This window comes from Carcharhinus amblyrhynchos, chromosome 19 (genome assembly GCF_965287045.1).
Source record: "Carcharhinus amblyrhynchos chromosome 19, sCarAmb.v2.hapA, whole genome shotgun sequence".
NCBI classification, from domain to species: domain Eukaryota; kingdom Metazoa; phylum Chordata; class Chondrichthyes; order Carcharhiniformes; family Carcharhinidae; genus Carcharhinus; species Carcharhinus amblyrhynchos.
The window spans coordinates 46,195,233-46,428,438 of NC_137342.1; the positions used below are offsets into that span (position 1 = coordinate 46,195,233).

At 40.0% G+C, this 233,206-nt stretch overlaps 1 protein-coding gene across 3 annotated transcripts; it reads right to left on the reverse strand.

Annotated features, from left to right (window-relative positions):
- Positions 1–34,553: 34,553 nt before the first annotated feature.
- On the reverse strand, positions 34,554–225,536 carry taf3 (TAF3 RNA polymerase II, TATA box binding protein (TBP)-associated facto). 3 transcript variants are annotated; one of them, XM_080207704.1, is made up of 7 exons: positions 225,207–225,536; positions 204,422–204,664; positions 90,338–92,136; positions 78,430–78,518; positions 46,848–47,112; positions 38,165–38,271; positions 34,554–35,119 (listed from the first exon to the last, which is right to left on the reverse strand). In XM_080207704.1, exons 1-7 carry the CDS (start codon positions 225,370–225,372, stop codon positions 35,005–35,007), a joined length of 2,784 nt encoding a protein of 927 aa, XP_080063830.1. In that variant the 5' UTR covers positions 225,373–225,536; the 3' UTR covers positions 34,554–35,004. The 3 variants fall into 3 exon arrangements, with proteins under 3 accessions (XP_080063830.1, XP_080063832.1, XP_080063831.1); XM_080207706.1 differs by lacking the exon at positions 204,422–204,664 and having other exon boundaries at positions 225,207–225,302; XM_080207705.1 differs by lacking the exons at positions 204,422–204,664; positions 225,207–225,536 and adding an exon at positions 141,043–141,537.
- Positions 225,537–233,206: the final 7,670 nt, after the last annotated feature.

A 233,206-nucleotide genomic window follows, 5' to 3' on the forward strand; every position in this document is an offset into this window, starting at 1 on the left:
AAGTATGATTTCAGGATCCACTGGGTAATTGTGAAATGTCACAAAACCTTTGAAGATGACAGCATTCAGGATGTAATTTATCAGAATGATCAAAAGGTCATTGATTACATTCCAAAAATGATACGTTTCAAATAAAAATAATGTTAATAGAACTAATAACGTATTGGTAATCTGATTGGCCACATCACAGCTACGAAGCTGAAATGACTCGAATGGGACACAGTAATTGAGTGGATCTTGGAAGGGTTGCAAATGGGCCTCTGCTGTATATATTATTTAAGATAAGGCGAGGAGGAATTTTTTTAAAAGTTTATTGACGAGTCACAAGTAAGGCTTACATTAACACTGCAATGAAGTTACTGTGAAATTCCCCTAGTCGCCTCACTCCAGTATTTCAGGTCAATGCACCTAACCAGCATTTCTTTCAGACTGTGGGGGAAAACCAGAGCACCCGGAGGAAACCCACGCAGGCACGGGGAGAACACGGAGGCTCCGCACAGATAGCGACCCAAGCTGGGAATTGAACCCAGGTTCCTGCTGTTGTGAGGCAGCAGTGCTAACCACTGTGCTACTCTGAAAGAAAAACATCAGTAATGTGTTTCACCAGTAGAGACAAACATATATAAAAATAACCATTTTATAACCACTTCCAGGAAGCAGTGCAGTTCAAAGAAGATGTCAATGAAATGAATCCCCATTCTTCTAAAGCTAAGAACTATATCACTCTAAGCTGGGAGTCCTGGATGAGAAAACTGTCAATCCCATCCATTATTTAGAAAAGTATATCAGCCCCAGTTGAATTGTTTTACTCATTGGCTCCCAAAGAGTTAAGATGAATTGTGACTAATTTGGGCATCTTGCCTTCAAAAGGGAATTGGCACATTGGAGAGAAAAAATGCCAAGGATGATTCCAGCACTTACAACTAAGACACAAGGTTAAGAAATTAATTTCTTTTCAGAAGAGAAAGGACTGAGCAGGAACTTGATCCAGATCTTTAAATTCCAATCAGTATAAATAATGCATTGCAGTTTTATTAAGCTAAACGTGATCACATATGGGCTTGAGGGCAAACTGGTAAGTAAAACTACAGATTAAGAATGAAAACTACTGCAATAATTGTTTGCAATCAACTTCTATTAACAGTAGTTTTGATGATTATCTTTTTTTAAAAAGAGCTGGACAAAAAAATTGGTGAAGAAAGGTCTTAAAGAATAAACAAAGCATGAAACAAAGATGGTCATTGGAATTTAACACAGGAATATAAGAAAGAGGAGTGAGAGTTGGCTACTTAACCCTTTGAGCCTGCTCTGTTGTTCAATCAGATTGTGGCTGAATTGTGGCCTGAAATCCATTTTCCTGCCAGCCCCACATAACCCCCAACACACTTACACATCAACCTGTCAAATATATTCATTGACACAAGCCTCCACTGCTCTCTGGGAAAGTGCATTCTAAAACATTGCTTTGTGACAGGAGACCAGTGACTGGTGGCGTACCACAAGGATCCATACTGGGCTCCCTATTGTTCATCATTTATATAACTGACCTAGATGACCGTTGGGGGTGGTGGGGATGGGGGTAGGCGGGGTGGTAGTTAGGATCACTAAGTTTGCTGATGATACAAAGATTGGCCAGGTAGTTAACAGTGAAATTGAGTGTCTTGGGTACAGGAAGACATAGACAAAATGGTCAAATGGGCAGATAAGTGGCAGATGGAATTTAACATTGAAAAATGTAAGGTGATACACTTTGGAAGGAGCAATTTGACAAGGAAGTATACTATGAAAAGTCTGATACTGGGAAGTTCCAAAGAACAAAGGGACCTTGGCGTGTTTGTCCACAGATCCCTGGAGGTGGAAAGGCAGGTTAATATGGTGGCAAAAAAGGCATATGGGACATTCACCTTTATCAGCCAGGGTTTAGATTACAAAAGCAGAGAGGTCATGATGGAGATGTATAGAATTTTGGTGAGGCTACAGCTGCAGTACTGAGTGCAGATCTGGTGACCACATTATAGAAAGGAGGTGAATGCATTGGAAATGGTGCAGAGCAGATTCACCGGGGTGCTGCCTGGGGGTGGAACATTTAAGTTATGAAGAGAGGCTGGATAGGCTTGAATTGTTTTCACTGGAGCAGAGAAGACTGAGGGGTAACCTGACTGAGGTGCTCAAGATTATGAGGGGCGTGGACAGGGCGGATAGGGAGCAGCTGTTCCCCTTAGTTGAAGCATCAGTTACAAGGGGATACAAATTAAAAGTGAGGAGTGGGAGGTTAGGAGGGATTAGAGGAAAATCTTTTTTACTCAGAGTGGTGATGGTCTGGAATGTGCTGCCTGGGAGGGTGGTGGAAGCGGGATGCCTCACATCCTTTAGAAGTACCTGAATGAGCACTTAAAACGCCATAACATCTAAGGCTATGGGCCCAGTGCTGGCAAGTGGGATTAGGTGGGCAGGTCAGACCACTTCATGCATCGGTGCAGACTCGATGGGCCAAAGGGCCTCTTCTGTACTGCAATATTCTGTGATTTTGTGAAAAATTAGCAACCATCCAAGGGAAGAAATTCCTCTTCATCTGCATCTTAAATGAGAGATCCCTAGTCTGAAACTGTGCCCCCTAATTCTAGATTCCCCCAAGAGGGGAAATATCCTCTCAGTGCCTACATTTTAAAGCCCCCTCAGAAGCTCAGGTACTTTAATAAGTTCATCCCTCGCTCTTTTGAACTCTAAAGAGCATCGGCCCAATCTACTCAACCTTCCTTCATAAGACAACACCTTTATCTCAGGAATCAAGCTGATGAACATTCTTTGACTGCCTTCAACTCATTAATATAAGGAGACCAAAACTGTACACAGTACGCTAAACATGACTCAACAATGTCCTGCACAATTGTAACAAGATTTCCCGTTTGCAATAAAGATCAACATTCCATTTGCCTCCCTAATTACTTGCTGTAACTGCATGAAAATGTTTGGTGATTTATGTACAGGGATGCCCAGATCCCCCTATACCACTGCACTCTGCAATCTCTCTCCACTTAAATAATACTCTGCCTACCTATCAAAGTCAATAACCTCGTATTTTCCCACATCGTACTCCTTCTCCTGAATTTCTGCCGGCCTATAGAACTTCTCTGCGTCCTTTTCACATACTTTGTGTCCTCCTCACAACTTGGTTTACAGCCTATTTTTGTATCATCAGCAAATTTGGTTACAACACACTCCGTCTCTTCATCTGAGGCATTAGTATATATTGTAAATAGTTGCGGCCTCATCGCTGACCCCCATGGTATTCCATTAGTCATAGTTGTCAAACTGGAAAATGACCCATTTATCTGACTCTGTGCCTTCCGTTAGTTAGCCAATACCTTATCCATGATATTATGTTGCTTTTAGATCACAAGTTCTAATCTTGTGCCACAACCTGTATGTGGCACCTTGTTGAATGCTTTTTGGAAGTCCAAATGCACCACATCTACTGGTTCCCTTTTATCCATCTGACTTGTTATATTCCCAAAGAACTCTAATAAATTTGTCAAATTGGTGAAACGATGTTGATTCTGTTTGGTCGTATTATGATTTTCTCAATCTCCTGCTGCTACTTCTTTAATAAAGGATTGCAGCATTTTCCCCAATGATAATTTTCTGCTTTCTGTCTCCCTCCTTTTTTCAGTTACAATATTACATTTGCAGTTTTCTAACCCACTGAGGTGTTTCCAGAATAGGGAATTTTGGAAGATTACAACCAATGTATCCACTGCAGCCACTTCCTTTAGGACACAGATCATCAGGTCCAGGGATTTATTAACCATTAGTCGATTAGTATTCCTAATACATTTTTCTTCAGTGACAGTAATTGTTTTAAGTTCCTCTTTTCCTTTTGTCTTTTGATTTTCTACTAATCTTGCAGCATTTTTAGTTGCTTCTACTGTGAAAGCATCTACAAAATATTTGTTCAAAGACTCTGCCATTTCCTTGTTCATGATGTGGAGATGCCAGGCTGGGATGGTCATAGTAAGAAGTCTCACAGCACCAGGTTAAAGTCCAACAGGTTTATTTGGTACCACCAAATTGGAAGTGCTACTCCTTCATCAGCAGTGCTCCAAAAGCTTGTGATAACAAATAAACCTGTTGGACTTTAACCTGTTGTTGTGAGACTTCTTATTATTCCCTTGTTCATAACGATTAATCTCCTTAGTCTCATCCTCTAAGGGGCCAACATTTATTTTAGCTACTCTCTTCCTTTTTTATACATTGTAGAAATTCTTGCTGTTTATTTCTATATTTCCTGTAAATTTCTTTTCACATTTTAATTTCTCCCTTTTATTCATTTTTGGTCACCTTTGCTGTTGTTTAAAAAAAGTCCCAATTGTGTACTAGAACTGTGGATATTTAAATAATGCAGTGCAACTTGACAGGCTTTTGTTTATGACCTCTGTTGTCAGATCAAAGTCCGTAGACACAATGGAAAATCAGTCCAGTCCAGTCAATCTGACATGAAATAATTGAATATGGTTATTGGGGGTCAAGGAGGAATCACACAGTTTTATCTTCAGAGAAGCTTCATTTGTTAGTTCTTAGAATTGGATAATAGTAAAGGTTTAAAGTTTATTCATTGGTGTGACAAGTAGGCTTACATTAACACTGCAATGGAGTTATTGTGAAAATCCCCTCGTTGCCACACTCTGGCACCTGTTCAGATACACTGACAGAAAATTTAGCATGGCCAATGCACCTAACCAGCACATCTTTCGGACTGCAGGGAGGAAACATGAACGCCTGGAGGAAACCCACGCAGACATGGGAAGTATGTGCAGACCCTGCGCAGACAGTGACCCAAGCCAGGAATCAAACACGGGTCCCTGGCACTGTGAGGCAGCAGTGCTAGCCACTGTGTCACTGTGCCTAGGGCATAATGTTGAAAATGATTGTTTCAATAGAGTGAACAACCTTTGCACAATCTATACTTTCCTATAAGGTAACAATTCTGTTTTGAACAATGTTGCCAATTTGTTTTTTGTTCATTTCATCAGGGCAATACATTAAATCAGGCAGCAGGGAAAAAGGCCACTCAGTCCATTGTGCCAGTGCCAGCTCTTTGAAAGTGCTATCCAATTAGTTCCATTCCCTGTTCCAACATTTCCCTTTCAAATTTTTATCCAATTTCCTGTTGAAAGCAAAATGAATCTGCTTCCACTATCCTTTGAGATATCAAATTCCTTCTTCTTAGGCAGTCCCTTGGCGTTAAAGGTGACTTACTTTCACACTAAAGATGTGATGAATGAGGAGTCCAATGTGGTCTCCTCACAGATGAGGTAGATGATGGTTGGAGGAGTGGGTGGGTGAGGTGACCAGGATGCCTTGCACTTGTTTCCCTGTGGATAGATGGGCTCCAGCTTGCTCTCAGCACTGAAATTCAAGGTGTTCAGTTCTTTCCCAGATATTTCTCCTCTACTTTGGCAGTCTTGGGCCAGGTACGGGTCCCCTGGTGTCAGTGGGGATGTTGCACTTTGAGGGTGTCCTTGAAGGGTTTCCTCTGCCCTACTGGGGTTCACTTGCCATGTACAGCTTTGTGTCAGACATGTGAATGATGTGGCCCACCCAACTGAGCTGATTGAGTGTGATTAATGCTTCAAGGCTGGGGATATTGGCCTGAGTGAGAACACCAACATTGGTGTGCCTATCCTGCCAATGGATTTGCAAGATCATGTGAATGCAGTGTTGGTGGCCCTTCTCCAGGGCTTTGAGGTGCCTGCTCTGCATAGTCCCTGAGTCTGAGCTATAGAGGATACTGCCCTGTAGACCATGAGTTTGGTGCTGGTTCTGATGTCCTGGTTTTCAAACATTCCCTTCCTCAGGTAACCAAAGGCCGTGTTGACATGCCGAAGGCAATGTTAAACTCTGTCATTGATGTCTGCCATTGTTGACAGGAGGCTCCCAAAGTGTGGAAAGTTTAAACTTTAAAGTTTATTTATTAGTGTCACAAGTAGGTTTACATTAACACTGCAATGAAGTCACTGTGAAAATCCCCTAGTCGCCACACTCCAGCGCCTGTTCGGGTACACTGAGGGAGAACTTAGCATGGCCAATGCACCCTAATCAACATGTCTTTCAGGATATGGGAGCACTCGGAGGAAACACACACAAATGCAGGATGAAAGTGCAGACTCCACACAGACAGTGACCCAAACCAGGAATTGAACCTAGGTCCCTGGTGCTATGAGACAGCAGTGTTAACCACTGCGCCACCGTGCCATCCCAGTGGTCCATATGGTCCAAAGCTTTATCATGTATTTCAATAAATGGGTGGCAACATTGTGTGGCCTCTCCACTTTCACTGTACAAGGACTCCCAGACCCCTTTGTTATATCCACACTTCCCAATATATCACCATTTAAATAATACTTTTTCTTTCAGTTTTTCACACCAAAGTGTGTGACTTCAGTTTTGGACACATTTTACACCATATGCCATGTTTTTGCCCATTCTCTCAACTTGTTTAAATCACCTTGAAGCCTCCCTGCATCCTTTTCATAACTCACAGTTCCACTTAGTTTTGTGTCTTCGAACACTGACAAACGGCCTCTCTGGTCTGGATGAGAACCTCTTACATTCTTAGCTAGCAATGGGATGGGGTCTTGGGTGCTTGGGCTTTAGGTGGTGTTGATTGCACTAAAGAAACTGCATACATCATTTGTTGGCTGACTGTTGGGTTTCCTGTGCTTTCTCCACCCACCATCTGATCTTTAGGTAGTGGTAGTGTCTGTCGAGATGGTTTCTTGCTCTCGAGTTGCGTTGCTGTTTCTGGTGCAGAAAAGCGTTGAGCATGTGGCTTATCAGCTGCTGGCTCTCCTGGTTATTCTCACAGTGCTACGGACCTGTGTTTGATTCCAGCCTTGAATGATAGTCAGTGTGGAACTTGCACATTCTCACAGTAACTTTATTGCAGTGTTAATGTAAGCCTACTTGTGACTAATAATTACATTTTAACTCCTTGTGTGTGCATGAGTTTTCCTCCGGGTGCTCCAGTTTCCTCCCACAGTCCAAAGACGTGTAGATTAGATGGATTGGCCTTGGGTGTTCTTTTGCATGATGGACTGGCCTTGGTAAATGCACAGGGATTAGACAGAGGGGAGGGCCTGAGTGGGATGCTCTTTCAGAGGGTTAGTGTAGACGCAATGGTCAGAATGGCCTTCCTCTACACTGTAGAGATTCTATGGTGATCTGTATGGTACTGTAAATGTAGTGAGCCTACCTTTGGCACAGTACAACTGCCACCAAACAGCAGTGCTTTGGATGAAGCTAGTTTTGGCAATCAATTGTGCAATGAATTTCTGGCATGTTGGAAAATTCCATTATCAGAGTGCAGTTTACCAAAATACAATCAAAATACAACCAGGTGAATATTCAGTGAGTTGCATTGGATCTTTAATAAAAACAAGCCAAGGGATATTGATAGAATAGAATAGATGCAATATGAAATGATGTAATGCTTTTTGATGCTGTCCTTCTATTTTTGACTGTTGCAGTTTTAGGGGTCAGAGTAATTGCATTAATCGAAGAAAGTGAAGCTTATGTAACAGATAATAGGAGAGGAAAAGCAGAATAATTAAGCTTCTGAGGTGGAATAAATTGTTTCCGCTGACAGAAAGCTCAGTGTCTAGAGGCCATAAATTTAACTTCATTGTCAAAAAGTATCAAAGGTGAGATGAGGAGAATTTATTTTACAAAGTGATTTACGATGTGGAACACACTGCCTTTTGAAAGAGTGGTGGAAGCAGGTACACTAACCTTCAAAAGGGAATTGGATAAATACTTGTGGGGGAAGAAATTGCAGCGCTATGGGCAGAGCAGGGGATTGGGAATAGTTGGATAATTCTTTCAGAGGACCAACACCAACGCAATTATCTGAATGGCTTATCTTTACACTATAATGATTCTACGAGATATTGCTATATCAGTAGCTCTTAAATTATATCTTAAGAAGCCTGAATAACACATACATCAAGATTGGAGAATGGCACTAAGTGAATTGCTTTTTCAGAGAGCCAGTGTAGACATGATGGGCCGAATGGCCTCATTCTCCCCAGTAGCATTTATGTGATTCTGTGATGCATTAAGTTCCCTGATGGTTGAGTTGATAGTTTGCTTTTCCAATGAGTGAGAGGACTATTTAGACCAGGAGGAATCTAAATGGTGTTGATTTCAGTATCAGCAACATTAGATGTTAGCAGTGATTAGGCTAAGATATACAAAACTATAAGGGGAAGAGATAGAGTGGACAGGATAAATTGGTTCCCTTGGCGGAGAATTCTGGAACCTGGGCCATAGATTCAAGATAAGTAGCAATAGGTGTAGAGGGGACATGAGGAAGAATCTTTCTACGCAGAGGATGGTGAGTGTCTGGAATTCACTGCCCAAGTTGGTGGTGGAGGCAGAGACCCCAAACACTTTTAAAAAGTATCTGGATCTGCACCTTAAGTGCTGTAAGCAACAGGGCTTTGGGCCGATGCAGGAATGTGGGAATAGAAAAGGCAACAGGGTGTCCTCGGGCTACAGTTGACATGATGGGCCAAATGGCGTCCTCTTGTGCGGTAACTTTTCTAAGGTTCTATGGTTCTAGAAATCAGTTACTGCTCTTACTCCTGACACTATCAAATGAATCTGCCCAGCACATTTGGATGGCAGGCAGGTTTGGTTTGCATGTGGCTGCCCTGAACCTCTTTGTGGAATGACTTCTGGGATTGAAATCTAGAATTTCCAGTCAGCATTGTACCAGCATTGTCCACTTTTCTTTCTTCCACTTTATCCCACCCTAACAATGTGACTATAATGGGTGTCCCTTACTGGACCAGCATGGATTTCTCTGTTTCCCTGAACAACCAGTCTATGGTGTCATTGAATGAGAGAGAACTGGGGTCACACTGCCCAAAAATAGGAACCTTATAGCCAACAAAACTGTTTTCGCCCTGCTGCTCCGGTTGGGATACAAATCCAGACCTTAAAGGACAGCACAGACACCCACTGCAAGTCCCAATATTCCTAGAAATGCCTTCCAAAGAATTTTAAATAAAGTATTGGTTTCACTGTGATTGACAATCAGTGATAGTAGCTGAGAGTTTAATTAACTTCCCGACCCTTCACACCCATTTCTGACTAGAATCTCCATCTGGCCAAGAGGTAGAATGCACTTTCCGTTTTCACCTTTTTGCAGGTAGTTACAGTGCAGTTACTCTGACTATTAATCTGCAGGAGTATATTCAATACTTGCTTGGAATGACCATCTGATTTTTCCCTTTAGGTGTCAGTGGTTCTAAGGACCATGTTTGAAGCTAGACTTAGAAAGAAGTTGAAAGAAAGAATGAAAGCTTTCATGCTCACGTTTCTGGATGGAGATTTGAACCCACAGCCTTCTGACTTAGAGAAGTATAAGTGCGTCACAGCGGAGGTTTTCAGCCTCGTGTCTGTGTAATAGTCTGACCTCCAGACCAGCAACATGAACTGGATTCCAGCCCCACAAGAACCATTAAAAATCCACACCATCCTAACAAAATACAAAATCAAGGCAGCTCTAGTGAGATATCAGCTCCAACATTGTGAACTGACAACCACAACAGTGGATCATTTTACTATGTACAGTGATACAACATAAAATCATCTGAATGAATGAAAAACAAGATATTATAATTCCTGGCTGATACTATGAGTGAAAAACCTACAGATATAGAGTATGGTCGTATCTCTGGAAGAGAACGAGTGGACAAGGCTGAATTAATCTGCTCCACATGTACCAATGGGTGAGTATTTAATCGCATGTTTCAATTCGGTGGGGTGGGGTGGGGAATGGGGTGTGGGTGTATGGTGGCACAGTGGTTAGCACTGATGCCTCGCAGCACCAGGGACCCAGGTTCGATTCCCAGCTTGGGTCACTGTCTGTGTGAAATCTGCACGTTCTCCCTGTGTCTGCATGGGTTTCATCTGGGTGCTCCAGTTTGCTCCCACAGTCCAAAAGACATGCTGGTTAGGTGCATTGGCCATTCTACTTCTACCTCAGTGTATCTGAACAGGCACCGGAGTGTGACAACCAGGAGGTTGTTGCAGTAACTTCACTGCAGTGTTAACGTAAATCTACTTGTGACACTAATAAATAAACTTTAAACTGTACCAATGCTCTTAAAATTAGAAGAAAAGGATGATCCCATCAGCTTTATTTTTAACATTCAAAGCTTAGTGGTTGAAATTACACAGTGTGAAATCAGTGTGGAAAATTCTGGAATTTAGTCTTCTATAGGTTGAAAGGAAAAACTAATTAATGAGAAGCCAAAGTGAGTTAAGATCATTGATTTCCGCTGGCTGGTAGTTTATTTTATAAATTTGATTTGCCTCAATGTAGAGATGAAACTGATTTTTACGAACTTTATTTATAAAATATCTCTGCAGTCACAACGCTACCGCAATCATGCTTATCCCAGCTCAGCTGCTCACAACTTCTGTTTACTTTTGCTCTGAGTCCACATCCAGTCTTAGCCAATCAAGCACAGTGAGCATAGAGCAGTTAGCAGCCTCACGTAACCAAACACAGAACAGGTCAATAATTCAACACGACAATTACCTCCTCCAATGGGTGTCACATCAGTAGCAAAGCACCAGGTTGAAATAACCTACACGTGGTCTCACTGCAGTTACACCATTCATTATGTATCACGGTGGGTGGAGAACAACTTTTCTTATTACATAAGAACATAAGAACATAAGAAATAAGAGCAGGAGTAGGCCATCTAGCCCTTCGAGCCTGCCCCGCCATTCAATAAGATCATGGCTGATCTGTCGCTGCTCAGTTCCACTTTCCCGCTTTCTCCCCATAACCCTTAATCCCCTCTCTTATCAAAACACATGTTAACAACACTGCAGCGGCAGGCAGCTTCCACAACTGCTATTGACAACAAGGTAAGGCCACACTTGGAATACTGTGTGCAATTCTGGTCACTCTATTATGGAAAGAATATTATTAAACTAGAAAGAGTGCAGAAAAGGTTTACTAGGATGCTACCGGGACTTGGTGGATTGAGTTATAAGGAGAGGCTGAATAGACTGGGACACTTTTCCTCTGGAGTGTTGGAGACTGAAGGGTGACCTTATAGAGATCTACTAAATAATGAGGGCATAGACAAGGTAGATTGTCAATAACTTTTCCCAAAGGTAGGGGAGTTTAAAACTAGAGGGCTTATGTTTAAGGTGTGAGGGGAGAGATACAAAAGTGTCCGGAGGGGCAATTTTTTCACACAGAGGGTGGTGAGTGTCTGGAGGTAGTAGTAGAGGCAGGTACAATTTTGTCTTTTAAAAAGCATTTAGATAGTTACATGGGTATGATGTGTATAGAGGGATATGGGCCAAATGCGGGCAATTGGGATTAGCTTAGGCGTTTTTAAAAAAAGGCTGCATGGACAAGTTGGGCTGAAGGGCCTGTTTCCATGCTGTAAACCTTTATGACTCTAAACCTGTCACCATAGCCACCAGGGGAAAAATAATGTCATATTGCATGTCCGTAAAGTCTCACAGCCAATTTGAAATGATCAACACTGTTGTCTTGGATAGGAAGATACCTTTAACATCTTGGCACATCACTGCTAGGCGTTGTTATTTATACAATATATTGCCACGAGCAAAATAAATTATTTAAAACAACATATTTTGCGAGATTACCGTTCTTTTCATTTACAAATGAGCTCTTTACACACTGTCAGTCATCAACAATGTCTTTTCGTGCAGTCGATGAGCTGAAAGATTTAGCAGAGAGGTTTGTTCCTCGGCAGCAGGCAGACACTGCCTGATGGGGGTAGTCACACTGTCAGACCCACACATTACACTGTGCAGAATAATGGCACGTCAAGTGAAATATGTCATTGAGAAAATGAACTTATTAGCATGTAATTTAGAAGGAATATGATACTTGGCCATAGGACTTGATTTATGACACAAAAACTGGCCATTCAGCCCAAACACTCCAATGCCAGTCTCTACCCTCTGCATGAGCCTTCTCTGTCCCCTTCCCTACCCGATCAACATTCCAGCAATGAAAGAACGATTGAGAGCTGGTTCTATTGTCTCCTGATTTGGGTGGTTTTAAATGTAAATAAATTGTTTTATTCTCTTCCAGTCAGATTTTGAGACATGAATAAACAAAAGTGATCAATATTCTCAGGAGTTGCTATAATTGAAAGATATCCCCAGCTCCCCCATCTCGCCTTCCCCTCTCCTCTCCTGAAGATGATGACAGAGGGTCCGCCCTGCGCTGCATTTCCTATGGAATCTGTTCTCCAATGTAGATTATAGAATCCCTACAGTGCAGAAGGAGGCCATTTGGCCCATTAAGCCTGCACCAACAACAATCCCAACTATCCCCTTAACCCTATGTATTTACCCTGCTAGTCCCCCTGACACTACAGGGGAATTCAGTATGGCCAATCCACCTAACCTGCACATCTTTGGACTGTGGGACGAAACTGGAGCGCCCGAGGGAAACCCACACAGACACGGGGAGAATGTGCAAACTCCACACAGACAGTCACCTGAGGCTGGAATCAAACCTGGGTCTCTGGTGCTGTGAGGCAGCAGTGCTAGCCCACTGTGCTATCATGTCCCCTGTGACTGTGAACAAGGTAGATAATGGCAGTGTAGGTAATCAAAAGTTCAGCCTGATCTTGTTCTGATATGACACTGTTGCACGCACAGAAACAAAATATCGATGGGCCTCCTTCTGCACTGTCGGATTCTATGATTCTATAAGAGCGCGGGGGTGAGTGGGAAGTTGGTGGGATGGGCACCCACCACATGTATGTGCCCCCTCCCCACAGGAGATGCACCCACCATGGACATGTAAAACACAGCCCATCATCTAAAACTAGAGTCAGACTTTTCAGAAGTGAAATTAGGCAACAAACTCTCAGGAAAATGGGATCAGTGCATCTTCAGTGATAAAAATTGTTGGTGCAAACTCAATGGGCCAGAGGGCCTGTACTGCAGGCCCATTCTGCCCACCACCAGAATCGTAGTGGGCGGTGTGGGGTGTGGGGCGCGGTTGGTGGCGCAGGGGCATGGACCACCCAAAAGTCAACTTTCCAGCATTTTTCTGTTTTTGTAATCTGCACATCTTTGGAGCGAGGGAGGAAACTGGAGCACCCAGAAGAAACCCACACAGACACTGGGAGAACGTGTAAGGTCCACACAGACAGACACCCGAGGCTAGAATTGAACCGGGGTCCCTGGTGCTGCAAGGCAGCAGCGCTAACCACTGTGCCACTGGTGGCAGGGGACTGCACTACAGCACCGTGAAAACCCATAGGCATAAAACAAATTTGGGCCACCTGTAGGATATCCCCAATGTCAATCCAGTCCCCCAGAAATTTGAGCAGAAAATCCCCACCTTAGAGTTAGCACTCAAAGGTAAAGAGAAGTTGGAATAATTTTCCTCATGGAATGCTTCATTAGCATATATCACCATCGGTGAAGTTGAGAAAATCACAACATTTAAGGGAGTTAAATACTTGAAGGAAATTATAAAGTACTCCATACAGCACGATCACATGTCTTCATAGCAACATAAAAATAGATGCAGGAGCAGGCCATTTGGCCCTTTGAGCCTGCACCACCATTCAATATGATCATGATTAATCATGCACTTCCAGTATCCCACTCCCACTTTCTCTCCATACCCCTTAATCCCTTTAGTCACAAGGGCCACATCCAGCTCCCTCTTGAACATATCTAATGAACTGGTCCCAACAGCTTTCTGTGGGAGAGAATTCCGCAGGTTCACAACTCTCTCAGTGAAGATATTCTTCCTCATCTCCGCCCTGAATGGCTTACCCCTTATTCTTAAACTGGGACTCCTAGTTCTGAATTTCCCCAACATCGGGAACATTCTTCCCGCATCTTGCCTGTCCAGTCCCATCAGGATTTTGTAGGTTTCTATGAGATCCCCTCTCATTCTTCATATGTAGTTTATTTCATTAGTGTCACAATTAGGCTTAAATTAACACCGCAATGAAGCTACTGTGAAAATCCCCGGGTTGCCACACACCATCGCCTGTTTGGGTACACTGAGGGAGAATTTAGCATGGCCAATGCACCTAACCAGCACGTCTTTCAGACTGTGGGAGGAATCCAGAGAACGTGGAGAACAGGCAGACTCCACCCAGACAGTGACCCAAGCCAGGAATTGAACCTGGATTCCTGGCGCTGTGAGGCAACAGTGCTAATCACTGTGCACCTCTGTCACCTTATATAATATCAGTATTGATGTGATAACTTCTGCCGTCACTTGGTGATCAAATCTTTTCATTATCTGTTGTATTGGTAAGTTATATACAATCTGGTTTCTATTATCACCCCTGCACTACTCAGTATTCATATTCCCCTTGACTTTCCCTCTTCAACAGGAACAGTGAGGCCAATTTTATGATCCATCTTCCCAGTGGTCGAGACTCCACGTCACAAGAGAGCATTTTTCAAATCAGTCTGAGTATCTCATCTTCCTCCCGGGCATGCCACCGCCCATCAAAGTTAGTGTTGACTTTAGCAACTCAAACCTTCACCTACTAGATTCTTTCTTTGACAGTTCCGAATGTGTTTCTTTCCATTTTGTATAGCTTAAATATTGTAGAAACACAGAGTAACACATGGCCAGAACTGAGATGAAGTAGAGAAATGGGGTCAGGCTAGATAGAGTTGATTTGGAGCTCATTGCAGCTCAGGCAGAGACTGTGATCTTGCAAAGGAATGCATTTTCTTCAACTTTATTCAAACTTAGTTGCAAGCACACACATATGCCCATACATGTACACATAAACACAAGCGTATGTGCACACATGTGCATAAATGCACTTGTGCACACATACACAGGCACACATGTACACACACGTGTACACACACACATCTGTGCACATGCACACACACACAGGTACACACTTGCACACATGCCACAAACACGAACACACGTATGTAAAGCTCTGTGAACAAGACTCGAAAAGAAAGAAACTGACAAACAGGACATGAATATATAACAATAGGCCAAAATGGTAGACAGAAAATGAAATCTAGAATGAAGGCAAAGCAAAACAACATTAAGTAATTCTACATTAAGTAATTAGTAGATGAATCTATCAACACATTCTAAAGGTGTATGATTAACAGTGGGGTCATTACTGATTCATTATTTTCTCCATATATTTTAGGATGCAGCTAGTGTGAAACACAACATGAAATACTGTGAAATTGTCTAAAAGGAAACAGACTGTTCTCCACACAGACCATTGCCATTGAAAAAAAAGTAGTTTAGGAGAAATTATTTTCTTTAAAGTGCAGGGATTATGAAATTGTCCAGCCTTACATGCTGCTTAAAATGAGAAAGCTGAGATTTCTGCCTTTTGAACCCATGTGATACTGCCCGAGGCCACTCATTAAAAAGAGATTCTGGCGGATTCCAGATGCAGGAAGAACTCCTTACATCACCTCCCAAAGCATTAACTCTAATATGTGCTAATATGCTAATTGCACTCTGTGTCAGTCACTGCGAACTTAACCTCACCCATTCAACTGAAGATTGACTTCTTAATGTGGAATCCAACTTCGCCTCGCTGGAGAACAGATCGTTCCCATCTGAAATACAGAAACAAGGCAGAGTACGGAAAGATCCAATTTGTTTAAGGACTGAGGCAGTGAAGGTCACATCTGGTAAATTAAGTGATTATTACATGATGCATAAGGCCACGTTCCAAGTTATTCCACATGGTAGCAATTCACCTAAACATAACTTGGATTTTTAAGATCCCAAAGAAAAATAATTAGAAGCTTTTTCAGACGGGACACCTCATAGGCTGCACAATGATTGAGGAATCCGTATATGGTTTTGGGAGGGGGGGCGGGGTGAAACATCAAACATGTATAGGAAGCTGTTCTTAATGGCTTCTGGTTCTCATTAAAGAAAAATAAAGTTTATTTATTAGTCACAGGTAAGGCTTGCATTATCACTGCAATGAAGTTACTGTGAAATTCCCTTAGTCGCCACACTCCAAGACCTACTCAGGCCAATGCACCTAACCAGCACGTCTTTCAGACTATGGGAAACTGGAGCACCCATAAGAAACCCACTACTATTATGTGGCATGGAGTATTTTTTTTGGCTATGATGGTGAGCCACAATGGAGGACTTTGTTATAATTGCTATGATCCCAGCAAGATTGGATAAGTAAGATCCCAGAGTAGCGGCACGGTAGCACAGTGCTTAGCATTGCTGCCTCACAGCACCAGGGACCCGGGTTCAATTCGTTGCTTGGGTCACTGTCTGTGTGGAATTTGCACATTCTCCCTGTGTCTGCATGGGTTTCCTCCGGGTGCTCCAGTTTCCTCCCACAGTCCAAAGATGTGTGGGTTAGGTGGATTGGCCATACTAAATTGCCCCTTAATATTAGGGGAACTAGCAGAGTAAATGTATGGGGCTATGGGGATAGGGCCTGTGTGGGATTGTGGTCAGTGCAGACTCGATGGACTGAATGGTCTCCTTCTGCACTATAGGATTCTATGAGTGAAACCTGACTTGATAGATCTTAACTTTATTTTTAGAAACATGGTATTAAGTTACTGAACAAATTCACAGGATCCTGCTGATGAACCTTTAATAAAAGCATAAAATATTTATTTAAACAAGAAAAGTGAACAACATTATACCAAAAAAAAGAGTGGGAAAGATCTCAATAAAAACACAAGAAGACAAATTCCCACTGTTCCTTTACATTAGCAATATCTTTACAGACATGTAAACCAGTGAAGAGTTACCACTAGTTTGACTCAAATGCTTTTCGTTTGGAACTAACACAAGTGTAAACGATTTTCCATTGGTGAATTCCTGGGTATTTACTTAATGTTTCTCATCCAACTCACACCTCTCTCTGAGGCTCCCAAAAACCACTTCTAGACTCACAATTTCTTCAACTGCAGAGAAAACAAAATGACTTTCTTAATCTCAGTCTTCAGTAGCGCCTCTGCTAAACCGATCACTTTACTGAGCCCCATGAATGGTTACTCAGTTAACTACTGCTCTATTAGCCCTGCAGTTTTCTTCCCGTCTTCTCTCTCTGACACACGTACAGAACAATCCTCTCTGTCTCCTTTCCTAGACCACTTGTGCTAGGGAAAAGTAAATCTTTTCTACTTTGTGTGTTTTGTTTGCAGGAAGATTGGCTTTTCAACCCCTTTTAACCCATCTCTTTAACTTCAGGCATCGTAAGACCTCATTAAAAAATACATATGCAAAGACTCTCACAGGACCAGACCATTCAGTCACAAGGCTGTTCAGATACTCAAGTATCAGGGTTCATAAACAAAACCAAAATGGAACTGAAATCATTTTTCCTTCCTGAATGTACAAATATATATATATATACATATATAAATTCAACTTAAAACTATACCTTGCTCTTAACACTAATCCAATGAAATTCCATAGTGTAGAACCATAGACTCTTACTTTTGATTTGATTTGATTTATTATTGTCACATGTATTAACATACAGTGAAAAGTATTGTATCTTGTGCGCTGTACAGACAAAGATTTCATAGAAAAGGAATTGAGAGAGTGTAGAATATTATGTTATAGGCATAGCCAGGATGTAGAGAAAGCTCAACTTAATGCAAGGTAAGTCCATTCAAAAATCTGACAGCAGCAGAGAAGAAGCTGTTCTTGAGTTGGTTGGTATGTGACCTCAGACTTCTGTATTTTTTTCCGAATGTAAGAACGTGGAAGAGAGAATGTCCGGGGTACATGGGGTCCTTAATGATGCTGGCTGCTTTGCCGAGGCAGTGGGAGACGTAGACAGAATCAATGGATGGGAGGCTGGTTTGCAAAATGGATTAGTTGACATTCATAACTTTTTGTAGTTCCTTGCGGTCTTGGGCAGAGCAGGAGCCATACCAAGCTGTGATACAACCAGAAAGAATGCTCCCTATGGTGCATCTGTAAAAGTTGGTGAGAGCTGTAACTGACATGCCAAATTTCCTTAGCCTTCTGATAAAGTTGTGGGTTTTCTTAACTATAGTGTCAGCCTGGGGGGACCAGGCCAGGTTGTTGGTGATCTGGAACCTGAAATCTTGAAGCTCGGAGCAAAAGGAGGCCATTTGGTCATACATGTGCTGGTTCTTGGGAAAAAAATCCAATTTAGTCTCACACTCCTGTTTTATTCCCATATCCCTGCAAACTATTCTTTTCGAAACACATGTCTAATTATGTTTTTAAAGTTCCTCACAGTCGGATTTCACCATCCCTTTAGGAAGCAGGTTTCACACCTTAATAAACTTCAGTTATATGCAATTTCTCCACCTTTCTTCTCGAGTTGCTTTGCTAATTATTTTCAACTAAGAGCAGTTTTTACCAATCTGCTTGTCAGAGAAAATAATGATTCACAATTTGCTCCATCAGAACCCTCCATAGTTTTGAAGGTCACCATTAATTCTCCCTTTAACTTTCTTTCCTCTAAGGAGATTAATCCTAGCTTCTCCAATCTCTCCATACAACTGAATCCCTCATTCCTGGTGAACTTTCTTTACGTTCTCCAGGACGATGACACTCTCCCTGAACTGTGGTGTCCAGATGTGTACACACCAGCTGTTCACACCCTGCTGCCACTGCAAGTGAGGACAGGGAATTTGGCGCTCAGCCAAGTCTTCATTCACTGCAATGGGACTAAAGAATCCCACCAGAGCGAATGGAAGATTCCGCCCCAGGTTTCCCAGCTGAGGTCCAATTGAAGTTTTATAAAGGATTAGGATAAATTCCTTGATTTTCTAGTCGATAGCTCTAATTACAAGGTATTCTGTGAGACTTCTTAACCACCTTATGAATGTGTTCTGCCACCTTCAATCATTTATGAATGTTCACCACTAAGTTCCCTCTGCTCTCTCCATTCAGTTGGGTACCACTTAGCTGGTACTGCCTCTCTGTATTGTTCTCACACTGAGCATCAGTCCACACTCATCCACAAAATAATAATGCCATCACCCTTCATCGAAACGAAGATGATACTTGCCAATCTTCATGATTCATGTGTCATTAGGTATCTCAGTAGGCCAATGTACGGGAGGCGATGGTCTAGTGGTATTATCGCTAGCCTTTAAACTCAGCTAATGTTCTGGAGACCCGGGTTCAAATCCCACCATGGTAGGTGGTGGAACTCAAATTCAATATGAAAAATAATCTGGAATTAAGAATCTACTGGTGACCATGAAACCATTGTCAATTGTCGGAAAAACCCATCCGGTTCATTAATGCCCTTTAACGAAAGATATCTGCCCTCCTTACCTGATCTGGCCTAAATGTGACTCCAGGGCCACAGCAATGTGACTGACTCTCAATTGTCCTTGGGGCAACTACGGAAGAGCAATAAATGTTGGTCAATCAGTGATGCCCATATCCCACAAAGGAATAAAAAATTTAAAGAATTCAAATGGAGCAAACCTTAGCCATGAACCTTGTAACATTCCTCATGCTAAGTTCAGGTTAATCAAACTACTTAAAGTTACTTATTAGTGTCACAAGTAGGCTTACATTAACATTGCAATGAAGTTACTGTTAGTTATTGTGAGCAGTTACTGAAGTTATTGTGAGCCGTTTTGGGCCCCATATGTGCTGGCTTTGGAAAGGGTCCAGAGCAGGTTCACAAGAATGATCCCTGCAATGGAGAACTTGTCGTATGAGGAATGGTTGAGGACTCTGGGCCTGTACTTGTTGGAGTTTAGAAGGATAAGGGGGGATTTTATTGAAACTTACAGGATATTGTGAGACCTGGGTAGAGTGGAGCAGATGTTTCCACAAGTAAGGAAAACTAGAACCAGAGGGCACAACCTCAGGCTAAAGGGATGATCCTTTAAAACAGAGATGAGGAGGAATTTCTTCAGCCAAAGTGTGGTGAATCTGTGGAACTCTTTGCCGCAGCAGGCTAAGGAGGCCAGGTCATTGAGTGTCTTTAAGACAGAGATAGAAAGGTTTTGATTAATAAGTGGGTCAGGGGTTATGGGGAAAAGGCAGGAGAATGGGGATGAGGAAAATATCAGCCATGATTGAATGGTGGAAGAAACCCAATGGGCCGAGTGGCCTAATTCTGCTCCAAATCTGATGGTCTTACTGTGAAAAGCCCCTAGTTGCCACAGTCCAGCGCCAATTTGGGTACACTGAAGGAGAATTTAACATGGCCAACGCACCTAACCAGCACATCTTTCAGAGGAAACTGAAGCACCCAGGCACAGGCAGACAGTGACCCAAGCCAGGAATTGAACCTGGGTCACTGGCCCTGTGAGGCAGCAGTGCTAACCTCTCTGCTGCTGTGCCGTCCTATTTATGGTATATCCTGATATAATGTAACCCTGTGCTTTGTGATTTCAAATACTGTGGAACTGTTTATAATGCAGCCTGATATATGGAAACTCTTTGTAATGAATTCAGCAACAGCAAAACCTGTCTATTTTGAACTTGGTCCATTGTCTTGATTCACTCACCCTGTTAATGAATAGGAATAGCATTCTAGCGACATGGGAATTATTTCCACTCTGATAGTAAAAATATTAAACACCAGCATTCCTTGTTTAGTTCACAGGGAGCAGTTAAACGTGCCTCAAAGATATATAAAAAAGCAATGCCTCTAATTATAAAATATTTGATCACTGTGCAATGACTAAGTCTCTTAAAAATGTCAGTTTCTCAGAAGTCGACTTATGAGTCATGTTTGAAATACTCCCTCTGTGTCTCTGCGCAAATTAGTTTGCTCTTTGTTCGTTCTTTCATGAGATTTCCTTTCCTTTCTGAAGTCCTTTTCCCAGAAAATTCTTCAACGCCATTTTCCATGCTGAGAAATTTTCTGAGATGGTACAAAGATGGACAAAAATGTTATTGCGCTTCCCAGGTACTTTTCTCCACAACGACCTTGATTCGCAGATTGTAGTGTCTTTCCAGTGGCTGCTTCAGCTGTTTGCTGTTGAGACTTTGATACGATTTTCCTACCTGTCTCCAACAAAGACAGCGGCCAGATCTAGGAACAGAAAAATATCCACAATCTCCAGTGGTACTATTTCAGAGAAATCACTAAGCTCGCATGTATAATAACAAAATAATTTATAAAATGTGTACATTTACAAATACTTATATTGCAGATCAGTTAAACTTAATGAGCAATTTTTTGACCATCCTTGAACTCTCAATGTTCAATTACTGACGAAATTGATAGCCAATTTATTTATGGTCCCCAACGATCCCACGCAACTTGAATGAAATGCCCAAGAGATATTTTTAAATAAAGTAAAGTTGATGGTAAAAGCATGTGAAACTAAACTCCTGCATACTTGCACCTTACCAGGAAATTATAAACCTGTTAGTCTAACAGCTGTGGTAAGGAAGTTATTGGAATCTGTAATTAAGGACAGAGCAGAGAGAGGAAGTTGAGCTGATTACAGAGAGCCAGCAAGGATTTGTAAAGGGTAAGCCAGGTCTAAGAAACCCATCTGAATCTTTTTAGGCAGAAAGTTAAATGCTTAGCACCGCTGCCTCACAGCACCAGGGGTCCGGGTTCAATTCCTGGCTTGGGTCACTGTCTGTGCAGAATCTGTACGTTCTCCCCTTGTCTGCATGGGTCTCCTTCGCATGCTCCAGTTTCCTCCCACAGTCTGAAAGACATGCTGGTTAGGTGCATTGGCCATGCTAAATTCTCCCTCAATGTGCCCAAACAGGTGCCGGAATCTGGTGACCAGGGAATTTTTGCAGTAACTTCATTGCAGTGTTGATGTAAGCCTACTTGTGGCACCAATAAAGAAAGAAAGGAAGAAAGACAAAAAGAAAAGAAGGAAGAGAAAAAGAGAGAAAGAAAGAAAAAGAAAGAAAGGAAGAAAGACAGAAAGAGGCGACAAAGGAAGAAAGAGAGAAAGAAAGAAAGAAAGAAAGAAAGAAGGAAAGAGAAAGAAATAAAAAGAGAAAGAAAGGAAGAAAGACAGAAAGAGAGAGAAAGGAAGAAAGAGAGAAAGAAAGAAAAGAAGGAAGGAAAATAATGTAGCTTATACTGATTTCCAGAAGGCATTCAATAATGTTCCTGTAAGAGACAGTCAGCCAAAATTAAAGTTTAAGGAATGATGGCAAATTATTGATCGATTGGTGATTGGCTAGGTGGTTGAAGATTGGGATAGAGATGAGTATGTATTTGTTTTTGAACCGCAACCATTCCTTACATTTGTCAATATTTCTTTTTCTCTGACCTATCCATGTTCCTCTATTCTGCACCAGCTCCTCAGCTCCGTTTCCAACTATACAATTCTTTACATTTCCACCTATCTTCAGTTCCGTACGAGGGTCATTTCGATCTAAAAACTCTGCTTCTCACCACAGATGTTGCCAGACCTGCTGTGTTAATCTAGCATTTTCTGGTTTTATTTCAGATCTCCATTACCCACAGTATTTCGCTTTCATTATTCTTCTTTATGTTTATTAATGACTTTGCTAACACAATAGAGAGCCACGCTTACAGTGACACAAGGATTGATGGTATAGTTTGAAATGTAGATGGAAGCATGGAATTAAAAAAAATACTTTGAAAGGTTGAGCCAATGGGCCAAGCTTTTGAGAATGGATTTCAATGGGGCGATGGATCTGAGCTGTTCCTGGCTCCTGCATTTCTCGATTACAATCTTATCTTTGTCAGCTCAAGCTGTCTGATGTCTCTTGACCACTTCTCCCCTCTGCGTTTAGATCTCTCTTTCTCCTTCTTCTATCATGACCAGGTGAAGACAAGGTGAACTGACTCCTCTCTTTTTCCCAGTGCCAGGCTGGTTATAACAGGGTTTGAATTTAAAATAGGATGTGACATTGCCAATTTAATATGTACTTAACTGTGCGCCGTAATAAACCAGGAATCAGCTTTGTTACTGAAACCCACTTAGGCAGAATATTAAGATTGTTTAAAAAAATGTACAAGTGCATCCCTCTTCCCATTCATGGAAAAAGCACACACGCTCCCCAAGCATGCAAAAAGAAATAAAAGCCCGCAGAGTATTGGATGTTTAAATTTAGCCAAGAGGAAAAGTCGGTAGAAATTCAATGATTGTGCAGTCTTGGTTCTTCACTGAAGCAGTTTGGGTTTCACCAGGGTCACTCAGCAATTCACCTCATTACACCCTCGGTTCAAACATGGACAAAAGAGCTGAATGCCAGAGGTGAGGTGTGGGTGACGGCCTTTGACATCAAGGCAGCATTTGACAGTGTGAGGCATCAATGAGCCCGAGCAAAACTGGAGTCAGTGGGAATCAGGGGGAAAACCCTCCACTGGTTGGAGCCTCTCTTGATACGAAGGAAGATGATTGTGGTTGTTGGAGGTCAATTATCACAACTCCAGAACATCATTGCAGGAGTCCCTCTGGGTAAGGCCCAACCTTTTTAGTTGCTTCATCAATGACCTTCTTTCCAATATAAGGTCAGAAGTGGAGATGTTCGCTGATGACTGCACAATGTTCAGCACCATTCAGATACTGAAGCAGTTCATGTCCAAATGTAGCAAGACTTGCACTATATCCAGGCTTCGGGTCACAAGTAGCAAATAACATCGGAGTCAGACAGGTAATGACATCTCCAACAAGAGAGGATCTAACCATTACCTCTTGATATTCAATGGCATTACCATCACTGAATGCCCCCACTATCAACATCTTGGGGTTACTTTTGACCAGAAATTGAACTGGACAAGCCAACTAGCCATATGAATACTGTACTACTCAAGCAGGTCTCAGGCTAGGAGTCCTGCAGTAATAACTCACCTCTTGGCTCCACAAAGCCTTTTCACAAGATATAAGTCAGGAGGGTGGTGGAATGCTCTCTACTTGCCTGGAAGGGTACAGCTCCAGCAACACTGAAGAAACTCAACACCATCCAGGACAAAGCAGCTTGCTTGGTTGCCACCCCTTCCACAAACATTCAATCTCCCCACCAACAATGAGCAGTGACAGTCATGTGTATCATCTACAAGATGCACTGCAGGAACTTGCCAAGGTTCCTCACCTTCCAAACCCACAACCACTACCCATCTGGGAGGACAAGAGCAGCAGATACCTGGGAACACCATCACCTGGAGTACGTCACAATCTCTTGTGTCTGCTACAATCAATTATCCTTCTCTGTACAATTTTAAGGAAAAGTGAAAATTTCAAATTTAGGTGGTTTTTGCTCTAGATGTGCTGTCTGTGAGAATACTTCAATGTGATTGGCTGCTTATCCTGCTTAGTGATATAACTATCATTGGACACCAGAATCGAATTAATATCAGAGAGGGCAAAATCTATAGATGGATACATCATTGTGGACAGCCTTCTTCAGCAGCATCATCACATCACCACTCTTCTCAGAATCCAGGCTGTTGTTATGTTTTGTTAAGTAATGCACAACTCCCTAACTGAGGCTATAAAAATCTGCATCATTTTCCGCAAACAACCTTATCCTGATTTCATAAAAGCAAAGTACTACAGGGGATATTGGTGTCACTGGCTGGGCCAACGTGTAATACCCCTCACTGAGGGCATTTAAGAATCAGCCACATTGCTGTGTGTCTGGAGTCACATGTAAGTCAGACCAGGTAAGGACAGCAGACTTACTTCCCTAAAGGCCAATGGTGAACCAAATAAATTTTTTGGACAAGCAACAACAGTTTCATGGTCATCATTAGACTTTTGATTCCAGATTTTATCAAATGCAAATTTACCATCTGTCGTGGTGGGATTTGAACCTGGGTCCCCAGGGAATTAGATTACCAGTCCAGTAATAATGCCACTAAGCCACTGCCTCCCCATCTGGCCTGGAAGCATCTGTGGAGAGAGAAAGGAGTTAATGTTTTGAGTCCAAATGACTCTTCTTTAGAGTCATGTGAAAAATGCTTGGTTTAAATTTGAGCCTTACCCAATAGATTCCTAAATTGACAAGGGAATAACTCCTGTCAGATGCTTCACAGACGTTTCTGGTCTTGGAAAATCCTTCATTGACTGAAATGCCTGAGAATGTCCCAGGGATGTTAAAAGGATTGGGTGGCAATGGTGGTTAGCACTGCTACCTCATCGTGCCAGGGACCTGGGTTCAATTCCCAGCTTGGGTCACTGTTTGTGTGGAGTTTGCACATTCTCCCCGTGTCTGTGTGGGTTTCCTCTGGGTGCTCTGGTTTCCTCCCAAAGTCCAAAGATGTGTGGGTTAGGTTGATTGGCCTTGATAAATTGCCCCTTAGTGTTAGGGGCACTAGCTAGAGTAAATGAGCGGGGTTATGGGGATAGTGTCTGGGTGGGATTGTGGTCGAAGCAGACTCGATGGGCCAAATGGCCTCCTTCTACACTGCAGGATTTTATGATTGTTCAAGTGTAAAATCATTCTCCTCATTCAGACCTGCACAAATACTGGCAAAATATCCGATGCAACTCTTTCCTTGTGTCCAATTCAGAACAGGAGATGAGCCAAGACTCTCTTACTGATGGGAAGTGGAAAGAATATGTTTATCTCTTCGTTTTTACACTGTTTGGTCTTGTTAAACCCATGAGTAAATCCCCCTCTTGCCCAGAAGAGTGTTGTTTCCTCCAACCCATCTTGGCGAGGATGTTGTGTCTGTTGTACCAGACACCTGGGAATTGTGCCAGGAATGCACCTCATGCTTTGTGCTGTTCATTGTTGTCCAGTTTGTTGTATTTTTCCTTCAATATTTTTCTCATGAACAGAATCAGCAACATCATATTCTATTCTTCAGATCCTAAGCCCATAAATTCTTAATGAGGCAACTCTATACATAACAAGACCTTGAACCTCTATTCTGATGCCTGTGCCCAGAGCATTCTGATCAGTTTTATTACCCATATTGGATTAGACCACAAGGAAGGGCTATGCTGTATGTTTGCTGATTATCCTTCATCTGGTACATTGCTGGTCCTGCCTTAATGTTCTTTCTGAACCCATAATCTACACTATCAGTACAGTTGATTAAATTATTTACGAAAGTACAGAAATCTTAAGTTGGGAGACTGAGAAACAGCACGGCTTAACAAAAAATAAAGCAGCTTAAATGCCCCTTCCCCCTCTGCCAACAGACACAAATACGGATAGCTGCTTATGGTACTGCTGAAAAAAGAAACATGCTGTCAAAACTTTTCATCTTGAACTCATCAGGACAGATGCAAGATCACCAAATGTGAAAGGGAAACAACAATTTGTACTGCATGAGAAGAGGTTGCTGATCCAGATGCATCTAGATGAATCTGTATTCACTGAACTTACAAACTCAGCAACATGTGCAACTGAGTTCAGTTTAACAACACCATATATACCTAACTCAATGGTGTTGCCATGGATATCCTTCTAGGCCTGGGTCTAAAATTATTAGTTTTGATGAGAAAAGACCCCTCACCTCCTTATTATTTCTGATAAGCAGATGATAACGTTGGCGATATTTGGACTTGCAGCTGTAAGTAAGAATTTCCTTACCCAACAAACTGGGTTTCATCCTGGGCTCAAATTCATCTTTAAAATGGAACAATCGAGCAAGCTCCCTTCCCTTGACATGCAAGTTAAGAAAAGCGGCTCCTCTGTTGCTGTTTACTGCAAATAAACATCATTTAGGTATGTTCTTTTCCCATTCCTCATTTGAACACAATCAGTTCTTAAAAGCAAAATACTGCGGACACAGTCTGAAGTTCAACAACTTCAGACCACAAACTTTCTCCTCCATTTTTATTTTTTCTCCCAAACCCCTCCCCTGCAGTACCATCTGTAACTAGTTTTGCTTTTATAGAGCACTGGCCCCTATTCTACCATTAATACAAGCTGCTATCTTACCTTTATGTCACTATTAGCACTTTGTTAGTCTTTAACACTGCCATTTACACTCCCTTTGTCTTCTCTCCATGATATCTTTGTCAATTTCCCCTGAGCTCCCAGTTATCCTTGACCTTTTATTCTGTTCCATCTTCTCCCCCTTCCACCGCTTCAACTATATAATTCATCACATTTCTACCCTGAAGAATATTTATTTGTACTCGAAACGTTAACTTTATTTCTCTCTCCACAGATGCCACCAGACCAGCTGAGCCTTTCCAGCATTTTCTGTTTTTATTTCAGATATTGTGAAAGGATACACATGCCAATTTAGTGAGTGAAAGATTGTGGACACAGCCCAATCCATCACACAAACCAGCCTCCCACCCACTGACTCTGTCTACGTTTCCTGTTCCCTCGGAGAAGCAGCCAACATAATCAAGGACCACATGCAGCTTGGACATTCTCTCTTCCAACATCTTCCGACGGGAAAAAGGTACAAAATTCTGAGATCTCGTACCAACCGACTCAAGAACAGCTTCTTCCTTGCTGCCATCAGGCTTTTGAATGGACCTACCTTATATTAAGCTGATCTTTCTCTACACCCTAGCTATGACTGTAACACCACGTTCTGCACCCTCTCCTTTCCTTCTCCCTATGTACTTTATAAATGGTATGTTTTATCTGTATAGCGCCCAAGAAACGATACTCTTCACCATATGTTAGTACATGAGACAACAATAAATCAAATCAAATCAAAATCAAAAGGATTAACTGGATACATGCTATGATTGTAAAATACATAAATAGACAGGTTTCTCTGAGTTTCTTTAAAAAAGAAATGATAATTTTGATTGTACTCAACTCGGCTTATGTAAAATAATAAAATGTTCTAATTTCCATGCACACACACTCTCAGGTTCACAAATAGAATAGATTACAATGTGGGAGAATAAGTTGTGATATTGTTAAAATCCAATAAAAATTTAAAGTTATATGGTTCTCATTGGTTGATAAGCAGATGAATCCTGGCTGATTCCGATGGCCCTTCTGGTTTTGGCGTTGAGGCATTTTAAAGATGTTGATTGATGACTTATCTCTTCCTCTAGAGTTCTCTGTCTGGGCAATGTGGATAGTCAAACTGCAACCAGGGCTTGAAATGTAAATCAGATGGCAAGAGAGAGGGAGGTCCTCACCAGGGTCTTCTGTTCTGCTCATTTCTAGACAATGTACTACTCTTGGAGTGAATAGGAATTGTTATTTAAAGTCAGTTTCAGTCATGTTTCCACATGATCAATACTTCCATTGTCCACCGAACTGATTCAAGGTTAGAAGCCAATGGTGGCTGCTCATACCTACTTATGTTGAATTGATTCTGCTGCAGTGATCCTCGTTATGTGGCATTCAGACTCACAGGCTAGATTTTTGGGATTACTCAGGAGAGTACTTTAAAAATGGGAAGTTGGTCGTGATTCTTGGAATTCCAACCTCATTTCTGGCTTTCTCATTTTTGGGAGTGCCTCTAAAGGCCTCAGGCTGATTCCTGTCAAAAACCCGCCTCTGACACTCCCAGTTCCATTTTGGAGATAGGTACCTCCCCCTTCTCTGCAATTTCCATGGAATCAGGCCAGGTTTTGGAAGTGTTGTGGTTCAGAACATCTTATAGGAGTCATGACTTCTGGTCTGCATGAGGGATACCTTTTAAAATGTGAGTTCAAATGTGCCTCATGCCTTCTGTGCTAAGCTACACCGCTGCACCCGCCTGCTTATTGTCCTTCCTACCCCCCATGCTAAGTCAAGCTCTTTGACCCATCCCTGTGACCCCTCATGCCCCCAGGCCAAGTTATGTTACTTCTTACTGTCCACAATAAACTGTATAGAAGCAACACACCCCATAGCAACAGTCGGATGTCTTCAAAAAAGCTTTTAAAAATAATTCATTCATAACTTTCCACAATGCTAGAATAAATCATTTTACTCAAAGGCATTAAAAGTGTTATTCATCCAAACTCTTTAAAAGGCGCATCTCAGGTGGTGCTACCTGTTGGAGCAGGACACAGAGTCTAATCCAGCAACATCCCCAGCCTCCTGCCTGACCTGGGTTTCCCCACGCGGCAGAGAGTGCATGATGATAAAATTAAAGCTTATTTATTGGTGTCACAAGTAGGCTTACATTAACACTGCAATGAAGTTACTGTGAAAATCCCCTAGTCGCTCTAATCGCCTGTTCAGGTACACTTGAGTGAGAACTTAGCACATCAATTCACCTAACCAGCACGTCTTTCAGATTGTGTGAGGCAATTGGAGCACCCGGAGGGAAACCCATGCAGACATGGGGAGAATGTGCAAATTCCACGTAGACAGTGACCAAAGTGGGGAATTGAACCCGATCCCTGGTGCTGTGAGGTTGCTGTGCTAATCACTGGGCCACCCATGACAGCAGGAGATGAACGGTGCCTAATTGTTCCTCAGTCAGTGCGATTATTGTGCTCATTACCTCATCAAATGTTTGAAGTGCATTTTGATGTAAGTTCCCTGCTGTCAATAAGGAGGATTTTGCCGGGGTTACAGGGCTGGGAATGCTGTTATTGTTTCTGGCACCAAGATCAATGCTGGATTGTCCATCTGGTTTCATTCTCTTTTTTAAACTCCATAATGGTCTGATTCTACTAAATGGCTTGCTAGGCTATTTCAGGGGCATTTACGAGTCAGCAATATTGCTGAAAGTCTGAAGTCATATGTCGACAAGACGAGGCAAGGACTGGCAAAGGACAAGACTAAGGACATACAAAACAGGTGAGGGAGTAGGTCTTTCAGCACTTCGAGCCCATTCCACCATTCAGTGAGATCATGGGCAATCTTCAACACATTTTCCTGCACTACCAATCTCGGTCTACAAAGATATGTAGGGGGTCAGGTAGTATTGAGGAAGCGGAGGAAGGGGCTGCAGAAGGACTTGGACAGGTTAGGAGAGCGGGCAAAGAAGTGACAGATGGAATACAATGTAGAGAACTGTGAAGTTATGCAGTTTGGAAGGAGGATTGGGGGCAGAGACTATTTTCTAAATAGGGGAAATGCTTAGGAAATCAGAAACATAAAGGGGCTTAGGATCCTTGTTCAAGATTCTCTTAAGGTTAACATGCATGTTCAGTCAGCAGTTTGAAAGGCAAATGCAATGTTAGCATTCATATTGCGAGAGCTAGAATACAAGATGTACTTCTGAGGCTATATAAGGATCTGGTCAGACTCCATTTGGAGCATTGTGAGCAGTTTTGGGCCCCGTATCTAAGGAAGGATGTGCTGGCCTTGGAAAGGATCCAGAGAATGTTCACAAGAATGATCCCTGGAATAAAGAGCTTGTCTATGAGGAACGGTTGAGGACTCTGTGTCTGTACACAGAGTTTAGAAGGATGAGAGGGGATCTTATTGAAACTTACAGAATATTGCGAGGCCTGGATAGAGTGGATGTGGAGAGGATGTTTCCACTAGTAGGAAAAACTAGAACCAGAGGGCACAACCTCAGGTTAAAGGGATGATCCTTTAAAACAGAGATGAGGAATGTCTTCAGTCAGACAATGGTGAATCTGTGAAACTCTGCTGCTGAAGGCTGTGGCGGTCATTGAGTGTCTTTAAGATAGAGACAGATAGGTTCTTGATTAATAAGGGGATCAGGGGTTATGGAGAAAAGGCAGAAGAATAGGGAGGAGATAAGTATCAGCCATGATTGAATGGTGGAACAGACTCAGTGGGCAGAGTTACCTAATTCTGCTCCCATGTCTTATGGTCTAGTCTTGAACATAACTCAATGACTGAGCTTCCACAGCCCTCTGAGACAGAGAATTGCAAAGATTCACCAACCTGTGAGTGAAGAAGTTCCTCTTCATTTCATTCTTAAATGGCCTACCTGTATTTCTGTGTCTGTTGGTTTTCACTCCCCACACACAAGGGGAACAATTGGGGCGGCACCATGGCACAGTGCCTAGTACTGCTGCCTTACCGTACCAAGGACCAAAGTTCAATTCCAACCTTGGTCACGGTCTGTTTGAAGTTTGCACGTTCTCCATGTTCGGCCCGTGTCTGTGTGGGTTTTCTACAGGTGCTCCTGTTCCCTCCTACAGCCTGAAGTGGTTTGCCTATGCTAAATTGACCGTCATGTCAGTGGGATTAGTAGGGTAAATGTATGGGGTTCCAGGAATAGGGCCTAGGTGGGATTATGTTCAGTACAGACTCGATGGGCCAAATGGCCTCCTTCTGTACTGTAGGGATTCTTACTCTAATTCCTGTATCCACCCTGTTGAGCCCTGTAAAAAAAATATTGAATTAAATCACCTCTCGTTCTTCTAACCTCCAGAGAATAAAGGTCCAGTCCATTGGATCTTTCCACATTGGATGCTTCTTCCTTTCCAGGGATTAGTTTGGTCAACCTTTGAACATAAGAACATAAGAAATAGGAGCAGGAGTAGGCCATCTAGCCCCTCGAGCCTGCCCCGCCATTCAATAAGATCATGGCTGATCTGTTGTGTCTCAGTTCCACATTCCCGCCCTCTCCCCATAACCCTTAATCCCCTTGCCTATCAAAAACCTATCAACCCGCGTCTTAAAAATATTTAGCAAGGCAGCCTCCACCACTTCAACAGGCAGAGAATTCCAGAGATTCACCACCCTTTGAGTGAAGAAGTTCCTCCTCAACTCCGTTCTAAACCTCCCCCCCTTTATCTTGAGGCTGTGCCCTCTAGTCCTACTGTCCTTTCTGAGTGGGAAGAGCCTTTCCACCTCTATCCTATCCATCCCATTCATCATCTTATATGTCTCAATGAGATCTCCCCTCATTCTTCTAAACTCTAACGAGTACAAGCCTAGTTTATTCAGCCTCTCCTCATAGTTCAACCCCCTCAACTCTGGTATCAGCCTAGTAAACCTCCGCTGCACTCCCTCCAAGGCCAAAATATCCTTGCGTAAGTGCGGCGACCAAAACTGCACACAGTACTCCAGCTGCAGCCTCACCAGTGCCCTATACAGCTGCAGCAAGACCTCCCTACTTTTATATTCAATCCGCCTCGCTATGAAGGCCAGCATCCCATTCGCCTTCCTGACCACCTGCTGCACCTGCAGGCTGGGTTTTTGTGACTCATGCACAAGGACCCCGAAGTCCCTCTGCACCGTCGTATGCTGCAGTTTTTCGCCATGTAAGTAATAGTCCTTCCTACCATTATTCCTACCAAAGTGGACAACCTCACATTTGCCAACATGAAATTCCATTTGCCATTTCCTGGCCCATTCGCCCAGCCTATCTAGATCCTTCTGCAGACTCTCCACACCCTCCGCACAATTTGCTGTTCCACCAATCTTGGTGTCATCAGCAAATTTCGACACCATACACTCGGTTCCCTCCTCCAGATCATCTATATAAATGGTAAATAGCTGAGGCCCCAGCACCGACCCCTGGGGCACTCCACTAGTCACCAACCGCCAATCCGAATAGCACCCATTGACCCCCACTCTCTGCCTCCTATTTGACAGCCAATCCTCTATCCACGCTAACACCCTACCCCCAACTCCATGCCCCCTGACCTTCTGTAATAACCTCTTGTGAGGCACCTTGTCAAACGCCTTCTGAAAATCAAGAAACACCACATCCACCGGCTCTCCTCTATCCACCGCCCTAGACACATCCTCATAGAACTCCAATAAATTCGTCAGACACGACTTCCCCTTTGATGCACTCCCTCTGTGGTAAGTATATCTTTGCTTTGATAAGGAGGCTAAAACCACACACAATTCTCAGCATGGCTCTATATAATTGCAGTAAGACATCTTTACTCCTATACCAATCCTGTAGTAAGAAAGGCATGTTAACCTTCAGTGATTCATGAACAAGAACATTCAAGTCCCTTTAAAGTTCAATACTTCTCATCATTTAAAAAACACTCTATTTCTGTTTTTCCTGCCAAAATGGATATGCTCAGATTTCTCCACATTGTATTCCACCTGCGATGTTTAGGTGAAAACCACATAGGTTTTTATGACAATCAACAATGGTTTCATGGTCACCATTGGGCTTTTATTTCCAGATTTATTAATTGAATTTAAATTCCACCAGCTGCCACAGTGAGATTTGAACCCACATGCTCAAAGCACTTACCTGGACAAATGGGTTACTACTCCATGTGACATTACCACTATGCCACTGCCTCCAGCCTTATCATAGTAAGAAGTCTCACAACACCAGATTAAAGTCCAACAGGTTTATTTGGAATACAAGTCTTTGGAGCACTGTTCCTTCATCAGATGAGTGGAGGTTAGTTCACAAACGCCTCATGGCTTTGTTATATTAATGACAATAAATAAATGCAAGTTGTTATTGAATTTCCTTTAAGGCAGACTTCTAGCATCATTTATCCCTTGGTAATTAACTATGTTTTAAACATCGTCTAGTGTGGCTCAGGAACTTCACTCAGGCAGTTTCTGCCTTATTTGCTGTAAGATGAAGATGCTGAACATGAGGAGATGCAGGATTTTTTTGCCTTACTTTTTCTAGACCTTCAATTTGCCCTCAAAATACCAACTTTGTTCTAAGTGAAAACTCTTGGCCTCTAGTGTTTTAAATCATGTCATCATGTCATGTCATTGGACGGCACGGTAGCACAGTGGTTAGCACTGCTGCTTCACAGCTCCAGGGACCTAGGTTTGATTCCCGGCTTGGGTCGCTGTGTGGAGTTTGCACATTCTCCTTGTGTTTGTACATTCTCTTTGTGTTTGTGTGGATTTCATCCCACAATCCAAAGATGTGCAGGTTAGGTTGATTAGCCTTGCTAAAATTGCCCCTTAGTGTCCTGAAATGTGTAGGTTAGAGGGATTAGTGGGGAAATATGTAGGGATATGGGAGTAGAGTGTGGGTGGGATTGTGGTCGGTGCAGACTCAACGAGCCGAATGGCCTCTTTCTGCACTGTAGGGTTTCTATGATTCTATCTATCCCGCAGAATAGTCTGGAGTGACTGTTTAACTGACAATGGATTTGAATAATTGTCAGAAAGTATCTTCCTACAACGCATAAAAATATGTTTTGCAAAATTCAGCAGAGAGATGTACAAGAGGGGCATAGACAGAGTGGATAAGCAGCAGCTACTCCCCTTAGTTATGAGTCAGACATAAGGAGGCATAGGTTCAAGGTGAGGGGCAGGAGGCTTAGGGGGAATGTGAGGAGAAAGCTTTTTACCCAAAGGGTGGTGATGGTCTAGAAAGCGCTGTCTGGGAGGATGGTAGAGGCAGGTTGCCTCACATCCTTTAAAAACTACCTGGACAAGCACTTGCATGTCATAGTATTCAAGGCCAAGGGCTGGTAAATGCCATTAGGTGGGAGGTCAGGTGCTTGTTGGTGCAAAGCTGATGGGCCGAAGGGCCTCTTCTGCACTGTATGATTCTATGAAAGAAGTTAATCTATTAAGATGCCTTCAAACTGGAAAATGGCTGAAGTCTGATAAGCTGGACTTTGCAACCCATGCTTCTGATGTGGAATGTTTTGTATTTCATTTTGAAGTTGCTTTTCCTTTGTCAGATCCTGGTGTCCTTCAAATGAAATTCTTCAGCAGCTTCTGTGGCAATATTTCAAAGTACAATTGAAATTCTGAAGGCATGTTGCAAACCATTCCATTCTTGAAGAATAGCTGTACAAATACATTACTGTGCACTGCAGTATCTTTTTGTAAAAAATGTAATTTATTCTCTTAATAAACCTTAGCAATCCATTACTTTGGTTACAATCACCATGCCACTGTTGGTTAAAGCAATGAGAGTTCTGAGCAGAGAAGATAAAATATATTACAAGCTTAACTATAAGGATGACAAGTCCATATAGAATGCAAAAAATGATTGTGATATATAATACAAACTTTCATTTTAAAAGTATACAATTAATTACACGAAAAGGCTAACAATAGGCTTCGTTCTCCAGCCTTTTCCAGGAAATGGGTGGAATCTCTGAGCAATTTTACATTTTCTGCTCTGTACAAAGACATCTAATCAGGTCTCACATTGCACTGGATCTCGCTGTTTACACAGTTCATCGCTACTGCTGCCCTTTCAAAAAACAGGAACTAAAAAGGGGCAATCCGTAAAAAAAAAAGAGGGACATAGTTTGAAAACCCTCTCAATGTGCTCGAGATTTCTTCCTCTTGTGTTTCTTTTCTTTCTTCTTATTGATGCACTTTGGGCAAAACCATTGGACTTCATCTGGTGGTGCTGCAGAAATCCCAACACAGGGCCTAATAAAAGGAATACCAGAGATAAGGCACTGACACAGCAAGGGTATTACAGCAGAAGAAAACAACTCAGGCACTTAAAGTCTTTACATAGCACTAGCTCATCAATAAATTCACAGCACCAGCTAGTTCATAAATATAGAAGTCAGGCATATTGAAGAACACAGCAGAAAATTAGCTTCTCCATCAGTCTCTGTAATACTCCTTTGGCATTTTGAAAATTGTGGGCCAGAATTTGTTATAGCCGGGCATCTAAAGCTGTCTGCCATGGACAGTCCAAAGATGTGTAGGTTAGGTGGATCGGCCATGGTAAACTGTCCCTCAGTGTCCCAAGTTGTGTAGGTTAGGGGCTTAGTGGGGTCAATATGTGGGGTTACAGGGATAGGGCCTGGGTAAGATACTCCGTCAGAGAGTCACAGCAGACTCAATAGGCCAAATGGTCTCCTCCTGCACTGTAGGGATTCTACAATTCTACGAAGACTTATCTTTTTCGCCCTTCAGCGTAATATATTCTCCCACAAATCTGCTAAAAATACAAGCGAATAATGGCACAGTGAAGGAGGTACCTGGGACCCAAGTGAATAGGGCAACCAACGGGACATCATCTTAACCAATCAGATTGAAGGATTAGAAAATAAACAGTGGAAGGACTGAGATGGGAGGTATTTAAATGGGGGTAAATTCAATGTCAAATCAGGTACAGAAAGAGAAATATAGACAGAAATATCTGAAGAGAGAGAAAAAGAAAGGGACAAAAGAGGAAACAAAACTTAATATTTTAAAAATCTCTGAAGAATTGAAAACCAGAAGGAATGAGACTCTGTAATTCTAATAGTTAATTTTCAGTGCCATAGAGATCAATTGAAACTCATTACCAGTTGTTAAAAGAGCATTTACTTTTGGTATTTTCTGTGGTGGATTTATCAGTCCACGTGGGCAAATAGAACAAATTCTTAAAAAAAAGGAAGCTAAGGGTAGAATGCTATTTTTGTGAAAATAACTGTGGAGCAATGCAACTCTGACAGCAACTTTGGGAGATTCACATTTAACCACACATTCACTCCTTGCCTAAAGTTGCTGTATCATTTACCTGTAAATTATAATGAATGACATTGGCCTTACCGTTATTTTGACAGAAAGTTATAGTTCAATGAAATGAAAATAAATTTATGAAATTCCCAGCAGATATAAAGACCATAAAATATAGGAGCCGAATTAGGCCAATTGGCCCATAGAGGCTGCTCTGCCGTTCAGTCATGGCTGATAAGCCCTCTTAAAATATGGTTTCAAAATGTGCTGCATTTATACGATTGTACATGTGAGGCACTGCGCAAGCAAGTGATGCGTTATGCCAGTGGTGGCTTTAATGTCAAGTGCTGGATTATGGTCCTGTTTGAATTCATGTGATGTTATATACCCTCTTGAAATTGGCCTTTAGTATGTTCCTTCCAATGTCATACACTGGTATATCTTAGGAGGCACTACAGGAGAAACTGTCCCATCATTTGCATAATCAAAGAAGTCAATTTATAAATAATAATAAAAATAATGCAGGGAGATAAAAAAATGAAATCACATTTTTACAGGTTTTATAAAAGGCTCCCAAAACAACTTATTTTCTCAAGGGCAGATTTGTTGTGAATCACATAACTGATGAACGTCAACAGGTCATTAATACAAGTTGCGAATATTTTCTGAATGTTTTGAAGCTGGCATCATGTTACTGTATTATTTTTCAGAGGAAAGTTTTGTAAGAGTTATTATATTAAGAGTTTATTATAGTTCTTAATTCTTCTCCCCTTTTCATTCAGTTCTTTTCCTTCAAGTCCACACTGTGGGGAGGAGACCTTCCCTAGGAACAGGACAGGGCTGCCCTTGAGTTTGTAACAAGACTCACAACAACCAGAGATCATGTGCCAACTTGGTTTCAGGTGTTTTTCTGCCTCCAGATCTCCTTTTCTCAGGTGGAGGGGCATTGCTCTCTTCACAACAGGAGGCAGACCTTAAACTCATACTGGTCTTCAAAAGAAACTTCAGAGGATTGTACATTTGAGCTCAACTATTGCTACATCTTAAAAATGCTCTGAAAATGAATATAAGGTGGACTGTTCCTTCCATTTTGGCATATTTCATCCTTAGATTTTACTATGATTGACTGCAATTATTCAATATAATTACATAAGAACATAAGAAATAGGAGGAGTAGGCCATCTAGCCCTTCGAGCCTGCCCCGCCATTCAATAAGATCATGGCTGATCTGAAGTGGATCAGTGCCACTTTCCCGCTTTCTCCCCATAACCCTTAATTCCCTTGTCTGTCAAAAACCTATCTACCCATGACTTAAATATATTTAGCGAGGTCGCCTCCACCACTTCAACAGGCAGAGAATTCCAGAGATTCACCACCCTTTGAGTGAAGAAGTTCCTCCTCAACTCTGATCTAAACTGCCCCCCCACCCCCCTTATCTTGAGGCTGTGCCCTCTAGTCCTGCTACTCTTTCTAAGTGGGAAGAATCTTTCTACCTCTACCCTATCCATCCCTTTCATTATCTTATACGTCTCTATAAGGTCCCCCCTCATCCTTCTAAACTCCAATGAGTACAGATCCAGTCTATTTAGTCTCTCTTCATAGTCCAACCCCCTCATCTCCGGTATCAACCTAGTGAACCTCCTCTGCACTCCCTCCAAGGCCAATTGTGGCAACCAAAACTGCACACAGTACTCCAGCTGCGGCCTCACCAGTACCCTGTATAGTTGCAGCAAGACCTCCCTACTTTTTTATTCTATCCCCCTCCCTATAAAGGCCAGCATTCCATTCGCCTTCTTGATCACCTGCTGCACCTGCAGACTGGGTTTTTGCGACTCGTGCACAAAGACCCCCAGGTCCCTCTGCACCGTAGCATGCTGCAGCTTTTCGCCCTTTAAATTGTAATCCCTCCTACATGCAGTCAGATTCTTCTCTCCAATGCAACAGTGGGTTTAAGATCTACGTTCATTATTCCAATAGTTTCACACATATGCAGAAGATTTAAGGAAAGAGATTTCTTACCAATGATACCAATCATCACAGTCATCACAGCCAATCATTGGGCTACCATCATCTGGCTTGTTGCAGCCAGGACAGATCCAGATTTGATTTCCCCATTCATCCCGGATCTGAGGGGAAAGCAAAAACAACATTGCTTTGAGATAATTGTTCAACAAATAAAACAGAGCATTCAGTGTATAAAAGCATGTTTGGTGTCAAATCCATTCAAATATGGCACAGGAAAAGCACCCACCCCTTGTGCTAGTTTCACTGATTCACAATAAAGATACTGCATAAATGAAAAGTGGTCAGAGCTGAGGATAACTGGTATTCTGATGGGGGTCCAATGGCAAGCCGGCCAAGAGTGCAGGAATCAATTAGAGTACTGAAACATCAGAGCTCCAGGGAAAACATTGCTTAGCAGCTATAGATCTCTGATCGCTTATTTACACAGGTTAAGATGTCTCAGATGCTTTCAGTGTCTGTTATTGATACTTTTTTGGCTTGTAGTAAAAAGAAGTTCCGTTTTAAGAAAGCGGTAAGTTACTAATGACTACCATTTTTAAAACTTGTTTTTAACATATCCTATTGTCATCATAGGGGGTGGCACACTGGTTAGCACTGCTGCCTCTCAGTGCCAGGGACCAGGTTCAATTTTGGCCTGGGGTCAATCTGTGTGGAGTTTGAACATTCTCCTGTGTCCACATCGATCTTCACTAATGGTCCAATTTCCTCCTACAATCCAAAAACATGCAGGTTAGATGGATTGGCCAAACTAAATACCCCCCTAGTTTGTGTGTGAAAGAGATTGTGGTTACACTTGAGGTGGTGTAAAGCCTTTCAAGTTATAAGCCCCTAGTGACAGACTACTGACCTGTTCCGAGAATAATTAGCAACAAAAACATACAAAAGTCTGACCTACGCACCGTCAGGGTGCGGAACGATTGAGACAAATTATCACTATAAAGTTCATTGTTTCTATACAATCTATGGTGGGTAAATGGACACAGAAGCTCCATTACTTGGCATGGGAGGAGGGGGTTCATAAAGAGCTTTTTAAACTTGCTTGCCAAAGGATTCCTTCATGCAGACTATGGTTCATGACATCTCTGAGGTGCATGAACCACAACGCTTCGAAAAGTTGGAACAATACCTTGAAAATTGTGAAGGACTAGGACGTGCCTATCACTGCATTGAAACCAGTCTGGTCATCGGTGTAGGTTCACTATCCGAACCAGCCCACATAATTAAAAGGTTCTGGTGTAAACCATGAACCCCAGGAATAGAGTAAGGAATCCCAGAATTGGGCCTTGGTCGTCATTTTCACCACTCTATGGAGTCTGTCTGACTGCATGAAAATCCAGCCTATGGCCTCAGCAACCTGCTGCTAGGAATGAGTGAGGAAAGGAAAATCTACCAGGGCTCCTGTCTGTATTCATTAGAGTATACATGTACAGCGGCTATGAGCTGAACATAGCCGAAAGGTGGTCAAAATGAATGGTGCTAAATACCCAAATACATCAGAAACTGGAGAATTCAAACACTTGGGGTGGGAATAGTTAAGCAAAGTTCATAATAAATTTCAAAATCTAAACCTGAGTTCACTGTTACTCTAGAGACCGAGGCAGCTTGGAACATCCGAATGAATTACTGTTAGTCTATTAAATGAACTGACAACTGCAGCAGTCTGATGTTCTTCCATTTGCTCGAGCAATGCAGGATCCCTTATAGATTAAATCTGCCTATGGAAATAGTGGAGACTAATTTATTATTTGGAGTTTATGGAATAAAGATATGGAGTCTCCTTGGCTGCTCTGATACAAGTATGACACCTGCACATTGGCTTACATAACTGCCATAATTCTTCCAAAGTGTTTTAATTTCATAGCCAGGTTGCGTACTAGCTTTCTGCAAACATGGATTCTTTTGATATGTCTCCAGGTCCTATCTGAAACCAAAAAGGATGAATTGCCAGAATGACGTTCATGCATTTTCTCAAATGCTATCATGATGTTGCTTTCAGAAATTTTTATTACTGTTGCACTGTCTTGCTTTTGTAACTGGAACAAATTTACCAGAAAAAAGAGACTGGCACATACCACCTGTTGAAAAGCCAGGTAATTAATTCCACTGCACCACAGCATGAAGAAATAATTTGGCAAGTAAAATAACGGGCTCATAACATGTGCATGGTAATTTCAGATTCATCCCACATCTTCACTTTCTCCCTCCTCTAAGGCAAAAGGCAGTGATTTAAGTTAAGAAATTCCAGTGCAAATCCTCAACTCTTGTTGCTGATGACAGCATTCAATCTGACAGGATATAGTCTCCATCTGGTCAAACAGATATTAACAAAATTGTGTGTGGAATCCAAAAGCATTAAGTTGTACAATTTATTTACTGTTTCTTCTAAGTTTCTTATTGATTGTAGGAATTCCTTATTAGTTGCTCAGATTAACTAAATTCGCTTTAACTTTCAAAACAACAAGAATGAAACTGATTGTTCGAACATAAATGGAAGGCTACCAGTGGACAAAAGGTGTGCATGAATTTTTCATAAGTGACTTAAAGTTTATTTATTTGTCACAAAAAGGCTTATATTAACACTGCAATGAAGTTACTGTGAAAATCCCCTAGTCACCACACTCTGGCACCTGTTCAGGTACACCGAGGGAGAATTTACCATGGCCAATGCACCTAACCAGCATGTCTTTCAGACTGTGGAAGGAAACTGAAGCACCTGGAAGAAACCCATGGGGAGAACGTGCAGACTCCGCACAGACAGTAACCCAAGCTGGGAATTAACCTTGGGCCCTGGTAAAATGAGACAACAGCGCTAACCACTGTGCCGTCCCATACACCATCAGTATTTTGTACTGTACACTGAAAAAGAGTCATCTAGACACAAAACATTAGCTTTATTCTCTCTCCACAGATGCTGTCAGATCTGATTTTTCTCCAGCATTTTCTGTTTTTGTTTCAGATTCCAGCATCTGCAGTAAATTACTTTTATCTTTACATTATACTGTAGTTTGCCTGAAGGCTCTGTACACATCCTATTTCTTATGGACCTATTTCTTATGAATTGCCCAGTTAAAGAATTTTATCTGATTTTGTATTTAATGTATTTGATAGTTGTGTTTAATACTGTTACACAATAATATTACAAAATGATTTCTTATATAGAGAACTTGCCTGCATCAAATCAACAAGTGACTGTGGTATGGTTCAGTTTTGGAATACTGAGATAAGACCAGAGACCAATATCATTTCCATTACAGTCTTTTATGGTGGTGTCTGTCTTGCTGCATGGAAACAAGCTTGAATTCCCCCCAGGGCCACTGTTTTTACTGCTGTCAGGGACCTCATGTCTGCTAAAGATGGTCAGGGAAGTGCTTTTATAGGTAGACATGTGAAGGTCACACTATGCATGTCATATCAGAGTTAAATGCTTACCACAATAACTTCAGAACAAACTTTACGCTGTAACCAAGGCTTCAAGCAAGAAAACAACACTCGAGTGACAGTTTGTGAAATTGGTCTATTGAGTTGGTTATTTTATAAGTGCTGTAGACCATGATGCACGTCACTGTGTTTCATACATTACACTCACCGACAACATAATATTCTGAAGCAGGAAATGTAGATGAAAGATACAGTACAAAGGTACACGGCACCATCTATACTTTGCTGAGAAATGCAGATATCTGTGGTTCCAGCATTGTAGAATCAAGACAGAAAACAAGTTTACTTAGCAAATTTAACATGGGAGGTGGGTGAACAGTGTAGGAGGGTGTAACCATTTCCTTCCCTGGTTCTACATTCACAATGATAACTTCTTTGGCACAAGTCAACAAAATTGCCAGCAAAAAATACAAAATCTTGACATGAACTCCAAACTTGCCAGCTATCATTTTAATTCTCTATACCATCAGTTAAGGGACCCAAGAATGCAGAATGAAACAAAAGCAGAAAATGCTGGAAAAACTCAACAGGCAGTACCTGTGGAGAGAGAAATAGAGTTAACATTTTGAGTCCATATGACTCTTCAGCGCCTGTATCTAGGTGACATTCTTTTGCATGATTCCATATCTACCTGTCTCAATGCTCTTCCTTGTTTCAGAGTTCCAGCATCTGCAGTAATTTGCTTTTATTTTAACGTGGCATGGGGCAACAGTGGGCTGTTTACTCAATTTGAATCAAACTTTTTTACTGGGGAGAAAAGGGCCAGATCTTACAGAAGGATGAAGATTAGCATCTACTGGATTGGAAGTGGATGCCAGAGGTGGACAGAAAGCTGTTACTAGGAAATGGCTGAAACACATTGTAATGAAATAAGAAGCCCAGCAAAACTCCTCTCAACGCTTAGTTGACAAATTAAATGCCCATTGTGAAACTAAACCATACAGATGAGTTCACCGCCTAGCCCACAACAAAACTGTTGGTTTCAGCAAGACCAAAAGTACAGGTGCTGCATCTGGCTTCAAAGTTTCAGATGAGGGCAAGGAAAGGTGTTTCAGGATCAAAACTCTAAGGGATTGGGTGATGAGGGACCTAGAAGTTACCACATATTGCAGATCAAAGCATTAGAGAAAAAGAAAGACTACTCTCCTTAAAACAGGCTCTCAATTAATCACTGTGCCCTCTCTGTCTACGTCACCTTTCTCTTTCTCTCTGAGCTGCTAGGCTATGTATTGCCACACATCCCTGTATCAACCGTACATCCCCTCACCCCTTTCTGAATCCAGTTATTGCTTTCGGCCTTGAATGCAGCACTGAAATGTTTCTTATCAGTCACCAATAACATCCTTTGTTACCACGGCTGATATGTGCTACACTCTCGCTGTTCTTTAGCTGCTCTGCTGCGTTTGACACAGTTGACTGTTCTGCAGTTTTCTCTTAGTTTTTTTTATTCTTTCATGCTCAGTTGACATCATAGATGAGGCCAGCATTTGTTGCCCATCCTTATTTGCCCTTGAACTGAGGGCTTGTTGAGCCATTTCAGAGGGTAGTTAAGAGTCAACCACATTGCTGTGGTCTGCTATCACATGTTGTCCGGATCAGGTAAGGACAGCAGACTTTCTATATGACATTCCTTAGCACGATTCCATATCTATCTGTCCCAGTGCGGCCAATACATCATCTGCAACAGCTCCCTGTACGTCCAAGGTTCTCGCTTTTGTCTCCGTCCTTTCTTTACCCTTATGCTACCCCTAAATTATGTCACTATGCTAGTGATGCCATTCTTGACTCCTCTTCCATTATTGTACTTTGAGCTGTAATCAAGTCTTGGATGAGCAATGAGGGAAGCCACTGAGTTTTGGTCCTACATAAAACTCCCAACCTTAGCACCCAAGTCCCTCACTAACTCTGATAGTTCCCTCAGAATAAGCCAGATGGTGCACAATGCCAGTGTCCTTTTTGACTCTGCAGGAACTTCAAACCCCACACAGAAGCATAGAAAAGAGGAGTAGGCCATTCAGCTCTTTAAGCCTATTTTACCATTCAACATGATCACGGATGATCCTCTATCTCAATGCAGACTTCACTGCTCTCCCCATAACCCTTGACATCTTCAGAGTCTTAGCCCAGAAATCTATTTTGTTCTTAAATACATTCAGTGACATTTCAGTGATACAGAATTCCACAGGTTCACCATCCTCTAAGTGAAAAAATTTCTCATCTCAGTCCTAAATCGTCTATCTTGTATTCTGAGACTGTGACCATTTGTTCTAGACCCCCTAGCCAGAGGAAACAAAACCCCTGCATCCAGTCCGTGCAGCCATGGTCAGAATTTTATAAGTTTCAAGTAGATCCCCTTTTTCATTCTTTTAGATTACAGTGAACAGAGACCAAATTTCTCCGCATACGACAATTCTGACACCCCAGGCATCAGTCTGCACTCCCTCTGTGGCAATGATATTCTCTCTTACATAAGGAGATCAAAACTGCACACAATATTCCAGGTGTGGTCTCCAAGGCCCTGTATAGCTGCAGTAAGGCATCCTTGTTCCTGTACTCAAGTCCTCTTGCAATGAAAGCCAACACAGTATCTGACTTCCTAACTGCTTGCTGTGCCTGCATGTTTGTATTCAGGTGATTGGTGCACTAGAACAGCCAGGTCCCTTTGTACATCAACATTTCCCAATCTATCACCATTTAAATAATATTGTGCCATTCTATTTCTCCGTCCAAAGTGGGTAACTTCACATTTATACATATTACTCCACATCTGCCACGTATTTGCTCACTTATTCAATCTGTCTAAATCACCTTGAAGCCTCTTAACACACTCCTCCTCACTCACATTCCCACCAACTTTTGTGTCATCAGCAAACCTGGAAATATTACTTTTGGTTCCCTCATCCAAATGACCAATGTATATTGTGAATGGCTGGGATCCAAGAGTTACTGGCTGCCACTTCGAAAAAGAATCATTTCTTCCCACTCTCTGTTTCCTGTCTGCTAACCATTCTCAGCCTGTACCAATACATTATCCACTATTCCGTTAATTTTGCACACTGACCTTTTATCTGGGACTTTATCAAAAGCTTCCCGAAAATCCAAATACACTGCTTCGCCCTTATTCATTCTGTTAGTTACATTCTCAAAAAACTCAAGTAGGTTTGTCAAATTTGCCTTGCCTTTCATAAACCCATGTTAACTTATCTAATCCTATTGCTATTTTCTAAGTGTTCTGTTATCACACACTTTATAATAGACTCTAGCATTTTTCTGCCTACTGTTGTTAGGCTAACTAATAAAGTAATTCCTTGTTTTCTACTCCCCCACTTTTTTAAATACTGGTGTTATATTTACCATCCTTCAATCTTCTGGGTCTGTTCCAGAATCCACATAATTTTGAAAGCTCAATAGGTCCACCTCCTTTGGTGCCCTGGGATGTAGATTACGAGATCCTGGGGATTTATCAGCTTTCAGGCCCACTAATTTCTCCAACACTGTTTTTCTCGTAATCCTAATTTCCTTCAACTCCTCCTTCTCACTAGATCCTTGATTCCATAGCATTTCTGGGAAGTTTTTTGTGTCTTCCTCCGTTAAGACAGAAATAAAGTAGTTGTTTAATTACTCTGCCATTTCTCTGTTCTCTATTATAAATTCTCCTGTTTTGGACTGTAAAGGGACCTACAGTTATCTTCACAAATCTTTTTTTATTTTTATATACTTCCTGAAGCTTTTACAGTCCACTTTAATGTTACTTGCCAACGTACTCTCACTATATTTCCCCTTCTTAATCAATCGCTTTGTCCTCCTTCGCTTCAGAACTTCTCCCAATCCTCAGGCTGCCTTTGTCAAGCCTACCTATTTCAACTTCTACAAAATTGCCTGGCTTTCACGCCATTTCATTTGTTTATCTGAAAGTTTGTCAATTATTCCAAAGTTCTCCTTCCTGGATCCCCTGAAGATCAGCCATCTCCAAATTGCAACTCATCAAAATGGCCACAGTCTCCACCTCCTCCTACACACATTCCCTGTTACGCCTAAGCTTGTCAATCTTCAAGGCTCCCTATCCCCTACATATCAGTTTCAAAAGTCTTCATCTTTAAAATCATCCATCCCTCATCAGCCTCATTTCACTGTATGTTCCTGTATGCCCCCAAATTCTCACCTTCTTCGCAAAGCCCTTTGTGTTCCTATTTTATTCTACAACATTAAATCTAAGTTTTCTGCCTCATTACTATTTTCCCCATCTTCTAAAGGCTGTTCAAATCTTCTTCCTTCATTTCTTGGAGCCTTGTGTTTTTGAATATTTTTACATGAAAGGCTCTATGTAAATTACAGTTGTTCCTCTGGTCGTGGGAAATTTTGTTAATAATTGCAGTAAAAGTTTCCTTGCATATTATACTTAGTTTCAACTGAAATCATATGATTCTAGGGAATCAATTAAGTAAATGTGTGAGTATATTGTCTATGGATGGAACATTGAGGGTTGTAACCAGGATCGAAGATTGAACAGTCCTTAATATGAGACCATACAATGTTCAATTTAGTTTGACTAGAAGGCAGAGCAAGAGATTCTTCTGGGTTCTTCCATGTTTTCTTTAGTGAAGACACAGGACACTTATTTAAAAAAAAATAGAAAGCCCTGGAAAACTCTTTCCAAGGCTTAGTTGATAAACTCATTGCTCAGTATGGAATTAAGCCATCTAGGCTAGATCAATACCTAGCCTGTGACAAGTCTGTTGATTTTAGCAAGGACAAAAGGTACAGATACTGCAACTAGCTTCAACACTCCAGACTAGAGCAGGGAAAGGTGTTTCGGGATTTTTGCTCCTTATTACTATTTGTGTTTGCGGAGAAATATTGTGCATGCATGCCCTTGGTGAGCAAAGGATGGAGGTCAGTTGCAATGCTTCCCACAGTAAGTACTCTGTTGACAAGGTTCTAGTGGTCCCATGGAACTGTTCCACAGCAGAAGATGGGAGGAGTTGAGATAGAAGTAAGTTCTTTAATGCAATCTTTGCTTTTCTTCAAGAAGTTCTGAAGTTAACATAACCATTTGGAACAAAGATATGATTTTTATATATATAATAATATGATGTATAAAATACAGTTTCTACACATTAAGTTGCTATTGTCTGTAATTCTTTCTTTTCTTTGACAATTTGAGATTTCTTTCATTGTGAGAGCATTTATAGGAATTAAAAACTTCACAAGCTATGAATTTCTCTGAAGTGTTACTCACCACATAAGTACTGACAGTCTCTGTGACCACACTTCTGACTGGCGTCTTCGAGGTCCCTGTGCCAGAGCCCGAAGCCGCAGGAGATGCAGCAGGAAGAATAGGAGCTGGAGATGGAGCTGCTGTGGGGAGAGGAAGAGCAGCTGGCGTAAGGGGTGGGGCAATATGAATTGGAGTTGGCGCTGGAGATGGTGGTGGTGGAGTCTTTGGGTGACCCGCAGGAGGTGATGGCTTTGCCTCTGTGACTGGGACCACCTTACTGATGACTCTGAAAAAAAAACAGATAATACTGGTTAATGTATTCTAACGATTCAATTCTTATTCGCCAGGACGAATTAGTCATAAGGAGGTAGTTGGCCACATTTTTCATTCAATCTTTTTCTTAAAATAGACATTCAATTAATTTGTCATAATTCACTTTGATCTCACTAATACAAACCAAATACAGAAAGCTATTTAATTTGGACCATTCTGAATTGTTGTCATTCAAAAATATTTGCAGTAACTTGCCCTGAAGGTACTGAGTAAATGTTCTGTACAACGCGGCAATGAACCAAACAAATCAGGAAGACTCTGAGTTCAATAAATGGGCTGTGCTCAAAAATAAAATATCTGTTATGCAATACTCATGGTACTTTTAATCAGCAATTTTAGGATTTGTATTTGCACTTCATATTCTAAGGTGAGTTTATAGTCACAAATGTTACTAGTCATCTGTATATTAACTCCACAATATGTCACTGAGATTTTACACCTCAGCAACGCTCAAATTTTTGAAATAATTATCTACACAAAGAACCCAAATGATATAAAAATCAAATGTCTTGGATTGCATCAAGGTTAGGCTTCATTAACACAGGACAGTTATCAAACCCATTTTTTAATGGAACTATAACACCATTTAGTTTTTAACCCTCCAGTGACACGGTGGTACAGTGGTTACACTGCTGCCTCACAGTGCCAGGGAGCCAGGTTCGATTCTGGCCGTGGCTGACCGTCAGCGTGGAGGTTTCACATTCTCCCACGTGTTTCCTCAGGGCGCTCTGGTTTCTTCCCACACGATAGTAGTCATGATGTGGGTATGCTGGCGTTGGACTAGCGTAAACACAGTAAAAAGTCTGACAACACCAGGTTTTAGTCCAACCTATTTATTTGATAATATACTCACAAGCTTTCGAGGGGACTGCCTCTTCGTCAGGTGAATGGAGAGTTCTGGCCTCAGACAGAGCATATAAAGCACAGACAGTTTAGAGATTACTGATTAAAATGCGAATCCTTACACCTAACCTGCTGTTCAAGACCTGAAGTGGCTGATAATGTGAGTGGAAGGAGCACTGATCACAGTTTAAAGAGATTAAACTGTGATCAGTGCTCCTTCCACTCACATTATCAGCCACTTCAGGTCTTGAACAGCAGGTTAGGTGTAAGGATTCGCATTTTAATCAGTAATCTCTAAACTGTCTGTGCTTTATATGCTCTGTCTGAGGCCAGAACTCTCCATTCACCTGACGAAGAGGCAGTCCCCTCGAAAGCTTGTGAGTATATTATCAAATAAATAGGTTGGACTAAAACTTGGTGTTGTCAGACTTTTTACTGTGTTCTTCCCACACTCCATAGATGTGCAGGTTAGGTGGATTGGCCATGGCAAATTACCCTGTAGTGTCCCAAGATATCTAAGTTAGCTGAATTAGCCATGGGATAGAGTGGGGTGGTGGGCCTGGGCAAGAAACTCTGTTGGAGAGTTGGCGCAGGCTTGATAGGTTGAATGGCTTCCTTCTGCACTGTAGGGTTTCTATGATCCTAAAAAAGAGAAAGCAAAACAACAGAATACAAATGGGACATAGGAACTGGAAAGGCCTTTCACCCCTAGAGCCTGTTTGTCATGCAATCAGATTATAGCTACCTGTCTTGGTTCCATACCTCTTCATAGAAACAAGGCGCAGGAGTGGGTCATTTAAACTTTTGTGCCTGCTCCAGGATTTAACAGAGTCATGACTGATTCTCAATCTCAATGCCACAGTTCTACTTTCTCCCATACTGCTTGATGTCATCAAAATCTACAACAAAATCTCTCTTTCTTGAATATATTCAGTGACTTGGCCTCCATAGCCTTCTGGAATTCCATAGGTTCACTACCCTTTGAATGAAGAAATGTTTCCTTATATCAGTCCTAAATGGTCTACCCCATTCCCAAGACTGGTTCTGCTGGTTCTAAACTCCCCAAACCAGAGAAAACATCATCCCTGCAGGTGGTCTGCCCAGCCTTGTTAGAATTTTATACATTTCAATCAGATTTCCTCTCATTGTTTTAAACTGTAGTGAACACAGGCCCACTCAAACCAATCTCTTCTCATGGGACAGTCCTGCCAACTCCGGTATTAGCCTTGTGAACCTCCACTGTGCTGCCTCTGTGGCAAATATAACCGTTCTTAGCTAAGGAGACCAAACCTGAACGTAATACCTCAGATGCTGTCTCACCAAGGCCCTGTATAACTGCAGTAAGACATCCCTACTTCAGAACTTGAATCCTCTTGCAATGAAGGCCAACATATCATTTGCCTTCCTAATTGCTGGCTGCACTTGCCACTCCACTTCCATTGACTGGTGTACAAGAACACTCAGATCCCCTTGTACATCCACACTTGTCAATGTATCACCATTTAAATAATATTCTTCCTTTCTGTTTTGCACATTGAAGTGTATAACCTCATGGTTAGCATCTGTCATGTGTTTGCCCACTCATTCAACTTGTTGAAATGATCTTGAAGCCTTCTTGAATCCTCCTCATAACTCATAATTCCACCTAGTTTAGTGTCATCAGCAAACTTGGAAAAGTTACATTTGGTTTCCTCATCCAGGTCATTTACAAATATCATGAATAGCTGGGGTCCAAGCACTGATCCCTGTGATACTCCACGAGCTAACACCTGCCTCTTGGAAAATGAGCCATTTAATTACACTATTCCTGCCTGTCAACTGATTCTCAATCCATGCACATACATTAGCCCACCATCCCAAGTGCTTTAAGTTTGCCCACTAATCTCTTATGAAGACCTTATTAAAAGCCTTCTGAAAGTCCAAATATACCACGTCCACTGGTTCTCCCTTATTTATTCTACTAATAACAACCTCAAGATTTGTTAGATATGATTTGCCTTTCATAAAGCCATGCTGGCTTTGTCCAATCCCATTAATGCTTTGCTAATGTTCTGTTAACATGTCTTTTATAACGGACTCGAACATCTTCTCCATTACGGATATCAGGCTAACCGCTCTGTAATTCTCTCTTTTTGCTCTCCCTCCCTTTTCAAATTGTGGGGTTACATTAGCCACCCTCAAATTTGTAGGGACTTCTCTAGAGCCTCTTGAATCTTGGAAGGTGACCACCAATGCAGCCAATGTTTCTAGTGGCACTTCCTCTAATACTCTGCGATGCAGCTCATCAGGCCCTGGTGATTTGTCAGCCTTTAAACCAATCAATTTCCCCAGTGCCATTTTCTTATTAATTCTGATTTCTTTCAGTTCTGCCCTCTCACTAGGCCATTGGTTCCCTAACATTTCAGATGGGTTTTGTGCGCTCTTTTCTGAAGGCGGATAGCAAGAAATGGGATGGCAGGGAATTCTATGTAAAATTGTGTATAAACGTTTAATTTAGTATTAAAAGTTTAATACTGCAACAATAAAGTGACTCCTGATGTTTGAATACTTTTCTTGCTGTTAAATTAAAACTATTTCAGCATTGGTGCATGATCTAAGCACAAACAAAAAAGAATTTACCTAAATAGGCAAGAGTATTTCAGAGCAAACTGGCAGTATAAAGATTAAAATACTTAATAGCATTATAGTTCTTAATAGTACTATAGGTTGCGAAGCAAATAAAAGCCAGTATATCCTTTACTTTAGATATACTACATCTGAGGCTGACCATATAGAAGTTCAGTGTAAAGGAGCCAGCAATGTGGCATTAGAACTTTGTCTGACTATTAATTCTCCTTTAATCCTTAGCATTTAGCTCCAAATAATCTGAGCAAAATTGTAAACAAATCATCCACTGCCACTTGCTATATAGCATCCTCGTTGCCCAAGGGTTGCTATTGGGCAAGGAGAGGAGGCGAGTTCCAAGAATTACCTTAGCCTGTACAGGATTGAATCCACACTATTGGTGTCGTTCTGAAACGGCATTCTAGCCTTCCAGTTTACCAAGCACACTGACTCTATCCTCAAATCAAGATTCCTATTTTTATTTTGTAGCATATTTTACTTCCCTATTTATGACAAAGCATTGGGGATTTTGGTGAAGCATATAATGACTGATTGACTTGAAAAGCAGTGTGTGCATGTGTGTGGTAAACTAAAGGCCTTCGTGTCATGTTGGCTTACAGTGGGTACTTCTGTGAGTAGTCAAGATTGGTGCCAACCTACAGTTAAAGAATAGATATGGAATTCAACATTATAGAACAAACCTTTCAAAGCTTATTGTACATAATCAAAGAATCTGAATAGAAGGGTTGAAAGATCCTTTATATTATACAAGCATACAAAATTGGAGCAGAGGTAGGCCATTCAGCCCTTTGACCCTGCTCTGCCATCCTTTAAGATCATGGTTGATCTACTTGTGTTAAGAATTTTTATATCTGGTTAAGAATAAGCCAAATGAATACAGGTTTGTATAATTCATTCTCAATGCAATATTTTCATACGAAATTCTGTGGTCAGCCATTCATTTTTTTTTAATATAAATATTGTTAAATTTTATTTGTGTGCCACACATTGATAAACTATCTGAGCGAGACGCAAGATTGACTACAGGGAAGTTCTTGCATGAAAGATCATTTCAACCACCATTCAACCACTATTTAAGAATATCTGAAGTAATTAATTGAAGGGTTACAAGAAACAACATTTGTTTTGCACATCTTGATATAAAAAGTTTCCAATCAACGTACTGAATATAGTTTATATGTTGAAAGGTTAACAGAATTTCTTCTAGTGCTTTGTGATAAGAAAATAACAAAACATCTGAAATATTGATGGTCTAATTTCAGTTCTCCAATATTTGGCAGATACTTGAGTGCTTGCAAGTCATATTATAATGTGCTGCAGTTGAGCAAAATGATTGTCATTATATGCTCATGTGCAACTTATGTGCAAATGCCTTCTGATGTTTTACTACATTAAAGGCACTATGTAAATGCAAGTTGTTACTACACCACTGCCATTTTGACAACTGAAATGTGACCTGCAATTTACAGTGCATCTGAAACTATATAATGAACCATGCCTGACCAACCTTGAAGGATAAATTACGTCTAAACATAGCAATTATTAAAGAAGGAACAAACAATGTGACCTTTCCGTAACATGATGTTCTGACTTTGGAAAAGGGCACACAGGAAACTAAAGAGAAAAACAAAGTTAATGTGGGTGGAATTAGATGGCAACAGTCAAATTTTCACAGCTATTAGAAAGAGTGCTTGAGGTTACACTTTGTAACCTCACAACAGTAAATCCACAACTGTTTTGGGTTAAAACAATATAACTGGGTTACCTGGTACAATTGCAACACTTCAACATTCAGAGAATGATTTAAAAAGATCAGCGATTAAAAGCCTGCAGCCTCCAGTTCCCTGTATCAGTTGGGTTAGTTAGTCATAACATCAAGAAAGTACAATGCAGAAGCTGGGCATATTTCTGGCCTCTCTCCAGAAGTACAGGGGGAGAACCAGTTTGAGTCATCCCAGACCACGTTCATGAACTTTCAAGAGTCCAACCTGCAAGTTAACCAATGCCCTCCTGGATTCAGCAACAGTACAACACTTGGTAAAGGCAGAAAAGAAAACTTAATTGAAAATGGTGGAAAGGGAAAAAACAGCAGGAGAAAAAGATTGGAGCAGGTTAGCTACAAGTAACATAATGGGACTGTACAGCAATACCTTGTGGTCATTGATTGACAATGACTCTGCCCCATTTCATAGAATCCCATCATTGTTACACTGGAGAAGGAAGCCATTTGGCCCATTTTGTCTGCACCAGTTCTCCAAATCAGCAACATGGGTTAGTGCCATTCCCCTGCTTTTCCCTGTACGCTTGCACAATGTTTTCTATTTAAAAAATAACCATCAAATGCCCTCTTGAATGCCTCAGTTGAACCTGCCTTCACCACACTCTCAGGTAGTGCTTTCCAGATCCAAACCACTCAATGGGTGAAAAGATTTTTTATCACATTGCATTTGCTACTTTTGCAAATAACTTTAAACCCGTGTCCTCTTGTTCCTGATTCTTTTATGAGCAGGTCTCTTCCTATTTACTCTGTCCAGTCCCCTCATGCTTTTGAGCACCTCTTTCAAATCTCCTTTGATCTTCTTCTCTCCAAGGAGAACTGCCCCAACCTCAACAATCCATCTTCATAATTGAAGTTTCTCATCCCTGGCATCATTCTTTTACATCTTTTCTACACTCTCTCCAATGTATTTGTATGGTTCCAATAGCATGGTGCCCAGAACTGTACACTATGTTCCAGGTGAAATCTATTATTTTGTACAGGTTCAGCAAAATCATCTTCCTCTTGTACTCTATGCCCTTATTAATAAAGATTGGAATACTATACTTATTAACAGTTCTCTCCACCTGTTCTGCGAACTTCAATGATTTATGCACATATATACCCAGGTTCCTATGCTCCTGCATCCCCTTAAGAATTTTACCACTTATATATATTGTCTCTTCACATTCTTCCTATCAAAATGCATCACATCACAGAAGCTCACAATTAACTTCATCCGTCGCCTCTCTGCCCACTCCACCATCTTATCTATATGCTTTTGGAGTTCTATAATGTCCTCCTCTCAGTTTGTAATACTTGTAAGCTTTATATTATACAAGCATACAAAATAGGAGCAGAGGTAGGCCATTCAGCCCTTTGACCCTGTTCTGCCATCCTTTAAGATCATGGCTGATCTATTTGTGTTAAGCTACACATTCCCATCTACCTTGATAGTCTTTGATTCCTTTGCCCAACAAGAATCTATCTCTGCCTTAAACATATTCAGTGATCCTGCTTCCACTGCCTTCTGAGGCAGAGAGTTCCAACCTCAGAGGTACAATTTCTCCCTATCTCTGTGGTAAAATTAGGGGTCATCCTTATAAGACAGTGTCCCCAAGTTCTGGATTCACCCACAAGAATAAACATCCTTTCAATATCTATCTTATCAATACCACTCAGGATCTTATTTACTTCAATCAAGCCTCACTCTTCTGAACTCTACAAGAAATGGGCTCAGCCTTTCCAACCTACCTCATAAGACAAACCGCTCTTTCAAGACATCAATCTGGTAGAACTCTTACAACTGCTTCCAATGCATTTACATCATCCACAAACTTTAAAATTGTCCCCTGCACACCAAGATTTAGATTGTTAACATATAATCAAGAAAAGCAAGGGCCCCAATAAAAACCCCTGGAGAACACCAATACAAACATTTCTCTCGCCCGCAAATCATCCTTTGACATTACTCGCTGCTTACTATTATTCATGATGTGGAGATGCTGGCATAAGAATGGGGTCAGCACAATATGAAGTCTCACAACAACAGGTTAAAATCCAACAGGTTTATTTGGTAGTTCAAGCCACATGCTTTCGGAATGCTGCCCCTACCTACGGGCAGTGCTCCGAAAACTTGTGGCTTGTGCTATCAAATTAACCTGTTGGACTTTAACCTGGTGTTGTGAGACTTCATACTGTACTATTATTCAGTCAACTTTCTGTCCTCATTGCTACTGTCCCTTTTATTTGTAGATTTAGCACATGTTGTAATTGCTATCCTATTTGTATCACTTATTGCTTTATTTTTGTTCCTTTTTCCCAGGTGGAGGGACTTCAGTTTATAAGGGTAGATTAGCAAACTGGAAATGCTCTACTTGGTGAATAGACGTTTGAGTGAAGCTTTGATAGGTGTTCAAAATCGTAAGAAGTCTAGACAGAATAGGTGGAGAGAAACTGTTCCCAGTGGTGGAAGAGTCAACAACAGACATCTGAACCAAAGGTGACATGACGAAATATGTTTTTTATGCAGCGATTGGTTAGGAATGCACTGCCTGGGGAGTGGTGCAGGTAGTTTCAATTGTGGCCTTCAAAAGGGGTATAGGATAATAATCTGAAGAGAAAATTTGGCAAGGCTATAGGAAAAAGGCGGGGGGGGGGGGGGGAAAAGGGGACTGACTGACTGACTTGCAAAGAGCTAGCACAAGCATGGTGGACTGAATGGCCCTCTTCTGTACCCTAACCATTCTATGATTCGATTATCAGCCATGATTTCTGTACTGGCTTTACTCTTCTCCTATATTTACTCTTTAATCTCCCAAAACAGATCTCCCTCACTCCATTTTGTGGAGCTCACAAATACTAACAATGGAATTCATCATTAACACTAACACACTAACCATCTTACAGGATGGGATGCCCAAAAATTCTTAAATTGCACATTTTTGAAGTAAAAATTAACTAGGATGTGTATGAGAACTAAAACAAGAATTAATCTAGATGGACAGTAGACAGTAAGTTATACATGATGTAACCAATGTAATTAATTCAGGAGTTATGCATTCTTCCATCACTCCATGATCATTTCTGATGTTTAGCTCAGTCTGATGGATTAAGAGTACTCTTGCATGTTAGGTACAAGAAACTTATGCAATACGAGTTCTGATTGTCCCAACTCAGTTCAAAGCTACTCTTAATTCAGCATGAACCCAGCATTTCACTCAATTGAGTCATGGGTTTCTGTGGGAAACGGAATGTCACATGTGTCAGTACATGGGAAAAAACGAATTGTTGGATTGGTGAAGGACAAGGATCTCTATGGAGGCTGCTGAGGCACATTCCAAGGCATAATTTGCACTGAGCTGGTCTGTACTGATGCCAATACTGGGTGCTCAAGAATGTTCCACTCTACTACACTCACACAGCTGGATGAGAACAAAATTCACAAAGAATCATGAAACTTTGGGCAAAAGGGTGAATATGTGGGGCTACAGGGATAGGGTCTGGGTGGGATTGTTGTCAGTGCAGACCTGATGGGCCGAATGGCCTCCTACTATACTGTAGGGTTTCTATTCTATTCTAAATCAAACATAATAATTGTTGGCTGCAAAACACCTCTTGCCAAGGAAGAAGAAATCATTCTTCGACTGTCTAACAATTAATAACCATTAACTTGAACTAATGAACTCAAAACATTGGGGGGGGGGGGGAGAGGGGATAATATCCCTCTCAACCATTTGTCAGATAGAAATGGTGTATTTTTAGTCTCACTTGTATGTGGGAATGTAAAGTTTATAAAAATGCTTGCATCCTTGCTAAAATGACTTCAAATAGCTGCTGAACAGTTTAATCGGTGAGAAACGGGACATGCACAAAGACAGGAGGTTATTAGGCTTGCACTTAAAAGGGATTTTAAAAACATTATCTAATGCAGCACTTCCTTCCTAAAGTAATAGCTGGAAAAAGGCATACAAGGATAGTCACAGATGTTTAGTGAACTCAGGGCTGCAGTCTGGGAATTGTCGTTCAGCTTCTATCCAAATCAGTGCTACAATCAATTAAATTCAAACATCTAAACATAATTCTGCATTTGCATTTGAAAATTTGCTTCAATAAAAAATGCATTATAAAAAGTATTGCCGTATCCAAGACAAACAACCATTAAATACAGTGTCTGCTGGCTGAAACCATAAGGGTTCATTGACTCCAGTGCAACCATATCTTTTTATCACACATGATTGATGCCAATATCCACATTCTAATGTGATTACATGTTATCACAGAAACCTTGCAACATGACATGGCAGTTTATGCGATAAAGAAGTTCAAAACATAAAATTTGAACAACTGAATTCCTGTGTTAAGCTATGGATCCTATCGAGGGCCTCTCATTAAAATCCAGCGCTTTAAAATGCAACATACAAAATCCAATTAAAACTGTGCTTATGTACAAACTATTCAATAGGATATCATGGATTTATAAGGTAACCGTTGGAACCAACTGAGATCCACATGAGTTTATTACATAGCAGGAGAAGCAACATAAATTTGCCAACGAAATTGATAGACTGCATTAAGGATTTCTGACCTTTCCACACCACTTTAAAAAAGTTTTAAGTTTTAAATTTATTTATTAGTCGCTGACATTAACACCGCAATGAAGTTACTGTGAAAATCCCCTAGTCGCCACACTCCGGCACCTGTTCCGGTACATTGAGGGAGAATTTAGCATAGCCGATGCACCTAACCAGCAAAGAGACCTCGCTGTCCCTCATCCAACAGGAGGGAATAAGAACATAAGAACATAAGAAATAGGAGCAGGAGTAGGCCATCTAGCCCTTCGAGCCTGCCCCGCCATTCAATAAGATCATGGCTGATCTGTCATGCCTCAGTTCCACTTTCCCGCCCTCTCCCCATAACCCTTAATCCCCTCTCTTATCAAAAACCCATCAACCTGCGTCTTAAAAATATTTAGCGAGGCAGCCTCCACCACTTCAACGGGCAGAGAATTCCAGAAATTCACCACCCTTTGAGTGAAGAAGTTCCTCCTCAACTCCGTTCTAAACCGCCCCCCCTTTATCTTGAGGCTGTGCCCCCTAGTCCTACTGTCTTTTTTGAGCGGGAAGAGTCTCTCCACCTCTATCCTATCCATCCCATTCATCATCTTATACGTCTCAATGAGATCTCCCCTCATTCTTCTAAACTCTAACGAGTACAAGCCTAGTTTATTCAGCCTCTCCTCATAGTTCAACCCCCTCAACTCCGGCATCAGCCTAGTAAACCTCCTCTGCACTCCCTCCAAGGCCAAAATATCTTTGCGCAGGTGCGGCACCCAAAACTGCACACAGTACTCCAGCTGCGGCCTCACCAATGCCCTATACAGCTGCAGCAAGACCTCCCTACTTTTATGTTCAATCATACCTACAGTTCCCACTCTGGATTGCTACCCTACGACCATTTCACAGAGGGGCACATTTGTTGATGCAGGAGAAAATAGAATTGGCTTGATTGCGACATTCTGCATGACTGTTTGATGACTTGCACATTTTCACTAACTAGCTGGCTGAGTTCACACACGAAACTTGACATTTGGGAAAGGTACCAATGGGCAGCTAGTAGATGTGAAAGTGCTGCTGGGTTGGTACTGATGGGAGAGAAATGGAAAAAACTGGGGCCAGACAGAACTTGTAAAAACAGAAAGGAAGCCCACTTACTAGTCAGAATTTCAAAAATGTACTATTATTTAGATTGGGTATTTACTTTGAACAGGAAAGAAAGGCATAATTTGTAATTACCATTGTTACAGCATTGTATGGCAAACTTATTAAATATATTAATTGAAAGGCAAAAAACAAACATTTCTAGCAGACAGAATGACATTTCAGAGGTTTTAATGATCCTCTGAATCACTACAATGTATTGTAGTGGTAATAATCCTGCCTGCAGATTCAAGATCGAAACCCGACTTTAGGCTCCCAACAAGAAGTACAAGGGAAACCCAAAAGGTCAAACAATGCTGAGAGAGGTGGTGGAGGAACAGCATGCATAGTTGCAGCCGCACAGAATGCCATGGGGGCTGTTTTGCTACTTTAGGCAAGGTGGAAAATTGGATGAGGATGTGTTATATGGGCAGAGTGGCGAGAGAACTTCTGAAATCCTTGTCCCCTTTCCTTGCTGCCTGCATTCTGTGAATTTCTAACAAGAACGTCTGTGTTCGCTTTTTAACTGAAATCATGGACAATTTGAATTTCCAGCATCAATTTTTTGAGAGTCTAAATAAAGAAAGATGATTGGTTGTTCAAGCACTCATCCATAATTCAGCACTATGGTATCCACACGCACATATACACACAAGCACATATACACACAGATGAACTCAAAGAAAGTGCAGTTGAAGAGAATACTGCATATTTACAAGTTTAGAAACAAATGGAACAAGTTATAATTCAGGGGACCGTCTTGTTCTGGAAAGTGCATTGCAGGCCTATTGGAAAGACAACTTCACTCCTGAAACATAGGTAGGAATTCATTGTTTGTGCCGGCAGGATCTTTTAGTCCCATTGACAGCACACCCCCACTGCAGGTTTTCCAGTGGCATCAACAGGGAATCTCACTGAGCGCGGCAGGGCCAGAAGATCTCACTGCTGAGAAGTATGTGGCTGGGAGGTCAGAGAATCCATCCATAGTTTGATTAAACATAAAGCCTTATGCCATCGTCATTTTTTTAGGATTCTCTCCAGGAGACAGACTTTTTGCAGGCCATGAAATTAGTTCCTTGAAATCTCAGTACTTGGAGATCAGTTTGCAGAAACTGAAAAGGTTTGGAGACCTTATGATGGTACAGTCTCTGGTTTTTAAGGTATTGATGTTTCCCCTTTAAGCCCCTTCTATTAACAGTCAGCATTTAAATATTAAAAGGAACAAACGTGACTGCCTTACCATGGCCTCCTTACAGGGAGATCCCTTTACCAAATATGACAATGGTCTTTGGTTGATGAGCCGCATCCCAACTCTTCAAACTTCAAGAGTTCCTACTGTTGTAAGTGGCAGAAGGTTGTCAACTTTGCTTTGGCAAGTGATTTGAATTTCTCCATGGAGTTTGGAAAAGAAACAATACACTGACTGGATCTTCTCTAGTAGTTGCCATACTTGAAAACAGCAAAAGATAGGATGCCATCAGTTTAGAAAAAATATCAGACGACTGCTTGGAATCCTAATTTCTCGACATTGATGGTTCAGTCACAATTTTACCAGAGCTCTGTTAGTGATGTCCTAATTGAGGTTGGGAAAAGTGTATAGCCAACCTGATGATGCCTTAATCTATTTATTTTTTACTCCATCTTTAAAGTTACAAAGCCAATGCTCAGAATGGACCGGGCAAATCCAAATCCATTCCTTGCTTGCTCCAAAATTCAAAATCCAATTGAATCCAATTCTAGGTCCCTCAAGAGGGACAAACAAGATCCAAGCTGAAAAGGTGAGATACTGCACCCATCTTGGGCTTGTACTTAGCCAAAGAGCTGAGAAGTGATGATGTTGCAGCCATGAAATATTCTTCACCTGGACGTGCCAAGTAGATTCCATGAGAATCAGTCATTACTCAGATACTATTTCAAAATCCCTTTGATTTACAAATATCTCTGGTGACAACACTCCTTTTGTTCACATGGTATGTGAAAGAATTTTGAATAAGAAGCAACTAAATGTATGGTTAGCTCTTATTCTGCTCAAGATGAACATGCTATAAATAAACCACTCATCCTATGTGGAGTCTTTCCTATTGCTCAAACGAAACGCACATGGTGACAATGACTACTGAGTATCATCTTTACAAACTGCCTATCATCCTGTCCTAAACTTCCAGTGTGTAAGCAGATATCAGATTATTACACAGTACTGCATTTTGCTCTGAAAAAAATGCTTCTATTTGCATTAACCAAACTGCTAATCTGATTGGTCTAGGAACCATTTCAGTTGTCAGGATTGACAGTGTTTGGCCTGATAAAAAATTAGAGCTGAATAATTCTATTCAATTTTTTTTTACAACTAAGCTTCTTTTCTTCCCAGCTTAAACTTTGATTTCCATGGTTAACTTCATTCAGTTCAATGATGAAAACTTAGCTAAGGAGTTGCCAGCTACCTGTTATACTAGAATTTCTATTTTCTGAAAAGAGTTTGTTCCGCACAGTACAATTATCCTCCCACATTTTCTTTCTAAAGTATCACCTTTGCTTGCATTTAGTTCATGAATAACAGTTCCTCCAGCAGGCCAATTGAATAGATAGTCTTCAATGGGGAAACAAACACTGCCCACAGCTGTGCTTAATAATGGCCCCATGCTGCTTACGTTTCACCATTTGCACTACTGGTCACGGTGGGCTAACTGCTAAAAACACTGGTCGCATTCATGAAAACGTGCTGCAGGAGGGGCTTTCATCAGTGTCTCTTTACCTAATTCCCCACCACAAAAAGACAAGTATATGGACTAGGTCACAAGCTGCACAGGCTGAAATGCAAGCCTGCTGCTTGACAAGTTACCAATGAGTCAATCTTTTCCACCCCTGACCACACATATTGATGGAAGGTTATCCGTATTCATCATGTGGATAAAGCAATACCAGTAGTTTAATAACCCTTTTATTTAGCTATTGTGTACAAACATTATATGGCCTGCCATATAAATTACCTAATACTGATAAGTGCTTTGCCCACTTAAGGCCACACAATTAACTCAATAGGTTTCAGACAACTGTTCATTAACCAGTTTTCTTTAGACTCATAAGTCTGTTAATCACCTCAAAACAAAAACGCTGGGTTCGAACACTGATTTTCCTATTATATGAAGAAGAGGAATGAATGAGGAGGAAGATATTTAATTAGCAGCAATCACATTTATAGTGAAATATTCGTCCTGGAGACCAAGTCTGGCATAAATGCACAGCTCCAATCTAAACCCTCCCAACATGTTTATGCCTCAATACAACTTAGATTCACAGCAGAATCCTCACAATTAGGAAAATGAAAGGAGTGAGATCTGCAACACAATATGATACAGATGTCAAAAACCCACATGGAAGCAGGCCTCTTTTCTTAAGGACTAATTGCCTGGATACAGAACAACCTAGTATCAACGGATAGTTATAGAATTTACACAGATTTAAGCACAGCGCAAACATGAGGCTAGGCCATTCACAATGAATTGGCCTCAGTTCCCAAGTTAGGGGAAAGAAATTAGGAAATGCCATTGACAAGATGAATTTCTCGGCGCAGGGTGACAGCACAACTGGGCTTGGTTTGGATTTCCTACCGTGGCATGATTTGCTGTTGCACTGTTAAAGGTAATCAGAGAATCATATCATAGAATTCCTACAGTGTAGGAGGCGGCTATTTGGCCCATCGAGTCGGACAACAATTTTACCCAGGCTCTAACCCTGTAACCCCACGTATTTACCTGGGTTTCACATGACCTAACCAGTGGAATTATAGCCCACTTTAGGAATCTTCAGGAGGGGTGGAAAGGGAGAAATGTTGCATGAAAAGAATGTTACTTGTGTATACAAATTGCACCTTCTAATGAGTAACATTTACAAAGACCAACATGTTTGCACCTTCTATTTACAATCTGCACAGATTATATCCAATTTATTTAACATTTTGAAGATAAGCTCTGCAAAGTATTTCTGAGTATCAACATTTCAGAAACATCTGTTTTTTCTTTAGACACGAGCTGCTGATGTACAGTCCTGCTACTAGATCAGTACAACTCGGCTTATAGTCATGTCACTTAGGTGATTTGACTCAGTTAGAAGTGGCTTATTCTCATGTCTTCAACAGATGGTGGGGATTAAAGATGTGTGTAGGGAATAGTGCCTGTCTAACACTATGACTATAGTGTGGCATTAAATAAATGTTCTGTGGAAGGGGTATGATCTTCTGGTGGAGATATCGAATTAAAATGGAGGCTGCTTTTGCAAGATTGATAAAGATCTAAAGATCTTGATGCAATAAATGCACAGAAAGTGGGTAATGCTACTGTCCTGGCAAATATAATACTTCCTTAATTATAGGTCCCCGATTCACTCAACACCAATAAATGTCCATTTATTATATCATACTTCTGTATTATAAATCTGTAATTTCATTCAATAAATCACATTTGACCAACACAGTTTCACAGTGGCCTCACAGCTCCAAGGGCCTGGGTTTGATTCCTGGCTTGAATCACTGTCCGTATGGAGTTTGCACATTTTCTCCGTGTCTACAATGGGTTTCCTCCAGTTTTGTCCCACACTCCAAAGATACGTAGGTTAGATGCATTGGCCATGTGTGCCCCTTAATGTTCTAGGATGCATAGATTAGTGGGGTTAGCAGGCTAAATATGTGGGATTATGGAGATAGGCCCAACGTGGATTGTTGTCAGTGCAAGCTCGATGTGCCTCCTTCTGCACTGTAGGGTTTCTATTCTATTTGGACAGAATATTTAACTGCAGAGGATTGCTAAAACTCTGGGTTGTTACAAATACCTTTAGGAATGAAGCATTCCTATTGATACCGGTCAAATGCAATGATTCATTTGAGAAGTGGGAATTCTTCAAACAACTTCTTCATACATGCAAATAGCTACCCCATTCAAAGTTTGAACCTACACACTTCATAAATTGGCCCACTGCACTGTTTAATATCAAAAATACCAAGTTTAGAGGATGGTGCTTTTGCCAAATAGTGTTTTTTATTCCTTGAAAATACAGAACTGTTCAGTCAATGTTCTGGAATCTTGGAGCCTGTGGGACACAGCATAGAAATTTTCTATTTTCTCTTCTGATGTAACAACTGTAGGTATGTTAAAGCCAACAAGTAGCAAAATTGTAAGTGGGCAAAGATAAGAAGAAATGCCTATTGCCACATTATTCGGGGCAGTCAAATTCAGTAGCAAAAGCACCCCAGGCCTTCAGAAAATCGCACCCAAAATCATTTGTATCAGACAGATATTGCCTGATTCACAGACAGGCTTGATGCTGAAGTGAAAAAAGAAAGTCAATGCATGGCTGCATTTGTAAAAATGGGGAATGATGGCATGAGAATGGGAAGTCGCACTTTCTAGCTGCTGAATTCAGGTTACTTGACCTCACGGATTATGATTCCTTTTAGAGCGTTCATAAAATGTAATTGAAACATGCACTCTAAAACAGCAATTAAAACTTTACCTTAATACTGATTTATTAATGAATTCGTAAGATTCAGATGAAATAAATAAGATTAGCCTGTGGAGTCCAACTCTTTTGGAAAAAAAGGATTCCAACTCTTTTGGAAGCCTGTGGGTTAACTGATTCCAAATTAAAGATGTAACCCTTCATCAAGTGAAACATCAGCGGTGTAACAGAAGTGAAACACAGCTTGTGCAAAGGCATCAGAGGTACTAAAGTAATTTGCTACTACTACTTTTCCTTAAGACTAATAAATCTTAAGCAATCAGTTAAATTAGCACAGTTGCTGATTACTACCACGAGTTGTTATTGAACAGAGGATGATTAAGGAAAAATCATTAGCTGAAACTAATTTTTTAAGGGGCACCTGAACAGAGCACATAAATGTTTAAAATCTACATCGGCCAATTAAATTTCAGATCCATTGAGGATAAGATCTTCTAAAGTGATTGAATAAAGCAAAGCAATTAAATTTTTGTGTTGATCACATCTATAGATAAACGCTTTACAGAGAAACTCTGAATTCACAGTAGCAGTGAATTAAGTCTCATTTGGGTTTGACTATCTAACTTACAGAACCATTCATTTGGGCTTCAATCCACATCACTCTTAATTGCTTCCTCCATTGTTTTTTTTGCCTTCCAATATGTTATTCCTTTTAGGACAAAGCATCATTCATTTGGTAGCTTTAATCTGACACAGAATTTAACCATTTAAAAAAATACCTTCAGTGACATCACCAGTAGCATTCCAGCAAGATAAACTTGCATCCTTCATTACAAGCCGCTTATTAGCTTTCCATATTACAAAGAATATTTTATAGATACTCCACCTGAATTCAAAGACTATTTAGTGAAAAACTGTAGAAAATTGGATAATGATATAATTAAGCTAAATGTATAGGAAACAAGAGGATTTGAAATTTTGGTTAGCAAAAGCATCCAAGGGTTTGTAAAAATACCAATATTCAGAGTACTTATTCACATTATGCTGACTGTATCCTAACTTGCAAGCAAACCCCAGTTACCCACACCTCTGCTGCTGGTATACTGCCAACTAATTTCCATATTCTCCTCAATTTTATAAATAATCATTAAAATATTCATGTCCCATATTGGTTCGCAGTCTGGCAATGCCTATTTTAAATATCTCATTTTTATTTTCAAATCCCCTCCAGCACCTCGCCCCTCCGTCTTTAGCCTTCTCCAGTCCTACAACCTTTCTCCGCACTCTTCCAACTCTAGCCTCTTAAGCGTTCCCAATTTTCGTCACTAACCTTTATGAGCCATGCTATTAACTGCCTGGCCCCTAAACTCCGGAGCTTTCACCCAAAAAGTCTACACCTCTCTCATTCTCACTTCTTTAAGATACTCCATAAAACCTACCCTTTGACCAAGATTTTGGCCACCTGTCCTAATATTTTGTAAGACTTTGTTCGATATTTGCTCCTTTTATCACATTAAAAGTTGTTGTACAAATACAAGGTGTAGATTTATAAAATGAAAGTTGACAGTGTCAGTGATATTATGACATACTGTTATGCTTTTACAAAGTCAAAAGTTGTTTTCTGTCCAAGCTGTCACACATTCCAAAGGCTGCTTCATATATAACCTGAGGGGTAGGTTTGACAATAATTTTGGTAAAGTGATCAGCTGTAACTGTGTAAGCACAACCTTGGGACCTCAAGACTAAAAGGAACCCATTTGGTTATTGTTATGATGGCCATGAAGGACCAGCGATAGATCTCCTGTGGGCTTCATTGTGTACACAATAGAAGCAGGAGTAGGCCAACAAGCCCTTCAGGCCTGCCCCGTCACTCAATTCAAACTTGGCTGATCAATGCCGGCCTCAGCTCCTTTTCTATGCTATTTCCCCAAAGCCCTCTATTCTTCAATCTATCAAATATTTATCCTCCTCAACTCTAAATACCTCTAAAATCCAGCTTCCACTACCCTTTGGGCAGAGTCCAGAAATTCATCACCCTCTATGAGAAGAAATTTCTATGCACCTCAATTTTAAATGACTATCCCTTTATTTTGTAACTGTGTCCCCTTGTTTGAGACTGTCCCACTAGTGAAAATATCTCACCATCTACCCTGTCAAGCCCCATCAGGATCTTATATGTTTGAATAAGGTGACCACTCACTCTCCTAAACTCCCAAGGGAAACAGACCCAGAATATTTAGTCTCTCTCGATCAGACAATCCTTTCATCCCAGGAATAAGCCTGGTGAATCTCCTTTGAAGAAGAAGAACAACAACAAAATCAGCCCGGGAAACAGGCCCTTTGGCCCAACGAGCCCGCGCCGCCATCTCAACACTACCAGTCCCCTTCTCCACCCATGACCCCTGTCTAATGTTTTATGGCCATCCAGATTGAGGGAACTGTCTCCAAAGTAACTATATCCTTTTTAAGGTAAGGGGACCAAAACTACACGCAGTATTCCAGAAACAAGACTCTGAACAATTGCAACAAAACCTCCCTATTTTTAAACTCTAATCCCTTTGCATTAAGGGCCAAAATGCCATTTGCCTTCTCGACTACTTGTTGGACCTGCTTCCTAGCTTTTTGTGATTCATGCACTAAAATGCCAAGTTCGTCCGTGCTTCATTCAGTCTCTCTCCATTTAGATAATAATCTGCCTTTTGATTCCTCCTACCAAAATGCATGACCTCGCACTTCCTCCACATTAAACTCCATTTGCCAGGTTTTCGCCCAGTCTATCTATATCCAGTTGCAGAATCACAACATCCGCATCACAATCTGCCCTTCAACTTATCTTGGTATCAACAGCAAATTTGAGAACCTTACATTCTGTTCCTTCCTCCAGGTCATTAATGTAAATAGTGAACAATTGCGGGCCAAGAACCGATCCCTGTGGTACACCCATATACTTCCCATATTTCCACTTAGAAAAGGACCCATTAATTCCAAATCTATTTTCAACTGATGGCCAGTTGTCAATGCATGCTAACACACTTCTGCCAATTCTATGGGCTTTTACTTTATGCATCAGCCTCTAATATTTACAGGTTGTCCTCTATCTATTCCCTCTGTTAAATCCACAAAGAATTTAAGCAAATTTGTTAAACTTGATTCATCTTTCATAAAACCATGTTGACTAGATTTGATTACATATAACTTTCCTAAATGATTAGCTAGTTATTCCTCTTTCTTGCCAATAATAGATGTTAAACTAACTGGCCTATTATTCCCAGGCTTCTGTCTTTCTCCCTTTTTGAACAAGGGCATCACATTGGCTGTTTTCTAATCCTTTGGTACCCACTTGGAATTTAGCAATTTACAAGTTGCCTTACTGAATGAGCAAAGGTTTGCCCAATGCAAAGTGGTCAGCAAGGGTTTTTAATCCTGTAACATTACCCGGCCTGTTATTGTATATCCCGAAGTGAAAACTGCCTGACTGCAAGTTGCAGGCACAACCCTTTCCTTTGGTGCACAATAAAGGGTGTTGATCACAGAAAACTGGCATTTGGTTGAATCTCTACATTGGTAAGGAGGAGAAAATAATTTTCTCCTCCATTTTTGGGAGAAAAATAATTTTCTCCTCCATCTCTCTCTCCAGGCAACATCTGTAAGTCAAGAATCTGCTCTGGCAAGGAAAAGCCATTGGGTGGGATTTTACAGCCTTGCTTGTCCCGAAACTGTAAAATCCCGCCAAGGTCAATGGACATTTCCATTGTCCACTCCTCCCTACTCCGATTCCCATAGCGGGAGTGGTGGTAAAATTCCAGCCGTTATGTCTCTTTCCGGGAAACTCAAGCCCTATGATATCAAGGAGAAAGACTGGGTCCAATATACTAAGTGCACGCATTACTTCTTCCGTGCTAACAACATTGAACGAGAGGAATGACAAAAAGTAATATTGCTGACAGCATACAGGCTCTTGACTTTCAGCATGATAAGAAATCTGACCTATCCAGATGTCCCTGACTCAAAAACTTTTAATGAGTTAGTAGAACTGGTTAAAAAAAAAAACACTGCGACCCGAAGCCCTCTGTAATATTGCTTCAACATGGCTGGGAGAACTCTTGGGGAATCTATCACTGAGTACTTGACCAGGTTACGGAAATTAACTGTATATCGCAAATTTAGACCTCTTAATGAAATGTTGAGACAGATTGATATGTGGCATAAATGACCTAACCACTCAAATGAAGCTGTTAGCAGAACCCAATTTGTACATTAAAAATGCCATTGAAATAGCCTCATCACTTGACAATGCAGAAAAAAGGGGCTCAGAAAAAAGCCCAATAGCTTTTCCTTGGGGCTCGGAAATACAGGGGGCAGTAGGCAGCAACGTTCATTGTGTAAAAACGGTGTTAAAGGGCCCCTTTCGATATAGGAACCCTAATGTCACCACCTTGTCTAATGTCAAGGAAAGACAGTGATGACCCCAAGAGTATTAGAGAACATACTCCAGAAAGGTGCAGTTGCCAGAAGATGGATGATTGCAAGCACTGTCAAAGAAAACAACCATGGTGACGTTTCAGGAATAAGCAAAACGCGTGCTGCCTAGGAAGAGCACAGAGGTCAGTACCTGAATGTACTATGCAGGTATCCCCTCCTCCAGAGACAGGGACACCACAACTGAATTGTTTTATTACAACAAAAGTTGTCCTGATAGTGATGAGTTATTGGTGAATGGCATCCTTTGAAGATGGAGGTGGACACAAGACCTGCAGTCTCTTTTTTTGGAGAACAGACAAATAACCGTCTCCAATTGGGCATCCAACTCCGGAGGTTGGAAGACATGAACGGCAGATTAACCACCTAAATGGGGGAATCTTTACTAATAAAAGGCCCCAGAAACTTAAAAGCAGCAATCAGCTCATCCCGTTGTACAAGAGTACAAATTATTCCTTAGGGAGACAGACTGGCTCCAACAGATCAGCTAAACAGGTTGGAAAACTTAAGGCTAGGCTTGGAGGGACTGTACAAAGTTTTAAGTAGTTACCCTGGAAAAAAGTAAAAGGAGCCAAGGCCAATATCTACATTGACCCCATGCTATACCTAGATATTTCAGAGCAAGGCCATTCCCTTATACTGGAGAAGGTGAAAACGGAACCAGGATACGTTGAAAGCTTAGACATAATAATGTTCTCCAAGTTGGGCATGAGCCATGCCTATCTTCAGCTGGAACTGGACAAGTCTTCCTGGAAATATGTGACAATCAACACACATAAAGGACTCTACAAGTATACCAGTTTGCCCTTTGGGGTCTTGTCAGTGTGTGCAATCTTCCAAAGAGTTATGGAGAACATCCTTCAAAGGCTGCCCAAGGTGGTAGTATATACTTAGATGACATTGGTAATGGGGGCTTCAGAACAGAGACACCTGGCCAACCTAGAAGTCTTGGATTGATGGCTGCATCCCATTAGTGAAAATACCACTTGTGTCGCCACTGTACATTAACAGTGCAAAATAGCTTACTTAATCTGGTGTTCAAATTTTTAAGATACTTTACCTTTACAGGGTAATTTGAAGTAGGCTGGACAATTTTCAGGTCTGAAAATGGCAGCCTTCAGTTCAATCAGAGCACACATGCCAACTAAGCAGTACTCTTTTTTTTCCTGTAGTATAGATTGTCATGATCATTTGAAACTTGGCATTTTTGCATTTGTTCTTGTGAGTGAGCTTTGACAGGATGTATAGTGTCAAGTTTTGCACTAACAACGAGGTAGTATGATGAAAGTAGCAAGTGGGGCTGGAAAATATTCTAAATGCGAGTAACAAGAGATAAAACTCTCATTCGGATTCAGTGTCAGCCTGCAGTGAAAAAAATTACCTTGCTTTAAAAATAACTTGTGCCTAGCATTGTTATGTCACCAAACATATATCAATGTGCAAAATCCGAAGATCGCATTTGGATGTCCGGAAGTAATACATAGCATACGTAAGCCACCTCTTCCCAGCCAGTCACCGCCATTAGTATGAATTAGAGAAAAAAAATCTGCAAGACATGATATTCCAACCAATATGGTGATTTCTTATGATGTCAGTGGCAAGCATTAAGAAGGAATGTGGATAGTATGCAAGCAAGTAATTTACAAAATCAATATATTCCACTGTCAAAGTAACTGTAAAATTGTCACTGCATCATGTAAACTTATCTCTTGATCTGTACAGCAAAGACTCCACGCTTCACTGGATTCTGGAATGCTTCATACTCAGACTTTATTCTATTTGGCAGTAGATACTTGGCCTAGTTGTCTTATACAAAGTTATGTCGTGCAGTGTGCAGCACTCAATGACAAAAGAGAACTTTTTCCTGATACAAAGAAAGGTAGTGCGTGTTCCACATCACCTTGGAAAAGGACCAAATGAAATTTAAAAAAACACATGCCATTACAATGTTCATTACAGCATAACACAAGGTTGGTAAATCTTTCAACTACATATTGAAGGTTTTTGTCCTATGTGACAGTAATAACTGGATCTATTATGGAAAATTGGATTTAAAAAGTATTTATGGAATGAGGACCTAGCTGACTAGGCATTTTATTGTCCATTCTAATTTTCCTTGATGAGGCAGTTGTGACTTGCCTTTTTGAACAGCTGAAGTCCGTGTGGAACAGGTACACCCACAACGCTGTTAAGGAGGGAGTTCAAGGATTTTGATCCAGTGACAGTGAAGGAACAGCACTATAAGTCATCTAGGGATGGAAGTCTGCTGTCCTTACCTGTTCTGGTCCACATGTGAATCCAGACCCACAGCAATGTGGTTCACTCTCAAATGCTCTCTGAAATGGAGGCAGTTAGGGATGGGCAATAAGTGCTGGCCCAGCCAGCTATGCCTGCATCCCGTGAATGAATAAAAATAAAGTCAGGATGGTAAGTGGCTTGGAGGGGAACTTACAGACGGTGGTTTTACCATGCATCTGCTGTCCTTCTAGGTGGTAGAGGTTGGGGATTTGGAAGGGGCAATTGAAGGAGCCTTGATGAGTTGCTGGAATGCATCTTGTGGATGGTGCACACTACTACTATTGTGAGTTGGTGATGGAGGGAGTGGATGTTTAAAGTGGTGGATAGGATGCCAATTCATTGAGCTACATCGTCCTAGATGGTGTTGAGCTTCTTGAGTACTGTTGGAGCCGCACTCATCCAGGCAAGTGCAGAGTATTCCATTTCACTCTTGACTTGTGCCTTGTAAATGGTGCACAGTCTTTGGAAAGTCAGGAGGTGAGTTACTCATGGTAGAAGTCCCAACTCTTATGGCCACAGTATTAATATGGTTGGTCCAGTTCAATTTCTGGTCAATGGTAACCCCCAGAAGTTTGGTAGTGGGGGATTCAGCAACGGCATGGCCAATTAATATCAAAGAAAGCTGATTGGTTTCTCTCTTGTTGGAGATGATCATTGTCTGGCAGCTAAGTGGCACAATGTTACTTGCCACTTGTCAGCCTAAGCCTGAATGTTGTCCAGCTCTTGCTCCATACGAGTACAGACTGCTTCAGTATCTGCAATCATCAGCAAACATCCCCACTTCTGACCTTATGATGGACTGTGCATCATTGATGAAGATGGTTAGGGTTAGGGCAATACCCTGCGGAGCTCCTGCAGTGATGTCCTTGGCCAAGATGATTGACCTCCAACAATCATAACCATCTTCCTTTGTGCCAGGTATGACTCCAACCATTGCAGAGTTTTCCCTGATCCCCACTGACTCCAGTTTTGCTAGGGTTCCTTGATGCCACATTTGATCAAGTGCTGCCTTGATGTCAAGGGCAGCCACTTAGCTCACCTCAGACATTCAGCTCTTTTGTCCGTGTCTGGATTAAGACTAATTTTTTGATTTGATTTATTATTATTGCATGCATTGGAATACAGTGAAAAGTGTATTGAGGTCAGGAGCTTAGTAGCTACAGCAGAACCCAAACTGAACATTAGTGAACAGGTTACAGCTGGGTAAGTGCCGCTTGATCGCACTGTTGAAGACCCCTTCCAGCACTTTTCTACCAGTTGAGAGCAGCCTGATGGGGCGATAATTGGCCCAGTTCAATTTGTCTTGATTTTTGCACTCACTACATACCTGGACAATTTTCCACATTGCTGGGTGGATGCCAGTGTTGTAGCTGCACCAGAATAGCTTGGCTAAGGGCACAGTTAGTTCTGGAGCGTAAGTTTTCAGTACTATTGCTTGAATGTTGTTAGGGCTCATAACCTTTAAAGTATCAGTGCCTTCAGCTGTTTCTTTATATCATGTGGAATGAAACAAATTGGCTGAAGTCTGGCATCTGTAATCCTGGGGTCCTCCAGAGGAGATGGGTCATCCACTCAATATTTTTGGCTGAAAATTTCTGCAAATGCTTCAGCCTTGTATTTTACACTGATATGCTGGGCTCCATCAGGTCGACAAAGCTATGTGATCCCACAACCAACAGATCAGATCTAAGCTCTGCAGTCCTGCCACATCCGGCTGTGAATGGTGGTATTGAGGATGGGAATATTTGTGGAGCCTCCTCCAGTGAGTTAATTGTCTGCCATCATTCACAACTGGATGTGGCAGGACTGCAGAGCTTAGATCTGATCTGTTGGTTGTAGGATCACTTGGCTTTGTCTACCGCATGCTGTTTCCACTGTTTGGCATGCTGGTAGTCCTGTCAGGTCAACATCCAAGTTTTAAGTATGACTGGCGTTGCTTCTGGCATGCCCTCCTGCATTCTTCATTGAACCAGGGTTGATGCTCTGGCTTGGTGTTAATGGAAGAGTGGGGGATATGCTGGGGCATAAGGTTACAGATTGTGGTTGTAATATAATTTTGCTTCTCCTGAGGGCCTGCAGCAGCTCATGGATGCCCTGTCTTGAATTGTTTGATCTAATTGAAGTATATTCCATTTAGCACAGCGGTAGTACCACAAAATACGATGGAGGGTATTCTCAATATGAAGGTGAGACCTGATCTCCACAAGGACTCCTATCAATAATGCCATTAGCAGTTCCATCTGCAACAGATAGGTTGGTGAGGATAAGATCATATGCTTTTCCCTCTTATTGATCCCTGCACCACCTGCCACAGACTCAGTTCAGCAGCCATGTCCATTAGGACTTGGCTGGTTCAGTCAGTTGTGGTGTTACTGAGCCACTCTTGGTGATGGACGTTGCAGTCCCCATCCAGAGTACATTCTGTGCTCTTGTCACCCTCAGTGCTTCCTCTGTGGTGCATCAGCAGAGGGGGTGGGGTTAGGGAGTAGTGGTGGTGGTGGTAATAATAATGATCACCAGGATGTTTCCTTGCCCATGTTTGACCTGATGCCATGCGAGTCGGGAAAGTTGAAATGAGTTTTATAATCTGATAGTTTCAGTAAAGTGCCTCATGGATCACATGACAATAGAAGAATACTGCTCCTTGAACCACGATGTTCAGGACTTGACTAAATCAAGAATGAAAGGGAGAACTTCAAATCACATAGTACCTTTTGTGACCTCAGCGCATCCCAAAGCACTTTATTGCTACTGAAATACTTTTTGATTTGCAGTCAGCAGCAATTTGCAAATGGCACAACTTGCGTTGCTTGGGAGACACCCCATTTGCCAGGACACAGGGAGAATGCCCTTGCTCATCTTTAAAAAGTTCCATGGGACCTTGGACATCAACTCAAGATGGTAGGTACAGCCTCAGTTTAACATTAAATTGAATAAATAATACATGTGACAATGCAGCACTCTCTCCATATTGCAGTGAAGTGTCAGCAAGAGTTAGGGCTCTGTTTTCCTCTGGAACCTGTGCAAGTTTGAACCAGACTGTTTGCAAACTCAGCAACTTACCTGACCCAAGGCTAAGCTCCTGAACCCATAACCTCTCCATCACAGAGGCCAGCCACTTTTACATCTGTGCCAATGCCCATTTCTGCCTCTGCCTGAGCCCATTTGCCGTTGATGCCTTCACGCATAGTTTTGCTGTATTCCAATGTTCTCCCAGCTGGTCTCCCACGAACATTCATTCATGCAAAACTCCGCTGCTTGTTTCCGATCCTAGCAGTTCCCAACATCTATATAATATAAAAAAATGAAGCACCCTACCTATTTTCTCTGTCTTCTCCTGTTGGGAACTCGCCTGCATTTTACCTTTGCTGTCTTTGTTGCTTTTCCCAGGGTTTTTGCACCCTTTTGGATTTTTGTGCCCTTTTTGGGTTTTTGTTTATGTGGGTGCATGGGACCTTGGTCTTCAACCCCAAGTGCCATGGTCATGTGCATGGTCCTAACCAACATAAAAGGTCTAAACTATGCACGTGTGGTTCTTTTCCAGCACGTGCAGGAAGCCCAAGATTCATCAGATTTTGGGAGATGACAATCACCTAGCTGAAGACAAAGGTTAGTTTTAGTTCAGTTAAATGAATTTTGAATATTTTTTTTGTGGCACACTTGGGCAGATGTCCATGGCGCACATACTGGCTGGGAATCACTGTTCTGACTGGTAGGAATCACAAAGTCTGACTGACCAATCACCCCGTGCTCATTGATCTAATATGGATCCTGTTTTCTCAAAATTTGAAGCGGTTCTCAAGTTTAAATCCTTTTGTTGCCTAACCCCTCTCTATCTCTGTCACACAAAAACTACTCATTCTTCAAATGCTAGCTTCTTACACTTTTAATGACCCCTGGCCGGCATGTCTTCTGCCTTCTGAGCTCTTCACTCGAATTTTTTTCCTGAACACCTCCATCTCACTCTGTTCCTTTAAATCCTTCCTTAAATTCCCTTTTGAAAAGACTTTCCTGCTTCTTTGGTTTGGCAGTGATGTTTGTCTGATTAAACACCTGCAAAGCACGTTGGGATGCATTTCTGCTTTAAAAACGCAACATAAATGCAAGTATATGTAAATTCAAATATTAAAAAAAAACTGTCTGGCCTTATTAAAAGTTAAGCAGAAGTGATATCCCATCTCCTTCCCAATTAACTGGTATGATCTATGTGAAACTGCTAAGTGGTTGTGAGGCATGATGCTTTTCTATTCCCTTAGCACCTGTCTGGGGGATGGGGGAGCCTTAGTCTCAAAGAGAGTTTACAGTAATTATCAAAGAGTTGATTTTTATTGTTGACAATATGTGATTGATGGAAGACTTTACACAGCCTGAAATGGACATATTGTGCTCATCTTGTGCTGTGTATGTAGTTATGCTACATTCCTAGAAGTAATTACACAGGGGACAGGCTCCCCTGGAACGAAACCCATCATCTTCTGGCCTTAGGGTCAATCACTTAAGTACTACAATATACAACTGATCACTGTGTTTCATTCTCACACATCATTAGTGTCATTATAAAGTCAACCAAACTGTCTCAGGTCAGCACCTTCAGTTCCGAGACAGGAGCCACATGCAGGTTCTTTTTCATTTTTACCCACAAGTACAGTCAACTACTACTACTTCATGATGACAAATATTCTAGGAATGTGTAAAAGGAACACTGCGTACTTGTCAGTGAAATACAAGGCAGCAACATAATCTTGGGGGTTTAGATGACATTAATTCATGAAAATATAGCACTAACGATCTAGGGCTGTCATCTGAACCCCAAAGCTGGGATAATGTCTTGGAATTAAGGAAACAGCATTTTTGTCATTATAATAGTGATTTTTGTTTCTTGTTTTCTTTTCTCTTGGATGTGACAGGCATGTTGTACATTTCATTTTCTACTTCCAGTATTTGTACCTTTTTGCATTTTGCACAAATTGACTACTGACATTTCTGGTGCCTGTTTCTTATTGCTCTTTGCTTTCACTCGTTCTCAGTGGCTCCTGCTTCCCCTGTCCTGTCGTGCTTAGTCCACTTGTTCTGTTAATCACTGATGGGAATTTAGCTGAACCTGTTGCTCAAGCTTTTTGAGGAACAGTCACTGATTTCTTTCCTTAATGAGACAACCCGAACTTGGCAACCTAATATTCCTTCACAAGGGTTTCCTGTCTTTTGTACAGCAAATAATAGAACATAGAACATAGAAAGGAGGAGGCTATTTGGCCCATCGTGTCTGCACCGACAACAATCCCACCCAGGCCCTATCCCCCCTTAACCCCACATATTTTATTCCATTAATCCCTCTAACCTAAGCATCCTGGGACACCAGGGGGCAATTTAGCATGGCCCAATGCACCTAACCCGCACATCTTTGGACTGTGGGGGGAAACCAGAGCACCCCGAGGAAATCCACGCAGACATAGAGAGAACGTGCAAACTCCACACAGACAGTGACCCAAGCTGGGAATTGAGCCCGGGTCTCAGGAGCTGTGAGGCAGCAGTACTAACCACTGTGCCACCCTGAACAGCACAGCTTTGCAAGTTTTACCATTCACATGAGAGCAATTTCAGAACATACCAGCAGTGCAAACAATCACATTAAAACTAATAGATAGCACAAATATAATTTATTTTTCTGGAATCGTCAAGGTCAGTACTCACACTGAGCAGGCATTGGCACTATATTTGTGTCTTTCTAATTGTTCTTTTATTGTACTCTTTGTTTTGTAATGCCAATTTCTTAATTTGAAATCACACACATCTGATTGATTCATAAAGTAGATTCAGCTGATGTATATGTGGGGTTATAAGGATAAATACTATTTTCAACAGCCCATTTAGATTAATCCTGCTTGGTTTTACTAATCGGTTACTTTGCTGTGAAGGTAGTAGTATCAGTTTCAGTAGCACTGGGGATTTAAGCAGTTGATCAGTCAGAGTTGATGCACACACCAAAGAAAACGTCTTTCGACTACAGAGAACAAAATAAAGCCTGCAAAATAAAATGTTAAAATGATAAGGGGAAAAGAATACCTTAAAGAGAAATTTAAACAGGAATGGAATTTAGCACTGTTTGGATGCAAATTCAGATTCAGCAAATCTGGCTGCAGAAATTGAAGTACATTGTTACAATCAGATTCTTCATTTCTAATTTGAAAGCTATACGATTTGCCATTTGGAATTCCCTCCAATTTAAATAATTTTAACTTGCAGTTATTTTATAAGATCATGAATCTGTACAGCTGTGATTCAGGACTCTTTACTGTTCTCCTGCATTCTCTAAGATTCCACAGTTGTTTTGGAAGATTGTTTTAAAAATTGCATATGGCCACAATTATGGGAAAGCATTTCCATATCTCTTCCAGTATTTCCACAAAATATAGGAATGACCCTGGACACAAGAGAGCTTGTCAGCTTGTTCTTAATGTTGATGTGTCATTTTTGCTAACTGAAAGAGTGTGCTGTGAAAGTTAACTGCATCCTCAGTGCCTATAATACCTTTGATGAACCAACTGTAAGACTGCAGACAGTATCATATTTCGTAACAGAGATCTAGCAGCACCAGAATTATTTTTGACCATGGATTTAGAATATTGCTTCTCATCGCCCCTACTATTTTGGGTATTAATAATTTTTATGGGCATTCAGGTTTAGTTTTGTTGAAAACAGTTAGAATATACTTAAGTTTTGAGCACTGTTAGGTTATCAAGGGGATTGGTTCGTCCAGCTGGATCGGGTTAGACAACTAGCAAGTGGATCAGATAAACCCGAACAACAGGATTCAACCCATGTTCCAGCTGAGGTAGACTTGGGACCTTGCCCTATCCGTAGTGAAAAAATAAATCGCTGCACTTAGCTGTGGTTTGATGAGTGTTTGCCAAGGACCTACTTTCAGGTAGAGAATTAAAGAAGAAGATGGCCTTCACAATAGTGTGTAATCTAGTCCTTACCCAAATTCCATGTACCCAACAAGTGATCAGAAGTAGGCAGCTAACTTAATTTTAACAGTATCTAAACCAGCTGTGCAGAGCTTAACTGCAGCATTCTTACTCTCCCTCCCATTGGGATTGGCTAACTTACTGTGGCCTTGTGGTCAACCTAGGGATTCACTTGATTGTATATTTCAGAGGATAAAATCAGAGTTAATGCTGTCACCCAGAAATATATTACAATAATATATGAAGAGGATAAATATTTAATAGAATTACTATATAATACTGAATACTTTAAATGCGTTTTGAGTTCTTCCTTGTCCCAATTGCTTATACTTTTAAATCAGATCAGAGATAGTCTCTCTCTACCATGAAATGATGAATTGATATTTCTATGCCTCTCCACCTTCATTCACAGAGTCACTGAAATAGAACTTCATGAAATCACTGAAGCCTGTCTTCCAAAGAAGAATTGGTTCCAGGTTGCTTTGTACAGCACTTATAAATAATTAAGACATTGGGATCACAGAAACCTTTTCTTTAGTGTGGTGAACAGATATCACAAATTATTACATATGATTCCAATGCTTATATTTCCATCAAGTCCACACGCTGCTTTTTTTATATTTGAAGTATATAATGAAGTATATCATGAAGCAGATAGGTGGTGAAAATGCCTGTTCCCTCAACTGATTTTGCTCTTCCACACAATAGTCATCTTTTTAAGTCCACCCTCTGCTCTAACCGCTTAGATGTTATATTTAGCCTGGCTAAAAACAAAATTAAGATAAGGCAAGGAATGAAGTATATAGCACATGCGACAACCAACCTACAGAAATGAAGGGGAAATTTCAACAATTAAGAGAATACCGTACAATCCTTGGAATGGTGGATTTGTTTCTTGTTAAATTACAATTCATTCATTCAATACTTTTCTTTCCCATTATTGACAAAGTTGTTATAACAAGTCTGTGTCAAATGAACTATACTGAAGACAATAATGCACGCTTTGAGTTATAAGTAAGGAAATTGAACTAAGCCTATTAAATTGAACTACAGAAAATAAGTACCAATTTTTACATGGAACGGCACTAGTCTTTACCTTTATGTAAACAACATTACCACTCTTGAATAATTTTTAAAAATACAGTACTCACATTTTGTCCTGGCCAGCACCGACCCTCAGGGTAAGCCTTGGAATAACAGGGGAAGGAGCTGGTATAATGACTTCGGTTTTTGCCTGGGACTGAAATACAGTGATAAGCATAGTATCGCTAATTAATAAATTGTAAACTGCTTGCAATTTGCATACATGCACTTTGATAAAGCTAGAGCAAAAGTCATTTTATCAATGAAATACACAAATAATTTGATGTTGAAAAAATACCAGCTCAAATGTAATTACATAGCATAATTCCACCTCAGTAGATGCAGCGTGACTCCAATGTTGCATCAAATGAGTGTAAGTCCCTATTCTAGAACTCTGGTTGTTTTGAGCAATGACTGAAAAGCCCATTGATGCTATCTGCAATCTTTAAATGGATTCTGAGGCTCTGAAGTAGAAGTGGGTAGTTGAACTGGGCAAATGGATAATAAATCTGGACCTATAATTTAACTTTAGGTGAACATTTATCCTGAATTTTGAAGTTATATCCTTCCATCTTTTAGGTCTCCTTCATTGTCAAAAATCTTAAAGCAGGAAACTTGTTTCTTAGCTCTGAGGAAGAATCATCATTCAACTTTAATTCCTTTACCTGATGGCCACGTTGAGACTGAAAATTCACCACGACATAGGTAGTACAGTATAATTACAATATATGGACCATCGGGATCCCTTAGAAACATTTTTTTAAATTAATACACATTTTTAGAATATGGGCAACAACTGTTGCTCATCCTTAGCTGCCCTGAGGAAATAATGGTATAATGGGTAATCCTTTCAACCATTGCAGTCTTTGATTACATTCTCCTATAAGTGGATTGACCAAAAACAAATGGAAATAATTGAAATTGAATACGGATTGTTCCTAAGCAATAATCTCATTGAAGGGTTTAAACGACGAGGTAAACCAGGAGAGTGAAGATGAACAATTTAGAACTGCCATTTGAATCTTGGACTAGTGTGCAGGTTGCGAGGTTGATTTTATAACATCTCCAGTTTTTTTTGCTATTGACAGGTGCTATGCAAGTCAATTATGGCCAATTCACACTCAACTAGATTTCCCTCCCATTCACAGTTAATGGGCGGAAAATCTAGGTAACCCTGGAATTGCTTTGATGTGAGATGTCATCCACACAGGATTAATAAGCGTAAGACACTACAAATTTACTTAAGAGTACAAAGAATAAGTACATCTCTGCTGTAAAGAAAAATTCTAAAAAGAGTCACCATTCATGTTTAATTAAAGTTAAGGAAACTATCAAACTTGAGGAAAAATCAACAACCTGTGCAAAGATGAGTGTCAAGTCATGTGATTTGTCAGAATACAAAGATCAACAGAGAATGACTAAAAGGATAATCGGGGAAACAAATTAAGAGTACGAGGAGAAGGTAGCTAGGAATGCAAAAGCAGATAGCAAGAGTTTTTACAGGTATTTAAACAGGAAAAGATCAAGTAAGACGTGTGTTGCTCCTCCAAAGAGTGAGAATGGGGAGTTAATAGTAGATAATAACAAAATGGTGGATGGTACGAACAAGTATTTTGTTTCTGTATTCACAATACAGGATACAAGAAACATTCCGGTAATAGCTGTAAATTGGGAGGTGGGAGAGAGACAGGAACTTGATGAAATGACAATCACTAGGAATGAGGTATTGGGCAAAGTAATGGTTGACAAATCTCCAGGTTTTGATGGACTCAGGGTCTCAAAAAAGGTGGCTAATGGGATAATACATGCATTGGTGTTAATTTTCTGAATCATGTTAGATTCTGTAAAGGTGCCATATATAAATATATAGTAAATATATTCCTCTAATGAAGGAAGCACGGAGGCAGAAAATAGAAAACTATAGACTAGCTAGCTTGATATCTGCCCTGGGGAAAGAGGTTAAGGATGGGCACTTAGACAAGTTTAAGGTAAATGGGGAGAGTCAGTATGGTTTTATGAAAGGGTAATCATGTTTGACTAGTGTACTAGAGTTCTTTGAAGATGTAACATATGCCATGAATAAAGGAGAGCCTGTAGATTACTGTACTTGGATTTCCAAAAATGATTTGATAAGATGCCACATCAAAGATTAAAGGGGGTTACATATTAGCCTGGTCTGAAAATTGATTGGATGGCAGAAAATACAGCATGTATAAATAGGTCCTTGTCTGATTAACAGAACATATTGAGTGGAATTCCACAGGGATTTGTGCTGGGGCCTCAACTTTTTACAATTTATTTTAACAACTTAAATGAGGGGAGTAAAGATATGGTAGCTAAATCTGAAGACAACACAAAGATAGGCAGGAAAGTATGTTATGAACAAGACGTACCAAGTTTGCATTTAGATAGGTTGGGTGAATGGGTAAAAATCTGGCAGATGGAATATAATGCGGGAAGTGTGAAGTTGTTAACATTGGCAGGAAGATTAAAAAGCAGAATATTACTTAAATGGGAAATGACTGCAGAATAGCAAGGTGCAGGGGGATTTAGGTGTTTTCGTCCATAAGTCACAAGAAAGTTAGAATGCAGGTACTGCATGTGATCAATGCAGCTTGAAGGGCTTTCTTTTTTATTCATTCATGGGATATGAGCCAACATTATTGTCCATTCCTTATTGCCCTTGATCTGTGTGGCTTATTGAGCCATTTCAGAGAGCACTTAAGAGTCGAAAACATTTCTCTGAGCCTGGGGTCACATGAAGGCCTGATCAGTTAAGGATGGCAGATTTCCTATTCTAAAGGACACTGGGGAACCGGATGAATTTTTACAACAATGATTTCATGGTCTTCATTAGATTTTCTAATTCAAATTTGACCATCTGCCATGACGGGATTCAGACCAGAGTCTCCAAAGCAGTACCCTCTGGTATGTCATTGCCTCTCCTTGAACAGCCTACTTCCATTCCTATTTCACATGCTTGCTAAGAATTCACAGTTAGCATGTATGCCAAATTATATTATCTTTTTAACTGGTTATAATACAGTGATGTACTTGATGAGTTTAGATGTCATACTGCAAAAGTGAAGTTCAAGTGATATGTGTGTTACCTGAACCCCAGCACTAGTAATTTGAAATGTTCAAACACAGCTGTTCGTATGGCTTGTAAAGTTAAATGAGCTGCAGGGTCTCATGCCTCGGTGGAGAATAAATCCAATAAACAGTGAGGGGAATTACAAGTGTGACATTGGTTTAAAAAGTTTTAAGGCCCGTAACATTGACAATGCTTATGCTTATTGTGATCCCCCTGTTAGAAGACATGGCAGCTTTACAGGTGGTCCAAAGTAACCAATTTAAGGCTTGTTCTAAGTGTAGTTAAATATGATTTCAAGCATTGTTATCTACTGTTGACTGTTTCTTTCAAGCCAAATAGTTGCAATTTTTAAAAATCCAGTTGGTATTTTGGCAAACCCGATTAGAGATATAGATTCCTAAAGTCTGAACAAAATTATTGCCCTGTTGTATGAAAAAGTTAGACCCTCTCTGTAGAGGGTGTTATAGCATATTTTATATTGACAATGTGGAGTAATGGAAGCCAAGATTAGGGTGGGGTGCAATCAAAAAATATAAATTGCTTGAGAATGATAAAATTTTGAAACTAACTTGTTGGGGAATTTGGATAAGAACATAAGAAATAGGAGCAGGAATAGGTCATCTAGCCCTTCAAGCCTGCCTCGCCATTCAATAAGATCATGGCTGATCTGTCATGGCTCAGTTCCACTTTGCTGCCCTCTTCCCATAACCCTTAATCCCCTTGCCTATCAAAAACCTACCTACCCGCGTCTTAAATATATTTAGCAAGGCAGCCTCCACCGCTTCAATTGGCAGAGAATTCCAGAGATTCACCACCCTTTGAGTGAAGAAGTTCCTCCTCAACTCCGTTCTAAACTGCACCCCCCCACCCAATATCTCGAGGCTGTGCCCTCTAGTCCTGCTATCCTTTCTGAGTGGGAAGAGCCTCTCCACCTCTATCCTATCCATCCCATTCATCATCTTATATGTTTCAATGAGATCTCCCCTCATCCTTCTAAACTCTAACGAGTACAAGCCTAGTTTATTCAGCCTCTCCTCATAGTTCAACCCCCTCAACTCCAGTATCAGCCTAGTAAACCTCTTCTGCACTCCCTCCAAGGCCAAAATATCCTTGCGTAAGTGTGGTGACCAAAACTGCACACAGTACGCCAGCTGCGGCCTCACCAGTGCCCTGTAAAGTTGCAGCAAGAGTCTTAGGAATTTTTAAACCAAGAAAAGGTGAAAGACTAAGCACCATGGTGCTGAATGTTATAAAGGATGAAAACAATACATTACGTACATCAGACAGTGGTAAATCCAAGCTTGAGTTGTAAAAACCTGATTTTTTTTAAGGAAGAAAGCAAGGTTAACAGAAGCTTTGAAATTTCTGAGGCATTTGGAGAAAAGGGATTCTATGACAATCTTGATTTCAGAACAGAATGGGTGTGAGGAGGAGGAATTTTTAGGATTTTTATTTTTCCATTGAGGAACTGGAAATTTCAGGAGAGAACACTTCAGAGGCTAGGGTGAACGTTGGTCCTTTAGAGGATGAGAAAGGGGAGCTAGTGGTAGGGGATGGGGATATGGCTAAGGTCTTGAATAACTTTTTTGTTTCTGTCTTCACGGAGGAGGACGTGAATAATTTGCCGGGTGTTAGCGATGGAAAGGTGGTAGGAATGGAGGGTCTTAATGACATTACTGTTACTAGAGAGGTGGTGCTCGACAGACTGGAGGGGCTGATTGTGGACAAGTCCCCAGGACCGGATGGAATGCATCCGAGGGTTCTGAAAGAAATGGCGGAGGTGATAGTGGATGCCTTGGTGGTTATTTTCCAGACGTCGCTGGATTCCAGGGAAGTGCCGGAAGATTGGAAAACGGCTAATGTTACGCCGTTGTTTAAGAAGGGTGCCAGGCAAAAGGCGGGGAATTATAGGCCGGTTAGTTTAACGTCTGTGGTAGGTAAAATGTTAGAATCCGTCATTAAGGAGGAAATTGCGAGGCATCTTGAAGGGAATTGCTTGATAGGGCGGACGCAACACGGTTTCATTAAAGGGAAGTCGTGTCTGACAAATTTACTGGAGTTCTATGAGGATGTGTCTAGGGCAGTGGATAGAGGAGAGCCGGTGGATGTGGTCTTTCTGGATTTTCAGAAGGCGTTTGACAAGGTACCTCACAAGAGGTTATTGCAGAAGGTCAGAGGACATGGAGTTGGGGGTAGGGTGTTAGCGTGGATAGAGGATTGGTTGTCAAATAGGAGGCAGAGAGTGGGGGTCAATGGGTGCTATTCGGATTGGCGGTTGGTGACTAGTGGGGTGCCCCAGGGGTCGGTGCTGGGGCCTCATACTTACGTGGCGAAAAACTGCAGCAGGCGACGGTGCAGAGGGACCTCGGGGTCCTTGTGCATGAGTCGCAAAAACCCAGCTTGCAGGTGCAGCAGGTGGTCAGGAAGGCGAATGGGATGCTGGCCTTCATAGCGAGGGGGATTGAATATAAAAGTAGGGAGGTCTTGCTGCAGCTGTATAGGGCATTGGTGAGGCCGCAGCTGGAGTACTGTGTGCAGTTTTGGGCGCCGCACCTGCGCAAGGATATTTTGGCCCTGGAGGGAGTGCAGAGGAGGTTTACTAGGCTGATACCGGAGTTGAGGGGATTGAGCTATGAGGAGAGGCTGAATAAACTAGGCTTGTGCTCGTTAGAGTTTAGAAGAATGAGGGGAGATCTCATTGAGACGTATAAGATGATGAATGGGATGGATAGGATAGAGGTGGAGAGACTCTTCCCGCTCAAAAAAGACAGTAGGACTAGGGGGCACAGCCTCAAGATAAAGGGGAGGCGGTTTAGAACGGAGTTGAGGAGGAACTTCTTCACTCAAAGGGTGGTGAATCTCTGGAATTCTCTGCCCGTTGAAGTGGTGGAGGCTGCCTCGCTAAATATTTTTAAGAAGCGGGTTGATGGGTTCTTGATAAGAGAGGGGATTAAGGGTTATGGGGAGAGGGCGGGAAAGTGGAACTGAGCCACAACAGATCAGCCATGATCTTATTGAATGGCGGGGCAGGCTCGAAGGGCTAGATGGCCTACTCCTGCTCCTATTTCTTATGTTCTTATGAAATGATGCAGAAGATGGCAAGTGTCAGAAGGTCTTTAAAGTCAAGCCCAACTCAACTATTATTGGTCCCACAGTTCTGTGTTTTTAGCTGAACCACAGGGACAAAAAGCTGCAACTGCAGTTAGTGCACAATTCTTTCTCACTGTCCTCAGGTCAGATAGCAGAATACCCGCTGGTTCTGAACTTTATTTAGTGGCGCATGTCTGGATTAGGTACACTGTCTTTCTGCCAAACATAACACAGTTTACTGCTCAAAATATGTTTACCAACTCTTAGGAAGCTGAGACAACTAAAAGTGTAAGGCAGCCCATTTAAAGATCTTGCCAAATTTGGCCTTCCAAATGATAACGGAAAATTAGTGATTAGGCGAGATGCCCACATCTACAAAATGAACCCCCCAACCCCAAACATGATTTTCTGAAGAACTTGAGAGAACGTTTCTTCATCCAAATCAGGTTCTCTCTCGTCACATTTGTGCTAAAATGGATCTGATACTCCCACTTTGGATTAATCAGTGCTAACACTTCAGAAATGATGCAAAAGATGGCATGTGTCAGGAAGTCAAGCCCACCTCAGCTATTATTGGCCCCACAACTCTGAGCCATAGGGACAGAAAACTGCAATTGTGGTTAATGCAGAACTCTTTCTCACTGTCCTCACATCAGATAGCAGAAAACTCGCTGGTTCTGTTCTTTATTTAGTGGCCCATGCTAGAGGATGAGTAGTGTGGAAACTGCAGTGAGAACAGGATCAACCACATCAACCCCCTGCTCCCATGCATAATTAAACAACCTGCTAAGCCTAGGCTACCATCTAACAAATGATTATCTGTAAAAGACAATAGGAGGGTGCCATTAGCTGAATATGTTAGGATGCCAACTTATGTGAAATAAGACAGTAGTTTTTCAGGAAAGGGCCAGACTCTGTGAAGGAGTGACATGAGTGAGAAGGAATTAAGGATTGTTACATTTGTCTGTCTGTTCAGAAAAGTGCAAATAAATTTATCTTTTAGCAGGCAAGCAAGATTAGGCTTGCTTGCTGGTCTCAGAGTCTCATTACTGACAGTAAGTCTGGACAATGATTCAGCATACTGTTATCTATACTGAAGGAGAAAAATTAGATCTCTTCTTGAGATATTGCTTCATGGACAGAGCTGCATTTACTAATGAAATAGTCACAGAACCAATGAGCATTGAAGAGACGTCTTGTTTGCAGAGTTGTCACAAAAAAAACAATGATCTGACAAATCCAAATTAATATATTCCATTAGAGACGACATTCAGGAATCTTTCATGGGAGATGCTGAAGGGAAATTAATGTGCACTGTGGCAAAGAGATACTTAGTTATAGACAGTGATTGTTGAACAGCTACCCAGAGACCTTAATAATCAGTAACACAGGTAATATGTCTGGATTAATGTAGCCATGATCTTATCAAATTGTAGACAGGCTTGAAGGGCTGAATGACCTACTCCTGTTCCTAACTTGTATGTTTGCATGCATATATTCTTGTCAAAGCATGAAAGCTGCAACTTGATTAAACCTATTGCTTAGAGTTGGGAGGAACCAATTTGTGAAATACTCGTATTTGTTATAAAAACATAGCAGATAGGAGCAGGAGGAGGCCATTTGGCCCTTTGAACCTGCTCCGCCATTCATCATGATCATGGCTGATCATCCAACTCAATATCCTGCTTTTCCCCCTTAATCTTTGATCCCATTTGTTCCAAGTGCTATACCCAGCCACCTCATAAGTACATTAAATGTTTTGGCATCAACTACTTCCTGCAATAATTAATTCCACAAGTTCACCACTCTTTGGGTGAAGAAAGGTCTCCTCATCTCTGTCCTAAATTGTCTACCCAGAATCCTCAGACTTTGACTCCTGGTTCTGGACTCCCCCACCATTGAGAACATCCTCCCTGCATCTACCCTGTTAGAATTTTATAAGTCTCTATGAGAAGAATTTTTTAAAGTCTCTGAAAGATGAACTTGGATAAATATGTGGGTGTGCATGTGCGCACGCTTGGGAAGGGATGTGGGAAGAGAGGGGGGAACAGTCTATTTGTTCCTCACAGTTAGAGAATAGGGACACTTATACCATTCAAGGAGACTGAATGATTAAAAGAATCCTTTTTAATATCTTGTAAAGAGAATCAGATTAACAATCTGAAAACATTTTAGTGGGAGAAGGAAGAGGCTACTCTCACAAGTTATTGAGTTTACTCATGTTAAAGGTAAGATAGCTGGGTTGAAGTGTTGATGCCATGTATTTCACCAGTAACAGAATTCACCATAAAGGCGAACTGATAACATTCCACAGCAATACCTGAATTACCGTCTCAATGGATCAAAGGCTAGGAATGCAAACATTACAAAATAAATTGATTAGTGGATTTCTTAATAAAGGATTTGCAATACTTCTGACATTCTAGAATGCAACTATTCTCTCTCACAGCTACAAGAAATATTAAGCAAATTCCTTTTTGTTCTATCCAAAGGCCAGCAATTTTATAAGTAGGGTGGAGCAGGGGAGGAGAAGAGAGAAAAAAAACATTAAAATTCATTAAAAGAAATCACAATCACAATCTTCAGATTTTACAATCATTGTGTCTGTTAAGACTGAGGAAAGTGATTACGCAATATCTTATTTATAACACAATTTCATTCAGAAAGCACAAATAGCAACATCCTAAATGCAGTCTGCTTTTCACCCAAACTTCTGAATCTCAAACCTGTCAATAACTGACAAACGTTGTCTCCCTTCCTTCCTTTTACACCACCCCCCCCCCGCAGACCACGCCGCAGACAGTGGGATTATTGGCCTGAAATCAGCATGCACCCTGCTGTTGGCAAGCACTGCAGCAACCCTGCTTAAATGTATCTTGGAAGAAAAAAGATTTGCGACTTAATCTAGATAAAAGCAAAATGCTGCAGATGCTGGAATCTGAAACATTTCTATAAAATGTTGAAGCTACAATTGCCCAATGTTTGAATTCCTAAATCATAAGTGCTTGGGCACTTTATCTGAATCAGTTTCATTGACACTCTACACAAATTTCTGAAAATCTTTGAGAAGCCTCCCCTTTTCAAATACAGATAACTTTCTCAACCTTTTCTCGGAATCCAGAACCCTGGAGCACAAATAATTTTTGCTTTCTCCCTGTCTCATGGTAAAAAAATATTTTTCTTACGGCAGGAAAAGTCATTATTGCGACCAGCACTTCATATTGGATCCATTACTCCTGACTGATATTCTATTGCTCTGCTGATATAGCCTTGTATTTGCCCCTTCCTTCTGGTTATGTATTTTGATCTCAAAATTTCAAAATGTTACATAACTAGTTAATTCAAAACATATTCCGTATTTTCAATTTGCAAGTGAATTATTCACTAACCGGCTACACTGGTTTAGCCATCAACCGTTCCAGCATGTCATAGATCTAAATCTTACTAGATGGTCGCACTGTTTCTCACTATCACTCAAAAATCTGTTTTTAATATTCTGTTCCAACTCATTGGTCCAAGGACAAGTGCAAAGACTTATCTCCCAGAGGATTCTACTAGCAGCCTCTTTTTAGCAGGAAAAGTTTATTCTTTGACTGCCCTGTCTTATTTCTGAGTCAACTATGTATTCTATTATGTTATTTATTCAATGGCTTTCTGAGAAATTGTGTCTTATGCTTCTTAGAAAAGATTCCAGTGTTGCAGCAATCAATGCATTTCAATTGACCTCCATTGTGAATTTTTGAAGAACTTAATCAAGCAGGAATTCATTTGTTATCAAGTTAGGCTGAGGGGATGCTTCCCCTCGTGGGGTTACCTAGAAGTAGGAGGCATGGGGTCTCCCATTTAAAAGTCTTACAACACCAGGTTAAAGTCCAACAGGTTTATTTGGCAGTAAATGCCACTTGCTTTCGGGGTTTGCCCCTTCATCAGGTGAGTGGGAGGTGATCAGAACTCCCACTCACCTGACAAAGGAGCAAACCCCGAAGGCTAGTGGGGTTTACTACCAAATGAACCTGTTGGACTTCAACCTGGTGTTGAGAGACTTCTTACTGTGTTTACCCCAGTCCAATGCTGGCATCTCCACATCATGTCTCCCATTTAAGACAGAGATGAGGAGGAATTTCTTCTTTCAGAGCGTGGCCAGTATTTAGAATTCTCTTCCCTAGTGAGAAGTGAAAGCTGGTCATTGAATATATTCAAAGCTAGATTAGACATAGTTTTGACTGACAAGAGGGTCAAGAGATATGTGGGGGGCAGTGGGTAGACAGGAGAGTGAAGTTATGTCCATGGTCAGATTAGTCATGATCTTATTGAATGGTGGAAGCAGGCTCAAGGAGCCAAATGGCCTACTTCTGCTTCTATTTTTTTTAATCTGTCTAAATTTTCCCCACGCTTTGAAATTCCTTTAAAAGATTTTGCCTCCCGTTGATGTAAAGCTATGATTTTTAGATATACCTCTGCTGTTCAAATACTAGCATGATATCTGCAATGGTATACTTTTTAAATAAGTTTATTTTAATGAAGTTGCATTCATGTGAAGGATAAAATGGGACATCACAAATTGGTCAATTAGTCGTATATTAGGTGGTTTAATTAAGACATTTATTTCTCATTGATCGAGATACCTGTGCACATATATTGCAGGACACTGTGGATTTGAAATGCCTGTGAATAGAAACACGTTTGTACATTTGAGAAAAAAGACAACTTCACAAGAAGCCAAATTTAATAAGTGGACTAGCATACAAAATTGGGCTGGTGACAGGGTTTAAAGCAAGATAGTGAAGGGCCACTAATATAAGACTCCTTTGTGGAGTACTAGAAATACATTGCCAGTGGATTTGTTCACAGTCTTATATATAAGCACCATTCTTTTCACCTGGATAAATAATACCAGTCACATAAGCCCCTTTTTGGAGTGTGTTGCATTTTTCTGTTAATCTTCTGGGATTTAGATTCTTTTTACTACATACCTCAAGGCACAAACTGATAATACTCTGTTGCTCTACATTTCTTCTAGGACACCCGTGAAGCGCCATTACAAAGTGAAAGCGTTAGAGTGGGTCTCTGAAAAATTCATTTTTCAAATCCTGTCTTGCAGCAAAAAAAAACAACTTCGAAGCTTATCTAAGCAGATTAATCTAAATTACAATAGTATCTGGGAACATCTGATGTCTCCTGGCTTCATGATTTTCTTTACTACATATATGCAGTAGGACGAAAAGCCTCTGAGCTGTTGTGTGAAGTTCAGCAAAGGCATAATTCACAGTGCAAACTTAAGAGTAGCACAGTTTAATCATTCATGTATTTTTAAGTATATTTTAATCATCTTTCCCTTTATTATACTAACGACTTTAGTATTATACTAACATTTTACTTTACTATATTAACCCTTTATTATATCTCTGCACTGTAAACCACCTCTAATATCCAGTTTTAAAATACAAGAATACCTGGAAGTGTTTCCCTGACAAAAACAACTAGACTCAAATCCAGTAAATAAATAGCCAACCTCAGGGATTTTCTAAAACACGAGGGTCAGTAGTTTGGTTCTGATGCCACACATGGCCACTGGAATTTAGAAATTCAGAGTTTTGTACCTGCATGAAGGCCAGTTTTCAAAAATAGGTCTTTAAAAAGAGATTAACGGGAACTAAAGTCAACATCCTAACAGCAATGACTTGTTATAAATACTTGATACTGATAGTACAACCTAGCTTAGCTGCAGTCATGCTCAACTATCAACAGAGCACTCACTGTTAAAGCAATACACACTTCATAGTATAACTTACTTTTTCATTTTTATGCTTATCTTTTTCTTTCTCCTTTTCCTTCTTTTCTTTCTCCTTTTTCTCCTTTTCCTTCATCCTTTCCTTGTCCTTGTCTTTTTTCTTCTTTTTCTCCTTTTTGTCTTTTTTCTTGTCCTTCTCTTTTGACTTTTCCTCAAACAGTCTTTCCGGAACCATAGGAGACACTGCTGGCAAAACACACTGCGTCTTGATATTGCTTGGGGTGCTGAACAAGGGCAATGGGACCTCTTTTGGGATAAACCCTGCTGAAGGGGCCTTAGTTTTATGTTTATCCTTGTCTTTATTCTTTTCCTTATCCTTTTTCCCCTTTTCTTTATCTTTTTTCTTTTCTTTGTGCTTTTCTTTGTCCTTTCTAAAGCTTCCATCTTTATGTTTTAACTTTACATCACTCTCATCAAAGTCTTTAATTCTAAATTTAAATGGATCTTTATCGTGTTCTTTACCAAATTCTCTGAAAAAAATCTTGGATTCTTTGTTGGCTTCCTTGTCCTTCTCCTTATTTTTCTCTTTATCTTTGCCTTTATCCTTTTTGTCCCTCTCCTTATCTTTCAGCTTTTCTTTTTCCTTCTTCTTGATTTTCATCTTGATCTCTTTCTTCAGCTTTTTCTTCACGTCGGATGAAGATGCATGCTTTGTACGTTCTTCATAGATCTTAAGAAGGGGTTCGGGAGTTGGTGGGGAAGCAGAAGGGGAGGACAAGTCAGGCATGGATGCAGGTACAGAAGGAGGTGTACCTAAGCTCGCCTTCCTGACAACCTCATTAATGGAATCATCCAAAGTCCATGACACATTTGTGCTAGTTGTTGGCCCTGAAGATGACACAGGGGTTGCACTACCCCTGCTAAAGCTGCTAGATAGGGAAAGCATCCGCGGTGTTGATGATTCTGAAATAGTGAGTCTCCTGGGACTAGTGAAGATTTCACTTTCTGATTCGGACCCAGAAGAAAACTCAAAAGGGTCTGGCTCACGCTCGGCACAAGCACGAGCTATAACAGCATTAATAGAGTCATCAATACTCTTATCAGGCACTGGCAATTTTTTTGGCGACGTATCCAAAACATTTGGTTTCTCCAATTCCGTTGATGTATGTGGCTGCTTTATTTGAACATTGTCTTTCCCCAGTTTTTCAGACCCTGAGTTACAGACAGATAATGGTGTTCGGTTTAGAATTTCATTCTTGGCAGTGGAATGAGAAACATTTGCTGGTACTTTTGGACTTTTAGGACTTTTGGGGCTTTTTGTCCGTAGAGGTGATTTTTTGTCTGATTTTAATGAAGCTTTTGGAGAGCGAATGGGACTTCCTGAAAGTGCCAACTGAGATCCTTTAGGGGATTTGTTTTTTTGAACTGGTGAGGATGAGACTTTAGATTTGACTTTAGATGTGAGCACTTTTGAATCAGAAGATTTGGGGGTTGAAAGTTGTGATGGTTTTGGTATGGGTGCAAGCATCGGAGGTTCAGGTGAAAGTGGCAGTGAGCCAGAATGGTCTGGTGGTGCAACTGGAGATAAAACAGGAGGCACCCTTTGAGAATTGATCATACTCAATGGTTCCCTTGGTTCTACAACACCATCAGGGCTCTCCATTTTACAGCCAGCTGTTCTAGCTCGCTTTGCAACTGGTAAGTCAACAGAGTCAGGGCTTTCAAGTGGCCTTTTGCCCAAAAAGTTTTCATCATTAACAGCCTCTTCCTCTTCCATATCCTCTTCTTCCTCTTCAAGGGGAACTTGCATAGCTTCTGCTGATGTGCCTCCATCGGTGGGGACTTGCTCCTCTTCTTCCTCTGTTAAAGAAAAGAAAATATTTACAAAACATGCAACTTACATTTTTGTTAACGGCCCATCATTCTCAATGAGTTTCACAACTAATAGTTTACATTTGAAAGGCAGTCAATTGTTATGGAAGTATACATAACAGCAAACTTCTGTAAAGGTCTCACGAATAACAAATGAGATGAACGACAATTTAACCACTTCTCTCTGCTGTTGAGAAAAGTTGGCCAGACTATTGGGGATACTGGCATGTCTTTCTCAAATGGTGTCATGGTATCTTTAATGTCCACCTGCTTTGCCATGACAGGGAACAAACCCATCAATGTTATAATTCCCTTAGTAGCACACACAGTTTTAGCATAGTTAATCAGTTTAATTCCTAAATGGGCTCAAATGAAAACGCACTACCCACATTTATATTTGTATTTATCCAGCAGCTTCTCTAGCTTGGATTGTGCATTCTGGTAGTCAGGTGGAGCTAAAACTGCTGGATTGTATTAAGACTGATAGTCAAAAAATGCAGGAACTTCAAGGAAGAAATTGAAGTTACTGTGGTTTACAAAAGTACAATAGTTGTGGCAATTGAGGCATGCCTTATGACTGCATACTGTAATAGATGATATAATGTAATTATGTTGCACAAATCTAGCTACCAATTCGTCACTGCACCTCTTCACATGCTACTTACCCAAAGGGAAAGCAACAATGCCACTGGGAAGAGTGATGCTCAGAAGCCTCACTCTTTCGACTGAAAGATCTACAACACGAAAATGATCTTCTGACTCAAAGGTGAGAGGTATAAACAGACATGTGCATAAAGAATAAACACCATAATAGTTTATATACTCAAACTGTAAGTAGAATAGGATCAGAAATATGATTGATCACTTTTATTGTGATACAGGAATAGACTTGAATCCAATCACAGAAAAGTTAGCTTAATAAAATCTGTTACGGCAATGTCAATTTGCTTGTGAATATACTGTATAAGTACAAGTAAGTTGTTGCTAGACAGAAATCCTATTTATAATGCTATTCAGTTTATTCTGATATCACATCTGATGGGTCAGTGTGGATGTCTGCAACTCAAAACTACTGAAATGTATTATGCTGGAATTGGGTAAATGGCACAAAGCACCCAATTATCAAACAAGGTTAATGAATTACAACTTTGGTCTCTGCTATGAATTTCAGTTCTGCATTAGATAATTTCTTGGGTTCACCAGATAAATCTGGTAAAGTGGACCCTGTGCCACTTACAATCAGGAGTTTATCTTTCCACCTAATATCAGTCATATGATAGTGTGAATTATGAGTACATATGGGACATATTCACAATTCCTCTACGCCTCATGAAGATTCAGCATGCATACATAGTAAGCTCTTACTGCTAGAGGACTGGTTTCCAACTAATATATTTAATGTCTTTTTCTTTCCACAACTGCACTCTCCGATGTGATGTCAGATCAAAGTGAAGAGTGCTGTAAAAATGACCCTAGTCTAACTACAAAATGCAATTATAAATCTTTACTAGTAAAACATCCTGAGGCACTTTACCAGAGTTAACAAAATTTGACACTGAGCCACATAAGGAGATATTAGAACAGGTAGGTTTTACAGAGCATCATCAAGAAGAGAAGAAAGCTCAGGGTCAGGTAGCTGAAGGCATGCTTGCTGGTGAAGTGATGTATATCAGGGATATAGAAGAGGCCAGAAGTGGAGCAGTGCAGTGATCACTGAGATTTGTAGGGTTGGAAAGGTGACAGGATAGTTGGAGAAGCAATGTCATGGAGGGATTTAAAAATGAGGATGAAAATTTTAAAATTAAATTGTTGCCAGACTGGGAACCAATGTAAGTCAGCAAGCACAGAGCTGATGAGTAAGCGAGACTTAGCTCTAAGTCTATTATTTCAGCAATGAGGAGGAGGCCAGTTGGCCCATCATATCTGTACTGACCACAATCCCACCCAGGCCCTATCCCCGTAACCCCACATATTTACCTTGCTAATCCCCCTGATACTGAGGGGCAGTTTAGCATGGTCAAATGTGTAAAGGATAACTTGTGACATGATCATCGGCAGGTTGACAACAATTCCAAAAACAGGGAAAAGGTTCAGTTCTTGGTTCATGCTTTCAGCACTGGTTTAAACATTGGATCACTGTTAGCCTATATTTGCTAATCAACAGACAATGCAAAGCTTACCTTGTTCTGTTTGTGTAAAACTCAGACTGTTCATGAACTGATGTTACGTTTACACTTAGTGTTTAACTGATAAACAGATTAAAGGTAATGCAAATAAAAATCAACCACACTCAAAAAATTACACACTCAATTACAGTACATCCTAGTTTGGGGATGGCTTTGAAACCTGGATTCAATTTAGTAACTTGTAGCTGAAAAGTTTGGAAAAAAGTGGAACTGTTAAACAAATACTGACACTAACCTAAGTTGCGCATGTTTTGTTATTTCTAGTGAAACACAGAACAGCCTGCTCCACTGACAAGTGCTGTACGAGAACTTTATACAGCAGTTTGTTTTATGCTAAGCATTTATATAATCATTCAACTCATCATGCCTGGACCAGCTCTCAGAGCTTTCAACTTGGACCCCTTTCCCTGCCCTTTCCCATACTCTTAAGCTTTTCTTTTTCAAATATTTACCCATATCCCTTTTAAAAGCTATTATGGATTCTGCTTCCACCTTGCTTCAGATAGCACATTATGCGTCCTAACAGCCAGCAGCAAAAAACAAATTTTCCTTACCTCACTCATCATCTTTTGGTGAGTTCATGCGTGCTAGTCTTACCTAATTATCTCACTGAAAGTCACAAATGCAGGGCGACTTTAACAGATTTTGTGTGTTATAGTGAAGTTTGTCTAACCTCTCTTCGTATTGTCTTGGCTCAGTCACCTCAGGAAGGAAGAGGTTGCCTCCTGTTTGTTCAATGGTATCATATAATCTCCACAGAGCAGAAAGGGGCCATTCGGTCCATCGAGTCTGCACCAACCATAATCCCACGCAGGCCCTATTCCTGACCTCTCTTATTCACCCTAGCTAGTCCCCCTGACCCTAGGGTTAATTTAGCATGGCCAATCACCTAACCCGCATATCTTTGGACTGTGGGACAAAAGTGGAGCACCTGGAGAAAACCCATGCAGACATGGGGAGAATGTGCAAACTCCACACAAACAGTGACCCGAGGCTGAAATTAAACCCAGGTCCCTGGCACTGTGAGGCAGCAGTGCTAACCACTGTGCCACCATGCTGTCCCATAAGATTGAAAGTATGAATTAAAGTATCTGTTGCATCTTTGGCGTAGTGTGATGTTAGTGTCTTTGGACTTTGAAATGTAGGGGTTTGCACAACCAATGGCAACCTTGAGTAAACAAGACACGTGAAGATGGGAAGATCCCTCTTTTTAAAACAGTGTCTTTCCAGTAGCAAGCTTTAACAAGGCTAACAAATTCACTCGAGTTGCATTGTAAGCCCAGGCACAAAGGTCTAAAGCTGATATGAGGCATTTTAAACAGAAGTGAAAGTCAGGAAACTGAAAAAAAAAGAGAGATCCTATTAGTTGGAAGTGATGTTAACAAATAAGACATACTGGTGGACCAAACTATTTCTTAAAAATTCAAAAAGGAAAATGAAGCTTCTTCGAGCATTTTTATTCTCAGGTCTACCTAATTATTTTATTTCCTTCTGCTTTAAGATTGTAATGACAACAATTCTGCATTTATTGGAAATGCCACAGGGAAATCGTTTACACTGGTCACAGGAAATGAAATTCTGCAGAGCTGAAATCTTAGTGGGGGACTCATTTCTATTTTCTGACTGTTTTATATAATCTGACAGGGAAAGCTAATGGACAAGCTCTCTATTGATTTAAAAGCAGTAAGCAACCCTCATTATTACAAAAAGAAACATTGCTTAGGTATACTGGGAGAAATTCATGCACAAAATATGTGATAGATAGATACACAGGGAAATTGCAGAAAAATATTCTGCTGAGGCATGAGGAAGATCCTGTTGAGACATGTGGAGTATGCAGGGAAACTGAGAAGGAAGAGAGGTGGATGAGGGTGGGGGAGGGGGTTGAGGGAGAGAGAAAAGAAGAGAAAAAGGGAACAGTTACACAGTGATGGATAGACACGAACTGTACTCGGAGCAAATCATGTGTTTGCTGCCTTACAAAGCAAAAGGACCATTCTCTGACAGACAGTGAGCAGCAGTAAAGATGCTCCAGTTAATTAGAAATGCACTGAGGTGATGCATTAATAAAAATGCAGCTTCTGGAAAACTGAAAGAAAAATATGAGTTGCTAGAAAAACTCAGTGAGGGGATTAAGACCTCACACTATATTTTTATACAATGTATCATTCTCATGTCTATTTTTAAAATTTTAGAAACTGGACAAACCCCCTTTAAAATGGCTGAAACTATATGTCTGCCTGTTACTGTCAAACAAAAGGAAAGTTCTGGCAGTCTGGAAGAATTTTGCGCCTCGTTATTGCTGGAGGGACTCTAAGCCCATGGGATGCACAGAGCAAATTAAAAGAGAACTATACAAAGGCCATCTGCATTTCATAACCCACACTACCCAACTGGAGCTAACTCAGCTGCTAGAATGAAGGGCACCGCAACCTTTCTTTCAATTGGGCACATACATTCCTTGTCAAAGACAATGTGGAGAGGTGGGAATCATGTGATGCAGACCTCTATGGCAAATGCAAGAATTGGTGACCACCAGTTAGTAAAATGAACTATAATGGTTTATTTTCAAGCAGGTAAATACAAAAAGTAGTTTCACAATGTTAAAACTTCAGCAACAGAAGCACACGCTCTGCACCGAAGTTTTCATGTTTGTTCCCTATAAGGCAACTGGGTCACATGGCCCTCCCAATCTTTGTCCCTTAAAAGAGCTGGCTACAACATCCCTCTCCCTTTAAGTCCTCTATATAATATATTAATAACTTATACAAATTCCAAAACAATAAGAGTAACGAACATTTATAACACAGTTTATCAGGAACTAAGTCTGCCAGGGGACTTCCTCTTTCGCTGGGAGTGACATGGCTCAACTAGTTGAGGTTCAACTGTAGCAGGTAGTTTGGGTTGGACTCACTTCATTAAGACCCTTTCTGGAATTTGTGCCTCACTTTCCACTATTTCCCCAATTTCATTGGCCCAACACTGAGTAACCAGCCACTTCATCCACAATCAAACAATAACATTAGTTGCAGGTACAACTGGATCAAGCAGTAGCACCGGCTCTTGGAATGACTCCTGCCTCTGCAAATGTTGTGTGTGTTTTTTCAGCAACTTGTTCTGCATTTTCACTTCATAAGGCTCTGACATCCATTATCATGAAGTGCTTTGAAAGGTTTATCATGGCACATATCAAGTCCAATCTCCCAGACTGCCTTCCTCTATGACAGTTTGTCTATCGCTACAACAGGTTCACAGCACATGCTGTTTCCCTGGCCATACACTTAACCCTGGACAACAAGGACACTTAAGACAGACTCCTTTTTATTGACTACAGCTCAGCCTTCAACACTATTATACCAACAAAACTCATCTCTAAACTCTGTGGCCTAGGGCTTGGCTCTTCCCTCTGTGACTGGATCCTAGACTTCCTAACCTACAGACCACAATCAGTAAGGGTAAGTAGCGAAATCTCTTCAACGGTTATCCTCAACACCAGTGCCCCACAAAGCTGAGTCCTCAGCCCCTGACTATACTCCTTATAGACTAATGACTGCATGGCCAAACTCCCCTCCAACTCCATTTTCAACTTTGCCAGTGATACCACTGTCATGAGTCAGATCTCAGACAATGACGAGATGGAGTACAGGAAGCTTTGCCCCTCCATTGGTGTCCACATAGTCAAATGGCAACCTCAAGCTTTCGAGTTAGATTCTTAAGCTCTTCCATCTCCATCTCCTCCTGCTTTATAATCCTTCTCAAAGCCCACTGTAATGACTAAAGCATGTGTTCACCTCTCCTAAATCGCTTTTAACTTTCATTGAGTACTTTGATTATACTCCTGTCCAGCACTTTAGATCATTTTCCTCTGTTCAAGGTGCTACAGAAACACAATCACTGTGGTTTTGCTAATGTTGCTCATGAATGATATAACTCATCATTTGATTTATTTTGTATAAATAATACGATTCCAACATTTACTAGTCAGTTGTTTCTGAAACAAGACAATTAACATCTCACTGGCACTCCAATTTCCAAAGAATTAGAAGGCTGCCGATGAAGACAGATTTCAACTGAACACAAGTGGTCTCTACAAACGTCAGCACAACCCAGAGATAGAATTACAGCTTTCAACTGGAATCACAGCATCTGTTATGTATAGAGCCATGGCTAACAAGGCTAATAAAGCTAACACTATTTGGCATACAGAGGCCTTTTTGAGAACTCAATTCAATTAATGCTTCATAAATTCAAAAGTAATTCGAAATATAATTGAACTGCTGGGGCAGGCCATGAATGATCAAATACAGCAGGTAAAAAACAATGTGAATCAACAGCGCTGCATAATCAAAATACTACTTTGCTCACCAGGTTACCAAAGCTGGAAAAAATTTCAGTATTAATAATTTGGTAATTGAAATTTTCAAATTTCAATTACCAAATTATTAATATTGAGGACTGTTGTGTGAGGAATGGTAATAACAGCTGAAACTTTACCAAAATGGTGCTTGGTAGAGACTGAAGTTAGCGAGATGCAACAATCATGAAGAAGAACATGATGAGATTCATGGAAGTGTGCATATTAAAGATGATTTGATTGATGGATCCTCTTGTTGTTTTGATGGATGAGTTCAGCAAGGAGACCAGATATCCACTGTCTAGGCCTGGTGTTGCTTCATATGTGATGTTAAAGCAAATCTTAAATTGCAGATCCGCTTACAAATGCTACATATGAAATCACCATTGGAAGGGATGAAAGCTCTGGCTTTGCAGCATGCTCACTGGCCCTGTAGAGATCTGTCTGTTCTCAAGTTTAGACAAGTGATTATATATGTAGCTAGTATAGATAGAAATAACTTTTGAACACTTAATTTGGCAAGTTCAAAGAATATCAGTAAATAATTATTCAGGGCTAACAGAGCTCTTAAGGAACAATTTCCTAAAGAAATGCCATTCAAGTTCACAATTCTTTGTAAACAGCCAGACAGAAAGCCATTAAGTAAGGTTATGATCACTGTGACAATAAACTGTAATATTAATATACAGAAATAAGCAAAATAATGCGGATGCTGGAACCTGAAACAACAACACAGGATGCTGGAAACACTGAGGTCTTCCAGCATTTATCAGAGGAGAACTAGAGTTAGCGTTTTAAGTCATGGGCTCTTTGTTAGAGCTGAAGGGAGGGAGAATGAAGAAACTGCAACAAAAAGTAGCAACTTTAAGAACAAAAGACAGATGGCCTGGTGCGAGAGGGGATGGGGGTTTTGCATTGAGGCAATGCATGCATGGAATATTAAAAAGGGGGGGTGTTAAATGGGGGAGAAAGGTCAAAATCTCAAGATGTTGAACTCAACGTTGAGTCCCAAGGGCTGTAATGTGTCCAGCCAGAAGATGAGATGCAATTCCTCCAGCTTGTGATGGGCTTCACTGGATTATTACATCAGGCCAAGAACAGACATGTGGGTGTGAGATCAAGGTGGAGTCAAAATGACACCAACAGGAAGGCTGGGTTATGCTTGCGGATTGAGTGAAGGTGTACAGCAAAGCGGTTTAGTCTCTCTTAAGTAGAGGGGACTGCATTGGGAGCAGCTAATACGAATGAACTAAATTGAAGGAAGTACAAACGAAACACTGCTTAACCTGAAAAGAGTATTTTAGAACATAGGACATAGAACACTACACTATAGCCGATCACATCTATACCTACCAAGCCATAGAACTATCTGTAACGTCCAATGCCATTACATCCCATATACTCATCCTGGGCCTTGAATGGTGAGGAGGGAGGAAGTAAAGGGCCAGAAGGTGTTGCACCTTCTGTGATTGCAAGGGAAGGTGCTGTATGTAGGGGATGGGGCATTGGGTGTGATGGAGGAGTGGATTAGGATGTCACAGAGGATGTGGTCCCTGCAGAATGCTAATGGGGGCCAGAGGACAGTGAGTGAATGAGGGGAAAATGTTTCGTGGTGGCGTCGTGCTGGAGCTGGTGGACACTGTACAGGTATACATGAAACCTATTTAATTCAGAATGTTGTTTTCACCTCCTGCCAGTATTTAGAATTGCAATCATGATTGTGCTAGATCACAAAAGAAACTAAGTAACATTTGCAGGAGGAATAAAACGTACAAACAGCACCCTTTGGTACTGGATTGAACGGTTCTTTAATTTTTTTTAAGGGAAACAAAATTCACTGTGACATCCGAACGCACAATTCTGTACTGCAGAGTAAAGCAACTACTGAACTGTGTAAGCACAGTAAGGTGAAACAATTTACAGTATTATGAATGGCCTAATCTATATGTTAATACTAGTGGATCATATAACTCCTGCTTGAATAAGATAGGGGCATAGTTGGAGGGTTTCTATAGTTACCACCAATGGCAACTGTTCTGAAAGGTTGCTTGACTGACATAGCACATGCTTTTCAATTGGTGCCCAGTGGTTGCTTACGATATGAAGCTATGATAACGGCAATTTCTCTTGCATCTTCTCCCCACACAGCATCCCTTCCTATGACCTCCCCCTCCACCCCACCCCGCATCATCCCTTAGCTACATTAAATCACCTCTGTTTGTCATAGGCTATTGTTCAGTTCACAGGCTAATGTAAGTTTAAAGCTTGACCAGCCTACATCAGTTCTGTGAATAATTAAGCACAGATTGGAGGCACAAGAGAAAAAGTGACAAAGTACCTATTTTTGAGGAGTCCTTCAGCAAATCAGCTGCTGCTATCTTGCAAACCTGCTGGGTATCTCTTCTGTAAGATATTGACTAGATAACCTGTTCTTTTTCTCATCACAAGCTGGTGTAAGATCACCATAGAGGCGGGGTTAAACAAGAGTTACAGTGGAATGGGAAAATGTTTTAAAAGAGGAAGAAAACCTTCAGATACATTGGATCATTTTCCCATTTTAATCTGAAACATTACAGGGATACACACGCTGAATAGCAAACCCAATTCAACTCTGTTTGATCAAGCCAGTTGCATGTCATCACAAGACACCAGTTACTTTAAAATGACCACAGTATTTCAAAATCTACACTACCACGGAAAAGAGGAGGATTTTATTAAAAAGACAAGGTCAAGGAGTAAGCTGCCCATCTGTTAGAACAGCTGGGTAACTATATGACGAGTTACTTTTTAATAACTGCAATCCCTAATGGCACTGCACACCATCTTGTGAAAAAATGTTTTTTTAAAACATACAAGAAATTTAATTAAAATGTACAGAAGTATTAAAATAATGGATTGATCATTTCTCACTTTTGTTCATCAGTCAGACTAGGACAATATAAAGAGTTATGGCAGCTTTACACATTTGTATTACTGTACATAATATTTTTACAGAAGACATGTCTTTTTAACATGTAAAGCTTTCTAGCATTTGTATAAGCTGAAAGGCAATAATATTCTTTTTGTCAATCTACCAATCCTGTATCCTTACTTTTTTATTGTACAAGATTTTTATTGTATAAACTTCAAAAATACTTGCTATGGTTCAGCAATAGCTGCAAGTGCAGTTAGGTTTTGCTTTGAGCATCATTGTGTTAACATCCCTTGTATAAAATGGAAGTGAAAATGTTGAGTAACTCATTTGAAGTTTTACCTTCATGTCTGTGCACATTATAAATCTCAATGGTAAAGTTTTAAAAAAATAGTTTGAGCTCTTCACTCTCTTACTTTTCCAATTAACAAAAACTCAAGAAACAGAGGTCAGTGGCATTTACAAACCTTCATGAAAACAAACACACAAGCAAAAGATCTTGTACAGTTAATGTAACAGGACAAAATTTATTTTAATACAATCTGTTCATTCCTTCTTAAATTTCATAACCAACTTGGGCTCCTGGTTTCATTTTACCACAAGTCTAGTCTCTCCTTTTGATTAAAGCACTAAATAGCTTTATAGATGTAAGGCGGAATTCTCCCAAAGCCCCCCTTGGCACATTCAATGGTAGACATGGGGAGTGGATATGGCAGGACACCCAGAGATATGTTTCACACCGACGTGATTTTACAGTGGGATCTTCTGCTGGTGCCTGCCATTGCAGGTTGGAAAACCTGCAGAGGCCAATAAGAATCTCATCTGAATCGCAGAAATGTGATGCAGATGAAGGCCTGACTCCCCCAGGTCAGGGTCTACATGATGCCTACAGGGAAACTAGCTGGTGTGAAACTTGTTCAGAACAATGTGGCATGCAGATGTTGGGATTTATCTGAACAATGCCTGGGCCTGCCTGTGGAGTTCAGCGTGGTGGCCTGGAACAGTGCATCAGAGGATCAGGGGAGCATCTGCAGGTAGACATTCCAGATTAGGTATCCAGAGGGGTCCATCTTCCAGCTTCAGAATTTTTCTGGAGATCCATTTTCACGCTCAGGAGGTACATCTTCTGGCCTCAGAGTGCTCCCAACGGTCCATTTTCTTTTCAGGTGGTCCACTTTCTTTCTTCAAGGGTAAGTCTGTGATGTTGGATGCCTTTTCAATATGGCACCTGGACACAATGGCAGACGATGTGCCATCCTGGCCTGCTCCGCTATGAAATACAACATAAAACAGCCAAGCGCATAATTAATATGGTTAGGGCCAAAAGATTTGGTGTGTTTTCCTGCCGGTTGCCACTATTGGAAATACTTCACTTGGTCCAAAAATGGGAGAATTCTGCTCATGGTGTAGTTAACAGCAGGATTGTAAGATTAGAAGTAACTTAAGTATCTAATGTATAAACGTAAAAATTATCCTTATTTTTATAAAGCAATCAATTAATCCTCCATTGAGTAAAGAATGTAATTGTAAAAGGGATTGGCTCAAAATTCGCAGCCTTGTTGACAGATGCCATCATTATCCCTCAACCTCTTGACTGCAACTTTAGAATTTAGCACAAGTGCAGATTAATGCATAACTCACAAAGTTGTAGTCAGTCAGTCATTGCTCTGTAACAGGTTGTGTGCTATAGACTCGCTGAGCTGACAATCAGTGAAATCAACTGATTCTCTAGCAAGAAGTTCCCCATCTTGTGTTTGCATTTTAAGTCTTGTTCAATGACTGGGTTTTTAAAGGCAATTTGTGCAATACCACTGTTAAATATTGAGCAGACCCTGAAAATATGTTATATTTATGGAATATTATTAAAGGTCTCCAATGACTATATGTTTTAAACTAGATTTTCAATAATTTTTCATATTATTTCAGCTTCTATTTTAGCCCTACATATATGAACCAATCTTTATTTTCCTCTGTAAAATGTTAAGAAGGCATTTTAAATGCTTTTCATTTCCTGGTTTACCGTTTGTGAGAACTCCTTAATATCAGTGGCTGCTTGGACAGCTTGATAACATCACTACAACTCAACGCTGGGAATTCCTATTAAACCTTGCTACAATCGACTGCTCATTGAGAGAGAGGTGAAGTTTTTGGCAAAGACACTGCTATATCTGTCAGCACAGCTTTCTTTGAGGTCAGCCAGGAGGGCCCTTAGCATGCCACTAACTGAAAAATCTAGGCCATTAGATTTGTGTGGGAATTTTAACTTCAAATACATTAAGTGGATTTCAAGGGGATTTGTTGCAATTCTGACATTATCTGTTTGGGTGGACAGAAAACTCACTTTTAATTACTTTCTCATGGGAGGCAAGGGACGGAAGGATCATATTAACTTATAAGCTCTCTTGTCATATCTCCGAGGATGTCATGAAGTTTTTGATGACATGTCTTGCAAAGTAAACTTATTTATTATTAATGTCAGAAGTTAGGCTTACATTAACACTGCAATAAAGTTACTGTGAGAAACCCCAATTCACCACACTCCAGCGCCTGTTCAGGGAGAATTCATCATGGACAATGCACCTGACCCACACATTTTGGACTGTGGAAGGAAACTGGAGCATCCAGAGGATAGCCATGCAGACATGGGGAGAACCTGCAAACCCTGCACAGTCACCCAAGCTGCAAGGCAGCAGTGCTAACCACTGTGCCGCCCCAACTGTGTTGCTAAATAAGCAAAGGCTTCAGTCATTCTACGTGGAGAAAAAAACCCACAAACAACGACGAGATGATTGACCAATTAATTTATTTTTGATGATGTCTGGTAAAGGAAAACATTTTTCAGAATATTGCAAGAAATCCCTGCTATTCTTTAAATAGTACCATGGAATCATCAACATTAGACAGATTGTTTTATATCACGTGGAAAAAAATGACACTCTGGTACCACAGCACTCCCTCGCATTGCACTAAAGCATTCGTACAGAGATAATCTAGATGATGATAAGGGAAGACAGAATTGTTGAAATGTTTTCCTAATGTTAGGTTTCTCCGACATGGAAATGAAACCCAACACTGAATACATTTAATAACTTCAGCCTTGTTGTTACTTCTTATTATGAAGCTGGACTCTTGGGGGAAGTCCCATGGTGTGAGTGCGGGAATAGTCGTGTTTCCGTGAGCCCTGGCACTGCTCATGTTTAATCGTTTTTTAAAATCTTGATGCACAGCTTATAGTCATTTTATCCTGGATGTATATTCCGTGCTATGTCCTTGGAATATTTTGGGGACACTATTGATGACAGAATGCCAAGCACTGCCAGGAAAATCCTCCATAAAAAGGAGCAGTCGGAGGCATCTGGGCCCTCAACATGTGACCTGGCTGGGAAGCAGCCTGTGGCCCTGGCAGAAAATGACTGTAAACATTACCAAAGTTATAGATGACAAATTCCGTGACAGAACATTAATGCTCACTTGGATGAACTGTAGAATACCGGCAAGAGGCTCAGTGAGGCGGAAGATGGAATCCTTGTCGAAAGTGCCACTTTTTCGGTCAAGGCTCAGTTGCAATCCTTAAAGAGTCAGCTGCATGGTTTGTCTGCTATCCTGATGGATCTAAAAAACCAGGGTTGGAGGAAAAATATCTGTGTGATTGGTTTTGAGAAGGAGTTCAAGGTGGGCTCCATTAAATTTTTTGAAAATACGCTGCCACGTATTTTAACCTCGATACTTAGGCAGGGGGAACAAGCTTGAAACACCGCAACATGTTCTCTCTCTTAGGCTTAGAGACAACCAACATCCATGATCTATTGTCATATGTTTCTATAACTTCAGAGACCACCTGAGTGTTTTGGGAGGCTGCCAGGCATGGTGGGACTGGCTCTATGATGCAGCAAAAGTTTTGTTTTTCCAGGACTTCTTGGTGAAAGTGCAGCAAAAACACAAAGGCTTCAACATGGCCAGAAAGCATTCAAAGACTTTTGGAATTCAGGATGGCCTGCACCATCCTGCTGTCCTGAGGGTCATCCTCAAAGGGTCTGTTAGGGCAATCTGGCTTAGGCTTTTTTGGAATCCATGAATGGCAATGATTCATAATTAAGATCCGCAGCTCCTTGTTAACCCTGGACTGTACCCCTATAATTATTTCTTCGTGTTAATCCCGCACTGTGCTTTTTCATATTGACGGGGACAATCCTGTAACTGAAACATGAGGTGAATTTCGCTGAAGGTGCTGTTTAGTCATATTCTGCAATTCTCCGTCGTTAATCCTTGAATGAAAGCCTTGGAATTGCATATCTTAATTGATCATGTTACGCGATTTACCACATTGATAGGGCAATCCTGAGTGATGTCCAGTTATCCTGATGAGTCCAATGACATTAATTCATCCTTCGCCCCTGTAATTTAATCTCTGAATGGATCCTGTTACCTGAGTTATCACACTGACAGGGGAAATCCTGAGAGATCCTAATATCCTGCAGTGAATTTGGCCAACCATCCTGTTCAGATCATATTCTGCAGTTCTTTGTTAATCCTTGAATGTATCCCCAGTAATTCCATCTCAAATTAATCCTGTTACATAATAATAACACATTGATAGGGGCAATACATGACAGTGAACTTTTGCTCGTTATTCTAACATCCTGATATTCTGATGTACCTAGGAACATTTCTGAATAGGATGTGCAATTTTTTTTTCCATTTTCTCATCTTATGATCCTGGTAAATATATAGTGGTGGGCTTTTTCATCAGATATCCTTTATTACAATTATGATTAAAACAAGTAGTGCCATTGCAGGGAGGTGGGCTTGTGGTTTAATAGGAAGTTATTGGGTAGGGTGCGATGAGTCCTCACAGTGTGTGAGGAAAACCCCCCTCGAACTTATGGGCTCCTATATTTTTTGCAATTCATTTGTTTCGGGATTATAGAATCCTTGCTTAACTCTGGTTATGTATAGACGTACTATATATCCTGGGAAGAGAATTTGAATTGCATCGACGTCCCCCATGGCTGGGGGAAGGGGAAGTTTTGATGCACATTGAAGATTTTCAAAAGGGCACTACTGAGTCAATTGTGGCTACGTCCTGTTATCCAGGTAGTCCTCATTGTTTGAAATATTCTTTTATTACCTGCATGGTGGGATGTGACAATGAATAATCTAAACCAACTGTGTTTTTTTCTCTCTTCCTACTTGTAGTTTTTTTGAAAATGATCCTGCTATAACGTACCAATCTTTGAGAGGCTGTTGCTTTCTTGCATAAAATGAAAACATTTTCTATAGAAATATAATTTAAAAAAAATTGGACCTTTCTGCAGAACAAAGATAATTAAGATGGTTGACCTTCTGTCCGAGTTTATCCCCAGCAGTCTCGAGAGAAAAAAAAATCTCCTTTCAGTTTTGGAAATGTCACACCTCGTTACATCGAAGGAGCTCCTAATAAACAACATGGAACTGGTCAGATCAATTTCAAAGGGAGCTCCAGGAAAGTAATTTGAATCTGATCAGCCAATCTCGCTATGGAGTCAGTGGGTGTACTAAGCTTCCCAAATGCCAGGCCATCAACACAAATGGCACCCTTTTCAATCCATAATGGCTGAGAAATAATCAGTTGTGACAGTGCCAATTTCAGACACTGGATAAACTTGCAGTAATTGTGGAGGAGGAAGCTCATACGACCCAAGACTCTGGTCCTTGGAAGAATTTAGTATTACATCTTGGGTTGTACACGGCAGTTTGCTGTTTCACCACATGGATGGTGAGCCACAAAGAAGTTAGCTCTGTCCAGAGGGGACAACTGTCTTATCTAACCTGACTCAGCTGAAAGATTGCATACTATCGTCTACAGAATCAACTCAATCTCCGTGTGCCCACTTCAGCTTGTGACATCAACACCACTTGAAAAGCGAATCTTACAACACAGACACCAGCCTGACTTTGGGACTCTGGAACTCACGTGAAGGAGAGGTCAAGTATGTTTTTCCCTCTGTTGGTTCCCTTGCCACCTGCTGTGATCCTAGTCAGCCAGCTATGTCCTTCAGGACCGGTCAACTCTCGGTGATAGATGTGGAAATTCCCCACCCAGACTCCATTCTGCATCCATGCCATCTCCAGTACTTCTTCCAAGTGGTGTTCAATGTGGAGTACTGATTTATCAGCTGAGGGGGACTGGTTCATGTAATCAGCAGGAAGTTTTCTTGCCCATACTTGACCTGATGCCATCAGCCTTTAAGGCATCCAGAGTTGATGTTGAGGACTCCCAGGGCAATTCCCTCCAGACTGTATACCACTGTGACGTCACCTTTGCTGGGTCCGTCCTGCCAGCGAGACAGGCGACAGTGGTGTCTGGAACACTCTCTGTGAGGTATCATTCCGTGAGTACGACTGTGTCAGGCTGTTGACGAGTCTGTAAGACAGCTCTCCCAATTTTGGCACAAGCCCCCAGGTGTTAGTGAGAAATGAATTTCCTAATTTTGTTCACAATTTAACTAGATTATCTTTGTTGTGCACAGAGGATACAGTGTATACTTTATAAGGCAGTTGCTCTGTTCACTGAAAGCCTTTGTATAAATGAATGCAAAAATGGTTGACAACTGCTTGTTTTGAACCAAAATCATGCCTGTAAGATATGATTCTGTGAATATGACCTCAGGCTGTTGACTAGTCTGCAAGAAAGCTCCCCCAATTTTGACACAGGCCCCAGGTGTTAGTGAGGAGAACTTTGCAGGGTTGACAGGATTGAGTGTGCTGCTGTCATTTCTGATGCTTTGGTCGATGCCGGATAATCAGTCCGGTTTCATTCCTTGTGTAGTAATTGAATACAAAGTGGCTTGCTGGGATATTTCAGAAGGAACTCAAACGTGAACAACATTGCTGTGGGTCTTGAAATCAGATGTAGGCCAGACCAGAGAAGGATGGCAGATTTCCTTCCCTAAAAGGACATTAGTGAACCTGTTGGGTTTTTATGACAATTGACAATGTTTTGAGGTCATTAAATGTTATTAGTTCAGCGGCAATACCATTGCATCACTGCCTCCCTTGGTCCAAGACTACATGATCCTTAGTGTTGCTGATCCACATTTGTTGCTTGCCAATGCCAAACCCTCACATCACAGCACAGCTCTTTAAATACATCTCATATGTTCAAACTCCAAATTATAATTGAAAACATACACAAACTGACAGTTTCCATAGGCTTCATGCAGCAAGTAACTGCAACAGAGGTTGACAATCACATACTGGCAACCAGTATGGATTAAGTACATTTGCCACAGTGTACTTAATGTTCCTTCAATGTACATTATTACCTTCTTCACTGAAGGTGCTCAGAAGTGATGTTTTCATCCATTTGTTAATCTGTTTGTAAACAATACATCTCAAGAACTAATGGAAATTTGGAACACAGATAGGATATAACCCAAGGAAGAACGAGGGGGCACGAGGGGGCATGGCTTTAAACTAAGGGGGGGTAGTTATAGGACAGATGTCAGGGGTAGGTTCTTTACCCAGAGGGTGGTGAGGGATTGGAATGCCCTGCCTGCTGCAGTTGTAAATGCGCCTAGTTTGGGGGCGTTTAAGAGGTCTGTGGACAGGTTTATGGACGAAAAGGGATTGGTTTAGGTTAGTGGGTCATTGTTGTTTTTTTTTAACTGGTCGGCGCAACATCGTGGGCCGAAGGGCCTGTTCTGCACTGTAATGTTCTATGTTCTATGTTTAGCTTTTGGCAAAGATGTAAATCTGGATCCTGGGCAGTTTTCAAAGGATCCATTAACATTGGAATACTGGAGAAATGGGCTTTTTCAAAAAAAAAATTGTGGGCTGTTTTATTTAGAATGTTGATAGCTTTGTGATGTTGTGGATTGTCTAACTTGCTGTGCTGCAGCTGTCAAAATGCGCAGAGTTTTCAAAATAGATTGTTGGATGTGGATCGGCCCCTGGAGCCTTCTCAGCGAGATGAAAGCTTTTAACAAAATTTTAAAAATATTTTTCAGCTTTGTGCTAATGGGCCTTCAAGCAGGCAGGAAAAAAGCCTCAAGGAAAACTGCATAATTGCAATAATGTTGAGTATACACACCATGGCAGAGCACTGAGTTCTACTGAATGCCTTCTTCATTTATCTTAGTAATATTTCTCTTCTTGCATAACAAAATTGCATATTAAGAGTATTTCGTAAGTAGGCCTGCTAATTGTACATCTAAGAAAAATTAACCTTGACGAGTGGGAAGCTTTGAACAACATGGTTTTCTATCTGAAAGAGAACACATCAAATTTTTTGATCCAGAATGTAATTGGATAAAGAGATACCAAGGTAAAAGCAAAATACTGTGATGCTGGAATCCGAAACAAAAGCAGAAAATGCAGGAAAATCTCATCAGATCTGACAGTACCTGTGGAGCGAGAATAGGGCCAATGTTGAATCAGGATCATCCTTCATCAGAACTGCATGACCATTCCTCAGAGCTCTGATGAAGGGTCATCTTGACTCAAAACATTAGCTCTATTCTCTCTCCACAGACGCTGTCAGACCTGCAGAGATTTTCCAGCATTTTCTGTTTTTGTAGAGACAACATATTTCTACACACATTGCATCAGCGCTAACATTTCCTGGCCATCTCAGGCACAAGATGTATCAACAACCTGGAATGCTTCCATTGCATCTTTGTTCTGGTTTCGATTGTCACTTCTGGAGCCAGAAGCTGCCTGAACACACAAAAAGACAGACAGAGAAAGGCCAGCTGGTTCTTCAAACCTGTCTAAAGTCATCATGATGCAACTGAGCGTCATCCTTTCCAGTGTACCCTTCTACTTGTACCATGAAATCCCCTGGGTGATTTAAAAATTTAGTGCTTTTTACATGTCCCTGATGTGCAACTCTCCAAATGAAACTGCACTTGGAGCTTTTGGCATGAAGGCCTCTTTTAGCTTGCAAGGTTTCTCAAACGCTAATATTTAAATTGCTATCTTGACTTGGTTTATTCTTTCACAGAATTTCATAATTTTGTTTACAACTTAACTAGATTATCTATGCTAAATGCAGAGGATACTTGCTCTCAGTATTCACCTAAAAACTCTGTACAAATGAATGCCAAAATATGGTTGACAACTACTTGTTTCAGACCAAAATCAGCAATTCCATCTGATGCAGTTACTATTTATTACGAGGGAGGGAATGAAGGGCCTGGGCGGGATTGTGGTCAGTGCAGATTCAATGGGCCGAATGGCCTTCTTCTGCACTGTAGGGATTCTATGATTCTATGAAGAGAGGGTGAACAAAAAAAGATGTACACAGGTAGAAAGAACTTTGGGCGCTCTTAAATGAAATGTTTTGGGAGAACCAAGAGGAGAATTTGCTAATATATAATTGTTACACTTGCACTCAATCTAAAAATGTGTTTTGAAAGAACTGCTTTCAGTTTACCCTTGAGAATGTACGTTTGGGCCCAAATATGTTGTATGAGCTTTCAGTTTAAGAAAGGGCTATTGCACATTAAAAAAAAATCATTTTATTTTACATGGACATATTTCAGGATTGTTTGCTTAGATTTTAAATGGCATTAATTTATAAATTATATACCATGCCCATGCTAAGATGCAGTACATCCCAATACTGTAAATCCCGTCACCTGCTGCCAACCATGTATTTTCTACACTGCTATAAACTTGCTCAATGCTTATAATGACCTTGACAAAATTCTGGAAAAATAATCTCTGGACCTCCAGCTCTGAGCTATTTTTGAACTGGCTTTGAATAATTGTCACACAATATGAGTTTCTTGATTAATTGCTTGAGATAAGGCCTACTTTCCTCACTGGCCTCCAGTGGTTCCATTACTTCCCACAATCACTTTTCTTCCCCTAGTTTGCAAACATAGAGGGATGTGCAGAGAAGGAAAACGCACAGATGCCAGAGAGGGCAAAATGCATTACAGAAGGATTACCAGCAGACAATGACAAAAAAGGATTAACTCTTCCAATGCCATTAACACTAATAACAGGTAATTATTTAGCTACACGCTAAAGGGTCAGTGAGTGATTAGCAATATTTTCACAGAACACAAAATAGCCTTCTTCCACTCTGTATGACTCTCCTTTTACACTGCATACAGAGCCCACCAGCACACAATTTGAGAAAGAATATATTACTCAAATGAAGAAATATGTAATCAACTACAATTTGATGAAATCATTTCCTTAAAAAATGATTTAATTTTTGGAATTATAAATATATGTACTCCACAAATACAAAAGTTTTTTTTCAACCCAGTGGTGCGCACAACCAACACACCTATGAATAATACTGCCTAGAGTATTTCGATTCAGTGAAAATACCAAAGCAAAATTAATTATAAAATATTACGCTTTGAAAAAAAACAAGACAATAAGACAGACTATCCAAAATATTATTCTCTCATTATTTGGCACTATATGGTAGGTTTCTTCATTTTAATTCTCTTAACCTGCATTTTTTTTTAAACTTCCTCTTCACTTGCATTGCCTTTCACTCCGCCTCTGCCTTTAAAGAATTGCTTTGTTTATTTTCTTAATTAACACTGTAATTTTTAGAATGTTCTTTTAAAGCCTTTTTCATTTCTGCTGAGTAATAATAGACCTTTGTGTAGTTCAGTGCAATCTCCCTCAAGTCTAAAGGGCATGGGGCTTGTAGCTGTATAATCAAATACAATAAGCAACCTATTGGAGGGATCATGTATATATTGCTAATGGAAATTGAAAACTGATAGCTGGTGTAAATAAAAGTGTTTCTCTTTTTATACCCAAGTCCCATGTTACAAGACACCAAGATTGAAAATAACTAAAGAGAAGTTGAGGTAAAGCAGTAAATAGTATATAATAATTAGAAATTATGCCAAGCTTGAGTTTTAAATGTTTGAAAATTGCAGGAAGAAGAGGAGAGATAATGAGTTTCACAGTTTGAGACCCTGGGTAATAATGAGTTAAAAGCTCATGATGGTGCCATGAATCTAAGTTCAATACAGTGCGGATGTAGGGACGATGAAGATCGTGTAAGGAGCTGTATTTCACAAGATTTTCCCTCTTAAAAGGCACCAGCATCATCATTTTTGATTGATCCAATCTTACTCATCCTCCTTAACAATATGTGAGACAGTTGACCATTCCATTCCCTATAGTCTCTCCTGAGCAGTTTACCTCTGAGGCAGCACCCTACCATTGTTCTACTCTTACTTTTCCTAGGACAGCAAGAACATGTATTGTGGTTTTCCAACTCATCTCTGTCACTCATATTTTAATTGATTCACTGATGAAATGTTAGCGTCACCACCAAGGCCAGCATTTATTGTCCATTCCTAAATGCCTTCAAGGTGAATGAGCTGTCTTCTTGAACCAGTGCAGTCCATGTGGTGCAGGTACACCTATGGACTGCTAGAATCAGAGTTCCAGGTCTTTGATCCAGTGATAATGAAACAGCAAAGGTATAGTTCTACGTCAGGACGGTGTGACTTGAGAAGGCAACTTTCAGGTGGTGCTGCTTCGTGAGACTATTGCCCTTGTTCTTCGACTTGATAAAGGTCATGGGTTTGGTGCCTTGATAGTGCGTCTTGTAGGTGATACACACAACTGCCACTGTGCGCCAGTGTTAAATACGGAAGATCTTTCAACATAAGAAGTAGGAGCAGCAGTAGGCCATCTAGCCCTTCGAGCCTGCCCCACCATTCAATAAGATCATGGCTGATCTGAAGTGGCTCAGTTCCACTTTCCCGCTTTCTCCCCATAACTCTTAATTCCCTTGTCTGCCAAAAATCTATCTACCCGAGTCTTAAATATATTTAGTGAGGTAGCCTCCACCACTTCAACGGGCAGAGAATTCCAGATATTCACCACCCTTTGAGTGAAGAAGTTCCTCCTCAACTCTGTTCTAAACAGCAACCCCCCCCCCCCCCCCTTATCTTGAGGCTGTGCCCTCTAGTCCTGCTGTCCTTTCTGAGCGGGAAGAATCTCTCTACTTCTACCCTATCCATCCCTTTCATTATCTTATACATCTCTATAAGATCCCCCCTCATCCTTCTAAACTCCAACGAGTACAGACCCAGTCTATTTAGTCTCTCTTCATAGTCCAACCCCCTCATCTCTGGTATCAGCCTAGTGAACCTCCTCTGCACTCCCTCCAAGGCCAAAATATCCTTGCGCAAGTGCGGCAACCAAAACAGCACACAGTACTCCAGCTGCGGCCTTGCCAATGCCCTGTACAGTTGCAGCAAGACCTCCCTGCTTTTATATTCTATCCCCCTTGCTATAAAGGCTAGCATCCCATTCGCCTTCTTGATCACCTGCTGCACCTGCAGACTAGGTTTTTGCACAAGGACCCCCAGGTCCCTCTGCACCGTAGCATGCTGCAGCTTTCCGCCCTTTAAATAGTAATCCCTCCTACTATTATTCCTGCCAAAGTGGATAACCTCACACTTGCTAACATTGTACTCCATCTGCCAGGTCCTCGCCCACTCACTCAGCCTATCTAGATCCCTCTGCAGGCTTTCCACACCCTCCGCACAACGTGCTTTTCCACTCATCTTTGTGTCATCAGCAAATTTCGTCACCCTACACTCAGCCCCCTCCTCCAGATCATCTATGTAAACGGTAAATAGCTGACGCCCCAGCACCGATCCCTGCGGCACTCCACTAGTTACCAACCGCCATTCAGAATAGCACCCATTGATACCAACTCTCTGCCTCCTATTAGACAACCAATCCTCTATCCACGCTAACACCTTACTCCCAACTCCATGCCCCCTAACCTTCTGATGCAACCTTTTGTGTGGCACCTTATCAAACGCCTTTTGAAAAATCGAGAAACACTACATCCACCGGTTCCCCTCTGTCTACCACACTAGTCACATCCTCATAGACTTCCAATAAATTCATCAAACATGACTTCCCCTTAACAAATCCATGCTGCGTCTGCTCTATCAAACAATTCTTCTCTAGGTGCCTCACGATTTCTTCTTTGATGACGGATTCAAGCATTTTCCCAACAATAGACGTTAAACTAACCGGCCGATAATTCCCTGCCTTTTGCCTGCTACCTTTTTTAAACAGCGGTGTAACATTAGCTGTTTTCCAATCTTCTGGCACTTCCCCAGAATCCAGCGAAGTTTGGTAAATAATCACTAAGATAAAATGCTATAAATGCTATATTGGTAAAATAATCAACAAGATATTACAAACACATATTTGTAGACGACTGCAAAAAAACAAATTGTAAGAGCTGTGAAAGCTTCAAATCAACCAAAAGGGAATAAGTGTGATGACAACTTATTTCTTTCAAACTATTTTTCTTACATAGTACTATAATCATTTAAGAATTGTTGATTTTGTTACAAGTAATACAACTTTAAAAAATGTATTCTTTCATGGGATGTGTGGTAAGGTCAGCATTCAACTGATTGGCAGCTCGACCATTTTTGGAGGACAGTTAAGAGTCAACCACATTGCGAGAGTCTGGAATCACACGTAGGTCAGACTAGATATGGTTGGTAGATAGCCTATCTTAAAGGACATTAGTGAATCAGATTAGTCTTTATGACAATTGATGGCAGTTTCATGGTCATCCTAACTGGCTTTCAATTCAAATTTTATTAATTGAATTTAAATTCCGCCATCCGTGATGGTTTTTAAATGTGCATCTGCAGAACATTAGTCTGGGCCTTTGGATTGAAGTAGAAAGGGTCGAAAGCTCCAAGCTTTTAGGTGTCTAGATCACCAACAACCTGTCCTGGTTCCCCCATGCAGACACCATAGTTATGAAAGCTCACCAGCGCCTTTAATTTCTCAGAAGATTAAGTAAATTTGGCATGTAGCTATGACTCTCAGCAACTTTTACAGATGTACCATAGAAAGCATTCTTTCTGGTTGTATCAGAGCTTGGTATGGCTCCTGCTCTGCCCAAGACTGATCTGGAGGAGGGAACCGAGTGCAGGGTGTCGAAATTTGCTGATGACACCAAGATTGGGGGAAAGGCAAATTGTGCAGAGGGTGTGGAGAGTCTGCAGAAGGATCTAGATAGGCTGGGCGAATGGGCCAGGAAATGGCAAATGGAATTTAATGTTGGCAAGTGTGAGGTGGTCCACTTTGGTAGGAAGAATGGTAAGAAGGACTATTACTTACGTGGCGAAAAACTGCAGCAGGCGACGGTGCAGAGGGACCTCGGGGTCCTTGTGCATGAGTCGCAAAAACCCAGCTTGTAGGTGCAGCAGGTGGTCAGGAAGGCGAATGGGATGCTGGCCTTCATAGCGAGGAGGATTGAATATAAAAGTAGGGAGGTCTTGCTGCAGCTGTATAGGGCATTGGTGAGGCCGCAGCTGGAGTACTGTGTGCAGTTTTGGGCGCCGCACCTGCGCAAGGATATTTTGGCCCTGGAGGGAGTGCAGAGGAGGTTTACTAGGCTGATACCGGAGTTGAGGGGATTGAGCTATGAGGAGAGGCTGAATAAACTAGGCTTGTACTCGTTAGAGTTTAGAAGAATGAGGGGAGATCTCATTGAGACGTATAAGATGATGAATGGGATGGATAGGATAGAGGTGGAGAGACTCTTCCCGCTCAAAAAAGACAGTAGGACTAGGGGGCACAGCCTCAAGATAAAGGGGAGGTGGTTTAGAACGGAGTTGAGGAGGAACTTCTTCACTCAAAGGGTGGTGAATCTCTGGAATTCTCTGCCCGTTGAAGTGGTGGAGGCTGCCTCGCTAAATATTTTTAAGAAGCGGCTTGATGGGTTCTTGATAAGAGAGGGGATTAAGGGTTATGGGGAGAGGGCGGGAAAGTGGAACTGAGCCACGACAGTTCAGCCATGATCTTATTGAATGGCGGGGCAGGCTCGAAGGGCTAGATGGCCTACTCCTGCTCCTATTTCTTATGTTCTTATGATCTACAAAAGGTCATGAATGTAGCCCAATCCATCACACAAACCAGCCTCCTATCCATTGACCCTGTCTACACTTCCCGCTGTTTCGGCAAAGTAGCCAGCATAATTGAAGACCCCATGCATGCTGGACATTCTCTCTTCTACCTTCTTCTTTTGGGAAAAAGATACAAAAGTCTGAGGTCACGTACCAACCGACTCAAGAACAGCTTCTTCCCTGATGCTGTCAGACTTTTGAATGGACTTACCTTGCATTAAGTTGATCTTTCTCTACATCCTAGCTCTGATGGCAACACTACATTTTGCACTCTTGTTTTCTTCTCTATGAAGGGTATGCTTTGTCGGTATAGCACGCAAGAAACAATATTTTTCATTGTATGTTAATATATGTGACAACAATAAATCAAATCGAATTATTGGTTTGGTGACATTACCATTATAGTACCATCCCCCTCGACTTGCAATAAAGCGATGCTTAAATGTAATGAACGAACCTAAAATACTTTACATAGGAGAAAGGCAGATTATGAATTAGGAGAGTTGCCTGAATGCATAATGGAAAAGTCAAGTTTCTCCCTCAGTTTTAAATGTGGAGAAGGAAGCAACAGAATAGTTTTATTGAGAGACTTCTAGAGGGGAGATTCTGAATGGCTGAAAGCTCTGAAATAGAGTTAAAGCTCGAAATAGAGTTAAAGCTCGAAATAGAGTTAAAGCTCGAAATAGAGTTAAAGCTCGAAATAGAGTTAAAGCTCGAAATAGAGTTAAAGCTCGAAATAGAGTTAAAGCTTGAGAAGAGTGAAAGTTGGAATGGCAATACTACAATAGACAGACTGAGAAATATGGCTGGAAGGTTGAGGAACTTTGTGGAAGGACCTGTGAACTTCTGTTCAATTCAAAGTAGATTTTTCAAATGATTTTAGTGCTAAAATGGCTTTGAATTATCAGGAAAAGACTGTATAATCTAGTGTTCAATTATTACTAATTATCTGCATACAAAGGCTGAAAAACTGTAGGTGTCTTAGATACATACACATAAATTTAGAATGGTATATTACCCAGTCCTGACTGACTGCCCCATTACACCAGATGTATACAACATCTCTGCCAATTGATCTCGTGGGCTAAGGATTAGTGAGGAGCCATTGTTCTGAGTTGTGGCCTATCTGCACCAGGTCCACACACAAATATCCTACCAGATTTGAAAGCCCTCTGGTTAGAATTATTGCAAATGTAACCCTCTTATTGCTAATGTAGACAAGGTAATTGCAGGCTCTATGACAAGTTCAGAGGAAAGGTGAAACGATTCCGCTTACAGATAACCGACACAGGATGTTATTTACTGTTATAAATTGAGCTTTAAAAAGAATGATTAGATGATCTTCTACATGATAAGTGTAGGTTAAAGATGCACGTTTCTTCTATTGACCCTGCTTGCCAACCATAAGACCTCCCGATCAGCTTATACCACATAAATGCCGCAAATTGCAGAAAACTGAATCAGAATAGCAATAGTGCAACATACTCATAGTTGGTTGCGTAGCAAAACATTCATGCTTTGAAATCAATGGGAACAGTCAGTAGTGATTATCACGGCAATCAAGATGACTGAAATTTCTAATTGTGCAGGTCAGCCACACTAATAACTACGAATGCTGATTGTGATAATCCAGTGTGACCATCATGCCCATCTGACTTTGCATAAAGTTCATCAACAGAAGACTACACCTCAAGCACCCTGAGATTCTGCATGTGTAACTCATTTGAAAAGATGTATTCTCTGCATTGCTGTAAAAAATGATCCACAGAAAGAAAGTTTAAATTAAAAAAAAATCAGAAACTTTGAATTTTATTAGGCAGTTAAGCTATACCTTTTCTGTTGGTGCAAAGTAGCTCCAGCATCTTGTTACTGCACTATATCACAAACTGAAGTTACATTCACCCTGATTTTCATGTCCTGTTGTTCAAGTGGTGTAGCAGGTGGGGAATTTCAGTGGGAGGAAGCATAAAGTCAGAAACGTACCCCATGTCTAGCTGGTCGCAATCGTCCAAGGCCATTTTTTCTGATGTAATCAGCCTCATGTTCAGGACAGTATACAGAAGGTCACTGCGCATGCCTAGCGGTCTGCAGTGGGCTTCCATGGCAAGCTTAGGCTCTTGCCCGCTTCCCCCCCACCAGTCCACTGGTGTGAAACTCCCTACTGTCAAAAGATTTACATGTGTGAGAAAACTGCGTGGGGTAACTCGCTGAAAAAAAGGACGAAACTCTGTTTTCAGATTTTTGCGACACTTTGAACATTTAGGGGGAAATTCCACCTATTGTATTGAATTCCTATATGAATTGAGGATTCACTTTAGAATGATACCATCCTGAACAGATAGCCTATTTGCATTGCAAATTTAGCAACAGTGCATTTCATTTTGTACCTAAAGTTTGTAAGTAATTGCCCACGACTCTGGGTTTACTGTAAATCCACTGCAATGCAGAACTTGACTCTCATAGTTCTCTGGGTATGGCTAAGGGCAGGTGGGTACAGTTGATGATTTATTAGACTCTGCTGGCCACTTTTTAAAGCTACCTTACCTGAGCCTAAGATCAGGAGCTCCCCATTGCCTGCTCTCTTAAGTATTTATATTTCTCAATGCATTTGTATATCCTGGCAAATGCAGAGTTCCCTGCTGCACAAGGCAATTGAAGTTCTGGCCAGGCAGAAGACCAGCAACGTAATCAAGAGTTCTGCCTCGTTGGAGTCCAAACTCCATCTACTGGTCTCACACCAGTAGCTGGGCTCCAGCGTTGCTGTGGCTTCAAACTAGCTGCAATACGCTGTTACCACCGCTAAATCAGCTTCTCAAATGGCAACCCACTGATTCACCTTCAAAGTTAGTTTATATATTCGGTGAGATGTTTGGAAAATAACTTTAAAATCTAGTTGCTCAATTAACATTATTTAAGGCCTGTCTATAAAACCTTACATGGAAAAATGGCAAGCATTAGTGGAAACAGCAAATCAGTTCGGAAAATCAGCCAAGTAGAACAGAGTACGGGAAACAAGCTGAAAATTTAATTTTGCAGAAATCGTTTGAAATGTTTCAACAAGTTTCAACAATTGATAAGCTTGTGAACACAAGTATTTAGTCCGGTACGTTATACATAATATATTTTAGATTATAAAGTCATGGTGATATGCGTGATCATGACGTTTATTTTAGAATGCAATAAATGAAAATGCTAGTATGAGGAAATAAAAAGACAAAAAAACAAAGAAGTCATGGTATGCTATTTGACTGTAAGCATGAAAGGCTTAATTGTCCCTTAGTGGCATGAATACAGGTAGGATTTTTTTACGTTATTAACCAATTGTTAACACCGTACTTGATCACTGATTGAACCAAATATTCAATGCAACTCTTGTCTCTTTTTTTATTTAAAATGTAATCATGTCATGGCTTCGGTAACTTACGGAGTATAACTCACACCTGAACACACACTAAACTGCAGTATTTTGGGACGGTCATTACCCAATACTCCAAACAAACAGATCAAATTCAACAATATTCAGGCTATTTGCCGACTATTACTGTAACCATATATGTTATACACTACTCACAGTAAAACCAGGTTAGATTGAAAACCTCTAGGCTGGGGAAGGTGAGGATAATTTAAGTGAACTGTTGAACTCCACTAAGAGGAACAGTCACCTGAAAACTTTGTGACTTTCAATTAGAGACTAAGCTGTTGAATTCTCCAGAGAGGAGTCACTTTGCAAACTCCATTTGTTTTCAATTAAACACTGAACAGTTGAATATGCAAGGGTTCTCACTTGTGTATAGTCAACTTAAGGCCCATCATTTGATTTACAAAAAGTACCTACACTGCACTGATTTTTGATTTTTCTTCAAAGTGCTAGAGTAGTCTTCAAAAAGTTAACAAAATATAGCAAATTGCATTCAATGTACCATAATTAACTCTTTCCCAATGGCCAGATTTTCCTTTCAGGTTGATGTATATATTGTTAACAGCTAAGATGTGTTTAACTGAAACGATTATGTTGGTTTTCACATGGTTTCTGCAAAAGAAGGAAATGAGTGACTTGGTCTAGTGACACAATTGCTTCAAAGAGTTAATTACAAAAAGGAGTTTCTTCAATACACATATAAGGCATTCCTTTCAAAAGTCAGAATTTTTTTTGATGCTTTGGCAAAGTGCATGACTAATCTTACAGACATTGCTGGGTTTCTAATCAGCAATGCAGTCTAGATTTTGTTGCCATTAGTACTGTGAAAGTGCACTTTAATGGATGTAAATTAACTGAAGGGTAGGCATATAACTTTGGCAAAATGAAATGATCCAAGTTCAAATGCCACTCTTATGTGTGACTGCTGCTGTTCTCTGGAGAGACACCCTCAAAGCAATAAACGTTTTATATAGAGAGATTCTATCTTCTTGTGATATCTTAAGGGAATACTCATTGTTGTTTTGTTTCAACTGACAGCATTTTAAAAATGATTATCTGAAGAATTAGCTCTAATGGACAGGATGATGTATATATTCAAATATTATTTTGTGTGAAGCATCATACGTTGTACTTTTGCCTCTAGATATTTCCTTTGAAAACAGCGATGATTTTTAACATATACAAGTCTAGACATTGACTGATACAACCTTTTTTGAATAAACAAGATCATAATGGATACTCTACATAAATTGCAATGTTAATGCAAAATAAGATAATTATTAATCCTGAACATCACGACCCAGGATGTCACTATATGAATTAGAGAGCCTATGTTTAAAAGATCAAACTCTTTGCTACCTTTGTGATAAATGAAATAATCAAGGGTTCTGGAACTGCCAGAGAGTAAAAACAATTAATCCATCTCTGCAATATGTAGCAGTATTTTACTAGATTGATAGGTGTGTGCCTGTGCAGGACAATCATAAGATTATAGGAAATTTAATTCATTTCTTCGTTCAAAGTTGTTGGTAGTGACTATGTCCTCTTATAGATAAGGTTCTAGATGACAATTCAACTGAAACACTGTAAATTGTAACAGAACAACTGCCAGTTATCCTCAAAGATGTCATCGCAGTAGTTAAATTTACCAAGCGAATTGGGATCAGTATCAGTGCTGTCTAATACTTGTCCATAAAACCAGTCTCTACAAAACAATGATATTTTTCTGATAAGATACTGAGGACTACATCTGTGCTACACTAAATGTTCTCAGTATCAGGATATTCATGAATTTCTGAATATATTTAATTGAAAGTTAAAAACCATTTTTTAGTGACGTTTTCACACTTCTTACTACAAATGATGTGGATCTGATCAGCAACTGCTCAATTCTCAGTCCTACTATAATCCTGTATGTGTTTAACACTTTCTATGCATTAACTTCCGTTTCCTATCGTGTAACCCAATAATTTATATACTCAAATTAGGCAGAGAATTAGCCGTTTTAGACAAAAATACTCTCTATAAAAAGAAGTTTAATACAAGCACAGGTTTAATTAGTAGTTTTGACAATTAGTTACAATTTTTGCAAAGACAGAACTCAATCACATTAAATAATGAAAAGGCGAATAAAACTATCTACTATTTCCCTTGCCTTATTGTGCAAGCAAATGAAGGTGATAGAGATTATGATTGAAATTATCCATAGTTGACGTGCAAAGTTGTGGCTAGAAAATGAAGTGCCAGGAACAAAACTGAAGTAACCACTGAATATAGTTATTCTGCCGTGTCTGAAATAGAGATTTTCCTGGTAAGAAGTACTGTTCATGGAGTGAGTCACAAAAAGCTGCTGGGAGCCACCTTGATTTTACCCAATGACATTTGCCTTTAAAAAGAAGAAAGATCTTGTTGGTAGAAAGTGGTATTAATGTATTAGTGTAATCATTTCAAACTTAGCACAAGCACAAAAAAAGATGCATCAATTGAAAGCAGCTTTTAATGTTACTAGATGCTCCTCAACCTACTCTGTATCTTGCTCACAAGTGCTCCAGTTATCCTGAAGGGGTTAATATTTTTCAATTCTACAAAAGCTAGTAATTAAGGTGACTCTTTGAAGGTTTGCTCAGTAACAGCACTTAAAATGTAGAGCTAAATCATTTGATCGGCATGACATCACAGGAGAGAAGGCTAAATGATTTGGACCACTGCAAATGATTAGGGAACCACATGCATACTTAGCCCAGGTCAAACTGGCACCAATGTACAACTATGGTATGTATAGCAAAAAAAAGCTGCAACAGACCGAAACCCAAAAGGGACATCCAAACCCACATCTTGCTGTGGTTGGCTTGTAATGCATATGCCTCAGCAAGGAAGCACAACCTACTACACATTGTTTTTACAAAAGATTCCTTTTGATCGGAGCGATGGCAAAACCACAGGCTGTGCTCAGCCCCAAAACAAAATGTTTTTAACTTCTAGTTTTTGCAATGCTTGGCGCCAAGCTGAGAACAGTAAACAATAAACATAGGGTTAGGAATGACAAATTGCTTTTTATAGTTGAACAAGTGATGACATAGTACAGTACATGATCATTTTTTGCAGCAAAGAATTTGACTTGCACTCAGGTGAAACTGTTAATGTAGCTACATTTTCCCATTAACAATCAAAAGCTGGGATGTTTTTACTTTATGGTTTTCCAATTTTCAATAGGGAAATAAAAGACTTGCAATTAGTTCTTACTGGTGTGCCTTAAATAAATTCTTTGCAAACAAAAAAAATTAATATTGTTTTTCTAACAGATTAAGTAAAATAGAGAATTACAGAACAAAATCCCATGTAATCAAAAACAGTTATTTGGTTTGCTCAGCAGGAGTCAAGAAATGGACCTAATACATGGCTTGAAGTTTACCATCCTGCCCGCCACGGAAATTGGAGCAGGCGGCAATGGAAAGGCCCGTTGACCTCGCTAGGATTTTACAGTTTTGGAATGAGGAAGGCCATAAAATTTCACCCCATGTCTAAGATGTAGACTGAGTGCCCATCATAGCAATTTTGAAAGGGTAGTTCCACCCTTGGTCTATGTGCCCACAGGGTCTAATTTGTTTGTTGGAGTAGCCATTTAATGAATAAAATTTTAAACTGAAGCATTGGTCAGATCAGGGCTATCAATTCTGGGCCACTATTCTTTTGGAGATATATTAGTGAGCTGGATTTGGGTATGTTAAGGATATCATTTCAAAGTTCACAAATTGGCAACTTAGAAATGCAGTAAAAATGAAAAGGAATTTTTTTTTCATTACAGCACAAACAGTCTGGTGAAATGGGCAGACACCTGGCAGACAAAATTTAACGCTGGCTAAATGTGAAGTAATACAACTTGATAAGAAGAATGAGAAGAGGCAACATGAAATAAATTGTACGATGCACATTTTAAATGTTGCGTATAAACAGGGGGATCTAGGGTTTCTTGGTACGTCGGTCAGTAAAGGTGACAGGAGAGGTTGAGAAGGTTTCTAAAAAGAAACATAGGATCCTTGGCTTTATTAATAGAAACCACGATGCAGGGATGCCGGCATTGGACTGGGGTAAGCACAATAAGAAGTCTCACAACACCAGGTTAAGGTCCAACAGGTTTATTTGGCAGCACAAGCTTTTGAAGCACAGCTCCTTCATCAGGTGAGATCATAAAAAACAGGGCAGGAGTATGCCATTTGCCTCATAGAGCCTGCTATACCACTCAATAAGAACATAGCTGATCAGACTGTGGCCTTAACAGCCCTTTCTTGCCTGTCCCCAGAACCTTTGACACTCTTGTCAATCAGAAATCAGTCTAATTCAGCCTTGAACATAGTCAACAACACAGCCTCCACTCACTCCTCTTTGTGGAAGAGAATTCCAACGGCTAACAACTCTGTATCAGGGATGAGAGAGCTCAGTTTTGAAGAGAACTGGAGAAGCAGGGGTTATTCTCCTTTGAGTGGAAACAATTAGCAGATTTGATAGAAGCGTTCAGAATCATGAATGATTTTAGTGAAGTAAAAACTGTTTCCAATGCAGAAGAGTTGGCAACCAGAGTACACAGAAGTGAGCTGATTGGCAATAGAACCAGAGGCAATATGAGGATTTTTTGGGCCTGGGATACAAAGTCTGAAAAGGTGGTGAAAGCAAATTAAATAGTAATATTTATTAGAAAATTAGGTGAATATTTCAAGGAAAAATAAAATAATAGCAGTGGGCAAAGAGCAGGAGAATCAGATTAAATAAATAAATAATTCTACTAAAGCCAGCATCGCCATGGTGAGTCAACTTGTCTGTTTCACCATATGATGCTATGAATACAAAACATTGCATTAATCTTTGATGGTTGGACCAAAACATTGAAATTCTATGTGTGTTTAGAAGGGCCACAAGATATAATTTGTGTCTTAACAGGAAGCTTGCTTCATCAAATATACAACCTGGCTTTGTCCTGGAAACGGATGAACAGCCTGGGACAGACTTGGGATATGGAGAACATTGATATCTTTGAGTCTGCTTCAATACAGAATTCTGTTGGCTTGTTTTGGGTATAAAGCTGGCATACTTTACCAAGTGTCAGTCTTGACTTAGTGGTAGCACTCTGGTCTCTGATACAAAAGATTATAGGTTCAAGCCCCATTCCTGATACTCAAAGACATTACCCTAGGCTGATCTTTCAGAACAGTCCTGAGGGAGTGTTACATTGTTGTGGATGCTGTCATCATAATGAAATGTTAAACTGAGACCATATCTGCCCTCTCAGGTTCATGTAAAAAATCTCAAGGCACTTTTCAAAGAGTAGCAAGGGAGATAATTTGGCCGTTTATCTCATTACTGTTGGCGAGTCCTTGGTGTGCACAAATTAACTGCCACATTTTCCTACTTAGAATAGTGTTCATATTTCAAAATTATTTGACTTTAGAGCACTTTATGATGTCATAAACTTGTGAAAAGTCCTGTACAAATGCAAGTTCTTTTTCTATTTTTAGTTCAGGTCAGTTTTTGTCAGGCCTGGGCAGCAGATCACAGAACTTGGTGAATAAACAAGTTAATGGGTGAATTTTTTTCTCAGAGATGTGTGGTCCAAGTTATGAGAAATTATGGTATATTTTTAAACAGATTTTTGTAAGTCAATTAAACCACTATGATTTATGACAGGCTACTTACTATTGATTCCACTTGTTTTCTATTTCTTAAAATCCTGATTTGCAGAGTTTGTGAAGAATGTTATATGTTCAACCATCAGTTTGGACTACATTCAGAAAAGTTATCAGCAACATAGAAGTATAGTTCACCCAGATTAACGCGTGCGTAAGTTAATGATTGGATTCACAAGAAAGATGGACTTGGCGAGAAAATTTTGGAGATCAGCTGAATTGCAACAAATTCTAATGATTTTGGGGAATTCTGATTGCGATCTAGTATGATCCTTGTAAATTTTCAGCTAACATCTTACATACAATTTTCTGATGCTGCCATTTCATAATCATGTCTTTCCTTAAGAACTCCACCGGATGTTGGAGAGATTCCATAATGTGAATATCTGCTGCTTTGTGGAAATAAAATCATAGAAATCATAGAAATCCTACAGTGCAGAAAGAGGCCACTTGGCCAATCGAGTCTGCACTGACCACAATCCCACCCAGGCCCCACCCCATATTCCCACACATTTACCCACTAATCCCTCTAATCTATACATCTCAAGACACTAAGGGGCAATTTTAGCATGGCCAATCAACCTAACCCACAGGTCTTTGGACTGTGGGAGAATACTGAAGCACCCAGAGGAAACCCATGCAGATGCAAGGAGAATGTGCAAACTCCACACAGACAGTGACCCAAGACGGGAATTGAACCCAGGTCCCTGGAGCTGTGAAGCGGCAGTGCTAACCACTGTGCTATCATGCCGCCCAAAGATCTGTGTGTTTCTTTATATGTAGCAGCATAATAGACACAGGTCGGAATTTTACGGCCTTGCCTGCCACGGGAATTGGAGCGGATGAGGAGTGGATATTGGGAAGGTCCATTGACCTCCAGTGGGGTTTTATGGTTTGGGTTGAACAAAGCCGTAAAATCCCACAATCTATTGATTACGACTGGAGTCCATTCCAAAGTTTGGATCTTCCCAACTGGATAGGTCAATCGTGCTTTGTTTCAAAAGGTAAAATGAACAGCACAAGAGGATGTAGAGAGGCTGAAGATCTGGAGCACATTTGACTTGGAATAAGCCGGAATATGAAGTGTTGAATGTTCTACGTAACTCTGAAATTTGGTGTAATATTCTTGGAGATACAACATTTAGATGTCGCTCTTGTGAAGCAAAAGGACACAGTACAACATTGTCAAAAACAAGGCTAAGACACCACTACATAAATACCTAGTAATTCCATCATTATTTAAAGAAAGCAATGTCTGTTGAGTTGAAAAGTTACACAAACATTTAAAGCGGGTTAAAGGGATTTGGGAAAAGGTAGGGAGGTAGATTTGAGACCAGGGACAGATCAGCCATGATCTGATAGAATGGCAGAGCAGGCTCGAAGGGCTGAATTTGCCTACTTCGGCTCCTAATTCCTACAAATGCTGATTGATAGCCACAATTCAGATATTACTCTTAACTGGTTAAAACATTAATGCTGTTCTGCTATTAAATCATTCCAAAACTGGAATTGTATAAATAATTACCTATGAAATAATGGATTTATAAAATGCTTCAGAAATTAACTTCTTTACGTTTTTGCTACCTTACTTTCGTTTGGCATCAACCAATACTTTTTTAAACATAAATTAATGGTAAGTCAGGGCTGTAAAGAAAAATCAAAGTTCCAACAAATTTAATATATTATTCAACCTAAAAACTGTTGCTTTTAGATCTCAATACTTCTTTCATTTTTTTTTCAGTTTCTCTTTCATATATTCATAACTTTTTTTTAAACAAACTTTTCCTTTCAAATCCTTCTCTGGCTCTCGGATCTAGTTGCGAATCTTTGCAGGGTTGCCACATTGCATTGGTTGGTTTATCAACAAACGATTCTTCAGCTGTCTTTAAAATAAGACTCATTACACACTACTTTGCCATGTTATGTAAAACGTTATTTGCTGTGTAAATTAAGGTGAGTCTTTAAAATGACAAAAAGAGAATAATCAAATCATAATCAATGTCTGTCCTTAAAGTATCCAGATTGATTCAGAGTATGCTATATTGTACAACTGACATGGATAGCAGTTACAATGAACAGATTGTAAATAATTGCTATTAGTATAGAAACATAGAAAATAAGTATTTCATTGATTAATGACAGAATCTTTTGATGAGAGCTTTGAGAATATTGATTATTTCAATATTGATTAGTATTGGCTCTCTCATTTAAAATGCATGTAAAATTCCAGTCGTTTCCCAAGAGCATAAATTTAACCCAGTTAATTGAATATCTTTATTTACAAATGACCCATATTTTGCCCCAAAATTAATTCCCAATGAGTTTTTTTTGCACAATCCATTGCCTTTTTGTGTTCAGGTCAAAAGACATTCAATCTAGGTCTTTCCTCATTTACCAAATACTGTCCAGTGAATTAAACCTACACAAGATCATTCTGCAAAGACTTCAGGAGAGAAAATACAGGAGTGAGTAACTGCAATTTAAAAGTCAGGTCAAGTCTTCAGCAGTTACGTAATGAAACTGTTCTAAATTTCTTTTCAGGTTCACAAACCGCACTAATATGAGGAAGGAAAGAGAATCTGGAAGATGAATACTATTCAACAAAGTTATTTAACTTCCTAATGCTTAATTATGTAATCATCCACTGTTCCAGGCATTATGAAATTAGATAAGAGGTATTATACGTGAACTGAAAAACAGATCTATTCTCTAAATTTTGAAGTAAATTCCAAAAGCAAACTCACTTTCCAAAGGATAATATAGACTTCTTGCATTGGATTATTTTCCATTTACATTTTGGCATCATTTAGATGGTAAGAAATTAGCAACTAAGTTTTTTTTAAAAGTAGGAATCAAATATACAAAGACTGTATTGAAATTATACTGTATAAGCTCAGGTTCATGGTAGAGGCAAAGGCTAATTAAGTTTTCTACTAATCACAGTTCAAAAAGCTGTACAGGCATTGGCAGTGAACCCTATATGCTACTTTAAAAAAATGTAGCCTAAACGTACTGTGGCTTGGAAAGGAACTCTAAAGAATTACCTGGGGACCTCACTTCCCTCAAAATATAGCGCCACTAATACTCTCCAGATCTGCTGGCCCCTTTTCTAACTGTGTCAAGAAAATGTTTACGTTCAGGATGGGTTCATCTGAAAGGTCAAAGAAATTTAGGAGTCTTAAGATCCAACGACAATAGTATGAAAACTTCTGCCTCAAAAACAGTGGAGGAAAAAAAATTAAAAATCATTTACTTGCTAAGATCAATGGAAAAATTATTTCCACTGCTTTTCAATTGCTACCAGCTTGTAATTTTATAAAATCACCATCACTGTGGCAAAAGAACCATGTTTCATCTGCACTTCAAAGGCTTGTACAGTTTGAAGAAAAAAGCATGCTTACGTGCTTACAATGCATTTAAAACCTTGATGAAAATAATGGGGACTATCTAGTGTAATTATTTGAGATTTCATCTAACAGACATTTGGCTACTAATCCAAAATACATTTACAAAACAGAAGTAAACAAAGTATAAAAAAGCCAAAGGCAGAACACAGAACTGAGGGGGCTTATCCCAAATAAGAAATGATTCAAACAAATTCAGCATTTGAATGGACAGATTTTTCACTTAATGAGATTTTATCACCACTTTTGAAGGAACTGCAATGCCTTCCTATTCATTCACTCCCCCACACCACCCCCAATATTTTATGAAAATAATAGAATCCACTGGGACCATATTTCCATCGAACCTTTTATCGATACTTTCCTTCCATTGCGTAACAGTGAAAGCAAAATACCATTCACAATATTTCTGATGTCAGCTGTGTGATGACAACATCAACCATTAAAGCAAAAGAAGTTAGATTAGGGATCATAAAGTTGAAAAAAGCAAAATGATATTAAAAAACACAACATTTGAAATTGCAATTCCTTTCTTCAAGCAGCAAAACTCACTGGAGACCTTTTTTTTTGAAATTCTATGTTCAAGATTTTAGAACAATCCTGCATTGACAAGGCAACAATATTTTGTAAATTGGATCCTGTTTTTAACTACCAAATGTAGCGAGTGAGCAAGATCTATGAGTTCCAGGAGGACAAGATAAGTATTATAAATGTGGACACAGGCAGGTAAATGGTGGGCAAAACTTTTAAATGGATAGCAATGCCAAGAATAAGAACTGCATCATTCTTAGAAACACATATTGAAATGAAAATATTACAAATGCTGCCAAAGTTCGAGGAAAGACTGCGTTAAGATCTTTATGGGCAAACGAATATCCTGAATTTATCCAAAGGTACGCAGCATGGAACACTAAAGAGAGCAATTGTATATATAAATAATGAAATAGAATCCATCTGAAAACAAAGGCAAGTTTTCAGCAGGAGATTCAAAAGATAACTTTTTCTATTATATTTGATTTCATTTTAATTTAAAAGTGTCTTTTTATCGAAGTTTACATATCAAAAAACAATCAAATAGGAAATTAAAGTTGAAAAAGCTTTATTATAAATTGGAGATTTTCAAGCCACTCTTTAAATGAGCTGTGCAAAACTAAAAACAAAAATTCTGTTCAATTCCCACACAGCAAACACATACCATACCAAGGTAACAACATTTTTTAAAGATGTGACTGTGTGCCTAATTTGTATTACATGATTCCACTTATCTGCTGGTTACGTGCCATCCATGTAGTGGGCTGGCATTCTTGCAGCAATCATGGTGAAAAGACCAAACAGACTGGCGCCTGGCGTCTGGCATCTCCATGAAAAAGAAATGGCTGAATGACAATGGATGTCATCTAGTCATATTGCATGCAGCAGCATGTATTGGCATGTGAAACTGTACAGACACTGTTCTGCCCCAGACACCACCTAGCTAAAATCCACTGCAAGCTGTTGTAATTACACACTGCAAATTGTAAACAATTAAAATTTCAGAACCATTTTAAAAAAATGAAAAATAAAGCTACTTCCCCTCCCTAAATCAGCCCCTTTAGTCTCCATGCCTGAAGTACATTTAGCCCCACAGCACAATAAACCCTCCCTTGTTCCAGGCTTAACTAAAAACATTTGAAGAAAAACAGTTTGAAATGCTTCAGCTCAGACACATCTCTAGTGAATGCAAAGAATTTATACAAATTAATATGAGAAAATTAAGTAGGGGCCATTGTGACAAACAGTTATATCCGTAACACTTGGCTTATGAAATACTACCCTTCCTTATTTTTGGGTGAGAGAGGAGAGTGCGAGTGTGAGTGTGAGCATGTGCATGTGAGTGTGGTAGTGGGGAGCGAGAGCGTTGGAGTGAAATAACCTTCAATTCCCAACTTCCTCCTTCAAATCCTTTCAATTATAAATCTGCTCAAATGCCAACTATCATAAATGCTGGCCATCACTTTAACTTTGTCAATTACTATTAAAGAGAATTTTGATTTCTAAAACTTGTGATTTGATATTAGCTCATTTTTAAACCCCAAAAGTAACAAATCATTCTAATTTCTTCCAAACCTACACACTTAAGTGAGGCTATATTTAAATATGTAGATGCATGTCAAATGGAAATCTTTTATACTTGTGTAAGTAATTCATATTTTTAAATGGTTAGGAGTCTTTTATTTCTTGAATTATTTATTTCATTGCCAATTTCTGAACAAATGACTTTGATAATATACTCACTGCAAGTAGTTAATTTGTGTTTGTACATATTGTGAGTGCATTTGCTCTTTAACATCCCGCTCTCCCAATAAAATTTACACCAAATGAGCTTTTGAGCCAGGCTGTTAAATTGCTGACTTACTGGAGCCTAGGAGTAACTTTCCCTCTTATTTTCTCAGCTCTACTTTACATCGCTACCTCACTCCCATTGTTCTCATACTACACATCTCATGCTCCAATGCACTAATTATCTCGTACATAAAACATACTTCTGTGGAACTGTCAGTGACATATTTACAAACAAGGAAAATTACTCTTAATTTTTTTTCCTAAAAATATGGTTTCAACTTCTCAATTTGAAGTTTTTTGAAAAAAAATGTACTGCAGAGGGGAAATGAATAACTCAGCAGATGAATTCCTTGTACTTTTTCAGTAGAAATATTTAAATTCATTCATATATAACATTTGTACCAAGTTTATTTTTGGGAGGAGCACACTACCAGACTATAGGAGTGAAAGTTAAAAGAAGAGCAATTTGCAAATTGTGTCTGTACACTGTTACGATCTTATAGTTAAGAAGATAATCGTGCAGATAGGAAAAGAAAGCATTAAATTAAAATATCTTAAGCCATCTATACTAATAGAAACTTTTAGGCCACAAAAACTTGATGCGAAATGATTAGTAATTGTCCTTTTTAAGTTTCAAGTTGTGTAATAGAGTAAACAATGTGATATTCATTGCAGAAAATGTTCAAAATCAAAACATTTTTGTGACTTAAAAATCTAAAACAGGCACGCTTTAATTAAATGCAGTGACAGCTAAAATCAGGGACCATAAATGGTCACAACAGTTGAGCAGTATCCAGTCTATTAAGGACAATTTTTGTATTCTACTTCCATGTTAACTAGACATGTTGCAAGATTGTTTCATACAGCTAAAAGTTTGCATAGATAGATAACAACAGACAGTTTGGCCCGCTGAATTACTGTTACGCATAAATCATCCTTTTCACTTCCACTGTAGTAAAGATTTTTTTAAACACATAAGGATTTGAATTCTTGTCACTCAGAAAACTGCCAGCTTTATATATTGATCCAAGTTTTCTCAATAACAGAAAAAAGGGAAGCAAAGTTAAATCTCTATGAGTCTATTCGGGCAAATATGTAGGGAAGACATTAAAGATTATCTTAAGTACAAATTCAGGTAGCTGACTGGAATTATTAAATAGCCAACCTCCCTAGCTTTTCCTTCTTGCAATGGGAAGTTAGAAATTGTGTTTAAAACTACTCAACATTTCCAGTCAGCAGACGTAAACAAAGATTCACACTTCAAAATTATTTTTAAAAAATGGATAATAAATATGACAAATGAGAAGATAATAAGTGTGGGGAAAATCAATTTTAGGTTAATAAAAAGCCATAAAATTATCTTCCAATTTTTAATTGCATGCGACAGGTGAATCAGACATCACACCCCAATTCAAAATCACATACAGTACAGTTTTGGGATCTAATTATATGTTATCTGAAGATTTGATGAAATATATTCCGAATAGTTGCCGAAGAACTGGTGAAGGTCACTTCACAGGGAATACAGGAAGGGAGTTCCTACAGTAATTTGCCTAGGATTTTAATCTAGTAAAGCTGTCAGTGTTATTATCGCCACCGTTTCAACATCAAAACTGCTCTACAAATAAAAAACTTATTAAATGGATACAATACCCTACATTTGATTTCAAAGAGACTCATTTCACAACCTTTACTGTGACACCTGACATTGTACTGGCAGAAAAAATCTGTTTCTTCAGGGTTTCATTATCACAATCCCAGTAAAGTCAATATAAAAGTATAGAAGTGTGATGAGGAATTATGCTCAACTTCATTTTCTTTTTGTCACCTTTTTTTTGAAAAAGATTGACCTCCTTGTTTAAAAGTTAATGCTGATGACACCAAGGAATGAATGCTTTACAGAAATTACTGAGTCTGATGATCTGAGGGAAGAAGTTAGTTACAATCATTAATCCATGGCAACCTCAGCTCCAACTGATGACGCTGGTGTCTTCATTCCCATTGATGAAAGCAAATATTAAAGCCAAATTTGAACTAATTTAAGTCAAATATTCAAGAATTTAATTCAAATCCAGACTTTTTTAAACAGTGATTTCTATATTAAAATGCAATTATGTAGGAAAATGTGATAGCAACATCTCACCAACAGAAGACTCTCTTTTATTTTGGGTGGTGACTGTTGAGGAATGAGTGCTGTTTCAGGAAGGAATGTTGGCCAAGACATGTTGATTCTTCCCTACGTAGCACCACTTCATCCAAATGATAGCACTTTTTATTATTGCAGCATTAAAATGCCAGTCCAGAATATCTGCTCCAGTCAAGGGTTGGGACTCAAACTCAACCTTCCAAAGTGAAGCAAGATCACTGTTAACTGATGCAAGCCATTGCACCAGGACCTAAATAACAAAGAGCAAACTGCCCACTTGAATATTTTGGGACCTGCCTTTCCAACGTGGACAGATTTTATTATCTAATTTGTGGATGTTACCTGCTGATAATATTAATTTCCACTTGACATCTGCGCCAGTGGTAATGACTTATTTCCGAAATTTGTGGATTACTAGTATTGTGAACAGTCTGATAGAATTGCTACTCCCTTTTAATTTACCATTCTGAAAACAGGTGCAGTGACCAATACAGATCAAGCAATCCTTACCATGAAAATGGTTGGAGTCAAGCTAATGTTCAGGTAAGATTATGAAGTTGTTAGAATGAAGTCTTGGGAAATAGAATTCAATTACTATATCACTGAATTCACTGCTGAGCCAGATGCTTCTTTTTTCCATTGGTGCTAAAGTTTTCAAATTAAAATTGCCAAATATTTGGCATAAAATGAATATGCTTCTAGTAAACACCTTTACATCATTCTGCTCTATCTAGAAAATCATTATAGAGAGAAAAATAAAATTACTGCAAAAGCTAAGAGATATCTAGCTGGATACCTGGCTTCCCTGATGAGGCACAACAGCTGCAGCGGGAGCAGTGACTACCTTTAGCTGCCACTAAACATTACTGTCTATCTGCAAGAAAGCAAACATCTTTAACTTTATCATTTTTATTGGCATTCAATAATTGTACACAATGGCAGATTACAGCATTGCAGAAGGAATCAATGGTATATAGTGCAACATTCATTCAGCCTGCTTTTCATATCACACTTTGATTTCAGAGTTTCGATGGATGTCACAGAATGGACTGGCAGAAACTGTTATCCATGGCTGAGTCTGAACTTGTAAATAACAAATACAGTATCGCTGTGCCCTTCTTGAATTTAATGCCAGCACAACACTGACTGTGAATCAAGCTGCTTTGCTTGACATTCTTCTTATACATTCAGCATTTGGCAGGGTGAAATGCATTTTAGTTACAAAGATCTACCTATTAAAACAACAGATCAGCATTTCAGAATTAACTTCCTGAAAAATACCTATTAACTAAAACATTTATTTAGCATACAGAAAGCACATTTTGAAGGGTCGGGCTATTACCATTAGCTTGTGCCTGCTGTTAACTCAGTGCTCCTACAAATTTCAGGATATTAAATTCATTCTTGGTGTCACCTAATCACTCATCAGATTTATCTTATTGCCTTATTCACTTTTCATGTTCAGTGCCATTCTGCAGCATGGGCCTTGGTCAATTCAATGATGGCACTGAAATAAATCAAAAATTACAAAGTACAAGTCCTAAATGTACTTTTATGGCAATAGTTGAAAAGCTTCATTTGTCTTATCAAACCTTTAAACATCATAACTGCCATGACAGCTAATACGGTTCAGCGTTTATTGATTAAAGTCAGCATGTTGTGGAAGTGGAGGGGGTGAAGATATCCAATGTAGTTTGGAATGCAGTTGCTTTCAAACATGGACCAATGTGTAGCTGTAAAGATTCAACTTCAACAGAAGTGAAAGGGAGAACAATGGAAGAGAATGAAGAAGAGTAAATGCACAAAATGACATGACAAGGATCTACAGAAAAGACTGGCAGAGACAGAAGGAGGGAAAAATGGCAAAAGAGATTGACATTAAAATAAATAATGTGACCTTTAAATCATTAGTATTTTCTCATGCAAGCATTTGTGCGATACAGAAAATAACTTGAATTACTGAAAAATAAACTGTTCGGCTCCATCACGCATGATAGCAGCTAGGATTTGTATAATTGTACAATGTAATTGTGGTGGTGATTTGTTTTTAGTGGGAAAAACAGGAAAGGGAAGTTGTCAGAGGAATGCATGGTATCGTAGCCCCTTCTCATGCAGCCGGTGAACTCTTCCAGCAATTTGTGTTTTCATTCTATATCCATCATCTAGAAATGAAAACTCAGGAAATTTATTCTTGCTGGACAAGCTTTTGCTTTGGCATGTCAGTCACTGTTGATTCCAGAAGGAGCTGCTTTTGAGAACTTACTTAGTCCAGGATTGTAAGCGAGCTAAATTAACATATGTTGCTGAAATGACAACATCTCTGAAACACACTGGGTAAATAAAGGTATCAAGCAATGTTAATACAGTCCTCTCACGTTGTCAAGCTAGGAAATTCTGCCAAGTTGAATTTCCTGATTAGATCATCAACGTTTACTGTGAATACCAGGTGATCAGAAAAATCATAAGATATAATTGGAACAGTTTCCTCAAAAAGTGGCGCTGAGAACAAACTCACTTTGGAAGAACAGACCAAGTGTAACAGAGTATTGAAAGGGTTAAACTCCAGCTATTTGCTGTGAACAAATGTATTCAGTAAAACAATTCTCCCAGTATTTACACAAGAACAGCTGAGCACAAATATTTTACTTTACAGCACAGAACTGGGGTCATTAGTATAAAAGTTTACATCGACGAAAAGGCATTAGAGGCACTAAGTGAAAATACACCAAAACTAAAATACTAATTTTTAACTGCATGTCCATGTGTTACAAATGCCAGATACAAACATTATAAAGTATTACACAGGAACGTAACAAACCCTTTTATATAACCCCATTTAAAGATAAAAAAGAAAGTTGTCTATAAAAGAATCTTGCAAGTTGTAGCTATCTTTTATTCCAATCAAAGCTTGGGAATGCTTTTGCAGTACTATTTAAAAAATGAAGAGAGACCAAAATTAGCATTTTCAGACTATTGCCAAGTAAGGTCAGAGTTTATAGAATTAAAATGAGAAACCGCCATACAACTATTCATTAAGTAATCCATAAGCCAATTTTAGGATTTATGGACAGCAAAAATCATCAGCTATTCAGAATGAGCAAGTAGTAATCAGATGTCACCTTCTACTTCTTCCATCTCATCCTTGCAAGCTAAATTCCTAACCCCAAATCACAGGCAATGCAACTGTACCTTGCAAACCTTCTATCTATAGGGAGTGACAGTATCTTTGCTTTCCAACAACCATTAAGAGTTAACTTTCACTATTGCTGCAGATCCTCTCCACCACTGAAATAGTAATGAACTTTCCACCTTTTTTACCTTCATCTCAACGGACTCTGCACTTTTCTGACAAAAAAGGAAAGGGAAACGAAGTGTCACATCTCTGCCAATGTAACAGCTCGTCATTAGGAGGTGCACAACTGTTTGACTACTGGTAATTTTACCTCCTCCCGAGATCTGATAACTGATTAAGCATTTTCCCATTGCAGTACATTGCTAAGTAAAAAACTATACATATACCTCTACTACCTTGTCACCAGTTACTATTTCCTCAAGAAAGAAATGCCACAAACATGCATTGACACAAATAAAGGCAAATCTATTTCACAAAATAGTTGAAAAAATGTCATATCTATGGTGAGAAAATATTATGTTGTCAGGTCACATAGTTCAAGCTAAAACTTCAAATTACATTTATTAAAATACAACAAAATTAATATAGGAGAATAATCTAATCTGACCGTTTTTGATAACTTCTTATACTTGCAACTAACTCACTGACCCGTGGATATTTGGCTTGTACTTGTGACACATAAATAAGACTGAACAAAGTCAAGTAAAATTTAAGTAGACTGCTACCCACTTAAATCCATAAAGTCTTCATTTGCTTTGAAATAGAAATGCATAACACGGACAGGGAAAACCCACTGATGAAGCTAGTCTGTCCCATATCGTCATGATGCCTTATGCATCACAATACAAATTCTCAGCTCCCACCCAGAGCTTTGCCATTTCCTGGGAGGCTCAAGTTAAAGGGGCATAAAGGTAATGGAAAACTGAAATATTCCTCTCTGACCCTTTGGCTAATCAAAACTAATTCATGAAATCAGGTCACAGAGAATTTACAATACAAAAACAGGCTACTTGGCCAATTACAAGATAAAGGTGCTCTTCACCCCAACAAAAATATGCTCAGTTCTTCTCTGAAGAAATATAGCAAAGTAATGTTCACTACACGAGCCAGTAACTTCTTTTCCTAGGTCAACTGTTTTCTGGGAAAATAAAAACTGCTTAACACCAAACTTGTTCTGTTATTAACTGTTTTTAAACTTGATGTCTGCTTCCCTTAACCTATCCAATTAAAATATTTTTTTAAATAAGAAATTGGCATGCAGTCCACACTTTTATAAAACATGCAGTCCTAGCTCTTTTAAATATATCTCAGTAGTTAAGGTTTTTAAACTGACTATAAATCTTGCACCCCCCCACCCCCCCCTTATCTTACAAAAATCGCAGCATCCCACACCACGTGAGGAAACCAATGGTATTGGACTGAAGCTCAAAAGCAAAACACCCTGGATGCTGTAAATCTAAAACAGGAACAGAAAATGCTGGAAATACTTGGCAGATCAGAAGACATCTATTGAGAGAGAAACAGTGCTAACATTTCAGGTCTGTGATATTTCATCAGAACCGTGGCATGGTTTGTTAACTGTCTATGAAAACAATTGAGTTTGCTTTAACGAAAACTTCACAGCATTGTTCATGAATCTTCAGAGTGATGCACTGAAACACCCATAACTCTCTCTCTCACCACTTTTCAATTTGGTTCTATGATTTGATATACCCACTTGCATAACAGTAAAGCAAAGTTAAACATACTTTGCCAAACAAACAAGCACTTTCACCAATACATTGAGATATGCTCACAATAGTAGAGGCTCATCCACATTTCTAACATTTGAAAAAAACTTGGAATCACATGTGTTAGGTCATTAATAAAAATAGCAAAGGCCGACTTATTTTCAAAAAATACAGCTAATTATATCTGTTATTCTTATCACCTAACTGGATAGGATTGCAGCTAGCAGCACCATTGAACAATAGCAATGAGACCTCAAGCAAAATCTTTGGAAATTCTGACTGGCTCAACAATCCCTTGGTGATTGTGGCAATCACTGACAATAAGCTCAAGTTCTTTCCTGAATGGCAGGGATATGTTAACTTTTTGACAAGCTTGATTTATTTGGCCAAACAATCACAACCTTCTGGACTTCTGTCCACAGGCAGTGACATAAACAGGTGAACCGCCCTAATCTAATAATTAATCCCAAACAATAACTGTATATTGCTCCATGTCAACTCAAAAGAAAATCTTTCAGAAGCTCCATTTCAGCCTCAAGAGCACTGGCCCATATACAATTCCATGTGAACAAAAAAAAGATATATTTCGTGATATGACATGAACTTCACTTTAATCACACTCAACATAAACACAACTGTTGAGCATGACAGAACAAACACTGGGACACAACTCAAAACTTTGGGATAAAACATTGACCAACACTTTAATTCCATGCAACAAAAAAACTAACAAAAAACATGAAATCCATTATGAAACTAGTCTTCCAGCAATAAGTACAATGCAGAAACCTCACATTGTGGGAAGGTAAGAGATCTAGCACTATAAACAATGTGAACTTCAGGCTATAGTGGAAAACCTAACAAGTCACTCTAGATTTCATTGCAAACGTAATATAAGGAACAGAACATGGAAAGAGTAAGATGCGTGAGGATGCAAGGACAAAAAGAATAGAGAATACTGAAAGAAATAAGATGGAGAGATTGGCAAACAAGTAAAACATGCAGACTGATATGATTAAAGAAAAAAATGAAAGCGAAGACAAACAATTACTTTGCTGAGCCACTGTACCTACATTCAATTCCACTTAAATGAACATATAAAAAAATAATGAAAAATTGAAACCATTTTCTATTTGCACCATGGTTAAGCGATTGACCAATGAAAAACTTAGATCATTTATCACATGCACACTCGGTAACAATGGTCTATTAAACTATGAGCTCTATTTTACAGCCACCACAGCTAATCTATTTCCTAAAGATTGCTATTACTGTAATTTTTTTTTAAATTATCTGGTGCCACTCTGCAATGTACTAACTGGGCCATCAGGTGAGCTAAAGTAACTTTAAAAAAAACATTTCCTGCGGGGCAAAAAGAATTGACTGAATCAGTTTGTGAAATTTTGCAATACAACATGTTACGGCTTTTAGATTATTTTATACTATACGCTTAAAACAATATCTGCTGCAGTTCAATGGCACAGATTGGGTTGAATTCCACAATTCATGTTCAATGTGATGTTCAAATTTTTGACTCCCAAAAGTGTTCAACAGATCATAGTATGAAAATTTACACTTAAAAATTTACACCAGCTTTAAATTATCTTCTCTCATGCCAACAATTTATACCAGTGGCAGTTATTTAATCAATTGCCGAACATAACCAAACGTAATGGGAACATTTTCACCATTTGGTACCAGTCAGTGTGCATTGTAAACACCAAAGGGGCCATTTCTATGCTGAGCCCATGAAATGTCAGCACAGAATCCCTACAGTGCAGAAGGAGATATTCGGCCCATCACGTCTGCACCATCCCTCCGGCAGAGCATCTTACCCAGGACCACTCCCCACCCTATCACCCCACTAATCCCCTAACCTACACATCTAAAAGGTAATTTAGCATGGTCAATTCACCTAACCTGCACATCTTTGGACTGTCATGTGGTGCCATCTGTGTCGAAGCTCTCAATGTGGAATACATAATGGCTTGCATTATGCAAAGCAGCCAGGCAATAGATTGGCCTAGAAACCATTGTTGGTTACATAAATTTGATGTTTCAGTATGGCGTTTTGCTGTCCACTCTTTTTGCTGAGGTGTTAACCTCATGGAATTATAATAGTGACAGTATGATGTAATGTGAACAAGTGTTCATTATTGATAATTTTATAGCCAAGATATTGCCTCAGTTTTAAAAAAGATTTGTGAAAATCACTGAAGATGTGGCATAAGCAAGGTACCTAATTGAAATTAACTTTACATAATGAAGCCAAAAGTCATTCCAGCTTCACAGATTATATAGCCTTTAATATTTTTAAAATTTTAAAGCTTTATATCGAACAATCAGGTGTTTAGTTTAAGACACAGGATAGAAATGAATACTTGCATACTAAGTCTCAACTTGGGAAATCCAGTTTGACAGGTTATGGACGTTTAACTAGTGGGCCAGCTTTTCAAAATTTAAACCATAATCGTAATCTCACACCTTTCTCAAAGTTTAGTATGAAAGAAATCAAAATGTGAACTTATCCATCAACATCAGCTAGATCAGGAATGCTATGAAGTGCCAACATCTTTAAATGACTAAAGAAATAATAAAGAGCAGCAGCAAATAAACTAGTACACATTGAAATGTTCACTTAGAGTAGAAACAATAATGCAGTGATGATAAAACCTTTGGCATACTCACTCAGAATACAGCTTTGCGAATTTTCATTATGTCCTTCAAGTGCCTTGCTTAAAAGTTCTTTCCGCTGCTGATACAACCATTAGTTTGGACAGTGACGTCCATTTAAACTCAATATTAGTTTTAATTAAGAAAGTAAAAAGAAAACACAGAATCTACCAGCAAATATGAACTTCAATTGCACGCGTGTACGAAGGGTTTTATTACCCACTTGTTTCAATGCTTTACCTCATGTCAGTGCTTGCACTGACATGGCAAAACATTTAATATCAATAGTTCACCATTGCTCAATTAGACTTAAAATTGGTCTCAGAAAACAATTGTTTAAGATGTTGCCTGACTCAATCTATTTTGACTAGGATACAAAGCTGAAATGCCACATTTCAGCTTGTGTTATCCTGATGGCAGCGAAGTCTAATCACACATAAAATATACAGGTGAAACTCAGCAGTTTTTGAGCATGCAATGGACAATTCTTCAGTGATTAATATTTAGCTGTGAGCAGCTACTGTGCTGACCACCCTGTTGAATGAAAAATCCTTCCTTTATTGAATACCGCAGGCAATGAAGTGAACCATAGCCACTAAAGAACTAGTACAACCCTTTAGGAAAAAAAACAGAAATAACTATCACCTTCAGTGACCTGCAATGTAAAATCACAACTCCTGTTTAGAATTGCAAATGAAACGCTGCCTTTGAATCTAAAAGATAAGATCAGTTACACCCAGCACACTGCAAAATGGATTATGAAGCGAATGGTAAATGTATGGAAAAAGTGACCTCCATTTGACAGTGAAACACAAAATAGAAACTAATAATGGCTGTACACTTTTTTGAAAACTCCATAAAGTCCTTCTTTCAAATTTGGGGAGGGACTATGGAATTTTTCTGCCAAATCCTTGTACATTCCTTAGAGTAATAAATGATTACCAAAATAATGATGCTAACCAATTTATTATGGCTTACAGTGGATTTCTCAAGGAACTATAAAGAAAAATCAGGCACTTAAAAGGGAATGTTGAAAACAGGCATTTGTTCTTGCGAAGTAGGTAATGCTGGCAATTCCACATTTATTGTCTATCCCTATGTGTCCTGAGAAAAGGGCAGTGGGAATGTGCACCCCCTGGCTACTCTTCATAAAACCAATTAGTATGACGTAAATTGAGATTTGATTAAGAAACGTTATGCCAAATTGTTAACCAAGTTCACTCAAAATAAATTTAAAACATTTATAATAATTCTGGTTCCTTGAAAGAAGGGTTTTCTAGGGACTGTACAAATTCTCAGTTAAATGTTGCATGCCTGAGCAACCAGGAAATTTAAAGCAACCTATTGCATGATTCATGTCACCACTGATTGTAGGGACCATGTGCACCAGGTTTTGGCAGTTCTTTGTGACCTTTGAGTGATGCCACACTTGTTTAATTCACTTGCCCACACAAGAGGGAATTCGGGTGCTCTTGAAGTTCTCGAAGAAATCACCTTTCAAAAGTCAGAGTTATGCAAAATATTGTTCCTTTCATTATGTAGAGCATTATATCTGGGTGTTATTAGAGACAAAACACCTGAACAAATATCTTTTCAAGATTGCGTAAAAGAATGAAAGACAAATAAATAGCCATCGCAGCATAAGAACATAAGAAATAGGAGCAGGAGTAGGCCATCTAGCCCTTCGAGCCTGCCCTGCCATTCAGTAAGATCATGGCTGATCTGAAGTGGATCAGTTCCACTTTCCCGCTTTCTCCCCAAAACCCTTAATCCCCTTGCCTACCAAAAACCTATCTACCCATGTCTTAAATATATTTAGCAAGGTAGCCTCCATCACTTCAACGGGCAGAGAATTCCAGAGATTCACCACCCTTTGAGTGAAGAAGTTCCTCCTCACTAAACTGCACCCCCCCCCCGCCCCCCCACTTATCTTGAGGCTGTGCCCTCTAGTCCTGCGTCCTTTCTGAGCAGGAAGAACCTTTCCACCTCGACCCTATCCATCCCTTTCATCATCTTATACGTCTCAATAAGATCCCCCCTTCTAAACTCTACCGAGTACAAGCCCAGTCTATTCAGCCTCTCCTCATAGCTCAACCCCCTCAACTCCGGTATCAGCCTCGTAAACCTCCTCTACACTCCCTCCAAGGCCAAAATATCCTTGTGCAAGTGCAGCGACCAAAACTGCACACAGTACTCCAGCTGCGGCCTCACCAGTGCCCTGTACAGTTGCAGCAAGACCTCCCTACTTTTATACAAAGAACAAAGAACAACCCAGCACAGGAAACAGGCCCTTCGGCCCAACGAATTTATATTCAATCCCCCTCGCTATGAAGGCCAGCATCCCATTTGCCTTTCTGACCGCCTGCTGCGCCTGTAGGCTGGGTTTTTGCGACTCATGCACAAGGACCCCCAGGTCCCTCTGCACCATAGCATGCTGCAGCTTTTCGCCCTGTAAGTAGTAGTCCTTCCTACTATTATTCCTACCAAAGTGGATAACCTCACGCTTGCCAACATTGTATTCCATCTGCCGGGTCCTCGCCCACTCGCTCAGCCTATCTAGATCCCTCTGCAGGCTTTCCACACCCTCCGCACAATTTGCTGTTCCACTTATCTTTGTGCCATCAGCAAATTTCGACACCTTACACTCGGCTCCCTCCTCCAGATCATCTATAAAAATGGTAAATAGCTGAGGCCCCAGCACCGATCCCTGGGGCACTCCACTAGTCACCAACCGCCAATCCGAATAGCACCCATTGACACCCACTCTCTGCCTCCTATTTGACAGCCAATCCCCTATCCACGCTAACACCTTACCCCCAACTCCATGCCCCCTAACCTTCTGTAACAACCTTTTGTGCAGCACCTTATCAAACGCCTTCTGAAAATCGAGAAACACCACATCCACCGGTTCCCGTCTATCCACCGCACTAGACACATCCTCATAGAATTCCAATAAATTCGTCAGACACGACTTCCCCTTAACGAATCTGTGCTGCGTCTGCTCTATTAAACAATTCTTCTCAAGATTCTTCTCAAGCATCATTGAATGGGTTTCATTTTGGTCAGGAATTTTGTCTGAAGTTTTATTTTAGTATTGACCCTTTTTTCCAGCACAGAGAAACAGAATTACAACTCAGTAACCTGATCAATTATCACTATGTGAAAGAAAGTTGAAGTACCTTCCTCTGATTCATTTACCAAAAACAGATTGTCTATCACAGTTATGTGGGAGGAGAAACTACTTAAAGCATTAAGCAAAGGATACATTTTATGTCCTAATTTAGATGGGTGGGAAAATATTTGAATACATTATTTCATATAATTTATTTACCGCAGAATTATGGTTGGTGTTTAGCATTGGAACTAGTTAAAAACTTGCACCTAAGCCTTAAAATAAAACGTTTACTCATTTTTGCTCCATATTTTCCATGCTGGAAAATGATTGGAGTTGGGCACTCTCCAGTCCTTCATCAAGATGCATAAACCAAGACACAGGTAGGTAATTCAATTAAGCAGCATTGCTTTAGCATTCTTTCCAGCAAGGACTGCATGGGACTTGTCTGGGAAATTTAAACTTCACTGGTAGCTATCCAATACTCTGATTTAAGTTGGAAACTACAGATGATCCGACTCTCTTAGCAGAATAGTCAGTTACCCAGGAAAGTTTAAAACCACTTCTAACCATACTAGCGACTTATCCCACCCTCTTCACTGAATCCGCCAAATGCCCCTCGTGCCCTACCTACCCATCCATCCATCCCAACCATCTCCCCACACCCCTAGACCACCAACTATCCCTCCACCAACCAACACTCCCTCAGACCATCCAGCACCCCTCCTGCTCCCTGAGCACTTTAACTCTTCACCCACTTACCTTAGCCTCTCAAAGTGACTGAGACCTGGTGTTGCGAATAAGAAAGAGGGCATAGCTTCACTTTCTCCAAGGCTGCTACCCTGGACAGGAAGTCCAAATTTGCTGTGCTGAACATTTCTCACCAGGCCTGGGGCAGAAGATTGGGTGAGAAATGGGCAGCTCCTGATCTGGATGAGTATAATGGAGCGGAATGGCAATCTGAGGGGTTTTCCCCTCCACGGACGTTCTAGCCCATTAATGTTTTTGCATAAGCTCAGTCATGCAAAACCATGCTCACATTAGCAGTTAGCCTCAATTTTTCATGCACAAATACATTAGTTACCGGTGCCTTACAACTGAGCGCACAGGATCAAGCAGATGACCCAGGATGCATTGCAAAGATGCGTGGAGTTTAAGACATACCCACCCTTAGTTCGATATCGATAACACTTCAAAATGGCACTGACCCACACTGGTGATTCACTTTTAGATTCGGCACATAAGTTGACGCCTATTTTCAAAGGGATTATCCATGGTTTCAAATGTCGACTTATATGCTAACATCGACAGTACATCAAACCAATTACCATGTGGCAGCAATCCCCCTTGAAGTCCTCATCCAGTTACCAGGATCTCATCAAAGAGAGCCTTCTTAGTATTACTGTTTTGGCCCCAGCTCATTATTTATACCTTTCCTCAATCTGTAACCTAGATCATGGGTGATCCTTCAATCCTTAGCTTAACCATATGAATTCATACTGGTTGCAGATATTATTCACACAGTTACAGAAATGGCTGACCCATTATGTTGCAACAAGGTAGAATGCTGAGGAAAAGAAGCAGTGGTATTTTCCTAAAATTGAGTTTGATCTCAGCACAAATGCAAAGCAAGCAGTCATGTATGTATCTGAGACGAGCAGGATGGGAATTTATGATCTAGTTTAACATGGAACTAAACGTTTTTGTCTTTATAATGAAAAATACAGCTATTTCATCACACAAAACAAAAAGTACTTGAAAACATCAAACGTTTAACAGTTGATTACCATCTGAGACAGAAAGGGGCGGTTAACATTGTGATGTGACACTCAGTTTTTATGGGTCACAGTCGGCTGCTCTTTCAAATGGTGATCAATTTACTTTTCATTTCCAGCATTTTCTGCTTTTAGTTAAAATTCCAGAATTAATAGCTGGAACTTGCTGACCTTTCATGCTGACATGATATTCAGGTCCCGCTGATGGCACACCCCCCGCCACAGGTACCATGGCAGAGAGGGGTGCATTCAATGGGAAACCCCCTTGACAATGGTGGATCCCACCGCTGGCCAATGGAAGGCCAACTCCGTGAAATATGTGGTGGATTGCGCAGAAAATCCTGCCCAAAACTTTTCCAATTATCATAGTTTATCAACTGAATTTTGTTCTAAAGTAAAGGATAATGGACAGCATCCTGCACTCTCTCGTTTCCTTCTCTATGAACGGTATGTTTTGTCTCTATAGCGCACAAGAAACGATACTTTTTACTGTATGTTAATACATGTGACAATAATAAATCAAATCAAAGTTGTAAGTGAATTACAAGCCTACAATCCCATTGAGGGGTTCACATAATATTCAGCTGCTGGCCAAGAATGCGGTATTTCATTTTTTTTAGTTTTTTTTTACTGTGTAGTGACCCATTTGACTTAGAGCTTCTCTCAAAGTCATTTCAATTTGAAAAGACTACCTTGTGATTGAAAAATGGGCATTAACAGTTTTATGGTACACAGCATAACGGTATAATGGATCTTGAGTAACTTAATATGGTGCAAGCCTTTGAGAAATATTGTAATATACTGTGATAGCCGATACTATTTTTCCTGCAACATGCAGTCGCAAAATAAACTGTTAATATTCAGATACTCGTTTAGGCTAATAGCTGAATGGTCACGCTACGATAAATATTGCAGCAATAAAGTGCAAACTATTTCACTTAATTTGAACCATAGGAAAGGTACATGGGAATAATCTTGCTACTGGTGTGATGTTTATTATTTTAACTGAACACGGTTAAAAACAAACATATACTTAAATAAAGTAATCTTTTCCAAAGTATTTACATAATCATGGTAGCTTCCTTTGGCTTTGTTACACAATCTCTGCAAATGGAAACCAATTGTCTCTTTTATACTGTAAAACACAGCATAATTCTTGATCTGCCATTACTGGCACTGTAACACCAGTCTGTTGAAATGCAAAGTCCCTGAAGCAGACATGCCTCCATCTACCGAATGTGCTTACTTCAGCTCCTCCAGTGAATGCACTGCAAATTGATCGCTCGCTGCTCCCAGGAGCATTTTCAAGTCTTCTCACTGCTATTTCACTTCAGCAAATTATGCTTAATTTCATTGTATTTGACCACGCAATGAAATTTACTCTAACTGGACACTTCCTTAGACCATGACAGGCTTTGTGGCAGCGTCTTTCTCGTTGGTTTATCAGCACATTTATCAGTGCATTACTACCAGCGCCAGCTCTATGAGGCATAACAGCACTCTCAATACTTTGTTTGTATTCAGCAGACTAGCCTTTGCATTCAGTGCTATTACTGTTACTTTTATACATTACTAAATGAACTCCTGGCTGCACTGCAATGTAATCTCCCACCCACATTTTATGCTGCGATTAAATCCTATCTTCTAGCCCCTCTGGTGATAGACGAAAAGCTGCACTGTACCTTTTCATTAATATAGTAATTCGAGTCTCCAACATATTTATTTGTCACAGCAGTGTAGTGGCAAACATTATTGAACGTTATTATGCTTCAATTCTCTTGCATGGTCTTTCGACACTAAGGTTTCAGAACTACATCATCTTTAGTTGCATTATTAACTACATGTCCTAGCTGCTCAATCGACAATACTGATGACACAGTCAGAGAGACAGGTGGTCCATCATGATATATCCTAGTTATAGATATAATACTCCATATTGTGGAAATTGAATTTCTGAGTAATCAATCGCAGATTGTTGATTAAACCTCTTGTGTGAATATTATCACATATCATGGATATAAAGTACAAATCAGCACCCCCTCTCTGGAATCAAATTGACTAAAAACATGTTAAAACACCTACATAAAAAAATTAATTTAGAATTGAATCGTAACCGATACCAGCGAGCTGCTTTAAACTTCAATTTCAAGGCTGTGATGTATCTAAACCACTCAACCTTCGCTTTTACAGTATATGCCACCCGAAAACCTCAACAAATCACTTTCAGGATCCTTGTCATACATCTATAATTCTTTATTATTTTTGTATATGTGATAAAGTAAGGTTTGTTTCAGATAAACAAATAGCAAAACACTGCTGCAATAACATTATTCCACAATGTTTAAGTCTTATGATTTGTATTCAGATATTCTTTTGACCTGCAATGTTCATACCAAAAGCAAAAACAAAATGAAACCTCAGATAGCCTCTCATCCACAAACTAGTATGTTTTAGTAAACAAATATTAGAAATGCTGCTCATCCTCAAGGAATGTTACAATTTTACAATGTTTACAATTTTTCCATTATCAAAAATAGAATTTGGGAAAAAAAGGGTGCTTCAATCAGTTTATACTAAACTGGCCACAATAATCCAGAATATGGAACAAAATTAAAAGTCTACCTTATCCTTTTGCAAAGTTTGCATCCCGAAAGCCCTGTAGATACACAGGTCAAGTATGAAAGACAAGTCATTAAAGAGATTAATCACGTACCCTTTTCCTTGAGATGCAAAACCTATTTTTTTTTCAATGGTTATTTAGAAATGACATTGGTCCGATGCATTAGAGGATGCTGCGGTTCTTTTTCACATTAACAGCGCCTGAGAGTTTCAGCCAAGACTTTGCCTGTTTATCTAACTTCACAGCATCCAAGTTTATTGATGCAATAAATGCTGTTTTTATTTTGCAAAGAAAGTTGATCTGATTTGATTTATTATCACTGTATACAGTGAAAAGTATTGTTTCTTCCACGCTGTACAGATAAAGAATTTGCCACGTTAGCTGCTGGTAGATCCACACTGACTGAAACCTAAATGTTGCAGCCACACAAAGAAAGATACATTTCAGTAGAATGCAGCTTGACCGTTCTATTTTAATTCAGACATTATTATCAGGAAATGGTTGAAAAATCCTTCAAATTTATAGGTAGAACACTCTATACCTCTAAATGTTCCAAACAAAATTGCAATGATACCTGTTATAGTTTTTAAAAAATTTGTTCTAGGGATGTGAGCATTGCTGGCAAGGCCAGCATTTCACCCCTAAATGCTTTGAGAAGATGATGAGCTGCCTTTTTGAACTACTGCAGTCCAAGTGGTGTAGATGCACCCACAGTGCTGCAAAGAAGGAAGCTCCAGGATTTTTACTCAGTGCACTGATATAGTTCTAAGTCATGATGGTGCGATTTGAAATGGGGCTTGCGGGTGGTGGGGTTTCCATGTATCTGCTGCCCTTGCCCTTCTACATGGTAGAAGGTGCAAGTTTGGATCCTTGGCGAGTTGATGCAGATCGCACACATTACTGCAACTATGTAGGTTAAGTAGAGAGGATTTGATCATACTCCTGACATGACTTCTTCAATTTTAGTGATATACTTTTCCTTCCTATGCACAGTACAACATGGCGTTGCCCATGGTAAATTGCTAGAAAGCTGTTTTTGAAGAACAAGAACAAGAATGTCATACCAAGTAGTCATTTATCCCATGATAACAAAGTTCTTAATAAATGCCCCCTCCGGAATTCTTGCATATGAATCTAAATTTAGTACGTGATCAAAATGTTTACTGTTATTTTTAAACTGCAGGAGTATTAAAGTTTTCATTGATACAGAAGAAATATAACAAAGCTCTGTTCTTCAAGATTCTGGTCATTCTAATATATTACAAAGAACTACAGCTTGTAGGTATTCTGAATAAGATGTTTATTTATGATGCACATGGAGCTCCATGGTTACTATAATCATCCAGGACAAAGTAACTGCTTAATTGACACTCCATCAACCACCTTAAACATTAATTGCTTCCACCACCAGCACACTGTGGCAAAAGTGGGCATCCATCTGTTAAGATGCACTGCAACAACTTACCCAGCCTCCTTTGACAGCACCTTACATAAGAACATAAGAAATAGGAGCAGGAGTAGGCCATCTAGCCCTTCGAGCCTGCCCCGCCATTCAATAAGATCATGGCTGATCTGTCGCTGCTCAGTTCCACTTTCCCGCCCTCTCCCCATAACCCTTAATCCCCTCTCTTATCAAAAACCCATCAACCCGCGTCTTAAAAATATTTAGCGAGGCAGCCTCCACCACTTCAACGGGCAGAGAATTCCAGAGATTCACCACCCTTTGAGTGAAGAAGTTCCTCCTCAACTCCGTTCTAAACCGCCCCCCTTTTATCTTGAGGCTGTGCCCCCTAGTCCTACTGTCTTTTTTGAGCGGGAAGAGTCTCTCCACCTCTATCCTATCCATCCCATTCATCATCTTATACGTCTCAATGAGATCTCCCCTCATTCTTCTAAACTCTAACGAGTACAAGCCTAGTTTATTCAGCCTCTCCTCATAGCTCAACCCCCTCAACTCCGGTATCAGCCTAGTAAACCTCCTCTGCACTCCCTCCAGGGCCAAAATATCTTTGCGCAGGTGCGGCGCCCAAAACTGCACACAGTACTCCAGCTGCGGCCTCACCAATGCCCTATACAGCTGCAGCAAGACCTCTCTACTTTTATATTCAATCCCCCTCGCTATGAAGGCCAGCATCCCATTCGCCTTCCTGACCACCTGCTGCACCTGCAAGCTGGGTTTTTGTGACTCATGCACAAGGACCCCGCGGTCCCTCTGCACAACCACCTAGAAAAAAGCAGCAGTGGTATGTCAGCACCACCACCTGCAACTTCCCCTCTATGCCACACGCCATTCTGACTTGGAACTATATCACCATTCCTTCACTGTTTCTGGGCCAAAACTTTGCAACTGACTTCCTAACAGCACTGTGGAGTCACTCTCACTACAGTAGTTCAAGAAGGTGGCTCACTACCACCTTCTCAAGGGCAATTAGGGATGGACAATAATAGCTGGCCTCATCAGCCGCGCTCACATCATAAAAAAAATCAATTGTCATTTAATTTTCCTTGTTCTTCGCCATAAACAAGGGTTTTGAGGCTGCATTGGGTCTTACTGTTTAAGATAAAAATAGCAAAGCATGAGAATTCTTAATGTTGCAGCAGGGTTACCACTCTGAAGAAAAGACTGAATTGATTGCAATTATAGACCTGATGTCAAGTAATATTGATATCCACAGCCAATCTCATTAATACTGCCTCAAATGGTTTCCTTCAAGCCTAGAAATATCTACTACAGAGCCTATGGAAAGAGCCACAGTTACTTTCACAAAGGAGATGTTTGATATTGTCAAGGTTGGCGACATTCACAATTTGTATATTATCATCATTGCAATTCCAGAGTCTTTCAAGATGTTTGGTCTTGGAGTCCGTGGGTTTTGACTGGTAACCCTGGCTTCAAATCAAAGCCACCAGACGTTTATCAAATCTTTTCTGAAACTTGAGCTGGAAAGAGGATACCGCCCAGAATGCAGACAATAGTTCAATATCTCTCAAAGCAAATTAAATCTTGGTACAGGCAAAGTTAGTACTCCGCAGCGTTTAGTAATTCTTAAAACCCAGTACTAACCTATGCATATCTTTGGTAGCTTGACTTGATGTTGAGACTAGAAGGACATAAAAACTTAACCAATTTTGTACTACTGAAAATGTTGAATGTCATTTTGCTGTCTTCCTCAATTACAATACACCCAGAGCCATGGGAGAGTTACCCATCTGGACTTCTTACAACCTGACTTTCCTCCATATGTCAGAGATTACTCTAATTTCATGTGATGATTGAACGCCACTAAGAAAATTTACCTAATTGATGGGAATCAAAAATATATTCCAACATTAACTATTAAAACACAGATGTAGCTGTCGTCTTTAGTTAGAAAGGAAGGATCTAATATCCAGAAAGAACTTTTATTATTAATTGCAGCCTCTGTCAGAGACCTGCCATTTCAGGCCTCAAATTTGCTGGAGCACCACTCAATAATAGGTCCTTTGGAACTCCCCCCTGGTTGGATGAGTGATTGACATTTTTTTCCAGTCATTCTTACCATTGGAAAGCATCAGAGAACAGTTGAGTAAACAGGAGAACATAATTAGCACCCAATTTTCTGGCCTTCATTGCCGCCAGATCGACGTCCAGTACTAAACAGGATATTGATCAGTGCTGAACTCCATGAAGACAAAGCTGACAACAGCTGAATAGGTTTGAATAAAATGGCTGGAATCCTGCAGGGTTGGAGGTATTAATAAGATTCTTCCTATCCATCTTTGCAAACTAGATGGGAAAATAGTATTTACACATAGTACTTCCCCTTACACTTCCTTTGAGAGAAAACATGCAATTTTCAAACATAAAAGAATCACAAAACAAACAAAACTTCCATCCTTTCATTTGCCAAAAAAATTCTCTAATTATGTCATCCACACTTTTTAAAAATTCATTTAGGTGATGCAAGCATCATTGACTAGGCCAGCATTTACTGCCCATCCCTAGTTGCTCTTCAGTGAGCTGACTTAGAGTCAGAGGTTTTCAGCATGGAAATAGGCCCTTTGGGCTAATTTGTCCATACCACAGTTTTTACCACGGAGCTAGTTCCAATTACATGCATTTGGCCCATATCCCTCTATAGCCATCTTACCCAAGTAACTGTCTAAATTGTACCCACCTCTACTACTACCTCTGGCAGCTTGTTCCAGACATTCACCATCCTCTGTGTGAAAAAAATTGCCCCTCTGGACCCTTCTGTATCTTTCCCCTCTCACCTTAAACCTGTGCCATCTAGTTTTAGACTCCTCTATCTTTGGGAAAAGATGTTGACTATCTACCTTATCTATGCCCCTCATTATGTTACAGACCTCTATAAGATCACACCTAAGCCTTCTAGGCTCCAGGGGAAATAGGTCCAAGTCTATCCAGCCTCACCTCATAACTCAAACCATCAAGTCCTGGTAGCATCCTAATATATCTTTTCTGCACTCTTTCTAGTTTAATAATGTCCTTTCTATAATAGGGTGACCAGAACTGTACACAGTATTCCAAGTGTAGCCTTACCAATGTTTTGTATAACTTCCACAAGATATATCAACTCCTGTATTTAGTGTTCTGACCAATGAAACCAAGCATGCCGAATGTCTTCTTCACCAGCCTGTTCACCCATGACAGCATTTTTAAGGAGTTATGAACCTGTACTCCTAGATCTCTTTGTTCTGTAACTCTCTCCAATGCCCTATCGTTAACTGAGTCGGTCCTGCCCTGATTTGATCTACCAAAATGCATTATCTCACACTTATCTAAATTAAACTCCATCTGCCATTCATGGGCCCATTGATCCAATTGGTCAAGATCCCATTGCAATCCTAGATAACCCTCTCCACTATGTTGTCAATCTTGGTGTCATTTGCAAGCTTACTAACAATGCCCAATAAATTCTCATCCAGAGCATTAATATAAATAACAAGTAACAGTGGATCCAGCACCCATCCCTGAGGCACACCGCTGGTCACAGACCTGCAGTTCAAAAAACCCTCTACAGCCATCCTCTGTCTTGTGTCATCAAGCTAATTTTGTATCCAGTTGGCTACCTCACCCTGGATCCCGAAAGATTTAACCTTGTACAACAACTTATCATGCAGCATCTTAGCAAAGACCTTGCTAGAGTCCATGTCTACACTGCACTGCCCTTATCTGCCAACTCGGTTACCCCTTCAAAAAATTCTAGGCCTTGAGAAGTCAAGAAGTGTTACTTGTCACAGGATTCCTAGCTTTTGACCTGCTCTGGTGTCCACAGTATTAACGTGGCTAGTCCAGTTCAGTTTCTGGTCAATGGTGACCCCCCCAGGATGTTGATAGAAGGGGTTGCAGCAATGGTAATGCCATTGAATGTCAAGGGACAATATTTGGATCCTGTCTTGTTTGAGATGGTCACTGCCTAATATTTGTGAGGCATGAATATTACCAGTTTCAACCCAAGACTGGATTTTGTTAGGACTTGCTGTATATGAACTGCTTCAGTAAGAGTTATCGTGAATGGCGCTAACATTGTGCTGTCATCAGTGAACATCCCCATTTCTGACCTTATGATGGAAGGAAGGTCTTTGGTGGAGCAGATGAAGATGGTTGGGCCTAACTCACTACCCTGAGGAACTTCCACAGTGATATCCTGCAGCAGAAATGATTGACTTCCAACCACAATAACCATCTTCCTTTGTGCCAGGTATGGATCAAACAAATGGAGAATTCCCCTGATTCCCATTGATTCCAGTTTTACTAGGGCTCCATGATGCTACCATACTCAGTCAATGCTGACTTGATATCAAAGATAATTACTCTCACCTCATCTCTGAAGTTCAGCTCTTTTGTCCACATTTGAATCAAAGTTGCAATGAGGTCAGGAGCTTGTGGCCTTGGTGGAAACCAAACTGAGCATCCATGAGCAAGTGATTGCTGAGTAAATGGCACTTGGTAGCATTGTTGATGAACCCTTCCATCATTTTGCTGATGATCCATAGTAGGCTGATGGGGCAATAATTAACTGGGTTGCATTTATCCTGTTTTATTTGGATTTGATCTTGATTTGATTTGATTATTGCCACATGTATTAGCATAATGAAAAGTATTGTTTCTTGCGCACTATAGAGACAAACCATACCGTTCATAGAGAAGGAAACGAGACAGTGCAGATTGTAGTGTTACAATCATAGGTGGGGTGCAGAGAAAGATCAACTTAATGCAAGGTAAGTCCATTCAAAAGTCTGACAGCAACAGGGAAGAAGCTGTTCTTGAGTTGTTTGGTATACGAACTCAGACTTTTGTATTTCTTTTCCAGACAGAACAAGCTGGAAGAAAGAATGTACAAGGTGTATGGGGTCCTTAATTATGCTGGCTGCTTTGCTGAGGCAGCAGGAAGTGTAGACAAAGTCAATGGATGGGAGGCTAGTTTGCGTGACGGGCTGGTCTACATTCATGACCTTTTGTATTTCCTTGCAGTCTTGGGCAGAGCAGGAGCCATATCAGGCTGTGATACAACCAGAAAGAATGCTTTTTATGGTGCATCTGTAAAATTTGGTGAGAGTTGTAGCTGACATGCCAAATTTCCTTAGTCTTCTGAGAAAGTAGAGGCATTGGTGCACTTTCTTAACTATAGTGTTGGCATAGGTGGACGAGGACAGGTTGCTGGTGGTCTGGACACTGAAAAGCTTGAAGCTCTTGACCCTTTCTACTTCACCCCCACAGATGTAGACAGGAGCATGTTCTCCTTTATGCTTCCTGAAGTCAATGACAATCTCCTTCATTTTGTTGACACTGAGGGAGAGATTATTGTTGCTGCACCAGTTCATCAGATTCTCTACCTCATCTCGTAGTCTGTCTCATCATTGTTTGAGATCCGACCCACTACGGTGGTGTCGTCAGCAAACTTGAAAATCGAATTGGAGGGGAATTTGGCCACACAGTCATAGGTGTATAAGGAGTATAGTGGGGAGCTGAGAACACAGCCTTGTGGGGCACTGGTATTGAGGATGATCGTGGAGGAGATGCTGTTGCCTATCCTTACTGATTATGATCTGTGAATTAGGAAGTTCAGGATCCAAATGCAGAGGGAGATGCTGAGGCCCAGACAACAGAGTTTGGAGGAGAATTTTGTGGAAATAATGGTGTTGAAGACTGAGTTGTAGTCAATAAATAGGAGTCTGACATAGGTGTCTTTGTTATCTAGGTTGTTCCAGGGTTGAGTGCAGGACCAGGGAGATGGCTAGGGGTGTGGCAAGTTCTGGAGCACAATACATCGTATATTGTCCAAAGCAATCAGTCACTTTTTTGTTTTCCAAAATACTTCAATTTTTTCCCCAAAATTCAATTTACTCTGTACAAAAACATTAATATTTACTGAAAAAATATTAATCCTGGTTGGAATAGATTAATAGAATCCTGAGCTGTAAGGAGATGGTCTAAGAGCGAAGAAAGTAAAATGTTTATATGAAGATATTATCACAAATAATCATGATTGGCAAGGTTGCTAATTGCGAGTGCATATTGTATCTAGGTTTGAAGATTTTATCCTAAGTGATTGCTAATACTCCATTTCTACAACTGAACTACTTTCCAAAGATAAGACTTTTTGCAACACAGTCGGGCTGCCAGTATTTCAAATTCACCTTTTTAGCATGGAAGATGATTCAAGGCTCTGATAACAGCACTGGTGCTACTGGACACATGCGGCTATGTAAATGCAACGGAATACAAGTCATTCAAAAATTTGCATATCAGGCTGTGGAACTCCCTTTGAGGGTCCAGGTAGGCCAGCCATCTGGATCCCACACTGGTGGACTGTACCTGGGCTGAGAGTTCAGCATTCTCATGTAAGGATAAGATGGCGACTTAGAATCCACTGTCCAACTGCTTCTGCCCCAGTGACACATTTCCTTTGGCTGCATGGAGTGTAAAGAGTTCAAAAGGCTGTGGTTTGTGACTCTGGAAACAGGTACACGGTTGTGTTAGTCCTGGCACAGGAACAGGATTACAGTCTAAGTACCAATATCTATAACCTGTTTTACTGGTGATGGTAAGCACTGCTAGCAGAGAATAAAAATATGGGGACAGATATAAAGACAAAGCAGTGAACAGCTATGCACAGTTATTGAAAATATGTAGAGTTTTTGGCTGTACTGAGAACAGGCTGAAGGGGTTTACAATACTAATGATGCAAAGCTTAGTCACAGCAGTTATTCTGCAAAGGCATGTAAACTATTTGGAGACATTCTATCAGTTTTCCTATGGGAGACCAGCTAAACTGATTTGTTTGACCCTCCTAATTTGATGTTCTCATGGGAGCCAATTCAAATGCAATTTCACATTCAGTCAGGTTGACCAGTGATGTACAGATGACTAAACAGCCACATCACTGTAACAATTTTTTTTAAAATCACCTCAATTATAAACAATGTCTTAGTTACTCAGTGAATACACGATAAGACAAATAAAACTGAACACGAATTAAATATCAACCATTCAGAATTTTCAACTTTCCTAAATCCTTTGATAACATTATCCTGTATAAATTATTATCTGATACCTGTGATTTCACATGTTGTGTGATCAATAGCATCTTGAAAATGTATTCATCTAACACATAACACTATCAATCTTTTCAACATATTCATGCAGTGACCACAATTTTTTGTTCGAGTTGATGACTCTGTCCTAATTCAAGAGGACATGATGACCCTTTAGGAGGTGACTATGCATGGCAAATACCAGAAGAATCTGTAGCATAATTGTCTGACACAAATAGACTTAATGTGGGACTGAGCACAGTACTGCCCATAGTGATTTAAGAGAGCACATGACCCATTTCCAGGGTCAGTGTGATGTTGGACAGAGCTGCATGCAGACAGCTCCTAGCACGTACCCCTTACTATATATTTGCAAATAGTTTTAAGAGTCAAAAAGACTTGCAGTTAATCTACTTCAGACTATAAAGACTTTACTAAAACCAACACCCCACAACATGGTGGTAACTTGCTAAAGTGCAGAGACAAATTGCTAGAAGACTAAGAAAAAATTTACAAAGCATTTTGGCCTGAAAAGAAGCTCCAGACACAGAGGCCAAGAGAGAAAGTAGCCAAGATAATGTTCTAAAGAAAGGCTTGGAAGCTGAAGGCAGAAATTTCAAAATTCCCTACTGCAGCAGAAGACTCGAAAGGATTACTTGGAAGTCTAACTTCCGACTGCACAGTACAATGAGCAATCTAGGATGTGGCAAGCCCTGAGAAATTTTAAAATAATTTAGAATCCAAAGTGCAATTTGAAAAAAGCTGTTGCTAAAAATAAAATCTCCATGCCGGCACTTTAACATATGGCATCCTAGTTCCCTCTGAAAAGAGCTAATTAATTGAATACTCTGGGGCAATTGTGACTTTTTAAACCCAACTAAAGGCCAGCAAAAGGCAAGATTTGATGAGTTCACAACTTTTAAGTAAAATGCTGAGCAGTAGAGCTCTACAGGCATCTGTGTCTGGCTTTGATTAGATTTATTACTGTCACGTATTGGGATACAATGAAAAGTATTGTTTGTTGCACTCTATACAGACAAAACGTATCATTCATAGAGTATATAGAGAAGGAAAGGAGAGGGTACAAAATATAATGTTACACTCTAAAATAGGTGTAGAAAAAGATCAGCTTAATATTAGATAGTTCCATTAAAAAGTCTAACAGCAGCAGGAAAGAAGCTGTCTTTGAGTCAGTTGGTATGTGTTCTCAGACTTTTGCATCTTTTTCCGACGGAAGAAGGTGGGAGAGAGTAAGTCTGGAATACATGGAGTCCTTGATTACGCTGGCTGTTTTTCCTAAGCAGCAGGAAGCGCAGACGAGTCAATGGATGGAAGGCTGGTTTGCGTGATGGATTGAGCTACGTTCACGACCCTTTGTAGTTTCATGCAGTCTTGGACAGAGCAGGAGCCATACCAAGCTGTGATACAACCAGAAAGGATGTTTTCTGTAGAAATTGGTGCGAGTTGTAGCTGACACTTAAAAACCTGAAGCTCTTGACCATTTCCAATTCATTCCCATTGATGTAGACAAGGGCGCATCCTCCACTATGCTTCCTGAAGTTGACTATCTCTTTCATTTTGCTGACATTGAGGGAGAGATTATTGTTGTCACACCAGTTCACCAGATTTACTATCCCTTTCCTGTGCTCTGTCTCATCATTGTTTAAGATCTGATCCACTACGGTGGTACAAAGAACAAAACAGCCCGGGAAACAGGCCTTTCGGCCCAACGAGCCCACGCCTCCATTTTAACATTATGAGCCCTCCTCCACCCACAACCCTTGTCTATGCTTATGGCATTCCAGATTGAGGGAAGACTAATTTAGGGACAAATTTTGGTGCCATCAGCAAGCTTGAAAATCAAGTTGAAGGAATTTGGTCACATAATCATAGGTGTATAAGGACTATAGTAAGGGGCTGAGGACAAGTTTTGTGGGGCATCAATGAAAAGGATGATCATGGAGGTAGTGTTGTTGCCTATCCTTAGTGATTGCTGTCTGTGGGTTAGGAAGTCTAGGATCTTGTCACGAAGGTAAGAGCCAAGCCCTACACCGTGGAGTTTGGAGGTGAGTTTTGTAGGAATAATGATGTTGAAGGTTGATCTATCTCCTTCATTTTGCTGACATTGAGGGAAAGATTATTGTCACTGGATTCTCTATCACTTCCCTGTAGTCCGTCTCATCATTGTTTGAGATCCGACCCAGTGGGGTGGTATCATCAGCAAATTTGAAAATTAAGTTGGGGGGAATTTGGCCACACAATCATTGTGTATAAGGATAAGGATGCTAAGTAATGAGATTAGCATCACATATCAATTTTTAAACCGGTGACTCAATAAACACTTTTTCCATCAGCTGTCTCTGCATAGTATTCAGCAGCAGGAAGCAAGGATGACTTTTCCTGTCTTTTGCTCAAGGATGGCATAGCCAACTGTAGAGTTTCACCATAGCCATGGCTAAGATCAACGAACTGAACACAACCATTGATCCATCCTGATTCTTTGCCAGTGTATGGCTCAGTGCAGCATATCATGCATTTACCTAGTTAGCAGTTATGATTACATGTAAAGTTGGCAGAAAAGACCCTGAAGAGCTGGTGCTAACTCAAGCTCACCATTAACTTTCATAAAGGCTTAAGGTAATTAATACTTTACAAAAGTGAGTTAGATTCTGTAATTTGAATGAGCAGAATTGTTGTTATTGTATTACGTAATTTTATCCAGTTATAAAGCGCCTACACAAAGGAAAAAATAATTGCATTGTTACACTACAAGCAATATTATAATCTTTGTTTATGGAAAATAAGAATTTGCATCCACATAACAGCATTAATGCAGCGAAACACCCTAAGGTACTTCTTATGAAAGAGTGAAAAAAAGTAATTAGCTACCAAGTACTGCAGTCATTGGGAGAGTTAATGGAGGTTACTGAAGGAGAGGTCATAAAGGTTAGGTTTGAAGGTGGGGAAATTTGAAGCATGGCAAAGAGGTTTATGAAGACAAGTTGACAGTGGTGAAGTATTAATGTTCCTGAGGAACACGGGTGCATAAATCAATAGTAATGTCATCTCAGGCTGGGTCTAAATGAATTTATGCTGCTGCAGAAGATGACATAAGAAGATTGAAAACTTTTCAGATCAGAGGAAAAAAGAGTGGCAGTGAGGTAGTAGACAGCATCCAATTTCAGCAGCTTCCCTCAGGAGTTGGGAGGGTATAAGGAAGGAAGGATCTGAATATCAGTATCACCTTTGTTTGAGCAGTGAACTCTAATTATGCACTTTAATGATCAGATCCCTGCCAATTGCGATAAAGAAGATACCAAGCACAGCTCATGAGTACAAGGTATTTTCCCTTTTGCATCAACTGTAAAGTTATGATATAATATTTAATAACGTAAAAATAGATCTGGAGTTACATAAGAACATAAGAAATTATACAGAGTTACAAAATTATTTGTCATTATCTAATTAACTGCACAGTTGTAATTAAGATTTCAACTAAAGCATCTTTATGTAACGGTTCAAAAGTTATGGCAACCAACTTATTTTTAAATTCAAGTGGATCACAGCATGATTTCTGAAACTGAGCAATGGAAATGGTATTATGATCTGGAAAAAAACGGAACTTTGTCTTTCTGTTCAGGGTTGAGCTATAAGAACACCAAAGATGTGTCACTGCTAACCACATTAGACAAAGTGTAGATAATGAAATTAAATCAAATTGCATTATCTGTCAATCTGCCAGTTTTGAAGTGAAAAAAGACAGTGGTGCACCATTCATTAAGGCTGGCTCAAACGTCAGCCAACTGGCTAGAGATGAAATCGCATGTTTGAGGGGGAATTGCATTTTTAACAATGCGATCATTAAAATAAGGCAAGTAAGCAATGAGAAACCCAAGTAGCTACACAGGTTAAGTATCTACTTGTGTGTGATTTTTGCATCTTCTTCCTACAGTTAAAAGCTAAGAGCACACAGTTAACAAATATTTTTTCCACTAGCTGAATGTGTGACCCCTCTGATTAATGACACATAATGGGGTGTTTTGCGTTATGGACTTACACGCACCAGCAACCAAGTTGTGAAGGCCCAAACTATTTATTTCATGGAAATGAATATATACCTTGGAAGAAAAAGATCAGTGAGTTTTATCATTGTCATCCACTCCCCCACAGAACCATTTGGATTTAAGCGTTTTAAAACAAATTAATACCAGTATACCATGATATAATTTTACAGAATAATATTTTTATACTAACTCTTGCTAGAGTTGAACAGGGTTTTGATAAAGCCACAACTGGAGTAGTGTGTGCAATTATGGTCCCCATATTTAAGAAAAGATTTACTTGCATTGGAGATGGTACGCAAGAATTCACTAAATTGGACCCTGGGAGGTTGTTCTATGATCAGAGATTTAAGCAAATTTGGTCTACTTTCTCTGGAGGTCAGAAGAATGAGAGGCAATCTCACTGAAATCTACAAGTTAAAAGGCTTGATAATAGTACAAAGAACAAAGAAAATCATAGCTAAGAAATAGGCCTTTCGGCCATCCAACCCTGCACCGATCGTGCTACTCGACTGAATTAAAACCCCCTACCTTTCCAGGGACTGTATCACTCTATTCCCATTTTATTCATGTATTTGTCAAGACACCCCTTAAAAGTCACTATCGTATCTGCTTCTACTATCTCGCTGGCACCAAATTCCAGGCACCACCCTCTGTAAAAAAAAACTTGCCTCGTATATCTCCTTTAAACCTTGCCCTTCGCACCGTAAACCTATGCCCCCTAGTAATTGACTCTTCCACCCTGGGAAAAAGCTTCTGACTATCCACTCTGTACATGCCACTTATAATCTCGTAGACTTCTATCAGGTTGCCCCTCAACCTCCGTCGATGTTGAGAGATTGCTTCCAGTGCTCAGGGACTCTAAAACACCAGGGGGCACATTCTCAGATAAGGAGCCGATGATTTGGGCCTGATATGAGGGGAAATTATTTCAAAGGGTTGTGAATATTTGTAACTCTCTGCCCAAGGATTGTGACAGCTCCATCAATGAATACATTTAAAGTTGGGATAGACAGCTTTTTGGTCTCTTGGAGAATCAAAGGACATGGGGAATGTGGCAGGGAAATGGAGCTATAGCCCAAGATCAACCATGATCGTCTTGAATGATGGAGCATCTTAATTTTAAACTCTGATGCAACCACATCATCAGGAAAGATGCATACACTTGCTTTTGTTTCCAGCTTGAAAAGCGAAAGAAAATACAAAAGATCTTTTCAAAAGAAAATACAAGCCTTTTTAAGAACTGAGGAATCATTCAAGCTGTAGCAATTTCTAGGCATAATTTTCTGCAGTGCTAACTTTGCTGAAATAGATAATCAAAAGGCAACTTCAACAACAAGCTGATATTCACATCATCAGTAATGAACAAGCCAACGTACGGCAGTCTGCAAAGGATGAGAAATAGGCTGTCTTCAGCTGTAACTTACTATACTGTCATAAATTCAATACTCACAATTATAGCTCAGAGGAAAAGAGGGAGAGGTAAAATAAAAATCATATTTGTGTGCTTCACTAATACTTGAGGCAGTTCAGAGGGTGAGAGTCAAAACTGCAAATAGTACTTTCAATCCTAATAGCTGCTGTTAGAGCTTTTCTTACGTAGTACGTTAACTAACGATTATTATAATGGTGGTATTCAGACTGTTGACGCTATTCTCTCTTCCTGGCAACATGTACCCCTCAATCAAAATTAAAAGGCAATTACGTGGCCAGTCAGAGCAAATGTAAATAAATATAGAAGTAAAAGCCTTACTCTGTAATATTTGCATACCACATAAGAAACAGGAGGAATACCACATAAGAATCAGGAGGAATAGGCCATAGGACAAGTAGAAACAGGCCACTGAGCCTATTCCACCATTCAAAAAGATCATGGCTGCTCTGACTGTCGTCTTAACTCCACTTTTCCACCTGCCACCCATAATCCTCGACTCCTTTGTAGATCAGAAATCTAACAGCCTTGAATACATTCAATGATTCAGCATCCACTGCTCTTTGGGTAGAGACTTCCAAAGGTATGCTCAGAGAAGAAATTCTTCCTCATCTCTTCCTTAAAGAGGATTTTCAAATTGTGCCCTCTATTTCTAGGTACCTCCATGAGGGAAATTTTGTTTTAATTTTGCTTGCCATAAATGTCCTTTTATTTTTGAAAAATTCTCCAGGTGGCAGCTAGCCTCCTTCTGGATGCCATAGCCTTGAGTTTTTTTCAAGGCTAGACACAGAAACATGTCCAATTGCTAACTTTCATATCCTTCAAAAGGCCCAGTTACATTTCCATTTCAGGATGCCAACATTTTGTTTAGGTTTCATCTTAGCCTACACTCATCTGATTATTTGTAGTAGACAATGGATTAGAGTGCAAGTTTTTATTAAATTAACTAATTTTCTGATGGAGCAGTGATGCTGGCACTATCATTTACATTTTTATTAACCTTGTTTGGTGACAGGAAATGGTCAGGGCTCATGCTCCAATGACTTTACAAAACCTTTTAGTCTTTGTCATCTGTGAAATACGAGTTCCTAACCTTCAAATGGCATTCTTATATACATACGTGGAATAGCCCATCCAAAAAAATGTTCATCAATTGCATAACTTTCCCACCTTCCAATCTATAATGTATCTTTGGAACTTAAATATTTCAGTTATTTCAGCACAGGTCAAATTGAAAGTCGCACATATTAAGTTTTCATGTAGCATTCACTTGAAGTATGAAAATCAGCCAGCATTGCAAATTCTGTTTAAATCAAACCTGGATCATATCTGAAGATTGTAGTTGCTGGAAGTCAATCATCTCATCCCTAGGTCTTGGCTGCAGGAGTTCCCCAGAGCAGTGTCTATTCCAACTACATTCAGCAGTTTCATCAATAATCTTCCTTGCATCAGGACAGTAGTGGGGATGTTTGCTGATGATTTGACAGTGCTCAACATCACTTGTGATTCTTCAGATACTAAAACAGACCGTGATTGCATGCAACAAGACATGAACAGTCAGACTTGGGCTACAAGCGGCAACTAACACTTGCACAACACAAGTGCCACGCAATGACCATCTCCAAAAAGAGGGATGCCAACCATCTGCTCTTGACATTTAATGCTGAATCCGATACCATCAACATCTTGGGTGTTACAATGACGGAAGCATAACTGGGCCAGCCATATAAATGCTATGGCTACAAGAGTAAGTGCAAGGTGGGAATTTTGTAACAAGTAGCTTAACTCCTGACTCCCTGTTACCTGTCCACTATCTGCAAGGTAAAAGTTGACAATGTGATAATACTCTCCATTGGCTGCGGAAGCATGCAGTCCCAATTAGTGTCAAGAAGCTCAACACTATTCTGAGAAAGGCAATCCAGTTGATTGGCACCACATCCACCATCTTAGCATTCACTCCCTTCATCAGGTGCAGAGTGTACTACCTACATGATGAATTGTTGGCAAATTGCAAAACGTCTTTCTACAGTACCTTCCAAACCCATAACCTCTACCAACCAGAGGGACAAGGGCCGCAGATGCATAGGCACACTTCCACTTGAAGTTCCCCTTCAAACTGCAAATCATCTTGACTTGAAATTATAATCGCAATTCCTTCAGTCTCCGAGTCAAAAGCCTGGAACTCCCTTCCTAACAGCACATGGATTGTCATAATACCAGATGGCTCAACATCACTTTCTCAACGGCAATTGGGGATAGGCAACAAACGTTGGCCTTGCTGGCAACATTCACATCCCGTGAAAGATTGAACAAAAAAAAAGCAAAATATTGCAGATACTGGAAATCTGAAATAAAAATGGAAAATGCTGGGTAAACTCAGCAGATCTGGCAGCATCTGTGGGGAGAAGCAGAGTTAGAAGCATCTAAATGACTCTCCTACCGACTGAATTTTCTGTTTTTATACTTCATTATTTGAAAAAAGCTTTCAAAACTAATGAAATGCTAACGGATAGATATCAGATATTGTTGATTGGTGGAACATTTTGAGATGAAGAATTATCACATTACAGTATAAGTACAATTTTGAAATAGTGTAGATGCAAATCTGTTTCTTTAATTTGGGTGAAACTTTCCGCTGCTAAACCATAGCAGATCATACTTTCTTTTTTTGACCAGTTATTTTTCTTGCTAATGCTCCCTGTTGCTCAGGAATCACTGTTTTCCTGTGAGTGATCTCTATGTGCTTATTCTTAATCTGCTGTTCTTAGACATGTTTGTTCTGCTCATTTTTTAAAAATGTACAAAATAAAATTGTGTTGGCTTTTTACCGGGAAGCTTTCCCACTTATTTTCTGGGTGGTGTGGTGGCATGGTGATTAGCACTACTGCCTCACAGCAGAGACCCAGGTTCAATTCCACCCTTGGGTCATTGTGTGTGTGGAGTCTACATGTTGTCTCCATGTCTGCATGGGTTTTCTCCAGGTGCTCCAGTTTCCTTCCAAGGTCCAAAAGACGCACTAGTTAGATGCATTGGCCATGCTAAGTTCTCGTTCAGTATACCAAAAGGTGCTGGAGTGTGGTGACAAGGGGATTTTACAGTAACTTAATTGCAGTGTTAATGTAAGCCTACTTGTGAAACTAATAAATAAACTTAACTGACAGGAGGAAATCTAATTTTATTTGTATTTTGTTAACTTTATACTCAGGTGCTCCAGGCCTATGGCCACATCCAAAATTAAATTTATTGCTTACCTGCACATTTTAGATACCTCCAGTACTTGAGAGAAACTAGAATTACATTTTCTTAATAAAACAAAGAGTTAATTCTCTATGTCTCTCCTTATGTCTAACCCTACTAAATTACCCAAGGAAATCTGGGAAAATGTTGCAGAAAGCCACTCTATGCTCCACAAATCATTAGATTTGGTATGCAATAAATTAGCTTTATTCCCAGAATCAACTTCTTCTCAATCGTCTTTAATACACCAATCTCATGATTCTATAAGGGAATTAAAGCATTTGAATGGCCATAATTCTCCTTAATTACTTCCTCCTTTCCTAGTGTTTGTGATCAATTTGCTCAATTCTTTAGTTCCTCAAAAACCAGAACAGAATGGATTTTCTGAGCCTTCGTACAGCCCTCACAGAAACAGAGGACCACAGTGTTTTTGCTCAGATCTATGTGAGAAAACAGAAAATGTGATACAAGTAACATTCTGTTCTGATCCTGCAGTTGATTCAATTCAAGCAACAAGTGTCTACTTAAAAGACCCTTTTCAAATTCAGGGGATCATTTAAGCATATGTTCAATACCAGGATGAATTGATTCAAAAAAAGGTTGACACAAGATTGAACTCTGCTCCCAAGCAGCTGTTTTGTGAACAACTTGATTTGATTTATTACCGTCACATGTATTAGTATACACCGAAAAGTATTGTTTCTTGTGCGCTATACAAAGCATACTGCTCACAGAGAAGGAAAGGAGGGAGTGCAGAATGTAGTGTTAGTCATAGCTAGGGTGTAGAGAAAGATCAACTTAATGCAAGGTAAGTCCATTCAGAAGTCTGACAGCAGCAGGGAAGAAGTTATTCTTGAGTTGGTTGGTATGTGGCCCAAGACTTTTGTATCTTTTCCCAACGGAAGATGGTGGAAGAGAGTATGCCCAGGAGTGCATGGAGTCCTTGATTACGCTAGCTGCTTTTCCAAGGCAGCGGGAATTGTAGTCAGAGTAAATGACTGGGAGGCTAGTTTGCGTGATGAACTGGGCTTCGTTCACAACCCTTTGTAGTTTCTTGCGGTCTTGGGCAGAGCAGGAGCCACACCAAGCTGTGATACTACCAGAAAGAATGTTTTCTATTGTGTATCTGTAAAAGTTGGAGAGAGTTGGAGCAGATGTGCCAAATTTCCTTAGCTGCGTGAGAAAGTAGAGGTGTTGGCGGGTTTTCCTAACTTTAGTGTTGGCATGGAGGGACTAGAACAGGTTGCTGGTGATCTGGACACCTAAAAACTTGAAGCTCTCAACCATTTCCATTTCATCCCCATTGATGTAGACAGGGGCATTCCTCCGCTATGGAGTTATAAGCCTGACATTTTGCACTTTTAAATATCTGACCAAATTCATAAACAAAATAATTGATGACACAGATGTCACTGCTTTGATAATTTTTTATATTAAAAAATATGCCTCAGCAAATGCATCCCATAAGTTACTCGTGCAGCGTTTTATGCTGATAGCCCTGAGTCTTGAGGCATTCAATTTAGATGGTCAAGCATTCCAAAGTGGTGCGGTCTATGTCAGTGCTTGCACAATGGGCAATTCAATGATATTTCAAGTTCAATCTTCATCTGCTAGTCATCATTGATTTCATTTTCAATGCATTTGACGGGGGATATTAGGTTTAGCTGGAGAACTAAACACCAATAATCATTCTCTGCACTACTATATTTCAACAACAGTCAAGTGGACTGAATCACAGTGGACACTGTATGATCAATGGTATTAGCTCTTAATTTTGAAAGTATGATGGAGATAATCACATATTATGAAGTTCCTAATGGTCCAAAGATTCAAAACTAAACCTTTTCAGTTTCTGTGAATACCAGTCTTTTAAATTTCCAGACATGTTGGTTCTTTCAGGTCAAAGCATTTCTTGACTGATAAGGAGACTAGCTGCTGGCTGGATCTGGTCATGTTCCAAAATCCACTGCCCAGTACAGTAATGCAGTAGGTTTCTTTTTTTTTTAAAATGTCAAAGAATCTATTCATCTGTCTGGCTTCTGTGGAAGTAAACTGTTAGATAAATTGTTTGTAAATTCAAAGGTGCCAGGGAGAGAGCCATTACATCATCATATTGGATCATACAGAAGCTTTTGTTCCATTCTGAGACTAGAATGGAACTAGAATCAGCTTCCAGCGATGCAATACTGTGTTTCTATTTCTTGGTTCCTACTCCTGCACAGAAAAGAGCTCTGCATATGTCAATATACGCACCATAATGTTTGCTTTAAATGGCGAAACATATAAAAATCTAGAGAATGCAGAATTGAGAAATTCTCCTCCAAATCTTTTAAATGAAGAAAGGTGTATCAAGTGTCAAGGGGGTTCTCCAAGGAGCTTGGTAACACCCTGACTTGGCAGTGCAATGGATTTATGCTCCAAGCAGTGTCAAACTGAAACAAGATTACTGCCTCCAAAAAAGACCAACTCCCTTTGCTTGGAAGTTAGCTCAAGCCTTGACTCCAGGTTTAGAACACAAGTTTAGTATTGGCTTTAAGTGAAAATCACATCGCTTTGATACTAGATTTGTAATGGAAATTGTAAGAACTCCAAGAAATGGAAAGAGACTCAAAAAACTTGCTTCAGGAGTTGAGTCGCTGGTGTGGGACAAGACTATGACCTAAAGTCTGAATGATTTTATCAAGATTATCACGATCATTTGGTTTTCCATGGGATTAGGTTAAATGAAAAGAATATTTACAGTCAGTAGTTTTTTTCTCCCTAAAGGAATGAATAGTAAACAAGATAGTTTTACGCTTTGATACGAGACTTGTAATGGAAATTGTAAGAACACCAAGAAATGGAAAGAGACTCAAAAAACTTGCTTCAGGAGTTGAGTCGCTGGTGTGGGACAAGACTATGACCTAAAGTCTGAATGATTTTATCAAGATTATCACGATCATTTGGTTTTCCATGGGATTAGGTTAAATGAAAAAAATATTTACAGTCAGTAGCTTTTTTCTCCCTAAAGGAATGAATAGTAAACAAGATAGTTTTACAGTCATGTAATTTGGCTCCTGGAATCAGATGGTTCTTGTCTTCCAAAAGATCTTCACTAACTTCAAAAAAAATCAAGTCTTGTCTTTCCAGCAGATAGCCCACTCAAACAGCGCTGCCCAATTTATAGGACTTCTCTGAAGAATGCCAAATACAGTCATCTGATAATCCTTGATCGATAAATGCTACTGCTATTCGTAGTAGTGGTTGCTGTAAAACATGGCAGAAACCCTTGCCCATGACATACTAAGACATCAATAAAGATATAATGACATGCAAAAATTAGCAACACTTGCAAGACTCATCTCATGGGGAACATGGTTGCAACTTTTCATCCTGAAAAACACTGATACGTTATGCCTTTATTGAATCCAATTGTTTACGCAACACAACATTACACCCATAATCCTTGACTGTATTCCATTGACATTAATTAGGAAAAGGAACTTTGTCATATGTACTTCTTTTGTTACCATTCCAAAAATTTCCCCAGGAAAATTTTCTTGTCATCAATCACAGAATACAATTATAAAATCGCAACAAGAACAGTATGCTAGAAAAACCCAGATCTGGCAACATCTGTAGGGAGAGTTTTTCCAGCATTCTGTTTTTCCTTCGGATTCCAGCATCCACAGTATTTTGCTTTTATAAAGCTGGGAGATTTGTCAAAGACTCAAGACTATTGAGATTCCATCACACTGAGCTCCTTTAATCTTTCTGACATGATTGCCCCATCATCTTGTCTGAGTTGCATTAAACAATTTTCTAGTTTCAGAAGCCCCTTGGTCTACCTGTTGCTCAATATTGGTCTTGGCCCAGAGGCATTCTTAAACCTGAAGTTCCCTGAAAAGTCCTTGGTATTCTTCACTTCATACTCCTTTGAACACAAATCTCAGGAATTTGTATATTGAGGAATTTGGGCAATGATGTTCAAATTGATATTATTGCTTCAGACAAAATGTCTCTTCAGCATGCTATTTCTAAACCTTCCAGAATACTGATCTTACCACTACTCATCACATGATCTAACCGCCCTGAAATAAGTCTCATGCTTTAGCCTCCAAAGTCCTTGCTAGCAATTAATTCCAACTGTTGATCACTCTCCTGTATGAAATAAATCCCCATGACCATCTAAATTTGGCCTTCACAATCCTGACCCAGGTTCTGATGCAGCACAACCGAACTACGACCTAGATATCCTTCATTGCTTTCCTCCTTTACCTCTATCTGTTCATTTCTCGTTATTTCACTAATCAGGATGTTGTTATTGTAGATATTGATGCTCCTTCCAAAATGGTTAATAACTTTATTTGCTATTAGCCTTCAATTCCTATGGGATTAAGATTGATCAAACCTATCACAGAATTGCCTGTGTTGGCTACAATGATTTATTTTCTCTGACAAAATTTTATGTACCACTTTTAAAATTCTTTTGGGACTAGCCGCATACAGCCTTGTATTGAAGACTTACCTGAATTTCCAGATGATAAAATCACTCGCAGTAACAAGTCAAAAATCTGCTTATCAAAACTACCACAAGTACATTCTTTACTCAATTCTGTTTAAAATAAGCACTGTGGTGTACTTGTGAGTTTTGTAAGCAAATAAAACTAAGCAACATTTCCAACTTTTGACATTGAAGCCCTGATGACTATTAGACTAAACTCTGAATCTTAGCGCCACCAAAAAATAATATACTATTATTTCTAAACTTAAATCCAAGGCTAGTAGAGGAAACAACCTCAGACCAAATCCTTTGGCCCATAGCCAAATCAATGACTATACATGACACCACTGGCAAACTGCCAAGCAACAGACTGCCAGCTGCAAAGTTTACTGAGCCTAAAGCAGTTACAGCACTCGTTTATTCATCTTTGGTTTCATTCAATAAGTTAAGTGGAAATTATTTTAATGCATGTCACATTTTGGAAACCAATTTGCCAACAAATTCCATAATAATCCTTTAAGTAACCAGGTGACCACAAAGTTTAAAAATGTTCCCTGACAAATTGGTTGTTTAATAAATCTGTGTAATTTTACACTGGCGTACCATCTTATTCGTCAGCAAGAATTTAGCTTTTCATTCTTTCACAATATTTGATGAAAAAATAACATTTTACGTTAAAACTAAATTGTGTAATTTACATACTCCAATCATGAACTGATTGAAAAGCAGAATAAACTTGTATCCTAGATGCATAAAAGAATCATCTAACATAAAAAAAAGAATGAGTTGGAAGATATTTTTTAAACTTATTGCATAGTTTGCCATACAATTTTGTGAAATGTATGGTAGAGGCAACATAAAAGTCAATCCAGTGTACAAGACAACCCAATTTTCAGCATTAAATCCATGTTTAGACCTATACACGGCATACAAGTCAACACCCCCTATTTTTCAACTAACAAGCACATGTTTACCATTATACCTGCCTGAGGAATTAGCCTCAATTTTTCAGCTTGGAAATACACGTTTAGGGTTATGTTCACCTTACAAGTCGGCAGAAGGGGTCACTTGGCTGATAGGGGCCAAGTTCCTAAGATGATGCGTAGGGGTTTAACACATGCCCAGACAAAGCGAATAATGAACAAAAATGGGTTCTCCAGCAAAAGGATTAAAGAAAGAAGCTTGTTACAACTGAATGAATGAATGAATTTGCTAACTCATCAAGCAACGAAGGAATTTGATATTATTGAAAAACAGGTGCATGAATGGAAGGAATATGAATCCCTCCTAAGATAAGATGCCCAAGACAAAATGCGCTACGAGTACAGGGACCAACCACTGGCCTGATCATGTCATCATGTCAAGCATGTATTGAATGGGTCCTTCAAAAACATCAGAATTGTTACATCGACACCAGAAATGCAAAGCATATATACACACTTAAAGTGTACATCAATTTTCGAGTCCAATAATGATTTCAGAGCAACAGCTAGTTGGTGCAGCCACTTTATGGAATAAAAATGTCGAGTGCTGCAGCAGAAGATTGCTCAGAGACCACTTAAAAGACCTCTATGCCAGAATTACCAGTTTCAAGCGATTCATCATCAAGACAGGAGCAAAAACATCAGGTGCCCATTAGGTGACTTCAGCAACAAGGGTGAAACGTGCATGAATTTAATCTAACTGTGGAGTGTAAAGGTTCTAAAGCAATTCTGGTGAAAATCTCAGGACATCAGATGACAAGAATCATGGCAATATTAGTCTGTATGGCCAATGGAATGAAATGAAAGCAATTGGTAATTTTCAGATGTTATACCATAAGTAAAACAAATTTCCTGCAAGAGTTTTGGTGCATGGCCATGACAAGGATTGGATGGATGAGGATGTAGTGAAGTTGGGGATTGATAAGATAAGAATTTATGGGACAGACATTTCAGTGGCATGGCAAAGAATGTTGCTTATTATTGTGAGCCTGCGTTCAGATCCCATATAACTGATGAGATTGAGGCACCTGCAAACAAATGACAATACCCAAGTTGCAGTTATACCAGGTGGTCTAACATCTGCAGTTCAACCTTTGGGTGTGCGCATCAACAAGCCAATCAAGGAACACGTTCATACTGACTGGAATTGCTAGACGGTTAAAGCACGGAAAGATGTGTGTTGCCCTACTTGATAGTTTCATCATCAAATTGTGGGATGCTATTAGTGCACAAACTGTCATTCAATCATTGAAAAAAATACAGAATATCCAATTCATCAGATGGAGAGGAAGCCGATTTGATGTGGAGGGATGATAATGAAACCAAAAGACAACTGATCCAAAGTGGGTTCCTTACGCTGATGCCATAGCCAAAATGATTCTGAGTAACTTAATTGAATTCTCTGCAATTTATGGCAAAGACAATGGTCCAAATCTTTCAGTCTTCCATGTGGAAATTGCCTGGGAAGTTTCAATGTCCAATGGACAATTCCCCTGCTCCCTCCAGGAATGTCTTTAAGTTGGAGTTAGAGACAGTACCACAGCACTTACCTAGAATGTTACACAGATTAAAACCTAGTACAACATTTGGATAACTTCACAACTACCAGCCTCCCCCAATCCTAGATGGCTCAACTACCCTGTGAACCAACCTGACTATCATCAGAGTACCATCCTGACCACCCAATCATCCCGCCCTGGTTATCCTGACCACGTGACAACATCCCTAACCCAAAAAACCTCTGACCCAACAAGACTACCCACTCACCCAACTGCCACCCCATCTCCACCTGCTATCCCCATTTCTTGCGGGCTTTTAGGGATGGGTAATAAAAATCCTGGCTAGCCAAGGATGCCCACATCCTGTGAGGGAATTAAAAAAAACAGCCTATCCACTTACCTACTATAACCCACCCATTCACTTTCTCATCCATCCACTAACATTCCTACTGGACCTTTAATCTTACCATATGGCAGCTAGTGATGTCAAACGGTTGCATGTTTGGTCCTCCTCCAACTCTTCTGCGTCTCGACGGAGTTCCCTGGGGGATGCTGCACTGCATATTTCTATGGCTGCCAGGTGCCGAAGATTCTAGTAGAAACTTGCAGCAACATTGAGTAAGGGGAATTTTATTTCAGTAGAAAACAGACAATCATTGTTGCTGTTTGGAAAATCTGGGCAAATGAACTTGCTCTTTAAACGTTATGATTGTAGTTCGAACTATCTTTGTATAATTGTTTCAGTAAATAAAACATGACACACTGATTTAATTTGAATTACCAACATTTTTGTGCAGTTCAAAATGTCAACCACCTACATCAGCACCAGTGGTTTGCACTTTGGATAAAGCATACAAGTTGACCACCATTTATGGAAGTATTTTTCAAAGCTTCAAAAGTCAATTTACACATTGCAGTCTATGGTATTTGATCCTTACATGTAACCAAATCAAGAATCTTGATCATATAAATGCAGACAATGCCAACCACTGACGAACTATTAAATAGTACTGGCCAAAATAACTGAGGATTAATTCTGGTTTTAGATTATTCGGGCTGGTGCAAAAAATGATGAAACGGCTGACATGATGCAAATTAAAAAGTGCAGAATGCAAAAGTTAAGAAGTACCACCTTATGTAGAACACTGACTGGTCTCTCCAAAATAAGTAAGTCATCATTCTTTTCCTTCCCTTTTTTATCCCTAGGAGTGTAATTCGTGGGATAAGGAAAGTTACTTGCTCTGCTACTATTCTCTATCCTTTAAAGAGCCACAGACATTGACAGCATGGAAACAGGCCTTTCGGCCCAACTTGTCCATGCCACCTTTTTTTTAAACCCTTAAACTAATCCCAATTGCCCGCATTTGGGCCATATCCCTCATTACCCATGTAACTGTCTAAATGCTTTTTAAAAGTCAAAATTGTACCCGTCTCGACTACTACCTCTGGCAGTTTATTCCAGAGACTCACTACCCTCTGTGTGAAGAAATTACCCCTATGGGCACTTTTGTATCTTTCCTCTCTCACCTTAAACCTATGCCCTCCAGTTTTAGACTCCCCTACCTTTAGAAAAAGATATTGACTATCTAGCTGATTTGTACCTCTCATTATTTTATAGATCTCTATAAGATCACCCCTCAGCCTCCTACACTCCAGAGAAAAAAGTCCCAGTCTATCCAGCCTCTCCTTATAACTCAAAACATCAAGTCCTGGTAGCATCCTAGTAAATCTTATCTGCACTCTTTCTAGTTTAATAATATCCTTTCTATAATAGGGTGACCAGAATTGCACACAGTATTCCAATTGTGGCCTTACCAATGTCTTGTACAACTTCGACAAGCGTGTCAAATGCCTTCTTAACCACTCTGTCCACCTGTGACTCCACTTTCAAGGAGTTATGAACATATACCCCCTAGATCTCTTTGTTCTGTAACTCTCCCCAACGCCCTTCCATTAACTGAGTAAGTCCTGCCCTACTTCAATCTACCAAAATGCATCATCTCGCATTTGTCTAAATTAAACTCCATTTGCTATTCGTCAATCACTGCCCCACTGATCAAAATCCTGCTGCAATTGGAGATAACTTTCTTCACTGTCCACTATGTCACCAATCTTGGTGTTATCTGCAAACTTACTAACCATGCCTCCTATATTCTCACCCAAATCATTAACATAAATGATAAATAACAGTGGACCCAGCACTAATCCTTACAGCACACCGCTGGTCACAGGCCTCCATTTTGAAAAACAACCCTTGACAACCACTGTCTGGCATCTGTTTTCAGAAGCCAATTTTGTATCCATTTAGATACCTCACCCTGGGTTCTGTGAGATTTAACCTTATGCAACAACGTACAATGTGGCACCTTGTCATAGACCTTGCTGAAGTCCATGTAGACAACATCAACTGCACTGCCCTCATCCACCTTCTTGGTTACCCCTTCATAAGTACAAAACAAGCAGCATCAGTTCCTCTTCATTTCTTCCTGCTTGGAAAGACTTCAGGAAGAGTTCTAATTTGTATAGGCCAATTAAGCACCATGGTGCATAAACAACTTCCCAGCTTGGGTCACTGTCTGTGCAGAGTCTGTATGTTCTGCCCATTTCTGCCTGGGTTTCCTCTGGGTGCTCCGGTTTCCTCCCACAATCCAAAGATGTGCAGGTTAGGTGCGTTGGCCATGCTAAATTCTCCCTCAGCGTACCCGAACAGGCACCGAAGTATGGCGACCAAGGGATTTTCAAAGTAACTTCATTGCAGTGTTAATGTAATGTAAGCCTACTTGTGACACTCATAAATAATTAAATTATCCTCTTAGCCTGCCCAAACTAAAAGTCACTACTGGCAACTATTGATTTACATTTGAGAAATCAAAGTCAATGAAACAACCGATATCCCATGCTGCTCACGGCATTCTTTCTGTGTGCTTTCAAAGTTCACCAGGGGCAGCTTACACGTTGAAGAGGATGAGAGATGCTGAGAAGCTGTTACTGCATATCATGGCATCCACGTAAGAGATGATTTCACGTGAGCCACTGTGGGCACCCTGAATATGCAAGGAATTAGATGGGCTAAAGAGCCTGTTCTTTTGCTGCAAATTCTATGTAACTCTGCAGTATAAATACCAATCTTGGACACAAGGCAGATTTTGACAAAAAGAATTGTCATGGCATAGCTTACATAGAAAGAATAAATATCAAGTTGCACTGGCCATTATTTTCAAAAGCCCACCATCTCTAAAAGCAACTTGTAAATACATCAAGAGCACCATGGCAGGAATATTTATTACCCGGTGTATTACATATATATAAAAAATTGAATTTTATTCTTCAAAAAGGCTACAGTCCATTGAGAGGGTTGTAAATTTCTCATTTGAGCTGCTGGCCATTAAAATCGCTCAGTTGAACAATGACATGCACTGAGTACCTGTGTGGAAAAAAACTTGAAAGCACAAAGATTAATCAACATGAAGCATTCATGCGTATGTACATTCTGAACCCTTTATTAGTTGCAGCAGCTAAAGGGATTTGCCTCCAAACTCTCTACTTGACAGGTGTTTGTTTCAGTCCTTATGAGGCTACTTAAGGTGGATATTTATAATTACTGGGAGCAACATTCCAATTTCATTTCGATATTACATCTAAAATGTACAATTGATAGTGCTATGACAATCATTCAGGCAAAGCAAATAGTTTGAAATAGAACGTTTCTTTTTTGTTTCACAACATTACATAATTAATCTCTGCAAAACAGTATGTATTGTATTAGTCATAATTATTCTGGCAAATGAAAGGATTGAAAACAATACACACACACAGACACATTACTGATTGAAATGCTATCATCAGCTGCAATCATATATGGATATCACTTCTATCAAGTTGGTCAGCATGCCTGGCGGTTACTAATAGTTATTAAACAGGAATACATTTAAATTAAGGACGCAGAAAGACAGTTCTTATTGAGGGCAAAGTTGGCGCTACCTGTGTCAGGCAGATATAGAAAGAAAACAATAGAGCGCCAGAAATCAGGTAGCTTAAGAAGATCCTGATAAACTAGTTAGTAACAAATGCCTCAGTAATGGAGTTAACCTAAGACTATTTTCCACATTACTTCCACATAAATAGTCACAAACATCAATACAAGCATTCTGTCAGTGAGAATATTTTCAAGTTGTGATGGCAAATGCACAATTCATTGGGACATTATTACATCTAAGCATAGAACAGAAGCAAGGCCAACACGTCTGTGCTTACGGCCACACGAGCATATTTCTACCCTGCTTCACCTGATTCCACCAACATAACTTTCTAGAATTAATACAGTTTCCGACTACTTAATGGATGCGGAAACCCCAGAATATATTTGAAACAAGAATGACTTCATAAATGGAATGACTGCAGTTTTAATCAAGACAATTGTTCGTGAAATATCAAACTGGACCACTTAAAATGTTCCTCCTTTAATTCTCAAATACCCTGCCTAGAAAAAATATCCACACATTTTTACTTAAAAGACAAGTAACAAATGGACCTTTCACTTGAATTCAACTAAATAACCTATTTTTATTGACATCAGCAAAAAAAGGAGTCAAAAAATATAAGGAACTTACAAGAAAGGAATGCAGAGGTATATTAATTTGGACATACACCAGCCAAGTCACCCAAGCTTCATCTTTCTTCCTTATCAAAATAATCAGATCACAAATACTTGATGCATGTCAAGTGAAACCTTCCAGGATTTATCAGGCAAAGAAACTGATCAAGTAACAAATTTTATTCCTCAGTTCCTAATCCTTTTTGATGAGTATTACAATCTCTGGGTTCATTACTTTTGTACACAGTTGTACAGATTTCACTTCCTTTTGGTTTTTACAAGTATAAACCCAAAGCGGTATCTCTACTATTGCAACTATTAGATTTGTAAAATTAACCATCATTGACACCAATTGTAAATTAGCATTCTTCCCCAACAGAAGTGCGCATATTGATGCGGAGTGGTTTGCTTATAATAGGGGAATTTCACAGTAACTTTAGTGCAGTGTTAATGTAAGCCTACTTGTGACTAATAAATAAACTACTTTAATCTAGACAAATGTTTGGACTTTGTGGAAACTTTACTATTAAGACTGAAAGTTACCCGGAAGCCCAAACTGAAACCTCAATACTCAGCAAAAAGAAAACCTTGACTTGAATCAACTGACAGCATTTTCCATTGTAGTAATGTGTTTCACAGAGACAGCAACTTTCCATTTGTGTGCCCCAGTTAGTGTACACGAAGTAAATACTGATTCTGTTTTAATGTAGTTGAAGCTCAAGTGATTATTTAACCATTTAGCAAATTTGTTTACTTGTGGTCCTGACCTCTCTCTAGCAATTTTTCTCCACACACACACAAAAATATAAAGCGAGAAATCATAACAGCTGTATGAATTCAAACCCTGCATAAACATTTCCTATATTTGCCATATTCAAATGGACCTATCAGTAGAAAATACAAAGTCAGATGGCCATCAGCCCTCAATTTTTTAAGTTACACATACTGCACAGCAATGCTCAAGGTATGGAGGGGGGCCTGGAGTTGATGTCAAGAAAAGGACTATATGAAAACCACACTGAATTTATGGCACACTGATTTATGTTAGACAGAGGGAGACTGATGTTGGTGGATTGTGTACTGAGACAATAGCTCTCAAAATATTTTCAGGGGATAATCAAAAACGTGAGTTCCTGCAGTGTGATGACTGGAGATTCCACTGCGCTACATTCTTGTCATTTGGTCCTCGAATGAACAATTACTATTTCAGTGTCAAAACTGTTTAAAAAATAAGGAATAATAAATTCAATTAAAACAGTAACAGTGCATTATGCAGGCTGGATTAATTAAGGCAACCTTTTACATATGGTTGTCAAGGAGACTATTATCAACTGTGTTTGAATACATGCAGGTAGACAGCAATGATTGAGCACATATGAAAAGACACTCACTGAAACTGTGGTTCAGTTGAGTTAGGAGGTATATGCTTGTAACGTTTCATGCTGTTAATAAATGCAAGACTGAGTAAAGGTTGGCTGCTGTACTATCCTTCACCACTGGCTTTCTAGAATATATAAAGTCGAGTGTAAAGTGGCAACCCTTTAGTAATACAACTGAAAGAAACGCTGTTCAAATCTGTGAAGACAATTTAGCTTGATTCCCATGAATGTTAAACCTAGTTATCAGTGAAATGGAGAAAGATACTTTCAAAGAGAAATCAATTTAATATGCTCAAAACCTGACAATTCTGCATCTGTGATAGAAATAAATATCTAGCAAAGTCACAGAATTCTACATAAAGATTTTAAAGAAGCAGTGGTGGCAAATGTGGTTTCCATACACCATCAACAACTGATATCTTAAAATTGCTGATGAACTGGAAAATGGAAACCAGAGTGAGTAAAGAAGCAACTGCAAAGCTAATACGGGCACCCATAAAGCTGCAGATTTTTTTAACATATATACTCTGGATTTTAATGGATGCTTATAAAGGACAGGACTATCAAAACAGATCAAACTGGACCAAATCAAAGTCACTGTAGTATTGTAAAAAAACCTAGTTTCACCCCACAGACTACCACTCTGCATTCATGCACTCAAGCTCTTAGTTAACCTAGTGCATACTCAGACATTCATAACAAATGTTCTACACATGTATACTCCACAAGTACTACTGTACAGTTTGGGTGATTTGGTTGTGATCAAATCATCCAATTACAAGGATAATACAACTGAGCATGAAGTTGACTGGGAGGTCGTAAAACAATCCCTATAGCTTTCATGAAAATAATTTGGGAGTATTATGATAAACATTTTAATTGAAAGGTCACTCTGTCCACAGTAGCACTACATTCTTATACTTGTGAATATCAATTGTAATTGTCAATAGAAATATAAGTATTATATAACCTAACATAATTTTTTTTAGAAAAACAACATTAGGTATGTAAACTGAAACAAAATCTTAATGCACATTGGTCATGCAGACATTGAAATCATAGGTCAATTGTGCTCTGCAAGATACAAGATGAACCTCAAATCAAGGCCTGTGTGAATAATGTTTATAGTAGGCTATAAAAGCCAGCACTGCTCCCAGTAACCAAGGTAACTGTCTTAACAAAACCACTGGAAATGAAGAGGAGGCTGGTCAGAGAAAACCAACTACATACTTCGAAGTAGATTGAAACTTTCTCACTTGACAAAATCATTTACATTTCAATGAGATAAGCTATGACCTGCCCAATTAGGATTTGTAATTCGGCAATGACTGACTATTGCTTAGCAACTGGAAGTAGCTTTCTACTTCCTGCTCCCATGATTGGTCAAGCAGCTGTATACGTAATAGTTTTTTAAAAAAATATCTAGGATCCAGGTAGCACAAGAAAAATAATAATCTGTCTCATGTTCAATGCTTCCGGTTTTCTTACAATGGAACTCAATTATTATAAAAATGTCAAAATAACCTGCTGCTCAAGGTACTTAGGGTTCTAAGACCAAGACTTTTATCCATGTTAGTTTTAAATACTGCCTGCTTCCAGTTCTCAAATCTTGTCTACCATTACTTTACAGAACCAGACCACTCAAGATACTTGTTGGCAAACTTGCAAATTAGAAAATCTGTTACAGTCAAGATCATTTAGATTAAAAATTGATGAAATAATTAAACTTTCAAGATCACTGTGCACAGATCTCTTTTCTACTTTTCCAATGATTGTTGTTGCTGTTAAATGAATAACACATATAAATGAATTGCAAAAGTCTGGATTATTCATTTTAGTGTTGTCCTGCCTTATTAGAGTTGATGCATTAAGCCCTTTTACCAATCAGTATATGTTCTTTGTACAAATGTTTTGTCTAGGTGGGAAAATCTTCTGCTCATGAATTCAGTGATGTTTGGGAGTCTTTTCATTACCTCAACAGGTGCTGTGACTCAGGCATGTCTGATAATCGTTGTGACAAGTGCTTTTCTTCAGGTGTAAAAAACACCTCGTAAGGCACTAATGCTCAAGCTTTGTGATGCTTAAAACTTACCCATGTACCCATGCTTAAAACTTACACAGTAACCCTGTGGCGACAAGTTGACAGAAGCTCTCTCTTTTTAGAAAGATTTGTAGTGAACCATTGTAATGTGTATATTGTAATTAAGTAAATGACATAAATGTGCAATCCAGTTTGCATTCCACTATTAGCTTAAATCCAAACTTGACAACAGTTTAAAATAAGTTTAGAAAAAAATGGTTTATTAAATAAAATGACTTGGCAAAATCATTATTCATTTCACTTCACACTTGCACGCACAAAGCTACAAAAATGTTAATAGTATGTTTGTCCGCATTTGATGCCAGCTAGTGAATTGTGGCAATGTTGTTCTACAAGCTGTTGAAGTTTTTTTTAAGATTTTACGTGGCAAAATATAAAGATTTCAGAGAGTGCAGCAATATTTGTGCACTTTCTCCTTGGTTACACACAGCCAGTCAATGTATATTGGGAGGTGTGTAGTTAATACTGAAGAAGATTGCAACAAAATACAATGTCGCCAAAGGGGCAATATACTTGTAGAATGAGCATGTCCAACCACCCTAATATCAGCTTATCAGAACAGCATTTTCCAATCGTTCTAATTCAATCTTCATTCTTACAGTTTTCAAAATATTCCTATTTTGTAGGTGGGTGTTTTTTTTAAAAAGTGAAGGTCATAATTTATTAATAAAGATGATACGAGTTTCCTCTGGTCATAAACTGCTTAATACATTCACATGAATTTGATTTGCATGTTCATGTCATATCCTTTAATCCATTTATTGGACTGTGTTAAAATTGTGCATGATGTAATTTTTTCTGTGATCTTTCTAATCAATATACTACCAAAGGAATCTAAATCCTATGAAGTGAATATTTGCCTTACTTTTTTTTGTAACTGATTCTGCACAGTCTCCAGCATTTGCTTTACACTAAATAGTTATCAGTTGTCACTGTTCCCTAATCTCGCTCTGCTTGACTAGACATCCGTTTTCCTCATGCTACTGTGAAGCATCTTAGCACTGTATAAATGCAAGTTGCTACTGCAGTACTGATAAAGCTGCCTCTTTTGTTCTCAGTTACTACGTACAGACAGCCTCTTGTTCTATAGTAAAGGCAAGTATTAAAAGTATTGAGACAGTATAAAGGCGATGCCAGATATACATATTGTCACAGTACGCTATTCTAAAGGTCTGCATCACTTGTTTGAAGTGCTGTGTTTGGGCTCTGCAGACGATAGAAAGAATGTATTTTGAGACACAGCACTGAAAAAAAGATGAGTTTTTCTAAAATTGGAAAACAAGTTTCCGCTAATATTTATTTTGGCAATTACAGGTATTCTTTTCAATTGCCAAAACCTTTCAAATTTCATAAAACTCATTCACATTCCAATTAACTTACCCTGGCAAAATGCCACAATAAAATTGCTTTAAGATAGGTATCGAAATCTGGGAGTAAGCCAAAATATTGCCCCAAAACATCAATAAAATGATTACTGGGTGAATAGATTCAGCTAGGCAGGTCAGAACAGCAAAATACTGAATAGCGTCCGAATGGCACAACACTTGTGATGAGCAAATACCCTCTTTATCCAATCCATTCTCATAAGCAAACACTGTAGAAGCTATAGCGAATGAATTGGCTGCTGAGCAAATGCTCCATGTAAACAATCACTCAGACACAAACCACACTTGGTTACAAAGACTTTGGCACCTGCTAAAGTTTACTAATGCTCCAATTACTGATAAACTGAATCAAGAAATCTCAGTTTTTTCATTCTTCAACTAGTATTAATTGAAGATCAGTGAGATATTGTCTGGGAAGGGGTGGGGGAGGGAAGAAAGTTGATCCTATTCAAGACAGGATTAATGCTTAATCAAATTAATATAGTTTCGCTAACCCACCTCACAAAAGATGACAACTGGAGGATTATAAATAGCAAGTCTAGTATTTTAGATATTCCCAAATCACTTAAATCAACTCGTAACTAATAACCAGCCCTTTTCAAGATAACTGAACAGATTGACTGTTGACTGTACACATTTGGTTTCAACAGGGTCTATGTCAACTTTCAATGTATGGTTTAAAATATACCACGTCTGAACAAAACAATAGTTCAGACGTGTAATTCAATATTTATAATTTTATACGAAAGTTAAAAAAATGGAACGTTGAATGAACTACTTACTGTAACCTTAAAGACAAACTTTTAACAGGTTACACCTGGAATAAAGTATCCACCAGTAAATGTAACAGGGGAGGGAAGAGTTAAAACAATTTGTTCTTTCAACTGAAATAACATTTCAAAGTATGACTGTCATCATTCTTCAGCAGAAAAACATATGATCTAACCTCTTTGCCTGGAATCCTAAGGAGTCAGTTTTCTTGAGGCATGAGGCCGGATTCTCCAACCTTGTTTGTAGCTGGGATTCTCCCACCCCGCTGCAGTGACTGGAGATTTGGCTGAGTGCCAAATTCTCCATCCTTGCTGGAAGTGGCGGCACAGTGTGAACTGCCAGAGAATTCCAGCCATTGTGTTGGAATTTCCCACTTGAATGCAACTTGGAAGCTTATCCTGAAAATGTGCTCCTTCCGCCAATGTCAAGTTTGGCTCAGATATCATGCATATAACTTTGTAATATGTCAACCGTAAAACTGGTACTAATCAGTGTAAATGATCAGTGTCCAATGAAATGGACAGCATGGTGGCACAGTGGTCAGCACTGCTGCCTCACAGCACCAGGGACCCAGATTCGATTCTAGTCTTGATTGACTGCCTATGTGGTGTTTGTCTCCCCATGTCTGCATGGGTTTCCTCCTGGTGCTCCGGTTTCCTCCCACAGTCCAAAGATGTGTAAGTTAGGTGGATTAGTCATGGTAAATCATCAGGTTACAAGGATAGGAGGAGGGGAGGGCCAGGATGGGATGCTCTTTTGGAGAGTCAGTACATGCTCGATGAACAAGATGGCCTCTTTCTGCACTGTAGGTATTCTATGGCTCTGTGGAAAGCAGCAAACTCACACCACATATTCCATCTTAATATTGAAACTCAAGTTTCAATTCACAGTGCGAGGGACCTGGGTTCAATTCCAGCCTCAGGTCAGTGTGTGGAGTTTGTACATTCTCCCCATGCCTGCTTGGGTTTCCTTCCATACTCCAAAGATGTGCGGGTTAGGTTGATTGGCCATGCCAAATTGCCCCTCAGTGTTCGAGTGACTAGCAGGGTAAATATGTGGGGTTACAGGAATAGGGCCTGGGTGAGATTGTTGACTTTGCAGGCTCCATGAGCCAAATGGCCCCCTTTTGGACTGTAGGGATTCTATGATTATCATGCATATTAGGAACAACAGAAGTTTTTCCATATTTAATATGACTTACACTCATGCCATAAGAATCCATTCAGAGTTATAAAATACAGGGCAGCTCTCAAGAGGATAACCTTCTACTTAAAAAAGTTTAAAAAATTGCAGTAAAACATCAAAAAAAATCCCAAAGCAAAACATTGCAGATGCTGTAAATCTGAGTTACTCAGCAGTTTGGGCAGCATTCAAGGAACGAGAAATGGAGTTAACATAACAGGTCAATGCTGAATATTGACTGTATTTTAAAGACAGGCTCTGATCAAATGCAATTACAAGAAGCTCACATTTAAAGCTCTGTCAAATATTCTGGGCATAAATGTGTTTGTTCAGAGAAATCAATGGATCTGAAACACACCACCTCAATAACATTAGCTTCTCACCACATCCACCAATGGATAATATAAATACTGGATAATGAAAAGTTTCAAAATTTGGTTTTGCATGTGGGCAAAGGCAAGAGAAATATAAATTACAAAAGAAACATCATGCAAGTTAATGTCCCAAGAAAAGGAGGTGAAATATGAATTACAGGGTAAACAGTGAACTGAGGCGTCATCTTTTATTTTACCTTGAACATATTTTAGCAGATAATCATGACAGAATACCAATAATGGAAGTATAATTCTATACTGCATTGTAAAATTAATTCTTACATGTCTCCTCATGGTTGAGTTGATGTATGGCATGGTGTAACACTGAACCACACCAGGAGAACTCCAAACGCAACCTTTTACATCCTCAGTTAGAGAGGGACAAGTCATTCTCTGCTCATGGTCGTGTTCTGCCAACCATTGGTGAGTGTGCATGTGGACTATGGCAATAGAAATAGTTCCACTTAACTTTAATAGCCCATGGTCAATTGGCTCAACGATACTTGAAAACCAATCATTCACATAAATACTATATCAACAAGAACAGGTCAGAAACTGGGTATTCTGTGGCGAGTGACTCATCTCTTAACACCTTAAATCCCAGGGTACAAGTCAAGTATGTGATAGAGCTGCCATGATTGCAGCTCCCACAACACTCAAGAAGCTGAAAACTACCTAGGACAAAGCAGTCAGCCTGATTTGAACTCAATCTTCCATCTTAAACATTTGCTCCCTCCATGAAGCATCATGGTGGCAGTGCGTACCATCTACAAGATGTAGGCATCAACTCGCCACAGCTTCCAAATCTGCGACCACTACCATCAACAAGGGCTGCAGGCACTCGGAAACACCATCACCTCAAGTTCTCTAAAACCAGTCTCACTTTGAAACACATATTGCCATTCCTTCACTGTCACTGCATCACAAGCCTGGAACTTCTGAGAGTGTACCTACATCATATGGACTGCAACAGTTCAAGAAGGTTCTCAACAGCACCTTCCCAAAAGAGGGCAATTATAGATCAGCATAAAATAGTAGCCTAACCAGCAACATCTACATCCCATGAACGAATGGCAGAAAAACAGCACTAACAGAAGATTTAAGTTGCCAGGTTCTCCCAACTATATATGAGAAAATGAACAACCTCCTCTTACCGTAATCAAACAGTTTGAGAAATAATCTATTATTTTCAACCTGAAGATGAATTATGGCAATGCTGTAGTCCATTTAATTTTTTGAGTAAAAAAAATTAGTAGCACTTGATAAATGAAACTCATTGTCAGAACATCTTTAGTACCATGCTGTACATATAACTGTCCTGCAATCTGTAATACCTATGCTGTATGCGACACCCTTGCCCATACTGACAACTGTCGATCAAACAATAAAACAATGTGATCAGAGTATATGATCAGAATATATGCTGTAACTGAAACATGTAAAATTTATTTTAATATTTGCTCCAAATATCTCCCAGATCTGAGGTAAAAGGGGAAAGAATATTATGACGTATGGTTATTATTAAAAATAAATATTTTGAAAAGAAATGCAGACTTCTGATGCCAATTATAAGTCAGGATGTGCATTAAAATCTCAGTACTAATCCCTTCCAAAATCAGGGACTGAACTTGATACAAAGCAAATAAATTCTGACCGCATTGATCCCAAAGCTCTTATCTTTGTAAATGAAATGGTCTCTTTAAATTATGTGGATTTTGCACTGAAGAAATATTGAAGACTACAAAAACTGATAGCCTCCAGTGAGTGAAACGTAGAGAGATAAGAGCTGTAGAGATAATATTGGAAGGCTATATCAGCAGCAATATCAGTTGGTAGATGGAAAACTATTGTGAAATTGATCTAGCTCTTTTTGAAAAACAATTGCTAGGGACAAGAATAAGACTCTGCATATTAGCCTCCTGAAATCTGAATACAGTTCTCTAGTATGTTAAGAAGATTCAACAGCATTATATCCTCTGCATTTTTAGTAAACTGCAGGCAGCTTTGTTTCACCAAAACATTGTTTTAAAAAAAAGTATAAATCTGGCTAACCCGATGATGCCAGGGGTGGACACAGAATGATTAAGGGAAATCATATATCTAGTAGTGCTGAAACAACTGCTTCGTCCCCTTCCACCATTGCCCCCTCCCCCATTCTACCTACCTCAAATGAAACTGAAATGATAGCATTCCACTGAAGTTGACCTCTACTAGAAGAACCTTGATTTATATTCTTTGATGTTGCAATCCTAAATCAAATAGTGCTGGACCGGATGGATCTGCCCCGGTACATTTTTGTTGGTATACTGGACTCCGATTTCAATCATTTAGTCGGCTCACTTTTATTGCTTATTTACTGCTCAAAAAGTTCTTTTTCTGGCACTCTCCTATGCTTAAATTTTAACCCATTTCATTCCCCAAATTCCTCCCACAACAAAGTGCCAGCAGAGGGCTGACAGCCATTAATGTGATTCACAGTTTTAGCCTTTACTTGCAGATAATTCTCCTTCTCATGCAAAATTAAGATTGTCAGGCCGTTAGGAGAGGCACAGTTTCAACTCAAACTTATCTGCAAGTTACTAACGCAGACAAATACAATGTTATTCAGTTGTTTGGGTGCCCAGAGAGCAGAAAGCTAATCTTGGATCCAAAAAAAACGAAATAAAAAAATCCCAGATGGAAATTCTCAAAAAACAATGACAACATTTGCATCAAGTACACTATAGCAAACATTCCAGATGAGTAGCTGTCATAGTAAACATGTCTCTCAACAATAATGCATTACCAAAAGAATGAAATTGATACAGAACAGTGTCCAGATATTCACTTAGAGGTCCAATTTTAAAACAACTAAGTTTCTCATTATTATGATACTAATTTTATTTTTGTTCCTTTGTCAAATTATTATAAGTATTTTAGCCTAACAGTATAATTTAGAACTAATCAAAAATTCAACAGGACTGCAGTCAAGATTTAGAGAACAATTTATCATTGTACTTTGTTATCTATTTGTACAAAGTTACACTCCCTTTTAAATCGTATCCTGTAGTTTTTTAAAGTTATGTGCATCTAACTACCCATCTTTAAAATTAAGTTACCATCCAGTTTAAGGAAAGCATTCAACATACTTAACATTGGTGGGCTGTTGTAAACCTATAACATTTACAACTTACATGTGCCAAAGTAAATCTAGTCAATGCAATTCCCAATAAAATGAAGATCAAAACAGAGACTGGACATCAATGTCTGTCTTTGAACGTAGCCGTGCACCTCCAGCATAAGAAAATTAGTCCAATGGCAAAATATTCCTGTCACTAGGATCCCTGTTATTCCACTAGATTCCATATTTCTGGAAAAGGAATAGAGTACCACCTCATATTAATGCTCATTTACTGTAAATTAAGCTAAAATAAACCGAGAAACTGAGTAACTTCACAATCTGGTCTTGAAACAATAGATATAGACAAGACAGAATGAAACAATAAGGATTCAAGACACCCACACTACATCAACAAAACTAGTGTTCTATTCTTTCTGCTGCTGAGGAAATGGTCACTTGCCATCTGCAACTACTAATGTGTTTAAAAAAATGGTAGTCAATGCATGCATTGCTACTCAAAAATCTGAAGCATCACAAACAATATTTGCAGTAAACCTCAGAGGATATTTTCTAAAGACTTACATGGATGCTTGTCACCAGTTAGTTACCGCAAGTCTCTTGACTCCAGAGGCAGACTTAATACACAGTACAATACACACAAACGGCAGAATCCAATACTAGAATTAGAAAATTGCTTAAAACTACATGCATCACAGTATATTTTCACTTTGAAAGCATCCAACCATATTTGTAAAATTCCATTTAACTAAATTAATGATCTTGTTATTTAAATGTCACAAATACATCTCTATATTTAACCTAAATATAACTGTTTCTTTTAAAACATCAAGAATTAATAAACATATATTTAATTGGCTTGAAGGCGAGTTTGATCATTATTCATGTAAAAGAATGTCATGCCTCTACCCATAATTCTTTTAAGCTATTACACAAGCTCTGCTACCATATCCATAATAAGAAACAGGTTTAATATAGCGTTGATTCTATACATTATTCCTATCTGCACTTATACAAGAGGTCTTGAAGAATAAAGACATCTGCTTTAGATTTTATCTTAGTGACCAAACAATTGCCTGGGAATGCTGGTTTAACAGCACCACCTAATGTAAAGATAATGAACTGCAGGACGGCATTTATCAACATTTCAGAAACAAAATTATTCCCAGTGTTGAATCAAGTTAATATTTTGACTTTAAATGCACATTCACACAAGATAGGAGAAAAGTTTACTACTACAAGTGCCCTCATAAAAATCTAGATCAGTTACCTTATGATCAGTGAAGATAATAAAGGTGAGTATTCTTGCAAGTGAAAAATTACATCTATTCCTAAATCTGTCCACAGAAGGTATTTTGTTCAGCCCCTTCTCAACTACTACTGACAGTGTTGTACATATGCTTTTGGTAACCAAGAAAGGATGGCTTCAGATGTAGTTAACACAAAAGCTTTAATAGAAGCATGCCAGTGGACTACAATTTATTGAAGAAAAACTGCAAAAAAAACCCTTTAGCTTGATAGTGTAGGATATGCTAATTCACAAGCAAGGAATGAAAACTGGCAGTGCGATCTGTCTGTGCTGCTCTCATACACTTCGGAGGTCAGTGACAGAGAGAGAGAGCAAGCTGTGAGCAGTTGACTTACCTGCTTACCCACTTCAGATTTTCTGCAAGTATCAAAATAAATTTTACTCAGCTGGAGAAAAAAAAGACTTTAGTGTTCATTGTTAGTTCAACTTGATTTGTGGATTTCATTCAAGGATGCATTCAAGAATGCAAAATTAAATTTTAAAACTTTTTTGCTGAGTATGGTATTGTAATATTTATGAAAACTTATGAAAATTTGTACCAGTTAAAACATATGGTGCTTCACAGAGTCATTCCACCAATGTTATCTACATTAAAACAAATTGAGAGTTACCAGGGATATTAATAAATCTGACCCACTTAAGTTAGAAAAGAGTAAAAACTTAAGCGACCTTGTGTGGGAGTGGTGATGGTGCAGTAGTGGGAGTTGAGGTTAGAAAAGAGACGTGACCAGGAAGGCATGTGAAAAGAGCTTGATGGGCTGTGGGTCAAATGGTCTTTTTCCAGACTTCTACGTGTGAGTTGAATATAAGTGAATAAATTATTACACTGAAAACAAATGATTACCTTGAGGCAACACATGACGAATATTATTCCCCAAAAAGATTAGCATTTAATTCAAGCCCTACAATATTTAAAAGTTCATGTTTCCAAGCTGAGAGCAACAATAAGGATATGCAATCAGCAATAGCATGGCAAAAACCCTTCCATTAAATGTGGAATACTCGAGGGTAACCCTCCTCATGGAGGCTGGATAAAGAAGTCTGATTGCAAAACACAATTTGCAATCCAAAAGATAGGCCTACCTTCCTCTGCAGCAAAACCTAGGTGTCATTATAAACTGTGTGTATTTGCACAACAGTGGTTCCCTAATTCAGGCAAATGAATGACAGCCTTCTTTTTCATACATTAATCCTAACACCTTGAGGTGAACTCACTTCAGTCACAGAGTTTTCTGCATACTTTTCATTCTTCGGTATAGTCTTTCAACTAAACATAAACCACTGCAAATTCTTACTAGGATACCAAAAAAATTGATGCAATATCATCTGGGGATATTTTCATTTATTCATTAAAAATTTGCTTAATCTGAAATAATATGCATATACCCATCTATTAAATGATACAAATGTTAGTCGAGTGATGATGTTTTTCCTGCATGCCAAAGCTATTTTTTATTCGTCTCTTTGAAGGAGAATATAACTACCATATGAAATAAGGATATTGTTACAAGCAGGATGTTTCACATGTCCCTGAGGCCACAGCTATTACAGAGTTAATATGAGATGTAATGTACATTTTTCCACCAGTGGCCTTCCAAAAATTCAAGTTGCTGCTAACTATTTTTCTGAAGCAAGTTGCAGAATTCTCTTGATGCTTTCTTGTCAAAATTCTAGCTGGGTTAGAGCTCAGCATATATCAACAGCAAGGTGGGGAGGGGGCCGTCTCAAAAGGGAATAATGTAGCTTCTTAAATCAGGACATACTGTGCATAAACAACACCTAATAACTTAGCAAAAGCAGCAAAGGAAGCCGGCACTGGGAACAGATGCTTCTAAAACGAAGCAAGGGTTTCTAGCCAATGGTAAGCCCCATTTTGGTGGGCAGAAGTAGTTCATTTTGAACCGCAAGAATCCAGCTGAGATGAGCCACCTATCAGGAAACCAACACTATTTACTGCTCTGTCACAGGGCAGAGAAAGCCAAAAGAATCTTATCCTGTTCTTTTAAATTCAAGCCAGGCATTCTTTTTCTTAAATACACTGGAGTCAGGAGGAAATGAAAAGCGATCCTGCCTGAGCTCATGTGGCACTCGAGGTTCCTGCATGTCTCGCTCAATTGCCGGTTGGTCGTGAACTATTATTTCCTGTCAACTCTTTCTTAATAGCGTGTGACAGGGATAATTAGTGTTGTACAAAAAGAATGGAGAGAGACCTGTAGGGTTCTTAACTAACTCAAAAATGTCTGTGTTCCTCAGTGATTAAGCACAGATACTTTTATTTTGAAGCAATGCAATCCATACTCCAAACCACTGATGACAGTAAGGGTTCTCCATAGACCCAGCAGTACTGGAGACCCCTATTGCCGTGGGCCCCGCAAACTCATGTCGGCTCTCCTATTATCTGTAAGCATGCAGAGGCAGACTCCGTAGACTCGAAGCATCAATCGCAGGTCTCCAGCCTCTAATTTGAAGCAGTAGCAGCAAGAAAAGTAAACAGGGGACAGCGGCTCTCAGAGGTCACAGGTCCCAGTTTCAGCGCCACTCCCTGCTATCCCGTCCCTGTCCCCCACCAATTTAAATGTAAATGCACCACAATGAGTTTCCCTTTTAAAATCAAGACCTCCCAAGTAAAAAAAACCCCACATTTTTAAAGTTTGAAAATGGATTACGTTATTGTGGTTAACAATGATTAAAAGTAGTTAAGAATAATTAGCCTGGTATAACGTTTCTTTAATATTTTTAGCATTCTCTTGCTAACATTATTACAACGAGGTCACTATTAGGGCTAGATGCGCGACAAAATGTAGCCTTCATGAATTATGAATGGGTACTATGAAATACAAATTGATAATCCACTATATAACACTAATATGTAATTTTATGGTGGCTTTATCACCATATTTAATATTTTGTAAAAGCATATAAGATTTTCATTGGCAAGTGTCAAATTTGAGAATTGGCATTCGGAGGTCTTAACAGTTCCTGTTTCATTTGTTAAAAGTTCTACAAGATGAAGAAAATTCTGTTGCCAAGCACTGCCATAGCCCATCTTTCAATAACACCCCTGCCTTCGAGAAGCAATGCTTGCCACAAAAAACAGATAATGCCACACTTCTCATTTTGTCAAGAATATAGAGAACAAATGGTGTCTTTGTGGGGTGATCAATTTCATAGCCAGCAAACTCAGTTTAAGATGGTCCACTGACTACAATTCGATTAGACAGCTACTATGATTTCCAATCTAGATTCATGATGTGGAGTTGTCAGCATTGGACTGGGGTGGGCACAGTAAATAGTCTCATAACACCAGGTTAAAGTCCAACAGGTTTATTTGGTACCGCGAGCTATCAGAGCATTGCCCCTTCATCAGGTGAAGGGGCAACACTCCAAAAAGCTCATGCTACCAATGTAGATTCAAAATGACACTTCAAGTCAGCACAAGTTATACTGCACAAAGGGTTAATCGTTAAACTCAGGACTAGGGAAAGTTTGAAGAGCCATTTATAACCCTATTAAAAAATTATCTCCTTAAAGTCAAAGGTGATTTATAACCAGTTTAAAAACAAAATTGGTAAACTTTCACAAATTGAGTTTGTCACTGAAATATGAAGAAAAGTTGGAAATATAAAATAAAAACAAAAAATGATGGAGCTATGTCACAGATACTAACTGACCTGCTGCAATATAACACACTTCATGACTTTCCCGCTCTGATCAAGGATATAGATCCAAAACGTCATAACGTTTCTGAAAGACAGCTGGTTAGGTGCATTGACTCAAACAGGCAGCGGAATGTGGCAACTAGAAGAATTTTACAGTAACTTCATTGCAGTGTTAATGTAAGCCTTGCTTGTGACTAATAAATAAACCTTTTCGACCATTAACTATTTTCCCCTATACAAATACTGACTGACCCTCTGTGTGCTTCCAGCTTTTCTGCTTTTATTTGAAATATATTACCAAGAGAAAAGGGCTATGAGGATTCCTTTGCCGATTCCCCAGAGGGAATTGTTCTGGGGAAGAATTAAATAGAAATGCATCATTAAATTACACTGAAGGAAAAGTAAATGGTTTTCAAAAATAATCTTAAAATGATGATAGTGATAGCAGGGGAGGGAGGGAACGAGTTCTATATTCTTAATATACTGAACTAAACATTCTGGTAATTCCATTTTTGGATACCTTAATGATTACATTTTGTGGAATAATATGTCTGAACTTTTAAATTAATTTTTCATAAAATTTGTTCACACATCAGCTGTTCCAGACTCATCTACATTTCACTTGTACTTTAATGGGTCTGCTGACTCGGAATCTCAACTGGGTCACTTTTTGCTTCAATAACAACGTTGAATATTAGTTCACAAGTGTGACCAAATCTGAGCTAAGACTGCCATCTGCAGGTATCAAAACAACCTGCAGCACTGGAAAACTGAAAACAACTAAGACATGAAAATGAAATGTATGTAACTGGAAAATGGAAATGAATAAAAACATTTATTGAATAGCTAAGTCTGTGTTCGCAAATATATCCCAAGATGGTTGAATATTAAGTAACACGTGCATGCAATTTTTTGTTTTAAAATCAATATTTAGCATGAACTCACTTTACATTAGACCACCTTCTATTTTGTTTTTCAAGGCTTGATCATCACTTCTGTCTATCTGCAGTGAATTACATGTTTTCCATTATTTATCTTTCAGATGAAGGTACCTCGTGAAAATGTTGGGGTTTGGGGGCTTGTGTGGCACAGTGGTTAGCAGTCCTGCCTCACTGAGCCAGGAATCGGGTTCAATTCCAACTGTGGGTCACTATCTGCGTGAACTGTGCATGTTCTCTCCATATCTGTGTGGGTTTCCCCTCGGTGCTCTGGTTTCTTCCCACAGTCCAAAGATGTGCAGGTTAGGTTGATTGGCCATGACAAATTGCCCCTTAGTGTTAGGGGATTAGTAGGGTAAATACATGGGGTTATGGGGATAGGACCTGGGTGGGATTGTAGCCAGTGCAGGCTCCATGGGTCGAATGGCCTCCTTCTGCACTGTAGCAATCCTATAATTCTAACTTGCACTAATTTTGTACCACATAGATAAAGTACCAACTGATTACCAGGGAGACTGTTAAGAGCAAGTGTTCTGAAAAAGAAGTTTTAAAACATTTAGCCTAATCAAGATTACTAAAAACTAGTTAAACTACAAGTGATAATATGGCTGAAAGTATTACTGCTACATTCAGTGCTTCTGTGAACTTTCTTCTTGCTAAGTTCCAAACTTGTAATCCCTACATACTACTGAAATCAAGATTCATTGCATAGTCTTCTGCAAACTTGTTCGTTTTTAGGATATCAAAATTGTTGGATTCCTTACCTCACTGTCCAACTTCCTTTAGCCTTTCAAGCAGAAGATTAGTGTCTCAAAAATACTACTTCCTGATTTAACACTTCTCTTACAAACCTGTGACAGAGTCTGCAATATGGACCTTGGCTTGATTTCACAAGCAGCAAGCACTGCCGTGAATTCAGCCATTATAAGGGGGCAGTGTTTTTTGATCTTCAAGAAAACTACCCATTATGATTTATTAGGGTCTGCAGCATTGATTTCTTCTGTTCTGAAATTGATTTTGAACATGGGGATATGTGGAATTCACGATCAGTAAAGTCGCTAAAAGGTTTGTAGATAATCAGAGGGCCTTGTACAGACAACAAAGCAGAAAGTAAAACGAAGAGTTAAAATTCAATCTTAATCAGTGTCCAGAAAGCAGACAAAGGCTGGGGGCATTCACACTGGATTAAGACAAAGTGAAATATCATGAAAAAAGCTTTTTAAAAATGCATTTTTTTTTAATTTAAGAATTTCGAAATGTTTTTCACTTCACACTTTTAAAATTAGTTTTCCAGAGTGGTCGTTCAGGAAGACTCATGATTTAGTATGCCATTAAAAACAAAGTTACACTTCACTTAACAAGGTTTAACCTTTTCAATGATTTTTAACCAAGAATAGTATGCAAAAGACTTAAGTTCACATCAAATCATGGTGCTGATTGCAGCTGTGAAGACTGTCACAGCGCATCTTGTGGAGGAGTTGGGTATCACTGACAGCAATTTCTGCATTTCTGTGCTTACCTGAACATATGTGGATGCCAGAAATTGCTGTTAGTTTTACACAGTAATGACAGCAAGTGCTGACAGTCTTGACGTCATTACAAGCACAAATTCTGCGGCCATTGCGTAACACAAAATACCACCATTATTATTCTTTCACTTCCATCACCTTGTTCTGCCAAGAGCCACTTCAAAAATAACTACAGGTTAGGAAACATAATTGACAGTGAATTCAAGCTTCACACTTGTCGTATATATCAGAATAACTAAAGCATCAGTCACCGACTCACTGCCAGCCATCCATTAACCTGTACACTAACATATGACCTAATTTCTGAACCAACCTGTACAAAAAGGGACAGTCAATATGCAGTGGTTGCATATAACATGCATTTTAATAAGATGCAAAGTAAAAACATAATTTGTCAACATTTCCAATGCTTAGGATGGTTTTTAACTAAAATGGCCAATGAAATAAAAACATACTGTACTCTGATCGATATATGCACAATGCTCATACGAAAGATCAAATTTTAGTTTAAGTGAAGAATGACAATGATACTGGAACTTAAGACAACTCTATCCTATGTCAAATACTATTAACTCCCACCGTACCATCTGCTGAGCTAAATGGCAGCAGTGATGATAATATTTCTGGCCTTTTTTCACCTCACCGTCTCACATCCATTTAAATGGTCTCCAGAGTCTCTCTATCAAATGCACAATTGTGAACTAATTTAGCAATCTGGGAATAGTCAGGTTCTGAAATTCAATAAAATGACTTGACACATCATCTTCATTCAGCTGAAGAATATATTCTACAATTTTATTCCACATCAAATTCTTCCTTTATTCCCAAGGTTGGGTTGGATATAAAATTTTGAAGATACATGCAACAATCTGGAGCATGTATAACTAAGAATCTTAGGGTCTGAATCTTTGCTATTACTTTAGTAGACCAATGTGCCATAACCTACGGTGTATGAGCAATTGTTTCCATCATCACCCGGGGAGATTAATAAAATTGATAACATTTCAGCACTCTCCTCCATGTCTGTTGTAATTTCTGTGAACAGTCTGTGACAGCACAGCCTTTAAATCAGTTCAGCAATGTCAGCGTTGAGCTTGTCTGAGTCTTAACCAATTTAACTAAAACTGATTAAATTGGCCATGGCTTTGATGCCTTGAAAAAAGCTATTAGGCTTCAACACTCATTGTCTAAAATCACACTTTAACAACAGTCTTCATGCTGGGTCCTGTAGGACTGATGTTGCTCAACATCCACTATCCCCAGAAATAGTCAATTCCTTAGGACAGGCTGAGAGGAGAAGAAATTGGGAACGAACATTTTAAACTCACAGCTGGGCGCACTAATGCATGGAAAGTTTTTAACTCACTGAAGAGGCAAAAATTCAATGTAAACGCAGTAAAGGGTAAGGAATCGGGAGTTTAAAGAAAACTCAGCGTGTAAAAAAAACTGGCCAATAAAAAACAAATACTTTTCTCCTTCCTAACCTTCTGTTAGATTAAAACCTAAACTCCTGTTCAAAGAGTCAATCTTTTCAAAAAAAATTAACTGTTCAAGGGCTCTGCAGAACATATTGGGCCTGAAACCCTCATCAGGCTTTATTTAAAACTGCCTGATTACACATCCTCATTGGGTTTGTAAATCAACTTATCGACAAAACAGGTTCGATGGAAGGAATTATTCTATCATCCTGAAGATAATACAGGCTATCTGATCAAAAGAATACCTCAGTTCAGGTAAAATACTTTAAATTTGGCACCTATTTCAAATCAATAAACTGTTTTTTCCAAGACATGAAATTTACCACTAATGTAGTCTCATTGGTTATTTCTCACAGCGGAGGTGCTAAAGAAATCCCACTGCACAAATAAGTAAATCCTTGTGTTGCTATTGCAGAAACTCATTCCATTTGAAACACGTTGATCAGTCTTCCGCATGTACAAGGATCTTCAGTTTCATTCTAATAAGTTAAGAATTTTTTATTTACAAGGAACAAATATTTTTCTCCTTCCCAACCTTCTGTTAAATTAACAGCTAAACTCCTGTTCAAAGAGTAAAAAAAAACTAACTGTTCATGGGTTCTTGAAAAGTTTGCAGAGCATAGAATGTGAAACCCTCATCAGGCTTTATTTAAAACAGACTGATTATACATCGTTATTGGGTTTGTAAATCAACTTGTCGACAATCTCTACTAGAGGGCGCTGCAGATCACATCAGCAGCTCAACATATTTCTGAAGGCAATTTATGGTAAATATTGCAGTAAAGTTTTAAAGCAAAGTGATTAAAAAGATTTTTTTAAAAAGAAGATAGTTCATATTGTGTAGTCTCTTCACTAATATTCACCAACAAAATGCAAATCAATTTACCTGACACCCCTTGTTAGTAGCATTCTCTGCAATTCTAACTACCACAATATAAATATTTATTTACAATGCCTTACACAGAGAACCAACAGGCCATACAGACAGTACCCTAATACAGAATGATGGATACTTGGCAGTGATTTTCAGGTAGTAGTTTAACTGAAGGGTTTCAGATGATTTAACCTATGGTAAAGCTTGGTGATCTTTAAACAGTCCAAGTTGGTTAAAACAGCCTGAGATTATTTTTGGATACCATTGAAAAAGGGAGATCTTGTGGGTAGCGTCCTTGCCTTTGAGCCAGAAGCTTTGGGTGAGAATCCCATTCTGGGACATGATAGTCCAGAAAGGTGTGTTTATAAGATGCCTCACAAAAGGTTGCTGCAGAAGATTGGGGTACACAGAGTTGGGGGTAAAGTGTTAGCGTGGATTGAGGATTGGCTATCTAACTAGAAGCAGAGAGTTGGAATAAATGGGTGCTTCTCTGGTTGGCAGTTGGTGACCAGTGGGGTGCCGCAGGGATCGGTGCTGGGGCCTCAACTGTTTACCATATACATAGATGACCTGGAGGAGGGGACTGAGTGTAGAGTAACAAAATTTGCTGATGACACAAAGATGAGTGGGAAAGCGAATTGCGTGGAGGACGCAGAAAGTCTGCAGAGAGATTTGGATAGGCTGAGCGAGTGGACGAGGATCTGGCAGATGGAGTATAACGTTGGCAAGTGTGAGGTTATCCACTTTGGAAGGAATAATAGTAAAATGAAATATTATTTAAACGGTGAAAAATTACAACATGCTACTGTGCAGAGCGACCTGGGGGTCCTTGTGCAAAAACTCAATCTGCAGGTGCAGCAGGTGATCAAGAAGGCGAATGGAATGTTGGCCTTGATCGCGAGGGGGATGGAATATAAAAGCAGGGAGGTTTTGCTGCAATTGTACAAGGTATTGGTGAGGCTGCAACTAGAGTACTGTGTGGAATTTTGATCTCCTTATTTGCGAAAGGATATATTGGCCTTGCAGGAAGTACAGAGAAAGTTCACCAGGTTGATACCAGAGATGCAGGAGTTAAATTATAAGGAGAGATTGAGTAGATTGGGCCTGTACTCATTGGAGTTTAGAAGGCTGAAGGGGGATCTTACAGAGACATATAAGATAATGAAGGGGCTAGATAGGGTAGAGGCAGAGAGATTCTTTCCACTTAGAAAGGAAACAAGAACTAGAGGACACAGCCTCAAAATAGGGGCGGGGGGGGGGCTCAATTTAGAACACAGTTGAGGAGGAACTTCTTCTCTCACAGGGTAGTGAATCTCTGGAATTCTCTGCCATTGAAGCAGTGGAGGCTACCTCGTTGAATATGTTTAAGTCACAGGCAGGTAGATTTCTGATCAATAAGGGAATTAAAGGTTATGGGGAGCAAGCAGGTAAGTGGAACTGAACCACTTTCAGATCAGCCATGATCTTATTGAATGGCAGGGCAGGCTCGAGGGGCTAGATGGTGTACTCCTGCTCCAATTTCTTATGTTCTTATTATACTCTTATAACTTGGCCAAGCAGGTTCAGCATCATCCTGCAAATTCTTCTAACACACACCTGTGGCAAACAGTGAGAGATTCCTGGTCAGCCATGCAATGGATAAAATGTTGGGGCCTCCAACATTACCATCCACAGCTCCAAACTCCAATGAGCATGTATAAAGTGCAACTCGGACTCTGAGAGAGCTGCCATACACCACTACCATTACCATTTCAAGATTAATTTGCTGTTTTGGGATAGCAGATATCATTAGTGGTCTCCATGCCCATGTTAGAAAATAATATCATGCAAGACAATTTAAATTTCACGACAGCAGAATTATTTTTAAAGCCAACAACTGATTACTGGGAAAGTTGTTCATGCTGTATTTAACGTCATTCGTTGCAGTTCCTGACACAGCAGCAAGATAGCATTACCATCAGCTTTTTGATTTGTTTTGTGTCACAAAGGACAGCAGTGACCACTGAAAGAGATGCACTGAAGAGAATTCCAATTTTTTTTTTGTTGGAGGCAAATAATACAATTTACCTGAACATCAGGAGAATCAATCTGCTCATGTACTTTAGGAAGAAAAACACAGGATTTTTACTCTAAATCAGACCTCATATAAATCCAAAATAGATACAGCATTCTTTTATCAGAAGATATTAGTTGATAATTGTCAGATGATTAGATCAGATCAAAACCATTTCAACTTAACATCAAGAAAGCCTGCAGGTGCAATTTCTGAGTCATTTTTTGCTTGGAGATGTTGGTAAGAATACAAAATTCACTATTTTGCTCCCACTGATTTGTAGCCAAATGCAAAATTGTTATTTAATTTTAGATTTTAACATGTCCTCTGGTTTTAACCATGCCAAGGTAAAGAACTACAACTACTCTTAAGCAGACATAAAACAACTGTGGACAAGAAATAATAGTTACTGCATTTAAAAATGAATAAAAGAATAAAGATACAAAAATGTAAGTTGTGCACACACTGTTACATAGTATTTCCAGTTGGAGGTGCCCAAATTACTGTTCAAAGACTGGCAATCTGGTTTACAAAGCTCAAGCAACTCAATGTCACTTGTGCTTCTATTTCTTTTTCAGTAGTTTGTTCTGCATTAACTCATCGGCCTAAAGATTTAAAATGGTCCATTCTTAGCAATGCTGACTCATTAACAGTTTGGCGGTGGCTAATCTTTAGCATTCTCACCTCTGTGCCTGTAGCTCAAGTCTCTATCCAGAGGACTGAGTCTGCAAAATCTAGAACAACACTTAAGATAGTGTAGAATTGAAGGAGTGCTGCACTGTCGAAGGAGCCATTTTTTAATACATGCTGCTAAAATGTCTGCCTTCTCAGGTGGACATTTAAAAAAACCCTGGCACTGCTTGGCAAAGAGCAACTATGTGTGTGTGCAAAGAAGCTGCTGCATTTCCTACATTACAACAGTATTTAAACTTCAAAAGTACTTCAGTGGCTGTAAGGTGCTGCGGGACATCCTGAGGTTGCGAATAGTTCAATACAAATCCTTTTTATTCATGAATGAATCCTAAATCAGTACACCAAGCTTTCTCAGCATCTATATATAGCTTGACTTTATTGCAAGTTAACAGAAATGTTGATTTAAACTTTCTATGTGGGCCTAGAGACTCCATGCTACACATTTAAGCGACAAATTATGACAGAAAACTTGGACCTCCTAGTTCATATAATGTGTAATACAGTATTAATCTTTTTAACAGCCTGCAGGGGGTAATTAAAGACTTACCTCTGACTTTCCTCAGAAACTCCCAACCAAAGGACTGAATTTTGCACAAACAGAACAAACATACTGTTGGGTTCCTTGGAAGGAAAATGCATAAGGCAAGAAGGCCAAATTTATAGAAGATTGCAATGAGGTGAATAATATGGTGATGCTCAGTCTATGATTATTCTAATAAACGTTGATGCAAATTACATGGAATAACTTAACATTTATGCATTTTAAAGTTCTTAATTTATTTGCCTTGACATATATGTACTGCATGAGTTTCACTGTGTTACAAACTAAGTAAAATGTTGGATAATCAGATACATCAGATACCAATCTTCTTAAACAAATGTAATTGAACTCAAGACTGTAAAAACTGCTTCTTGCAATATGCAGGACAGTCCTGTGCCCATGCAGGATCAAGGTTCATTGGATAAATTCAAATCACTAAAACTGCTCTTCAAATAATAATGTGCAGTATTGTTGCCATTGACACAAGGCCTGTACACCGCACATAATTAATCCTTTGGTTAGCTGGTCAAGTACTACAGTATCTTAAAGTTCATAAATTAAACAAAAAATTCCTATAGGTCAAAGCATTTAACTGAAACATTTGGCCGAATGTCAAGCCAGCCAATAAAAAATACATTTTAACACAAATTACCACTTCCAAACACAAGAAAAGTTTGCAGATAGTTTCTCCAAGATTTGCATTTTTCTAGCATGTCTTTACGTTTAGCGGAAAATCCCAAGCAGTTCACATAGAGGAGGTACAGTAGTTTATTGTTTATGCTGACAAATAATCTAAGGTCATGAGTTCAGTTCCCATTGTGACAAATTGTGGCAGTGAATGCAATAAATCTGGTAATTTGTACACTGACACCAGAAAGAAAAATGACAATGAAAGCCGCCAGAGTGTTGTAAAAACACAGCTGGTTCACTAATTCCTTCAGGGAGGGGAAACTGCCACTCACTCTTACCCAACTGTGAATCTAGTCCCACACCACATGTTTGACTCTAAATGCCCTGAGGGGTTAACAATAAATCATGCCTTGTCAGTGCCGCCACATTCCAAGAATAATTAAAATCAAATATATAATGAATTATTTTGAAGTTCATGACTGTTATTACGGTCAACAGGTCAGCCAATTTTGCAGACAGCAAGTTCCATGGATTCTCTAACATTCACCTCAGAAGGCTGATCGTCTATTTAAAGTCCCATTTGAAAGAAGGCACCTTTGACCATGCAGAACTCCCTCAATATTGTCCTCAGTAGCCAATCTCGATTATGTTCTCAATGGTGTGAAAATCCACAATCTCATGACTCAAAGGTAGTAAGATAATTGCAAAGTTGACAAACTGCATAGAAAATGATTATACTTGTGGATCATTTATAAGCTTAAAGGTGCACTTTCCTATGAAGAAATGTATAAATAAAACTCTGGGCTCATACAAAAATAACAGCTAGAGAGTCATTAAGACATAAGCACCCTATACATTTACACCTAATAGAAAGTAATTAACATGAAAGAGCAGTCTGATTTGAGTACATTAGCCCATCATACATTTTCTGAGAATCTGATTATTACGCTCCCGGCAGTTTTAAATACTGGTATTTAGTAAGATGCTTGAACATGTAAATATCTAATTGGTCTTATTTGTAAATTTTAAACAGCAAATATATATCCAAATGGAATCACACATTTGCTCCAAAATGGACATTTTCCACCTGGAAAAAGGTTTTTGTCTAGCAATGCAGCGTGACAATGGACTGAACAAAATGAAAGATCATCAAGACTGCTGCAGATACCAATTTGGAATGTATTCAATCATTATAAGAACACAAGAACTAGGAGCAGGAGGCGGCCATTTGAACCCTCGAGCCTGCTCCACCATTCAATGAGATCATGGCTGATCTTTTCGTGTACTCAGCTTCACTTACCTGCCCGCTTACCATAACCCTCAATTCCTTTACTGTTCAAAAATCCATCTATCCTTGCCTTAAAAACATTCAACGAGGTAGCCTCAACTGCTTCACTGGCAGGGAATTCCATAGATTCACAATTCTTTGTATGAAGAAATTCCTCCTCAACTCAGTCCTAAATCTGCTCCTCCTTATTTTGAGGCTATGTCCCCGAGTTCTGATTTCACCCACCAGTGGAAACAACTTCCTTGCTTCTATCCTATCTATTCCCTTCATAATTTTATATGTTTCTATAAGATCCCCCCCTCACTCTTCTAAATTCCAATGAGTACAGTCCCAGTCTACTCAATCTCTCCTCATAAGCCGACCCTCTCAACTCCGGAAGCAACCTATTATGAATTCCATTGACAACCTTGAATTCTCTAAATACTACCCTGCCCTTTACTGAAGTTTTTATTTGATTTAAAGTAGTTATATTCAAAGAATCTTGAGCACAGATCCTAGATGGATAGTTCAGTACTGGAGGAATGCGGTATTATTGAAGGTGGCATATTTTAGAATAAACTGATGATCTATTTGCCTATTCCAAACTTTGAAAGGACAAATAGAACGGTGAAGTGAACAGTTCATGTTCAATATTTATCCCTGAAATGCAACCAAAAGTAAATGAAATGGCCATTCTGTTCATTTGCTGCTTATGTGCAAATTCGTTCCCACGATTGCCTAAAAAGCAGTAAGAAGTCTCACAACACCAGGTTGAAGTCCAACAGATTTATTTGGTAGCACAAGCTACTAGCTTTCAGAGCGCTACCCCTTCATTAGGTGAGTGGGATTTCAGTTCCTACTCACTTTAACCTGGTGTTGTGAGACTTCTGACTGTGTTTACCCCAGTCCAACACCGGCATCTCCACATCATGGCTAAAAAGCAACAGTGATTGCACTTCAAGTATTTCATTCATCGCGGAGCACTTTAGAGATCCTAAAACATGAAAAAGAACTATATAAATGCAAGTTCTTTAATTATTACTGGAGGACACAGGATCATGAGGAGTTGGCCATTCAATCCTTCAGGCCACTCTGCCATTCAATAAGATCACATCTGTCACCCCACACCCCTGCCACTATATCCCCATTATCCTGCCTTTTCCCCATAACCTTTGAACCCCTTGTTAATCAAGGGCCTATCTATCTCTGAGTTAAAGACACTCAATCATCCTTGATACCCAAGACACCCAATAATCTTTGGGCTATCAAAAATCTCATTTAACGATGCCTTCAATAAATTCAATACCGCAGCCTCTGCTGCTTTCTGGGGAACAGAATTCTTCAAAACAAGAACTCTCAAATAAAAAACATTTCTCTTCATCTCCATCTTAAATGCTAGAACTCTTAATCTTATATAATGTCCCTGGTTCAAGTTTTTTACACAAGTAGAAACAGCCTCCTGTTATCTACCCTACAAAATCCCCTCAATGTATCAATAAGATTTTTTAAATCTGGTGACTCTAGAGAGACAAGATCAGCCATGATTTTATTGAATGATGGAGCAGGTTCAATGGGTCAAAACGCCTACCTCTACTCCTTACATGCTCCTTCCTCATTACACCCTGTGATATTCAACTGCCAAAAATTGTCATATTAACTGTAAAATAAAGGCCTCTTAATTCAATGCCTTACTAATGTGCTATTCCACTGGTGCATTCAACGAGACTTCCAAATAACCTTACCAACCAGCTAAGTTTGATACTTAACAGACCTCACCTTCTTGTGATGAGATGAGTGGAGGCATGTATTCGGGAATATACTCCCTCTCTTCACCAAGAGTCTTGGTTCCAGGCTGTGGGAATTGAAGCACATTGTTTTTGCTGACAGGAAATGCAGGGATTTGGTGTGCAAATCCTATGGGTTCGAGGTTGTGAATATAGTCTTCAAGTTCTGAAAGGCTGATTCCCATTAATTTAAAGGCCTGGCCTAAATCATCCAAAACAGGATCTGTGCGGCCATCTGGCAAAGCATAAGGAAAAGTAAGTTTAGTGGCACAGTAACATATTATAGAGCTAAAAGAAATATAAGCAGTTTCCAAGTACAATATTAATACTAATACTACAGTTCCATCCAGCCCTATACATGGTGAGAGCAGCCCAACTCCCAACTTCCCCTTTCTTCTTGTGGGAAAGAACCTAGCTTTTATTTGGGACTTCCCTATTGTTTTATAGGAAAACTGCAACTTTCTTTGTCGCCAAATGGTACATCAACAAACTGTACGAGTCAAGTGTTCAGATTTGCCATTATTCTAAAGCAACATTCCAGTCTGTCTCCACTGATAGTCAGGCATTATTTATCTTTAACACCATAGCGTGTAGTATTCTGATTAGAACATAACAACAGAATTTAATGCAGCAGAATAATGGAAGTATTTGAAGTGCTACATTTCAATGACAAACTATTATGTTAAACTGCAGAAACAAAATCTACATAAATTTGGCTTATATAAATTTTATGTGAATCGATGATTGTAAATGTCAAAATAATCAGGTTTGACTGTTTTCTCCCGTACATTTTAAAATAGCAAAGTTTTAAAGTCTATTCCAATACAAATCCCATTCTATGGCAGCCTTTCCCTGCATCCCACCTTCACTCAAATACTCAATGAAGTGAACTTAAATGAATCTTAATCAATGACTAGCCCTTTATTGACAATGCTTAATTACCACTTCTCAGCAATTAATAACACCAAATTGGTACATTTTATACTTTGATGTAATTCAGCAGTTCAGCACAATGATTTATTCTGCCTTTGCTACTGCAAAAATACAGGATTTTCAATGTCTTCTTTATGAAGAAACTCTCAAGTCCTTTCATGTAATACGCCACTAATTCAATGTCGGTTAGAAATCCAGTGCATTAGAGTACACATTGTTACAGTCACAATGCAGTCAACAGCACCTGAACTGCGGTGCATTAATAAATCCAAAATTTTAATTAGTAAGTGAGGCACTCACTAATTAAATGCAACCTCATTCAGGTGCTTAATTATTAAATGAAAATCGCTTTTGGAACTTTACAGCAACAAATTGTCAAAATGAAAAATACAGTTATATTAATTTTTAAATTGAAAATGTAAGTCAAATTAATAATTAGAATAATTTTGGGTGAAATCAATCTTAAAGAGATTACAGAACGTAAACTGAGTGGGAGTTTCCAGCTGCTGAATGGACGGGACCAGAAAGTCCAAGGTCAATAGACCTTTTAACTATCTGTCTTGCCCATGATGATTCCCATGGCGGGCAAAATTAGAAAATTTATTTACATGTCTAACTACAAATTGGAAACATAAGTATTTTTACACTATTTTTAAGAAACGTAATTACTAAGTGTTGTTTAAATTATTCTGGCCTCTCAAGATGGCAGCCTTCCCTCTCTTAAGGTGATGGCTTGTGCCATGGTAACACTGTGCTGAACACTGCCTGGTGTGGCTCCGATGTTCCACTCTGGAATGGCAGTGTCTGCTGCATTTCCTGCCAAGGAAGACAGTGGGATGAGAAGGGGCACAATTCACTGGCCTCGGTTTTCTCTGTCTCTCTCCTTTACATTTCTGCTCGCCTTCTCTAATTCTCTTCCAAACAGTTGGGCCCCAGAGGTCACAATGTCAGCGACTGTCTCCCAGTTGAGTGTCAATATCCGCCAGTTCATATCTCACTCAGTGGTGCCCTTGCAGCCGAGGAATGAACACCTTTGAGGTTGCAGCCCAATGGCCACTTCATCAAACAGAAAAACTTGGAATACACGCCATTATCCATCCAACGAACATGGCTGGGCCTTTGTTATTGCCTTTTCAATATTCACTTTTCACCTGCTCCAATGCATCCCTCCCTGGTGAGCTCAACGCATTCTATACCCATTTTGAGCAAGAGGAAAACAAGACCACACCCTCCATCCCAGAACCCTTGGATAAACCTGTATCCAAGGTCACCATTGTCAACATCAGACCAGCCTTCTTAAAAGTCAACACACGGAAAGCAACTGGCCGAAATGGGATACCCAAACGAGCACTTAGATCTTGCGCGAACCTGCTGGCGGGGGTATTCACAGACATCTTCAACCTTTTTTATACCTATCTGAGGTCCCTATCTGCTTCAAGACAACCAACATCCCATTACCCAAAAAAAACCCAGGCAGTGTGCTTCAATGACTATCGTCCGGTGGCTCTGAAATCCATCATTATATGCTTCGAAAGGTTAGTCATGGCATAAATCAATTCCTGCCTACCAGACTGCCTGGCTCCACTACAGTTCATCAATCGCTGCAACAGGTCCACGGCAGACACCATCTCACTGTCCCCACACTCAATCCTGAAACACCTAGATAACAAAGACACCTATGTCAGACTCCTATTCATAGACTACAGCTCAGCTTTCACCACCATTATTCCTCAGACTCATCTCCAAACTTCGTGGGGCTCAGCTCCTCCCTTTGCAACTGGATCCTAGACTCCCTTACCCACAGACTGCAGTCAGTAAGGATGGGCAATAACACCACTTTCACAATCATCCTTAATACTGGCCGCTCTCCAAAGCTGTGTCCTCAGACCCTTACTGTACTCCTTATGTACCTTTGGTTGTACGGTCAAATTTCCCTCCAATTCAATTTTCAAGTTTGCTGATGACACTACCGTTGTTTGTCAAATCTCAAACAATGATGTGACACAGGCCAGGAAAAAGATAGAGAATCTAAGGTGAACTGATGCAACAACAATAATCTCTTCCCCAATATCAACAAAACGAAGGAGATAGTCATTGGTTACAGAAAATGCAGTTGAGGACATGCCGCTGGCTACATCAATGGGGACAGAGTAGAAGTGGTCGAGAAATTCAAGTGCCCAGATCATCAACGACCTGTCCTGGTCCCTCCATGAAGAAGCTATAGATAAGAAAGCCCACCAATGCCTCTATTTTGTCAGAAGGCTAAGGGAATTTGGCATGTCTGCTACGACTCTCATCAACTTCTACAGATGCATCATAGAAAGCATTCTTTCTGGTTGTATCAAAACTTGGTATGACTCTTACTTTGTGCAAGACCATAAGAAACTACAAAGGGATGAACAAAGCCCAATCCATTACTCAAACAGTCTCCTGTCTATTGACTCTGACTACACTTCCCACTGTCTCAGAAAGACAGCCAGCATAACCAAGGGCCCCACACACCCCATTGAGAAATAGTTACAAAAGTCTGAGATCACGTACCAACTGACTCAAAAACAGCTTCTTCACTGCTACTATCAGACTTTTGACGTACCTCACATTAAGTTGATCTTTCTCTACACCCTAGTTATGACTGTAACACTACATTCTGCACTCTCTCCTTTTCTTCCCTATGTAAGGTATACTTTGTCTGTATAGCGTGCAAGAAACAATACTTTTCACTGTACATTAATACATGTGACAATAATAAATCAAATGAAGGCTGTTGTAGAAAGCTTTGTGCTTCTTGCTTGCCAATTCCTTTCTTTTTCAGTCTTCTTTCCGCAACCTATTAAAATCTGGTTACCTCGACACTAGTCTCAATAAATGAGTTTTGATTGTAAAGTGGGATAATATTTCATACTAAGATTTATATTAAGACAAACATTAATAGCTTTAGAATAAACAAATGTAGTTATCAGAGCTCTAAGCATGATGAGATACTTGACCAAAGTGACCATGGGGGCATTGGCTTAGTAGTTAGCAATTACGGCCATAACGGACGAGTCATTGTTAAACTGAAGGAGGAGATAAGGAGCAACTGAAGATCATACTCAAGGCTGAGGGGTGAGATAATGGGAACATCTGCTGATTTGATTTGATCTAATTTATTATTAGACCATAAGACATAGGGGCAGAATTAGACCACTCGACCAATCGAGTCTGCTCCGCCATTCAATCGCGGCTGATATTTTTCTCATTCCCATTCTCCTGCCTTTTCCCCATAACCCCTGACCCCCTTATGAATCAAGAACCTGTCTTAAAGACACTCAATGACCTGTCCTCCACAGCCTTCTTTGGCTAATAGTTCCACAGATTCACCACTCTGGCTGAAGAAATTCCTCCGCATCTCTGTTTTAAAGGATTGTCCCTTTAGTTCTAGTTTTCCCTACTAGTGGAAACATCCTCTCCACGTCCACTCTATCCAGGCCTAGCAATATACTGTAGATTTCAATAAGATCCCCCTTCAGACTTCTAAACTGCGGGTATAGACCCAAAGCCCTCAACTGTTCCTCATATGACAAGTTCTTCATTCCAGGGATCATTCTTGTGAACCTCCTCTGGACCCTTTCCAAGGCCAGCACATCCTTCCTTAGATATGGGAAGATATTACTGTTACATGTATTAATATACAGTGAAAAGTATTGTTTCTTGCGTGCTAGTGGGATCGTATGACTGGTTAAGAAATTAATAAGAAATATTATCATTAAAAGAAGGAAGATAAGAACAATAAACAAGCGCTAGAAACCCTGTACCGTTCAGAGAGGAACCTTGGCAGGTTGAGGCATTCTCTCACTCTCCACCATAGCAGAAGGTGAGAATTAAACAGGAATGTGAAAGAAGCTACCATGGATATGTACAAACACAGGTGAGATCAAAACAATAATGTGCTTATAAAGGACAAAAATCATTTATGCAATAAAGGCCTGCCCTGAACACATTGTAAACAATGATAGCAATTACTGAATCAGCCAAAGGGGCAATGGAAAAGAGGATCACGGACAACTGCATCAGAATTTGAAGAATCAGAGGACCATCAAGCACTGTATTTACCATTGAAAAATCCTCAAGGAAAAGATTATAAAAAACTCTTATGGTATGGTGAAGACATTATACTTTGTATCAGTCTTCACTCTTGATTAAAGAGAATGTTTAATAGTTAATTAATAGGTGCATTTAACAATAAAACTTCTTAATATTAATAAAGATGAAATGGACTGTTTTCAAAAGAATAAGGTATCGTAACAGATGGAGTTACCAGCCCAGATAATACAATCCAAGGGTTCTCAAGTCAATCTTTGCCCATATATTTAATGTCTCGCACGAATCTGGAATTCTTCCTTTACCCTGGAAGGAAGCCAACATAATAAGGAAAGTGAGAGGGCATGGGATAAAAGGGGCCGTTGCCTTGTTGATCCAGAACTGGCTTGTCCACAGAAGATGGGTCTTTTTCTGCATGGAGGTCAATCACCAGTGGAGTGCCTCAAGGATCTGTTCTGGGACCTTTGCTGTTTGTAATTTTCATAAATGACCTGGATGAGGAAGTGGAGGGATGGGTTGGTAAGTTTGCTGATGACACAAAGGTTGATGGTGTGGATAGTTTGGAGGGATGTCAGAAGTTGCAGCGTGACACAGATAGGATGCAAGGGTGGGCGGAGAAGTGGCAGATGGACTTCAACCCAGATAAATGTGTAGTGGTCCATTTTGACAGGTCAAATGGGATGAAGGAGTATAATATCAAGGGTATAATATCTTAAGCAGTGTACAAGATCAGAAGGACCTTGAGGTCCGGGTCCATAGAACTCTTAAATCGGCCTCGCAGGCACAGGATGTGGTTAGGAAGGCTTATGGTGTACTGGCCTTCATCAATCGAGGGACTGAGTTTAGGAGTCAGGAGATAATGTTGCAGCTTTATGAGACCCTAGTCAGAGCGCTCTTGGAATACTGTGCTCAGTTCTGGTCACCTCATTACAGGAAGGATGTGGTAGCTGTTGAAAGGGTGCAGAGGAGATTTACAAGGATGTTGCCTGGATTGGGTGGCATGCCTTATGAGGATAGGTTGAGGAAGCTCAGTCTTTTTTCCTTAGAGAGACGAAGGATGAGAGGTGACCTGATAGAAGTGTATAAGATGTTGAGAGGTATAGATCAGGTGGAGGATTTTTCCAAGGGCTGGAATGGTTGCTACGAGAGGACACAGGTTTAAGGTGCTGGGGAATAGGTACAGAGGAGATATCAGGGGTAAGTTTTTCACTCAGGGCCTGGTGGGTTAGTGGAATCGGCTGCCATCGGTGGCGGTGGAGGCAAGTTCTATAGGGTCTTTCAAAGGACTTTTGGATGAGTACATGGGACTTAATAGAATCGAGGGTTATAGGTAAGCCTAGTAGGTATGGATATCATCTGTGCAAATTGTGGGCTGAAGGGCCTGTTTGTGCAGTAGTTGTTCTATGTTCTAATCCCAATCTTTAAAAGGGGGAAGGCAGAACTGATTAACAACACGTCTATCTGTTGGACATCAGCAGTAAGTAAGACGTTTGGACAATTCACTATATTAAAAGCACACGATTTTGACCTTGCAAAAGGCTTTGGTCAGACCTCAGCTAGAATATTGTGTTTAGTTCTAGTCTCCTCACATAATGAGGCTTTGGAAAGGACGCAGAGGAGGGTTAGTCAATTAAATCTCAGATCAAAACATCTTAGTTACCCAGAGAGGCTCAAAGAGCTGGATCACCATAATTTATAGAACTATAGACTTAGAGGTGGTTTGATCAAGATTTTTAAGATAATTAAATAGTGTACTGTGTGGATCAATTATTTGAACTGATTAAGTGAATGAGGAACATTTTGCAGAGAATATTGGATCTGTGCTTGCAATCTCATCTGGTGAAGGCTATATTCACTCAAGCAAGGGCTGGTCCTGTTTCTTAAGCAAGAGGTAGGTCCCTTGTAATGTTCAGGGTGATGTCTGGGAATAATTTTGATAATCTGAGGATTGTCAAACGACGTTGAAGATTAATTTTCCAGATTCCTCCTACTCTCTTTGACATAGGTTTTTAGCTGGGTTTTCACCTCTCTCTGGAGATCGCATGGCTCTGGGTAGGATCGCACGAGGTGTCGCAAACATATGGTGTTAGGAAAACAAAGGTAGTTCTAAGGGATTTATATTTGTCTTGGTAAGTATTAGAAATAAAGTATAATTCTAAGTGGGTTTAATTTAATGTTTCTGTACTTGGAAGGATAGAACCTTCCTCAATTAGAATATAGTTAGATTCACGCTGGACAAAGGTGTTTGTATGGGTGGGGGCTGATTTCAATCCCAACTGTGTTTCTTGCACTTAGAGAAGATTACGCCATGAAGAGTAAAGAGTAGAAGTAGCAGTGGTTGCTTAGCAACTGGGGTCCTTGTAAGGTAGAAAGGATTTTTAAAAATTTACTTTTAGCTAGATATATTGCAGTTTAAGAAGGACACCAGGGAGTGAGCATCTCGTAGCTCAGTCTGGAGAAGCTCAACAGTCAAGGATGCTGAAAGGAGGTAGACTTTCAAAGAACATGATACAATCCAGATAACCAGGGAATTGAGACAGAAAAAATATCTTAAGACTGTAGTTAAGCAAACAATGACCAATATATTGTTCATGAGAATTCATGTGAAAAACAACGTGTTGTAAGAGAGAGACAACTGCAGTACTCAACACAGATTTTAGATATAAATCAAAACTTTGATGCCATTCCCCTTACTCTGACATTACAATCCTTTGGTTCTTTCTCCCACAAGGGGAAAATAACCCCTCAGCTTCTACCTTGGCAATCCCCTGACAATCCTGTATATCTCAATAAAGTTGCTTCTCATTCTTCTGAACTCCAATGAGTACAGGCCCAACCTGCTCAACCTCTTCTCATAAGAAAATCCCTCTATACCCAATAACAACTCTCTGGACTGCCTCTAATGCTAATATATCTTTCCTTAGATAAGGGGACACTATTTATCCAAACTACTAAAACTATCCAGGCTACTGGATTGTTGTGCTTGCAGCCTCACTATTGTTGTACTCTCAAATAATAAATATTCATCTGGACCTCAGCTTGAAAAAGTCACTTTAACAGTCTCCATACACACCACACAGACTTAATTACATTTAATGATGTTATTAAGGAGAGGCGATCCCTACTCTGAGTGTATCCATTTGTAATGAATGGAGGTTCAGCAGCTTAAAATATAGGTAGCAAATATAAATTCAGCATTCATTACAATCAGGATTGACATGGCAAGAGGAAGTTTATCACACTTGGACACAAGGCACAATTGAAAAGCTGAAGGGAAACACCTCAAGATTAACCACAAAATAACCAGTCATATAATATTAAAAATGTTGATCATAAAGTCTAACCCCAACTCTGTTAGCACTAAACTTCAAAGAGAATGACAAACTTGTAAAAACATATTTAAATCCAATCTGTACAAAGAATGATAAATACTACATACAAGGTCTTCAGAACAATCATCATAAAATACCAAGAACATTTGCTAATTATAACGGCCAAATGATTATAAACCATTTGACAAATTTTAATAGAATTTGACACAGGAAACCTACTGTGGAGAAAATGCTTCCTGCGGTATATAAAGTATTGCAGATTTTCTTACAACGAAAATGCATTTAGCACCACATCTAATTTAGCTGATTACACCAAACATCAGACCAAAACAACGATCCAGAGAAAGGTTAACTCAATCAAATTCCCGTAAAATTCCATTAACCCTTTTCAATTAGGCCAACACATCAAACTCGCTGCCAGCATTTTTCCAACAGACTTGGTAATTAAAAGGTGAATGAAGTATCATTCTAAATAAACTTTCTCAATATGCACATTACTTAAACAGTTGAGGCATTTATAGTGCCTGTGGAAATGATTGATGATCAGCAGTTACACAGCCACCTAAATGGCAAAATCAATCTTCTCAACTACTATGCACATGTCAACATCTACATAAATGCTATGTCCATACCCTTTCTGGCTTACGCACAATCCATATTTACTTTATAAATCATGCCACTTAAGTTGTTCCTCTAATCATCCTTCCCTTTTTGTCCTGAAATGCAATTTAATGGACACGGAAAGTCTTTTGGTCATTGGTTCTAAGTTATATAGGGATAGGCCACTCAACCTTTAGGCCTGTTACACCATTTAAATACTAGTACTGTAACTAGAAAATGAGTGGATGTGCTTTTAATAACAGGGATATTGCAGCAGAGCACAATGCCATCCACATGGGTGCACTTTTACCAAAGATCATTGTTTAGAAAACAAGAAAATTGGTTTCAACTGATTTTAATTTTCCTAATATAGGGAAGCCTTGACCAAATTTAACAACTCTCACAAAATTCCAAGCTGGATTTGGTGAGTCTCACATGAAATGAAGGTTGTATCTTGAACCTTCTTGATTGATACTATTGATAAAGTTATGAATAAATCAGACAGGCTTAAAAAAACTGTACAGCTTAGCTTTCTGTTTTTTCACTGTGTTTTAAACAATGACTTCTCATGGCTGTGATCAGGCTTTGAAAAGCAGAGGAAACTTCAGTAGCTTATTTGAATTAAATGGCAAAACTATACTCGGTTAGTGGCTGTATCTACTGAAATACCACTGTTCACAACCAGTTTCAGAAGTGCCTCTCAGCTTGTTTCCTAACAAAGCCATTAGCACTTCAAAGTATCCAACAAAAATATTTCAGGATAGATTAATCATTTTAATGGCACAATGCTGTCGCATGTAGGACTTGAAATATGCAATATCATGGCATTGGAGCTACCTTATCCTGAGTTTCAAATCTCACTTCTGCTACTGTCTGAAAGTGCCAGGTATTTACACTTCGAACCAGATTCAACCTTAAGCCACTACTGTGCACCCTCCAGCGGCTATGCTGAAAGTCTAGGAATTGTTGCGCCACAATACATAAGTGGCATATAAAAATTAATCATTTCTTTAACCTGTCCTTTTTTTTGAATGGAACTGATTCGGATAACTTTAAAATTGCAGAAAATCCACAATTCAGCAAGTGGGAAAAGTTACTTTTGAGAGTCACAAGTTAACACAAACTGAAGGAAGCTTCAATTAATTGATTTGATTTTAGCAGAATTAGTGAAATTAATGTTAAAGCAATGCTTTGACTGCATGTACATAATTTAGTAACTCACTATACTGAACTAATTCATTGAAAAAAATCAAAAGTTATTGCTGTCTTGATGTTCAGAATATCACTAAGGCTATACTTAGATCTATATCATAGTTGCTATGGCGTTAGTGAACAAATTAACTGAAATGTGTCTAAAGCAAACATAAAATGCATATAAAAGTCAAAATCTGTACATTTGGATGCAGTTTTTCAGTACAATTATCCACTACAACAAAATTGCATAACTTTCTTGGAGATGAGGTTACAAGGGTTACCACACAATGATAGAGTCCTATGTCACCTTCCACATTGGTAACCCTTCCACCCAATGTTTTCAAAACCTCAATTACAAATTTTAAAAACCATCTGTAAAATACAAAACTTGTATTTGTTTGGGCTGAAGGGATGGGGAATTAGCCTAATTCCAAATACATGTTTGGTGAGCAGGAACTGACCCATGACAGGGAGAGACTCCAGGAGGCTGAACACTATTAATTGCCATTTATTACATACCCTGGCACACAAAGCCCATTATGTAAAATTACATACGTATGCGTAGTGGAGGACATGCCCCTATTTACATCAATGGGCATGAGGTGGAAAGGGTCAAGAGCTTCAAATTTCTAGGCGCCCAGTCACCAACAACCTGCTTGGTCCCTCCAGGCTGACGCTACAGTTAAGAAAGCCCACCAACACCTCCACTTTCTCAGAAGACAAAGGAAATTTGGCACTACGACTCTCATCAACATTTACAGATGCACCATAGAAAGCATCCTTTCCAGTTGTATCATAACCTGATATGGCTCCTGATCTGTCCAACACCGCAAGAAACTACAAAAGGTTGTGAATGTAGCCCCATCCATCACCCAAACCAGCCTCCCATCCAGTGACACTGTCTACAGTTCCTACTACCTCAGGAAAGCAACCAGCATAATCAAGGATCCAAGCAACCTGGATATACTCTCTTCCACCATATTCCATCAGGAAAAAAACACAAAAGTCTGAGGTCACGTACCAACGACTCAAGAACAGCCTCTTCTCTGCTGCCATCCAACTTTTGATTCAACCTACCTCACATTAAGTTGATCTTTCTTTACACCCTAGCTATGACTGTAACACCACGTTCTGCACCCTCTCCTTTCCTTCTCTAGGTTCACTTTGTCTGTATAGCGCAAGAAACAATATTTTTCATTGTATATTAATACATGTGACAATAATTAATCAAATCATACATACGCAGTGCAGTACTTAATACACAAATGTTGTATTGTAGTGCACAATAAGGACATCAACTCTTTCACAATACCATCTCAGATATCAAATATTTAGGTTTTATCACCAAGAAAAACACATAAAACATCCTTCTAGAACAGGTTCTTTTGTAGTTTGCCAAAAACAACATTACAATAGATTGTGTGGTGATTTGAAATGTAATTAATTTGGTAAATTGGGGTGTTTATAAACTAGCGTAATATTAGTGTAATGAACATCATAGTTAATGAATGTGTCCAATATACTTTGTCCAAAATACCAAGATGTATTTCAAAACTATACTGTGATACCTGTAGTTATGAAATATTATTGTTAATCAGATAAATCTTATATAACATTCTTACTTCTGTAGACATGACCTTTGCAACATTTCTAAAGCTGATATCACTGGCAAAATACGAGCTAGATGTCAATGTAGTTAGATTCCAGAACTTTTAAAACCAAATAGGATGAGAACTTTTGTGTACAGAGGGGGTGTGTTTATTTCATTTTTACTTCTTTCCCCATAACAATTCTGCTTAACTGAATCAAATTATAACGTGGAAAAGAGAGAATTTTCCTAATGGGAAATTTGCAGTCATGCTATCTCACACTTGTCTTACGCCATTCTCACACCCCCACTGTAGCTCATCTGCAACCATTCTGTGACATCTGCCATCTAACTGCACCTAACTTGACCCACCCTCTACTTTGCCCTGTAGAAGAGATCTCCATAGCTTTTCAATTCTGATCAAATGAACAAAATAATGACATTTTCTTTTCTGGAGGTCACTTTATAGCAGTACTTCCTGTTCCTGTAATTTCCAGTGCCTCTTCATTAGTCTTATGGTCTGTACATGGAATTTTTAGCATACATCTTAACATCAAAATTTCAAAGACCTCTATTTGTTCCACAAATCTTCACTTACTGTCCAGGTTTCTGAGGCATACGGCAAAGTGGTTAGAATGCAGCATCTTATCCATTTTTTTTTCCTGGTTACAAGCTTGAGTTTCTATGTTGTTAACACATCATTCATCTTCACAAATTTACTTTTGGCTACCTCTATCCTCCTTCTATTCAGCACCACACCAGCCATCTTCTGTTACGGTTTATCCCAAATAGACGAACCTATCTGCCTGTTCCAGTGTGACACCATCTACTTCAATCTTCATTCTAGTTTATTCTAATATATTCATTCTAACTAACATTGCTCTTGTCTTTTTGGTGTTCATTTTCAATCTACATCCTAAATTTCTAATAGGCTTTATGAGATCATTTGAAATTGGAGCTGGAATAGGCCATTTGATTCCTTGAGCTTGCTCCACTGATAAATAGGATAATGATTGATCTTCTTCACAGACTACACCTTCCGGTGCTCCCCCATATCCCTCTGAATCCACTGAATCCCAACAGTGCCCATTGAATCTGCATCAACTCTCAAAAGAACATCTTACCCAAGCCCACCCATCCCCCTATTCTGCCACCCTTTCCCTATAATCCCTGCACCTTTATCATGGCCAACCCACCTAACCTGCACATTTTTGAAGGAAACCAACAGACACAGGTAGAGCGTGCATACTCCACACAGACTGTCACCGAAGGCCAGAACTGAATCTGGGTCCCCAGCGATGAGACAGCAGAGCGAAGGACTGTGCTACCTTAATACCCTAAAATCCACTAATCTCAGATTTGAATGTACTTAATGATTGAAAACCCTGGGTAATAGAATTTCAAAGATTCACAACCCTTTGAGTGAGGAAATTCCTCATGTCAGTTCTAAATGGCTGATCCCTTATTCTGAGACTGTACCTCCATGTTTTAGATTCACTGAGCAGAAGGAACATCATCTCTTCTGTCAAGAACTTGATACATTTAAATTAGACCACCTCTCATTCTTCTTAATTCTGGAATATAGGCCCACCAGATACAATGCAGGCTGTGGGGCAGGTTTGTTCCTTAGAAGCTATTTGGTGAAGAGCTTGTATGGGGAGGAAGGGAGGTATGGAGTGAAGGCCTTGGTGGGTGTGTGTGTACTCGCTTGTTCAGTTGTGTCTCTGTACTTGTGTATTTCTGTCTATATGTGCATGTATGCACTTGTTTGTATGTCTATGTTGCCACTTAAGAGTATGTACGCACATTTGTGTGTTTGCATGTCTAAGTGTGCGCATTTATATGTGTGTTTCTATGTCTGTGTATGTATTTCCAGGTATTGGGGGGGGGCATGGTTTGTGGCTTGTGTGTGTGCGTGCGTGCGTGCGCACACGCACCTGTGTTTGCAAGTGTCTAAGTGTGGACATGTTTTATTTACTCGTAGGGATGTGAGCGCTGCTGGCTAGACCAGCATTTATTGCCCATCCCTAATTGTCCTTGAACTGAGTGGCTCACTAGGTCATTTTGAAAAACATTTAAGAGTCAATCACGTTGCTGTAGATCTGGAGTCATATCTAGGCCAGACAATTCAGGATAGCAGATTTCCTCCCCTAAAGACATTGTTTTAAAAACTCATCTGATTCACCAATCATTCAACTTTTAATTCCAGATTTCTATTGAATTCGAAGATCAATTACATCTATTCCAGCCAGAAATGTTTAAAGCTCCTACGCCACTACCCAGGAGTAGCCCAACTGCCATTAACACCAAGCCAACTATCTGTAAATGCCAACAAAGTAGCAACCCATCTCCTCCATATGGAAAAGGTGCCTCTGGAAGAAAAAGTGAAAAAACATATAAAGACCGAGTGGAAGGTCTTTCGAAGGCATGACAATTTCAGATCGCACCTTGAATCCTTCTTTGCAGTGGAGCTGGACAATGTGCTTCAAAAAAATCAAGCCCAGCTCTGCTGCCAGCTATGACAACATTCTTCCCAAGTTTCTCAAACACCTTGGCCAATGTGCCCATTGCTGGTTGCCTTAATTCTTCACAAGGATTAATTGTGATGGAAGGCTGCCTAAATCCTGGCCTCCCAAAATCTTGATGTGGATATGCCGGCGTTGGACTGGGGTAAACACAGTAAAAAGTCTGACAACACCAGGTTTAAGCCCAACTGATTTATTTGATAGTACACTCACTAGCTTTCGGGGTTAGTCCCTTCGTCAGGTGAATGGAGAGTTCTAATGGGGAGACCATGCAGACGCTACGAAAACGGATGAATGAACATCGCTCGACAATCACCAGCAAGACTGTTCCCTTCCTGTTGGCGAACACTTCAGTGGTCACGGGCATTCAGCCTCTGACCTTCGGGTAAGCATTCTCCAAGGCGACCTTCACGACACACGACAGCGCAGGGTCGCTGAGCAGAGACTGATAGCCAAGTTCCGCACACATGAGGACGGTCTCAACAAGGATCTTGGGTTCATGTCGCACGATCTGTAACCCCCGTGACTTGCCTGGGTTTGCAAAACCTCACTTACTGTACTGACTGGAGACAATACACATCTCTTTAACCTGTGATCAGTGCTCCTTCCACTCACATTGTCGGCCACTTTAAGACTTGAACAGCAGGGTAGGTGTAAAGATTTGCATTCTAATCAGTAATCTCTAAACTGTCTGCGCTTTATATGCTCTGTCGAGGCCAGAACTCTCCACTCACCTGACGAAGGGACTAACCCCGAAAGCTAGTGAGTGTAAAACCCAGCTTGCAGGTGCAGCAGGTGATCAGGAAGGCGAATGGGATGCTGGCCTTCATAGCGAGGGGGATTGAATATAAAAGTAGGGAGGTCTTGCTGCGGCTGTATAGAGCATTGGTGAGGCCGTAGCTGGAGTACTGTGTGCAGTTTTGGTCGCCGTACTTACGCAAGGATATTTTGGCCTTGGAGGGAGTGCAGAGGAGGTTTACTAGGCTGATGCCGGAGTTGAGGGGGTTGAGCTATGAGGAGAGGCTGAATAAACTAGGCTTGTACTCGTTAGAGTTTAGAAGAATGAGGGGAGATCTCATTGAGACGTATAAGATGATGAATGGGATGGATAGGATAGAGGTGGAGAGACTCTTCCCACTCAGAAAGGATAATAGGACTAGGGGGCACAGCCTCAAGGTAAAGGGGGGGCGGTTTAGAACGGAGTTGAGGAGGAACTTCTTCACGCAAAGGGTGGTGAATCTCTGGAATTCTCTGCCCGTTGAAGTGGTGGAGGCTACCTCGCTAAATATTTTTAAGATGCAGGTTGATGGGTTTTTGATAAGCGAGGGGATTAAGGGTTATGGGGAGAGGGCAGGAATGTGGAACTGAGCCACGACAGATCAGCCATGATCTTATTGAATGGCGGGGCAGGCTCGAAGGGCTAGATGGCCTACTCCTGCTCCTATTTCTTATGTTATGTTCTTAAATCAGTTGGACTTAAACCTGGTGTTGTCAGACTTTTTACTCCCAAAATCTGACAGCATCTGTTCTGAGGTTATTTTCAAAGCCCATTTTCAATTAAGATGGCTTTTAGTGAGGGTGAAGTAATTGCAACCACGTTCTTGCCCTGACCACATCCAACCCAGCAACAACAAAATGCTCTCAAGCATATTCTATCTCCACAGTGCCAAGAGGGAACTCAACATCTTCTTGAATGACAAGACAGTGAATCAGAGACATCCCATTTATCTTGGGGTTACCCTTGATTGATTAATGATATACGACAGAATAATCTGATCAAGGTGGCTGCAAAGATCAAAACATGAAACAGCCACATAAGAAAACCTATTGGCTGTTTATGGGGTGCAGATGCTCAAAGCTTAAGGAGCTCAGCTCTTGCCATTATCAACTCAACTGCTGAGTCCTGTTCACCAGTATGGTACAACTCATCCCATACCAGCCTTGCAAATATCCAGCTTAATACAATAACGCACCTCATCTTGGGTACCCTCCAATCAATCGTTGGCCCCCAATCCTGAGCAACATATTGCATCACATTAGGAGGGGGATTGCAACAAGAAAGCTCCTGGAGAAGGTTTACATCAACCCATGCCTGCCAACTACCAATCCACCTGTTGTTCTAAGACCAACTTGTTAAAGAATAACAACCGAGGGCTTCCAGCAGCATGAATGGAACCAACACATCAGCATTAACATCCACTGCATCACAGCTCCAACAGCCTGCCCACCCAGCTTCAATCGGCCATGCTAATGATGGGCACTTTCAACTGTTTCCTCACTAGCCTGAGGACTTTGTGCAGCAAATTGGCACAAGTGAGGCCTTGCAGGGATCCAAGACAGCAGCTACAGTGCACTCCAATCAATGACTCAGTGAAGACTGTCCCTGACAAAGTTCAAAAGTGGCTCAGATAGCTCCATTTAGGCACCACTAAAGCTATTGCCTGGCTTTATGATTATTGTAAGAAGTCTCATAAAACCAGATTAAAGTCCAACAGCTTTATTTGGTAGCACAAGCCACTAGCTTTCAGAGTGCTGCTCCTTCATCAGGCAGTGCTTTGAAAGCTTGTGCTACCAAATAAACCTGTTGGACTTTAACTTGGTGTTGTGAGACTCCTTATTGTGTTTACCCCAGTCCAGCGCTGGCATCTCCACCTGATGATTACTGCACAGGCTAAGAAAGTGTGTTACTGTCTAAACGTATGTGCATCAGTATACCTGTATGCGGATGCCTGTGTGTGTGTTGCAGTCTAAGAGTGTGTGTATTTATGTATCTAAGTATGTTTGTGTGCATTTCATATGTCAATGTGGAGATTAGTATGTGTTAAGAGTGTGTGTCTAGGTGTGTATTGTTATCCAGGTGTGTGCTTCTAGGTATGTGCGTGTCTAAGTGTGTATCGGTGTCGAAGAGAGTGTGTGTATTTTTGTGCATGTCTAGTACATGTGAATTGCTGTCTGAGTGTGTATTTGTGTATTTGTGTGTGTGTGTGTGTGTTGCTGGTTAGACAGCATGCGTATTTGTGTGTGTTTATCTAAGTGTGTGTTACTGTCTAAGATTGTGTGTATTCTGCATGTGTATTGCTATCAACGAGGGCGTGCATTTTCATGTATGGGTGCCTAAATGTGTATTTCTGTGTAAGAGAATGTTTTTTGACCAGGCAGAACCAGTGGATGTGGTTTATTTAGACTTTCAGAAGGCTTTCAACAAGGTCTCACGTAGCAGATTACTTTGTAAAGTTAAAGCACTTGAGATTGAGAGTAGTGTCATGAAATGGATAGAAAGTTGATTAGCAGACAGGAAGTAAAGAGTCAGAATAAATGGGTGTTTTTCTGATAGGCAGGCAGTGACTAGTGGTATACCATAGGGATCTGTGCTAGATCCCAACTGACCACAAGAATTTAATGATTTGGATGAGGGAATTAAATGTATTATCACCAAATCTGCTAATGATACAAAGTGGGTGAGCTGTGAGGAGGATGCAAAGGTGCTTCAGCATGATTTGGATAGGCTGAATGTGTGGGAATATGCATGGCAGATGCCGTGTTATCTGAATAAATGCAAGATTATCCATTTCGGTAGCAAGAATGGGAAGATTATTTGAACGGATGTAAACTGAGAGAGGTGGATACTCAGCAAGACCTTGGCATCCTCATGCATCAGTCACTGAAAGTAAGCACACAGGTACAGCAGACAATAAAGAAGGTAAAAGGTATGCTGGTCTTCATAACGAGATGATTTGAGCATCAGAATAGGGATGTTTTTCTGTAATTATATAGGGCATTGGTGAGGCTGTACTGAGGTCTGTGCATGCCGTTTTGATGTTCTTACCTGAGGATGTTCTTGCTATAGAGGGAATGCAGCAGAGATTTACCAGGTGGATTCTTGGGATGGCGGGACTGTCTTACGAGAAGAGACTAAGTCAGTTAGGATTATATTCATTGGCGTTTAGAAGAGTGAGGGGATCTCACAGAAACCTGTAAAATTCTAAGAGGATTATACAGATTCAGAAAAAATGTTCCTGATGGTTGAGGAATCCAGATTTAGGGGTCATAGTCTGAAGATAAAGGGTCAACCTTTTAGGACTGAGGTGAGGAGAAATTGCTTCACCCAGAGGATGGTGAATTTGTGGAATTATAGATATCACACAGGAAGTAGTTGAGGCCAAACGTTGTAAGATTTGAAGAAGAAATTAGATATACCTCTTAAGGTTAAAGGATCAAGGGAGGGGGGGGAGGGGAGGGGGGGGCAGGATCAGGATTTTGAACATGATCAGCCATGATAAAGTCAATGGCAGAGCAGGCTTAAAGGGCCGAATGACCTACTTCTGATTCTAGTCTCTATCTACGTTTCTATGTATTTGTGTGTGCACACCTAGATGTATATTGTGGTCTGAGAATGTGTGTAAGTGAATATGTGCATGCCAAGGTGTATATCACTGTCTAAAACAGAGAGTGACAGTACATGTGTGCACTCACACATGCGCGTCTAGGTATATATTACTGTATAAGAGAGAGTGTGTGTACACCTAGGTGAATATTGCAGTCTAAGAAAGAGTGCGCATGTGCCTACATGAATATTCCTGTCTAAGAGTGCGTTTGTGTGTGTGTGTGTGTGTTGTGTGTGTCTGTCTGTCTAGGTTTATATTGCTATCTAAGAGAGTGTGTGTCTGCATGCCTAGGTGTATATTGCTGTTTAAGAGAGAGAGTGTATGGGCCTAGGTGTATATGAGAGAGAGAGTGAGAGAGTGTGTGTTCTACGTGAATATTACTGTCTAAGAGTGATTGCGTCTCTTGGTTTATATTGCTAAGTGACAGTGTATGTTTACATCTAGATGTATATTGTTGTCTAAGAGAGAGAGTGTGTACACCTAGGTGTATATTGCTATTTAAGAGAGAGTACGTGTGCCTAGGTGTATATTGCTGTCTCAGGGAGCGTGTGCACCTAGTTGTATATTGCTGTCCAAGAGAGACAGTGTGTGTCTAGATATACATTGCTATCTAAGGTAAAGAGTGCGTGAGATCCCCTCACTCTTCTAAATTCCAATGAATATAATCCTAACTGACTTAGTCTCTTCTCAAATGACAGTCCCGCCATCCCAAGATGCATATTACTCTCTCAGGGAGACTGTGTACCTCGCTATATACTGCTGGCTGAGGGACAGAAGGAGAATGTGTGCTTGACTAAATATTTTTGTATGAGAGTGCGTCTAGATGTGTATTGTTATCTAAAGGAATGTGAGAGTGTGTGTGTGTGTCCAGGTGTACATTGCTGTCTCAGGGAGAGTGGGTGCCTAGGTGCATACTGCTCTCTATGGGTGTGTGTGTGTGCAGGTATAAATTGCTCTCTCAGGAGTGTGTGTGTCTAGGTATATCCTGTTGTCAAAGGGAGAGGGGGACTGTGTGTGCCTAGATGTGTATTGCTCTCTCAGGAGCAATACACCAGTGTGTGGCCTGGTGCATATTGCTCTCAGGGTGTGTTTGCCTGTGTATAAATTTCTATACGAGAGTGTGTCTAGATGTCTATTATTCTCTCAGGGAGTGTGTGCGTGTGTGTCTGTGTCTATCCAGGTGCACATTGCCCTCTCAGGGAGTGTATGCATCTGGGTATATGTTTCTATGGGTATATGTGTGTGTCTCTAAATGTGTATTGCTCTCACAGGGAGAGTGTATGCCTTGGTGTATATTTCTATATGAGTGTATGTCTAGATGTCTATTGTTTTCCCAGGGAGTGTGTGTGTGTCCAGGTGCATATTGCTCTCTCAGGGACTGTGGGCGCCTGGGTATATGTTTCTCTGTGTGTGCGTGTGTCTTTAAATGTGTATTGCTCTCTCAGGGAGAGTGTATGCCTGGGTGTATATTTCTACCTGAGTGTATGTCTAGATGTCTGTTGCTCTCCCAGGGAGTGTGCGTGTGTCTAGGTGCACATTGCCGTCTCAGGGAGAGATGGAGTATGTGTGTGCCTGGGTATATGAGTGTGTATCTAGATGTCTCTTCTTTCCCAAGGGAGTGTGTGTGTGTCCAGGTGCATATTGCTCTCTCAGGGACTGTGGGCGCCTGGGTATATGTTTCTCTGTGTGTGCGTGTGTCTTTAAATGTGTATTGCTCTCTCAGGGAGAGTGTATGCCTGGGTGTATATTTCTACCTGAGTGTATGTCTAGATGTCTGTTGCTCTCCCAGGGAGTGTGCGTGTGTCTAGGTGCACATTGCCGTCTCAGGGAGAGATGGAGTATGTGTGTGCCTGGGTATATGAGTGTGTATCTAGATGTCTCTTCTTTCCCAAGGGTGTGTGTGTGTGTGTGTGTGTCCAGGTGCATATTGCTCTCTCAGGGAGTGTGTGCGCCTGGTGCTGGTGCTTGTGTGTGTCTCTAAATGTGTATGGCTCTCTCAGGGAAAGTGTATGCCTGGATGTATATTTCTATATGAGTGTGTGTCTAGATGTCTATTGCTCTCCCAGGGAATGTGAGTGTGTCTAGGTGCACATTGCTGTCTCAGGGAGCGTGTGTGTATAAATAAGGCTCGGGTACTCACACAGCTCACTGTAGCGATGGCAGCCCCGGGTCAGCTGCTCGATGTACCTGTTGAGTACATCGGTCAGGATGTCGCAGGCGGTGACCTGCACCGAGTCCCAGCCCAGAGCCTGGCAGATCTGCGCCACCGCCACCCGCAGCAAGGCCCGCCCGTAACTGTCACACATCCCGGCTCCGCGCCAACACCCAGAGACCACAAAATAGAGCTCTCTCAGTCTGCCTGTCTCTGCGCCGACCCCCTGCCCTCAGACTCGCCGAGCCGGCATGGCTCTATCCCCGGGAGCCGCCGCCGCCGCCGCTCGGCCCCTCACTCCTGAGCCGCCATGTTGTTTTCCGCCGCCGGCTCCTGACTCCACAACGCGCGACCAATCGAGCGCCAGGAGGTCGCTCAGCACCCGGAGCGGTCATATCGATGGTGCCGGATCTACTGGTCAGGCCTGCCATTGTGGTTGCCCTGGAGACGGAGATGGCTGGGATGGCGGCTGAGGGGGGACTGGCCTGCCGGAAGCTTCCTGCTGAGACAATAGTCTGTGTGTGTAACATAATACACCCCCTCATTCCAATATTTAAAGTTTATTTATTGTCACAAATAGGATTACATTAACTGCAATGAAGTGACTGTGAAAATCCCCCAGTCGCCGCACTCCAGCGCCTGTTTGGGTAACACTGAGGGAGAATTTAGCATGGCCAATGCAGCTAGCCAGCACATCTTTCAGACTGTGGGAAGAAACCGGAGCACCCGGAGGAAACCCATGCAGACACGGGGAGAACATGCAAATTCCATGCAGACAGTGACCCAAGTCAGGAATCGAACCCAGGTCCCTGGCTTCTGAAGCAGCAGTGCTGACCACTGTGCCACCTCGATAGACACTCTGCCACATCAGGAGATATTTTGCTTTTATTTGATTTATTATTGTCACATCTATTAGTATACAGCGAAAAGTATTGTTTCTTGCACGCTATACAGACAAAGCACACCATTCACAGAGTACATGGGGAGAAGGAAAGCAGAGAATACAGAATGTGGTGTTAGATCCATAGCTAAGGTGTAGAGAAAGGTCAGCTCAATATAAGATAGGTCCATTCAAAAGTCTGACAGCTGCAGGGAAGAAGCTGTTCTTGAATCAGTTGGTACGTGACCTCAGACTTCTATATCTTTTTCCCAACGGAAGAAGGTGGAAGAGAGAATGTCTGGGATGTTTGAGGTCCTTGATTATGCTGGCTGCTTTAAATACTGTGGATGCTGGAAATCTGAAACAAAAACAAAAAATTCTGGAGAAATTGGCAGGTCTGGCAGCATCTGTGAGATTCGGAATGTTAAATCTGCTTTTTTTTCCTCCAAAAACCGCTGAGTATTTTTTTCCCCAGCATTTGATGTTTTGGTCTTAGAGAGCTGGTGGCTTGTAGCTTGGACTGGGGGTAAGGAGGGACTAAAAGTCTCATGGGAAGAGAAGAGAGTAGTACTGAAACCAAGAGTTGGAGCAGGAGTTCAAACCCGGTAAGTCATTGTAAAAGTTTATTTATTAGTCACAAGTAAGGCTTACATTAACACTGCAATGAAGTTTCTGTGAAATTCCCCTAGTCGCCACACTCCAGCACCTGTTCAGGTACACTGAGGGAGAATTTAGCATGGCCAGTACACCTAACCAGGTGCATTAGGATCAAGGCTACAAATAGGACAGAGACTTGGAATATCATCCATGAATATTATCTGTAAATAGTTTGTTTCTTGAAGTTAAGCTTTCCCTTGAGAGTTTACACAGTTTTGATGCCGGTGGAATAAAGGAACCTCATTTTTCTTAACCTTTATGCAGTCCATTTGCTTGAACCCCACATTACATTTGGTAACAGAAGTGAGTTTCCACATCACAGGCATCAGGTCGTGGCAGACTAGATGGGAAGTTGCCTGGCTGATTGGAGCAGGTGGTGGAAAAGCTGAAACTGACAATATCCATGAGGGATGCTAAAGTTGCTCAAGTATTGTTGGAGACTAAGGCATCCGCAGAGGAAACTGAACCTTAAGGCCTAAAACAGGTAGAGGCTCCCCAGCTGCATCCCCTTGATTCTGAGAAGGAAGAACACCTTCTTCTATCTGTCTTTGAGTAGGAAGTTGGACAGATTTGGGAGAAGACCAAAGACACATAACAAACCATGGCTAAAGCCTGGATCGAGGTTGCCTAATTGGTCATGGCATCCAAAGGCCTCAATGGGAGTGAGAAGGCATTGTTTGTGGTGGAACATCTGTACAGGAAAGCCTGTCGGGAAATTCTGGAAAGAGGGATATATGTTCAGAGAAGTCTGCAGCTTTGAGGTGCTGGCATGGATTGGGGGGAACAGCAGTAGCCTGCCATAGTTACTACAGAACCTTTATGAGTGCAAGCAAGTCGAGGTACGAGCAAAACTGGTCTCCCTATCCCTGGAGCTGGTGGAGTTGCTTGACCACAACGTCCTCCTGGATACGTCCCTCAAATCAACCAGGTGATGTGCATAATTGGTGGGACGACACTTCTCAAGCTAGTAGGGTGCCATGGTGGACAGTAGTTAGCACTGCTGCCTCACTGCGCCAGGTACCCGGGTTTAATTCCTGGGTCACTGTCTGTGCAGAGTTTGCACAGACCCCTGTCTGCATGGGTTTCATCCGGGTGCTCCGGTTTCCTCCCACAATCTGAAAGAGTGCTGGTTAGGTGCATTGTCTATGCTAAATACTTCTTCGGTGTACCCCAACAGGCGTTGGAGTGTGGCGACTAGGGAATTTTCATGTAACTTCATTGCATGGTAAAGTAAATCTACTTGTGACACTAATAAATAAATGTTAAAAAACTTAAAACTTAAAAAACTTTAAACTGTAAAGAAGTGTGTAGTGGGGGAGTTGAGTGGGCCTTGGTGGCTTGACATCTGATTTCAGAGCAGGCCATTCCTTGTTGGGGCTCTGGGTCCTCAACAGCTGAGGTCGTCAGCCTGGAAGGATGCTGGGCCGGGGATTTGTTCAGCCCACGAGGGCACTTCTTGGAACAGAAGCCAAAGTTCTCAGCAAACTAGGGATGGAATTAAGTCTCGAATGTGGATTGAAGAGAATTGGAAGTGGTGCCTGAGCTGGGAGTGGGGGCTGAAGGAGAAAAGAGCCTCATGGAGAGAGAGAGAGAGACCAGGACTGTGGTCAGAAGAAGTAATTCAAGCCTATGGAGTCACTATTGAGAAGCCCAAGGCCACGAATAGGGCAGAGATATAGAGCACCGGCTGTGAATATTCTACGTAAATAGTTTCTCGAAGGTACTGCTTTTCTTTAAGGGTTTATGCAGCTTTAATGCCAGTTGAGTGAAGGGACCTTGTTCTTTTTTCACCTTAATGCAATCTGTGTGCTATGTTATGTACAGGTTTCATCATGGAAACAAACCCTTTGGCCTAACTTGTCTGTGCTGCCCAGTTTTTACCACTAAGCCAGTCCCAATTGCCTGAATTTGACCCATATTTCACTATACCCATCTAACTCTGTAACTGTCTAAATGCTTTTTAAAAGACAAAATTGTACCCGCTTCTACTATTGCCTCTGGCAGCTCATTCCAGACACTCATCACCCTCTGAGTGAAACAATTACTCCACTGGACTCTTTTGTTCATGAAGCCACATGAAAAAAAAAGCTTTAGGTTTTAAGGATAGTCCTAAAAGCAGAAAGAGCGGTTTAGATAGGGAATTCCAGAGCTTAGGGCAAACGCAGCTGAAACCAACACTGCCAATGCTGCAGCAATTAAAACTTGGAATGCTAGAATTAGTTAAGAGAGAGTGATGAAGGGTAACCAACACCACAGGCCACCAAAACCGGACACCTTTATTGCACATGTCGGGTGACTTTGTCAAACAAGGTAATTATGCGCCATTGAAGACACAACGTTATAGGGCAGGAACAGCTAGGGAAAAGTGTTAAAGCAAACTTGACTTGTACATCCCCATCAAATTTGGGAAAAGCAATATGGGCACATGGGGAAAGGAAGGAGCACAGGCTCCTGCTGCAACTTTAATAAGGCAAGTGGACTAAGGGATAAAAAAAACAATTGTGAAATTAGCTGGTAACTGGACAATAGTCAGACTATCCATTACAAAACTGCAGCTCTGGCCATCCAAATGGCAAGAGATTAGAAATATGGAGGGGCAAGGTCATTGAGGGATTTGAAAAGATGAAAATTTTCAAACTGGGTCACTGCTTTAGCAGGAGCCACTGTAGATGTGTGAACGCTGCAGTATTGGATGAACAATGTTTGGTGCAAGTTACACCATCAACATAAACGCAGTTGAAATTTATAGAGGGTAGAACGTGAATTTGGCCAGGAGTTCACTGGAATAGTCCAGTCTGGAGAAAACAAGTACATGGCTCAGGTTTCAGCAGGTGAGCTGAGGCAGGGGTAGAGTTGGCAATGTCGATGCTTGATTCTTATGAGTGAGAAAAGAATGGAGGCAATAACAGCAGGGCGAGAAGTGATTCCTGTGCTGTAAAAGTACCAGCATCGTTCTGTTTAGCTGGATGCGAGTTGTTTCTGTCTATGCAATTTTGAAATATGAACAAATGCTGTGAAGCATTCTTATTGGCGGTAGGGTGGCACAGTGGTTAGCACTGCTGCCTCACAGTGCTAGGGACCCAGGTTCGATTCCCGGTTTGGGTCACTGTCTGTGCAAAGACTGCACATTCTCCTTGTGTCTGCATGGGTTTCCTCTCACAGTCCCAAAGACATACTGATTAGGTGTATTGGCTATGCTAAGTTCTCCCTCAGTGTACCTGTACAGGTGTCAAGAGTATGGTGACTAGGGGATTTTCACAGTAACTTCACTGCAGTGTTAATGTAAGCATACTTGTGACACTAATAAATAAACTTTATTGTTGCTTTCATGGAACATCTGATTTCCATAATTTGTTTAAAACTATAATTTAATCCCTTTGTTCAAAGTTTTGCTCTAATGACAACTTCACTTTTATGTAGCAGCATCATATGGAAAAAAACTGTAAATTTAAAGTTTATTAGTGTCACAAATAGGCTTACATTGACACTACAATGAAGTTACGGTGAAAATCCCCTTGTCACAACACTGAAGCCTATTCGGGTATACTGAGGAAGAATTTAGCATGGCCAGTGCACCTAATCAGCATGTCTTTGGGACTGTGGGAGGAAACTGGAGCATGCAGAGGAAACCCATGCAGATATGAGAAGAAGGTGAAGACTCCGCAGAGTGACCCAATTGGTAATCGAACCCAGATTGAGGCAGCAGTGCTAACCACTGTGCCACCACATAGTCTGCTGTGTTTCTCGTAGTTTGTTGTTCATATCTAATTATGTATTGAAATAAATTCCAGTATGGTTCCCAAAAAAAAACCATGAATTAGGTATGTACAGGTATGCTGCATGTACTCAGATCACAGCTTCTGTCATTGCTGATGTAAATTTACTGGAAATGATAATAATTAGCAACTTAGAAAGAAACTAAGTGTAAGTTTTATTTAAAAAGACTTGCATCCAGATTACATTTTTGAAATTACAGATAACTCAAAAATCATTATTCAAGAATAATTATTTCTTTCTATCATGTTTTTGCTGAAGTTTTTTAACTTTATTTTTCTCTTTGAGAAAATTAATGAATTGATTGACCTGGATTCTTAAATGGATATTTCTCTAATTCATTTTAAATGGATATTTCCCTAATTGATTTTAAAGGTGTTTATCGGTACAACATTTATTGTATTAGTCAAACCTATGGGGAAAATGAAATCTAAGGTTTAGTTTGAGTAATTAATAGTCGAATTTCATTGCTTCTCTTGTCCTACATTAAATGTCTCTGTATTCTGCAAGCATTTTTATCCTCAGCATTTTCAGCCTTGGACCCTTTGCTTTCTTTCACCCATGGAAGCAAGTCAAAATTTTGTGAACTTTTCTTCATTCTTGTCACTTCACTGAACCTTACCTGATTCATCAATGTCTTGTTGACAGGAGAAAGCCTAAAACTATCATATTCCAAATGTGGCCACATTGATTATCTGCAATAAGTTAGTGACTTATTTTGACATGTAGAGAAATGCAATGTGCGATGGTTATTTCCTCACTGATTTTTGTTTTACATTCTTGGGATAAGCTACAGCCAACATGTATTCCATATTCCTAATTGCCCTTGACTCAGCAGTAATGGGTAAAAGCACCTTCTTGTGGTTCAAGCACACCTACATTGCTGTGAAGGAATAATCCTAGGATGCAAAGACATGGGAGGGGATCTAATGACCTGTTCCCTGGAATGGCAGTTATTCGCTTTTTTTGATATTCCTTTTGATTTACTCAGAATATAAGCAATTTAACACAGATGAACGCAACAAAATAAACTATCTGCAAAGTGGCACAGTGGTTAGCACTGCTGCCTCACAGCACCAGGGACCTGGGTTCAATTCTGGCTTTTGGTGACTGTGCGTTTGTGTAGGAAAATTGCACTTTGTCTCCACATTTGTGTTTTCTTCTAGGTGCTCCACTTTCCTCCCACAGCCCAAAGATGTACAAGTCAGGTTGATTGGCCATACTAAATTGCCCCTTCTGTTCCAAGATTAATAGGTTAGCCAGATTAGTGGGGTAAATATGTGGGGTTATGGGTCAGCCTGGTTATGGGTCAGTGCAGTATATCTTCTGAAGTGACTAATGGAGGATTCATTGATTGAAGCATCAACATGGAATCAGTTTGGTTCCCAGTGCAGACTTGATGGGCTGAATGGCCTCCTTCTGCACTGGAGAGTTTCAATAATGGAAACCATCGATTCCCACCATTTATGAAAATTATACTTGATGTGTCCTGGAATTTTAACCAATCTCAGATATTGTTTCCAAATACTTATTTGGATGGTACAGCAAACAGATATGCACAGAATCATATCAAGAGTGTTCTGCTGCTTGAGCCTGATTAACCAGGTAATAATTTTCCTTCCTATAACTAAATCATTACAGTTGAATAGCATTTATGCTATTTTAAGTTCACTTATTCGGAACCATTTAGGTTCAATGTTGGTGCTTCATCAATTAATCATTCATTAGTCACTTTAAAAAATATACTCTTTGGTCAGATAATGCTTAGATTAGTTTCTTATAAATTCCCAAGTATTCTGTTGTTTTCCTGTAAGTTTGGACTGATATCATTCTAGAACGTTGATTCCAACTCACCTGATCTGTAAGTCCACTGATTTTCGTAGCTACTGCTGCCTCATAGTGCTAGGGACCCAGGTTCAATTCCAGCCTCGTGTGTGTAGTTTGCACTTTGCGCATTCTTCCCATGTCTGTGTGGGTTTCCTTCAGGTGTTCCAGTTCGGTTTGATTGATTGGCTATGCTAAATCGCCCTTTAGTGCCAGGCAAATTAGCAGGATAAATACATGGGATTACAGGGATTGGATCTGGGTGGGATTGTTGTCGGCGTAGGCTCAATGGGCCTAATGGCAGCATCCTGCACTGTAGGGGTTCTATGATTCTTTTCATTTTGCCTGTTGCAAAAGAATTGATTCTATTTTCCCATCAGTTCCATCACATTTTCTAACAATGCTATTTTTCACACCAGAACTTTCATATCCTTTTTCTTCAGCAAAGGATGGCCAGTGAGTGTGTTCATTTCATCTTCTCTATTTTAGGGTCACAAAACATTCAGAAAGTCTTCACATTCTACCCAGTCTCCATCTGCAATAGTTCATTTTCATCACTCTGGTACAGTCTTGCATCACCCCTAAAGCCTGCAATTTTTCCCTGGCATCTTCCTATGGATGAAACACCTGTGCTTTCACCTCCTCCCTGTCCAAGGCCTCAAGTGATCCTTGGAAACAGAAAATTACTTGTACTTCTTCCATTTTAAAAAAAAATTTGCTAGCCACAACATGATCACTTTGACACTGGAGAGACCAAATGTAAATTGGCTGACTGCTTTTTTGAATGCCTGCGTTCAACTGTAGCAGTAACTAAGCCTCCAGACACCTGCCCCTTCAATTCTTCATTGCACTC

What these genes read in the sequence shown, in the direction of transcription:
- taf3 (XM_080207704.1), bottom strand. Translation starts at nt 225,372, where the DNA reads ATGTGTGACAGTTACGGGCGGGCCTTGCTGCGGGTGGCGGTGGCGCAG. An exon ending in ACTCATCTCATCACAAGAAG is followed by an intron (nt 92,137 to 204,421) that starts GTGAGGTCTGTT and finishes TTTCTTTAACAG; the next exon opens with AGGAAGAAGAGGAGCAAGTC. An exon ending in ATAAGCATAAAAATGAAAAA is followed by an intron (nt 78,519 to 90,337) that starts GTAAGTTATACT and finishes ACTGTATTTCAG; the next exon opens with TCCCAGGCAAAAACCGAAGT.